Raw genomic sequence first — 245,466 nt, forward strand, 5'->3', positions numbered from 1 at the left:
AACCTTTGATAAGAAATTCTTCACAGTGTTACATTTAAAATAAAAACTCGTCCCTGATTTCTACCATCTCGCATTCCTCGCTTGACTTTCAAATGGCCTCATTACCTCCTTCATGGATGTTATGTTTTTTTTGTTATTATTGTGCCAAAGTGCAAGCAAAGATAATACATTTTGCCTAATTGTTTTTTTGTGTGTGTGCCTGTCTGCATCTCTGTTCACATCAATTCTGTTATTTTTTTAGCTTTCCAAAAGATCTAATTTTTTTTCTGGAATTTTTGTTCAGTGTCACATATGACAGACCAACGTACATCTGAACACAAACATAGAACGTCATGCAATTTCTGTTTGTTTGCTTTCCAGGACAATTATGCAAAATTGATGAAAGATGCTTTGTGAAGGCGTGGGAAAGCCTCTTACGTCTGTTGTGAATCGAGGCATTATGCGTGAGCTATAAAGACGTGCTTTTTGGTTTTCAGCCAAATTCACAATGTTTGGCCTTGGTGGAGGTCTGTGCTCTCCCGAGTGGCTTTTTCACTTTGACCTTGAGATTGTGCAATGCCGTTTAGTGTCGGGCAGAAATAAAACTGACAAAGGTGAGAAAGGCAACATCTCCAAAAATGCTCCAAAACATAAGTGCATTCCAATTTGAGTGATGGACCGCTCGTCTTGTCTCCCCCCCCCCCCATACATGACAAGACAATAGGGGTGAAAGTTAGCAACCTTACCTGTGAACTTTATGTCAGCGAGCACTCATGTGGTATGTGAGGATAGGATTACTAATTTGGCCTCGCAGCACCTCCGGGCTACCAAACGAGATGAACGACTCGTCCGTCCTGCAGCCTGCGGACAGATGCTGTCATTCGCAAATCCATATTGGATGCTTTCACCATCACCCGGAGCAAGACAAATCCTTGGATATCACCTTTTTTCTTTTTGGGAGGAGTGTGTGTGGGGGGCGTAATCCCTCTATGACATGATATGTGTGTGTACGTGAAGAAATGCATGCAAAGGGTACGGTTGAGGGAAAACAGAACTTCACTTCTTCGATGAGTTACTGCTGCCCTTACAGATGACAGACATCGTCAATGGAGTGAGCCACAGATGGTCATGGTCATCGGCGTAGCAGGAAGGCACTGACAGATTCATTGAGGTCACAGAAAAAGAAAAGGAAAGAAGCGAGCGTCTGCATAAGTACAAGAGAAAAATAATTCACGTTTATGTCTAGAGTTGTCACTCCCACAGCCACTGACGATTAAGTACCAATTCAGAGTGGTAGACGACCACTTTGGGCATCTTCCTGTTCTTTATGATTGTCTCCAAGTGGAGTTGTTTAATAAACAATCAGGTGTAAAAATTGGAAAAAAAAAAGAGGATTGAAATTGAATTGCATTTTAGGGTTGCATTGTTTGTTTGGTAGTTTTTACTTTGGGAATCTTTAGTTTGATGCTTGCTGTTTAATTAGTAATTAAAAAAATAAATAAATTAAAAAAAAAAAAAATATATATATATATATGTATATAAAACTGTGAAAAAGTACATCACATTATTTCTTGATCTTTATGTCAAATTGTAATTTAATTTCATTCTTAATCAGAAAATTTAGTTTTAGTGATTGAAGATTATGCTTCATTAATTTCCAACCTGGCTTCCAGTGATCACATCTGGATATATATTTCTTCCGAGCACTCCATTATCAGAAAGGCTGGTATCGCAGTATTGATATTTTAGGATCAAGAAGTCTATATCAATGAGCAGATCTAAAAAAGAACATCGCTGCGGTGCTGTATGACAGGAATCCAATGTATCCCTCGGTGGGATCCAATTACCAACTCCTTGGTTCCTCTTTGCACTATTACATGTTATTGTTTGTTCCAGCTCATTAGCGAGGCATTGCCATGTTGACACTAATGGGTTTTCAGCACAGCAGCAGGAAGTTTTTTTACGATAAATCTCGGGAGCACTCAAAACTCCACCATGCAAAAAAACAAAAAAAAAAAAAAAACTTGGTAGTTTAGCAGCGTGTTCCTAAAGAGACATGACCCCTCACAATTTATGGCTTCTTTCTTGTTTGATGTTACCCTCCTCCTCCGTGACCATTCTGTAAAAAGCCCTCCCCCAACAGAATGGTAAAGAACTTTTCTTTATGGTAATATCGTCAACACACTTGATTATAGTTCTTGTCTTTCAGTGGTTTACTTTTTACATAACGCATGTTCTGAGAAATGTCCTAGAGATAATAGCTCAAGTTCTCTCATTTTTTTTTCTAGCATGTTTTGACAGCCAAGTGTTTCACACACACATTAGTGAGATGGAGAGATGCTCTGTCAATGTCAGGAAGGTCTTGACAGCTTCATTTCTCAAGCGGGACGCCGCCTCGCTGCTGAGCATGCACCTGCATGAACAAATCCTCAAGGAAGACAAAAGGTCGCCATGTTTATAGCATGCAGGGCGTCACGAGTGATGAATAGAACTTGCATGACAACGGCAACACAAAGTCCAGGCAGATGGATTTTCCTAAAGGTGTAAAATCAAAAGGTTAATTAGTAGAGCGAGGAATTTATGTCAAGCTATTTTGATCGTTAACTATTTAACTACTATTGTAATTAAAATTCACAATGGAAATTAAATGCTGTAAAAGCCAAATTTTCTGGAAAATGTGAATCAAATTTCATACAAAACATGAAGGGTAGAACAGTCATGACGTATGACGTCAAGGTGTTTGTGCGGCGGACGTCACACTATGAAAGTTAATTGTGGGGTGAGTGGTGGTCACATCGCCCCGGCTGGCCGTTCGGGAAAATCAACACATTTTCCAGAAATTCACGATGGCCAGGATGCTTCTGCTGACTGCTCAGCACAATAGTGAGAAAAATAATAAAAGATGGACAGAAAGTAACACGGAAAGTCATCTCTGTCCCGATGAGAAGAGACTCACTTCATGCACGCGCCCAGTTCATGGAGAGTTCACAATTTACACTCGTAAGACATTTGTGAATTTTAAAAAGCATGTTGATGAAGTGCCACCACAGAAGCGTACCAGGGCAATGATGATCATTACTAGGAAGGTTAACACATTGCGATGTCGGAAATGTACCCACACGTTTCTGTCCTGGTTGAAGTTTTGTGTATACCTACCCTGCGATTAACTGCCGACCGTCCAAAGTGTAAAGCAAAGTCAGCTGGAATAGTCTCCAGCGAACCCATGACCCTTCTGAGGACAACCCCTTTTGTAAATAAATCTAAGGATGGGTAAAAAAGAGAAGGAAGTCAAATGTAGAGGAGGTAGGTTGTTGATGTGTTTGAATAGAGATTTGCACAAAACTAGCTAGAGTCTGTCAGACACAATTCACCCCCCCCTCCCCCACCCTCGATTGTCGTGGGGGCTAGACTATAATAGAAAGAGAAGTCATTAGCAATAAGTCACTCAATCTTTTTTTTTCCCCCGACCCCCCATCAACTGGCACTCCCACACACTCCTCTTTTTATGACGTCGCCACAGACCCCTCCGCTCACTGTCGCCCACCCTTTTCCTACTCTTTATCTCAGAATCGTGTTTATGAAAGTGTGTAATGAACTTAAATACTGTTGACTGAAAGGAATTATGACTCCAGAAAAAAAAAGGCTTTGTAATAATGGGCCAAAAGGTCAGCATGTTTTATTTTGAGCAGCAACACATAAGAATAGCAAACCCAATTGTGTTTGAATTGAAGAACGTAGTCTCAAGGGTTTTGCGCGCTTAACACCGTGGACTAAATCTACAAGAAAAGGCGACGCAAACACTTGAAATCTTATCAGGAGTAAACGGAAGCGAGACTCCTCTGCCAAGACTGGCAGACAAGCAATGGGATTTCCTTCTGCTGTTTTCATAAATATACCCGTGGTAGTACTGCTGGCAAAGACATTTACAAGTACTTATTAGGAGTAACAGAGCTCAAAATAGTGGCCTCCACTCAAATTCATGCCTGGAGTATGACTCGTGGAAATTTATGTTAGCCTTTGAGTATTTTGATTGGATTTATTTAATTTGGTATTTGGTGTCAGGGACTTTTTATTAAAAAATAAGCAAAAAGAAATCTGTTTTTGAAATTTGAAAATGTGTTGTTAACAACCCTACTGTATATAAAATGGGGCTCAAAATTATGAAAAAAAAAAAAAAGCCTTTGCCTCTGCTCTCAAACACCGTGCGTGTGAATATGCTCAACTGTAAACTGTCAATCAAGTAGGAGGCGTATTCTGTAGGGGGGGAGTAGTGACTCATTCCAGACACCCACTAGATGTCGTTTTAACCACACCCCCAAAAATCTGCAAAACTGAAATGGTAAAAAAAAAAAAAAATCAACATTACAATTGTCATTGTCAGTTTAGCACATTTTCATCAATTATCTTTAGACCTTTATAATGAATTTAGAAAAAAATATGTGATTTAAATCTTGTTAAAATGAAGTTTGCGCTAATCCGCTTTGCGAGTACTGTTGAGGCAGGTACATCGAGTGTATGGAATGGCGAGGAAACAAGCTGAGAACAATCAGCTGTGCTCTGTGTGAACCGTCGGAAAGAAGAATGAAAGGACAAGCACATGCAGGTAGTGGCAAGTTGTCTCCCTCAACCCTAACACAAGCTCTCCATTAAACACCTAGTATGCTCTGCAGTTGAGTCGCCACTAATTGAGAAACGAGGCAAAATTGTTGGCGTGTCACTGCTTGTTTTGTTTTTAATAACTCCATCAATCAGATTGTAGCTCCGTTCAACCACAAAAAAAGAAAACTTCATCAAGATTGGACACTTGAGGCTGAACGTTGAAGGAATTGACAAGGAATGCCTAATGAGTTGTGCCTTCAAAATCACTTGGCTTCCTGGTTTGTTATCAGGCATATGAGATCATCCTTCATTGCTTGAAAGGCATTTGTTGAAAACTGCCACTTCCAGATCGCTGACAAGGTAACACGTACTGATGTGACGTTTGACCCAAGACGACCCCAACGACATGGGTCTCATTACATCTCAAGTCAAGAGGGAGATTCCTGTGACTTGGTTAAATGCTGCGTTTAAAAAACTGCTCATAATAAAAGTTTTTTTTAATGCATTTACATACATGCAAACATTTTATTGTACAAAAAACCTCTGGATGCTTAAAAAACAAAAAAGACTGACACACCCACCATGTGTAATATGAGAATTATTGTGCAACGACGAAAGAGCAAATTTACAGATCGGAGTTTTCGTGAGATGTGCATTCCATAGAGATCCATTTTATAAATAGGTCACACGTTAAAGGGGAAGTCAGGTAAAAAAAAATAAAAATTACAATATGTCCTGTGGGGGTCCCTTAGTCAAAACACGGTATTCTGATTAATACTGCATTTGCAGAATATGAATTAAACAGCTAAATCCACCTATTTGTATCAATCTAAGGGGGCGGTCATTTTGCCACTTGCTGCCGACTGATAATCACATCACAGTTGTCTGAATGAAACCTGAAACTAAATTATATAAAGGTACGTTTGTCGTGACTTTCAAGAAACACTCATACTATTTTATTCTTGTTAGAGCATGATTTTAATCTTGTAGTATTTTTTTTTTTTAATTCGAATGGTGCTAATATTCCATCGTAGTGGATTTATGTTTAGTCATCGCATCCTTTCATTTGAATTCATTTCACGTGCTGCTTCACGCGTCTTCCGCTGTGTTCTCTGCCTTGACAAAGACCCGGAATGCAAATTCTCAGGCTTCACACCGCACACTCACACCTGCTTTCCCAGTGCGCCTCGTTTGTGAATGGGGAGAGCAAGAACAGAGGTTGGCAGCGGCGTGCGGGGATGCGGATGTTTCTGCGAGAGGCCTATAAATCCCCCCGATGCTCCTGATACGGAGGACAATGGCTATGCGTGCAGAGCGGGAGCTCTCCTTAAAAGCCTCATTGAAACTGAATTCACTCCACTGCTCTTTAATGAGGTCACAGAGCAGGCAGGCAGGCTGCTGGCTGTATTTCATCGCTGCATTCAGCTGTGATGAACTCAAGCGGAGTGACCTGTACCATTCTGTGATAACTTCTTTCTTAGGGCAAACAAGTTGGAAGGCGCACACCTGGCAAAGATAACACTCCAAACATATGAAAATATACACCCGTGAGTCCCTCATTGCAACAAGACAAGGCAAATAGTATTCGTCATGCTTATCGAATATTGTATGGAACTTGGGGTCGATTGCAGCGCTTTAAGTGGCAAGCAAGACACCCAAAAATGATGACATCATCATATGTGCAAATACGAAGAAGTTTGAAGTTTAGTTTAGGCTCAAGCTACGTTGCAACTAACGTTTTGGGAAACGCCATTGAGTTAGCATTTTTAGGTGGAAAAAACAACTTTCTCTGTGCTTCTTCCAGCCACTCAATTGTAGGGTTTTCCTAAATTGAATCGCATGTGGGCTGGAGCCTATCCCAGCTGACTTTGGGCAAGAGGCGAGGTCCACCTTAGGCTGGTCATCCACAATTGCAGGACACACATAGTCAAACAATATCTGTCTCTGCGGTTCGAACCCAAGACTTTGGATCTGAAATTCAAATGTGCAAGCCATTCAGTCCATTTCAAGGCCACCGTGGAGGAACCAAGATGATCGTGAGGAAATGCGGGGTAACTTAATGGGTAAATGATTGCCGTGGATTCAAGATGATTAAATTGTCAAAGAATTTGCCACGACAGTCACAGAGCAGACAAGCTGGGATTGGCTCCAGCTCAACCGCCGCCGTAATGAAGACGAGCGCTATAGAAAATGGATGCATGTTTTTAGGACCAAGTATTCATTGGTAAACTAAGTCCATTCCATTTCAGACCAAATTTGGATACAACTGAAAAAAATGTGATTAGGAATTAAATTCAATTGCATGAGGATTTGCAATTCATTAAAAGTATTTTTTTGATACGACATCTCAGGGGGTGGCCATTTATTTATTTTTTCTTTTGGGTGGGGGTGGGGCAGCCATTTTGCCGCATGCCATTGACCAAAAATGACATAGCAGTTGTTCAGGTGATGACCCATCATGGCTCTGCTTCAGAAAACAGGTGATCTGTGATTGGCCGTTACCTGAGCCCTGAGCAGCTGTCATTTTCTGTTGACAAAATGGGGTGGCTATAAATTACATTATTTCTATTTTAATTATTATTTATAATTATAATTTCTCTATCCAGTGACAATATTAAAGTGATGAAGAGTTTTTGTAGTTTATTCACAAGGTTGAGAGTTGTATTGCTTTGAATCCACATTCAACATAACGCTGTCAAATATACATCTGTTAACATTTGAAGGTATAACGTTGGCTTGCAGGGTCTGCGTTAGAGTGCCACCTGTTGCATTGGCATGCACGTGACAGCCGTATGGAATAACGCCACTTGTGTAGCTGGAAATGCAATCCACTCCACCCACACACACCCGTGAAAGATCATAGGGTAACATTTAAACGCCCCCCTTTGGCCGTATTAATTTGCTTTACTCAAAATAACAAACCCTTGATTAAAACCAAAACTTGCACATGACTTTGACCTGAACTGGTTCGTTATTCAGAGGGCGCTTCAGTTGCTCGCTCTGTTGAGTTTAAGCCGTTGGTTGGTTTTGGGTGGAGGCCGATCAACCGTGGATTTGAGATGACTGAGTCTGGTTTCATTCTGAAGTAACGGCAGGGCGAGGCACTCGCGGGATGAGGCCCCTCAACCCAAAATGTCAGAGAGCGGATCGTGCTTAAATACTTTGGCAGCATGTTTTTGTTATAATTACATAGCATGTATGGATCAAGTAGGACAGAATTTCTGGTATGCGTGTGCAGCACTGTGTAAAATAAATAAATAAATAAATAGTTTAGGACTTGGAACGTTACATTTCACTTAAGGTCTTACACAGTAAAAGTCATTTTGATATTATTCTTAAAAATGCTGTTTCATTTCTAATCTCATATTCATTGCCGTGATGAACAAATTGGGCAATTTCAACGCACATTGTTTGAGAAATGTCTCATAAACCGTTGTCAAGTAAGAAAGTTAGAAAATAAGTTTGTATTTGTCACATATTTGATTTACTGCAGTACAATAACTGTGTAACACAATAGAAAAATTCATTTTTTTTTTTTACATGACGTATTTCAAGGGGCATATGAGCCGTAGTGGAAACAAAATGCGAATTATTCTGATACTGTACATACGTATTTTTTGGGTAAGTAGCATAACAACTCAGCAAGTATTTTTGAGGGGTGTAGGCAGATTATACGCTTTAGTTGTAGAAACGAGTCAAGGTTACTAGTCAAATATACTAGTATTAGTACTGCAATACTAGCAGTACTTACAATTTTGACTTATAACCTCTGTACCTAAAATAGTGGAAAAGGGCCGTGGCCCAAAAATCCAGCAAACGGAGGTGACAAAAATAAAACTGAGAAGGTGAAATGAAGCACATCTAAAGCATCTTTAACGTATTGAGAAACAAATCCAGAAAATTGTTTCAAAAGGTTGTTTACTGTTGAGGTGGCACGCTGACGAAATGGTTGGCATATCTGCCTCACTGGTTTCAGGTTATGGGTTCAAATCTGGGTTCCTTTTGCAATGTTTTCCATATGTATGCCTAGTCTGGGCACTCTGTTTTTCGCCTACACTTATGTTCGGTTCATTGAAGACTGAATTGTCCTTGGGTGTGAATGCATATCCATGTGATAGTTTGTCTACATGTGCAATAAGCTGGCGATCAGTCCAGGGTAAACCTCATCTTTTACCAGACTTTTACCGTTTTTACAGGAGCATCAATACTTCTACTCAAGTACAGAATGTGAGTTCTTTGGCCACCCCTACTCCCGAAACATTGTTTTTAAGTACAGATCTCCTGAAATTATTCACACCTGCCTATATCAATGAGAATGTGACTGCTTCTATTCGTAGTTTTCTTCTTACAAAGCAGGACAAGCACGTTCCTCGGCCCTCTCCTGGCCGAAACTAGGCCGTGACGACGTTTTTTGCTTCCTCTGCCTCCAATACGTCCAGCCTTGGAGGCGTTGCTCTCGCTGTCAGTATCAGCAAGTGCACGACGAGTCGTGGAGTCATTCTCGCGCGAGGCGGACTCGGAGGAGAGACCTACCTCGAAGTGCACTTTGGTAGACTTGATGCTAAGCTGAGAGAAAAAGCGGAGAAGCGAGCAAAGAATCAGCGAAAGACTTGCCAAAAATAAAAAGAGGTAAGCTGCAATGATGAGTTCACGTGCTGCGGGAGAAGTGAGAGTTGAGACCTTTTACGCCGTTCTAAATTTCTTTGTGATTATGTCCAATTTCTGCAAATCTTTTTACATTTTCCAACAACTAACGAATAATGAGATATAAAACTGGCCGTGTTTGCGTGGTTTCGACATTGAATTACCGCCATTTTCTTTCTTCCCCCCAGCATCTTTTGCATAGTAAATTGTCTGATAAGAGTACTTTGTCTCCAGCTCGCTGATACAAATCAACAATAGTCCCATTTGTATTGTGTTGTTTTTAGTCTGAGACAAGCCGGCTCGGATTTAACCATAACGACACCAGCGACTGTTTAAAGTAACTAGTGACAGCAGAAACTTGTGACAAAACAACACAAAAACATGTTGCACCTGCATCAATCTCGTTGTGGAATTACATTAGCACATGAAACCCCTTCGCTGACGTTTTACTGTCTGTGTATTGGGAGACAAAAGCGTTGTTTTGGGCTAATTTGTAACTGGATGCTCACAGCGACTGAGTCAGGGAGAGAGAAAGCGAGCTACACTCACATTGAAAGAGAGAGCGAGAGAGAGAGAGAGAGAGAGAGAGAGAGAGAGAGAGAGAGAGAGAGAGAGAGAGAGAGAGGCATTGAACAACACTATTGGGTCCATGTTTATTATGCAAAAGTAAGAATCAAACATTCTGGCAAGTACAAAATGTGCTTTTCTATCCTTTTTAACATTTAGAAATGAATTTTATTCTGTAAATCAGTTAAAATAGGAGTAATTGTAAAAAATAATTTATCATCAATTAACCTCTTGTCAATATAAAAACCACGCTGTTATGAAGCCTCCAAGCACAAATCTCCAGGCCTTTTAGATGTATTCCTTTTTCTTTTTGCGCTATAATGTAGATGAAATGGGCATTTTTATTAAGAACAAAAATAAACATGGGAAAGAAAACACAATTTAATAACCCTAAACATAATTTATTAGAAATTTAACAAAAATTAGTAAAACAAAAAGCTTTTAAAACGTCCCCAAGCCCTTAGACCCATTCCCACGTTTTGGTTAATTAAACAGATATGTGTTGTTATATTTGTTGATTAAAAAATGTTGCAGTGTGATTTCAAGCTTCCAAGCACACGTCTATGCCGTTTACACCTAATCTCTCTTATTTTTGTTAAATTTTATACACAAATGCCATTTTTCACGACGAAAGAACAAAACTAAAGAAAGAAGCCGTAAAGGTGCTGAACTAAAAATTCTGCAGGGTGTGTTTGTGTGTGTGTTTCATCTGATGGCTGTGGGTGTTAAGGGGCTAATTAGCTTGAAGCCTGCCGTGCTACCTGGCTCAGGTGTTTTCCATATAATATGAGAGTATTGGTGGCCATTGTGTGAGATTATCTCCGCGTCGAAAATCCCCCTGTTGCAAAGAATGGCCCTATCTGCCGTCCAGTCAAATTAAAAAGCCAAAGCTGCCTGGAACAGTAACAGTGTATCACAGTAAAAGCATTGAGTTAATAATGATGTTTTTGTTTCTTGGAAATGGGAATTCATATATGATTTACAAGCCTAATAAGTCCCAAATCCGCTATAATAACAGTAGTAAACACTTTACGCTGACAGCAGTTCTAGTTAGTGATTTGTAATATTATCCTTGATGTTATAGTACCCTGCCAGCCACTGCCAGTTTTATTTTCGTACTTAACTACTGATGGATTTAGGGCAAATGTGACTAGAGACATTTTAACATGGAGTAGCTAATCATTTAAAAGAACAAAAATGCAAAGTCTTTGCAGCTGTCTGATTTGCAAAGAGGTGCTTCGAATGACACACGCTTGCTGAAACTGAGTGGAGAATGCATGTTAAGTTGCAACAAAAGGGTGAAAAAGTCATTATGATTGTGTGTGATGTGATCCTAAAATGTCTCCAGGAGCTGTGGAATGTTTTTATTTAGTGAAGAAAAAGAAGTGTGGGTGCAGAGATGTCTTAAGGCAGTCACATTTCAACCTGTCACCCCGGTGGTCATCGACCCTCCGTTTACAACGTGGAGGGAAAGCATTTTGCGTGGTGTCAAGCCTCCCGCTGATCTCGGCACACAGTTCCCCTCCGCGGGTGTACAGGTCACTGCGGGGCATTAAGCGGGGTGAAGGCAGCCAAGGCTCTGGTTTTGATCCGTCTCCCCCTCGACACAACTCCCACCCGTTCCGCAGCTGACCTCTCACATCACGGCGGGCGGCTCGTTGGAGGAGCCGAGAAAGACGTCGCAGCACACTGTGAAGCCAGTGCAGCAATGTGGCCCAAATATGTCACTATAGGCTTGCCTCATTCTAAAGGATGGTGCCGAATGATTAGCATGCCACACTCTCTCATTAATGTCCATTCCAAAAAAAAATTCCTTAAATTTTGCTGCATTTAAGGTTTTGCATGTAGAAATCAATCAAATGAATCCACGGCTATTCTAATTATTGAGTAATCATTTAGAGCCATTGTTTAATTTAAATTGGCCAATTTCTGTGATTTCAACCTCTCAACAGTAACTGCTCTCAGATTTCAGTAGTCCGTTATGAAAGCAGACTGATTCTCTTGTGTTCAATCAAAATACAGTAAGACATGTTCAAAAAACTGCTTTTACATGGAGAACAATGAGCAAACCAGTTAATTAATCAATTTGAAAAAGGTTGGCAAATACAATATCAGTCCTTCTTGTGTGATATTGCTTAGTTGCCGTCTTTTTTTTTTTAAAACACTAAACCAAACCAATCCAAATCAACAACAATAATTAGTTAAGAAACTGTTAAATCGGGATTTGTAGTGAACTTAAATCCTAAATAAAATTTTATCCGATTAGTCAATTAATCTAGGGAATAATGGTGACAATAATAATAATAGTGGCAACCATAATCATTAGTATGAGGAAAAAAATGTAGTTTTCACTTCTGTTGTCATCTTATTCCATCTGTGTGCAGCATCACAGCTAAATGCTGCTTCACCATGTTTGCTTCGAAGCATCAACCTTGGAAGACTTCCAGGTGCTTTAGGTAGCTTAATGCGTTTTCAGAGGGATTCAGTTTACGACCACCAACCGCAAGCATGAACCCCACCTATCCATGCATTATCGAAGCTGCTTCTCCTCACGAGGTTCACGGACGTGCTGGAGCCTAACCCAGCTGTCTTCGGGCAGTAGGCGGGGTACACCCTGGACTGGTTGCCCGCCAATCGCGGGGCACACAATTTAAAATGTCCATTCAACTTGCCATGCATTTATTTTATTTTTTTGGGGGAATGTGGGAGGAAACTGGAGTAGCCTGAGGAAACCCACGCAGGCACGGGGAGAACATGCAAACTCCACTCAGGAAGGCCGGAGCCGGACTTGAACCCCGAACCTCTGCACTGTGAAGCTATCATACTAGCCAATCGTCCACCGTGACACCGTTAAGCATGAAACATTTTATTTCTTTTATGTAAATACTGAACAAGGTTAGAAAAAATCTACAGTGTACTAGAAGTTTTAAAGCCCAAAATGATTTAAAAAGTGTATGTGTGGCCTCCTCATCATGCTTGTCACTTCCATCTCCGCGTTTCTGCAACTATTTGAAATGTTGTGCTTTAACTTCTTGTTATTAGCTTCAGATGTTGTAAAAATGACGTGTTCAAGGTTATGAGCTGCCTTTACTTTGATCATCAGCTTGGCGACAGCTCCTCTGTGACCTTGCTAGAAGAATAAAAAGAAACAGGATTTCTCCTTTACTTCTTCAGGCACGTTATGGGAAAACATTCTTTAAAGTGGCATCAGGTTTCCCCCCCCCAAAGTGACCTGTACTTTATTTTGGAATGCCAGGAACGCTCCGGAAATACACTGTTTGGGTTTCTCCTTGCTGCTTCCTTATGGCTAATCTGCACTGCGCTGGAGGAGCTAATGTAAACACTTGTTTTTAACCGCACACCCTCGCTCACCTCGACCGCGCATCAATCATAATTGACGGCCGACACTATGACAGGCAGGCTCTATTAAAGCCCGAAGACCATGTTTGAACAAGTTAACAACATTAAGATTCTTCAGAGTCAGGTGGCAGACCACAAGTGACTATTTTATGAGCTCATGCTGCCTGATGAAACTAAAACCTCCATTCAGGAGCCCGAGAGTGAGATGAAAAAACAGAATTCTCTTTGCTCATTCATCTGTTGGTGGAAAAGCATTGTATCGCATTGCAAGGTCGCGTGCCTCCGCTCCAATAATTTTGTGGAAGCCAGCAACTGCATAAAAGTAACGATTTGTTTGATTTATCTCATCCCGTGTGCCCATCTTATTTAACATTGTGTTACAAACTTGAGACTGCAAACCTGGAAAACTGCCGTGGAAGAGGTCAGTATCAGTTGACCCAGAGACAAGGAAATGCAAAGTTAATAGATTTTTTTCATAGTTGAAATTGCATGACTCCTTCTTGTGACTGGCTCAAAGTCAGCCCAATATCATGCAGAAGCTCGCAGTCCCGGGTGCACACGGTTACTAGCTCACTTTTCACATGAATTGGTGTGAGCAATCGACTGTGCCTGTTTTTTTTTGTTTCCACATTCACTACTTGATAGTCTGTGCACCTATTTTGATGAAAAGCTGTTTTGATTTATTGCTGGTAGTCGAGTTTGAGTAGATGTGTTTATATATGTCATTAATCGTCATTAATTGTGTTTGCTCGCAGATCCAAACTACTTGACGAGTGAAAAAAATATTTGAGGGGTGAGATGACATGACAAAATGTTACAGAATACGTCCCTTGTAAACCAAGGGCCTTCCGTACTGTCTTTTAGAAGGCGTCCAAATTGTTTTATTTGGCCTTGATGGTATTGGATTGACTTCTAGAGTTAGAAAAGGACTGATGAGGTAATGTCTTCTTTTTGCAGGATCCCTCTGTGTGTCTGCAGTTTGCGTGAACTCCCTGCAGTTGTTGAGATGAGTCTGAGCACCAGCGAGATGGAGGACCTGTGGGAGTCCCTCGGCTACCTCAACTTCTCCGACAGCTTTTCCAACATATCCAGCGTGGACACCACAGTGTGCCGCACGGCGTTCAACCGCAACGCCCTTCTCCATTCCATGTGCGTCCTTTATACGTTCATCTTTGTCGTGGGCCTGGCAGCCAACGCTCTGGTCCTGTGGGTGAATGTTCGCGCCCAGCGGGACTCGACCCCTCGCCACGAGACCCACACGTACATTGCCCACCTGGCCGTGGCAGACCTGTGCGTGTGCGCCACCCTGCCTGTGTGGGTGAGCTCGTTGGCCCAGCATGGCCACTGGCCTTTTGGCGAGTTGGCGTGCAAACTCACGCACTTGCTCTTCTCCGTCAACCTCTTTGGGAGCATCTTCTTCCTGGCGTGCATGAGCGTGGACCGCTATCTGAGCGTGACAAGCCACCGGGAGAACCAGGGAGGCTCACGCAGGAAATTGATCCGCCGCATGGTCTGTATTGGAGTCTGGCTTCTGGCTCTGGTGGCCTCATTGCCAGACACTTATTTCTTACGTACAGTGAAGGCCTCGCACGGTGACAACATTCTATGTAAACCCGTTTACCCGGAGGAGAATCCAAGTGAGTGGATGGTGGGCGTCCAGCTGAGCTTCATTCTCTTGGGCTTTGTCCTCCCCTTCCCTGTGATCGCATTTTTTTATGCACTGCTCGCCAGAGCCTTCACTTGCACGTCCTCGCCATCATCCGCTACGGTGGAGCAGGAGCGTCGCGTGAGCCGCAGGGTGATCCTGGCCTACATCGTGGTGTTCCTGGGATGCTGGGGGCCGTACCACTCCGTGCTGCTGGCCGACTCGCTCGCCCAGCTGGGTGTGCTGCCTCTTACCTGCGGCCTGGAGAATTTCCTTTACGTGGCCATGCACCTCACCCAGTGCCTATCTTTGCTGCACTGCTGCTTCAACCCCATCCTCTACAATTTCATCAACCGGAATTACCGCTACGACCTCATGAAAGCCTTCATCTTCAAGTACTCCACGCGGACTGGCCTAGCGCGCCTTATCGAGACATCCAACGTGTCTGATGCGGAGTACTGCGCCGTCGCCGTTGACAACCCGCCGCAGATATAATGAGCTCTCCGTTAAAGCTTTTTGATTGAAATTTCTTCTACCACCAACTGATGTCATATTTGACATTAAATGACATTTTCAGACATTTTCAGCAGCTATATCGAGAATCCTGTGGACAGGAGCGTATCACTATCGATGGACTGATTGCAAATAAAGCACTTAGAAAGCAGTTTTATTAGTGATTATATATATATAAATATATATATATATATATATGCGTGTGTGTGTGTGTGTGTGTGTGTATGTAGTAGTAGTTGATGATTTGTGAAGCCAAACCAGTGTGTCTAAACCTTATATTTGTAAGGTTGATTAATGCAGTCTTACCAACGTTTATTGGGCATTTTTATATTTTACATTAGAAAGTTGTCTAACAGCAAAGACCCCCCCAAAAAATTGTCACGAAAAGTACATATTGATGATCTCATCTTAATTTCTTCATAAATCTTCTCAATCCAGTGTTAAACCTAGGCCTGATTAATGAACACAGCTGAAATAGTCGCATGACTTATTCTGTTGTATGAATTGCAAAAGGTAGCTACACAGCTTTCTTTCTACTTTTGCAATCTAATGGAAGAGATTTTAATTGTTCTAAATATTACTGTAAGTTTCCAACATGGACAGATGAACAAAACATACATTATTCATAGACAAGAAATATTTTTGGGTCACTACTCAGTGGCTGGGACTCACTGCATTAGTGTGTTTGTGTGCCTATGTGTCGAGAGAGAATTAGTTAGCGGGCATTGCTAGAACTGTAATGGCAAAATAGCATGTTTAATCAATCTATTTATACTCACTTGAATTGTTTGACGTTGTCACTCATTCTGCTCTACTGCACTCATATCTGCCTCATCCTTTCAGTGTGCCCACTGACATGCTCAAATCCTGCTGTCACACGTTAGGTATGAAAACCTCATGGCGTCACCTCAGTTGAATCCTTCAACCAAAGAAGAAACGTGTATGATCCCATTTAATTGTTCAGCTCTGTTGAGGCTTGCTGTCACAATTGATACTATCTCCAAATGGCACGTTAATGACTCAAGCTAAATTTCATGTTTTGCTCAACATTATCAGAAATAAATGCTAGTTAGCCTCCTTTGCTAGCCTTTTATTTTTATTTTTTATTTTTTATGAACCTGTTGCCAGCATTGCTACGCTTTGTTGTGTGGTAGCCTGCATTTTAAAATTTTTTTAAAATTTTTTATTGTCTGTTTGTTTCGTTTTTTTATAGTTAGGCTTTTGTGTGAGCCTGCATCTTTAGCATCACCGTTCTATAAGGCAAAATACCTGAACCATGAACCATGACTTATGTTCATAGTTACCTTATGACGCCTATTATCTCAGAAGAAAGACTGCTGATAGTCTTGCTTCACTTGTCTTTTTCGTGAGCGTGAGTCCTTCAGTTTGGTAATATGAGAAAAGGCAATGGTGAGGACTCCTTATCATCTCTGTGCTGAAATGCTAACTGCTAGTTAGCCTACATCTTGAGCATTGTCTACTATGATTTGTTTGCTAAATTTATACAATTCCACATGTTCATAGGAGCTTTAAGCCTCATATTAGAGGAAAAACTGCTTTTCGCCTGCATTGCTGGCCGTTTTCCACCAGCCATTAATCTTTAACATTGTTGTGCTCTGATATGCATGCTAAAATGAAACCATTAAGTTTTTATATTTGCCTTATGAATTCTCTTATCAGACAAAGCTGCTCATTGCTAGTTAGCCTGCTTCGCTAACTTAGGTCTTTAGCATTGCTGAGTTGTGATGTGTGCCGATGAAGCACATACCAGACATGAATCACGAGCGCTCACTAAAGTTTTCCCGCTAGGCTACATCTTTATAGAATAACCACTCTGTGATGTGTGTACTAAAGTGTTAGTCGATTAATTTGATTTTATTACCAAGACTCTCTTGATAATTCCCATTTATTATTTAATGTTCAATAATCTTTTCTGCTAGCCTTTAGCTTAGTTGCGTTGTGACATGCTTAACTGAAACCTTTACATGTGTTTATAGTTACGCTGCCAAGCCGCTTAGCAGACATCAAAGGAGACCAACTGCTAGTAAGTCTTGTTCTTAGCCTTTTTCTCTAGCCTACATCTTCAGCATTGCCGTGCTGGGTTATGTGTGGTAAAATGAAACCATTACACTTGTTCATTGTTACTTATGTAGCCCTTTATTAGAAAGAAAAGTTTGGTAACTGCGAGTTAGCTCTCTTCGTTATCCTTTTTCCATTCGCCTGCGACTTCAACATAGCCGTGCCATGATGTGTGACTATATAGCCTTTTAAAATATAAATGACCTCATTCTCACATTATCCACATATTATCTGGATATATGACTGTGCTAGTCAGGTGAGTCTATTCTTAGAGCCAGCTTTGGCAAAGCAAGCTTGTATTGTGTGGAGAAAAGGTCATAAACGGAGTCACGTTTCCAACACTTCCCATTCAAGACGTAGCCAATAAATACCCTCATTTGACCCTTTTCCCACAGAAGTCAAAAGCCACTTAGTACTAGCTTGGAAAAAGTGGACGTAATAAACCAATTATCTCTTTTGTTTCACATTGTCTGAAGAGTGACTGTAGGCCGACCGAGTGTGACGAATAGCTACCTGTGATGCTGTTTCTATATTACATTTGTGGAATTCATTCTGCTGCATCAGCACATCAGGGCCACACATGCACACATGTACTGACTTTTCCAACCAAATAAATATAAATGAATAGCTTTACTGCTCGCGTGCAGGCAGCAGTTGTGATGTGGAACTAACTACGAAGTGTTCATCAGCGGACCAAATGAATGCAGTTTGTCTTGTGAATGTGTGGGCTTGTGGTGGCTTTGTTTTTTTTTTTTTTAGCTGCCATGTGATGAGGCGATATTTCATTCGCAGAAATTTTTTAATGTTGTGTCAAATATATTAAACACAGTGAAAATATTTTGTTTCCATATTTTGCAGCGATTGTCATAGTAATCTCACATCTTCATATGTTCACTATGGCAGTGGTTCTCAAACAGGGGTCTCCCAGAGGCTTCCAAATTGTTTGCAGTATACTATGTTGTAGCTTTTTTTTTTTTTAAGTTCATGCCTACAAATGTGGACTAGTGTTCAAATAAAGCAAACTTACCAATCACGTTACTCCTGCCTACCATAACTTTGGGCCGCTTGAAACCTCAGATTTGATTGTGACATATCATCATATAATCTGACATCCTTGCATGATTTTTTTTTTTTTTTAATAACATGCGGTATTATTACAAGTGTTATTTTTTTTCCCCGAGAATAGAAGGTATATCCTATTTTTTATAATAAAGCTTTCTTTTCTGGAATAAAATGTGTAATACAAGAATGTATTTAAAAACATAAATAAAATGGTTTTCAATGACTTTGTGGCCTTGTTAAACTTTGACTTTAATATCATATTTCAATTTGATCTTGGAAAAATTCAATTTTCTGTTCCTCATATGATTGTCTGTTGTGGCACAATGGCCGACTGGTTACCACGTTGGCCTCACAGTGCGGAGATCATGGGATCAATTCTGGCTGCGGACTACCTGTGTGGCGTTTGCATGTTCTCCCCATGCCTGCGTGGGTTTTCTCCGGCTTCCTCCGGTTTCCTCCTACATTCCAAAAACATGCAAGTCAGGTTGATTGGACGTTCTGAATTACCCCCAGGTGTGAGTGTGAGCGCGAATGGTTGCTCATATGCGATAATCCTGCAAGAGGACCTCCTCGCAATCATCCCGCCTGTCCGGAGTGCCTCAGTCTTTCCGCTAATCAGCAGCTTGGACCTCAGCCCCAATTATAACGGAAAATCCAGCTCAGAAGATTGTTGAGAGGAATATGGAAAATGAATCTGATGAGACACACATGCATTGTCTGTTAAGCAGCTGGACCAAAACTTGGGACGTAACATCGCTTAAATCCACAGCTTGTGGGCAGCTTGTGTCAGCTGATTTTCGGTGAGAGAACGGGTTCTCTCTGGACTAGTCGTCCCCCATCACAGGGAAAAATCTTTTGCACTATCCATAAAACATCAGCCTATTGAAACTTTTAGAAGAAAGAGTTTTATGTATTTTTAGGTAAAACAGTTGTGTTACTTAATATTTATTTGTAGTCAAACCAAAAAGATAGTTGGGATAGGCTCCAGCGACCCTCGTGAAAGAGGCTGAACAGATAATGGATGGATGTTCTCCTCCTCCTGACCTAACTCAGATTTTACAGCGCACGTAAGAGTAAAGCGTGAGTGTGATTTTCTTACATTCCAGCCACACACATAGTCTGTAAACAAAGACAGTACAGCTCAGCATCTGGTTATCATGGACATTTTTAAAAAGAATTTGAACTCACCTTGCAGCCAAGCTATTCATGTTGCACTTTAAAAATAAACACACACATTTAAGAGGCTTTTATATTCAAACGATGAGCAGTTTGTTTTGCATTTTGTTCCCTGGCGTGAACCAAACCACCTTAAAACCAAGGTATGTAACAAATCGTGACTTTTGGCTATACAGCACCAGCGATTATAGATTTATGTACAGTATGTGGTTTCACTGTCATAACCAACTCCCCGAGGGCAACCATAACCACAATGTGGCCCATGATGAAGACAAGTTTGACACCTTTGATTTAGAGCCTTCAATGAACCGAACGTGCATCTTTTTTTGGAATGCGTTTGGAAGCTGGAGAAAATTCCCCACATCCGGAATCGAGATTTTAACCCAGAATCAGATGACTGTAAGGCAGAAGTACTAGTCTGGCTGACTTTCTAATGTAGGCTTACATTCTGTTCTTATGGAAGCCAATTTATTGTGTCCTATTGTACTACTTTTGTCCTATTGTACTACGTAGCCAGGATTGAGACTTCTGTGGCGATCCATTTCCTATTCTTCGGCTGTCGTCACATTGTTCCTCTTTTGGATTGACTTCAAGCAGAAATAATCTAGACAAACACCTTCCTCTTTGAAGCCTCTGAGGTGTTTTAAAAAATGTGGCCTCTTGGTGCGTTGCCGACCTCACCAGCAGCTGTTAGCACAAGCGGTGGTCTGCATGTCGAGGATGCAAGCGATGTGTCGACAATGTGCCTTTCTTACGCGGTCCAGCTTTTTTACCTCGCTGTGACGCCCTCCCGGCCTTCAGCGCTCCAACTGTGTTAGGGTCAGCCCTTCCTCACCCCCTCAGCCCATGTGATATTTTCCTCCTTTTTTCAAAAGCAGACCAGACACCGCCTGCTGCTTTGACCTCATGCCTCGGCTTCTTCAAGCCGTTCTTTTGTTTTATGCACGCTGATTCACTTTCACACTGAAAAACTTTGTTTAAGCTTCACTTAAGTGACCTTGTTTGTTGGTGTGCAAATTCCTGTCTTCAGTTTCCTATAAATAAAACTGCATGTGTATGAATTGTAATGATTGTATTGTAGTACATTTTCGGACTTGAAGCAAGAATTTACAAGTCAGTTACCTCAAATACAATTATGTTTAAAATAAAGTAAAAAAAAAAGTCAATTAAAGGTTTAAAGTCAGCTAATAGTTAATTTTGTCATACTTCAGTTGCCGTACTTATCGATCAAAGATGGCCGACCTGCGCATGCGCCACAGATTCCGCAAGAGCCGCAAATAGTGCATCGCAAATCCTGGCGTGGAGTCATGGACTGGGAGCCAGATCCTGAGTTTTGAATTTGTTATTGCTTTACTGTAGTTTTAATCTAATTTTAAGCAGGAGAACCCTGAGAACTTGAATTTTATTTTTCAACACTAGCTAGAAACGAGAAGAGAAAAAGCAGCACAACTAAGGTATGTTTTTGCTCAGAATGTTTTTTTTTTTATTTGGAAATGCGCAGTTTTAAACAAAATTGTAGGACAAGAGTAGCATGAGATGAAGGAAGAAATTTCATTTGGGGGCAAATTGGGTCAATCTAATGTTTTTTCCAGCGCTCTTTACACAGTTTACAAGATTCCCAATACATGGCAAGTTCAAGCCTTATATTATAAATGCATACAAATATATATATTCAGTTCCTTGTATTCAAATGTTGTTTTCCAACCCAACAAGACTTGTAAATGCGCTATCTTTACATCTTATGCAGGCAGATGGCGAGAGGCTTTAGTGTGAAAATAAGACGACACATTTAAGTGTGATATCACTGAAGAAAAATGTGCGCATGACTATTATTTCAATCCATAGTGTCTGATCAAAGCTGGCTTTTTGTGGTTTCTTGACTCGGCCAAACACTGGACACTGAAATCCAGCCTATTGATATTTTATGTAGCAGCTACTTCATATACTTTAATTACATTCTAAATGGGCCTGTCTCTTTGGGCGAGATTTAATGGTCAAGGTTAATTGGCCAGGAATGAAACCCATTAATGGACCGTGGCTTCATGGCTCACTGATAGCGTGTATGAACGATGAAACAGTGTGGCATAATTGAAAGCATCTGTGTTTTAAGTTAACACAGGAAAACGCATACATGTGACATTGTAATTTATTTATTGTTGCTGGCGCACATCCAGACTTTAAGGCTCGCTTGCTCCCATTTCAAACAAATTAAAAACTCTTGGATTAATAATGAAGACTTGGGAAAGGATCTCATAAGGAGGTTTTGGAAAATAAACAAACGGCTGGGTTTGGTATCAGAACAGGAGCAAAGTGATAACGGACAGATGTTCAGTATGAAAGAAAATGGAAAAAAAATAAAACAAAACTGAATGATTTAATGATACAATTCCACACTTCAGCCGCCCCAACAAATCGAAATTAAATTGATACCTGAAACAAGTTTTCTTCTTTTTTAACAAAAGTATTCAATTCATTTCACTTAAAAAACTTAAAATGCATTAAGATGAATGAAACTTTTTTTTTTTTTATCAGAATTTGTTAAGAGTCTGGAGCACAGGTGTCAAACTCAAGGCCAGGGGGCTTGATTTGGCACGCCACATCATTTTATGAGGTCCATGAAGGCAAATTCTGTTGTGCATGTTTCTTGCTAAAACATTAATATTGCAAATTCTCTTTGCTTTCAATAACAAGCATTTTTAACAATCTATCTTTTAAAATAGAGTAATAGTTGAACAAGTGATGTATTTTTTTTCAAGTTAAGTTTAAGTTTTGATTTTTTTTTTTATTGCTATGTTATGAATTTGATGAGTAGTTCATTACTTTTCCAAAAAATCACAGCTTTTTTTTTTTTTTTTATTGTCGCAGCATTTAAACAAAACAAATACAGGGAAAAATTAACCTCAATAATTATTTAACAACACTTTATGGGTCTTTGAGAACCCGGGGTGCATGCAGATATATCATCTGCTTGAGACAAGCAAAATGCTCTCCGGGGTACCAATCTAATTTGTTTTTGAAGAGTTGTTTCAAAACTGTTCCCTGTGGTGCCACCTCCACATGTTCTGCCTCTTTGATTTATACATGATTCACTTGACACTGTGGTTGCAATTCTTATTCCTTCCTCACAAATACACAGACACTGTGCAACCTCTAACGGCAAGCATAATTTTCAGGAAAAATCCTAAACCCGCACAAAACCCAAAATACTTAGTACAAAGTCTACAAGTGTGTTGCTTTTTGGGTTTTTCTTTTCTGAGAGGTGATTTGGGGTCAATTTTGGATGTCATCATAGATGATGGCAAAAGCATAAAGTAGGACATAGAAAAGCAGGACTCACAACTCTGCCCTGACGGCTCGATGTATAAATATTTTTAAATTCTTTTGTTCAATTCATTTCGAATATGCATAAAAAAAGAGTATAATATAATGAATAAATTAATAAACAGCTAGATTAAAACCATCAACAAATAAAAATGGGGAAAAAAACTGCAACACATAATTATTAATAATCAATACATTATAGCTAATAACGTACCCGCTTCCGCAAGTTTGTAAAGAACTGCGAGGGAATTTTAGCTTATCTATTCCTACCTCCATATATTTGTTGTCAGTGTATCAATAGTTCATTCATTCAATTTCTCCTTTCCCACGGCAGTGGGGCACAGCTTTTGGGCTTGTGGAGAACTACCTTTTGGCACACAGAGGCACCTTGCAGCAAAATGAAACACGTCAATCACATATGCGAAGTTATGTTAACGATGTGTTTCTAGACGAAACCACTGCAGATGGAAGACTTGAGCTTTTGAAAGTAAGAAAAAAAAAACCAGGATATGCATTTAAAAGACTGAATTTATTAAGAACTATTCAAGGCACAAAAAACAATATTGTAATATAAATGGTGGCCTAATGGTTAACATTTCTACCTCACAGTCGATACGTTCTTGGTTTATACAGTATCTCAATTCTGACCTTCACATGTGCAGTTTGCATGTTCTCCAGGTTTTTTTGTCCAGGTCTCCTGCTTTCTTCAACATTCCCCCAAAAAAAAACATGCATGTTAAGTTCATGAACGACTCAAAATTGCCAATATGTCTGAACGTAAGTATTATTTGTTGTTTGACTCTATGTGCCCTGAGAGTAACTGCAACAAGTCCAGGGAATATTGTTGTTTCAAATTTCTGATAAATTGCCCCAAATTATTTGTGAAAAATGTCAGCAACAAACTCCCACCCCTTTTTTTCTTTTTCACCAAGAGACATTAAAGCTCGCTAGCTAGCTTGTTGATAAGACCCACCTTAATTCCTGTATGTGCTCCTGCTTGTCCACTGTTGTCCCTTAATCAGGTTTGATTTAATTTAGGTTAGAATATTTGAAGCAGGTTCCTGTTTGAAAGAGTTAAACACAACAGAAGAAATTCCATCCTGCCTTTCAGTGTTTTTTTTTTTCATTTTCTTTACCTTTTTCAATTAATCTAGGTTTATAAGTGAATGCCTTTGCTCAACAACCCTGCAGTCTCATTGTTTACAGCCTGGGACTGGCTGACTGCTTGCTGGTGGCCATGGCAACCGCAACAACCCCCGCAGATGCCGATTGAGAAAATCCAAAGATCCTGACAATGGAGGGGAGATTTAATATTATTTACCTGCAACATAAATCTAACATTTGATGGTTATAACATCATTTATCTATTCATTTACTATATTTGTCTAAACATTATCTCAATATGCCACACAGGTGGATCTAGGCAAAATGGGCCTTTTGTGCATTGTGCAAAAGGAGCAAAAACAACATTTTGTGTTTAGATTTTTATTTGTATAACATGACTACCAGTCAGCTCCAAAATACTGTTGAGACTATATGCAAAGTAATAGTGCATTCCCCGTGGACAAAACTCCCATCTCCAGTCAAAACAGACACATTGTGTTCCAAAGACAACCCTCACTTGTTGAATGAGGATTCCTGCTGGTTTCTCTGATCCGCAGCCATCTGATAGTGGGGTTCAAGACCCCTGTAAAACCATCCCGTGACTCTTTGGAGAGTGTGAAAACACGTAATCTTTTCCAGATTTCCAGAATGTAACTGTATAGCACGGATGGACCCACCTGAGCGTTAAAGGTTTCGACACAGGGGTGCCGATTCATTTCACATTTCTTGCCAAAGCTGCCGGCTCAGTGTTTAGACTACATACCTCCCCATTCATCCAGCTTTTAGTCAGACACTGTGAACTCATCATCAGCTCGGCTGGATGATAAAACATCCGAAAAGTGTCTTCCAAAACGAGTCGGCAACTGCTTTATGATTAGCAAGGCATTCAACACTGGTGTTTTAAACACTGCATGCTTAAAACTGAATATAATGCACTGAATTGTAAATAAAATAATTTTTATAAATCTTAAATAACAAATTGATAATTTAGAAAGCATATAAAATGCAGAAATAACAATAATAAATAATATAATAATAATAATAATAACAACAATAACAATAATAATAATAATAATAATAATATTATTATTATTATTATTAATAATAATAATAATAATAACAATAATAATAATAATAATAATAATAACAATAATAATAATATATTCAAAGGCGATTGCATAATGTCGATATTTATCAAATAAATGTACCGGTAATAGAAATAATCCTTCCAATAATTGTGTCAAATTTTAAAAGATGTTGATGGCTATATTAATCACACATGAAAATAAAACACTCCGCAAACCGACCTGTTACGACAAAAGGTATAATAAAAGTCAGAGGCTATGGGATTCAGAGAATGCGAGTAGTCAGTTACTGCTAGTGGCTGGTTTTGGCCAGTACTTTCCGTCTCAACACTTCTTAATGAGGAAAGGCCATTTTTAGGCGGAAGTGTTACAAAAAGGCACAATTAGCCCAAGAAGAGAAAAAAACATTGTTGAGTATTTCCTTACTGAACTGGGATACAGTAAGCTTTGGGAGTTTAAAATAAAAAAACAAACAAAAAAAATCACTGCAAGTGCGGCTAACACTCAGTCATGGCTTGTGAGTGTTGGGTCCAGTCCCATTGAGCGTTATTCGATCAGCACTTCTTGGCGAACAAGGTAGGCCACTTTTTTTGATATCGCCTTGAGTGATGAGATTTCGTCTGACTTGTATTCAGGCCACCTCTGGGTGGGAATTGAACCCACATTGCATGCACGGAAATGAGCCGAGTAAACCGCTGTAACTTTTAAACTATATTTTTCTTAAAAAGGTTGGTTGAATTTAATATTTTTGGACATTTCTGAGGCATATTTGGCGATATCACTGTATTTAATTTTGACCACAAGATACTACGTTACTAGTTGCTAAATTGAATGTGAAGCACAGAAACCAGAAATTCAACTGTGTTAACGAGACTTACTGCTTGTTTATCCCATTTTTCTCTCGATGTGTATAGTTTATGTGTTTGGGATGTCGATAAAGTAGGGATGGCGCCAGGATTTTTTTTTTCTCTCCTGGGGCTTAAGGGTGCTTGACCGATATGTTTATGGGGGGCTCTGTGAACATAATTGAGTTTATCACTTCCATTTTTATGACGTTCTTCTTGTTTTTTTTTTTCCAGTAAAAGCATCATAGCACAAGCATGTTTGATAGAAAATTTGTTTTTACTGAATTTGGCCAAAGACCAATCGAAAAAAAAAAATAGAATAAAAGTAACCACAGGGCAATGGCAATATCTTAAATGAAAGACTCGTTTTTGCGTCACCAACATGGAAGTTGGGATTGGATTGGAACAGAATGGCGACTTGTTTTTAAACATTATTAAATGAATAAAAATATTTTAAAATGCAATATAAAATGCTGAAGTGGCTTGACCAGGCCCTCACAGATTTCTTACGTTGCGTATTTTGTCGACATTGACATGATGATAGAACGACAATGCTTTTTTATGATTTTTTATTCTCCAGTCAAAGATTTATATTTTCCTAAAGTGACGAAAACACCATCAACCTTTCGACTGCAAGGGCTGTTTTGTCTGTGATTAAGTCGAACACAGACAAATGTCCTCCTTGGTTCAAGTCTGGGGTCACACTCAGGAATTTCACTGAGGGGGGGAAGAAAAGTGCAAAAAATTCACGCTCGTTCATTCAGAGAAAAACAGAGTGCATGAACCCGCTTTTAATAAGCTCCATGAACATCTTGCCATGGAAGTATTTCGACTTTTTTAAGAGATGACACATTTATTGCATTTGCCAGGAAGCACTTCTCTTGTGAAATCCAACACTGAAGCAGGTTTTGATTAAGCAAAAGCCTCTCACAAGAATTCCGGCTAGACTAAGTTTGTGAATATATTTATTCACAAAAAGACGTTTTGCATTTTATTTCCTCAATTTGTAATAGTTCCCAGGCATCTTTGGCCAACCACACACTGAGCCGTGCAGCCAAAATCGACTGAAGTAAACCAGAACAAAACAATTACAGTCGGGCGAATCTTGGTCGCACACCAAGTGATAACGTACCGCACATCAACCGACATGCTGCGACCGAAAAATAGTTTTTCGGATTTTTCGCCTCGGAATACAATATACTCTACTATATTATTTATTATTGAACCACAGAAACCTGCCGTGATTGTACGTGTGGCCACAAAGAAGCGGAAACGGGTGAGAGAGTGAAAGCAAGAGTGCGGTTATTTTTTTTTAGATGCTCTTGGCAATGATCTATCATCGCATTGATTAACGTTCTCCTTGTTGGCTTTCACTTTTGGTTGTGAATAGCAAGACTGATATTTGGTCGAGTATCACTTTACTGGGTGTTTTCTCTCACCGGGGAAACGAACACAAGTCACTCCCTGAGGCGAAAATGATTGTATGTCATTCAGCGAACAATTGGTGCTCATCTTGCTCTTCGGAGCAGCCCTGAAACGGAAACTTCTTCCTTGAGCTTTTCCTCTTGTTCGAATGATGTGCTACACGGTGAATGTAACAATGAGCACGCTTTTGGAGAACCGACCCGAACGCTCAAACACACACGTGTACGTGTTGAACTGCGTTTGACCGTCTGCTTTACCTTGTGAGACCAAAAAGAGCAGCGCGTCGCCATTGCCGTGGTTGGCTCCCAGTCGTTACATGGCTCTGATGTTCCTCTGATCCGTTTCGGCCCACCAGAGAGAGTTTCCTCTTCGCTGTTTTGCTAGGCAGCGTTTCACAGGACTTGACAAATGAGTTTGTAAAACAGCTCCTGAGAAATAAAACAAATCAGTGTGAGATGAATGGGGGGAGGAAGCTGCCGTTTCCGGGTGGAGAGGGCGTTGAAGGGCTAATGTCGGAGGGAACCCGAGGGGCAACACGCCCAATGTGCGCATGAGTGACACCCGCACAATTGACCAAATGAAAACACGCCAAGGGTTCTATTCCCCTTCAGGCGCTTTTTGGTTTATGAATAGATTTCCAGAAGCTTGAACTGGTCCGTTTGTGCGTTGCTGTCCGCTCGTCACCCCCACCGTGGTGTTGAGTCTCGGCCGCATATCAATTACCAGCTTTATTTGCCTTCGGTTGTCAGTGTTGTCACAGCTGCAGCTATTTCATTGTTCGCAAATCGCAGAAAGATGTAGGATTAACCCGGCTGTATAGGTCACTTTGAACAGCTAATATAGTGATTAGCACCGAGCCGCATCGCCATGGGACAGAACATATTTGAATATGGTGGGGGGAGAGAGAAATATTTTGCTTAATTGAGGTGCAACTGATCCAATAGACTTGAAGTGACCAGATGTCTTCCGTTGTCTGGATGCATCAACTTTTCGGGATCTTCATGAGATTCAGTCGCTTCAGTATGAAGTACTTAGTGGCCCCCCAGTCGCCCTGATGTAAAATTGCGGCCCACTCCGGGATTTATTGATACACTCCAAGTTCTCTAAAAAAGTTTGTTCAGGTGCCCAAGTACCTGATCCACTTTCGTATCCTCAGCCATCAGAGTGCCAATCTCAGTGAGACTGTAATTTTGGGGTGAGACCATATAATTCTGGAGTTGATAGAGTTTTACATCTCCATTGTTGTCCTTTTGTTTATTGCCACATTCTTCTTCTTTGTTGAACCCACTTGCGGCTTATGTTGTGTTGCGCTGCTGTGACGCATGGACCCTAAAACGGAAACCCAAGGCGAATCCGGTTTTAAATCCTTGCGGTTCAAAATCAAGATTAAGATCAAATGTCATTGTTCAATATGAGTAACCCTTTCTCTCATGCGGCAGCAATAGCGAGACAAAATGAAACAATGCCTGAAATTAATTTCTATATTTTCTATACGGCATATCCCGTTTGCTTTTGTCTATCACAAATGACTTTGCGTGATAGGTGGACTACACCCTGAATTGGATCTTACTGCAAACCCCTTCTGGCACCAAAGGTCTGCAAAAAGTAACGTTAAAGAGATGACAGTTGACAAGCTTTATTCACTTTTCACATCACGCCTCCAAAATACTTTCAAACAGCAACTTGGCAGCCCGCCATCCGTTCACTTGTATGATGATGTCAGTGCCAGAATCCGGTGTGATGTATAAAGCAGATGTCGGACAGTGACCATTTCTTTCAACATAGAATTGAGTGTCAAACTTCACACCCCCTGTCACAGCTTTTCACAGTTCACATTTAAACAGACGCCATTACGCCTCTCATGCTCCCTCTGAAGCCCGAAAACTGAGAAGCCAGTTTTGACAGGCGGTGTGAAAGCGCATCGAGAAGAAGGCAAATGTGGGAGTCGAGCCCATGCCAGTGCGTTGAGCATCTGCTATGTGAACCACGTGACTATCAACTAGCCCACATATGAAAAACAAGGTAATAAAAACAGCATTACGCGCCAAAATATACGAAGATCTTTCAACCATCCGTTCATTTTCTATAGGATCTGTCCTCATTGTGGTTTTGGGATAGCTGGAGACAATTTCAGCTTCTTTTGGGTGAGAGGAGGGTGAAGTGCACTTCAATGTTAACCCTCACAAGGGCACTGAGAGAGTCGCTTGTAAATCCCTGACTTCAAATTGTGAAGTGGCTTTGCATCTGAAATGTGAACTCCAAATCCTTAATTTATTTTATTTTTTTGCCTCAGACATGAATGCAGTGTTTTCTTGCCACTTCGGGCTTCACGTGTTGTGGCTTTAGTGCTTGATTGTTTTTTTTTTTTGAAAAATACTGACATACTGCGGAAAGCCGCATTGCTTCAAAGAGATAAGTTGACTGGGAGGTACATACGACTCTCATCCATGTGAATAAACGTTCCATTTGGAATCTCATAATATTATTCAAATGTACCGTCTAGTGAGTCAGAGTTGAGTTAAGCGGATCGTAAAATGAAAATTAAATGAATACATTTAGTAACAACAATTTAAAAAAGTCAATCTCTACATGGCAGTTTTTCACTTTTTGCGTTAGCCACCAAAAATGAGTGATTATCGTAATCATGAAACAACATTCTGGTTTTGTCCTGAATCGTCTTTTGTTCAAGCTCTTTCACCGTGTTTCTCTTACCTGTAGTCTGATGGATGACTATTTTCATTGAGGTCGAAGCGGGACAGCAAAAGGCTTCAACCTAAACTAGGCTCTCCATCGTGACCTTCCACTTGGTGCATGCTCCTGTAATTCTAGACGAGCTGCGAGGGGGTCGAACAAACACATATTCAAGGTAGGGGGATGTGTGTGCGTGTGTGTGTCAGTGTGTGTTTCACCCCTTTTTGCTACAGTATTATATAGCCTCCCCTCACGAGCTTGAAATCAATAATGCCAGGTTATCATCTGGAAAGCGGCACGCACAGAAACACGCATGCGCACACGCACGCGTACACACAGGCAAGCCGTCAGTCATTCTCTCCAGACATTATCTGCACACACACACTCTTAAACATCCATCAACAGGAACAGTGTGGAAGCTGCTCCAACAGAGTAAACTACAGCTCCACGGCTTCCAGTCGTCATCCATCACCTGGGCCCACCAAAGGGGTGGGGGTGTGTGTTTTTTTTTTTATTTGGGACACACACATGCATGGAGTCTGATCCGCACCAGGCCACAAAATTGGACACATTGAGATTTGAGAGGGTGGAAACTAGAGGTGGAAAAACATAATCACAATCTGTACCTAAGTACAAAATTGTAGATGTCCGCGTGCAAAAAAAAAAAAAAAATATTCGCTGATGTCCCTGGTTTTTTTTTCCACCTTGCAAAGGCCCAAGATATTAATCAATAAATTCCAGCATCACTGCTGTGCTGATTAATAACACACTTTTATTTCATTTTAAAAGTGATTAAACGCAATACTTTTAAAATGCCAAACTTATTCCACGACTACATGAATGTATAACAACTAAAAAATTCCAAAACTTGCTAAAATGTGTGAATCATAACAAAACATAATGTGGCTCGAGTGTATTCGTTCAGTGACCAAACCACTCACCGTTGACCACTGGAAATCACCTTGAATCTTTTACGTTAAATGATCACACTGCACGGTTTATTTTCTTACATTTATCTAAAAGGAGTCAGTCGGTGTATTCAAATTAATTACACACTTATTTCGCTGGTGTAACCTTTTTGAGTCGCTCGGCCGTTGTGGCCGTTCTTTTTTCTACTTTGTAACCGGATCCAATGGCAGCTGTGTGTGGGGTGATGCACAACAGTGATTGGTTATCACCTTAAGGGGGAGGGCTTTTCATACGCACACTAACAGGCCAATAAATCGTCAATACAAAATGAATTGCAAATTTGAAAAAAAAAAAAATAATCCATGTCTGGTGCAAAGGATACCGAATGGTTCAAATTTATTTATTTATTTTTAACCAGTACTCAAATAAATACTCAAGTAAAGTACATAAAAAAATATACTTCAGTGCAGTTACAAAGAATTTATACGCCCTTACTTTCCACCACTGGTGGAAACTTGCACACATGAACGGCAGTGTCAAAGTCACTCACAAGAAAGAGCAGGTGTGCTTTTGCATAGTCGGCACGTTGTTTAATTATTTTCCGCTTTTAATCCACCTTCTCAATAAAAATCTCCTACTTTGCTCCAATCCACTTCCCACAACGCAGATTATATTGGTATAAATAGTGCCGAGTAGGTGGCCTCGTAAACGCAAGCGCAGATCTCACCCGATGATTTTCTAGCAAATTTTTCATTCATGAGTCAAGACTTGTGTCCCGCAGATGGTTTTCCGTGCAGTAAAATGTGCGGCCTGCACATCGTGTTCCTTGCATGTGACGCCAGCAGGTGACGCGGCAGTTTTAGATCTTCTCAAACCGCTCTGTAAAATCATCAGGTGGCCTCACTTATGTGAATAATTAATCAGCTTCAGGGTTTCCATGCAAGCCCTTCGGCTTATTTGTAAAAGAGCCAAAGAGTAAAGTGGCTCACGATAGCGTGACAGCGTGAGAAACAGTGTGAACATCACTGTAAATTCTTATTCTTTTCTTATTGTCATAAAGGCCAGTTCGCTCTACTTGCCGTTCTTTTATATAAAAAAAGATGGTGAAAAACAGAAGATGAAAATTACCTTAGTGTACATACATTGTGGAATTCCTTGTAAGAATATCCTGGCTGTTTCATAGCATAGCATAGCATAGCATGTTGGAAGATGGCACGTCATAAGAAGTCTAAATCCAAATGAATCTTTTCTCTCTCTCTCAGATTTCATTTCACTTGACCTTTAATTGTATTTGAGGAAAGACTGGCAGATTTTGCAAGTGACTGTGTTATTTTCTATAAAAATATTGGAGCATAGTGTTATGACAATGTCATAACGCATGTGAAGTGTTCTTTGTGCGTGTTATGATCTGAATACTTTTCGTGTTATCGCAGAGCTTTTACCCACATATTATTCGACATGACATTGTGACGACGTAGATGGAGCGCAACTTTGCACCCCGCCACTCATGCCGTGGTCCCACTGGTATTAATATTTGAAGACTCGTGTCTTTTTTGGAAGTAGACTACATTGCTAATGTGTTCTCAAATGACTATGCAAATGTTTCCGAAAGTCCAAACAAAGTTTAGCTTCTTTGTCAGAAAAGATTGTATACTATTATGAGCTTAACCACATTTTTTGTGGTCCCCATTCGGCACCGGCATTTTTGTTTTGGACCAAAAAATGAGATAAGACCTGCGATTGGCTGACGACAGCACAAAGTGTACTGTTTCTTGTCTCCAGTTTACCCGCAAGCCTAAAAAGGACACGCGCGACAGCAAATAGATGGAAGGATAAATGTTGAATTGAGATAAGGAGGACGGCAGTTTAGGTTTCAGGATTTAGTTGTTGTTGTCATAACAGCTAACTCCGATTTGACACTTGGGACTCGCCAAATAAAATAGTGGTTCAGCATTTTTGGGCAAACTTGTCTTTTACTCCCTCCGGCATCGGGGTCACACGGCTTGATATTGTTGTCCTGCTGGACGTTTACGTCGTATACCAACGTTACAATGTTGCTCTGCTGGGACGACTTGTAAAATAAAAGTCAGAAGTGCTCAAATAACTCAAGCCGACTCCGTAGTGGAGGTCAAGGCTGCCTAAGATGACGGCCTCGCCGAGGGCTTCATATGGGGAATGTATATTTATAAATCAGAATGGTGCGTTGACTTCTGACTAACTGACGTTGAACTCTGTACTCGGCATTCTCGAGGAGTCACATTTGCAGTGCAGCAGAAGAAAGGTGGTATGCACGCTTACTTGCAGGAACATCTGGACACGATGTGCACCTCAGGAATGACTGATGAAGGACACCCCTGTGACCCCCACACCTGCACTCCCCTGACATCACTAACTTTTTGGATTCCGCCCAAATCTATATCTGCATTGGTGTAGTGCCTCAACTGATCCAACAGATGATGCTGTGGTGAGAAAAGCTACATTTAATTGGACTTGACACGGATCTCATCGGCTGGATCGGGAATAGGCAGATATTTTGCGCTTTACATGTTTTAATTTAGAAAATGATTTGATGAATAAAGAGTGTCATGAAGAGCGGCATGGTGGCCAACTGGTTAGCCCGACAGTCTAACAATACGGAGGTTGCGGGTTCTATTCCGGCTCTGGCCTTCCTTTGTGGAGTTTGCATGTTCTCCCTGTGGGTTTTCTTCGAGTACTCCGGTTTCCTCCCACGTTCCAAATACAAGCATGGGAGGTTGATTGAAGACTCTAAATTGCCCGTAGGTATGAGTGTGAGCGCGGATGGTTGTTTGTCTTTGTGTGCCCTGCGATTGGCAGGCAAGCAGTTCAGGGTGTACCCTGCCTACTGCCTGATAACAGCTAGGATAGGCTCAGCACGCCCGCGACCCTCATGAGGAGAAGATAATTGATGGATCGATGTGTCATGAAGTGCATCCCACAGAAAAACGGTACAAAAGAATTCATGCCGATGACATGTTGGGGCAACCCCCCCGATGAGACATGCCTCAAGTTGCTATTATTTTCCACAAAATTGTATCACAGAAATGTGTCTTTTTTAAAAGTCTGCCCACCCATCAATTATGACATTAAACAACCAACCAAACTCTTTAAAAAAGAATGGCTGGATGAGGGCACACAAGATGGTGCAATGTGAATTCTGCATAGCAACAAGATATGTCCAGCACTGTCTGCTAACTATGTAGATGTATTTCACTCGTAATGTTGTAAAATTTGTTACATACTAATAAATACAAAAATATTTGTTGTGTGGACTATTTTACAGTTTCATAAGAAAAATTGGAAGTAAAACGTTGAAAGGCCAGACAGAAAAAGGCGGCAGTGTACATTCCCTGGTATGGTAGTATGCTCGACCGTTATTCATTCTTCTCATAAAAACGCCACGATATCTGTAAATCCATCTCGAAACAAAGACAAAACGATGATAACTTGGCTTGAATGGCAAATAAATTCCTTTTTTTCCCCATCTGGTTTTTTATTATATTAACACAGAGTGTAAAGTACTGGTACCGCCTTAAAAACCATTAAATTACAATTACATGTCTTTAAACAGTCTTTACACATTGCATAGTGGAAATCGTTAATCCTGGATAATCAAATAATTAACCTAATGAAATAGTGAACATAATTCTCAATGACGTGGTTGAACTGATCCTCACCTCCCAAAGAAAACAGACAGTGAGTGAAGGAGAATTCTTGCCAGGGATCTATGAGTGTGTCAAAAAGTGCTGGAATGCACACGTACATTTTAGTGACTGTCAAAAGACTTTAACCAAATAAATCCGCACGTGTCCTGCCAGACCGTGTTGTGCTCTTGATTATGCTCTTGTTATGGGTGAGGTGCAGACACAGCAGAGACAGAGGATAGCCATGTTTTGCCAATGACGCATGACACGCGTTACTAAACAGGCCAGAAGCAGATGCCTTTGGAAATATACGACTTCAAAAAAATATATATATCTTGATGGAGCACCACCCTTGTTTTGGCTAACTTATCTTCATTTACATGATTGATAGATACATACGAAGATATAGATGGTCTATATTAGGGCAGGGTTCCCTCAATAAAATTTCACATTGTTAAGATGTCTTTCTTTTTTATTGTGTATTTTTTTTTTTATTTGTGGCTGATTTTGTTCCTAATGTTTTATGTAATCACGTTTAATTCATCTTATACAACATTGTGTTCCGCAGCGTTTGTCTTGAAAGTGTTTCATAAATATATTCGACATATTGATTGATAGCGTAGCTAGCTAGGTAGCTGCCATGTCTTCCTAATCCCATAGCTAGGTTGTCTTCTTTTTAAATTTTTTAGATCGATGTGCTACATTAATCCTGTAACAAGCTAGGTCGATACTGCATATTCATTCATTTAAAACTTTATTAACCCCGCTGCAACCTAAGTAGCTCCCTGGGTACCTTACTTATCTTCATTCAAAACGACTTTATTAATCTCGCAGCAAGCTTTGTAGCTCCCTTTGTATCTTACTTATCTTAATTTAAAACTGTAATTTATTGAACCTGTCTTTACAAAAAGCATTGTTACTGTTTTGAAGTTAGTGATGAATAATGAACGGTGACAGTTGAGTTGCTTGGAAGGAAAGCAAATCTATGTGTGGAGAAACAGAAATGGTTCAGCAGAGCATGATGAAAAAAACCTCACGTCAACTGTGAAGTATAGTGGAGGGGGCATCGTGCTTTGGGACGACTTGATCGCCTCATGGCCACGGCGCGTCCCTATCATCGACGGAAAAATGTTTTTCGGTACATTTTGCAGGCGAATTTAAGGCCATCTGTCTGCCAAATGAAGCCAACAGAAAAAAACGGGGAATGGAAATGTTTGCTTGTGATTGCAGCAAAGGTGGCAAAAGAAATATTTTTAAATATTTTGAGTTTGGTAAAATATTGGTAGCATATACCTCTTTGTGCGGTGTGAATTTAATAAAACTATGTTTGTCCTTTGTTCTGACTTAGATGAATATTAGATTGCATTTTATGAAGAGATTACACAGAAAGACTCATAATTCAAAAGTGTTCACATACTTTCTTGTGCAAAGATTCTATTCTAGAAAGTAATGATCTCGCACAGTGCAGGGTTATTATTACAAGAAAAAAACTCGTGGAAAAAGTTCATTAAAAATGAAAAAAAAAAAAAAAGCCATATGTTTATTAATTCTTTCCTTGGTCTGTGAGACCCGTTGCTAGGCAACCAGCATTGACAACAGTCAAGTCATTGTTCCTGTCCAAGAAATGGTCTGGTATGTGAATTGTGGTGTTTTTGTACAGATTAAACAGGCCAGCTATAATCTGCTAATAAATGAGCTTTGGTTGCTCCAGTTGGCAAATGGTTTCACCTTTGGACACTACGGGGTCACTCACTCTCCCCTCTTTTGCAACATTTGTAGCCAAGCTTAGCTCACGTCAAGCTGACGGATGAGAATTTTATCAGTCATCGCTCCATCCGTTTTACACTTGGCAGGCGACGGAGAGCTATAAATCAAATGTTTCTGCGTCGTACGTCCATTGTATCTCTTTTGAGTAATGAATGACCACATTGATGAACCACCTCCAAAATCTAATGCTGACTTTACGTAAGCCAGTGAGGGAACACCCAGCCTGGGAAACAACGCTCGCGTGTTGCTCAAAAGAGATTAGTTGGGTGTTGGTGAGGATTTACAATTTTCATATTTTTCTCCTCTCAGAACCATCGCCCAATATTTTCCTTGTGTACTTTCCTCAAGCTGCTGGAAGAGGCCAAGTTAGAAGCCAAATTGATCCCTGAGATCTCTTTTATTTACCGTTCACAGATAGCATGATGGATGATATCATAACTTCACAGGATCGGGTTATCCGTGCACTTTGACCCCAAAATATACAGCATCTCCCTCGCTCCGTCTCGCTCAGTCGGATAACCTTTTCCACTCCCCTCCTTGTCCATGTGATGAGCTCGATGTCCATTGACGCCGACTGGGCTGGATGCCGGGATCCACTCGAAAGAGGCCAACGTCCACTAAAGCCTCAAGTGTTAAACAAAAAAGCATCTGCAAAGTCAATATTAGCCTTTTGCACTGCCAACCGACAGCAAAGAAGGACTAAATGAGTTGGAAAATGCCTCAAAGGGATACTAAAGGCTGAACGAAAACACTTAAAGCCCGGTGCCCCGCAATAAAACCTTGGAGTGCTGTCTGCTAGGTCCACTCGTCTCAAGAGGGCTGTAACCCATCACTCCACTGCTCGGACTTCCGCTCATTCTCCGTGGGAGGTTAATTGCTAGTCAGGCGACCTAAGGTCATAGTGTGAGTCTCCCAAAAATGTCGCTTAATCAATGGATGCGCAGTTACTTGACATTGTTGCCCTGATAACAGCAAGCCACTGTCGAGATTTCTAATTAATGATTTCAATACAACCATTTGTCTCTTCTTAACACCACGATAATTTGACAAAAGTGGAGTACCAATAACGAATAGGTGGTATGTGCGTGCAATGGGGAAAATGGCGCATCTGTCAATGGTATGAATTTACGCAGGTCTGATCGGCAGATATTTGGCATTTTATGCAAAATCAGCCATAGGTTGTAATGTCATAATTTGCTGATTGATCAATGACATCGTTGATTGGATTTGAAAAATAAGATAAAATAAGATCTTTTTGAATGTTTATCAGCATTTTGGGGAGAATTTTTAGGGTTTCATTATTATTCTTGTTTTTCCTAATGCATTTCCGTGGGCATCATTTCTATGCAAATTTTGGCTTCTCGTGGGCCGGCTAGGTCAGAATCTCCCGCGCATAGCAGGGGTCAACTGTTCAGTAAAACAACAAGTTGTTTCGATTGAATAAATTATTCCATTTTCATGCTGGTTAATTTTTGTTATTTTGATTAAAGTTCATGGTCTCTTGATTTAGAGACCATGCAAGAAGGCATGACCAAAAGAGTAACACAAGCATTGGAAAAATGCATGCCGACTGACAAAATGTAATCTAGGTTGATTTTTTTTTTTTTAAATATCACATATTTTAGGACATATTCATGGAAAGAAGGACATCTGGTCACCCTGTTTGTTTAGTACCTTCTAACTGTTATCATTTCATACTTTTATTTAAAAATTTAATTAAAGTAAATTAAACAATACAGCTGTTTAGTTCTGGCAGTTGCTCCTCAGCGTTTCTTAAATTACAAAATAGTTTTTGCCTTTTGTTGAAAAAAAAAAAGAAGAGTGAATTAGTAGTATAAAGTCATGGAGTTGTATCTTCATTTCCAGCTCATAACCTCCGTATTCTTACTTCGCTGCTCACAGTAAAATGTTTATTTGAATATCCGACCAAGTCTTTGTCGACATGCCGTTTTTCTAATGACTCGGAACACCAAGTGGAAGTCAAGACGTGATTGATTTTGATTTTTCAAACAGATTGATACACTTAAAAGCATAAATAATTTTCATTGCCGTTCATCAGCGCTCTGACAAGCATCTCTGTTGCCAGATCAAATCAGCCTTTGTATCATTCACGGCACGGCAGGACGGCTTCGCATACTCCCTTCCTTCCTGGAGAAGCGCTCTTGTCGACTCTCATCAGGAAGCCGTTAAACCCCACGGACGTAAAGACAAAATGTCAACAAGAGTTACTGTGTCGGTCTTTTCCAGCGCGGAGATGACATTAATGCTTTTCTGTATGAGCGTCGATTCATATTTTTGGATGTGCACAAATCCCAAAGTGCTCTTCACTCCGGACGAGGTGTTTTGGGAATTTGTTGATCCTCCTCCGCACTTTAGCGCTCTCCACAGTGGGTCCGACAGCTGTTGGAAACACCAGGCAGGGTCAAGAGGCAAACTTGGACCACATGCTTGGATGAAATATATGATTCCCTCTTTATTTCTTTTAGTGCCTAATAGTTTTTACATGAAAAATGCCTTAGCACGCATGATAAATTGTTCTCAAAATAATGAATAATTCTGCCTCCAGCTCAATTGCTTCAAAGTGCACACTGTAGTATTCGGCAAAACTTGATTTCCAACGAAAAAAAACCCCTCCTGCTTTATTCTGTGCTGTCTAACACAGTGATTTCCAACCTTTCCTGAGCCAAGTGACATATTTGACATTTGAAGAAAATCTCATGGCAGACAACCAAACAAAAATGACACAGGTTAATTATGTCCCTTCTGCCAACTGGTGAAAGAGCATTTCATTGTTTGTCACGATATGTCGCCCGCATGGAAAGTTGGAAAACGAGGCATTATGTATCGGAAATGCATTTTTGTGGGACTACTTAAGTGCAATTGGGTCATTTCCCGCAGTCCACCCGATGAACTGTCATGGCACACGAATGCATCTTGGAAAACACGGGGCTAACATATGTAAAATATTACAAACTCACCCAACATTATTATTTTTATTTTTTTTTATTTGAAGATGATTCACCTCCCGCCTGTATTTTGCTGTTTAATTTCAGTGAAAATGTGTTTCTTTAGGAGGGCCACTCTAAAAAAACAGAACTAAACAGTACACTCTACAAGATTCAAGTTGTAATTCTGATATCAAAATCAGGTTTTTGAGAAGAATGCCCTTGTTTTTCTTTTTTTTTTAGATTAAAGACATATTTGATATTATTACGTTTCTTACTTTGAAAGAAAAATCAGTAATAAATGTTACAATAAAGTGTTAATCCCACGAGTATTAAGTTGTGTAAATTAAAGAAAATATTTTTTTCTTGAATATTTGCAAGAATAAAGTTGTATATTTCCTAGATAAAGGTTTTTGACAAACCCGTTTATTTTCAAGATGTATTTTTCATTTTAGGTTAATGCTGCATATTTTTTAAAAGTTTTCCTAAATGTACACAATTCCAGGCTCGACTCAAAATATTATGAAAATGAAGTCACATTTTTACAAGGGAAGGTGAAGGAATGATATCAGAGGAGCCGTTTGCAGCCTGTATATGTATAAGGATGAGCAACGTTGAGGATGTCGTCAATTTTTACGAAAATATTTTCTCAGAAAACAGTGACAATGATGGTCATGATTTTGCGATCCTGAGGAAGAGTCATTCCGCCGGTGACTTGTGCAACAACGGGGGGTTTATGACATCTGGATTCAAATGATGAACTTAATCCATATGGTATTGCAATTCATGGATTCATTTTGCTTTTCTTTTTTTTTTTTTTTTTTGCTTTGCTCGTGTTTTTGCATTTTGCAATATGCAATGATTTATGAAACTACTACATCTGAGTATATTTTCCGAAATAAATGTCAAATGGCACAATATTATATACATATTTCTCATTGGGCGAAAGGTGCGGTACACCCTGAAGTGATTCCCAGCCAATCGCAAAGCGCAAATAGACAAACAACCCTCCACACTCACGTTAACACCTCAGGATAATTCAGAGTCTTCAATTCACCGACTAAGTATGTTTTTGGAATGCGAGAGGAAGCTGGAGTACCTGAAGAAAAACCCACATAGACATGTGGAGAACGTGCAAACGCCACGCAAGAAGGCCAAAGCCCGGATTTGAACCCACAACCTCTGTTCTAAGCAACAAATGCTTTCTTTCACATTTTCTTCACATCTTGCAACGCTTTGCCACTTTCTTTTTTTTTTTTTAAAACTTTATCAAATTTATTTATAGCTTGTGCCAAAGTTTCGCAGGTTATAAAATACAGGAAAACAAGCAGTGATACCGTGGCACACAGGTTTAAATACATAAATACAAGAGAGGATATAAATAAAGTAGATCAAAACATGTCTCCATCTGACCTGTAATAATAATTTCATAGAGCTGAGCTCGCTGTTTTCATAAAACAAGTCCCTGCAGTCTATGAGAATGTGCATGTTGTGAGAATATATTAAATCCGGCTTGGTTTTTCTTTTCATCCAGCAATCTCCTTTGCATCAACAAAATATTAGAAGTCTAAGCTCCTAGATTGAATTTTTTATGAAGTCAAGAAATAAAGCTTTGCTCAAGAATGAAATCACCTGAAATGGTGGGCTCCGTGCATCTCAAGACGGTCATCTCGTCACCGGTGCCGTGCTCTCACGGCTCGGCCCACTTGAGCGGATGAAGTGTCCTCCTCCAGCTAAATTACGACCGTGAAAGGCTGCAATGGTCCCCTCGAGGCCTTTTGGAGGAAATGGTTGTTGTGTGGTGGCCTCTGAAGTGAGCCGCGGTCATTGTCACGACATAAAAGTACAAGCGTAAGTAAGGAGCAAGAAAAAGTCCAATTTTGATGTTCCATAAAACTGTTTGCTTGTACTTTGTATATACCGTACACCAAATGGTCTCAAAATGAGGTAGACTTTCACAATCCAATGAGATCCAGTACAAGGGATGTATCAGTAACTCTGTCATTCCAAAGAAAATAATAATCCGTTTGGTGAGTGATGGTTAGTTTATAGGATTATACAATACAACTTTATTTATACAAAGCTGCACTGTGTTACACTCAGAGCCGTATAGAATAATAGAAGTTTCTGTTATTTTGCCCATTTCGTGTGGCTAAGGTGATTAAAATTGTGCAAGTCATAATATTGAGACTGGTAAAATTGAGTCACATGACAAGCATTTGTTGATTCAGTGCCTTGTTCGAGGGATATGTGTCCCAATTTACATTTTTGTGGTGTATAGCTAAATTTAGCTTTGTTTTTTTTTTCTTTTTCATTCTTACCGCATATCAGTGGGTCTCAAATAGTGCGACGGGCCCCCGCTGGGTAGGCATTGTGTGATGCTGAGGGGGGCGCGTGTGACCCTGGGGGACATGCTTTATTTCTTTTGTATTACAATAAAGTGTAATTGCACATCCACTCCAGTAGTTGGCAGTGGCGCTCTCATTGCCCATTGTGTGCAGCGAGTATGAACTCTACAGTGTAGGTTTGTGTAAGTTGTTTTTTTCTTGCTAGGGGGGGGGCGTAAGACAAAATAATTGCAAAGCACTGCTGCATACGGAAGCCACTTGCCATTTTTCCACCACAGTAAATGAAACTGTGGTTCTGCCTCACAGTCAAGAAGTCATCCTGAGTTTGAATCTTGACTCAGGTCCTCAACAACACTGCAGCTCAGCAGAGGAGTTTTTCATACGAGCCCTCATTTGGCCCATTTTTCTTTTTTTGCGGGAGTCTTGTGATTGTGAACTCTAGATACAATGCTATTTGGTGACAGTGAACTGAAGTCTCTTCACAACATGCAGCAGTTTGGCAGGTAACAAGTAAAAAATAACCTTCTACCTGTTTATTGCATTGCCCATTTCATTGGCTAAATGCTAATGCTAACACGTAATGCCATAGACAGGCGACTTAATATACTGTTCTCAGAGGCCCGCACACCAGAAGGAGCAGCAAAAAAGACCACTGAATTGAAGCAAAATGTGTGATTTTTTTTTCCAATTCTTTACATTCTATTAAATTTATGTGACTGCAACATAGAGTGCTATTATTCCTCATTGTAGTAAACATTACCACCACCACTGTGCTTGCTCTTAATTTCTTTTCTGCTCTCACATTAATGTAGTAAACCACTCAGTCATACATGATTTGTTATACTAGAAGAAAAAAATATTTAAGTGCATTAACAGAGTTTTCATTGCTTGGCAGAATTTGCAAAATCACTCTGAGCGTGCCGTTTCTATGGCAACTTGAGGCTGGAAAGTTTTGGTCCCAGTCAGAGGACAAACAATGGTGAGGGACACTGATCCGTAGTCAGTATTTTTATTTCTTATTCCCATCTGTCATATTTCAAATATAATTTTCTTGAACATTTGCCGTCCTCAAATACATCGCAATGGAGTCCACACATTCAAGGGATGTGCCATACACACACCTCTTCCTTCATTTTCCATTCAAGAATATGACATCGAAGGGCCAAGCAGAGCAAAGCTGCAAGGAGACACGTTCCAAAACACTCTCCTCGCGATCATCACAAGCCAAACCTGCTGTCTGGCCTGAAGCTTTTGCTCAGGAGGCAGCAATCAACTTCTGGCAGGAAGCAGGTGGAAGCGCTCAGTCAAGATAAAGCATCCCAAAGTTGGAGCTGCTCCAAGTTTTTAATAATCAGCTGCTGCAGGAAAAAGAAAACAACAGTGTCTCTTGTACCGGTTCCTGTCCTTTTTCTGCAAAGGTGATGGGTCAGATAAACCAATCCGGAGTCCACTTCTTGAGAAACACGCACATACATAGCGTACAAAGGAATTCCTTCTTCCTTGAGATCAACAGAGCCACAATTGATTGCTTGCCTTTTTGGAGCCGGAACTAAGCTTGCCATCGATTTACCGCACATTTATTTGTATGGTTTGTGGGAAAAGCTCCATATGGACAAAACATGGAGGGTCCATATAGCAGGGAAATTATAGTACTTGCTCTTACTGTGCTTTCTTCTGTGTGTAGTAAACCACATAATCACACATGGCTTGTTATGAAAAAAAAAAAAATAATATCACTCTCTAAGCATTTTAACAGAATCGCTCATTGTAGAATTGCTGATTTTTTTTTCAAGGGGGAAAAAAAGTGAATATGAAAATAGATGACTTGTGGCAATATTGAAATATCTGTTTTGCTCATAAAAATCTAATTAAATTGTAATATATTGCAATATTAGTGGTGCCTTGATGCACAAATTAAATTTATCGCCACCACGTTTTTAACTCAGAACGCTCCCTTTTTTTTTTTTATAACAGAAGAAAAATAGCAGTCTACAGTATTATACTTCACAAAAACATACAGAATTCGAATCAAAATAATTACAGTTTGTTGTGGTATGGCCACCAAGAGACAATATTCTACATAGAAAAATATTACACGTAGCTTTGATGATAAAAAATGGACAAAACCGTCTCAGATAAGCTGCAATGATAGGAGTTGTTTTTCCAGAGGATAAAAAATATATCTCTGTGAAAATTGTCGTACGCTCTGCATGCGTTGCTACCGCTTGTGATCAAATGCAAGTTGTTTAAAGGTTGGAAATTATTAATTTTGCACTTGTTTTTTTGTTTTTTTTTGTTTTTTTGAAGACTTGTTCACTTAGTTCTAAACTGGTTCTTTTTGTTAAGTTTGTTGCCACCAAAGCTAGCGCTTGAAAATCACATTTTTGCTCGTAACTCAAGACAAAAATAAAAATATTCAAGCGAGCATCTGTTAGTTATTCCACTTTGGCCTTATTTTTCATATGAAAGTGTTATATTGGGATGTCTTGCGTCATCAAATAATATTGAAGAAAAAAAGAAATGAAAATCTATGGTTGTAATTGATTGAAAATACAAAAAGAAATTACCTTTACAGATACACATTTAACGAGAAATCCTTTTTCCGTCAGTTCATTAGAATCATTCATATATTCCACAAAGCGTGAAAAGGTGAATTTACACCCAACATTCAAACCCCTGTGCAACTTTGATGAAACAAATAAATCCACATAGCACATTTGGGCCCGCCTAACTGCCTCCTGTGTTTTTTTTTTTTATTAAGAACTTAACATGTCATTTCACAACTCACCAATGGCAACTTGAATAATGTGTGTGTGCATTTTGTTCACTTTAAACTTTATCACATGTGTTTAAACTTTCAATCACATTTGTGCATGTGTGTGTTTTTCTTTTTAAGAGTTGAGCGTACATATCAGTCTCCTCAGGAAACAGCAGTTAACAATGAGCAATAAAGAACAAGCTGTCAGCATCCTGCAAGCTGCACTCTGTGTCCTGCTCTAACCTCCTTCCTTGTGATGATTATAATAATGATAATAATCATAATAAGAGAGAGGGGAAAAAATAATAGCAACTCCTGGAATGGAGATTAAAGGCACTGGAAAGAGTGTGAACAAGATTGTAGATGTTTACTGTAAAAGGTGAAGAATGTGTTAAGATAAGGAGGTTTGCAATGTATCACCTTTGCATGCAATCCAGTACATTTTTTGGACGACTCAGCTGAGGGGCTCTTTGTTTAGTGCGCCCCCTCCCCACCCTCCTTGCTGAGAAGCACAGAAAGTGTTCCGACTTTCAAATAAAAACATGGATTGGATAAGATACAACAGGTGTCTGCCATAAAACGACAGAATGCATGTTTGAGGTTGGCAAAAACGTCAGCACGTTGTGCATTCATATGGTGAAGTCAAAATATTAGGAACAGCTTGGAATTGTTTTTTCACTCAAAAAAGTCAGTTGTATTTTTCTGTGATAATCTATTGTAATATCATGAAGGGGGAAGAAGAAAAAAGAAAAAATCCTATTGTGTTTTTTCAAGAAACAAATTGTGTATTTTTTAATTCTTTGGAGAACATAATATATTGCAATACCATGAAAGAAAATTATTTTACTGAAAAAGTTGAACTGTAATGGTTATAATTTAAAATCATTAAATTGTGAAAATAAAGTTGTATTTTGGTATGTTTTTTTCCAGGGAAAATGTTTGATATATTTCATTAAGTTTTACTCTCGCAAAAAAAAAGGTTAAAAAGTTAAGCGTTTTAGGTAAAAATGTAACTATTCTCCTCAGATTACAACTTCTGTCTAAAGAAAATAAGATTTCTTTAGAAAATATAAGTTATCCTTGTAAAGTTCTGTCTATTTTGCCTCAACAAATTGTGTCACATTCATAACATTATGAATTCATTTATGTCGGGAATTTTGCTTCCTTTTCAGTGCAAGCATGAACAGGATACGCAATGTAGAAAATGGATCGATGGACAAAAGTATTGGCTTACGTGGTATGAGAAGTCTCCTGGTGAGCGCTTGCATCTTGAGAAAAAAGAGAAATGACAAATCAATTTCAGACAAAATGCGCTGAAGCAGTTCCGCATTGTTCACAATCACAAGTAAAAAAAACTCCATTTCATCCTTTCTAATGTGTATAACGCATGCTAGGATGCATTTGATGTGGAGAAACCGAACGAGCGACACCTTTGGGATGAACCGGAACAGAGATGTTGAGCCAAACTCAACATTAGCAACCTCTGAAGAGAACTGGAGATCTCCAACATCTGAATCTATTTTCATCCACTTTCTTTGTTTGTCCTGTGCTTAAAAGGCCCTAAACAGTTTCCCATGCAGGTTATTTATGACCAGCAAACTCTTGAGGCCTTTTCTATGTGGCCCCAACCGATTCCAATTCTGCCATCGCTTGAGTTTCAAAGCTCATCTCTCGCGTGTCACTTTATGTTTCCATCTCTGCGACGGTAATGCAAAAGGCGGGCAGAACTCATAAATGTCAGATTGTGTTTACCCAGCGTGGGAAGGCGCACGGAGGCTTCCTAAAAAAAACAAAACAAAACAAAAAAAAAGGCTCAGCAGCCTTCTGCCTGAATCAAAACAAACAACATGTGTTTTAGGAATGTGTTCTAATGCCTTCACAATAGAGTGACAATAAAAATAATGGAAGCTTTCTTTACTTGGAAAATAATTAAGTCAATACAACCCAATAATTAATTTTTATAACCTCTCTCTCTCTCTCTCTCTCTGCAAAATTAAAACACAAGCAAATATTTTATTGACCTATTCCCGAAAATGTGTCTTTAAGCAAACTGCTCTGCATTAACTGACATAATAACTGTCCCCTCACTGAGTTTCTGTACCCGTGAACTGCTCAGCAGGGCTGGAAGCAAACACATAGCCTCTTTCAAGTGACAGTGACATTATCATACAGAAACACCCACAAGCCCACCACAAGTTGGTGCAATGATCCTGCTAACATATCAAAACTAAAAAGTAAGCAGATCTGCATTGAGTATTGTTAGATACACAGTATACCGTTTGCTATTAGTTCGTTTCTGAAGAGCCGGAGGAGGAGGGGTGTTCAGTGTTTGATGTGTCCATGTGCAGTATAGTGGACCAACTTCTGCTTCCTGTCTTTACGGGTACTCAATTTTTATTCCACACTTTGGGATCCCATCCTGTAAAGAGAAATGAACAACCACAACATCAGCTCACACCTTTTTAGATCCAGCCCACTGTTATGCATATGCTTTTGCCAGTGAGTCGGCAGTGGCCAAGCAGTAACTTTGTTCTTCTTAGCTTCTTAGCTATAAACCCAAAAAAGGGTTAATTTCAGCAAGAAAATTAACAGGATGTGGAAAGTACACTATAATTCTTGGGGTATTTTGACAAAAGCACGTTCAACATATTCTGAAAAAAAATGCATCTGTCTCATTCTATACTGTATAATGTAAAAAATTCTGTCAGACTCTGGTTTGTTCTGACCTTAAATTATGAATAAATAGAAGAGTAGAAAGTTACTATATTGAGTGACAGCAACAGGAAACGCCTTCTATTTGTATTCTTTCCTCAGGAGTAATGCGCCACCAAGCGTCGAGGAACTGTTACTATCTTATTTTTAAAGCGGAAGTAAAGTAGTGGCCCGTTCCACTTGTTAAGTCACACGCTGACACTAGGCTGTATTTCCTGTTTGGGAAGCATGTCCCTTCAAAATAAAATTATCCTAGAAAAAAAAAGTGCTGCACGACGAAACTGGTTTATTCATAATAAAATATATGGTATATTTATATGAATCCATAGGAAAGGCATATTAAAAAAAAAAAAAACAACACAAAAAAAACTAAAACTGATGACCAACATATTTTGACGGTCCCCTGGCGGAAGTTTCTCTTGGCTGTCTGCTTGTAAAATTACAGGGCGAACTTATCGGCTGTGAGCAGTCAAGACCTCATCAAGATCATGCCTTACAGTGCTAAAATCGGCCCGTCCATCCTGAGCAGTGATCTGTCATGTCTTGGCAGCGAGTGCGTGCGGATGATGGAGTGTGGGGCAGACTATTTGCATCTCGACGTCATGGACGGGTCAGCTTTGTCACTTCTTTACACTAAGTTTAGCTAGCATGCTAACGGCTAGCATCGAGTCTCGTGCGTGAGGGCAACAGGGCACGCTAAAAAAATAAACGAGCCGCTTCTTTTGAACAAAGTTCACGAAATTAATATTAGGTTTTTAATAATGGTTTTCATTATTTCAAATTGTTTGCATGGCTAATGCATTTGATTTTACTTGCACGTCACTTATTTTGAATAAGTCTCTCCCTCTCTCGCTCTCATATGAAATATAATTGATCTCTTTTTTTGTTATAGCCATTTTGTCCCTAATATCACGTTTGGGCACCCAATGGTGGAATGCCTGCGAAAGTCAGTAGGCACAGACCCCTTCTTTGGTCAGTACATGTTAAAGGCACTTAAGTTGATTATCTCATTGCAAATTTGCCAGTGTGTTATATAATAATTGTGTGGCTGTTGCAGACATGCACATGATGGTGTCGAAGCCCGAGCAATGGGTGAAGCCCATGGCTGCAGCCGGAGCTAACCAGTACACGTTCCATCTGGAGGCCACCAGCAACCCTGGGAACCTCATCAAAGAAATCCGTGAGAGTGGCATGAAGGTGACACGCACCACCGCATCAGACTTGATGAAAAAGATGGAACACATGGGCTGAGGGCTAAAATGTCAGATTTTTATTTTTCACACAAAAATCTGATTTATAATTTAAATCCACCCTTTCTAATTTTGTAAAAGTAAATGACAATGACTGTGCAAAACAAGTTCTGCTATATTTTTCTCCTTACATAATTTTACTTTAAAACTTTGCAACATTACTTTAGTCTGCTATCTTAACGCTTATGCGAACAATAATAGGAAGCCATAGGCAATGATAACAAACGGTGCAGCAGCACATGCAGACAACAGAATACTCAGTAACATTCCTTCTCCTCTATGAAGAACTACTGTCTTCTCTATTGAATGAGAAAGTGTGACAAATACTTCCAAATGTTATGTCATTAATTGTTATTACTGTACATATTTTTTAAATAAGTGCTATTCTTTAAATAGAAATCCTATCACTGAGTAGGACCTCATCTGTGGTGGTGACTGTGTGCAGGTGGGGTTGGCCATAAAGCCTGGTACTACCGTTGAGATGCTGGCACCGTGGGCCAACCAGATTGACATGGCTTTGGTCATGACTGTTGAACCTGGCTTTGGAGGACAGAAGTTCATGGAGGACATGATGCCGAAGGTACTGTCAGCCACACAAGACGCTTCTCGAAACCTAATAAATGGGTCTCTGTTGCGGCGTTCAGTAAATGGAGTTTGCGTGCGATCCAAGAAAGGATGAGACAAGAATGGGAATTTTTGACTGAACCAGAATAAAGCTGTAAGCATTCTTTGGGGGAACAAATTCGGATATTTGCAAGGAAAGAGTTGACACTGATTTAATTTTTTTCTCAAAACTATGATTTACCTTGAACACTAAGATGCTTTACCCCTATTTTCCTGTAAAATCGACATGCAGTTACTTTATAGCAATTTCTTTCCCCGTGTGTGCACATTAATGTGTTTGTGAGCAGGTGAGCTCGCTGAGGCGTCAGTTCCCCTCGCTGGACATCGAGGTAGACGGTGGCGTGGGCCCTGACTCCATTTATAAGTGTGCTGAGGTGAGCAACGATACACACCACCTCGTGAATCCCGTCGGCTGTAGCCGAAATTTAAAAATTCTCCCGTCACTCGTAGGCCGGCGCCAACATGATCGTGTCGGGCAGCGCCGTGATTGGCAGCGACGACCCTCGCTCCGTCATCGCCCTTCTACGCACCGCCGTGGTAGAAGCCATCCAGAAACGCTCACTGGACCGCTGACGACCTTTTGATGACCTCTGGTGGATGTGGCAGGTGAGGCCGGCTCAGACCGACCGTCACAATAAAGCGAAAGAAGCCGGACCGTAAAACATTCCTGAAAATATTTTTTTACCTACTTGGGACTGAAATGATCCAAAAAGCTTTTTCTATATACTGTGTATATATATACACATTCCTGGCAAACATCTGTGGGAGTTGATTTTGTTAATTAAAACGCCTTCAATGTCATTTTCATGTGTGGAGTTGTTTTTTTCTGGTTGAGTTTGACAGCGATGTATTAAATCCACGCAAAAAAGACATGCAAACAAAAAAGCCAATATTTCCATTTGTCTACAAAAGATGTCAATATATGTTCAGTTTTTTTACCTGCCTCGAAAATGAAATAATTTGCAATAATCTAAATGCCTAATTGTTTCTAAAACAGTGATTGTCAAAGTACCACTAGAGGGATGTGGAAAAACTGCTGAATTAAAGATTGGCCAAAAATAAAAAAACTGCAAAATGTGACAGTGTCATACAATAAGAATTTTTTTTCAAAATGTTTTGAAGAACACTTGGGCCTACTGCACTACTGTACTTTCACTTTGGTCAATTTTCGTGCTATGGGGGAAAAAGTATGTAGTAAAAGAAAAGATTTGGAGAAAATATATATTTTTTTACTGTAAATTGCAATATTATGAAAAAATAACTGCAAAGTCTAATACAAGACAATTGTCAGTTTACCTGGGTCAAGTTAGAAAAATTGGAGAAAAAGAGAATTTTTTTTTTTTAATGGCGGAACTTTACAGGAATAACATTTTAATATGAGGGAAAAAGTATGTGATTTTTTTTAAAAATTAAGTTGGAATATAACCAATTTTTTTGTAATTTACCAGAATAACATCAAGTTTTAAGAGTACTAAGATTTATGTAAATTAAATCATTAAAAAAAATAATGACAAACATTAAAAAGAAAAATTGCCAGAATAAAAATATAATCTTCAGAGAAACGGACAGAATTTTCAATGAATAAAGCTGAAATATTACCACAATTAAATGGCAATACTAAAATAAACATGGCAATTTCACAAGAATAAATAAAAGTTATTTAAAAAAAAACAAAAAAAAAACAACAATAACACAGTTATAACACATCCTTCTCAAACCAATGTCGCACGAACATGAATTCCAATTAGCTGAAGGTCAAACAACTACATACTGTACGGCTGCCTCGAGCTCATCACTCACCATTTTGCTTGTTTGCAGAAGTTGATTGAAGGTCGCCCGCGATCGATACGTAATCTGGTACCTGACTGGAATATGGGCGAAGATGCTCGGCTGTGAGAGTCCCCGCGTGTCTTGCGCAGAGGACGCGTGCCCGCTGTCGATGAGAATCACTGGCGACACGCTTCAAACTCGCACTCAATAATGCAGCAACGCGTCTGTGAGGCAAGTCACACATGGTTCAATTATTGACACTTAAATCTGCTTTTTTTTTTTTGTAAATGTCACATACCATCGGCTGAAAGCATACTTCGTCGTTACATAATTGTATATTACATTTGTGAATATTTAAAGTGGAATCCCCATGCGAGCGATTGCGGGGCTAATGTATGGCGACGCAGGCTCTGAAAACGTGCACGCCTTGTGTCGCTCGCTGACAGGAAATCAGCTGTCAGCGCCTACACAAACTCGTTCTATCATTTACATTCAGACATGCAGTACCGTATGTCTACTGTTACCGCTTCATTTCTTTCTCTCTTGCAAATGATTGCCAGTGACGTACACGCAAATGTCAGCAGCCGAAGCGAGTTGCAGGAAGATGCAACTGACTTGTACCTTGGCGTCACTGGAGAGAGAGTGAGAGAGAGGGAAACTTCCTGCTCAGCTGCCATGGCAACCACATCCACAGGTGCTGTCATCTGCACACAACCAGCACTCTTGTTTTCCCCATAGCTCAATATTGCGCAATCAACACATCATTCTTCCAGAAAGACGTCGTATTATGAGAGTAAAGTCAGAATAAAACAAGAACGACGTGTGTTTACAAGACCATCATTTACAAGAAAAGTGGTGCAACTTCAAGTTCATAAAAAGTTGTAACATCAAGAGAAAAAAGGGATGGCATGTTCAGAGAAATTTGTTGCTAATCAGGAGAATATTTTTTTAATGGGAAAAGAGGAAAAATAAAGAATACATTTTGTGAAAATGAACTGGGACTTTTAACAAAATGAAATCCTATTATCATTGTTATCATTTATTTAGCAAATAGGTAAATTTTAGTAAAATAAATTTTAATATCTGAATAATTTTACCAGAATGAAGCCAAAATAGTGTTTTCCAAGAATAAAATCATAATTTCACGAGAAAGTCATTTCATGAGAACAAAATCCAAATTTTAAGGGAATCAAGCAGTAATTTCACAGTATACAATCAAGTATACAATCATAATTTACAGGAATAAAGTACATTTTTTAAGAAATCAAAATATAGCTGTATTATGGGGATAAAGTCTACAAAAAATAATAAAATTTTTTTTGAAACCTTCAAAGAAGATTAAAATCAAAATCTTTCGATAAATGTAAGAATAAATTAAAAAGAATTCTAAATCCTTATCCTTCATCATACATTTCACAAGAATGAAATAGAAATAAATAAATAGAATATTTTTTGAGAACAGATATATAACAATATAAACATACAATTAAGGGCGATCATAATTTTAGGAGACTGAAGACATGATTATATCAGAACTAATGAGGACTGTCATTTTTTGGGGGGGAATGAAGCCATCGCATATGAGGATAATCCAAATTTTACAAGAATGGCATCAGAATTTAATTTCACAAGAATTAGTCGTAATCTGACAAGAATAAAGTTGTAACTTTATTGAAAATAAAGCTACAAGACATAATTAGCCGGAGGAAAAGTGTAAATTGTTGCAAAGAGATGGTTGAAAATAACCGTGGGCTCTTATTGATGAAATTAATTTTTAACGTAACCTACTACAAATATGACACGCACGTTTGTTAAGCGTTTGCGCCTTGGTGGAGGTCTTCTCCAAAAAGCCTGTGCTCCTCTCCCACAAAGAACTCACTTTAAGTACGTGCCTTCTTCCGTCACATGCGGCGCTGCTAATGTCACCGAATGGACGGACGGACGGATGGATTTGGTGCCACGTCTCAGTGCGTGCCACTTAATGGAGTCCCTGAGTGATGGGTTTCACCTCAAAGTCTCTCTTCTAAATCCCGCACACACAAAGAGCTGTCGCACCAAATTTGAGAAGAGACACACACTAAAAGTTTGCTAATGACGCTCTCTGCTTAGTGCCATTATATTATGTATGATATTACTAGAATGACTCTTAGTCAGAGTGCCTTTACTGGAAAGAAATGTGCCTCAAGCCAGAGTATTGATTCTTGATGAGTCATACTAGCACACTCACTTTAATAACAACTTTTCAGTATTGTTTTTTAAAATGCTTATAATTCACATTTTTATTCCACTACATATATTGAAAAAAAAAATTTACAATTAATTAAATAAAAAAATATTGGCAACTTTAGTTAATGGAGGAAAAAAATCATGATGGTCATTTGAATCTGACAAAAGTAATAATAAAGGGAAAATTTGTCTCAGGAGATTAGAAATAAAATTATAGGCAATAACATCAAAGGTAAAGGCTAAAAGACTTTCTGTGACGACAGTTGCACATATAGGTCATAAATTTGACATCCACGGGACTGTGGCCAACTTTCACGGACATGAACGCAGGAGGATAATAGAAACGTGGATAAAACAGTATGGATGGTAAGAAAAGAGCCAAAAACAATCTCCAAAGAAATTAATGTCAGAGTTATATTACATCGTCTGCCCCGGTAATAGTTTAGCTCAGAGGTCCCCAACTGGCGGGTCTCGGCCTTCGTGTTGGCGTACAGTTACATTGAATTCAGCTTTAGGGCTTTTAGCTAGCATTATCGCAGTTTTAATTGACATTACATAGTTGTCACCAACAGCAACACAACACTTTCCCAAAAACATATTCAGTCGCTAATTTAGGACGCTAACAAACCGCTAGTTAATTACGCCATTCATTGTATGACACGACAAGTCTCCGGCATTAGTGGCTACTACTGGCTAGCAGCGAGCTGGTTAGCATTAGCAACAAGTGCCAGCTCCCCCTGCCCACCAAATATCGGTTGCCGGTTCGCAAACGTATCGACTTGTTTGAACCAGTCCTCGGAGGAAAAAAGTTGGTTTAGTTGACATGAACTAAACCTTCAAAATCCAACACGTTAACGCAGGAAGTCTAGAAATAGTGTTGCACGTTGACATTTTATTGCGAGCTACAATTAACACGATCAGTGTCTTCATGTAAATTCATAACACAAATTTGTATTAACTGCATAAAATATTATGTTAATGTAATATGATTTCAATATGAAAGGTCAAATTAGTTATTTCCTTCGCAAGAAGTAGCTCTCAGCATCAAAACGGTTGGTGAACCCTGTTTTAAAATGTCTCTTGGTGTCAAAACTCCCCATTTATTTCCAAATGTTTTTCTTTTATCGCCATTGATGTATCGGCTTTCATTATCTTGCGCCAAACAAAAATATGACGCCACTCGGGTTTCATTCCGTCCCTCAGGATGTGATGTTCTCTGAAATAACAGTGGATTGTGCCTTCTTACATCAAGTGTATGAATTATAAATCGGTCGCAGCCAAAATCTCCTCATGTGATTCCCCCCCAAAAACACAAACACTCGATTGAACATACAGTATATCTACATGTGACCTGCGCTATGAAACGAGTTTTACCATACTCACACGAGCGCCATGGCAAGTGTGAGAAGTAGTCAAAAATGCAACGAACTAACGAAAAGAGGCTGTTTGAAGTAGCGCTGCTTCCCAAGAGGAAAGACTTATAACTCCATCTTCTTTCCTCCCTTTGCTCTCTCAGCCACTTTTTGCATCTTGCATTCATTCCCTTTCACCCTTCGTCATTCCATTCTCGCATCATATTAAATATCTTTCCACGTGCCGCCTCCTCTGTTCTCCAGCACTAAAGGAACATTAGGCGAGTCTTTGCCTTCGCTTTCTCCGTCATAATCACTTGGGCTCCCAGAGGAGTTGATCAGCTCGCTGCCGCCGCCGCCGCTGTTGTTGTTGCCGCCCTCGCTTGTGATCGAGTGTGCCTGAGCGTATTAACAATCAAAATATGACATGCTCAAAGTGTTGTGTAAACGATGACGTTTATGTCCAGGGAAACATACGTAATCATACGGACTGTGAAACTTGCCATGGATTGGGTAAATAATTTATTAAAGTAAAATATATAATATAATAAAGCCATAAAGCATTCTCAAGATGGCACTGAACTACTTTTGGGAGCAGGAGTAAATATTAAATAATGAATTTATATTGTGCCCCACCGATATGAATGTTTTGGAGACCGATAGTTCTGATATTTGGTGGAAGAAAATTTTGTAAAGATGAAAAAATATATATTAAATACAATAAGTTCTCTTAAAATTTACAACAGAAAAGACATGAATTACAGGCACAAATTATTTTCTCCTTTAATATTTATTAACAATCGGGAGAATTTTTTGGGTGGGGTGATATTTCAATGTCATTGTTTATTTTATTTTTTTAATGTGTCAAAAAAAATGCAGATTTTTGCAGATTTTGAAAAAACAAATTTATATTAATTGCCGATTAATTGTCATTATTCTTGTCTTATGTTGTAATATGTTAATGTGTAAAATATAAATGAATAAAAAATAAGCAAAAAAAAAAGAGTTTGGATACGCGGCAGATAATGGATGGATGGATAAAAAAACGTGGTGCTATTGTCATCACAAATCGAAAAAAAAAATATTTGCTAGCCAAACCAGCAGCATCTTCCAAGATGTGTGATCCTCTCTTGTACCGTCATTGTTGCCCGATGGCCCACTTGGCCATGATGCAAGTGGAACGTAACAGCAAAACTTTTATGTCGCAATCAAATGAATATAAAGTGATTCCCCGCGCTCACATACAACATTCTTCTTCAGCCTCTTTTCTCCACTTATTTACCAAGTGACAACGCCAAGGGTAAAGACAAAAAAAAAAAAAAACCCAGCCTCATCTAAATAAATTACGTACCTCTCTCTAAGGCAATTCCACCTATTAGCTGCTATGGACCCGTGTGTGTTCTCCAACCAAAGAAAACAATGAAAGCCTGGAAGTTAATTAGCTCTACAGCTCAATCGTGAGACATTGGGGAACAAGAAGGGGAAGGTAGAGGGGAGGGGTGTGGAAGGGGGGTGGGGGAGTAAACGTCACAACCTTCGCAGGTTAATCCCTCTCTGACGCACACACAAACATATTTAGTCATATCAATTATGAATTGGGAGAGGGGGTATTTCAGTTTGTTAGTAAATGTTGCATGTTTGTGCATGTTTCGAATGCATAATACATGCTTGCGGGACCATCGACGTTTTTGTTGTTTTGAGTGTCAGACGCAAACGACACACGCGCTCAACGGGGGGGACAATGAATCTGGCTGAAAGTGAACATTTTGGACGTATGTGGATGTGAATGGGCAGATAGTGGTGCGGGAGATTTTGTTGATGCAATAAATGGAGACGTGGAGACGTGGAGAGTGGCTTGACCTTGGGAGAAGCCTTGTGAAAATTGAGAGCTACACTTTGGTAATCCTGATCGGGAAACACGTTGCAATACAACAGAGAGGTTGCGGTTATGTTAAATCACACTGAAAATAATGTGAAATAATATTGATTATTTAGTGCGTTTTTCCTCATTGGAGCTCACTTTTGATGTCAATAAATCCCAAATATTGCGCAGGTCACGTTTATATTTTCGCAGGTTGAAGTGGACAAGCACAGGAATGTGCATATTTTGGTGGCGATTGGTCGCCGTTTTCAGACGCTAAGTGTTAACAGACTGGCTGAGATGAGGTGTGGGGAAACAAGAAAAAAACTTCACTAATAAATTTTAGTGGGGTGGAGTCTTCATATAAAATTAGGACATTCAAGAATAAATAATTTTTTTAAAATTAATTCTTTTAAAAATAATTTTCATTTCATTGAAGAGCAACATTTCCACTCCACAAACAAAAAAAATTGTAGGAAAAATGGATTCCTTTTTTAAGAATAGATCATTCTAAAAAAATATTAAATTAATATTAATTATTAATAAAAGATAGAATAACAGGAGGAAAAAATGCCATACACTACATTGTCTGAGAATATATTGGTAATATTTGGAGTTAGGGTGAGGAGTACTGGAATGAAAATGTCATCATAGGGGACGAAAGTAGGAATATAACCGGAAAACGTAATTATTTTACAATTTCAAAATATTAAAACAAAAGAATTTTAAGAAAAAAATACTAAATTTCATAAGAAAAAGTGTATTTGGTTAATTTCTCTGTCCTGCGTTGCCTAAAACTACTTCGTCCTCATTTTCTAGCCAGTGTCTAAATGAATGCTACCTGATTTGAAAGTCATTTGGGATTCGACATCTGAGTTTTTGCTGTTGTTGTTGTTTTTTTTTTTTTTTAAAGAGCCACAAGCTGCACGGACAGAATGTTTGTTGACTACCTTGCAATTTTTGAAGGGCTTTCCCTTTTCCCAACCGTTTTTCAAGCAGATGGTTTTTGTGAACAACCGTCAGGCTCTCTTTGAAAAAAATGAGAATAGCAAGTAAAAAGTCAGGTGTGTTTTTGTTTTGGGCAAATCATTACATCTGCTTTTTCATTACAGCGTGAACGTGTGCAAACTTTTTCTCAGCAAAGTTCTCATTGTGATTCTATTGATCTTCTTCAGGCGCCGGCGAGCTTGCCGGACGCCGATGTTGCATCAATAGCACATTTCTCCTTCTGCCTCTTTTGAGCGCCTCGTTTGGGAAAGCTCGGCTCCGATGCTCTCGTGTATGCTGAACTTGGACTGAACAGAATTTCTCACTCGCATTGACTCAGGCTTGCATCACGATGTGACTCATCGCTCATAAAGCGCTGTGTTTTCTTACAAAAGTGTAACAGGGCGTCAAAGCCTGCAGCTTGCAGAACACGTCGATATGGCTTTCTCTCATGCTCTGCGTGATAGGAAATGATGGGAAACTCAACTGGTACTTAATTGAGGTGAGGCGCTTATTTGAACATTTACAAGGTGATTGAGACATATAGTGCATATTGATATTTATAATTCAATCTCTACATGCACTGATTTGAAGTAAGGCATTCATTTCAAGTACAATGTTATTAATCGAGGGACAGTATTTATGATAGTGGCACAGAACAGTGGCGGGGGGGCGAAGTCTATTTCTGGGGGTCCGCAAAACAAACAAACAATCCCCAAAAAAAAATAGATTATAAACCCTCAAAAAGTATTCACATTCATTTTATGTTCTCTATGGGGAAAGGGTGAAAAATAATTCCAGGAAAATCGGAAAATATCCCAAAATTAATTATCTGGCCTGGCACTCAAATCATACTTCGAAGGGGTCCACTGCCCCCGTGGTTTCCACTCTAGCGCCGCCGGTGGCACAGAAAGAAAAGTATCGGTCACTTCAATACAAAAGTAGGCATTTATTTGAGGACAGGAGTCTATTTGCGCAAGTAGACGGTAATCAAATGAGGCCCAACATTTATTATAATGGCACATAAGTGAGAGTGTTTGTAGCTTAAACACAAAGTAGAGCTCTACGGGAATTTATTTGAGATTAATTGAAGAACAGATCATTGATTGTAGTGGTATAGAAGTTGATGTTTGTCACTTCAGTGCAAAGTTAAGGCTTGCCTGCCGGCATTCATTGTAGATGAAGCATTATTTTTATGTGGCAATTAACTGGGGTACAGCATTTATTATAGGGGAGAGGAAGAGAGGGTGTTCTCTACTTCAGGACAAATTGGCAACATGCAGGCTTTGATTTGAGGTGAGGCATTTATTTAAGGTGATTGACACTTTCAGAGGAACAGAAGGGAGAGTATTGGCCACTTAAATGCAAAATTGAGCTCTGTGGGAATTTATTTGAGATAAGACATTATCTGATACTGTTCGAGGTGTTAAGTAAGGAAAGACAAATTATAGTGGAGCAGAAAGGTTCGATGTGGGTTTCTTAAAGGCAAAGTGGAACTGTGAGTACTTACGTGAGAAGAGTTTTTCTGTGAGGTCCAAGGCCATTAACTGAGGCACGACTAAAATGGTAGAGAAGGAGCACTGTTAGTTACTACAATGCAAAGTATTTTGTAAAATATTGTTTTAAAATGATCAGAATTACTATGTACTGTGCAGGCACTTGTTTGAGGCATTTATTTGTTCAGGAATAAGCGAATAATTGGCACATCTATCACAGTGGCACAGATGAGAGGGTGTGGCTCAATTAAATGCCAAGTGGAACTTATTTATTTGAGGTGAGGCATTCATTTGCTCAAGGCGATTAATTGAGCCACGGCATTTAAAAGTGGAGCAGAAGAGAATGTTGGTCACGAAAGCGAAGTGCTCTCCTCCTATGTCCGCTCAAGACAACAGAGAAAAAAAGTGGGACAAAAAGACAAAGAAAAAGCGCTCAAAGGGAATTCATTTTCTTTTTTCTTTTTTTGTATCCTGAAGTTACGAGCTGGCACTGGCTCACAGTAACACAAGCATTAAATGTGCCTGCTAGCTCTAAATGTGCGGCTTCCTCTCAGTCAAGAGAGATTTTTGTCAGGAGCTGCTCCAAATCTCCGGCAGAGGCTCAATTCTACACGGGAAGAACCACGCCATGATTTCTAGAAGTATATACGTATGATTGATGTTTCAGTGCGTGCTACTTTCCCCTTCTGCCACTGTGATGTATGAACAGGTGGCGCGCGTTTGCTCTGGGCACCAGTCTGAGTTATTAGGAAAGATACACACACACACACACACAAAATGCATATACAGAGAGAGCGAGAGCGAGAGAGAGAGAGACAGAGAGAAAGAGACAGAGAGAGAGACAGAGAGAAAGAGACAGAGAGAGAGATAGAGAGATATCCTATGCTGCATTATGTTGCTGATTTGTTACTTTTGGCAATGTGTGAATAGAATATGCATTTTTTTCTTTACCTTAATTTTATTGCATTGACCATATTAGTGAATATTTTAATTTTGCACATTTGATATTAAAGTATACATTTTTTAAAAATTATTTTAATATATTTTTTTTATATATATATGTAGATATTATGTATATATATTTAATATATAAATTTATATATATATATATAAAAAAAAAAAATATATATATATATATATATATAAATAAAACAATTGAAACTATACACAGCATACTACACGAGAAAAAAGTACATCTTTGTTCTGCACTCGAAAGAAATCAATCGTCTCTGTAAGTACTTTTATTGCAATAAACCGACAATAGCAAAGTGCCTTTTTAATGGTCACAATGGCAACTATTGGACAGAGGAACAGAAGAAAATTAAAGAAAAACAAATAACAAAAACAAACCATAGTGATATAAAAAAAAAAAATTTAATAAAAAAAATGCATCACCGAGCATCACTGGCTGAACTGAAAACATCACCACAAACTATTTTGGATCGCTAAATGTGGAGCCCGCAAACAGTCGACACATGCAGCCCTCACAAAGGCAGCTACGACACCGTCTCAAAGGGACCCTCGGAGGCAGCTGGGGGATGGTGCTCATCGTTATCATCGTTATTAATAGGATTATTACCACAAAAACACCACGTCTGTACAGCTCCGGCAACGGTAGCGGTCTTTCACTTCCTGGCCACGGGGACAACGTGGGGGAATGTGATGTGATTCAAAGCTGCGTGAAATGGAAGCGGTTGGGGAGAAAGGATACACAAAAAATGTCATTGAAATTTAATGAGGCAATGTTCCAAAGCACCTTGCAAACCTCCACGCGGCAGCTTACTTGCACAAGAGCGGGGAATATAAACTCATTAATAGGTGTGTGTTCTTGTCTTGTTTGATAATAAACATTGTAGTGTTGTGTGTGGGCGTGTCAAAAAAAAGGGATTTGCTTTTATGAATGAAAAGGGAATAGTTGTCATTTTCTAATTGAATGTGAAGCTGCCACATGGCTCGCGTGATGTTTGAAACTCACAATCACCACGGTGACAAAGTTGATTGGATGCTAGAGTCCAGTATGTACGACTTCTCAAGAATTGTCCATTTTGTATGAACGCAGCATTACAATTACGTCCGCCTCAATATTTTTGGTCCTGCTCAAAAATCACCAAATGTAAAAAGAAACAAGATGTGACAATTTAGTAGGATTTGGTACGAACGTAAAGCACTGTTATGATTTTCAGCTTGTCCGCTCTTCTCCCCAGTCAACTAAAAATTTTCAGGGCTTGAAAAAGGACTTTTGGCCACTAGCTTTGTTCTCATTCAAATTTTTAATGTCATAAGAGCCAATTAAAAATGCACAAGCTTTAAAAAAAACAAAACAAAACAACAAAAAAAACTAAAAACGTATCTACAATAAGTACTAAGTAAGCGAGATCCAGCTCCAACCGCACCGCCAGGCTGTACCAACACATTATGTACAGTATATATTATTTTACAATAATACTTAACTATACTTACAAATTCATATGTATGTGAGTCCACAAAGTAAAGCGTGAAGAGTCTCTGTCGCAGAAATGCATTGTGGTGGCGTCAGTGAATGTGGCGCGATCTCCTCTCCTTTTCCTCTTTGGGGAATTTCGCGACTTTCCTGACAAGTGCACCATTATTTTGTGGTTCAATATATTACAGTGTACTGCGTGTGAAGTTTTAAAACCCAATATTATGTCACACCGTTGGCACCTATGAAGCGCGCAATTGCTTTATGTGGCATGACTCAGCGCCAGTGAATTATTTTTGGTGGTCAGTCACGATGGGCCACGTTACCCGGTGTACGACTTCAAGGTTGTTCCACCGCTTGTGCCGTGTCATTGAGAGAATCACACAGTGCCAACTTTTCATAGCATTTCCTACTAAATTCTTGAGAGACAACATTGTCCGGTATGGTGAGCCATCATCATATCGCCAAATGGCACATTTGTTCATACAAATCACATTTGCACTTGCATGCTTTTCATAGGACAGCATCGATATACAGGGGATCCTCAGTTTGACATAGTTCTATCAAAAAACTATGCTATAACACAGTAGTAAAGTCTTTATTACAGTTAATATTTGTATGAAAAACACTTCTAGACCATCAATATAAAACCTTGACCACATTTTTACGAGTCGTTTGTATACCGAGGACCTCCTGTATTAGCAAACTTCACTTGGTCATTGTAATTGTGTGTGTGTGTGTGTGTGTGTGTGTGTTAGTAAATGACAGGCTCAAGAAGTCCGGCGGGGGTTTGGGGCGGCGTTCTGTCACACAAACACGACGCTCAAGAGAGTTCCAAGATTACAAAACATCTAAAATGTCTCCTGCGGTTTTCTCATGCAATATACATGTCGACACAACTGAGACGACAAAGTTGGGGTGCGGGGGGGGGAGCAAATAATTTCTAATTCTATTCCCCCTCCTCTTCATTTTAGGTCCAGTCTGGCAGTGAAAGGGTTCAAGTCTCAGTCTTTTCTGTCTCTTGCATTCTAAGGACGGCGATGCAGTCTCGTTGTCAGGAGGCATGTTGAGCCCCCCAAAAAATATACACGCAAAAAAAAAATCCTTCTGAGGCAAAGCGTCACAAAATAAACGTGAAGTGAGCAAAAAGCAATTTTTAGTTGATCATTTCTTAATGTTATACACGTAAAGCCACAAGTGATTTCCGTCCTCTCTGGATTGTGTTTTAATTCTGACTCACCCTCAATTCATTTGGTACGAAATGGAGCATCTCGAAGCACATGGTCACCATCAAATAGCCTACTGGCATCATCTGCTTGATGCAGTTGCCAGGCAACGGAAGCAGCAGAGAATTTCAAAGCAAAAAAAAAAAAAAATCTATGCAAACAAGTAGAAAACAATAAATAGAAAACTCTTTAAAACAAACAATTTCCACCACCCACGCGTGTGTGCGTGTGTGTGTGTGTGTGTGTTAAACTTTCTACACACGACTTCCACCCAGAGGGATGAGAGCTTTTTTTTCCCCCCTCCATGTAAAAAGTAATTTTTCACATATCTTTTGAAGACAAAAGTACGGAACCAATTGAAAGGAAATGTGCTAGATCTTAATTTCCATCCCACAATCCTGCTTTGTAATTTTCAATTGAAATGAGAGTAAAAACAGCAGGAGGTAAGCGCACGCATTTACGAGCCGCCTTAGGACCAATCAGCTTTTTTACGCCACAGAGTGGAAGTAAGGAGGTCTTGGCAAACGATGTAGAAGATCCTCAGTAGGAGATGCTTGTTTTTGCACACAGTCTGCGCATGTGCATGTGGTGGTGTGTGTGTGTGTGTGTGTGTGTGTGTGGAAAGTGTTGCTCCAGGACTTGTGGGCCAAATTCTTTGCGGGGCCAGGTGGACCTTTCCTTTGTCCCTCCGCAAGGCTGCCAAGTCGCCAGCATTGGAGTCATTTAGCTCGGAGCATCGCCATGGCAACCAACTTAGTAGGCCAGGCTGCTCTTGGATCGGGGGTGTCGATCGAGACTTTTTTTTTCCTCGGGTAGGGGGACATCCAATCAATGCTGAGAGTTCCGTCTTTTAAAAAGTGTGCTGATTTCTTTTGCTCCTTTTTGAAAAAAAGACCAATATTTAGGGGAAGTGAATCAAAGGCAGCACTGACACACAAATGAGGACGATGCTCACTCACATACACACAACAAAAAAACAAAAAAAAAAACAGGCAGCCGATCTACTGATGGATCAAGACAGCAGTGAACGACAGGGAATCCCGGAAGCGGCGTCCTGATCCGTCTCCCCTCGTGCGATGGCCGACGCGGCGCGTCGAGCTCTAGTCCACGGAGCCGGGGTGCAGGCTGAGCGCGGGCGGGTCCAGACAGGTGGGTGAGTAGCTGAGGTGCGGTTCCTTGATCCACAGGAGGGGGGCGCCGTTCTTGCCCTCTTGGCTCTTGCTGTTGTTGCGGCTCTTGAAGCGCACCAGCAGCAGGGCGATGAGGAGGATGACGAAGATGGGGAACGGGTAGAAGAAAACGAAGTAGAAGAGTGCGTCGTTGGAGCACACCACCGACTTGACGGTGGACTCTGTGGATGGACACACAGCAACATGAGGTCATTTGAAAAGGTGGGGGGTGGGGGGGGGGCGTAGTTAGACAGTTATGTTGAACAATATTTTACATTAGGCAAGGCTTTGCGCTCAAAGGCAAAACAAATATGGAAATGTTACATTTATGAAACATTGTTTCTTTTGTATTATTTACAATAGTTGCGACAAATGAATACAAACGCAATTCAATGTTTAATTAACCAATTTTGTGAGGGTGAATAATTCTCGAGGATGTCCGGTGGATATTAAAGTGAACAGATCCTTGGTTAAATGCAATTTTTTTTGAGAAACAAAATGAGACCTAGATGCATTTTTCCATTATTAATGTGACCTACAGTATAACATGCACAATTCAATCAAATTAAAAATGTACGTTGGCTGTGTTCAGAATGAACCAAACTCAATCAATTCAGCACACATCTGCCACAAAGTCAAAAACCTCTCATTAATGGAAAATAAAACTCAGTTGTTCCGGTAGGCTTTTCTTAGCAGTTGTTTTACTTTCTTGCAGAAGCTTGAAGGTTTTGCGTTTACGATGAATGCTATTTTGAACTGTTCATAATTCCCCTCCACCTTGACTAAGACCCCAGGTTCCACCCGAACAAAAAGAGCCCCACATCATTATGATGTCACCAACACGTGACAGGTGTGTGTTGACTCCAATTTAACACAAGTCGGAATGTGATCGTTTAATTCTGATGACACTGCATCACTGTATATTTTAGGAGGGTGTGAACACTTATGCAACCGTAATATTCCAGTTATTTGTATTACTTCCCTGCTCAGAAAGCTAAAATATAACAGCGGTGTGTAGACATTTTATCCACCATAATTGTTTGGCGGGCCAGATTAAAGAACGGAACACGTTTTAATGTGGCTCCCGGGCCATACTTTACCCACCCCTGCTTTACATGTACCATATATAAGTTGTTGAGAAAAATAATCATTACTCCAATAATGAGGCCCAAAAATCAAAACCACACCAGAAGATATGCTATTCCATGTCTCTCTGTTTATAGTCTGAAAAAGTTGAATTTTGTCAACTGGACCATGGAGTGTACATCCAGGCTTAGAAGTCAAGCTTTACATGTCGAGCATGAAAACAGCACATCAAAAGGAAAAGTGGACTAATGCGAGCTTGATATGTTTGCTGGAGGCAAACCAGGATGAGCATGCGGCGTCTTCTTTCACACAACATATGTGTATCATTAGAGGAGTAGAAGTACGACATATTACCAACTCATCAATTCACTCTCAATGAGTGTTTGAGCCGGTGTCCACTGTGATAGGGAGAATAGTGCTTTTTTTTTACAATTTTCTTAGACAGGGATTTTCAACCTGTGAATCTGTGACAAATAATATTTGCATTAGACCTCAGCTAAGATTGGAATGAGACACTAGTATTGGGAATGATTCGGTTTCTTCTATCTGATCTGACCAAAGCGTAATGATTTCTATTTCAATGACTTTGTTGGTTCCCCATCCCAAAACATTTTCCTTCCTCTATTTTGGTGCACCTGCAGAATGAGATGTGGTGGCTCCTTTTAAAATAGTTCAGTCAGTATGTTGAACCCTGCACCTCTCTTATGTTTTCCTTTCATCTGCAAAAATGGGGCGCTCTAAAAGGCGACCCTACGTACTCCCGTTCTGTATCCCTCACCCCGTTTGTCTTGGACAGGTTGTGCCTGTTTGATTTTGTTGCACACTGTGGTACAATAACGTTATTCTGATTTTGATTCTCATTATTCCACAGAGTTAAGTGAAGTCGGATGTTGATCTAGAAGGCCATTCCTCAACAAACAGTGTCAGAATTGAATGCCAATTTACGTTGGCATCACTTTTTTTTTTATATATATAATAGTGTAATTCTGGTCATTAAGTTGTTGGGATATGACTACTATAACTGAGCAATGCCGCCCCCTGTACCCAATCTATCAAACAAGTCAAAGAACCCGACTTACCATCGTTGATCTACAATACAGAATTAAAATGTACAGTACACACACAAAGACGGAAAGAACGCACCTTGTTGCAGCACATTGACCGTAATGAAGCCAGAATTGTTGGTGGCCAGGCGGTACCAAGCGTTGCGAGGGTTGAGCAGCCACTCCTCCACATGGCAGTAGTAGCGCCCCCTGTCGGTCGGCTGGGCTCCCTGAATGGTCAGGCTGTACTGGTCCGAGGCGCTCCTCTCGAACTGCAGGCGGGAGTTAGGCCCCGCCTCCTCCCTGGGGCTGCAATTGCCGTTCCCAAAGATGGCATCGTGCCCGATGGAGAACACGCACTCTCGCTCTTCTTCTGTCGGCAGCAGCTCGCCGTCCTCGTTCTCGGGGCGCTCCACGTACCAGGACACGGAGAAGCGTGAGTCTCTGGATGACTGCGAAGGGATGCTGCAGCCCAGGCGGATGGAGCCGGACTCTGGCACAGTCACATTTGACTCAGTCTCTTCTACCTGTAGTCGGGCCTCTGTAATGATACACATGATCAGTTCTCAACTTTTGGTCTTTTACAATATTGCTCAGTTGCTGCATTTGGCACATCAGTTTGCCTGCATTAGCTTGAAAGAAGGCATACATTATGGAAAATGTACTTTTTAATTGTTCTTATACAAATAGTTTGGATTTGATATTTAGGCAGCTAGATTTGTGATTGGCAAGCTACTACAGAGAAGGACTAATGTGTCAAAGCCAAAGGCTCAAACAGTTTTTGCACCAATTAGCTTTAGACAAGAGTGCAACCAGATTTAGCCTCCGATAACCAGCACAGAGTGCTCGGTTAAAGAGCCTTTAAAGAGAAGAAAATATATTCAAAATTCAACACACAACAGAGAACAGTGTTACCAACTCTGCCAAACGTGAATGATTTAAAAACAAAATGTCAAAGTACCTAAAATGAGGCTGCAAATTGGCAAAAACATTTCCGCTACGATGAGAGGCGCTAGCCACAGCTAGCTCGCAAGCTAACAGACGTCGGCGGTTCCTCTCGGACAGCGGCAGGCTCATCAAGTCCTCGCTTGGGAATTTAAATAACGACACCAAGCTGTTCTGTAAATTGTTGCATCCAGAGAAATAACATTTTCCAGGTGTAGGCATAGCGAGCTAGCTAACAGCACGCTAGTTTTTTAAATGAGCCTTGTAATAATAAATAAATAATTGCGCCAGATAATCACTGATGCAAATGAAGGTGTCCAAGCGTGTCGCTGGGCCTTTTCTATGTTATTTTATTTATTTTTTATAACCACACACACACAACCCAAAAAGTCAAGACTAGGAACACGCTACAAAAAGACATTAGTGAAATCAATAATTGCATAGTCGCAGAATTTGCAAACCGACTTATTTCCAAACAAAGTATATCATGCAAGACCACACAAGAGCGTCACCATAGAACAGGAAAAAGGAACTTTTTGCAAAGTAGCTGCAGCTCAGGCTATGCAAATTTATCACGTCCATTATGTCCTGCAGGGAAAATGTTGAAATCGATCAGAGACATTCTCCCTCCGATGATGAATCAAGTATATGCGATATATTTGATTAAATCTATTCATTAGTTGAAAAAAATAGTCATGATAATACCACAAGATCAAAGCTGCTTAGATGAATCAATATCATTTATGATACTTGATACTCAATGTGATGTTAATTTCTCATTAAACATCTCTGGTTTTGCATTCTGAACGTATATATGGCCGTCTACATGCGTTTACATGCGGAGCATTTATGATGAAATGTTTACTTATGAATGAACCCGTGCAAACACATATTGATTGACGGACAAATTTACATCCCCATAATGAAAGCAAACATATACACCAAATATTAGTTTGCATATACTGTAATGTATTCCAATAGGATTGAATCTGTGGAGCTGCTGGAGCCCAATTAGTTGTAGCAGTGTTGACTTCACATAAATCACTTTTTTTTTGTTTTTTTCCTCGCTGTCTACATTTTCTTGAACTAATGCTGTATTGATGTTTGCGCTACAAGTTATAAACAGGACACTGAGAAATAAAAGTTCTAAGAGGCCAAATAAATATCTTTGGAATATATTCAGACAAGAAAGTGGGTTATTTCAACAACGTATTTATTTGGAGGAAACAGAGGTTATTTAGAGGTTTTTGTTGGTAATAAGCAAAAAAATAAAGGTTGCAGTCGTGTTTTTTTTTGTTTTTTTTGTTTTTAAATCCGCCAGCCTTGTCCTGCGGCACGTCATCTTACTTTAAGGTTGGCAACACATGAATACATGATGCCTTTGAGTGCTTTTGGATGCTTCTTGGGAAGAAGTGACCTGATGAGAAAGCTTCCGTGTGGTGCCTGACAGCTGTCGTGGCTTCAAACCATTTGGTGCCAGCTGATCTCTTTCGCGGCTTTGACTGCTGTCAGGATATTGAGCTGCTTGTTATCAGAGCTAGTGGCTGGCGGCTATTAGCGCCCAAGCAAGGACAGGAAATGAGATGAGGGTTTTTTTATATTGTGCATGGCAAGGAGGTCCAAATTGGATTGAAAGGCACGAGGGCAACAAGGGTCGGCCGGGAGGGATTGCTATGGTGACACGGTCCTTTTACTCTCATTCTATAGCACTTCTTAAAGACAATTTTTATCTCACACAATGAAGCAACACATCATTAAAACTAAATATATAAGTACAATGTGTAGACGACATGAAGTTAAAGTCGATTTCATGTAGATTTTCCCAGCATGCGCTTACGGGACACTTCATTAGGCACACCTGAGTTACCACTATGCTCCATTTTCATTGAACGTTTCAAAGCAGTATTCATTTTTCACAATGTTTAGTATTGTTGCAGTTTGTAAGAGTGTTCTTCACTGCATATTGCTGTCATATTATTCACTGCAGCGATTCACCAACGCAGGCACAACAGTGTTATTACAATCGTTCAGTTTATTACTTTTCTTGAGACAAAATAATTGCCTTTTTGGGGGCCGAACATGCTTGGAAACTAATTCGTTTTCAGAAAAGTGATCAAATATATTGCATAGAATGCAAAATAATCTAACAAGGCTAAAAAAAGGCCAGCATTTGTGGTCCACATGACAGCTAGTTCCACCTTGCATTGAGAGTAAGAAGAGTAGAGTGTTAAAGACACTGACCTGGCTGTCTCACCAGAACCTCCGTGAACCCGGACGAGTCCCGCGAGAGGCGGTACCACGCTCCATCTGGGTCACTCAGCCATTCCTCCACGAGGCAGTAGTACGTCCCCGAGTCGCCGCTTTCTGCCCTGTTCAGGGTTAGCGCGTATTGGCGAGGGGAAAGCCTCTCGGCCTGCACGCGCCGCCGCAGCCTCTCCTCGTCGGCGTACGTGCCGTATTCCAGGGCCCCCGATCGCTCGATCCGCAGCAGGAGCTCGTCGGCCTCCAAGCCCGAGGCGGCGCGTCTCACGTACCACAGCACGGCGTGGTGAGAGTCTGGGCTGGTCTGTGAGGTGATGGAGCAATTGATCCGGACTCGACTGTCCTCCAGGTTGACCAGAGACTGGTTCTTCTTTTGCACTTGTAGCTTGCTATCTGTAGGGGGAAAAAATGAATTTGTTTAAGGCACAAAAATGTGAATTTTTACTTGGGATGGTCGAGCCGTGGGTTGGCATACGACGTGTCAGAAACATTTCAGCACATTGCGATTTTCTTCTTGGCCAAGGACTGCCGGACGCTCAGGGCGTGTTGAGCAGGTGCATTGTCATGGTGAGTTGGCCTGACAACTTTTGCCTATTCTCTTACACTGAATGAAGCAAACGCCGCAGAATTATGTTTTTTTTGTAGATGTACTGTTTCATTGTCTGATCTGCAATGAAGGGAGAACTAGATAGTTTGGGTTTGAGATAAAGCACATCTTTTGTGACACGAGTCACAGTCACCATGAACTGTACAAAGACAAATTGAGGAACGTCAAAATAACATCTTGCAACAGTACCAACATTTAACAGCTTCTTACGCCTCCACGGTCTGAAAAGTCATGTTAATCTTTTATCCTGGCCACAAACAAACAACGCTGAACTGCATAAACTCCTTTGCTGCAAGTTATTAGACATTCAGAACAGCCTGTCGCCGGGCTTTCTGCGCGGGGGAGAGGCGACTAACCGACGATATGAGGTGGAGGACACGCAAGACATCTCAAAGTTACCTGGGCTGCTGAAATTGAGGTGGAACAAAAAGGTGTGACAAAAGACACACGAGTGTAAAAGTGTTGTAGCAGGGTAGGGACGCAGGCATCCTGAGACAAGAAGGGAGGCCAGGCTGTCTGTCGAAATGTCCGACATTCACAGCGAGGGAGGAGACGATGTTAGTGTCGTGATTGGTCATGAGCTGCAGGTACAATACGATGGATATTGTTCACATTAAATACTTCTGGCAGAGTGTGTCCATCAGTACAGAGCATCGACTCTCGCAATGGATCCAATTAGAATACGCAGATGTCCCTAATACTGTGTCTACCTTGTGTAGAAAATTAATATAAAGCACCCGAAATAGTCAACATTGTGCTGTGCGTGGCCATCAATAGGGTATTAAAGTTAAATACTTGTTAAAGCACGCTCCAAATGATTGGCCAATATTATCGAGCTTCTGAGTAGACATATTGATCAATGGTGTGTGTGTGTGTCTGTGTGTGCTTAGCTTGTAGTGCAATTTCTTTCCACTAGGGGGCACAAAACAACTCCCCGACTTCTTCCTACCTGGGTAGCTTTCCTATAACTTAAAGTCAATGAATAAATCTCAATTCATGTCTCTTCCCGCTTAAAAAAAAAAAACGTAATGATCAAACAATGCATGTGAGGCTACTTTAACCTCAGACTTTTGTTACTTTTTCTTCTTTTTTAATTGTTTTTTCAGTTCGCCATGGGAGGTAATTCAATCATAGGAGGAGACTAATCAAACCGTACTGGAAGACACACGCACGCACGCACATGTAAGAAAAGGATATACTTCCATCAAGTACACGAACAATTTACAGATTACACAAACATTTCAGCGCTTTTTGGTCAAAACATTTGTTTGTCTGTATTGTTTTATTAGCCACTTTGGTTGTTTAAAAAAACCCAAAAACGACTAATATGAAATAATGAAGTACACCTACTCTCTATAACTCTTACAAATGTATACCTACTTGAGCACCCTCGTATACATTTATCTCACATTAATGCAAAGATAATAACGTCCTGTCGTCTGTGTAGGTCTTGTCGATGCAATTAGCCAATCATCACAGCTGAGATAATGAATTTAATAAGTCTAATTACTACTGTTGCAGCGCTTAATACCTGCACTAAGATTGTTGTTACCTGATTTAGCTTTGCACTGCTCAGTGTGATGCAATGCGGTTCTGCACCGCAATACAAATTACAACCGCAATAAGAAAACATTCGGGAATCAATACCTCACTGACAGTGTTACAATTGGATCTGAGACATCAGTTCAGCGAGCTTTTAAGAATAAAGAGTTTTTACTTGATGTCGTCGTTTGTGACACTTATTCTTAAAGGACCTGGCTAAACAAGTAAACAAGAATTGGAGAAAAGAAGAAAAAAAAAAAAAGAATCTTTGAAATGAGTCATATTCAAAGCAGTCCGATTTCATCATCACCATTCAGTGCGTCTTGTCACTTTTTGTGAGCGCTTTGTTGTTTTTACATGTTGCAGAGATGAAGTTCTTGTTTTCTAAACATCACACATCACAGAAGATGGTGTTTTATCTGAAGTTATTCACTGACAGACATTTTATTTCCCGCAGTTTCCTATATTGCCATCTGATTTTGTGCATTTGGACTGACCTTTCAAGTCCTACAGAATTATTGTATTTTGTGACAACACAAGCATCTTCTTTCATGAGGAAAAAACACACATTTGCTCTTTTTGTACTTTGGTTATAAGCAGCAGTTTCACCGAAAACAGATTTTTGAAAAAAAAAAAGCAGAGAAAATAACTTTGTGAAACGCAACGTCAAGCAAAACAGTAACTTTGACACTAATATATATCTTTTTACTTTTGTGACACCTCGGACTAGAAAACAGAGAAACAATATTGAGAATGGGCTTTTGATGGCTAAATGAAATATAAAACTTTAACCCCTTTTACACAAAAGTTAGGCTGATGAATTCAAACCGATGAAATGCCACCATCTACAGGGATCTGTTGGTCATCACAGTTGTATACTAATCTAAATTTCACAGGCAAGCTTTCCATGCCGACTTGATGAAAAGCGTGCTTGACATAAATATTTGTCATTTAGACTCCAGCTGACAAATATAAATATCCATGGCGATTAACATGGCACGTGAGTAGAAGTCCTAATTAAGGACAAGGAAGAGATCCTACATAAGTCATCATTGCCATAGGAAGCCTCATCTCCACAAAAAAATGCCTGCAAGAACGCTGAAGAATTCTGGCAATCATTTCTTTCGCAAGGAGAATTACCTCTGAACCTTCAAAAGGAGCCATGCAAGATTGGGTTGGCACACGAGGGGGGGAAAAAAAAAAAAAAATTCTCATTTCATGTTTGAATCGGTGGCCAAGAGGAAAAAGGAGAAAACCTATGAGCGATGCATTAGTGTTTACAGAAATGTCTTTTCAAAGACAAAATATGCTAATTATTCAAGCCCTATTAAGAAGCATGGCCGGCTATTACAAGTTGTTATAATTAAGCATCCGCTCAAGCAGAGTCGGGACAGAGGAGCCACAAACAAGTCGGCTGAGCGAGAGGCGCAATAAAGCAAAAATGCGGCCCTCTTCTATTGCAAAAACAACCTTCACGTCTCCCCGCAGAATAGTCTGGTAGTGAAATGCGACATTAAGTGAGCAGCGACTTCACACAGCAGCCACTAGTCACGTCCTCACACGTGTCCATTCCCACAGAGAGCGGCACGTTTCTGCCTTTCTTCTGCATTGCTCCTACTGTTGCACGAGAAAACACACCAAAGCGATCCATATGATCCAAGTACGGTAAGTAGTAGTGAATGTGCCATTGATAACCACCGCTACATAGTGTGTGTGTGTGTGTGTTTGGGGGGGTTGAGGCGTAGAGAGTAGGGAGCCAGTTCAATCACAAAGTAACAAGGCAGGCTCGTCGTCTACATGCCTTCCCACAACAGAGAGGGGAGTTCGCATCGGCGCCGTTCCCTTAATGAGCCTCCAGGGGATGTCATCAAAATGGGATTGTCAACATTTCCTCTGTTCTGCTTTAAGTCGGCATTCAAACTTCAAGTGCCAGTTCTTGCGCTCACCTGTTTTATTACCTACGCCAGGGGGCTTGTGTTCTCATCGAGGTTGGTTTGTTGTTTAGTTAGCGGGATTACACGCACACACACCGAAAACAAAATCTTTCCCACTTTTGCACTTCATTGTAATCGCCTGAGATTGGGCTCGTGGCAACGGCGGCGGAGAATGAGGCGCTCCTGCTTTGACTCATGGCCAATGCTGGAAGGAAATGTATTTTGAAGAGAGATTGACACGAGCCAGAAAAAACAGACCACTGCAGCTAAGTGGAAAATGTGGAATATTTATATGATGGCATCATGAGCTAAGGGACTGCAACGGAGTAAGCCAACATCCGACCATGTTCTTACTCCATGTGGTATACGTACACGTATTCTGTATTTATCATTTTGTGAATGCTTAAAAGACTGTAAATCAAATCTTTTAGTAAATTAACAATTGTAATTGAAGTAGAGAAAGTGTATTTCAAATTAACGCATTGTTCATTTGCCTTTATTTTGTTTTATTAAGCCTGAACAATGGGACCAAATCAATGCATATCAAATCTGATATTGTTTATTGTAATTCATAAAATGTTTTGCTTGTTTTTGTTTAAATCGTTTTTGCTTTATTGGGGTGGGAGGGTAAAAATGCAATCCGATTCGCAAAAACGCCCCCGTCGCACGTTAGTTGGAGCTTATCCCAGTTCAAAATGAACATGAGGAAAGGTACACCCAGGATTGGACGCCAGCCAATCACATTCACACCGACCACCTTCAAAACCTACTCAAGCATCGGGTGAACTTTTTTTGGCTGCACCGTTGCTTCTCGCCACCGCCTTATTTTCATATATGTCGTGTACTATTTCTAGAATGTGATCAGTTGGGGTTCCAAGCGTGCCAGGGAGAAAACATACCGGTGACGTAAACGATTGCTGGTCACCATTCGTCATAACCGAGTCACTGTAACATTCGAGGATATTGTGCCAAATGACAAAAATAAATACACGCTAATGTCAGATTTTTCTGTTGCTGAGGCTTTGCTCCAAATTCAGTATTATACTTGCTGCCCTCAGACTCCTCAAATTAAAAAAAAAAAAATATATATATTATATATATATATAATTTATTTACGTATTTATTTATTTGAGAACCAAAGTGAGGTAGGCCAAGCTGGTACTTTGATGACACCCTCGTCGTTCATTTTTCGCATCTCGTCTACATGGCAGATTTATTTGAGGAAGATATCTGTCTGCCGCAGAAGTGTTACTAACTACTCCGCTTTCCTCTCATCCGGTGCAAAGCAAAATTAAATGTTCACCTACTCCTCCTATTGCTTCCACAGCGCACTGGAACGTTGTGCAGCTCAGCGGTCATTAAGTACATATTAAGCAGGTATATCTAAATAAGAGCCGAGATGTTCACGGGAGACCTACCGGCACCTCTGGAAGAGTACTTTAGGTGCAATCCATATTCATGAGCACAGGTGAGGCTTCTGGAATATTCATGAAGCTGCTGTCAGGTGATTAGACAGAACTTGATCAGGAGACACATACATCATAGTAACAGCCAGGAAAGGGAAGGTGATGGCTGGTCAAAAGTGTTTTGACGAAGGGGAAAATAGGAGATAAGCCTATCACGAATTAAAAGACTCCACATGGTGCAGAGACAGGGATTGGCAACGAGTTCTCTTAACACGAGGATGGGCTACATCCTCATTTTAAGACTCAGGCTGCATCGTCAATTTACGAACACTTGCCCCCTACCAGTTTTGCTGCTTCTTTGAAGTTAGTCCGAATTTTTTTTTTTACGAGTGATAGTTATCCTCATCCGCTCCCAGACTGACTGTTACTGTTGTGCAGCCTCAAAAACAAGTGTTGTGTAGTGTTGCTTTTGGGGTTTGGGAGTTCAATTTGCTATCCTGCTTCCATATCAAAATCGAGCTGGAGCCTTTGTGAGAAAAACACAAAAAATACGTAGGAGGGGGAGGGGTTGTGGGGGGAAGGCAAGATTTTAGCTGCCATTACAGAAGACAAATTGGGCACACATGGGACAGGGTTGAAATGAGGGTTGAATGAGCCAATTAGATGCTGCAATGTGTGGATTTGTGCGTGTCTGTGTACACTGTAATGACAGTACGTTCCCAGGAAAAAGTTGCTGAGGCAGTGGAGCCGTTGTACCGCAGGAGGCACAAATGGAATGCGGACCATATCATTAGATCTCCATTTCGGCCCTATGACACATTTTAATACAATTCGCAGAGCAACAATCACACTTTTAATTAAATCTATCTTAATCGTTGCCGTGCTTTCTCAGTGGAAGATCAAATCCCTGTGGTCCTATTAAAGTTATCTTGGCCATGCCGTGATGTTCACCCAGGTTGCCCTGGAAACCGCAGAAACCTATGAAATCTATGGCAGCTTGTCCAAGTAAAGTTCAAAGCCAACTTTAAATCTGTTATGAGGTTCTTGCTCAGTTGATGTCAGCGATGCATTGAAGGAACACACCGCACAGTCACTTTTCATTTTTTCTTTGTGTTTCTGTGCAACAAAATGAATACATAAACCTTTGCGAGGACGAATGGCACTCGGTAGTGGAATGAGCAGTACTTGTACCTGGAGATGCTTGGGGAAAAAAAAATTGCACGGTATAAAGGGATGGAAGGGTTTACCGATAAACAGAGATAACATTTTTAACGTTCATCTTGCTTGCGCGAAGTCGCCGCTGGCTGATTTGATCGTATCGCAAGTGTAGCTGGTGTGTGGTGCGTGCGTCTTACACATAGATGGAAACGCGGAATCCACAGAGAAAACCACATTCCAAATCTGTCCTCAGTAATTTCTACAATGCAGAAAAAATGGCAAATTTGACCTGAAATGTAATCGAAACAAGTAGAAGCCAGATGGATTTTTTTTTTTTATTGCATTTTGCTGTCTGATTCATGCGTGTTCCGATTCATCAACTAAATCAATTGGAATTTTAAATTGTTATTGTTTCAAAAAGATGTATTGATTTACTAATTAATTTGAATATTTTGTAATATTTAGGATTAGGGCTGAAACAAATAAGTAACTAAATGAATTCTGTTTGGAGCAATTTGCCATCGCAAACTCTTGCTGACTTCCACAACACTACGATGTCCTGAAATAACCTTCAATCGCCATTTAAGGGTGCTAAAAAATGACTTAATTAAGCTGACAATGCATTTGTACGGTGCCAGTTGCCAACGTTTAGCGACGGCCAGCAAGCGCTCTAGCTAGCACTAGCCGCGCTAAGCGCTCCATCTGATTACGTTTCAAAGGCAGTAGACGTACTTTGATGTTGAACTTGACAGCCTGACAAAGACCACAAAACTGATTTCTTTTTAACAAACTAGGGAGGCATACTCAAATATGCTGTTTAGGCTGGCAAAATTGCTGCTCTGATTCGGATGTCACTTCATTTTATAGGCCAAAATTTATGGGGAGAGCTTTATCTAAATTCTCACTAATGCGGAAAAGTGCTGTAATTCACGTGCTAGGCCTGCGCAGCGCTCAAACGCGACCACAGGAAGTCACCAAAAACAAGAAAAAGTCAGAGTAGAGAAGAAAACTCACTCACAATGGCGGGGAAAATGAACAAGGCAACAAAGGAAGTGGACATTTTGGGCGGACCAGCAATATCAAATGCAGGAAGTTCTGAAGCATAATGAGAGAAATGGTCGTCTTTGGAAAAATGCGACAAGCCCAACACCGGCAATCCGGTAATAGCACAAAATATCGCTTATCAGTAGGCAATTCAGTGACTAGCATTTGGCCTCTGTCGATCATCTTCAAAAGAACTCTGACGCCTCAGGAGTCTTTTCTGCTTCAAATAAGTGTGTTTACTTCCAATAGATTCTCTTCTTTTGTCGTTGTAATTCCTTCAGGAAAAAGCGTCACAAAAAGCCAGTGCGACAAACAGTTAATTCTTTCAGTTTGATGTCCCACTGTGTATTCAAGGCATCCTTTTTCCTGTAAATTTTGGTCAATCTTATTGGCTTAAGTGCCTTTGAGTTTCCACTGAGGTAGTTTTGACCAGTTTGTCGATTTAAAATGGTAGAGTGCCGCGCAATGAAGTGGCTTTCGCATTAGGAAGATGGAGAAGATGAGAGAGATGTAAAAGAGAGAAGGCGATAACATGCCCTGGGGTGGGGGCGCGTGGCGAGGGGTGGGGAAGGATTTTGGAAAGCAGCAGGCCGTCTCTAGCTGCACTCCAGAAGACTTAGTGAGTCTTAAAGGCAGCCTGCTCAACCTTTAGCATTAGCATTAGCACAGGCTGGGGTTAATCCGTGGCCGAGACCGCCCCCCCCCACCCCCGAGCATGTCAAGACTGAAGCCTTAGACATGACTTGATCCCCGGCGCAACATCTTACTTTGGCTGGCTGCCCCTCGACAAAGCCACCTCATCCCGAACGCACTAAACTTGCCACGCCACACCACTGGGAAGCGAAAAAGAGGGATGATGAAGAACCCTCAAACCTCCTGATGAATTGGAGACTCATTTCTATTCTAATGACGACAATACATCGATGATCCCATTGTGTCAGAGGGATAGAACTTCTCAGCACTCAACATCTCTAAAACAGGCTAATTACGGGCATCAACACAAAGTTCCAACACTCCTCAAATAGTACAAACACTTTCCTTCCTAATGACATTAGACTTTCTGAACATCCTCTTACTTTGTAAACTTCAGCATGATCAGGTAAAATCTTTGGGCCAGTTGTATCATCACGTGCTTTTCACCCATCCCACTTGACATGTTTCACTATCATCAGTGGCTTTATTTCAAGACATTCTCTTGATTCACTGATCCTCAAGATGGCTGTCATTTAAGTTCCTGTATTGTGTAAATAAATGTCTTTGAAAATTGAGACCACGGTAGTGTTGTTAAAAACTAAATTTGATGATGATGGCAGGAGGCTTCAAAATGGTGAAAAAAAATCAAATAAAATAAGCCTTTTTTCTCCGCTCTGGAAGAATGCAGGCGTTTCTGCTGAATGTGCGGAAACCACACCCCACTCAAATGTCAATCGAACACCACTTCTATAACCTGCAAAAATGGATGCTACTAAAAATATGTCCACTCAAAGCCTCCGGTAGCTGGAAGATATCCCACCGGGTCGTTGCAGGGCTCTTCCACGCTGCAGCAATAATGCTTTTTCCCGCCTCCCTTCTCTGTGTGCCCTGCATGCACTCACAGTCAACAACGAGGCACTCCAAAGCCACACCGGTGACGTATTAGCCACACCCAAAATATCAGGAAAACTCAAACACTGAAAAACTGTTGAACTCGCCCTCCACAAATGTTTTTTTTTTATCTTAAAACAAGCATAACGTATTTTGAGAAACAAATCTCTTGACATGACGTTTCACAAGCAGCGGGAGGAACAAGGGCATGGATTATACAGTACAATACAGCCAGGTTATTCTGCTATGTTTACACATGCCTGAGCAAAGTTGATGTGCTCAAGCCCACCTCTCTCGTCAGTTCTGGGCCCAGGTAAGTGTCACGGAGCACTCACCCGAGCCAAATTTTCAGATCGTAATATGTCAGTCGTGCCCAAGTACAGTACACGTTTCCTTGCATGCATGAGCTGCTGCCGGCTGTGTTTTTTCTCTTTAGACCATGTCATGCATAGTCAATTGTAGGCAGTCAGATTTTGTCGGGCTCAATCAGAACTGCCAATGTTATTAGTTAAAAGAAAAAGAAAAAAAAATGACAATGCCAGGCATTCCCAAAAGACAGTTTGAATGTCAACCTAGAAAAATGACATCCAAACAGGAACACGCAGCAAGGAAATATTACTTTATGATCAGTCGTTCCGAGATGCTTGCACTGTATTGATTCTTTGGGGGAACACACAGAGGGTTTCATTCCAACGACAGCGACGTAACCCATACATAAATTGTAGCGCACGGTAGAAAACATGGTGCAGTAGTAAAGTCATGACATTTGAAGAACACTTCTATGCCATAGAATTATATTTAAAAAAAAAAAACCTTCTCGCGCTGTGCGACATCATATTCTTATATGTATATGAAAACATAAACTATGCTGCGTTTGGGTTCTGCACAACAACAGTATTTGTTGTAGGTATGTTACAGTTGAGAAGTTTACATCGATCAATAAACCATTAGCCATTAGTATCGTTTATGAAGGAGTTCCATTCTTACGGCCCCGAACCTGTGCTTTCGGATATGCATAGTAAATGTTGGTCGACAGTTGGAAACTTCTAGGCCATAAATATAAATCAATCGAATTAGAAGCAATAAGAAGGCCTTCCTGTGCTGCTTGGCCAGTTCATTGTTCGGAACTTCGAAATATTGCACCTCGGTACTCCAGAAGAGCGAGGACCCCCAAATGTAGTTTGTCCCTCTCATCGATCATTTTGCATCGGAGTGAAAAAGAGTAGGAAAGAAACTACAATTCCCTTTCGCGATAAATCATTCGCACCACATTCTCGTATCCTTTGTCTGTTTTTTTGTTCATGATCTCAGAAATTCGCCAACACCAGAGCGACTGTTGCAATGTGATTTGGCCTGATGGGAAGCCGATGCACAGGAGATGAATGGGCCTCAAGACGCAGAGAGCAAAAGCGGCTCATCAAACGGAACCGCGGGCGTGTTTGCATAGGAAAGGCTTCTTCCGATAAGCATAAAACCTGCGCTCATTAAGAGTCATCCGAGCCGGCCCAGGCTCGACCCGCTCTGCTGCTTTGCTACCGCCGTGCATCACTGTAGCTAGCGCTGACTTACGACTTCAATTACAGCAGCGGCAGCGGGGCACGCAAAGAGACATGCTTAAGCGAGATGGAAAGACAACATAGAACAGAAAACCTCGACCGGATGGGATTTGAGAGCAAAGCGCAGCCGTGTGCGTGTCTTAGCCAGAACGTAGGTTTGCTTTTGTGAGGACGTCAACAACAAGCTTGACCTCGAGCGTCTGGAAAATGAGCGTGACGAATTAAAAGGCTCTCATAAAATCATTTTCTGTTTCACTGCACGCCCGGAAGACTCGTCGCTCGCCACCCGTTATGACCCTGCGCGTCGGCGGCTTGCGTGTTCGTAAACAGGCGGAAGAAAACGCTGAAAGAGTGGCATGCAGGCAGCCTGCGCGCAGAGTGCCGCCTCAGGTGAGCTCGCGGGCAAAGCAAAGTATAGCAGCCGAAAAACAAAGGACGAGATTTACCACCATGTCGGTGGCAATAACCCGACTATAACGGCAAGCACAACACCGTACGCTTATTATTCATGAAACACCGGCGAGGAAGCTGCTTGAAGAAAAATGTAAACATAATGGAGAGAATTACGAGGAGGAGGAGGGAATCAGGGAATTATAAAATATTGAAAAATCACAAGCGTGTGAAAGAAGCTGGGGGGGGGCGCGCACCGAGGAAAAACATGCTGCTGAGTGAGAGCACAGGGACCGGGAAGACATTAAAAGAGACTTATGAGCAGAGCGAGAAGAAAAACGCAGGAAGACAGAGATGGAGCGGCAGAGGAGAGGGCGGGCCGTAATGAAGACGGACAGCTTCTATTCATGGCCCGATAAGCGAGAAGCTCCGATCGCTGCAGTCGCTATCAATAACCGATCGGAGCAAATACTTCACTGCGATGAAAAGAAGGGAGCATGTGTGGCATCTGCTAGTGCCGGCCCATATAAAAAAAAAAGGGGAGGATAACCCTGGAGAACTATTAGAGAGAGGAAGCAGGGCGTGATAAAGTTGCGGGGAGTCGACGATATAAATCCTCAAAACTGGTAGCGTGGCGACAAGATAACACAACACGAGAGGCAGATAAGAAATAATGAGGAGAACAACGAAAGGTAGCCGAGCGAGCGGAAAGGTGTGAGAGAGATTTTTTTTCATGTATTAATTGAGTGTTGACAATTCTGACAGTTTTGTTAAGGTTGATTGTTCTAGAAATTGGAGTCAACATGGAGTTGACATTCTCAAAACAGGTGGGTCAAAAATAACCTGATATGACAAAAGGGGATCAACCACTTGGGACAATTTGACTCAACTCTTTAAATAAGTAAAAAAAAGTCAGGGTGTTTTGTGGGTTATTTGTTTGACCCAACTATTTGGGTTTGGACTGAATCAATGACCGAAAAAGTTCCTTTTTGACCCAAAACACGTGGACAACTCCATTCGTATACTCCACACACCTCTGTTCAAATAACAGACTTTTGCGAATAAAATGGTCAGACAAATATCGAGTTTTGAACTTTTTCCACCTGATCTATAACCTGTACAACTCAATTAAAAAGAGAGGGAAGTAAAAATAAAAATCTGAGATATTGTGGTTGCACAAGTGTGCGCAGAGTCGTATAACTGGGCATGCGGCATTGTGTTCAGAATTAAAGGGGAAGTCAACCCCCAAATTTTCGTCACAATAATGTTGTATGTGCCCACGCTAGTCGAAGCACGACATTGTGATTGTGTTTGAGGAAGTTAACATTTGATTTTATCCATCTCAGTGGGCGGCCATTTTGTCACTCTCTGTCAACTGAAAATGACATCACAGTTCCTCAGGGCTCATCTCACGACTCACCTCTTTTATGATGCTTAGCCATGATTGGTCATTATCTGAGCCCTGCGCAACTGTGATGTCATTTTCAGTCAACAGAATTGACAAAATGGCCGCCCCTTGAGATGGCTAAAAAGGGGTGGAGTTTGCTGCCTAAGTCACATAAGTCATCTTATCCAGAATATCGAGTTTACTCAAGACTACTGGGGCTGCATCGAACATATTCTTGTCAAGATAATTTTGGGGTTGACTTCCCCTTTAACAAATCACATAAAAACACAGGCTCATCAGAACACGACTGCCATCATTAAAAGTGCCTCTGATTAACCTCAAATACAGTTCAGCTGTTTCGGAAATCACATCTTACCACCCAAGTTATGGTCGACAGAGAGTTTCCGTAGCATCAGAGGGATGGCATTGTTCAAAGATTTAAACAGTGAAGGAAGGGCTCTTGGTCTCATGTTTGTATATTCCAAAACGCTGGCATTTCAACAGAGGTGTGTAGACTTATTATATCCAATGCATATCAAAATCAGACAGAGGCAATCTAAATGAGCGTGAACCATTTAAGTGATTGTTAATTTTCCTCATGGTCGACCAAGGAAATGTAGTCAAAAGTTCATCTGTGGAGCGGGCTAAAGTGGGACAGCCCCTTTCTGCTCCCCCTCTATCCTCCCCCAGGCAACATCCCCATCATCCTTCTGGCCCGACCAATAACCTCTTAATGTCCTACTCCACATGCTAGACACACGCCGGCTAAAATGATGAGAAAAATTTATTGAACTCCCCAAACCATCATTAATCTAAACTCCAGTTCCATTAGGGAAAATTCAGCAAAATTATTTTGTGTGTGTTTGCCGCGCAAGCGTGTGCATATTAGTGTGTGTGCAATTTATGCTATGACGATATTAGATTGCGTCATGGAGACGAAGGCTTCCCCGGTGAGCCGGCATGCTGAACATGTGTATGCCATTATTGTGCTGCAGCAAGACACAATCGCGCAAACCCAATCAGGTGAAAAATAATAATACAGCCAGTGTATGCAAAAGTGGATCTAATGTTCTAATGTCTTTTAGGGGATTACATTGGGAGAGATCCTCTAAGAAAATTAAACATGGGCCTTGGGAGGTCAGACCCCCTCCCTGCCGTGTTTGCATGTTGCGTGCACACATTAGATTGATGGCGCTAAGCAATAGACCACCCACTGCTTGCAGCCTGTGCTGGATAATTCAAGCTAAATAGAAATGAAGTATACCAGTGCAGACGCTGCATGTAGGGTAAACTCGAATGGGCCACGCAATTATTGTTGTTTTGTTTTATTATTTCTTTTCATGCAATTTGGGACAGGAAGTAGACGCAAGGATACTGGCATCACATTATTAGGAGTAATCACATGCATGCAGACAAAAATATTGGGACACCTGCAGATGATGCTGGCGAGCCTGGACTGATTTACCCTGACAACTGGGTGAGTGTGATGATTAAAACGGGAAAAAAAAAAGAAATAAAATAAAAAAATAAACATTTTCACTCATGGAAGCACCACTTCTGACTTGTGGAACAAGGACACATCCGACACATATACTGCAACCCGAGTACAAGTACTTATATTTTAGTACGCGCCAATACCAAGTACCAAAAGCCCATTATGTCTTATTATGTCTTATATTTCAACCAAATATTGCTCATAAACACAAACTTTACTTAAACAGGCACAAATCACTAAAATAACACTTTTTAGTATTACTGACATTTTCTTACAGTCGTGCCACACATCACTTACTGCATTTCATTGTCTTAGCCTGAACACAAGGGAACACTGCAAAAGGATGCCAAAAATATGCGCCACATAAAGATGTCAATTAGATTTAAAGAAGTGGAATTACGGTCTATATGCCACTTTTGTGCGTTAGCTACAAAAAAAAAAAATAAATAAATAAAAATCAAAAGACGACAGCGTAATTTGCAGTCAGCTGTCAGGCTGGTGAAGAGGTGTCGGTGTGTAATATCATGCTTTTTTATGCATATTGTAAACACATTTTCAGACAAAATTACAAAATCAAAAATAGTAAAACGGCCCCATTAAATTAAATACATCGGCGCGATGAAGTGTCGAAAGGCTGGGAAAAAGGATTCCACCCCTGCGTCGCTGGGAATCAGGGGTGAGCCGTCTTTGCGGCAAATATGCAAAGCAAGGAGAGGAAACGCTCTCTCAGAGGGCACATGGCGAGGAAGACGCGTGAGCTTGGCCGTTCGTGCGAGAGCACAAATGTATACGAGCAAATGCAGACGCGCACACCATACGGGGCTCATGCATATTGAGCGGGTACCGGGGGGAGCGCGATTTAGAGCCGCTCAATTATGTATCTGGTCAGTCGCGATGTTTGCTCACACCTCATTTCACACACAGCCTTTGTGAGGGGACGGAAGACTCAGGCCTGATTGGCTAGCACTCAATGAAAATGGAGAGGAAGTGGAAACAAATCATCTGTGTGAATGAAGGTCCCCGGACGTGAAGGACACGGCGTGGCAAGGACTGTGCCTCATTTCTCGTACGACGAAGGAATTTGCAGCACCAAGTTCACAATGATTGCTTTGTCACAGTTCCTCTTGACAACTTATGGCATGATTATTGTCACGGATGGAATCGCAGGGTGGTTGACCACTTTAGCACCAAAAAAAAAAAAAAAAAAAGAAGTCAGACGAGGACCTTGAACGCATTCCCCTGCATGTGGGTTAAAACAAAAGTAAAGTGCCCACCGGGGGAAAGTAAATGAGCTTTCAGGATGATGAGGCGATTTCCAAATAACTTGTGAAGGGCCAGTCGACGCGGTGTCTTCGAAGTGGAAGGCTAAGGTCACAACGCAGACAAAATACTGTCGTGTCCTGGCATGTGTGCGTATGTGCCTCCTTATTTCTGCGCCTGTGTTTGTATACGGGGATCGATATTGCGCAATGAGAGACGGTCAAGTCTGCTCATGTGACTACATTCCTCCGTTTCGCTGTGAAAGACTTATTGATCAAGTCTGTCTTTGTGAGCACAAATGTCGCCCGCAGGCACACTAAAGGACACGAGCTTTCTACATCCACGTACGCTCAACTGTGGGTTTGTAACGGAATGACGGAATGTATCAGGGCTCCTCAGTCTACGATGGCGTTCCGTTTCTATGGCGGAGAGCTCATCCAAATTTGACGTCATAATTACAGTGACCTTGAACTAGATTTAAAAATGAAAAAGCTGTTTTCAATACTTTGAAAATCATTGCCATTAGGCTCCATATTCTCCGTATGATCAGCTACTGCCATACTTTTTAAGTACTATATCCTAAATTATAATTATCAAATGTGCAAGCCTACACTGAAGATAAAAACTGTAGAGTGGTGCAAATCTCAGTTATAAGTGGTATGCAAATATTTTGCGCTATACCCAACAATGTGGAAAGTATAGCAGAGGTAACCTGGCAACAGCGTTTACAGTACAGCTTAGCTTGTATCGTGGCATGTGTCAAAAGTGACACCCACGTTTACGTTTCATGAAACAATTTTAGAAAAGGCAAACACAACCCCGAAAGGCCGAAATGACAGAAAGTGAGCATTTTGAGTTGAATGTCTGTTTTTTTTTAATATATCCATACAATCCAGGACCAAATGGATGGATTGATATTGCTCTTACATTACCTCAATTGCTGCGACTTTGGCAAAACGTAGTGTTTGTCTGTTGACAGGACATGCTGGATAATGAGCAACATAATAGCCTGCCTTTTAGTGCAATTTCAGTCAACTTTCTCGCAAGAGCGCATTGCATTACGCGCCAACAATTTGCCTTTCAGATGATTGCTGATCATAATACATAACACCGAAGCACGTGACTCATTCATTCTGCCTCCAAATTGGTTCTTCGGGTACCGCAGGGGCTTTTTCCTTACCTGCATTATGAATTATGTATTGTGCTGTTGAGCCATACAAGACGCTGCTAAATTGGGCCAGTGTGTATCTGCGTGCCGATTTGTTGTTTGACTTTTGCCACTAATTGGAAGTGTGTGTACACATGTTTGTGTGCGGCACAAAGGTCCAGTGCAGGTAGCGTGGACAGTTTAATGCCTCCGCTGAGAAAAACACAAGTTCAAGGGGAAAAGGCTTGCTCTCTTTATCACACTTTCGCACTCTGACCCGACCATCTTGGGTCCTCGCTTCCCGTCTTCCTCCCTGCTTTCCACTTTGTTCTTTCTTCCTGTGGGATCTTTAGCGATCCATTCGCCAAGCTCCATTAAGAGACCCCACCCTGACGCGCGTAGAAAATGCCCACGTCTGCACACACGCGCTCCAATTAGTTGCTAAACTAGAGACAAAGAGCAATTAGAGAAAACGGACATCCTCTAAGATGTGCAGCTCACTCGTGTGTGTGGGGGTGTGTGTGTGTGTTTTGTGATATTTTGTCCAAGCAGGGGGACAAGATTGTGTGCAGCATTTTACCTGGCTGGAGAACGCTGATTCCGAGCAGGTTGGAGGTGCGGTTGGCAACTCGGCTCCAGCTGTTGTCGTAATTTTTCCTCCACAGAACAGCGGTGCACTGGTACTTGCCCGCCTCGCGACGCCCCGCCCGCGTCACAGACAGCCGGAAGTTGGTGTTGGAGTGCGAGCGGTCCACGGTGGTGCGGGTGCCCAGACCGAGCAGCTGCTCCCCCCATTGCAGTGTGCCCTCCCGGGTGAAAGTCACCAACTCCTTGAAATCGCCCTCGGCCTCGTCGGAGGCCTCCGTGCCAGCCGGCATGAAGCGCCAGGTGACCGAGGTGGGGACACGAGGGTTGTGGCGGGGCTTGACCAAGCACAGGAGGTCAAAGGAGTCTCCGTAGGTTACAGATGGGGTCCGTGATGAGGCCGAGACCATGAAGGAGGACTCTAGTGGCGAGAGAACAGAAGACACGATGATGATGATTACACACACACGTAACAGAGGCTGTTGGCATAATTCTCTAACAGAGATTCTCCACGCTTCACTTTTTAGCCAACCATTTTCTGCATTTTATATTTATATCTGTATATATAATGTTAATAATAAATTAATCTTTATCGATTAAAAACAGTTTAACTGCCATCCATTTATTTAAAAAAATTGTCACTTTTTTCCAATTAGATTGCAATAAAGTTGACTTTTTTTTCTCTATGAGTTAGTTACCGGTTTCTTCCATAAAATGTCAGAAAATATGTTGATTCCTGTTTTCCAAACTAAAACCAGGTGCTGTAAATGTCTTATTTGATTCAAGACAATAATAATTTGCTTTCATAGGACTAAAGGAATCTCAAGAATATTTACTGTCGAGAGGGAGACATTCTTAGGATTTAGACAATTTTAGGACTTTAAATTTAAAATGTCAATTTAAAAAAAACCCAGAATGATTAAATTGATAATTGTTTAGTTCTTTTTCTTAATAAGACAATCATTGTTAGGCAATTAATCATTGCACCTTTTGCGCAATGTATTTTTACTATGAAAGCATGTTGCAATGCTTTTCTGGCTTATCGTGTTTTTCAAAAGAAGCAAAACTAGTCGACGATGGTGTGCCACTCATGAAAACTAGTCGCAGAACCCTTAAGACACATTTCAAAGGGCACTGTTTCAGGACCTGTTTCAGGTCTTCAGCCTACGGTTGGAGAAGGTTTACTCATAGCTAAATCTAATCAAAGAAAAATCCGTACGGTAGAAAACAGGCACAAATACTGCATGATTAAGAAATCTGTGGACAGTGTTAAGGTTTGTAACCTGTATCAGATTTATTCCCCATCTATTTCTATAGCACTTGTCTTGAAGTAAGTCAATGGGTGAGCTGGAGCCAATCCCAGCTGATTTCGAGCGAGAGGAGGGGAATGCCCTTAAATGGGCTTCACCCAATCGCAGGGCACATTTTGACAGACAATCATTCACAAGCGGTCTATTTGGGGAATGTGGGACGAAGCTGGAGAAAATTGAGACAAAAGTGAAGAAACTCCTCAGCCAAGCGTTCTTGAGGGTCTTTCATAAGTGCACTGGATTCATACCAATCTAAGCGCTACTTGATCTAGCACCAGCATTTTCTCGAGCAGTGCGGTAAGTGCAGGAAGCACTGGAAGTGCGAGAAGACACCATTGAGTGTCCATTTCCTAATGTGTGTCAGCAACTGTGCGCGCGCTTCATTCACACTCAGAGCGTGCTTCAAAATTAAGAGTAATGCAAAGAAAACACGAGGGAGAGATTTCTTTGAAGCACCGGTGTTCGATCTCCGCCCATCGCGCCGCCAAGTGGAAACGGTCCTCATTAGGTAAAAACGTTCCATCATCATCATCATCATCATCATAAATTGTGATCAAAATACGCCTGAGGGAGGCATGGGGTACGGATCCTAAAACGATCTCATGATATGTAAAAGATAAAGCGCTAAGCAAACAACAAAACAAAAAAATTGGACTCTTTATTTTGTCTAAGATTTCTCCCTCTTGCTTTTCTCATGTCCCTCATCCCTCTTTCTCTGACAGCCATCCCCGCTGAATTGTCCTTCAGGGGAGTGTAATCAATGGCTTTCTTCAGTGCGCTCCACTTAACCACCGCGGCAGAGGCTGCCTGGGGGTCTTCATTTTCTCACTGGCAAAAACTTGGGCTGCTATGTCCACAGAAGGGGAAAGACATCACTGAACAAAAGGTGGCTAGTCGATGTGTTTTGTTTTGTTGAAAAATACTCCAGACCAACCCGAAGGTTGTTGGTACAATCCTCAACCCTCATGCCCAAGTGTCTAAGAGTCCTTGAGCAAGATAGTGAACCCCAGTAGGTGAATGAGGTAATAGTAAAAAAGCGCTTTGAGTACCTTTAAGGCAGAAAAGTGTTATCCAAGTGAAAGCCCATTTAGCATAATGATATGAATAAATTATCATTTTATTTTCTTGAAAAGTGAATTCAGAGATTTATTTTCTAAATATAGAAATACTGAAAATGTGCAGACTGACAATAATGGTTCTCACAAATTTTCTGTAGATTTTGAGCCTCATTTTGTATACATGGTAATTTAACCATTCAAATCCAGCAGCGTTCTTAACTCTTTTCTGTGGTTTATCAAATTTACAAGACATTTATTATGACTTTACAGAGACTTCAAATTATTTTATATATGGTTAAAAAGTAAAATTCCACCATTCCAAATTATGACATTTCGTTGATTATAAATTGCAAGTGCTGAATATGCCTTTATAAAAAAACATCAATACTATTGGATGTGGACATTGTTTGCAAATTGTATAAGAAAAAGTAATAGTTTTGGAGTTGCGAATATTCTACTTATTTGGTCACTTCCAACTAAAAGATATTCTTTTAACAAGTTTCTTCACGGTATGAGCTGTGACTCATTTGGTCTGAAAAATTGATGTTTTTTTTTCCTCATGTAGCATTAGCACAAACAGGTACTATACAAGCCATAGTCAACTTGTAGGTCACGGTAATGATCAGTTGTTAAGAATTTGCTGTATATCAATGGCAATGTTAAAGAAATATAATCCATTGGGAAGTGTATATGACGAACACGAGACTTGGAATAGCTTAAAGGAAAAACTCAATTAAATACGTAATCTGAGTCAGGTCATTTCCCATAAAAGAAATTATCTTACATTTGAAACCAATCAGCCAGAGAGCGATCTACCGTGCCATGCTGCCTTTTCTTGACTCCGGCAAACAAATGAAAAGAATAAGTTTCCCAGAGGATGTCTTTCTAGGATGTCCTCCAGGGTTTTGTTAGCAGGCAGCGGGAGTCCATTAGGAGGCTATGAATTCAATTAGGTTACAGTGACCATATATAATATCTGGAGCATTAGGTTGTCAATTGATTGAGAGGGCAGGTCACAGTCGAAGCCATCCCGTAGTGGGCCACCACAGGAAATTAGTACCCTCTCACCCACATCCTCCCGTTTTAGGTGGACAAACACAAGCACGCCTTGTAATAAAACTGAAGAAAATAACAGGTCTATATATCAGGGATCCGGATAGAATAATCCTTTTTTGGGGGGATGAAAAAGTGGGAAAATCACAGACCAAAATAAATAGATCAAATTCAACACCGCACAGCAAATGCAACTTTCATCTAGAAGCATGGATAAGAAAAGGCGGGACAGACGAAAAACTCTGGACTTGTTTGCTCCAATCTACATAACAAGCTGCTTGTTCCTCAAACTAATGTTTCTTCCTGAAGATAACAAATAGCCACTTAAAAACGGACATCTCCTCTTTGCAGCAAGTTAATCTGTGTGTGTGTGCGTGCTCGTATTGAGCCCTTCTGCTCTTGACCTGCCAGCTCCTCACTGCTACGCTCCAGTGGTTTTCTCAGCCTGTGCTCAGAATGTTCTGCTTAACTCTGCACTGGCTGAGGGCAGACCCATACACAGTGAAACACATTGGTGCTGCATTTACATTTGAATAAATCCAACTAATCTGTGTGCGTGTGCGTGCGTGCATAATGATTGTCACCACAGCATGCGACACTTGGCGTGTGGCAGGTGGTGAGAGAATGTGTCCTAATAGTTCTTTACCCCCAAGCAAAACATGAATAAACCATGGGGTATTCTTTGACTGGCTATGGACATAAGTAATGGGACACATGGCCATTACACCGACAGTAAATGAAAACCGAAAGGAAATGTACAGCTTGCACTCTGCTGGGAAAACTTTCTACAGGATTTAGGAGTGTGTCCGTTAAACCTTTAAAAGTCCTGGCTCACAATCTTTCTTCGAGTACACTCGGTGATGAGGATGAGGTTTTACTCATCCAAGCATGTCTTTAGGGACCTTGCTTTGTATGCTTGGAACTTACTCGGCCGGCCCGCTGATTGAGTTACTGATCAAGAAATCAAGTCGAGTCGACGTGAGTGGGTGGTTAACCATCACTGGGACACTGATTTGCGTAGAGCACTCCGTTTGTTGGATTTGGAGTGAAGCAGCATTTTTGTCACTTTGGTCGACGGTAAATGACCTGTTTTCTGAAGCTGAATCATGATTGGTCGTTACCTGAGGCCTGATCAACTGTGATGTCATTTTCAGCCAATGGACATGAAAAAATGGCCTACCGCTGAGATGACTTCCTGTCAGCTCGTGTGTCGAGTTCCACACTTTTAGTTACCAAAATGGTTGACAACCTGAATATACAATAAGTCCGCCAAAAAGTGGTACAGTTGCCGACCGCTGACTATTTACCATGGGGGTGGCGTGGCGCAGTGGCAGGGTGGCCGATACCCAACCGAAAGGTTGTAGGTTTCATCCAGGGCCGTTGTGTCCATGTCGACAAATCCTTGAGCAAGACACTGAACCCCGAGATGCTCCTGATTGTATGTCATCAGCAGATAGATGAGCTAATAGTTTGAAGCGCTTTGAGCACCGAAGGTAGAAAAGTGCCATACAAGTGACAGCCCATTTAACCGGCTTTAGTGGGCCGAGCTAGAGCTTTTATATACAATAACACTGCTATTGATAAAATGACAAAAGTCGACCTGAGAGTTGCATGCGCAATATCCTGTCGACCACATAATTGACTTAAGTGGCTCACCTTAACACTCTTATTGATACTGCTTGTTTGATGATTTTTCCCTCCCTAGCCGTTAGGTTTATTAGTTACAACAAGACTGCATTTAATACATAAAAGTTTATAACCGACAAGTCTGTGAGGATTAATCAACAGACTCCACTGTGTCTTGCTCCACCAAGTATATCTCACTAGCGGGTTGCCATGTAGTAAAATATGAATAGATCTGCTATTTTGCTACTTTTCAAAGCTTTTGATTCTTAAAAAGAACAAAAATACAAACTGAATGTCACGGTGGAAAGCTTGAGCTTTCACCAGTCCTACTGCAATGCACAACCACATCCCTCTTCCTTTATTATTATTATTTATTTTTCTTCATGTGAATGGTTTTGGAAGAAGTTCAGACTTCGAAAAGAAAAACAACTTACCGACAGTCTTGACGGTCAGCGTCTTTGTGTCCGACCTCTCTCCGATCTGCTCCCAGCTGAGTTCCGGATCAGTGCCGCTTTGAAACCACTCGGTTGCAGTGCAGCTGTACTGCCCTTCATCCCCAGGCAAGACGTTGTAGATGGAGAGTAAGAAGGTGTCAGCCCGCGACCTCTCAACTCGTATCTCGCCGTAGCTGGAGCGCTCCCTGTACACATCGCTGTGCCGAACGGTGCCGTCTCTGTCCAAAGAGGCCAACCTCTGGGCTGGTTCATTGCCCTGCTTGTCCGTCCACTGCCAGACAACAGACAGCGGGCCGCTGGTGGACTGCACCAAGCAGGTCAACAGCATTACGTTGCCCTCCAGGACCTCAGAGGAGTTGCTCGACAATGAGACGGTGATGTTGCTCTCTATAAGGAAAACGGACAACATTATAAAGGTCAGCAAGTGATGAGATGCAGTCCTTCATTTTTAAAAATCATTTCCCACATTGAATCCTCAAGACAACAGGAAATCACATGTTGGGTATTAAAAACATCCAAGAGAACATGAGCCCAAGGGCAATGAAACAAATTACAAAGCCTGTTCCCTGAAGTATAAGACCATCCTGTGCGAAGTGTAGCGCACGAGTGTTTGCCCGTGTACGTGAGAGGTTGCTACTGCGGGTTCGTTTCTGGCCCGAGGCGCATCAGAGTGACGGATAGCGAGCAGGCCCTGGCGGGTTTGGGTTTATGTAGGGGATGGGGTTGTTAGTCTTTCGGAACCCGCAGTACTTTATTCACTGAGCTAAGAAGGATTGGATCACAAGAGGCAGATGAAGAGGAGGGTAAGAAGTCCTTCCAGGCTCTCTTGCTTGCTTTTCCCGCTTTACGACAAACTCATCACTTCAAAAACATCACAAAGCTCCAGTTAACCCAAAAACTAAAGTGATGTCGTTGAAGGTTTTTTCTCCCCCCCTTTCATCCCCTCAGGCCAAACTCTTTCTCCCTAATAAACATGAGCTGTGTTTGAATATGGATTACTTTAGCCTCTTAGCTTCTATCACACTCAAACCGAGCAATCCTTTTTTTTCCCATCCTCTTTCACATTCATTGCAACACTTTCCTACCTGAGATGACGTTACATAAATGGCGTGTACTATGGCGGTGCAACACACGGATGAACATGGGCTTGTATAGCATGACTTTAAAAGTGTTGCTTCCCGTACAAGTAAACCACCCGCTATGGAAAAGTCAAATTGACCTTGAAGCTTCTCTTTAGCCTCGTTTCCGCTTTACAGTTTGGTTTAGTTTGTTGTGCATTTTACAGCACATCTAATGCAAAAGGTCACAAAATATCTGAGCCCAACAGTCTTACTTTTCTGTACCCCTGAGTTATGTTTTTAGGATTACATAGCAATTTAAATGCCCGTATGCTACGCCATATATTTACATCGCATTACTCACCATTTAGTTTTCCTCATATAAAACAGACACTGTAGCAAATGTAACCTTGTTGGAAACACGGCGTTTGCGTTGACTCAATGTGACCCCCATCACATCTAGGTAGTGACTTTCACCTAGTTCCCTATTTTAGAGTCGTGCAGCACAAACTTAAATGAGTGTGTCCAAAGGAAAAAAAATAAATAAATAAAATTGCTCCCTCAGTCGTAATTGCTTAGCTTGCTCCATTTCAGTTTTTTCTTAACTTGTGTAACCCCCATAAAAATCCTTTATAAGGCATTAAGGTCTTTGTCAGAAAAACAAATTCAACCATAAATGGAGTTTCCCTGGAGACCTCTGCTGGCTTGGGGCCATTTTTATTTTGTGCTAGTTTTGCAGGAGGCGCACTTAAAGGTCAGGTTAGCCTGCTTGGTGTTAGCCGCTTGAGAGGAGACGCTGCTTTGTGGTTGGGAAGGGATTTTGTTATTGTTGTTGTCTTTAGTCCCGGTAGCAGATGACCCTTCAGGTAAATTGGCAATGATCAGCTGTAAGCCTGACCTGACCCGGCCACGCATCCAAGAGGACAGCTTCACAAAAAGCTCATCATCCAGCCTGGGGAACCTCTTGGCGGACACTGAAGTGATGCGCCTTTCTTTGGGGCTTTTATTTCTTTGTAGTCTTATTTCATGGCTGTTAGTTCAACCTCTGTAAGTCTAGACTGCGCAGCTTTCCATTATCCTGGTGTACCAACGCCCCTCCCGCCCCTCTTTATGGGAAGGACCATAATTCTACATTACAATTCCTTAGCAATCCACTCAAAGGGAAAAATACATTAGAAATAAGAGGAGCATTATCTGATCTCGACTTACTCGCATCTAACAATAGAAGCTATCTGTCATGGCACAAGGAGAGAGGTGGGGACATTCAATACCACTAAAACTGCTCTTATGAATAGCTCATGATTCTTAGTGTAATTGACAAGTAAGGACAGAACAACTAAGCCAGTGGCCTCGTGACCGGATTATTACTCACTGAGCGGCTGCACTGTGATCTGAACGTTGCGGGACCGCTTGCTGCGGTCGATGAAGTCTCCCGTGGGTGTCTTTTCCCGCTCCGTCACCCGGCAGATGTATTTGCCGGTGTCGTTGGGGCGTAGGTGCTGCAGCTTGAGCAGGTAGACGTTGGGGCTCTCCTTGCGCACCGTCATGTGGCCGGCAGCTTCGCGGGCCACGTAGTCGGCGCCCAGGACGGGCACGGCACTGGGGCCCACCACGGCCACCGATGAGCTGCTGAAGACCCACGACACCGAGAAGAATCGCTCGGGGACGTTCTGCGCCTCAATGGTGCAGCGGAGCTCCAGCGGCTCACCGGCCGTGAAGGACCGTCGCTCCGTGCTCACCTGGATGCTGAAGTCACGATCTGAAGAGAAAATAAAATGTCGATGTTAGATATATGTGGGTAGCCAAAAAGACATTTTTAAAAAATAAATAAAAAGATAAATGACAATAATGAAAAAAAATTGTACATATAGGCGCTGTGAGAATGCAATCTAATTACAATTTTGTTTCCTCAATATTGCGATTATGATTTGATATGCAATTGTTTTTTTAAGGTTCTCTCCCCAAGTATTTTTCAACAAACACAATCACTGAATTAAGCTGGGTTACGATAAACAATATAATTTTTTTAATACATAAGTTTTTCTTTCATAGGTGAGGCAAATTAATCATGGAGTATTAAGAAAGACGATTTATATGTACTTCAATTAAATATTTCTACTCAGTCTTTTAAGCGTTCACTAGAACAACTTTATAAAATTCTAGCAGACAAGAGTGAGGATTAATCAACTTTTCATGTTTTATGAAAAGATATGCAAACGTGTGAATTCCAATTTTTAAAAACTAAACTTATCAAGAAACTACTAGACTTCTGTATAAATGAATAAAATATATTTAAAAAATAAAGCTTACTGACAGACCAAGACAAAACACAAATAGGATAATTTGGATATGCGTCGAGGCAGTGTAAACAAGGGAAAAAAAAAACAATGCAAGGAACTGAATATTTCTGATCATTATCATGTCTTTTCCAAATGCAACTGAAAATCTTCCAATACAAGTGCAACAAAAATACACTGCTCTGATGTACGTCAATGTGAGCTTGACATTTTTTAAATTCACCAACTGTTGACCTGTTCACACCCACGCCTGGCCATGCAACACAAACACATTCAGAACACCCGCGGTGAATGTAAACTATAGCGAAGGCACAGACCATTAAGTCTAAATACTGTATGCTACATTAGAGCTGAGCCCATCATTAAATGAGGAAAAAATGTCATAAGGCATTCAGTGGAGGAATGTATTTAAATGAATCGTTCAACGTGGGGAGAGTCCGCCCACACCAAGCAAACTGTATGTATTGTAATCATATTTGTATTATTCATGTTGTTTGCTTTTGTGTTGTCATTGCTCAGTGTTAGAGTTATTTATTTATTTATTTTTTCAAACCAGTCAGATTTTAGATTCAACACTCAGATGTTCGCGATGGCTCAAACTGACATCGCCCCCCCCTCTGATCATTGATGGCAGTCACTCAAAACTATGCGGTTCATAATTATGTGCACAGGACGGCGCAGGAAAGGCAAATGTCAGAAATGATTCAAAGTTAATTTTCAAGGTTACTTAATGTCGCAATGGACTGCACGCCACTGGTGTATAAACTTCCACATTGGAAATCTGTCACGTGAACAGTACCTGGTCCTGCATTGTACATCCACCCTCAGAGTAAAAAAAATAAATAAAAAATGTGGTATTCAACCAGACATGCACTCATATTCAATTTTATTTTGTCCATACATTTATGTTGCCTGATTATACCAGTGGCTCGCCATGGAAACCTTCAAGGCCTTCTCTGCTGGCCTAACATAATCAAGAAAAAATAGATAAATAAATAAATAAATAAATTTTCTTCACATTGATGTCATATTATATCCCTGCATTGTATTTTAAGGTGAGAGTTTTTATCCAATCAGAATTCAGGTAGCTCGTGTTGCTTGACAGATTTCATAATACCAGTAGCACGCACTATTCATCCGAGGCCTTCAGATACAATTGTGCCGGCCTCTCTTCTGTCAAAGCCCATGGACTTTCAGATTTGATAGACACTTGTGATAGCCAATCAGATCACGAGTTGGTTCCAGTGAGCCTTCTCCCTGGCCTGAAGGAAGGTGATGAACGCGTTTTGTGATTGGATACTCACTCGTGAGGGGGTAGCGCTATGCGGAATCAACACACCGTCAGTCGTAACTGGCGACCGTTTGACAATCGAAAATATATTCTTGCTTTTTCAAACCACAAAGGCCAAAGGAGGGAAAAGTGTGGATTTAATAGCAGACACACCTACGAGGCCATTTTCAAGACCGACCTTTCAAGACGAAGCGAGGTCGTGTAAGAATTCGTCTGTATATTATTTCTCCAGCCGTGGTGTCATAAATGACATTATTACGAGGGGGATTTATTGAAGTAGGACAAAGTAGGACTTCACTGATGGCCCAGGTGTGAAGTGCACGGCCTGCCACTGGATTATACTGTATTTATTGCACATTTATTTTGATCATTTTTTCAATGCACCTTCCTCTATTATCCATCCAGGCATTATCAGAACGATAAGCATTAAAACACTTTCCAAAGCGTTTCCAGCTCAGTGACTTTACAACATTGTACATCAAACTCATCCAAGCACGCCTTTCTGGACCTTGCTTTGTGCTCATCCCCACTCAAAATGTCTTGTCAGGGCAAACTCAGACAATTAGTCCTATGGTCCGACCCGTGATTGATTAATTGATAAGTGCCATCTCCCAATACTTTGATCCATACAGTACATTATGAGCAGTACATAATGACTGGCTCCATGTCGCTATTAACCCCACTGCCTCTTGTCTGTGTGCGCCGCTGCATCACAACAAAGAACCGACGGGGAGGCTTCGAACATTTTCACACCAGAATGTTTGTCAGGATGTGCGTTCGTCGGCGTAATTACAGCTCGAGGCTACCGCCAACATCGGGAGGCAAAAGCAGACGTTTCCGACACGAAGCCTACCGCGCTCATCATCTGCAAATTAATACAGCAAATAAACCCAGTGAGCACCCCCTTGCGCCTCCCACAGACACACTCCCACTCACACGCACACATACACACACACACACGTATACAGAAAGTGAGCGTAATTTGGATAAGTGGAAGCGGAGTGAGCACCACCAACTTTGCTGAATGTGAGCAGGAGGAAGAAGAGGAGGAGTAAAAGAGCGCTTGACTCCCTGTCACATTGCATGCGAGAATTCTAATTAGGTTTATTTTTTTATTGCCGAGGTGCAAGCGAAGAGGAGGAGAGGGTGAGCGGCGCACTCTGACAAATCAGCGTTTTTTTTTTTTTTTTTCCCTGCACCGCACGGCATGACCTCAACCTTTCCTCTTCTTTATTCTCTTGGCGTCTTCTCGATGGTTGCAACTGACACAATTTTAGTGTCATCTTGTGCCCAAAGAACCCCCTTAATATTCTATCCTCCTCACTTTAGTATTCAGCCGCTGCACCCAAAACTGTAGATAGCACAGTCTTCCATGTGTTTGCCCATATTAAGTCTCAATTTTCTGCTAGAGGCTATGAACAGTTGTTTGGAATATGGAAAACGCTCTCATGGGCGGATTTTGGAGTCCTTCTTAATTAATGGGCATCCACTGTATTTATATAGTCGGAATGACTGTTTCATTGAAAGACTATGTGGGAAAAAAAACAAATACGTATTTTTCGGACTATAAACTGGTGCTTTTTTCCTAGATTTTGAACCATGCGGCTAATACAACGGTGCGGCTTTTCACCAGTATGGGCGCTTTATAGTTCAGAAAATCCGCTAAATAAATCTAGATTTTTATTTCTCCTGGGTCTGTTCTGTTTTAATTAGCAAAGTTGCTGCCGTATTAAAAGGCATTGCTGTAACAATCTGTTTATGTACCTTTATGTGCATTCACAATACAATCGTTCTGTACATGCAGTAAACAACTCATTTTTTTCAACATAGAAAACGGCGGCTTATATCCTGGTGCGTCTTATATTCCAGAAAATACGCTAATGGGAAATACAGGTAATCGCTTAACTCATTACACTTGCGGGTGAGCTGAAGTCTATCCAAACTGACTTTGGGTACACCCTTGACTCAGTGGCCAAATACAGACAAACACAATTTACTCTCACATTCCCACCGGCGGACACATTTGAATCTTTTGAGGTTGTTGTTGAGAAAAATCATGCAACCCATTTCACAACCAATTCCATGCAAATGACGCGCATCCCGACTACAATAAATGCAGTGGGCAGCGCAACAAAAAACAAATCTAATCGCAACTCAAAATACAAATGTAACATAGAGAACATTAGACAAATTGTTCTCAGAATATGCAGCGAGCGAATGTTGCCCAAGCCGGTCAAATAACTGTCCATGTTGCACACTTCCTCAACACTATATGCGTTTTTTGTCACCTCGCACCACAGTGTGTGGTATAACAAATTTAACGTGTGATTTGCTTCAGCCTTAGCCGCCATGATATCACTTCCCTTGCGGATTGATTGCTGAACGTGAATAAATAACAGTAATCATCTGCATATATAACGATGTCTGAGCCCATCTCATCGGACCCAAATCTTTTGTGTAGACGCTAATCAAGAGGGGATGATGTATACTGATACGACAACTAAGGAATGATGACAGCTCACTATTCATCTTGGTACTTTGTGCTCTGCCTTCCTGATGAGGACAATCAAGTTTGGATTCATGTCGTTAATAAAAATCTAATAGCAGTGACATTTCAAATCCCGCATTGTTTGGACCAAGTCTTCAAACGTGAGAAATTATAATGCGTTGCTCTTTTGCTGTAAATAATGCATCCGAAACTATGGTGTACGAGAACAAATAAAGCAACATTTATAACCAGACGAAAGGACATTTTTTTTCTGCTTCAATACCAAGGAAAAAACAAATAAAATTGCATTATGGCAGGATTTTTGTTTTTTTCATTCCTCGTTATGTCTAATAAAATGTAGGCTTGTTACTTCTATCACCATGGATGTCAACTCTATGTTTCATGTTTCAAGTTGGACTAAATGTTGGTTCTAGCCCAGCCTGGTTCTGCCTTGTGTGGTCGCTCTTCCATTGCTCTTTTTCGAGGCTGGGCGGTGACAATGGCAACACTCCTCCAAACCACCTCCAACCCACTCCTAGAGAAAAGAACAAGGACCATGACATCACTGTCATCTGATTGGCTGACAGCGTTAAATTTCTTTAAGCGATGCGGCACAACTCCACTGCGTATGCCAATTTCCGCCGCCAAGTCCTCAAAAAAAATACAGCATACACACTGCACTGAATATTGTTTTACAGCAACACTTAACCATGTTTATCATTTCATACGTACCTGTGAAGGAAATAGCAAATCTAGCGATGCAATCCCAGCCTTTCAAAATATCCACACTTTCATCTTTATTTTCACCCACATCCTCTTTTTGTAGCAGCATGTGTCTTCCTTTACTGACACACTATCTTTTTATGGCTTAAAAAAAGTAATACCATACAACATATTGTATGGGGAGTCTCAGAACGTGATACAGACACGCACAGTTCACATCACAGGGAGTGCACGTATTAAATCGCTCTTCCTGTTGTAATGGAAAAGCAATAGAGGCCGGGCCCGACCAGCCGGGCAATGCCGGAGCAGAACTGGACTGGAACTTGTAATGGAAAAGTGTCAGTATTTGTTAAATGCGACACCACTGTGTTGCCCAAGACACAAAAAGTAAATTCATCTCTTTTCTGTGATACTTTTCATCATTAGGGTCGGGTGAGAAGCTTGGTGTACCCGGTACTGGTCACCAGTCATTCACAAGGCACCGAAAGAAAAACACAAAAACGTATGAATAATTTGGAGTTCTTGATTGATCAACCATGCGAGTTTACACATGAGCGCCTGAAGTGAGATTCAAACCTAGAACGTCTCGACTGTGAGGCAGACGAACACCCGTGAGCAACCCAAGACACAAACAAAAAATAAATAAATAAAAAAAAAAAAATTCTAAAGTGGACCAAAGAGGAAGTATGAGAAAGTAGATTTTAAAAAAATAATAGAGGAGGTAAAAAGAAAAGTTCTCAAAAACAGGAAAGTTAAAACAAGATTCTGTCCAACGCTCGTCTCTTTGATGCTGGGTCTGGGTCATTAGTTAGTGATGGGGCTGTCTTCCACTCCATCTTTTATGATGGGAGCTTAATGGAGGTGCTGTGCCCTGCGCCGAGAACATCTTCCCTCGGCCGCTGTCAGATATGCACACAAACCATCTAGACGGGTTCGCCTCAAAAAGTTATACAAGCTTCACCCTCCCTCGCCTGGCGGTAAGCAAACACAAAGCAAGCCAAAAATCACACATATCAAGTTGGAGCGCTAACATAAGCACACCTCTGCTGTTCGCCGTCATGCAACAACACCTCCATCTATAATAGATTACAGGCAAGACAGAGAGTGACAAAGGGTTCGGAGAGGGGAACTCTTTGTGCTTTTTGTCTCCTCCCTGAAGTAGCAGGGAGTCATCTGACAAGCGTGCTTTACATCTCTGTTCCCGCTCTCCCGTCTCCACCAGCCAACGCAATCTGGGACACCATCAACTTGTACAGCTCCAGAGCGGATGTGATACTTCATTGGAAAAGGCCAAAATTGAGTTTAATTTGAAGGGATTCACTTGTAGCGACACCCAAGACTGTGTTGTGCCTGGATAATGGCGCTAATGTCGTCGATGTTTACCAGCCAGTTGCGAGGGGCATTTCCAGAAGGCGCACAAAGAATGACTTCTTCCGAGTGGGTGACGGCACGGCTCGAGTGATGGGGTGAGGAGGTCGAGTCGGGTAGGAGGTGCGGTGACGAGCAATAAAGCCGTCTTTGTGTCTGATCCATCAAGCCCGGGGCTTGACTACTTATGAGATAATTATCATGAGGCATAGCCAGCCGACAGCCACGCCATCGTGTTACTTGACCCGATGTCCTACCTCCTTGCTGCCTCCTCCTCCACCTCCCGCACTTTGTCATCTCCATTAGACAATCGACCGAGTGGACAATCAGAGTTGCAGGGCGGCCGCCAAAGTTCCTCGCGCTAATGCACTCAAGAAGAACCACGATTGGAGTTCCTGCATCCAGTATCTTTCACTAATCATACAGAAAATGCACCTATTCACAGTTTTTGTGGCTTTTTTTGTAATGCATATGTTGACATAAGATGCCTCCAAAGGAAAAGTAGTAATTGGTGTCCAATTAGTAAATGAAAGTGATACGTATCGACTGTTCTAAGCTTTTTGTGGCAGAGGAGATACGTTTAATCAATGTTGTTAGCTTAGCATAGCAATCACTGCCAGACATTCTCAATTGCTATCTATATTATGGCATTTTAAATCACCTTTCAAGACCTACAAAATATTGTACTGGGTGACCATATAAGCACTGACCCAAACGAAGAGAAAGTGAGTAGACGGATCATTCACCAAAAGTTTGTTTCTATTTTTTTCGTAATCAGCAGTAGATCATCGTATTGTGGGAAGCGTGTGAGGTGTCCTGCCATAACTCTTGCCTCTTCTCTCGCACTTAATGAAGCAAACACAGCAGGATGCCTTTGCAGATATGATGCCCGATCGTCTGATGAAAACCCAGACTTTGGGTATACACTGTAGACACCTGTTGTGTGTCGTTTAAAGCTATTTATACATTGACTATGCTTTTAATGTTGCTCGCCAAAGCGACACAAATGCATCAGTGGGAGGTCTGTGGAGGTTGAATAAGCCCTTTTTAGTGAGTTAATGAGCTTAGTGTGAAAGGCTGATCAGCAATCAGAGGAAGCCGGCCCACATGTGCGATCTAAATCTGCTTCTTGACTCTTTGAAATCAAGTCTGCATCCCTTACTTCACTCACCGGTGGGCTGAATGCGGAGCGGGGTCTTGTCGCTTTGTTTACGGGTCATTGCAAACCAGCTGCCGTCGGCATCCTGGATCCACTCTGCAGCCTGGCAGTAGAGCAAGCCCTGGTCCACCGGCTGCAGTTTGTGGATGGTCAGTCGGTAGGATGTGGCGCTGGTTTTGTCCAGCCTGAGGTCCCCCGCGGCCATCCTCTGGCGGTACGGACCCCCGGAGCGTAAAACAAAGTCCTTCGACAGGGTGAGCAGCTCCTGGGGGGGGGCGGATGCGTCATCGGGCGCTTTGAGGTACCAGCCCACTGACAAGTGAGTGTGTTGCATTGTCGTCCGGGAAACTTCACAGGTCAGCTGTAGCGTATCGCCTTCCACTTTGGACAGGGTCTGGGCTGGAGCGGATACTGTCAGTGAGTCAGCAATAACTGCAAGGAAAAATGAAAATCTCAATCAGTTGGAGTAAATGCTATATGAACAAGATGTACACTATAAGAAATAACTCATTCAAGAAATGAGAATAGTCAGCTGATCATTTGAATCAGGTGTGTGGAAAAGGGAGGAACGGAGTTTCAGACTAATGATCTAGGGAGTATCACGTACTTTGGACAATGAGTCATCTATAACGCAAAACTGGATCAAAAACGGCATACCTATTGTAAACTTTTTAGCTAAATATATAAATACAGGCTAATTAATAATAGCACTTCCCACCGCTTGTTCTATGTTACTGCGCTCACAACAGGTCAAGAATAGACACAGGTGTCGGTTCACTTTCGCTTTGTTGAACGGACATGAACCAAAGTAACACGTAATAAGCGCACGTAATTAGTACGCCTCATCCCTGAAACACACGTCACTCACCAGGTCAGGCCCCGCCTTTTCAAGTCACACATATTGAGAAGTCACAGATAGTACAGTGGAGAATGTGAGGGTGGCCACCGCAAGTGGAAACAACAAAACAAATCTGTTCCGAATACAAACCCATGTTCCTGTTTTCTGTTCAGCTGAGGGAAATCATATTGTTCTACTTTTTTATTGTGAGGCATGTGGTTTCCAATTTGACTTCCAAATATGGTTCCTGGCGCAACAAGAGGCTACAGCATATACAATGTGCAATTCTATTTGGGGAATGCACAGGTAGGAAGTGCTTAGCATCAAAGTAAATGTGCTGTAGAGGCCGTTTCAGGTTAGAATGATCCATTATTGTAAGTGTTGTGTCCCACTCCATAAAGAAACAGCATGTTGCTGTTAAATGTGCAGGACTGGCTTGATTACAGCAGACAATTTGGGTTTATATCTACAAGTAGTGAAAATAAATAAATTAATAATAATTAATTAATAATAACTATATATATATATATATATATATATATATATATATATATATATATATATATATATATATATATATATATATATATATATATAGATGTGCCTCAAGATTTGATTTGCAACCAAGCAGAGGAAGAAAAATATTTATCTATTTATCTCCCTCAGACATGAGCACCACCTATATCGTCCTGTTCCATGTTCAACTTTAACATGCTTTAGTGTGCTGACATCTCACAGCAGCACAGGCCTCCAGAGAATTGCATGAATATATGAATTAGCATACAGTGGAAGGTCCTAAAAAAATAAATAAAAATTCAGTGTAAACTGAAGGGTGTAGAAAAGGACTGTCTAATTTAATCTATGGAGCAAACGCTCGGTAATAGTGAGGTGAAATGTATGATTGTGATATGCGCATATTGCATGCAAGCATGGTGCAGAGGAATGTGCTCAATACACATTAAGTTAAGACAGCGTGACATCAAGTTAATTGAGCAAATGATGCAAGTTGAGGCATAATTGCGTGTGGTGAATCTTAATAGAGCCAAAGCAACAGTATGTTGTATTGTGTGCTTTAAATAACAGTTTTCATGTCGCTGTGATGGTTTACTGGCTTAATTGCAATAAGGGGAACTTGTAATTTCTTTTTTTTTTTTGGTTTATTTTTGGCTTGACCACTTCAGCGGACCAGCCAGATACCAAAGATGTTGGCACTGACAGAGCCAAAAACCTCAAATCTAAAAACATCATAGATGAATACTGTATAATACCTGTAAACAGTAGATAAATAAAGTACATTACAAACGAAAAAAAAAGTGTTTTTGCCAGTGGAGGACAAAATATTCAGAATGATTACCTGTTTTCGAGTGTTCTTTTCAGGGATCTACTAGTGGTGCAGCGCTTATTTAGTCACGTGGACGACACACTTAGAGATTAATTGGGTGATAAATATTTGTGCGAAAACGTGACATTCCAAACCCTTACTTTAATGATGCCATCCATTCTATTTTTTAAAATATTTCAAGTCAGACACTTAAAAAAAGAGCAGCCATTAATACACATAACTGGGAAGCGTGATCATGTTGATCACGTGTAAAAAAACGGGAGTTTCAGCGAGAGCCAGCCGGAAAGAGAGGCGCAACCGAACTAGGCCAAAGTCAGCTACATCACAGAGAAGAAGATTGACAAGAGGGGGGCGAGAAGAAAATAACGTGGTGAGTGCGGCTCAAGTGAGAAATGGTGTTAAAATAGACATTGCAGGAAAAACAAAGTGGCCAATAAGGGAGGGTCAAAGTCAGCAGGCCTCTAATGAGGTGCTACATTCTGCTGCTACTGTATAGGCGCACATGAAGGAGCAATTTGCTGCACTACTTTGACTGAATACTATCTTCACATCCAGTTCTCGCTCACCTCAAGTGAGTTATTACGGCAATATTAGTCATGGGTGCAATAAACCTTTTCTGCTGATATATGCCTTTGTTGCATGTATGATACAATTACTAATATGGGATTCTAAGTAGGCCGGTGCCAGTGTTTATAGTGAGAGGCTCTGCTTATAATGGTTTCTGGCTGGGCAACCTCACTCTCTTAATGGGTCTTACCGCTGGGCAAGCGGATTTCAGTGGAGCCATATCACCATGATATAATCCTGTTGTTGTTCCACAAATTAGTGTCTTCCGAATTAGGGACCCTGAGCAATAAAGGGTACCACTAATCCGAAAATAAGTTAGTGAGATAGGATTAGTTTTTAATCATTTTTTTTTTGGGGGGGGGGGGGTTAGTTAGCCAGATTAGGGCATGATGATAAATTTAGACTGTCAGGACACTTTATTAGATCGACACAAAACAAGAAGAGAGACACCAGAAAAAAAAAAAATTATATACTTACTAACAAACCTTCAGATAACAATAAAAAAATACTACCCTGGAGAATATTCAATAAAATCAGCATCTTGGAAAAATTAAACTGGACAGGGCGATATATCGTTCCTGTATTGATATGTAGACATGAACATTCAAGATATTACTATCTAAACCCAAGACAATATTAGTCGTGTGGATTTTCCACACTTATGCGGCATGTAATGCTCAGGAGAACCAACCACATATCTTTGCGGTTGATTGACAGCTTTAAGTCCAACCAATAACAATCATCTTACGGCGCCGCACCAGAATTTTCAATAAATGGGCATAATGCCTTTAAAAATATCACTTTCCTCATTATTATTGCCAACGTCCTTTTTTCTGTAGCAGCCTGTGTTGAACGACTTAATGCAAATTATTGCACAATTCATATCGGTCCAAACATTACATCGAGTTTGAGTAGCCTATGGTTATTTTTTGCCACGGTCCGGTCCAAGTTGGGTTCGGAGGCATCGTGCTCTGTGTGGTGAACCTTAGCACTAAAGCTATGTAATGCGTTATGCTACACTTCCATGGACAAATTGGTTTGAAAAAACACACATTGATGTAATTAACACATGCATGCAAAAAAACACAACGAACACTTCTGCTTTAGCATAAAATTATTTACCGTTAAAGCACGAGTGCAGTGCTATGCAAATTTCATTATTCATTTCTGACTTAGTTAATATTAATGACTGTGAGTTCTCATTAAAATAAAAAATTGCACTTTCCACATCCCTTTGTACTGGTATTTCTAAAATATAAATGATATTTTCAAAAATGCATAGTTTTCACAAAACACGCAGTAATATCGTTAGAGACATCTGTCATAGAATGAGATGTAAAATTGTGTCCATATCATACAGTCCTCAAGAAAACTATTAAAATTGGACCTGCATAAGAAGTGAGATACAGTTTATTTCATTGCCCTATTATTTTATATTTGTATAAATCATGGCCTCAATGATTTCGCTGCCTTGGCAGCGGTCTGCACAAAACTGAAAGCCATTGTAGTTCCTAGGGTGTTGTAAAACATTTATTACTGCATTATTACAGTGGATAATACTTAAACTGTCAATTACTGTTAAACGCATCAAAAGACTTGATGCTCAACAATCAGAGCCTGAGCGGCAGCCGCACGAGACTGTTACCACAACAACACACCTACGCTACAACCTACCATCGCCATAGCAACCCTCCTACATGATGCTCCGGGCCTTTTAGAACAGTAAACGCGTCACTGGGACAACCTTGTGCCCCATTTATCCCTCCAATATCTACTGTATTATGAAGCCCTCTATAAGTCCCCCTGAACTGAAAGAATTCAGCAAGTTGATGCTTCACGGCCCATGGTCTCACATCTTATGAAGACATTTAACATCGGGACAAGTCGTCAGCGCACTAAACCAATCAGATTTCGAGACAGATCAGTCAGAGATGGGAGACCAATCAGAGAGCGTCACCCAATCTCAGCATTTCTGAGAGGTCAGAGTGAGGTTGTGTAGATCTTGCAATGGCCCCACTGACCTCAATCTGGAAACGGATTAGGAACAGAATGAGATGGCATTCCTTGTCCCAAGCTCACACTTTATCCAGTCACTTGAGACAACATAGCATGAACAAGCTACCTCAACTTTTGCAGCTCTCCGTCATACATACTGGATGTCAACCTGAAGTCTGAAAGTTGGGGCAAATGTGGGTCAAGATGGCCAATCCACAGTGAATAAAATACTCATTAAGGCGAGTAACGCTTCAAAGAGCACCCTTAAAAAATACTTTTTGAAATGTTTGTTTTCTCTCCTGAACTGTAAAACTTTTCTAACTTTTCCATTATAATTATTTCGCTAAAATAAATTACATTGTACTACTGCATTCAATAATGCACGGCGTCCCTTTTCACTTAAATTCAAGCCAAATGTGGTTTCCTTGTCCTATAAATGACTTCTTGAAATATCTCTTCCAAGAAGTTAGCTTTTTTTTTTTTTTATTGGTTTGGGTTATGCATCCATTTATTCTGGCAAATTTATTTTTTACAACGTATGTAGCAATCTGTATGTATTATTAGTTGTTTGTTCATTTTAGAAAGGTATTATTTCAAGAATGAATCCATTAAATGGCTTGAATCGACACATTGATGATGTCATAAAAACATAAAAACTCCTAAATTATTCTTCTTACTCATACCATGTCTGCAGTTAACACAATTTTTTTTCTCTTAACTATGGCTTGTCCTCCTTCGGGTGCCGAAGCCTATTCCAGCTGACTGGATGGAAGACGGCATTTAACCTGGATTGGAACGGTCAAAAGAAGGACGGACTAAGCACGAATAGATGTGAGGCATACGTCATATTTTTCTCCCAGGCTTGCATTTTCAATATTGGACTGAATTGGACTGATCATCCATCACATTTTGGGCTTTCTGTGCTTAAGCGTGAAGGAAAAAAAAAAATAAACATTCTGTTTATTATTTTGCCTTTTTGACAGGTACGGAGGCTGTCAGTCCACCATAAATCTCCCCCCTGGTCTACCTCATAAAAATGTTTTTCTTTTTCGCTTTAATCTTCCCTCCTAGCCGATCTTCTTCCATCAAACCTCTGAAGTGAGCGACACTTGTCATTGCTCAAGCTGCCCTTTTAAGTCCACGAATGAGGATGTGTGAGAAGAAGGGGGAAAGACACAAAAACAGTGGAAAAGAAGACTTGCAAAGATGAGACGAGGTGAAAATAGATGATTTATCCAATGTGACATGTATATTCCATGCATCGCAAATTCTTTCCTGACACTTTGTTCAATGCATTTCAGAGTTGCAGAAGGAAGAAACAGACAACAAAGGACTTCACTGCGTGGTCGTGTGTGTAGTATGTTAAGCTCGATGGCGAGTCAACATATGTAGCCTACTCATTTTTTTATTTTGTTTGACATGGAAAAATGTATTTCTTTTCCACTCCACTGGTCTATAAAACATTGTCAACAAGCAGCATAGTGGCCGTCTCCAAGTGGTGGGTGCCATGCACAACCAACAGGAAAAGCTGCACAGCACAGAAAAAAAAAAAAAAAAGGATTATGGCGAACAAGAGCACCAGTCAATTAATATGTAGCATTATTTGAATTTTTTTGCAAAAGCCATTACATTTTACAGTGGGACCTCAAAATTGGAATGCCATGCAGGAGTGAGTAAGCGCAATAACTCAGCCACTCTCGGCTGTTTTCAAAGCAAAGTTCCCCACGTTGGCAACCGTCTTAGAGCAACTTCAATTATCTTTCGGCTATTGTGACAACATTAGCATCAAACCTTTTTGTGAAAATAAACATGTCGAGCAGAACAGTGACACGTTAAATTACATAAACAAGATTGGTTGGGGACCACTGCTGGAGCATATTCGAGGAGACTTTGGTTGAGGATTATGTTCCAACCTGGATTGGTCTGTGACCTTAAATGTAATTTTTTTTCTCAAACCTGTTCTTTGAATGCTGGTCTCCTGCCTGTTTTCCATCATGCCCTGCTGTAAAACACTTGATTCAAATGTCCTGATAATCAGCAAGGTCCGCACAAGCTATATAACAATCCTGATCAATTGAATCAGGTGTTTTGTAGCGAGGAGAGATGGAAAACAGGCAGGACACCGGCCCTCGAGGAACAGGATTCAAGACCCCGTGCCTGAAAAAAAAGGTACAAATGCAACCTTTTTTGGCATACTACCCCTAGCGATTACACATTTGTGGTTTCAACTTTGAGAAAAAGCCCCCTTGAGGGCAAAGTTTTAGATACTTGGACTTAAAATATTACTTTGAACACTGCCTGTAAATCTTCACAAAGGTTCTGATGACAACGGTGGCATTCCTTAATTGATCAGTTCAATTTACCTTTTGGGTCCAGCAACCTGGAACCAATCGGATTCCAACAGTATGTGGCCTTTAATTTGAAGTATTAAGCAAGTTTAGATGTTTAAATGTTTTATCTCTCTCATCTAAAATATCAATGAAATTGACTAATGAGTACATTTTGGCAAGAGAAGCATTCACAGGGGGCGGGTGCAGCAGATGTTCAGACACAGCTGAAGTGGGTACCGATTTACGTAGCGCGGCAGCGTGTTAAGTGTCGACGTGTTGGTGCAACTCAAACGGGCATTTGGCAAAGCCAGCAGGGTAATTAATGTTAATTACTTGGTGAAACGGATAAAAGTGCTGAGAGGACGACGGAACGCGGGGGCGATCTTCAGCTCCAATTCGTAAGCCTCATCAGCGAGACAGGACGGCCGCAACTCAAGCAGGCGTACCGGTCAGGACGCAACACAATTAGGGATAAATACGCCACCAGCCTCGCCTACACCTGTCACCGACATCCTCGTTATCCATCATGCTTCAAACCCCGCACCTCTGAGATGGCTGTCGAATCACTCGATGGGCTGATGAGGAGGTACAATGGGGAGATGGTATAATTGGGGTTTAAATGGGAGGACAAGGACGAGGAACAAAGGAGAAGTGTTGCTTACCTCAATGCATTGAGCTACCAGAAGCACGAAATAACATGAAGCCCCCGGTTAAGAGGAGACAATATGTTCCAGAACCACTTACAATTGGTGAAAATCACAAGCACAAGAGAGCATATTTAAAAATGCCCATGTTTGCTCAATACATTTTATAATCAATTTGTCGATTATTTTGGTGCTTACTCAATGAATTGGATTTAAAAAAAACGGGTTTTTATTTATATTCATTCCTTTTTTTCTAAAATAGGCTATTGTGCAGCAACCAAAATTTTATTAGGATTCAGTTGGTGGCTTTATTCGTAACATTTTAGAAAAGAGCAAAAATGCGGCTCATTGTTTTCCAAGGCCAAAGTTGCGGTCTTGAAAATGTTTTATTTTGATTTAGCACAAACATAATCAGCCTGCTTTCATGGACGACTACAGAAATCTGAGACTATTCATTGTTGGGAAGCTGAAATTATGACGATTTGGAATATTTTAAATTGAACATTAAACTAATAGTCCAATACGATACGTTATTTGTAGAGCGCATTTCACAACAACTTGAGTTGTAACAACGCGCTTTCCATATGGTGCATAAAAAGCTAACTCATGCCACCCCCCTCCCCGAATTGCGCCCTAGTGTTATTCATGTTTATTGTGAGATGATAGTTTAGTTAATGTTAAAAAAATATTGGTCTACTGTTAAACATCCGTTGCTTTAGCGCTCTCAATATATTATGCGTTTGCATGACTAAAGACCTTAAAAAATTAAATTCGGTGAATGCTATAAAAACACGTCTATATAATATTTAAAGTTTATTTTAATATTGCAGATTTCACAGGTAGTGAGGCTGATCTGAAACGCAAATTCTGCAATGGTTTTACTGTACTGTATTGTGACATGTCACACTATCCTCAAGAGTTGTAAAGCTAATAAGGAGCCGTGCCAAACGAGACATCAGCAGCAGGAAAACGGGATTTGAGTTGAATGGGTCGGGTCAGGGGCTTTGGTGTCAAAAAGTTGAAGGCTGCAGTATGCGATGGAGGCCCTCAGCAGGGGTTACATCCATAATACAACACACGAGCATGATCAGAGGAGCCCGGGCAACTTAGTGGAACCTAGATGAAGCGCATCGCTTCAACGGTTTCGCTGCTTTTAGGGGGGCTTCTCAAGTCTTATGTCACGCAATTATCATACACGGCCTCAAAAGCACGGGCCGGATGTAATAATTTAATACAATCCAGCGCAGATATATTATATATCGCGTATGATTGGTGGGATCTGCTGCCAAAATGCTGCGTGAGATATTCTCTTGTGAATTTATGATGCTCTCTTTCCAGCGTCTTTTCGGCAAAATGCCAGCATCCATCAAAGCTACTGGTCCAGGAAGAAGAAGTTACACTATTCTACTGTAAATCAACGCTGCTTTTTTCACTCGGCAGGCATTTTAGGATTTGTTTACATTTTCGCACTCTAATTTTATTTTTCGTGACATACTTAGTATGCTACGCAAATGTAATTCCATTCGGTTCTTCCACCAAGTAGTTTAGGCTTTCCCAAACAAACAAGATAATTGCTTTCTAATGTTCATAATTCATATCAGTGATTTTAGTGAAAAAAAATCCTTGTAGGGAGGGGGAAAAAAAAATAATGAGCCCATTAATCACCCTTGTATATAATTGGGTCAACAGTGAATGTGTAGAGAACCATAACAACGGATTTATTTGTTTGCTCACAAATGTGCACAAACACTATGCAAGATATTAAATATTCAATGTTGACACTGCCGATTTCTTTTGAGGCAGTAAAAAGCTTCATATTGCTGAAATGATTTGAGCAGAGTAAATGTTACATTTGCATCAGGGCTGGGACAAAATGTGGATATTGCAACATGCTACAGTCACTAACTGCAGTCACCATGTGCATGTGGCGTTTTTCACTTTTTTTTTTATACGACTGCGATGAAATATTGAGATCGTGATCCAGTCAGTGGTGTATGTCACGGTGCAGCATCAATACAACTGCATCAGGTATTGATAAAGTCACGATCCAGTGTTTGCGCATATACAATAGTTAACACGTTTTCTTTTGAATATGAGGTTCACTAGTTTGGAAAGAAAATATCAGTATGGCGATACTTGGAGATCGCGTTGTTGCGTATCATGGGAGGGTTAATATGACTGCATCGTTTCAGACCAATTTTGGTTACGTAACAACTGTTCGGACACACCCGCTGACCCCCTGTGAAGCGCATAGTTAATCAAAACCATTTTTTCCCCAATAATAGTGTCCGTGTCAATATTCTAAGAGGGGGAAAAACTACGGTAAATATATTTAAATATAGTCCATTGTTTCCCAACACATTCAACTTTAATAAGTGAGCTTCATAAATCAGGTGAGAAATAGGCTCGACTACAAGTTGCTGTGACTTCTCAGCTCCGTATGGAAATTAAAGGCTTCTTTCTATTCTATAATATTGCAATAAGAATGCATTAACAGTTTGCCTTTAAGGATCACAGACTGAGGAAAAAGAAAAATTCCATAATGCAAACTTGGCCAATCTGGAAGTTTTAGAAGGCAAATGAAAACAAATGGATTCACAACTATGCTTAACAAATGAGGCGCTATGAGCGGAAAGTCTCGTATGCGTGATACAAAGTCTGATTAATGAGGTTTCAGAACATAGCCAATATTTAGAAAATGCGAAGCCAGATGAAATCCAAAAAAGTGGTCGGATATGAGCGATCTCACAGATGCAGTTATGAGATTTTCTAACGGGAGATGGGAGGTCCTTGGCTAATGGAACAACACTTTCTGAGAGGGTGTGTGTGTGTGGGGGTGTGTTGGGGTTGGTCGAGTCCCCATACAACCGCTCAGAGGTCGATGACGGAAAGGAAGAGGGTTTTTCATTTAATAAAAAGGGGTCTCGGTAGCTTTCTTTCTGGTGTCACCAAACAGTCATCCCTCTTTAGGCTCTGTCCCATTTTCTCCTCACTGGAGCTTTTTCCGTCTGCCTCCACACCCGATCCCCCGTCTCATCCCCGCTTCCTCGCCTACTAGCTCGATTGCGCCCAATTATCACATATTCTTTTGTCTACTTCCTCCATCAGCGTGTCCTCATAAAAGTCTTTCTTAGAACACAGCATGAACATTTTTATTGCATTCTGAGACACACACTAACTAATCGTTTAATGCCTCCTTGATTCTTTTTTATCTTGGGTGACTCATAAGATGAGGAATAACAGTAGCATCGGCGCCATGTGTGTGTAGGAAGGATACAAAAAAGCTCGACCTCCTCCGGTTATTACGGCTCATTATACCTGCAAGTATACCGCGGGAGAGGTGCGTCACGACCAGCCAATGTGTCCCCTCCTAGCAGGGTACCTTCGAAACACGCATTGCCAAGTCCAGAAATCCAGCAACCCACCGAGTTGTATAAATGACTGACGCAATGCTCTTTGACTCACCCAACAGATGCTTCAAAAACATGCGCGACTCGGCTGCTGCAGGTCAAGGGAATAATGCAGTGCTTTAAGTGACTTGCCTCCTTTTTCGAAAGAGCACATTGAAGGTTAAACCAATCACCGAGGCAAAACGTATGCATAAGAAGTATGCTTAGAAAATGCACGCTTTTAGATGGCAAGGACTGTAATACAATAACATTTATCCCAGAAGGATTTGAAAGAGTCTTTTGGATTCAAGGTCAAATGTATATTACAGAAAACCAGCAGATGGACACAAGAATTCAAGGAAAAGTCAAGGATTAACTCAGCATGGATGTCTTGCTTTTTTTTTAAAAGACATTTAAAAAAAATAAATACAAATAAATAGCCGAGCCTCAAAAAGGGGTGTTCAGAAAAGAATCTAGACAAGCCCACAAGTCAGTATTTGGTCTCCCAAAAAAATAAAATAAATAAAAGGTGTATTTGATCTCCTGGTTAGCATCTTCCGCTCAGCAATCAGCACGAGCTTGCGTCTTGGCTTTCGTTTGGTGTGGTTGACGCCTGCCTCCCGCAATCAAGTGCCTTTTATTGGAAGGTTCTGATCAGATCTTATCTGCTGTCCTTCCTGTTCTCGTCATTAATATTTTTTTTTTTACCTCTTGCTTCACGCTGGGTACCACCTCAAGCCCAGAATTATAGCTCAGTCATTTTCCAATGCTGTGCAAAAAATAAGTCATTCTTACAATATGATTGCAGTTGCTAAAACGTGCTCAGTCACTGTACCTAAAATGAGCTAAATAATCCGCAGCCCTCTGACTTGTTGACAGAATCTTCCCTTTCTGAGACAATCTGAATAATAATTTGAAGTGACAAAGTGACTCTTCTCAAAAATGGCTCATCTTCCTCTTAGACTAAACTGACATGCCAACAATTAGCAGACAAAATGCCAGCTGTCCTCCATTGTTACCAAATGTTTACAGTGTCAAGTTCCTTATTTGTCAAATTCACCGACGGGTTGCTTTGCATTGCGCTGTTACGATGTCATACTTTCCGTGTAGTTGATGCAGCTATCACCATACCGCCCACTCATTCAATTTAAATTGTGTTAAGATGCACAGAACAGGGGTAGAAATGTGACATGAAATATGTTTTGGAATGTCTGCTGTTCGATCCTTGATAATAGCGCCGGTATTTAAGGTTTCTGGCAGCCTTCATTTTACCTTCACTATTTTTAACTTCATTTATACGCTTCAAACCGCATCACGTGGGAGTAGATCAGCAGCAGTTTTCACTAAGCGGTAAAATAATTCCACAATTACGTAGCTTGTTGACATAGTATTTAACAAGGCCAGTGTAATGCCCTCAAGAACTATTCGACGTAAACGCAGTTTATCTAGAACAGACTGCATGATAGTTGTGTGTGTGTATACACGAGTGGTTTATGCTTTCCTCATTAACGTAATGCAGATTGATTCTATAGGTGGCCTGATGGTAAGCCCACTAAGCGCTTGATCAAGACTTCAAATGCCATATTGGCTCTGCATTGTGCCAGGTAATCCCGGAGAGATAAAATACCCGATGGTGATGGTAGTTTTAACTGTTGCAGCCATGTGAGGATGCCAGTTGAGGTGTGTAAGAGTACGTCGTCCATAGAGTGCAAAATGTATATTGGTGGGACTACACACAAAAAAATATATATTTGAATTAATTTTTAAAAGAGATTTTCAAAAAGTCAAGCAAGCAATTGGCAACATGCCGGGGCTTTAAGTGCTGCACTCTTCACTCACCCCAAAAAGTTTTAGCCAGTTTCATGTCTCCAACATTGCATATGTCCACTTTTCTAATTGAACAGCACGATCCGGCGGCGTAACAAAAGGAAAAAAAAGTGGGAGAGCAGTGAAGTGCGCGCTGGGCAAAGAATGAAGCGGTAGGCTTTTGTTATTGTAGAGGGAGAATGGTGACGTGGATTTATAAGGCTGAGTGCTGCGATAAGACAGGGATTTGCGGTGAGAAGACTCAAATATGAGACGCTCTTTATACAAAGGCACAAGAGGAGGATTTAACAAGATGCGTGCAAACACACACGCACACGCGCACGCACACAGGTATATAAACAATTATGACATTACCTCTCACTAACGCCCAGGCAGGAAATGAGGCTGAGTGAGTGTGTTGGGAAGATGGAGAGTAAGTGAGAGATTAAATGGCAAGGCGTGAGGAGGGGGTAGTCTGAAGAGAGGTGGGAGTATGAAAGACAAATCTTCCTGAGAGTTTTTGAGAGGAGCTGTGCGCAAAGCTATCGTTGACTAAAATCCTTCATAACATCAAAGATTTATTCCCTATGCCTAAAACATGCACGAAATACCCTCCATTCAGCATCTCCCTCCCTGCCATCTTTACCAGCTGCAACTTTCTCCACCAGACAGCCAGCACTGACTGTTTGTCTTCCACGTCCCTGCAGTCCCCGAGGTTGTAAGGACACGTGGGATTTGGCGGAGACTGCCAGCATCCACACAAAGCCTCACCCCAACATCCTTACACATCGAAAAAAAAAAAAAAGATAAATCCCACGACAGCAATTACCTAATCTACCCAAAGGCTTGCTCCGATGCACAGAGGTACTCCATGTGCAGTGGTATGCTGTGACACTATAAACAGCATTGATCAAGCATATCATGATTCCCACTGCAGACAGGGTGCCAGTATTAAAACCCTAATAGGTTTTATCCCTGAGCTGCACTGCCTTTCCTCGCCTCCATTTTTTAATTTTTTTTTTTGCCGGGATCCCGCATCTCTACAACCCTCTCTCTGTACGTCACACCAACCCCAGATGGTAAAGCACTGTGACCAATTAAAGACTTCCCGGAGGACAGAACTGGTTATAGTCGCGGCCATCTGACCGTTTTTTTGTGTGCACATGCATGTGTGCGCGTCTGTGGGAGTTAATAAACCTTATAAATCATACCGCTGTGTTTTAATCAGTTTACAGAGCCTTGTCATTCCGCCAGGTCCGCAAAGCTACTCTCTAAATAAAGGGAATGGAAGCATATGAGCTAAATTGTCATGCCTACCACCTCTATTGTATACAAACACAACAAGGGCGAAAAAATTAATAAAATGCTGATTCTGTAAGGTTATGGCGATATCTGGTTGGCTTTTCCGTCAAAATCTTGTAACTAACTTGTCCGTATCTCGCCTCCTGCCCAAAGTTATCTGACTCCAGCGGACCCGCAAGGCCCAGCCCTTTGTTAGGACAAACACTTTAGAAAATGGATGCATAGTGATAGAGAAGAGGCTTTTATTTGTTCAAGTCGTTCCCCCTTGCATATTGAGAAGAGGCATCTCTTTGAGGATACATGATTATAATCAGTTGAAAAGCAACAATGTAGATCCAAGTGCACCCAGCAACAGTGGACCTTTGGTATTGGAGATCAATAATCTGTGATCTTTGTAACCATGGTGATGTACCAAAGAGTAGGAGTTGCTGGTGGAATACTGGTAATGTTTGGCCATGAAATGTTTTGAATAAGAGGAAGTCCAACGACTAGTTTCCCCTCCACTGGTCCGAGGAGGAAGCTGGAAAAGAGACTTTGTACCAGAAATAAGGCCAAAAAGTGTCAACCTCTTGTGAAGTCAATATAAAAGAATAGCGTGTTTAACCGTTAATGAGCTTCAAAATTGTTGGGTTGGGATTTGGATCCTGCCCTCGACCAGACTGACCGATAATCGTTTCAACTAAAGCTCTCCAGTTACTTAATGTGCAAATTTTGCAAAAAGAGATGAAATTGTGATTGAAGGGAAAACGATAGAGAGGAGAAAAACAGAAAAACAACTTAGTTGAAGGGAAAGGTTCACTGCTCAGTCACCCGGCTGGCATCCAGCAAAGCAGCAGGTGAGGCAAATTGAGCCATTGCCATTCTGCGCTGCCAGTCTTTCTGGGAGGGAGAAACAGATCTTCACTCCGCCATCACATGCGTTAAAAAAAATAAATAAATAAATAAAAAAACTTTCCACCATCAACAAAATGGAACTAGTCATGTGTGCATAAGTTCGATATTTCTTTTAGCGTTTTATGTATAATATTTTCAGATTCTGGGAAATAAACATTTTTTTTGTCTTCTCGTTTGACTCTAAATTAAACGAACGCAAGTACTGCCGCAATAATTAATTTCCGCTTAACTTTGTGGAATGGTGGGACATGCAAAGGAAGAAACCGGTACGTTTTGGTAATCAATCAAGAAATAATTTTCACTCTTTGCCATTACCATCCACTTGCATCGGTTCCAGGAGGTGGGCTACAGTACTAAAGTGAAGGAAGGGAAGGATAACACGAGCTCGGACTCGGATCGGTTGCCATGCAGTTAGATCAGCATTAGCGTCTGCGCCCTGCTTCTTGCAAGCGTTTTCATTTTTACTTTGTGTGTTCAATAACCGGAAATCAGCTAGCCTCAAGCTTTCTTTTTCTGATTATCAACGGGATATCTGATGTTTGCTTGTAACTGAAAGTTTGACTGGCAACCGAAACCAGCCAAACGACAGCTCATAATGTGAAACACTTTACTCTTAAGTCAAAGAACCAAGAACAGGAGATTCGGATTGTTTTACAAAGATATCCTGAATTGTCTAAAACTGGTGGGAAACAGTGATATTTGTACACGTTACAGAGCTTCACCTTTTGGTGGTTAAACCCGACTAGCAGCACGGAGCAACAGCCTAAGCCGCACACAAAGCCCGTACACCATCTTCAATTTTACATCAGACTTTCTAACATGACCTTTTCCCCTCTGCAAACAATGAGATTGTGACTAGATTAGATTTTTAATGAGGTAGCTGCTTTGCTAAGCTATAACTGATAGAAGCAGTCCTGAAGGAACCAAACTGAAAAAAAAATGAGACAAGAGGACGGTGGAAGGGAAAATGTTTCGCCACTGAGTCTGTTAAGCCGAGTTAGCGGCGAGTACTGATGACCTTTTCCGTTGTACTCTATGCTTTTTATGTGCCGGGCTGATACCATATGTGACAACAACCACAGCTGGTTCCTTATTGGGCGAGATTTGTTGTCACATTTGAGGACGTGTGATTATAAAAGGACAAAAATTAACACACATGCTTCCACTACTCTATTTTGTCTGAGTGCAGGAGTAGCGTTCTATATTTTCTTGCTGCACTCAGTTTCTTAAACACAATACTTTTGCATATTGTGTGGCAAGCTAAACTTTCTCTAATATTGGAAAATTCAACTATGCAACACAATAATGCTGCTTTTTCAAAACAAGCCAATGAATCCATATTATGGCACCTGTTGACTTACTCGCACTAAATGCCACGGGGGCTTAACTAACCACGAGTCGACAATGCAGTGTTATTCCGGCAAAAGGTTACTCTTGAACAAATTCAGACCTCTCACTCCTCACACACGGCTGAACATCCCTGAAGATATTTGCCTCGCGGGATTCGCAATGTGTCAAGTGTTTCTATAACCCGACTTTGTGAATTCCGATATGCATGTGTGCGTGCGTTCTCTCGCGTGCGTGTGTTTTGCAGATACATTGTGGAACACAAACGGAGAAAACCTCGCTGACCCCACCATGCTCAGATAAAGCTTCAAAGCGTCAGAGAATACGCAAGCAGCCCATCTCGACGAGACTCCCAGCCGTATGTTTCCTGGAGGCAATTATGCAGCAAGTTCCACACTTTACTTGTGCACGTTTTAAAGGCTCGAACACAAATAGTCGTTAGCACATCCATATTCATGTTGTATTCATATTCAAACTGTGGCTGTGCTCTGGTAATCTCGCAGAGAAGAGGCAGTGGGCCCTGGAGGGTTGGTGCTTAGCTTAACTAATCTAATCAACCGGAGGAACAGAGCTGCATCTTTCGCCCATTATATAAACATTAATAAACATATAGAGTATGGAGAACACACACCAACATATACAGAAACATGAAATCCCCTCTCATCCTCTAAAAACTCTGACTCCGTAGGGTGGGCGTTGGATCAAGCCAAATGAGAACAGGCCATCATGGGAAAATAATTTGAGAGTCAGAATATGCTTGACACCAATATTACATTTTGATTGCTTCACTGCCGCAATATTTGGAGCAGGAAGTAGGGTAATGCAGTATGGGTACCTACTCGGAATTCATATTGGACCCACGAAGTACGGCTACCATTCTATTACAATTCAAATTACTCGATTTTAGAATGTCTTCTTGCCCAGTTTCTATTAATTAATTATGGCCATTTAGTCCTTAACTGCCAACCCATATATCGAAATACAGTGCTTAAAAGATGTATTACACCACTACCCAGTGTAAAGTTTGTCACGGCTGCCCTCAATAAAGATCATTTGTGCAGGTAATTACCAAAATCTTTTTTTTTTAATTATTATTTCTGTAATGATATGAACATCAAGGTGCGGAGGGACGATCACCTGAAACAAAAGTGAATTACCATTTTCTAATGAGATACATGCATACAGTAGAGTAACCAGTGTATTAGCATACCAATTTAAATTTCCTTACACGTGTACCCTTTAACGACAAGCGCAAAAAACACAATTCGTCGTGTTGGGACCAGAAAGTGTGGAGGTGTCTGATTTGTTATACAGCAGCGTTCAATGGTTGCTTTCACACTGTGTTCCAAACGTATTCAGTAGACCCGCTAGGTTGTCGTGGCCCTCTTCAGAAGAAAGCATAGCAGAGATCCAAAGAGAGGACTTCTGCAGAGTCTCAGACTCAATTGTGGGGGTGACAGCTGCCCGTTGACTGACAGCTCGCTGCAATGTGACAATGAGGGTTGTGTGTGTTTGTGCGTGCGTCCCATGTATGGCAGGACACAGTGACAGGAATGTCGCAACGCCTCGGCCGCTAAAGTAGATGGGATGAGAGAGGAAAAGTCGAGCCAGGCACCGCGATAAGAATCTCTTTCCATCTGGACTCCTGCCTGGTGCGCAGCTTAGAGTCGCTACAAGAGGCCGAGTTGGGAAATGAAACCGAGAGGTGAGGGTGAGGCCAGAGAGGGAAGCTGGCAGTGTCCCTCCAAGGGGAGACGAGAGATAAAATGGCTTTGCCGTCGCGCGGGCCTCGAGTCCCAATCAATAGCAACAGACTCAGAAATACAACTTCCCTTGTCTATTCATCGCTACTTTCCATCTTCCATCCACCCTTCTGCTTTCACCAACCCGACTATTTTGTCACTTGTCAACATAAGTTTTCCTACATGTCACCCCAAAGATGCTTATCGTCACTTTTCCTCCCCAAAAATAAATAAATCATTCTTCCATCGTCGTGTCTATTCAATCACTGGTTCGCTCCATCATCCTGCACTATAAGGTGCTTCAATCAGCTGTATCGACATACCGTGCGCGCCAACCTGGCCAGCACCGACTTAAGGCTGAGACATGGGCCGAGCTAAATTGACGCTGGAGATTTGGATTGATGTAGACACCAGGAGATAAATGCAGAAGACACATCAGGGAAATTGGGAGATAGGGTTGCAATCTTATGAGTCACACCACTACATGAAAATTATAATTATGTGTTTTGGGGATCAAATGCTGTACCCAGTGTTAATGTTTTTTTTAGAACGCAAACTCTCTGAAGCTGAATCAACAGTGCCTCTGCTGGTTGCAACCAAGTAGTACACTCTATTTTGTCACAACAGCATGATTCTATTATCTTGTCTACTTTGGACAAACTGATTATCTGCTTATTACACCCATCCTAGTTTTACACCCTGCGGTGTGTTGCGGGAATGGTGATAGCTTGTATAGCGAGGCAGCATGTAATCAAAAGAAAGATAAACATGACTCAGGGCTGAGATGCATCCAAGCAACCCTCCTGACATGAATTTTACTCTGTGCCGTAATTGATGATGCGTTTAATTCTGAAGCTTCTATGGGTAGTGTTTCGATTGTAATACAGAAATGACATCAATCAGCAGATAACAGGCAAATCAACTACTGTAATTGGTGCTGAAAAGTTGGCTGTTACAGGTGAGATAAATAAATCGGAATAGCTGGGAAAAAAAAAAACATACAGCAAGGAACTGAACCATTTTGAGGAGAAGGAGTCAAAAGCACACACTAATCTGAGGAATGCATTGCTTTGCTTAGAACAGGGTCACATTTCTGCATGTGAATGGATTCATTTGCTCCAGTGAGAATGTGGGGGGGTTAGTAGAGATGCAGGCCATAAATTTGAAGAAAATCAATTGTGCGACTCCAGAAATGTGGCATTTTGCAGGAAAGCCTGGCAGCCAGGTTTAAAAAAAAAAAAAAAAAAGGGGGAAAAAAACGATTTGCCCGCCAGCTTTGGTGTGCCTCCATAGAATTTCCCAACCTTTCCATCTACTCTAAGTCTTCGTCTCAATTTGTGCAGGCCAATGGCAATTGGAAACCATACGGGTGGGGAAGTTACCACCTTAGCAATCATATCAGGTAGAGACTATTTAAAATGCACCCGTATGGCGCCAGTTGTATGGCGGATAATGCCGGGGGGAGGTGTAACCAATCACACTGCTCTTGAGTTGAAGAGCTCATCATTTATTGGTCACACACGACTCAGCATTGGCCCACTAACCACTGCCGCTCCTTCTCGCTCCCCAATTCCCTTTTCTCCAATTCAGCATTTATTCTGCATGTCACTTTCTTTATTTCCCCAAATACTACCACGTTCAAAAGATCGACAGGCTCTCCGTCCAATTAAGCTTTAATGAGTATGGGAAACACTTTTTCTCCCCCCCCCCCAACAGTGGTATGCGAAGACTGCTTGCAGAAACGCGGAAGCTTCATTTTTAGGTGACTCCTATTTTACAACGGTGAGGAAGGAATGTGGCTTCTGAAAACAGGAGCCGTGTGCCGCTTGGCCATTCCGCCGCTTGCTGGGCTCTCCAGCACACAGGCTGGTGCGTAGGATAAGGATAGCCATGACGGCCATGTCAGCCTGTTGTCCTTTTCTCCGCCAATCTGACGTGTAGGAGGAAGTCCAACAGACTTAAGCGCAAATGGAATGGAACAGATGGCGCTTAGTCAATCTTGTGGGGGGGGGACACCAACGCTCACAAGATTCGAAAACCGGAGGTGTGTACATAGAAGTACAAGTGACCTGTCGTCTTGCAGACCCTATTTGGATTCTCACATTTCATCATCAACATAGAGAACAGACGAAAAAGAAAAACGCAGCTTGAGCTATAACACATTTCAACTGAGAAGCGCATATTGTAGGCTCCTGAGCTGGTGAAATTCAGAATAGGAAAAAAATAACTCAACTGTATTTTTCCCTGAAAATATTTTCTGACATTTATGATCAATACAGCTGACAAAAATCTCACAATTTTAGGTCAGTTGTAGTTAAGGTAGTGAGTTTTTTTGTTTTAATGGGGTAACAAGTTTAAGATGGACACTTTTGTTGGTACTCGACATTAAAGCTAAGGTAGCGTAGTATTTTGTTTAACCATGTGAAAATGGTTGGTCTCTTTTTTTACACTTGTGAATGTTTAAAAAAAATGTTATATTGAGCGGAGTAGAACTTAATTTATTTTAGTCACAACCCATGTGACAAAACACACACTACACAACATATATCTATTAAAAAATAGATATAAATTTCCACAATTTCACTGTATAAGGGCTATTGGGTTTAGAAATGGAAGTGGAATTTAAAAGGAAAAAAAAATATTAAACACCCCAAAGTCAGTTTTGAACAGGATTCCTTGCAATACATCTTGTAAGAAATTTCTACATATTTCAAAAGACGGATCTTGGCGAACCTTATGTCCAACAGTATTAAAGTCACGCATTGCAAAGTGTATACCACTCAAATAGGTCTGCCATCCATATTGCACTTTGCAGCAAAAGCGTGCTGCATCAAGGCATTTTGCATCTATGATGTCAGACCTGCAGTATGAGAGACAAACATAATGCTACATTGATTTTATTGCCTATTATGACAAACCACATCCATAAACAAACGTCAAGATAACTGCATGCAGATGATAAAGAAAGCGGAAAACCTACACAGCACTGCATGACACTGAGATGTTTGTAATATTTTGGTCACCCTACCGTAAATGTTTTTAACCAGAACACGAAGGCAATGTTGTCAGGGGCAAAACCCCAAATGAAAAGTGAAATGTAACCTTTTTCATCATCACGGAAAGGTGATGATCAAGAGTAAATGGAAATAATCGTGCATTTGTGCCGTGATAACCAATTGCAACATTCTCATGCATATTATTACTGCACCGCCCAAGGCCTCAGCAGAGTTCCATTTTTATTTGATTGATCTAAGTTTAGACACACGGATAGCTACCGACAGAGCGCTCACTTTAGAACACACAGTGCAGGTAATTAGCTTTGCAAACAAAACCATGGAAACTAAGGGTGCATAAACCTTGAACCACTGGATTGGGAAGATTTCCTACTCCTTCCTTGTGCACTGAAAGCTGGAACACATTTCAATTTTGGGATACGTGTCAACCTACAAATTGTCTACTGATTTGAAAACTGACTGGCAGGCAACCAGTCCAGCCCTGCTGCCCGAAATCAGCTGGGGTAGGCTGCAGCTCCACCATAAACCGAATGAGGACAAGTGCTGTAGAAAATGGATGAATGGTGAACTTTTAAATGCTTGTGCCATAAATACAAAAGAATTACAAAAATCTCTGGGGTTTGACTGTCCTATTCATGTAACATTTATTATTTACTCATATTTATGTTTATACAGGTATAAAAACGTGTCCTTAAAGGGGAGGTCAACCCCCCCAAAAAATATTTTCAATAAAATGTTCTGTGTGCTTTCACTAGTCTAAAAAAAACATTCTGATTAATATTGTGTCTGGGGAATATGACTTAAGCAGTAAAATCCATCTTTTGTCATCTCAGGCCGAGTGGCCATTTAGTTACTTACTTGCTCTGGTAATGACCAATCACGTCCACCTGTTTTCTGAAGCTGCGCCATGATTGGTCGTTATCTGAGCCCAGAGCAACTGTGATGACATTTTCAGCCGACAGAAGTGACAAAATGGCTTCTAACTGAGATGCACAAATACAGGTGGATTTTACTGCTTAATTCATATTCCACAAACGCAATAATCATTAAAAGGCCATGTTTTGACTAGTGGGTCTGCATTGAACTAATTCTTGGAAAGAAAATTTTTGGGTTCACTTCCCCTTTAATAGTAAATCAAGTAACGTATCCACATTTCTTACTTTTTCAATGGTCAGACAAGCACAAAGACAATAAACCATTATTGAGTGTAAAAACAAAGGCCTGTGTTACTATCTCCAACACCGCAAGACTGTTGAGTTGACTTCCCATTCTGTCAATGTTATGACAAAATTGCAACCCAGGAACAAACATGGAAATGGGAAAGGGGATTCTTGATAAGGGCAAGTCATATATGGTGACACAAACATCTTACTTCTTTTCTTAACACTTCGTGTTGAAGCTGCTCCTTATGCGAAAAGGTGCCACGTTGTGCGATGTTTGATGTCATGCATCACAGTGGTTCGTCCGTGCTTTTTTCCTGATAATTTTGGTTGCATTTCAAATGTTATGACTTCAAGGACGTACAGCTTTCGAGGTCCCACCGTCCTTGCTTCACAGTGCATGGAGGTCTTTGTAATACATTCCCCACCCCATAAAAGGGCTGCAATATCAAAAGAACCTTAGCACATTAGAGGAAGAGTCAAGGACTGATGAATGCAGCCCGACCAGTAGGGAGTAGAGCAAGAGCGGGCGGGGGTGTCAAGGTCTCATTTGTCCACAAAGCTTGAAGGAGGCGTGCAGCTGTTCTTGGATCACAAAGGAACATCAGAGCTCAGTGACAGAGAACCACGAGACCCCGTGGCCCTGACTTCCAAAAGCAGGTTAAGAGGTTACGGATACGTAAAAAAAAAAGACAGATAAACTCCCGTAACAGCTCCTCTAGTTCCCTCTCGCATAAGTCTATAAATACTGTGTGCTATCAGCACAGTCGGCCCACATTCACAAAATGCACTGCAAACTGCAAAACTGCCTCAGACGAACAGCTGCAATACACTGTGACTATCTGTGAACTATGTCAAGACCTACATTATGTTAATGATTTCTTACAGTAATTATTAACAATGACTTGACTAGGTCGGACAAATAATAGGCAATACTATTTCTATGAATTTCTGCAAGTGTTTACATTTCAAAATGATATCTAATCCCCGCATCCCGAAATCATATTCAGTCACCAGTTAAGGACGGTAACTACTAGTTAGTTACGCCATCATTGTTTGAAGTCTATTGTGTTAGTGGCTAGTAGCTAGTTGTTAGCATTAGCAAAAAAGTGCCTGACTGAAAGTTCAACAGCTCTTCCTTGGCTTACTTTGTTATTTTTCTATTTTTGACTTTTTCAATATTACGCCTTATTTGCTGCTCCCAACTCCACTTTGCTGCATCGAGTAAAATTCATTAAGATCCAACTAACATTTTGAGCCTTGGTCTTCTCCTTGGTTATTTTCTAGTGTGTCTAATTTTAACTGATGCGCTCAATGTGACTTGGTTTTCACAGTTTTTTGGTGGCTACTAAGGCGATTTTGATTGGTTAATTTGACCCCGAGACAAAAGGTCAGCCAAGGTCTGCATTCATTACGCCGCCATGAACGGGAGGGAGTTTCCAACTATGGCAGCTGTCCTCACTTGTGTGGGCCTGTTGGACAGACGCGCAGAATGCATGTGTGCGTCTGTTGTAGGCTAAGACTGGTGAACAGGTGAAAGCCCGCGGTGCAACATGTCCTGTCGCCACAGTCAAAAAAAGTTGAACTAAGTCATTACAGACGATAAGATTCCAATCCAGTTAACACACTTTGCATCCCGCATACGTTGCGAGTGTCAGCCAAATGCTTGACCAGACATGGACACACAGTATGTATGCTCGTGTGGCTGCACAATATCATAAAAGGGGCCAATCATCTAAATGCATCTCGATGATAGTGCTATTAGTGTAATCCCATAAAAAAAAGACCAAAAGGAATCAAGTCGTTTCCCAAAGTGGGAACCATTATAGGACAGCCTGCACCTTTGAGCAACTGTACTTGTAGAAACGCTTAGAGGGCTTTTTTGGGGTGAATTCAAGTGCCGCATCTGAGATACAATTTTCGTTCAGAGTTCCAGGGTTCCAATCAGGACTAAGTAGATCAAAAGGACCGCATGTGCTAGCTGAATCGGCATTTATTTTTTTTGTAATTAAAATTTTTTTGTAGGCTGAAATTGTTGAGTCGCAGTACCGTTCGGTTCATCACAGTATAGATTGGAATGGTAAAGGCTTACCTGATCTTGTATTTGACTAACTTAAGTCTGATGGGGGACAGTTATCTTATCATAGAATATAAGCATGTATTTTGCTACATATCTGTTAGGTTTTATTTACACGGGGTCTTGAGTTTTGGACGATGCCCCATTCCAAATTTGTATGCAAGTCAGAAGGCAGCGTAGTCCATCAGAAACCAATGCGAAGACAATGGGAAAAACATATCTAATCCACATGCCTCAAACAAAAGACTAGACTAGGTAAATTACTCGCAACAAGCCTGCCAACTGCTAGAGCAGGCGTGGGCAACCTAAGGCCACATGCGGCCCGTTAAACGTTTTAATACGGCCCGCCGAACTTGAAAAAAATTAAATGAATAAACCTTGTTAACGTTTTCTTTTCTAAATACTGTGTTTTTTTAATACATATATATTGTTGTAATGCTTTTATTCACTTTCATTTAAAATTAAAAGTTTTTTTTTTTCATCCGATGAGGTGAGGTTACCAAAACACTCCATCCATCTGCTCCTGGTCCGGCCCCTCTGTCAAATTTTAGAACCCATTGTGGCCCGACAATCAAAAAGTTTGCACACCCCTGTGCTAGAGTAAACTAGCTTTTGCGATCAGACCTTAAGTGTGGTGGTAACTGGGCGAGCGTTATTGTGAAACGTGATGACATATTCTGTTGGGCCAGTCGGGAATAAAGGGCCCCTTCGAAGAAATGTGCACGCATGTATGATAATATTCAGTATTTGTGTGTTTGAATGCGTGTGTGTGTGTGTGTTATGTCCGTGTGCGCTTGCATTTGCTTTCCGGTGAGACTCACCAGTGAGGTTGGTGCGTGCACTATAGGATCCAAGGTAGCGGCCATCAGTGTTGGGTGTGTAACACTCAAACAAGCCCTGGTCCTTGGCCTGCACTTTGGTGATGTGCAGCATGGCCGAGTCGCGGCTTAGCCTCTCCACGTAGATGTCCTTGCTGTTCACCCTCTGGGCGTAGACGGCGTAGGCGTAGTTGTTTTGGGCCGTACTCACGATGCGGATCTCCCGGTCCGGTGCAGACGGCAGGTACATGAACCACTCAAAGTCCTGCTCCACGCCTTCCTTGTAGCCCGTCACGTTGCACCAGATGGTCACGTGGGAGCCCTCAGTCCGTATCAGCGGCCCGCTTTGCACCGTCACCACTCGCTGGGCCACAGCGGCACCTGCTACGGGAGGAAAGGGAGAGATGGGGAGGAAAGCAAGAACACGGGTTACAAAACTGCACTTTGAAATATTTAGCTTTGGCCGTGTTTGCGCACCGCACCGCTCACAGGAAATAGAGGAACATCTGCAGGTACACATCCTCGGGAGTGAGCTTGAGGTGTGCACGTACACACTGTTTTTCAATGCTTGAATTATTCACTTAGTCTTTTTAACAGCTGCTATCCAATCCTACTCACTGCTATTTGGTTTGCAGCTAAACGGATGCATCATAGCGAATGGCCGTAAACAGTGAGTGGAGCGCAATAAATTTGCATTTTGGCGATAAACGTCTTTTTTTAAAGACACATTTACACATTTATGCTCTCGCATGAATAAATCATGTTTTCATTTAATCATGAATGATTACAACGCGCACAGATTATTACAGCAAACTGAATGCTGAACGCTGCATAAATGAAAGCCGTTTATGACTTTTCGGGACATTGTTGTATTATTTGCTGGCACACGGTTGTGTGAATGTCGCCTCGTCCACACATGCACCCACTTGCACCCCAACACACTCACAACATTCTCCATTCAGCCAACAGCTACAAACAACCCCTCCTCTTTTGGGTCCGGACACAACAGAGCAGTTACACATGCCCAAAATCCAGACAGAGCGACAAGTATGTCGTTTCCTGTCTACACAAACAACTGGGATTTGCAGCTGTGTGTGTGCGCACATATGTGTGCATCTTTAAAGCGGCAGTGGACACAATGCTTGGACATTAATAATTTACCAGACAGCTTTTTATCTTCTACGGCCTCCCATCCGCTCATAGTAACTTTCCCTTACACTTACGCAGCGCTGTCTTTTTATTCTGTCATTAGTGCGAGCGTGTGTGTGTGTGTGCGCGTGTAAGATGATGCATTGTGTCTGTTAGCAGTGTGTCTCTCGCTTCAATACCGGCATATCTCGCTGAAAAAGGACGACACCACTGCACATTTGCCGATTCAGTGAGCACAATCGTGGGAAATGGAAGTGTTTTTGCTGTGTGTGCATATGTACTCTTACATATATATGTGGGGGGGGGTGTAAATGCAAATTTGCCAGGCTCCCTCATTCATCATTTCCTTTCTGTGCTTAAAGCGTCAGGTCTTTTGTCAACTGTAAGTGAGGCCCATTCCACTTGTGTGGAGCTTAAATCCACTCAAATATTGTATTTCCTTTAAGAGTCCTTCAATAGGATTTAAATTGAGCTGCCATGGTAACTCAAAGCAAAAAAAAAAAAGAAGGGCGACAGTAATCATGACGTATGGTTATTTTGCCCCCCAAAAGACCCCCACTGGCCTTGGGTAGTACTCTCAATTTTATAATCTTTAAAAAGTGAATATTACAAATTCAGAAGTGAAAAATCTCAATTTGGCCAAAGGATACAATAATCTGCACATCAGCTCCATTGACGCAATATCTCAACACATTAATGCTGGATATTGCTTTCAAGAACGGAAGAAGGCTAAAACTCCCACACACCCAGGTACATCCACAGATAAAACTCCAGGGAATACAAGAGGGATATTATGAAAGGCTTTAGATAATAAGAAGCTAAGTGCTTTGTAATTATATATTGGTCATTATTAGCACTGCGCATTTGTACATTGCAGCCCAGCTGGAAAATGCGTCTCTCCAAGCATAACTAATGAGCATCAATTCATAATATGCAACAATATGTGATTCACTTTTCTCAATGGATTACAACGATGTAAGGAATTACACTTTTTTGGGGGGCGGGGGGGGCAAAGTTACATAAGTGAAGCGTGCGCCAATTTCTGTACAATATAAATTATATAGTTTATTTTTTTCAACTTTTCTTGAGCCAAAGCACCCATTTTACATTACAAAAATCTCTCAGCACATCGCTCAAAAAAATATCACAAAATCCATGCGCACTAAAATGATGACCTTGTCTCTATTTTGTCACCAATTGAAAATCTGGGTCTATTTAATTAAACACAAAACCGATACAGTCGCAGGAAGCAACAACTTATTGTATTGTATAAATGGTAACCGCTGGTTTTCAGGTATTTTTTTTCTAAAGGAAGAGCATTGAATTGTTCTGCCTGAAATTATATTTCACTATCAAAGATATGAACAAATTTATAAATAATTTGACTTTGGTGAAATTTACTCATTTTCCGCAACAGCTTGAAGGAACTCAGATCGCGGCAACAAAAAATAAAATATTCTGGCACGAAAATCAAGACTTTCTTGCACAATTTAAGAACCACTTGCTTTTATGAAGTTCATTCTTGTTTACCATCCACTAACAGGCGACAAGAGAACCAAGGAAGGTTCCATTTGCCTTTACGGTATCAATTCAAATTCCCTGAGGCCTGTGCCAGACTAGATGCCACAATGGAGAGGCACAAGAGCAGCAGACAAAGCCGCGAAAGGAGCTAGCTTGTTGTGATCATTATTTTACACAAGTGATAGACCGATTATCGGCCAGGCCGATTATCGGGGCCGATATTTGGCAATTTGACATCGGCCTTTTAAACTTTCAATTAAAAGCTGGTTTATTTTGGCTCGCTGCAGCACATATCGCTCTCTCGCTCTGTTATGCTGGTGACCCTGCCTGCAGAAGAAGATTGGCCCGCTTATCGGTCGATCACTATTGTACACCAACAGTAAGACGCAAAGACTACCTGTGGCCACACAAGGATCCCCACATTTTAGGATCTCATTTCAAGTTGGAATGGGGCCTACTGCATGCAGCACAAGATAAAAAAGGTAAAAACACCGCGATGGTAGCTACACACCAATGATGAGCCATTGTACCCCTCAAGGCACGATGGAGAGCTTTTTCTCTGAGCGTGTATGCTTAAGAGTTTCTGAGTGTGTCTCACGGTTTGCTATGCCTCTGAGACAATGTAAAAAGATAAATGCGGCAGAGCATGTTACGAGATGCACCGGGTAAAAGGATCCACCGCCTATTCTGACTCACACCTGATTCCCGTTTTACATCGCTGTGATGTCAGAACACTAATCTGGCGAGGCTGTCTTCGACCGACTGTTGCACCGCTGCTGCATCACCGCTGCTCATGTTACAGAGACTCATCTAAAAAAATGCGGAAAACGTACCGCATTACCAATGCATCCAAAATACCGAACGGCATCTGGGGAGGAAAAGTTGCTTTCTCACTTCTGATTATATTTGAACCCCCTTCCGTGTTTCTACCGCCTTCAATCCCTTCTCTCTACATCTCAGCCCTTCAAGCCTCCCTCCACTTACATCTCCTCTCTTTGCCTTGCGCTTCTGTGTCTTTTCAGGCAGGATTTAAACAGCTCTACCAGACTTCAAAGTGCCTGTCGCTCTGTGGGCTGTTTAGAGGCTGACAATGACATACCAAACCCTACAGACCTTCAACTGATCACTGTATTCCGCTACCTCTCAACCACAATAATCCAACTCGTCCCCCCCGTCACCACGCTCACGGTTCCTCTTCACCTCTGGCAATCCCACAGCGCCCATATTTGCTCGATAAGGCCTCAGATTTGTCTATTATTAACACGCATCTCCATGGCTCCTACCCCTCGCTCTCCTCCTGCCTTCACTGCCTCCAGTGTGTCATAGCGGCATCCCACACTGCGCATCAAGAATGCGTTTCGTGCAGGATGCTTCTCCATCTCCGCGGACGAACCCCGCATACGACCTCACTGCACACGAGCTGCCAGGAGTGAGAGAGGCAGATGACTCCAAAACACACACACACACATTGAGAATGCTACAAAAGAGGATTATTCTAAATGGAGGGGTGGGGGGGCTTGCACTAATCCAATCATTTGTGGCCACTGTCTTATTCTCAGTGGGTTTCAAGGCGACTAGCACTCAAGCCTACTCACATCACTCTTCCACGACACGTGATAATTACACACCTAGGAAGGTGTATAATAAAAGCGCCGCAGGGTGTAAGTGATATAAAGGGCACCAAAAGCACAAGAGCAGATACACTTTTTAGAGCTGCATTGTGAAAACCAAACTGCAAAATCGAGCATTGCATGCCGGGTTCGAGGTGACTGGCACCAAAAGCAAAATTCGGACTTGAGGAAATTTGAGTTATGATTACCGACAGTGACATTCTCCTCCACGTCACTTTTATTTTTGAGGAGAGGAATTATTTCCATTAAACAAGGCTGCACTGTCACAGGCTGACAGGGCTGCTGTTGCCTCGTTATTTCAGAGTCGACACGAGCGCAGTGTGATGCATATGATGCGTGCGTTTGAGTAATTGCAAAGACACTCTTGATTTTCGTCAAACTCAATTCACACACAGGCCTGCTGACGATGCGTTTACAAATATTTGTTTTTGTATCTACTTCCATCGTATTAGTGCACCTCTGCATAGTGTATCATTTTTGTAATTTTTTTCGCCCTAAAAATGGACTAAAAACATTTACAGCTAAAAATTGAAAGGCCACAATATCACCTTCAATTTAAGTTGCGCCATTATTTATAAACACGTCGGAAATCATGGTACAACCTGCTAAATTTAATTAAAGTTGAATGTAATATCATTTTAATTGTATTTATTATTAATTTGTAAATACCTTAAAGAATTCTGTAAAATAATTTGGTTATATAACAGCTGCTTGGTGGTGCAAAATGCTGCCAGTTACATAAAAACCAATTAGTTAACGAATCGCGACTACTGTTGGTGATGAGTCGACTAGCAAAATAATCTTTTGTTGCAGCCCTGGTGGTCAGTGCTTGCCCAGTCATTGTTCTTAGACGATGTTAACGAAATCTGTGTGTTTTCAAGGATAGGTTGGTTGGGTGGTGATACGTATTCAGATCTGAACTTACCAGTGAAAAGCTTCAAGTGTTATTTTGTCAGCCATTGATTATTAATAAAAATAAATAAATAATAAAAATAAAAAGTGACATAATCTCAAATCTGATTTGCTGAATGCTTTTGTTTCCAAAATAACTGTCGCAGAAAAAATGTCACAGAATGATGGGGTTGTCATGATGTTTCTGAAGCTAATCACAGCAGTTGAGCCTGCCTCCTATTGTGTGAATGAACAGATGCCCCCCCCACATTTTTCTCTCCCCCACACCCATTAACTTTTACAATAAAAAAAACTTTTCGGGGGAAATTGGCAGTGACATTGTGCAGAATCAATTAATTATTCACACGCTGAACGTGGACGCAGTCAATGTCCTATCCTCCCGAGAGAGGTTCAAACTCATCCCCAAGATCTAAGACCCTATGAAGCTACTCAGACAGCGAGGTAGCGATGGTGAGAGGAAAAGAAGTTATGGTGTCGGGAGAAGACGAAAGTAAGGGAAGGGTGAAAGCCAGCGAGAGAACGACAGACGCCTCCAGGGTCCTGAACACTACAGAATTCGCAGAACTAAGAGAATCTTGATGCGTACAACTGCCTTATGTGCAGTACATGTGTGAGACAGAAAGGGAAAGATCAGGAACATGGCATATTTCAGAAGCGCTTCTTCTCCTTGCAGAGCTCGAAAAGCATTAAGGCTGTTAGCATTATTGGCATGGTGCAAAAGAGAGCAAGACCCAATTCCTAAAAGTGTTGAGAGAAAAGTGTTTCATTGAGTCAACCTTAAGAAATAAATAATTCTTGTAAATAGAGCGTTTAATAAATGCAAGCATCCAAAATATCCTCATTCAGGTATAAAAGATAGCCCAGTCATCCCGGCCATGATAAAATTAGTCTGCCGGTGTCTATTTATAGCACGATCAATCCCGATGTGACTGTGAGATACTACTGGAACGGGAACATTTCATTTTAAAAGTTACCTATGGTTTGACATTTCAACACAGTTCTGGGTTTAAGGCGCATCTTGATCAAATCCATATCCATGACCTACAAGATAAAAGATTTGGCTTCCCCAAATAACGTTCAATCATCGTCGTGCTATGAAATCCAACAAATTTATCAGGACATGTTCAACATCATGCAGTTTTTCCACGACAATAGATTAGCGGGTGCACGCTAACCAACGGTTGGTATATTTAAATAGACCCTTGTTCAGGAGGTGTAATCCCCCCAAATAAATGAACAAATCAAACTTGAGTCTGAACAAAGTCAACTGGCCCGAGACCTCAAAGAGCCTTCCAAACAAATTTGACACGTGTCAATTAAATTTTCAGTATAATTGAGATGCAGGGAAACGGAGTTTGCATGAGAAGAGGGCGACCCACGTCACAGAACCATAAAGACATTTTTCCTTTCATATTTGCTCCCCCAGCAATCTCTGATTCTTCAACTTGTGATTGATGAGCTCCCTGCAGCATCTCATATTACAATTCAGCCTGTGTCCTCCCAGTTACGACGCCATGTCCTTCTCGCGGTGATAATCACACACAGCAATAAATTGTAGAAATCACAGTTGCAGAGGTGTCTTAACCAACTACTGACCAAGTCCTTCACTTAAAATAGTCAACAAATCCCCATATTTATTGAGTATTTTATTATCTGGACTGGCTTTAAGAGACAGGTGTGATATATATTTTTTTCTTTTTTGTGTAGAAAAGAAAACGAGTGTTGAATGAAAATATCGAAGCCTGTCGAAGCCTGCCAGCCGCGAGACAGTTGCTCCTGGCATGGAGAAACAAATTGAGGAAGAGAGGCCGAGCCTTCAGCTTCCATTAGAGGGGCCAGTCAACAGCTAACAAACACTTAGAGCAACTGGCCATTACGGCCTCAATCGGGGCAGAGAGGATGACATTGCGTACAATAGGAAGATGAAGTGGATTCCATTATGGGTCAGCATTTACGGCTTGCATTGAATTTCAAGTAAAAAGAGGCAGCCAGGTGGTGTGCATGGTGCGGGGATTAGAAGATTTACATTCTGTGGAAATCATTTCCGAAGCGAGGGTTTATGAACCAGCAGATTGATGAAGCAATCCGTGTTCAGTTTGGGCAAGATACACGTTTCCAAAATAACCCAACGATTGACAGAAGCTCCGTTTGTTTGTGTAGAGACCTAGTGCTGTCGACAAAAAGCATCGGTTATCGAGTTAAATAATGGAACTAGCACAATGGAACTAAATTCTGCGAGAAATGGATTAAAAAAAATTCAATACTGTTGATGTGGTACCTTCTTGACCAGTATTAACCAAACTGACCAGTCCTCCTCAAAATACTGCTGCTGGATTTCTAACTGGCGCTTGGAAGGGGGAGGACGAAACCCTATTCCCGCCTTTCTTCACTGGCTCCCGGTGCATTTTCAAGTTCAGTTTAAGATACTGCCATTTGTATTCAAATCTTTGAATGGCCTCGCCCCAGTCTGCCTCTCTGAGCTCCTCCTCACCTACGCACCTTCGCGCAGCCTCAGGTCTGCGAACCAGATGCTACTTGAGGACTAAGCGGAGCCTCGGAGGAAATCGAACGTTTTCTGTTGCCGGTCCTTCCCCCTGGAATAACCTTCGATTAGTTGGAAAAAACACAGGATATAAGGTGTAAATTCCTTTATGCTGCCAGATACTTGGCAAGCCCCCTCCGTGTCCATTTTTAAAACTCGTTCGAAGAAATTTTTATTCCCTGGCTTTAGATGTAACTTGAGATTGTTCACTGTTCTGCTGTTTTCTGGTTTTTATTGTGTTAGGATAATTTATTTGTGTTTTAACTTACTGTTTTCACTGCTTTTCTTATTGAATTATTGCTACTTTGTGTTTCACTCTGTGTAAAGCGCTTTGTTACAGCTGTTATGAATTGTGCTATCCAAATAAAGTTGTATTCCTTTCATATTCCAAAAACATTTATCTTTGGTTCATTGCAAACTTGAAAATGTCCATGAATGAAATCTATACATGTCCTGTCCTGTGATTGGTTGACAATCAGTCCAAGGAGGACAAGCGCTAAAGAAATCGGATGAATGGATAATCTGAATGTGTAATCTTCGGAGACATACATCACTTGAATTACTGTCAGCCAAAACAAAGAAAAAAGATCCAAACTCCGCAGGATCCAAATGAACGAACAGGTGGAGAGACCGCAACTTATTCTTTGGCATGATACGAATGGCCAGCAGCACATACTGATTCTTTTTTCAGAATGGTTGCTGCTTTGTTTGGGACATTAACGAATGTCACAGCGACCACCATAGATCGTTTAATTGTAATTTATTCACTGCTGTTATATTTAAGACTCATAGGACATCAGCATAGCGAGTACGAGCCACCATAATATGGCCCGAGTCGTGGTTCCGCTCAGTCAGAGGCGGACTATTAAATTAGGGAAGCTCGGAGTGCCAAAGTTAATGTAAAGACACTTTTTGCAATGTAGAAATAATTGAACGTGCTGCTTCATGAACCATCCTCCATCTATACAACGAGCTTTCTTGGCAGAGGCAGTAAAATGCCAGTTGTTACTTGGTGATGTACTAAATGTATTGGCCCCAATTACTTTGTCCGGAAAATACAACGCATTGCTTCTGAAAATGCCAGACCATTTTTGGGCTTCAATGCAGAATGAATCCTCACCTGCCGCATTAGATACACCTACACAATGTGCTTGAGGTTGCTAAAAGACTGTCTCCTCATTTTTACACGGAGAAAAACAAGTTTGGAGGTCATTACATAAGGCTTTTTGTATGGCTGCATTTTGTTACGCGCGCTTCAGGTCGTCCATCCGTCTACTGCACTCGGCTAACAATTCTTAAATGATAGCTCCCTTGGGCTACGGGCGCCATGACCCCACCTGTGTGGCTGCACATAACAGCTGGTGAGAGCAGGACGGAAGCAAAGGGGGATTTTCACGGCTGATTCCAACTTCGAAGTGTGTTGCTCCTGTGCACTGAGGGAGCGTGTACACGCAATGCACTGGCGGGTGTGTGCAAGCTGAGCGCACATGTGGCCGCTCCATATGATTCTCTTGTTTGTTTTGGAGCCCCATTGAAGACCTCGGGCAGTGAGTCACATTTTCCTAAAGTGACCACAAGGAAGACGAACCAATTGAAGATGAATGATTTGAGCAAAGGCCTGTTCACAAGACTACTTCTTCAAGTCTGCAAGTTAGCCGTGTACTCTGATTTATTCGCATGTTCAAAAAACATGTATGTTAGGTTAATACAGTGGAGGGCCCTGCATTTCACGCCGAGGCCTTCAGTGAAGTCCTACTTGAATAAATTCGCCATCGATTATGAGACAGACACACAGTCACTAATAAGTGTTGGACCACCTCGCCTCACGAGAGCAAGCTTCTCTTGAAAGGTCCGTCTTAAAAATGACCTTGCACATATATCTGCAATCAAAACTACAGTTTTCCATCCTTCAGCCATGGTGGGGTAAAAAAGCTAAATATATTTTAGATTTTTGAACGGTCGCTGGTTAAGACTGTCTTTTCCCCTCACTTCCCCCGAATCATGCATGTTAGAGTCATTGAAGACGTGAAAGTGGCCTGATGTGCAAATTATTGTCGGTCAATATGTGACTGGCAACCAGTCGAACGTTTACTCCGCCTTTCACCCAAACTCAGCTGGGATAGGTTCACTCGTGACACCAACCAGACCAAGCGCGATGGAGAACAAGGAACCTGACTCAGACAATAACACTTTTGTTTTCAAAACGCAAATTCCAGCCTACAAGCAATCATAGTGATTTATTAAGTGAATGCCGAAAGATGATCATTCCATCGCTCTCTGCTGAAGAGACTGCTTTCTTCCGCCCACTCCCACAGCTGATTTGCCTCTCAGTTGGACCGTGATGTGGAAGTGATGCTTTTTTTAGCGTTGTTTGAAATTGATAATCAGCATCTTTGGAAGTCTTTAAATGACATTTTCAAAGATTTCCAGTATTAATATCTCATCAGTGGCACCCAATTCAGTTTTGTGTCTGCTCATGCGGGAAGACCACTGTTACTCAAATCGTATTATGTCTGTCTGGATCCTCTCCTATGTAGATTGCAGTCATCCTAACTGGGTTGACTCAAGGTCAGCACAAGACTTGAAAACAAAGGCAGAGCATTAGACTGAATGAACTTGATAAACCAAACCTGTTAGTATTTTCAAGTCCAGTCCCGACGCAATTTCAAACAAGTCAAAAGTAAAGTCAGACAATCTTGCCAATCTTAGTGAGCACTATCGTTCTTCTTTTTTTTTTTTAATGGTCACAAAACTAATCTTGTATTGTCTATTACTTTTGCAATAAACATCACCAACATGCAGCTTATTTGAACAGATATCTAAAGCTAAACTGTGAAGTGCTTTATTGTGTATTTATATCTGAGTGGCAAAGTTTCCAAGTTGCCATTCTCGTTTTCCCCGAATTTTAGAAATGCGTCATCCTTGAATCCAAATGTAATCATCTTCAGAGCTCGCTCTGTGATACATGCTTCAAAAGTAGCCCTCTGCACTCCGCATCACAGGATACCGTTGGGTTGCCAGGTTTGGGCGCACAACACCAAAAATAACTTTTGCTTTTAAAAACAAAACCAATAGCGCTATCCTGAAAAAACAGATTTTCACATTAGAGGTCAAGTCTTTAAATTTTAACGAAGCAAATCTGACTCGAGTCCCCCACCTTTAGTGATTGAAGGTTGTGAACTCCTGCTTCCATGCCAGCGTTATCATGAGCAAAATGATGGCATAAATGTAGTATAACTTAAGATATCTTATATCGTGTCATTGTTGTGATTCCCCACAACCTGCAGAATTTGCATTAATCAGTTATTCTGCTCATAAAACAGAGCTCAAGGGCCATCGATTCAACCCTCCAGAGGCCAAATGTTATCTCGTATCGCCATGTCACGCATCATGAAACAAATACTTTAACTGCTACATTAAGTTCAAACTGTAGATATGCAGCTGCACATCGCAGTCACAGGCTGTGCCAAAACGGATAAAACAGCGTCAGAGTCACATATGGCACAGCGGTGTCAACATTCTGACGCGCAAGTAAAATTGGGTTTGTTTGAAGATTGTTCTCTACTAACCTTATTCAGAATAAATAATTCAAGCGGCAGCTGGGTGGCATGAGTACTTCTCCTGTCTCTGATCACAAAGGTACAACAACAAATCCGTGCTTGTGATCCTCTCAACGATCTACACACGCGGATCATGACATTGGCTCTGCTTGCAAAATCTAATAAGAGCAAAGAGAGGAATTGTATCGCACGGCATTTAAAAGGGCGCAGCGCATTCATTCATACAGTTCAGTTGAAAAATGTTAAGCTCGGAAGCAACGGAGCTGTGATGTCCCAATAGGAAAAGGGTTGGCAGAGTGATTTCAGAGTGGTTACAGCAATACAGTGAGAGGGAGAAGCATACTTCTGGGGTGGCCGCACCCAAATATGGGCAAGCTTGCACCGGAGTGCTCTGGTGACCATCGTAGAAAACAGGCACAAAGTTAAAAGATTTTTAGAAAGATGTTGACGTCACAAAATGTTTATTATTGTGTTTCCAGTGGGGGTGCATCGATAATGAAGTTGAATTCCCCAGAGGTTGCACGATTCAGAAAGAAGACTTTTGAGAAAATGATTACAAAATGCTCAGAAGACATGTATTTAGTTTTTTCTTTGGCGGCAAGGTTTTTTTTTTTGGGTTGTTTTTTTTTTCTTTTCAACAGAATATCAAGAGAACTGTAGAATTCAGTACTTCACAGTGATTTTTGGGAAATAAATGCCTCCAAAATCAGACAAATTTAGAAAGGATTAACAAAGAACAGATTTTCTTTTTGTTTGTCTTTGTCAGAAAGTTACATAAAGTAAGCAGACTCCCATTCAACGTATCATCCTGTGCTTAGATTTTACAGGTCATAACTTGTATCTACCCTCGTAATATGAATAAAAAAATTTAGAATGAGATGGTTCATTATGCCTTTGCCCTTAACATCCAAAGTGATTGTTTTATTGTATTAAAACTGACTGGGCTGTTCAGTTCATTTAAGGCGACAACACATTGTCAATTGAGTTCTTTCTCCATTATTTCCTATAGAAAAAAAATTCAAAAACCGAACCATGATGATACATAGAGGCAAGCACATAATACACGGCTGTCAGTGGGTCACATGACACCGCATCAGTTAGCGTTTAAACAAACCAGTCATCCTCTGATGTGGCCGTTAAGTCTTCAGGTTTTGTTTCTAACAGTGCGTGCAAAATGGTCACAAATATTGTAGTGTTAAAGGTAAAAGTTGTAAAACTGGTATACCCCCCCTCACACACACACACACACACACACACCCCTACGCCCCTCCTACAATAAAGAGACGCTATTGCCAAAGCCATTAACTCCATATGAACACCTGCTCCCGAGTCGTCCCATCATCCCAACCCCCACCCTTGCCACATTCATCCAACAAAGACTTCACTCTTAAAAAAGTGAAATACCAAATCACGCACACGCAGACGCACGCACACGCACAAAAAAAAAAAAAAACAACTGCTAATATCATGTCATGTTCCAGCGCAATCACTGAGTGTTGGTGTTAATAAGTAAAAACGTATACTCACCAAAAAAACCTGCACTGTCATCCCTAATTATCCATCTCGTGCTAATGCACGATTGCGACGTGACAGCTGTGTCTACTTCATGTACGCTGGCGAGATTTTGTGTGACTGGCAGCTCGCTATCAGTTCGCAGGTTTGCGGATTAAGCCGCAGATCAGGGGGAAAAAAACTAATTAACTATTAATTAGTGCGCTTCAAACAGACTTTTCCGCCATTGTCAGTCATTTTGCCTTTGAGGCAGCAAAAGACGTGCTTGTGAATTCATGCATTTATGCATAGGCAATTAGACACACAAACACACACACCCCCACACACAACTCTTTGGTTCTTGCTGTAAAAGTAGGGAGAAAGCACATTAACGGAGCATAATGCCAGTCTTAGCGGAATGCTCTTTGCAGGGACAAAAAAAGTGTACTTTATGAACAATAAATAATCAAAACAAACGCAGACAATTAGTCGCACATTTCTGAAGTGTGAGCTATTGAATATGGATCATCTCTTTGTAGGTGGGGAGTGGTCGCCATAGTTACAAGACCCGGTGAGAATCCCACCAGTGTGAGCTCCACAAAGGCGGGGAGCAAGGCCACAATGAATGACAGCAGCATCTTGGTGATGCGGGAGCCGTGTATGGGTGTGCGCGCGTGTGAGCAAAATCAAGCGGAAGCTTCTGGCTGGCCCTTCATTATCACTTTCAAAGCCTGACAGCAAGAGAGGCGGAGCAGACAAAAATCCCAGAGGGGGGGGATGGGTCTGAGTTGGACTGTTTGCCAAGGCAGTGAAGGTGCTTGTAAACAGTCCAAGGTGGCTTCAGCTGCTAAAGACGGGAAGATTCGCCCGCTAATAAACACAGACGTGACAGCGTTTCCCATTCATCAATCTCAACACCGCCATGATGCCAATACTTGCAAATTGTGACACACCAACACTGGAAATCGTAATATCTATTTTTTTTTTTTTAAAAAGCCTTAAGGCCCAATATATATTGCATGATTGCAAGTGGCACAATTCATTTTTTTTTTTATTCTTGAGAGAGTGGCACAAAGAAGGAAAAAGTATGTGTAAAGAGGAAAAAAAAATTATGTGATCTGCCAACTTGATATCAGAATCAAGTCTCTTTGAAATGTGGGCGTACTAAATGCACAGATCGGATATACAGTAGAGTTTGACGCCATTGAAATGCAACGAGTGGCGACATAAGATATATACGCCCGTCTGCCCAAACAAGACATTAAAAGAAGACCTGCTTTAAATCGTGACCACGGCGAAAGCATCCACAAATATGGTACATTAAATCAGCAAAGTTATGGCCACGGGAGTAATATGCGGGATAAATCAGTGGCGGTCAGAGGGGCCAATTCTTATTCTCTGCTATTCTTTGTGTTATTGTGTAGTTTCATGTTATAAGTGTAAAGTACATTTGACAATTTATGTGCAATTGGGGAGTCAGTGCACAAAGGAAAACACGGTGAGCTCAAATGTGGGTTATGGTACTTGAAATGAACAAAGAAACAGGAAAGTAAAATACATCAAGAAATATAAAACATTACAAATGAGCACCAAATTGGAAGTAGGCCCAGAATCTTTTGTGTAAATCGAGCCTGAATCAGGGGGAACTTACACGACAAAGTTGTAGCAAAAAAAAAAAAAAGAAAAAGGTTTCCAATTTGACAACATGGTTAAAGCAATTCTCGTTTTCATGGATCTGCAAAAATGCCTGCACAACTCTATTGTATATGGCCAGGCAATATTTGACTAACACTCTGACAACAAACACTTGTATGCATTTTAAATGGCCTTTATTTGTGCACATGTGGGTTTGGAATTTGTTGGAGGTGCTAAGACATTTTTTCTTTCTTTGGAAACACCAAACGCACTGTCCATTTTCAGGACATCGCGTTTGGTGTTTCCAAAGAAAAATGTCTTTCTTTCAAAAATACCCAATTAGACACCAGTTTCAATTTTTGCTGTTGTCTTGAAAATGTTGCCCCAAAAAAATTAGGTTTTCCAAAATGTTTCAAGGAAAATGGTGTCCGAAATACAGTAAGTGTCTTCATCTTCGGGGCAGCAATCATCATCACATCAGCACCGGTCAGAAACTCTTTTTGCCCAGTCAAGACTTCAATTCTGGATAATTTGTGAACAACTTCACTCGCTTGTTCGTTCTTGTTTCCGTATTGGTTATGATGCATATATTTTCAAAGGAGCACTTTTTTTTCCGTTGCAAAACTGGTTATTTTTTCAGCCTTTTTTTAATGATTAAACATTAAGAAATTACCAAGTAGTAGGCGCTACACACATAAGAGCGGTGATACATTAAAACATATCCAATATAGAATTGTTTGGCCTTGAAGGGCTGCACTCTTATGAGCAGCCAGCTCACACATTTCCAGATTCAGCACGTTTCCGATCACGCAACCTATTTCCAGAGGTAAACAAGCCAACGTGGACATGTCGCAACAGGGATAATGAATTAGCGGCGTCGCTAACCTTGTTGTCTATGATGACAGCTTTGGTGTAGTTACACTCTGCCTTTTATTATCCTGCTCCCGCCTACACGTGAAGGAGGAAGCAATTGTCCAGTGGTGTTATCAGCGCTGTGTGGAGTTACCACACATTGGTCATGTGATGTGGTTTCCAACTAACATACGGGGGATAGCAAATTTTTCTGGAAGTGTGAGGATAAAAACCCACCAAGGTGGAGATTTTTTGGTGAAAAACTATTATTTAAACAAAGAAAATATACGGCCTCGAGGGAGTTGGATATCTGTTTCGGATCCTCCTTCAGGTGGGGGCAGTTTGCTAATTGGGTTTGTTTGAAGAGGAGCTGGGCTGAGCAGGGCGCTGTTTGGAATTGGAGTGGGGGAGGAGGTCAGGGGTAACTCACTGGAGGAGTATGAGGAGGAGGCAGCTGGAGGGCCACTCATTCAGCGGAGAAGAACACAGTGAAGTGGGCTAACAGAATCACCAAAGGGGGTGTGTTTTTTTTTTAGGTCACTTTGCCAAATTATGAGATAGAATTGTGGCAGAAAGGCCATGTTAAAAAAAAATTTTTTAAAAAAAGGCAGGAAGTTGGGATGTGGAGGAGTCCTGTCCGTTATCTCGCGCTTGTGCTTCAGTCATTCTCTGCTGAATCACTGCAGTAGACAGGAAGCCTCCCTCAAGAACTTGATTCATTTCACACGCTCCCTTGTCTTTGTACATGAACTGGAACGTGCGAACGATTGTCACGCACAAGTTTAGCTTACAGCTTTTGGTTTTCCATTTCGAAACATAACTTAGGAGACCGTGAAACAGTCGAATGCAACAGTTGGAATGAACAAGAGGCAAAAACATTTTAAAAAATTAAATCCTTCAGATCCAGCAGCTATGACGATTATTAAACGCGGTCACACGTGCAGATCGCTACAGATGTGATCAGCGACACTTAAAATTACTCCATTTTATTTTGTCAAGTGGATACACAAAATAAAATCATTTGGATCCAGACACATTTTCTAAGTCTACTTAAAAAATGCATCAGAATCTAGGTGATTCATTTTATTAGTATTTTTTTTTTTGTTTGTCTCACTTAAAATTTAGGCACAGTGGCCGACTGGTTAGCACGATGGCCTCACATTCTCCGGCCTTCCTGTGTGGAGTTTGCATGTTCTCCCTGTGCCTGCGTAGGTTTCCTTTGGGTACTCCGGTTTCCTCCCACATTCCAAAAAACATGCATGGCAGGTTGATTGAACACTCTAAATTGCCCCTAGGTATGAGTGTGAGCGCGGATGGTTGTCTTTGTGTGCCCTGCGATTGGCTGGTAACCAGGGCAGGGTGTACCCCGCCTACTATCTGAAGACAGCTGGAATAAGTTTGTGAGGAAAAGTGGAACAGATAATTGATCGATGGATGGATTATAACATTTAGTAAATAAAAAAATAAAAATAAAAAAAATAAAAAAAATCATGTAGTCGAACATGGCTTGCTTTGACCTACACATCAGAAGATGGAAAAATGCATCATGCATCATCATGCAACATCACTGTGAACCATCTAGCTGTGAGGCAAATCTGAAATCTGATTGGTTAAAAAAAAAAAACAGTCCAATTGCAAATATAGTTGAGTTACATCAGCCTGCACGGATTCTGAAGGCCCTGGGCAAGATTGCATTGACATGGCAACACAGAAGCTGACATCTGTTTCGATGAGGGGGGAAAAAAAATAATCCACATTCACAGTACGGAAACGAAAAGAACAGACTTCTCTGAATAAATACAATATCTTAGAACAATTATTAGAATTGAGGGCGTAAAAGAAAGCAGAAGAATGCAGCGGAAGCGTAGCATATCAAAAGCAGAACGTTTAGCATGCGAGTTTATTATTGTGTCAGCTCAAATGTTACAATGAGCGACGAACAATGTGCGGCCACCCACATGATCTCTGCCCACTTGCAACCGTGCTTGACGTGATACTACGCACAGTAGCTTGTAGAAGCCGATTTTGCCAACAGAAATGTGTCAATAGTGAGTAGAGCCTTGTCGACAGGGGAAGCGTAGAAATTTCTGCCTGAGAGGCTAGCAAAAGAAAAACATGCAGGTTTGGTGTGAGCTTCCATAAGTGGCTGTGAAGTCTTGTACGACAGGCCTGTAGATCGCCATGTAGGTAGGAAAAAAAAAATATTAACCAAGTTGCTGTCCCTCTTGCGGGGGGCCCTTATCTGATCCAAGAGTCAACACAAACATGAGACAACGTACCTTTGGAAGCGCAACTGATTGTCGACAAAGAGACATGGCAGCCCGCAGCAAACGGACGCGTTTTCAGTACACACCTGAGCTTTCATCGTTATTTACAGGAAACCATCACAGACGTTCTGGGTGACTGACAAGCTGATTGTCTTCCACCTCGTCTGATGGTTGCTTTATTTTTATTTTTTTCCATGATGCTTGAGTCGAGGCTATGATGCAACGCAGGCAACCGAACAAAAGCTATGCTGTCATGGGTGCGCACAGAGATGAGTTTACGACGCAAACGAGGACAATATAGCAAGTGTGGAAGAATAACAAAGGGATCGGAGAGGGGAAAAGGGAGCTGAAACGCAGGTTGGCGCACGACTAGACATGTCCCCTCACGAATACAGGCAGGTTTCATGGTTTGTTGCAAAAGTTGTCTTTTTGTGGAGAGCTACACAAGACAGCGAGTTCTGGAATTTTTCCGATAATCCCCACTGCGTTCGCCCTGGTGTCAGCTGACAACGTGGACGGCATTCCAAGTGGAGTAACAGCTGACTCATGATACTCACGGTGTGACCACATACACACACATTAAAATCCCCGCCGTATTGCGATTTGGGCATCAGCTGTTGGGTTCCATTCGGAACGAGGATGGGCATCAGGGAGTGCCATTGCGAAGTTTAAATGCTCTGACAGTTTGAAATGCCTCGCAGTCGCACTCAAGATGGGGGAGACACATTGTTGAAATTGTTTCAGCTTTACATTGTCTCCCTTTTAGGGGTGTCAAAATGCACATCAAGCGCACCACAATGCGCATCGAAACACCAAAATTTGCATATGAATTATTGAATAGAGAGCGTTGAGTTTTGGCACCACACAGAAGCGATAATATACGCATAATGGCTGTAAACGCAAGTGCTTTCATGCTACGTGATTGACCCAAAATTGGAAGGATGGCTTTATCCTCACTGAAATTATTTGGCTCGAGAACAACTTGAAATTTTTGCTTTTAAAAAAAACAAAAAAACAAAATTCAATGTTAAATGTGAAGGGATTATTGTCACACGAACAATGATGGCTCAGATTCAGAAAACAAGTGATCTGTGATTGGCTGTTACCTGAGCCCTGAGAAAATGTGATTTTTTTTTTTTCTTTCAGTCGACAGAAAGTCAAAATGTTTTACTTTTTGGGGAGTACTGGATGCCGCAACTGGTGGATTCTTTTTCTGAATTCTGACACGTCACACCTATATATTACAACACACAGTAAAATCCGTATTGCGCAAACTTTTATAGCACAAACTTCTGTTAAAAACAAAAATCTCACTCTTTTAATTATTTTTTTTAAATCAGAGTTAAATAAAATACATTAAGGAACACAATGCCATTTCTGATAAAAAAAAAAATCCTGTAGACCAGTCTTGAAATGTAGCATTATCAAATCTTTAATCGCATCCTTCTGCGGTGGTGTAGAAAGGTATAAGATTTTTATCCACGTTTGGAAGAGGCCTGATTCTGCTCTGAGTATATTCAAGTGTTTTTTTTTCCTTTTTACGCTGCCATCACCCAACCAAATTTCCAATTGAGAGCTGAAAAAAATACGCGTCACTTTGAATCATACATTGAAAATCACGGCTATGAGCGCCTAATAATCCAGATCTCTCAAATTCACAGTTCAACAATAATCTTAAAAAAAATGTATAAGGCTTTTTTCAAACGGTCTAACACAGGCGGACACACACCTTTCAAATTAGAACACACATGCACACACACGCCGACACACACACACATACTGGAGCCTCTAACTCTATGTTTGAAAAGCTAACAAGCATGCGAGCCTTGGGGCGCCGGCTCTTTGTCGGGTTTACATCACACAAATAATCTCACACGTAAACACACATCTGGTTGCAAACTCAGCAAAAAAAAGAAGAAAAAAAAACCCTGATGCAAGATGTGAAGTGAAGTAACACGACTGCCTCCCGTGGCTAGATCGGCTTCTTCATTTTTTTTTTTTTTTTTGTTGTTTGTGTGAAGAACATATTGCGATTGCCTGGTTGGAGTTTGGACGGGAGCTCAACTTGGCAGAAGCTTGTTTTTGGCTCAGCGAGTTGGGAGAGAAGGGAGACGGACAGCTTCAAATTACAGTAAGGTCGGACACAATCCTGTCAGGATGTTGGTTGGCCTCCAATTTGAAGTCAGCTTTTGCCCACAGGAGGAAAGAAAGAAAAAAAACGCTCTAGGATAAACCTGTCCCCTTCATGTAATTAACTGTCCAAAAATTCTCAATTGTCTTGCTAGGGTAAAAGTTAACCCATGTTAATATTAAGTCTATAATGGTTGCGTAAAGTGTTAAAAAAAAAAGTCAAGCACTAGAAACATAACAAAACTGCTGTTTTTATGCTCAGGATAAAGCAATATAGCCATCTTCTGGCGTCTTGGACATAATTAAGCATTTGAAGCAATTTGAGAGGCTTTATTTAGACAAAGTAGAGCTTTGCCACCATTTTGTGGCACCTATATTATAAATTTATTTTTGGGAGGGGGGGTTCGCCATGGATTTTCATAATTTGCTACAAGGCCTTATGTGAATAGTGGTAGGAGACCAAAATCAATTCTCAAGTTTTGTGTGATTTCTTTTCTTCCAAAACTGTCCAATCCAGAATTGGACACAAATTGAGCCATTTGACTTTTACAGGTTCGGCTGTAAATAATTGTAAGACTACAACATAAAAGCGATGCATTAGCCATTACCTTGCTTCCCCGCTGACAAGTAAACAAGCCAATGACTTCAGCATCACGTCGCTTATTGCAGAATCAATATCCACCGTAATGCAAACATGTCACCTTGTGAGAATATCGCGAAGCCCTCGAACCATGATGCACACACGACACACACCTACACTCACCACCCGCACAAACGGCTTCCAATTTCACCGTGTGATTCATTTTATTATGTAATAGCAGAACCAGCTCTTTCCCAGCCTTCGCTGAAGATAAAATCTGTTGTGGTTATCAATTGGAAAAACCACTCGTGTCCTAGTGAAAGTGCCTGAAATGGGATGGCAAGACGCAGCCAGGCGCAAACGGTAATCCTCTTGGCCGGGTGGGGGCCCCCTAGCCACCCTCCTTCCCCCGCCGGCATTCAACCCCTTGGTTGATGACAGGCCTCCCATATTCAAGAAGGCGCAAAAGCCATCTGGTGTTTGTTTGGGGGCGTGCATTGGTGCCAGCCAGCTTGTGTCTATTAGTGTTTGCTTCGACCAGTCACATCGTTGTCATAGCTTGTGTGAAACACACAATACAGTGGAACTAGGGTGACAAATGGATGTTAACCACAAACGTGTAAAGGGATGTCTGAAGTGTATGACAGGGCTTAGGGATGTCATATCCTGAGGTGATGTATCATCCAGGTGTGCGTCTATGATTTGGGTATGTGTGTGTGTGGTAACTCTAAACAATGGCAGGCAATCCACACCAGACTGCGAGCATCTATAGGGTTAATCTGTGACTAAGGTCTAAATATGACATTAACCTAGTTCAATGCACACATGCACAGCTGCTCACATAATGATATTGCAGTGACACTACTTTAAGTCAAATGTGTATCACTGGATAATCACTGCACCTTTGACTTGTCATAGTGATTTCCCCTCCAAACAGTGATTTGGTACACTTCATCTATACAGTTTGGGGGCATGCGAGCAGTCCTTTGTAGGTACAAACAGTAGCCTGCAAGCTCCTTAATTAGCCCTGTAGGCTCCATCTGTGTCTTTTCTACTTTAATGAACAGACAATGGCACAATGGAACGGCATATTAAATTCATAAAAGAAAAAAAAAAGTCATTTGCTCTTTCGAAAGTGCGTTGTCAATGGAGGGACTGTCTTTTGTACCCTTGACACTTGCCTTTAACAGCTTGGTTACCAAACTGCAGCTCTTTTAAGAGCTGGAAAGGGTTTAGTTGCCTTGGTGACCAATAACTAGCCCCTCGTTTTAATATATTTGTAAAACGATTTTAAAGCATTTTAATGGTATTTGTCTGATATTAGTATTGTATTGTATATATTTGTGGTGTAGTTTTTTTTATTTTATTTTATTTTATTTTATGACATGATTTTGTAGTCCCTTGAGAGACATTTATTGACTTTCATAGGTATGTAGTACTAACTGTATTTGCTGCACCGTAAGCTCCACCTGACTCTAAACTGCCAATTCCTACAGAACAGCGTCTAAATTCGGTTAAGACTGGCCCACAGTGGATGCCAAGAAGAAATTGGCGGGGAAAGTGCAAGAAGACTTAAATGTGTCGTGGTTGACTTACCGAAGAGCGAGAAGGCAACGAGGAGCACACCGGTTGCCATCGTGCCTTGGCCGGCTCTGCCACCCCCACGATGTCGCCCCTACTGGATGAACAAACGAGCGGCTGCTCCTCCGGACCCGGAAAAAGAGCGGAAGGTGAATCCTGCTCTTTGACGAGGCAAATCCACGCAAGGTGCTCCAACGACCCCCCCCAGTGTCCAGCACTAAAAAAAGATTTGGAACTCCTTTCTTCCGCTCACCTTATCGCCGAGGACGTGCGCCAGGCACCCGGGCGACCCAACCCACTCCCCGGCGTACTACCGCCACACATCCACGGACTGCGGCGCAGCTCCGGCTCACAACACTTCCAAGTCCCGCACGACTCTTTGTGGGGAACAGCGCACTACACGGGACGTGGAACAACCCACAATAAAAAATAAAATAAAAAGAGAGGCTGAATTAAGTCCGTGTTGGTTGTTCTTTTTTCCCACGTTGTTTTTTTGTGCCGCTGATAAGAGAGCAAATCTCAGTCCGTGTTCTCCCTCCACGGCAAATCCCGGAGACGTAATCAATCTCCCACTATCAACCCACGTAAACGCCAAGTGGGCGGGCACTGTGGAGGAAGCAGGCACGGCTTTGTGTTGTGGCACAATGCATCTAATTAATCAATGAAATATATATATATATATATATATATATATATATATATATATATATATATATATATATTTATATATATAATGAAATATATATATATATATATATATATTTATATATATATATATATATATGTATATATATATTTATATATATAATGAAATATATATATATATATATATATATTTATATATATATATATGAATAAATTCTTTTGAAACACTTTACGACCGTTACCACCCCCTACTCTAAAGAAATACTAAAACTTGAATAATATTTTTTTATCCTTCATCTCAAAAGTCCTCTTAAATTCAACACTTTAACTTTAGCAACTTTAATCAGCATGTTGGACCCTCCCCCTCCTCAGCCGTGTGGGACACCACCAGACACCCACCCACTGTGGGAGCGGTCACGATTTGCATGTGTGAGGAGCAAATGTAGGCCAGGAACACACTGACGGGTCAAGTTTGATCACCCAAGACAAGCGACAATACAACAATGAGGGTGAATAATGGACTGTGCAGCATGGAGGATAGGCCACCTGTCATAAAAAAAAATGCCTTCAAAGAGACCAAATGCGTCATAAAGTGCTTTGATGTGAACTTTTTCATTTTTAGCATCATTGAACAGGGATGACAAATTATGCAAACTGAAATCAGCCTTTTTTACCCTATAGCCATGTTTGGACCAGCTCAATGGCCTTCTTTGATAAGTTGCAAATTCATTAAAAATGAAATTGAACAGGGCGGCACAATGAACGACTGGTTACCATGTCCACCTCATAGTTCAGAGGTGCAGGGTTCGATTCCGGCTTCAGCCTTCTAGTGGAGTTTGCATGTAAATGCAGGGCATTCTCTATTGAGTTGAGGTCCGGTGATTGACTTGGCTAAAAAGTTCCACTTCTTCCCTTTGCTGAGTTAGCAGTGTGTGGTTTTTGGTCATTATCTTGTTGCATGATGAAGTTACACCAAATTAGTTTGGATGCATTTTTCTGTAAATCACAAAGACAAAATGGTTTTGTAGACTTCAGATTTCATTTTGTTGCTACCGTCACCATAAAGACGAGTGAGCCAGTTCCAGAAGCAGCCATGCAAGTCTAAACCGTGACATTACCTGCGCCATGCTTCACAGATGATCTTGAGGCTTATGGATCATAAAAATATCTTTTCTTTCACCATTACTTTAATAGAGGTTAATCTTGCTCTCCTCAGTCCATAAAACTTTGTTCCAAAACATTTGTGGCTCATCTCTGGACTGCTTTGCAAAATTCACGCTTTTGCTGATGGGTGGTTTGCATCTTGTGGTATGTCATTTAAATTTGAAATCTTCTTTGAACAGTAGATTGTGATATTGTTCTTCATCAATTTTCGCTCCGCTTTTTCTGCTCTCATAGTGAGTTCTCTGTCCTGAATGTTTGCTTGACGTTAAATGCAGTTTTCACAGGCGAAACTCAAAGCCCAAAACAAGCATTATCTAATATTTTAAGCCAGGTGGTCTTCAAGTCTGTCCCCGAGGGCCGGTGTCCGGCCTGTTTTCCTTCTCTTCCTGTTGCAACGCACCTGATTCAAATGATCAGGATCGTTATCTTAGCTTCTGCAGACCTTTCTGATTATCTGAATTATTTGAATCAGGCGTGTTGCAGTCGGGAGCGATGGAAAAAGGCAGAACACCGGCCCTTGAGGAACAGAATTGAGGATTTCTGGTTTAAGCAATCAATCTAAATGGAAACACCTGAGGAACAGGAAACATCTCGCAGTCATGTTCCAATACTTTTGCTCACTTAAAAAGCAGGTAGCTTCAAATGACAAGTGATTTTTTGGGGGGGTGGAGTTGGAGAACACTTGTGACACATTTAATGAATTAATATGCATATTTATCCAGATTTTCACAACAGCTACATTGTTGTTGTTGTTTTTTTACATGGCCACTGTGTCTCAATGTTTCATCCGCCTGGTAGTTTTATTTTCAACCCTATTTGTTGGCTTACTATGCCAAGTTGATGGCTGTGAAGCACATTTTAAATTGGAAATTTGTTCTTAATTTCCTTTCATATCCATCTGTAAAAAAAAAAAAGTAATTAAAACAAGAAAGCTTGCTGCGGCCTTATGCGCAGCGCAGCACAATAAACAGGAACACAAAAAAGAACGCAGTCGACTTGACTCACGGCACTGTGAGTCGTTGGTCCTGCATCAGTGAGACTTAAAACCGTCTACTCCCATCTATATTATGTATCTCAAAATCCGTTTGAATCCAGGGCAGGACCATGGTTCTAATTTGGGTCTTGAGGTGAAAAGCTTTAGAAAAACCCTGGTCAAGATCCTCATCATGTGCTTATTGATTTGCACAAATCTGCAGCTTTATAAGGGATGATCCCAATTTGAAAACATAGTGAGTGAAAGTATGCTGGGAAAGAGAAAATGGATCCGTTGTGGGCGAGAGTGCCCCCCCCTTCCAAAAAAAAATCTAGAATCCAAGAAGTAGAACGTGAAGGGCAACACAACACTCCCCTGCCGTGTCGTATAAATAAATGAGCAGGCCTTTACATGTGCATAAACAAACAAGTGACGTGACATGGATCCATCTGCAAGTCAATCGTTCAACAGGGAATCGAAAGTTTCAAGCACTGCTTGAATATCTTTATTTATTTTATTGGAAGAAAAAAAAAAGCCTGTTTGCTTTGCTTTGTAGACTTCAATTCAAAGTTCTTTAACAACCAGCGAAATTGTTCTGAGAGGCCGATGCAGTGTTTTAATGAGCACTCCCTTGGACCCTTTCAGCTTGAACACAATCGATATTGGGTTGATTTAACAACACGTTTCTTTGATAGTAAATAGAGGGAAAATAAATGATTCACTCCAGAGTCAACTGTCCACATCATAAGGGGAAAAAAAATGTTTGGAGTAAGAATGGAGGTGATATGTAATGTGTCCTTATCACAATTCTAAACACTTCTCGGGGTTCTTAATAGCAAAAAATTAAATGTTTTTTGTCAAAATACGCAAATGATGAAGACTTATACGACACTTAATTGTTTCTTATAAGGCTGAACAATTAATCAAATTCAAATCGACATTACAATGTAGAAGAGTACAATTTTCCAATCGCAAAGGCAACAATTTTGAAAAAAAAAAAAAAAAAGTTAATTTTGGTCGGTCATTGGCTTCATTTGATAGATTTTTGTATATTGCATTTTTTTTTTCCATTTAGTGTCTTGGTACATTCCGTGTTTAAGAAGTACAGTCCTCACATCTACACATTGTTTTACGAAACATGAAAAGTTCAAGTGACAAATTTTTTTCATTATTGTTGTAATCTGATTTATCTCATTTTATGGTCACACCACTTTGAATACAATTAAGTCATTAAAAAGTTCATTTTCCTGAAAAGGACTCCTTTAAAAAAAAAAAAAAAAAGAAAAGTTGCCCTTCTGTGTTGGCATTGCTGAAACTTTTAAGGTACATTTTCCCCCAGAAAGGTTTGTGGGCATGGAAACGATTTCATGCTAATTGGAGTTATTTAAATGGTCCAACTAGGTAGTAAAAGATATTTTCCCCTCTCCTTTTGGCAAAAGAAACATAATTTTTTTTTTTTTTAAAAACAACGTATGCAAACATTTATTCGTGCTTCTTCAGAGGTCCGTCCAGATCCAATAGTGCTGAATCCAGCTGGCGAGGTTCATTACACCTGGTCTACATATTGCTGCACCTAAATTTAGCCATCCTCTCCACAGACTCCTCATTGCACGGGTGCATGACGCCACATTTTGCACATGCGGCCAACCAGCTCGGCGCGAACGTCGTTATCGCGATCAGATCACCTTTGACGACAAAGCCAAACCTCGGAAAGTAGCCTCAAATATGTTTTCTCACAGGGGAAACATATTGAGATTAGTGTTTGCGGAGGGGTGCAGTAAGGGAGGGGGGGGGCTGGTCATATGATATCTCCATGGAAACAGGAGGCTGCGCTTGATTCCAGGGTCCTGCTACTACTTCGTGAAACGTGTGCAGATCATTTAATTTCTTTGAAAATATGAATATTTCAGTGGCCTACATCGCCATTTGTTAAGTTGATGGGCTCAATGCAGCACAGGCAGGCAGAGGGAGGTCAGCATGGAATGAGAGAAAGCGAGAATTTGAATCATGTATGACATTGAATCCATGCAGAAGTGTCAGGTGGGATGCAAAGGTGATGTAACGAGTTCACAATTCTCAGTGAGATGTTTAAACAAGCAAGAGGAAAATAAAATTACTTTTGCTCACTTACAAGAAAATAGGACAGATGGTAAAAGTGCTGGAAAGACAAAGAGCAGAAATTTTAACTTTCGTTGCAGGCAAGTCACCTACTATCAGCCAGGCGGATTATTGGGGCGCATGTCGGTATCAAGGTTTTTTTTTTTCTTTTTTTTTCCAATCCAACTAACTGTTGGCCAGTAGTGAGAATGAAGTCTTTTTTGGGGGGTTTTTGAACTCAGAATAACGATAAGTGAAAGATCGCAATTTCAATTATATTGAAATTTCGTTTGATCCATTCTAAGATTAAAAAAATATTTGATGCTGATTTAAAAAAAAGTCTATACAGATTTTTGAGATAGTCATTTTCGCGCAACACGACTTTTACCATGCATTGAAATATATTACTGATGACGTTTCAGCTTGCTTCATTTTAGCTTTGTGGTGTGCAGTTTGATTTTTCCTCATCATTTTTTTACAAATCTGCTCAAATGTTAGAAATCGATATGTGTATCGAGCTTTGGATAGCAAAATTCCACAAAGCAGCAGCCCAAATCTTCAATGTGGGATTTAAAGTGATCTGAGTCACCGCGCATAGTGAAAACAGTCCAATTACCGGTGGCACACTTCACATCAGCACAGCAGATTACACCCAATCTACTCCGACCTGTGATTGTGCACAGCTGAGACCGCCAACGTCAGGGATGTAATTTAGCTGTCATGCAAGGAGATGCTCGCCGTGTGGTTATTTTAGAGAAGCCAGCGCAATCAAAGCTTCACACAACAAAGTTACTTTCAGGTGGACCGTGTCTCACAATACATTAGCAGGCATTTTCCAGCAAATGAATTATTCATCATAAAGGCTCCTAATGCAGATTATTAATATTGAAATGACCATCAAGCACTTCTTTTTTCACTTAGTGCGTCTCTTTTTTTTTTCCCATTTCTCACCTTTTGATAGACTTCTTCAATCCATTCCTTTGTCATGCTGTCTCTCATTTCAAATAGATTGAGTGCTTCTTTTTGCCCACTTCCTCATGAAGAGTGTGCTCGTCACGATGACTGGCGCTGCCTTCGACTTTTTGGTTTCATGTTTTGGAAAAGAAGAATAGCACAGCATTGTTAAATATAAATATAAAACTCGGATTAGACATGATAAAAGTGAATGTAAAGAATTAAAATGGTTTTATGAAGTGTAATGATGGGGTGTGGCCCGGTTTGATAATTTATCGCAAGTTGAGATCAGCATGAGCGTCCGGTCTATGCTTCTTGTGAGTGTTCACATTTTGTATTTGTTTATTTGCCCCCATTCAATGAATGGCAGGGTTAAATTTTTATGAATAAGGATGAACAGGGTTCACAGGTTGCGGAAGGAGGACATAGATAGCAATATAGCATAGGTTTTATAAAAATGTGCTAAATCAGATATTCACGTACAGTATATTTTTAATGTCATGTATATTTAAGAAAAACATCTAAATACGTTTCCTGAATTCACATATTTTTCATCCACCTCACTCTCTGTGACCGTCTTTCGTCTTCATATTGATCATGTGGGTGTCGCCCCGATATACGAATCAAGACTGTCATCCATTATGCATGTCCAGCGTACAGACTCACAGACATATTGCAATAATGGAGAAGGGCAGACAAAAATGTAGCTAAAGTCAGAAAAAGATGAAGCACATGCACACACATTCATGTTAGGTGATGACAATGTCAGTGGCAGGTACAGTCTTGTCTTTGGCTTTTGCCGAGGACCAACAAAGCAGATGCTATCCATCAAATCCAGCCTGAACTCACGCATGTTTATTTTGGAAAGGGAGTTGGGGCACGGTGAAAACAAAAATCTGACTTTGGGCCCCAGCTTTTCAATGCTAAAAACAGAAAACTTTAACTGTATGGATCTTTCTTCTTCTCATGAATGAAAACTTCTCACATAATTAGAAAAAAGCAACAACTCTAACTTTTCTTTGATTTTTTTTCTTTGCCAAACAAATTAATCTTTATGCATGACAATACACCATCTTATGCCGCGAAAAATTCTTCTGCATGATGGGTTGCTACCGGCAGTACAGGAGAGAAACCACTCGTCCCCTGACGATCAACCCTATTGAGAATCTTTGAAGCATCCTTAAGCAAAAAGGTCTATGAGGGTAAGAGGCAGTAACAAAAAATCTATCAGGTTGGGAGGCAGTTCACATCCAAAATTCAGCTCCGGGATGCCATTCTGACATTCTGGAAAGAAATTCAAGCAGAGGCTGTCCAAAAACGCACAAATTAAATCGATGCAAGAATTGCAAAGATGCTATCAGAGAAGCAGTCCTATGTTGAAACTTGTCCGGTTAAGGTGTTTCTGATTGAAATAGCTTTTCATTTCAGCAATTACAACCTCATCATGCTGCAAACTCAACAAATTACTTTGTTCTTTGCAACCTATATAATGTCTTGAAACACTGCTGTTTTAATAATAAGTGCATTTTTACAAATACGCTTTGATTAAAAAAAAATGCTATCTTTGGGAGGATTGCATAAAAACATTAAAATTATTCTTAAACGATTGATAACTTGGAAATAATGCTGAGTGCAATTCTCATAAAAATCAGAGATAAACAATTGAATATTAATTTTAAATGTGGTATTTCTGTTTTAAGGCGGAATTTTCAGAGTCCTATGAGATCTTCGTTTAATTATATTATTGTTCTGTACAGAGTTTGGTACAGAACTGACCACCAGGTCGGATACCGGTACCGGTTCGTTGGATACTGTGGACCAGGTCGCGACGGCCCGCACTGATGAAAGAATTTAAAAAAAAAAAACTTGCAGTTGACGCATGTCAAGGTGCTAATTTTCTCAGTCGCATTACGCTATTAAACGCGTAAGCTAGCAAAATGAGTAACGATAGCATGTACGAAGCCTTAACTAAAAGAAAACCTTGCAATAAAATATTTTTTTTAATTTTTATTTTTAAGAAGGAAAAAAAACTCAAGATTTAAATTTTAAAATACTTTAATTATTGAATTAACTCGTTTAAAATGACTTCTAAGGATTTGATTTTGTGGAATTCTTCAGACATTTTATCCGTGTCAATACAACATTTTAAGTGCTGCTTTTTGTATGAATTAAATTCTATAAATTGATTACGTGACGCATTTAACTTACAACAGTGCAAATAAACACGTGAGCATGTTCACGCTATTGACCGATATTGCATGCCTCGTAGCCTTACTCCGTTCACGTTTTGTGAGTGTAGTAAAGCAAACATATCCTTCCAGTTTTCCTTCATCACAACTTGCCCTGACTCTCGCCTCCGTTCTGCTTGCTCTTCAGATGCTTGTGAGAGGGAACCAGGCAGACCTCCCAGCGAAAAATAAATAAATAAAAAGAGAGGCTTTAATTGATGCCGTCGCTTTTGGGAATGCCGTTCGGCATTAAAACATGCTTTACATACACAAATCCAAATCAACCTATTAGCACATGAAAATTGGGGCAACCGTCTTCTTTGCCCTTCCGAGAAAACTCAACCGCCAATTTTGATGACTAAAAGCATTTCAGAGAAATGCTCATGGGCTGACCTGCTTTTATCTGTGCAATAATAACAATAATATTAATAATAATAATAATAATAATAATAATAATAATAATAATAATAATAATAATAATAATAATAATAATAATAATAATAATAATAATAATAATAATAATAATAATAATAATAATACTCTACAGTGTCCACCTTGATGCTTGGTCTGTTTTCTTGCTTCCCTCTATCTGCACAAATTAACGACTGCCTCAAATGAATCCTGCGATCTAACTTTAGCCCTCACACTGCAAATTACTTCAAACTTGCACTACACAGGGAATGTGTCCTCTGACCATTTGAACCTGGGTAAAAAACATAGATTGGATGAAAAGGCTACAGTGGCGGTTACATGCTGTGCTGTATGCAATTAGGCTGTGCTTGCAACTCATGATTAAAAGAAAATGGAGCGTATTTCTCATTTCCTCCACTTTGACTGTACAAGTCCGAGTGGACCTGACCATCTCACACGGGTGTAGCTCGATGGTGTGTGTCACGCCAGTCTACCTCACTGTCACATCAGCCAGCAGTTCACATAGCCAGAAGACGAAGAAGACTTAGTGGTGCACTGACGCATTTGTTTGCATGCATGCATGAAACGACTTAGTTTATTGTATTCTGATAAGTTTTAGCATACTATTGGCATGGCTCAAAATTAGCGGTTTTGCATTGCAGGTTGTGAGCAAAATGTGCATTTTGTGCCTCATCAAAATACATTGAATAGCAAAACTGAGAATCAGAGATTCTTAATTCAGTTTTTCCGATAATTGATCAATGGAGACAGTCCAAAAAGCTTACGCAACCTTGTAAACGTGGCGCAAGACACTTTCTAACCTGTATGCGTGTCGTAGGATGTCGAGTCAAGTTTCATGCTGTTCACACCAGAGCTAACTTGAAATGAGCTTCAGCTGGCTAGCAAGTGTGACAAAACACGTTGCTGAGTCGTTATTAAGTCAGCAATCATTGCCTTGGCATCGAATAAGACACAGAGTTTTGATTTTCACTTTTGAGGTCTGCAAAATAAATTAATAAAATAAAATAAAATAAAATAAAATAAAATAAAATAAAATAAAATAAAATAAAATAAAATAAAATAAAATAAAATAAAATAAAATCAAATTAAATAAAATAAAATTAAATAAAATAAAATTAAATTACAGATCTTTTTAATTTTTTCAAATCAATTTAGCTTTGCTAAAAGACCAAAAAAAAAACATTCAGAATTACTCAAAATGAAATTTCAATTTGTTTGAAATTTTTCTAGACAAGAAAATTTAGGTTGTTGCTTGACACAAAGATTGCTTGTATGAACAAAAGAAAATGTATTTTTTCATTTGTTATACTGTCATATTTTTATTATTTAATGAAAGCCTTGCTTCAGGTCTCTGGGATTAACCTGCAAAATGTGTTTTGTTGTTCCTCAAATATAGTAATCAAATATCAAAATTGCTTTACAAAGGAAAAAATAAACTCAAGCCTTGTATTCAGACTTATTATAAGGCCTTGTAACATTGTGCAACGTGAACATGCATAACCACTTCGCTTAAATTTAGGGGTGAAAAAAAATAAAACTGGTACTAATACCACATTTCGAGAATCAGTGGTCTATGTTTGTTGTTCAGTTTTGCCATCTGCAAATTGCTAACATGGTCAATGCTGATTTAAATCCATAGAAGATTAAATTGTCCATAGGTTTTGGCAATTTGATTGTAAATTGTAAATAGTTCTATGTGTCTTATCATTGGCCACCTCTCTCCCATTTACCGGAGTTGGTTATTAGTGTTTTTCACCTGTACTCCCCCACACAAATGATCTGAAATGATCAACATTAATAAAGATTTGGTTTGTATAATTCCTCACTTACAGAGTACAGGGAAAAAGCTTGTTTGTAAAACAAATGCTGTAAATTTACCGTCATGGGTTGAAGTGTGCGGTGTTTGTCAGCTAATTAGCGACATGCATCAGTGGTACAACATCTGTGACGCACACACATGCACACAAGCAAACGCTGGCGGCTCTTGATGGGCTCACAACACTCTATCACCTTCATGCGGCATCAAAGATGGCGCCCCGGTGGAAGCGAACAGCTCATCAAATGTGCAGATGTACACTGAAGAAGCCTGTAAACACTCTCAAACTGGCGATGTTTGCTGCGTGGATCTATTTGATTTGACTTGGTCCTTCCTTCTGTGTGCTCTTGCATATTTAGACGACGGAGGCAAATGTAAGCAATTCCCCAATGGCGGGAGCTGAGTGGCAGGTATTTCAAAGTTTGTATTTCTTTTCCGCCACAGATGTTGCCATGACAACATGAAGACAACAGGAAATGGGGAGGGGTGGCGCTGTAACACAAAAGAAGAAAAATCACCCGCGCAGTAGTGATTGCGGTTGGAAAGGTCCAAAAATACTCGACTAGGTAGAATGCAATACTTGAACTGAGCACATGTTAATACCAATACTGGGATTACACTTGAGAAAAAAGACCAATGCAGAAAATTCCAACATATAAGACATTAAGGGGGCTTCCCAAAACAAAGACATTGGGTAAACTAACAGCACGGTGGAGACATTTTGGTCAGAAAGACCCATACAGGAAAGACACCAAGAAAGAGATCAATGTAAGAAATACTTGAGAAAAGAGAGGCCAATACAAGGAACATATTGGAGAAAAGACTAATGAAAGCAAAACAACGCGGGGGGAATATTTACTGCTAAGTCTTTGATTCATCAATATGCTCTTACTTGATTTTGTTCTTAATCTGCGAAAAAAAATTCGAACCATGCATACACAAATAATGAAGGATTGGCTTTCAAAAAAGATGCTCAACATCTTGAAACTACATTTATCTATCATAAATATAACGATAATGAAAATAGGGAATTTGCCAAAGAGTTGACTAAATGTCTTCAATAATTTTGCAATAGACACTGCACGCCATTCATATACCGATGATCTTAACTCAAGAAAAGCGTCAGTTTTAGTCTTATCAAATCTCAGCGTGGCATTTGATATGGTAGAACATGATGATACTGTACGCTGTCGAGCAGTTTGGAAACATACGTAGGAATAGTCCTTAAATGGTCCAAGGTCTACTTGCAGGAAGTTATTTTGTGACCACTGGAAATGTTTAATCTGATCATATTGCTAAGGCATGAGGAGTCCCTCAAGGGTCAGTTCTTGAACCCCAACTGTACATATGGAATTGTAAATATGGTTAAGTATTTTTCTAAACCTCAAATACATAAGTGGAAGTGGGCATGGGTATTGTGATTCCATGACGCGTTGCTAAAAGAAACGAAAAATGACAGTGATGTCACAGCACGCTTCAGCCTGCGTTCTAGAACCAGCTCGGATGAGATTCTGAGCAACAGTTCCATTGTTACCCAAAAATGTAAAAACAGCGACAAACCGCGACAAGACTACATATACAGTTAAGTGGTACTAGTACTCTATGTATTTGTGATAGCAGTGCAGTGATCTACCGTCACAAGAAAGACGTCATCTGCTCTCGCTGCCACTATCAACATGGAGATAACATGCATTTTTCACGGGGGACAGGACAGGGAGAAAGCGGCTTACTCTTATCGGCCCATTCTCTCAGCCAGCACACTTCATATCCACCACGACAGGACAGCCAGAATGTCACACTGGTGTTCCGACATGCGTGAGGGATTCCACACTGAGTGGTGACAGGGACATGATAAGTGGACAAATGCTGCTCCGGAACACTTCTGAAGGTGGTCCCCAGGGGGCACTGTGGACCAATTGTTCTGGGTTCATATACGTGCACATGCGCTGTCAATATATGGATTTCTTTTTTCTTCTATTGAGTTGTTGTAAAATTATTGCATTCAAAAGTATTTTCATGCAAAATAAAAGAAATTGATTGTTGGTTTACCTAACACTTTTCTAGATACAAAATCATTTGAATGAATTACATATTTTGCCAGACTTACTGAAATAAGGGAACCAAAATAAACCCTTTGCATTTAACAATGGTTAATCTGACAACAAAATATTTTTACCTGTGTGATTGCTGTCCAAAAGAGAGCATATCCCATACCATATATTTCCAAGGGGTGGGTGGGATAAATAAATACACGTTTGTTGAGAGATCGCTAAACAAGTAGCAGTACAGGCTTTTACTTTATATGGCACTATTTAAGTTGTTTTCATTTTGTCCTCCCCAGTTTCATCCAGCAGATGCTCGGGTGTCTCAAGGGAGAATAACAATAATGCAGTCTGGACAAGAGAAGAGAGACTGCTCTAACCAGTTTAGAGAGTTGCATGCAGTCTGAGTGGCTATATGGGGCGAGGCAATCCCCTCAATGAGTTTTGACTGGAATTTTTCTCAAATGCTGCATGAGAATGTAAGCGCCGGTGCTTTTTGAAATGCATTCTGTATATGAGAGGGTCACCAACCGAGTTGGTGGCTAAAACAGCCGGAAGATAATAACATGTGCTCTTTTCAATTAGGATTTAAAGAGTAATGTTATTCGTGAAATCTGCGCATTTTATCTTAAAGTGCTTCACTTCACTCCAAACGTTGAATAAACTTCCAAAATTCACCTTGTAATTTTTTTTTTACCAATTAAATGCTGTATTTTACAACATAAATGCTTTTTGTATTTCGTGCTCCCAGCATATTGTATTTTACCACCCCCCAAAATATTTTACCTCATAATAATATAGTTTGCTATTAGTAAAATATTTCACACAAAAATGGCATTTTATGATGCAAAAAAAGTGATGTTTTCTCATTTAATTGCATTGTTAGGTAGTTACAGTTCAGCCATTTTATTCATTGATGTTACTTTTTTCCTTCACATGTTTTTATATTATTTATTTATTTTGTAATAATTATTCAAAAATAATATTAAATCATCATTTTATTCTAAGTGTTAAATCCATAATGAACAGAGGGTTAAAAAAACAATATCTTAAACAGTATATTATTATCACCACATATCCGGTATTCATTTAGTAACTCTCATGTGTGATCATTGGTGGAAAGCCCACCCATTCATTTTGCCTCTGAAAAGTGACATTTCTTAGTTTGCTCTGACAGGCATCGCCACGGCAACAATTCTTCAGGTCAACATAGAAATAAGGCTCACTGAGAGGGAACTACTCACAAAGATGAGATGATTCACACCAGAATCATCTCCACTGGACTCCCTACTCCTAGATATAGTTCCAAAATAAGATGAGATTTTTTTTTTTTTGGGACCTTGAGGTGAATAATACACAGTCATCAGAGCAGAGCTGTTCTCTGTATGAAAGTCATTTCAAGGCTCGGCCCATTTCCTCAAAAGAAATAAATAGCTTCTATTCTAGTCTCTCACACAGATGGGGCATTAAACTTTGATAAAGCTGATGCAAGGGGGAAAAAAACCAGATCACTATATTTTTCTTTAACTCATCCAATTCCATTAAACGCGAACATCTGCTAGGATGAAACTAAATGGGAATGGATGGCAATTTTGTGGAATATATATTCTGTTTTCAATTTGAGAAATTCTTGCAATTTTTTTTTAACTCACTTACTTTGTTGATGCCTATCCTATTAATCTATTTTTTTGTTTGCTAAAATTTGTCACATTTGTTTTAGTAGTCATGTGTATATTTTGTATATATTTTTATTATATTATTTATATTTTATCCTAAGTATAATCCTATAAGACAAAAATAAACTAATGATGTCATCTTATCCTATAGCTGTGCCTTACTGTAGCTCTGGGCACACCATAGTCTCCATTTTGCTGCAGCTGTCTGTTCTCTGGCTGCCCTCAGTCTTTTCTCCACATCAGACTGCAACCTAAAAATCATAATAATAATAATAATGAGCATGCAAACATGGTTATCCATCTGCTGTGCGCAGCAGACTCCACAGTCTCCATTTTGCTGCAGTGCTCCGTTTTCTTGTTGCCCTCAACCTCCACATGAATAAAATGTAAAATGTTGCTTTTTTTGTAGTGTGTTGAATGCAGTGAAGTTTTGGAAAATTTCTATACATGATACATGACAAGAGTAATTTCCTGTTACTTAACACAATGCCTGCAAAGCAATTAAATGTTCAAACGGAAGCAGGCAATGTCCAAAAACTTCCCCCTGCCCCTCAATTTTCCCGTGGCTCATTTGAAGAAAATAACCTGGCGAGTCATTCGCCAGTTTGAGGATGTCAAATAAAAGTGGGCTAAGACTGTTTACCCAAGTGGAAATCCTCCAGGCTGGCATTTAATCTCACACTTCTTCTTTCATTTCTGATGTAGAGTGCTGCAGACACCCATAGCGGAGAAATGCATTTTACGAGGGAAGCACTTGCGCACGCTCACACGCAAATTTCAAAGCTCAACTTTATTTTTCAGAGTTGAAACGCAAAGAAACGGCAACTCTCCTGTTCAAATGTGTGTGGTTGTAGTTCACCACTTTTGGGCGTCATGTAGCGTGCGTCGAAAAACGCCGTTCTGAAGAAATATGAGTCGCACTTGCGTCCATGCACGTCACCGAAGACTGCCAGACCACAAAGTCGTCAGCAAACGTGCTCGATTTGGCACGCCTCATGCAGAGGAGTATTTCATTTGGACCGCAGACGCTTCTTCACACCCAACAGATGAACAAAGTGTTTGCCTTATGGTTCATGCATATAAACGTGCATCTGAATTTTTGGCGCATTGGATAAGAGAAGATAATATTTTGTCATTTAGTACAGTTTTGTGTTTTGTATGAGTAAATACATATGAATTGTATTATTATTTTATTTACTTATTTGAGTAAATGTCTTATAATACATCATATATTAATGTCTATATTTTCGTCAGATTTGTATTTTAATTTTTAATTCCGCTCCATTGCATACACTGATGGAGAATATTTTGTTCTTTTTCATAAATTATCTTTTAAATTCGATTTGCAGGATCACACAATAATTACAAAAGCAATTTCAATGTAAAAATTATATATTTTTGAATGGCACGTTTTTTTTAGTGTGCACCACATTTTTTGTGCTGTCACTGACAAAATCACACTACAATTGCATTACCAATAAAAAATGTATTAATGAACGACATTTATAGTACATTTTTGTAAAATGCACATAAATAGTACAATACATAAATGTGCAAAGTTCACATCCGATATATTTGGAAAATGCATTTTTGTAATTTTTTAAATATTTTTGTTTTGCAATTTATATTTTCTGCATTTTTGCCATATTTTTGCATTTAAAAAAATAAACAATCTATTCCATTCCATGCACCTGTTTTAATTGATTAGTACAGGTTTGCATATTGGTAACATGAGTGAAGATTGCTATTTTCCCTTTTGTGACAATATAATCCACTTGTACTTGGCAAAATGACACAGTAATTGCCACCTGGTGGAACTGCAGTGGGGGAAAAAAAAAAGAACCTAACATTTAAAATAGACAAAGCCTTTTGATTGAAGGTCAAACGTCTTCAACATAGAAGAAAAGTCCTGCGGCCGCCAATGCAATCAGTCCCACTGTAATTTAGTCTTAAAATGTTCAATTCATCAAAGGTACTGTACAACAATGATTATTGAAATGATGATTTTTCCCCCCAGGAGACTTCTTGGTCATCTGCGCTGGATTTCATCTTCAGTTGATGCTGCTCTGTCCACAAAGACTGATCTGGCTTCTTTTCGGATGTCTTGGCCCGACGCAACTTTAGCACCAGCACAAATATGACCAACAGTGAGCAGAGCACAACAGCCACTGGAGGTCCGATCCATATGCTTGAATGACATCCTGAGCGAGCTTCACTCTCTCCTGCATAGACAGTAAAGAGTCACATGACTTCCTTAAAATGTACAGTACATATTCAAATTTAAAATGCAAAAAAATCAGTGCCGCCCGAAATGCAAATAATTAGCTAAAAAAATTTTATCGCTTGACAGCACTAAAAACAATTCAATAAAAATTGGCTGTCATTGAGCATGTCTTCTTGTGCCATGTGATGAGGGCAATTTGTAATAGTAAAAGGTCTCCCCTGTTTTTCCGTTGGAACCTGCTTCTATGTAGGAAATCTTGCATCTTTTATTTCCAGTCAAAGGAAAAACAAAAGAAAAAAAAAATGAATTTTTGTTTTTCATAAATCACTCACGATATACAGCAAAGTTGCACAATTTACCTTGTGAATAGACGCTGACAGTCGAATATCCGGAACTCTCAACTGCTGCTCTCCTCCATCCATGGGAGAGAGAAGGAAGCCACTCTTCCACTTCACAGCGATAAACACCGCGATCTGAAAGAGTGGGCTTCAACACGGTGAGGCTGAATTGGTTAGGCAAAGCGTGACTAAATCTCAGCCGCTCTCGTCTCTCAAACCAAAAATCTTGCAAAGTCGAGTTTCTATACGATGTGAATACAGCTTGCCGTTTGGTCTCTCTCTTCTCCTGCCAAAACCACGTGATCTGGAACTTGGATTCCATGCTGGATTGTTTGGTGATGTGACAATGGATGGTGAAATCCTGGGATGTGCTCACATTTAACGCCAAATCTTCTTTTTTGACTGACAACTTGTTGTCTGTCAAAAGGGACCAAAAATAATCAAAGACATTTTTTTAGGTTAACCAGCAAAACTAAATGCATCATCCGCTCATACCTGCCACTTTCACAGACAACGTGATTGGGCCACCATCAACTGTAGCCTTCTGCTCCCAGTTGCCTCGATGCCCAAGTTGGTACTGGTCCACCCGACACTGATACATCCCACTATCCCCATCGTGGATCCTCTGAACTTCAAGCCCAAAGCTGCTCCGGTTCGGTCTGGAGAGGCGGAGCCTCCCCTGCAAGCCGTGAAGAGCCTTGCTCTCGGGATACCTCAGTAGACCCGTATGATCAAGCTCCAATAGCGTAACAGTCGAAGATCCAAGCCTGGTGTAGAACCACGTGACTTTGTAGAAACAGGAATCGCCGGATGCACCCGAGATCAGATCACACTTGAGTTGCACTTTATCTCCTTCTTTGGCAAGGACTTTCTGCTCTTTGTTCTCCAACAGGAGATCGTTGGCTAAACGAAGGAGAAATCCTAGTTAATCCAGAACAAAATAGTGTGGGTGCGTGAAGCATACAAGATCTCACCAGGCTCAATAAGTGTCAGCTGAGTGGTTCCGGAGACTGCAGGGAGATGATACCATTCACCGCGAGGATCTTGCAGCCATTCCACAACTTCACACACGTAAAAACCTTGGTCTGAAGTCTGAGAATCGTGAATGGTCAATTCAAAATTTGGACCCTTCGTTTGCCGCATGCTGATCCGTTGGCGCTGGTCCACGGTCGATGTTACTATGGAGTCTCTATCCGAGCTTAAAATGGTCACATTTTGGTTCTGCTGCTGTAGAATCCAGTCGACGGCGTAGCGACCAGATCCAGAACGAGATGAAGTAACTAAGCATTGGATGGTGATGTCACTGTTGATATTTCTTGTGATGGAATAACTGGGCGTCACAATGAGGTCACTCTCTAAGAAAGGCACACAGGGGAGAGGTTTGATCCAAAATGGTTCATCAATCATTTTAAAGTTACCGCAGGGTCCATTTAGGCCCGTCGGACCACCACCAAAAGACAGAACTTGAAACGTGAACACAAACGGAACTAAGTTTGTATTGTGTTGAGTCACTCCTTGGTTCTTATTAAAGGAACTTCCATAACGAATTATTTCCAGCCAGAAAAAATAATCTTGTTGTGTGGTATCATTTGCGCGACTTGGCCAAATGAGGAAACCTGTCCTCATTCATAGTGCATAGTGGGAATTTGCACTCTTTGAAAATAAACTCTGACCTCTTTGTGTGCAATGGAATATTTTTTTTTCCATTTTGATAGTGTGGGTCAAAGAAAATTTGAGCCCGGTATTTTGCCCTTTCCTGGATTTACTTCACTTACCAAAGCTGCACATTCAGAAAGAGTTGACAATTTAAATCATTTCTAATTTCATTCAACCTCGTCCTTAAAGCCAAAATTTTGGTGATATCAAACTTGTACTTTTACCAACTGAAATAGCATTTTTTCTTCTGCCGTCCTGCCACTCAATAAAACCCCGGCAGTAGACAAACAGCCTAATTCAAGCTATTTATCTCTCAAACTTAGTCAGATGAGATCAAATTGTTTGTTTGCAAGTAGTGCAATTGAAAGTCAACCCCCAAAAATTCTTTGTGATAATGTTTTATGTGCTTTCACTCGTCGAAACATGGCCTTCTGATTAATATTGCGTTTGTGGGATATGAGTTAAGCAGCAAAATCCACCCGCTCTCGCACATCTCGGTGGGCGGCCATTTTGCCATTTGCTGTCAACTGAAAATGACATCACAGTTGCTCATGGCTCAAACAACCAATCAGCTTCAGAAAACAGGTGTTTTTATTTTCATTTGATATTTTATTTTTATTATATTTATCTACACTGGAGAGAGGGCATTCTAATTCTGAAAACACCGATTTAAATAATACATATATAACTGATAAATTCTGTAATAATTCCATATGTACATTTGAACAGACGTTTTTTCGGCACGGTCACGGCAAATCCAAAGATCAGATCAGTTTGCTCTCTCACCTGGGTTCTGCACCATGACCATCAGCATGTGGGATGGCGTCAGCTTCTTGTACACATTCTTCTGGAAAACGGATACCCGACATTGGTAGCTCCCGGCCTCCCTGTGGCTGGCACCATTGATTAGAAGATAGTAAATCCTCTCATTGGGTCTGTTGTCAACCCTAAGGTGGTAGCGTTGCTGCTCTCCGGACCAGCTGACGACGCCATCATAGTACATCGTCAGGATGTTGTCTAAAGTCGAGGCGCTTCGCTGCAGACTCCAGGAGAGCGTTATGGCGAGACGCGGCCCTCTGACACGACACATCAATTCCACATCGTCGCCTACGGTCACAAAGCTTTTACGACTTATCAGATTCACAGCCACAAGAGAATCTGAAACACAAAATTTTGGTGCTGGTGAGAATGGAAAGTCATGCTCATGATCTGGAGTCTACGTTTGTGCTTGATAACTAACCCGTAGGGGCCACCGTCAACGTGGTTGTTGCTGATTGGCTGTTGGTCTCGTGGCGACTGTTCCATTCGGACACCACACATTGGTACGCTCCCGAATCGGCCAGCGTGATCTCATCAAGTTCCAGGACAAAGATGTCCTCCGCAGGACGCGCAGCTCTGATTAGATTCGAGACCTCGACAGCGGTCGTCTCGGTGACACCTTCTTTGCTCAGGCCGATGACGTTAGTGAACGTGGATATCGGCGAAACTTTGCGCTGCCAGGTGACGGAGAGCTGGCCCTTGAAGCCGTGCACTTTGCAAGTTAGCTTCATCGTATCACCTTCGTTGACGTGCACGTCGTTTTGCATGTCGACCGAGAGTCCACTGGCTGCAACGAGAAGAGATCTAAGAGGTGAGTCCACTGTTTGCATTTTGGACTTTTGTTCTCAGACAAACTCCAGTTTAGTTAGACGACAACATTTTCAGAAACTTCAGCCATGTTGAAGACCGCTTTAATCTTTTTCCTCTGCCTTTTCCCCACTTCTTTTTATCTTCCAGGATATCCTGTTATTGGCAAAGGTTTGTTCATTGGTTGTCCTCCCTGACACCAACCACAGAAACGGCACAGGCATAGCTTTTATTCAAGAGAAGTCTCTCACAGGTTTGTTATCAGTGCCCTGATCCCCCATTAGGTCGCTCAGTTTTCTGGCCCTGACCACTCGCCCGTCACAGTGTAGGCAATATCCGTATTTGCTGGGCATTTTGTAACAAGTTAGACACTTCTCATTCTCTGGATGCAGTTTAACATCAAGAGAGTGCATGCTGTTGACCAATTGGGAGGGGGGGTGTTAGAGTGTTAAAAAATTTTACAAGTCCTCCAATATTGAATCAAAGGCAGGCGAGTTATGTCTGAAAGGCCCTACCGTTACGCCTGTGATGGGCCAGTTTGCCCACAAGTGAGTGTTCACAGTTGACATTGTCATTACAGCTCCTAAAAGATTGGGATAAAAAATAAAAACATACATTTAAAAAAAAATAAATAAATAAAAAAAAGCCCCCCCCCCCCTTTTTTTTTCATTTTTTTCATTTTTTTACAATATCAACACATGGTGTGACACTTGGGAGTAACGTGGTGAGCTTCATTTAAGTCTAAATTGTCCCTAGGTGAACGTGAGCATGAATTGTTCTTTTTATTTTATTTTCTCATTCACATATTTGCCCTGTGATTGACGAGCAATCGGTTTGGGAGGTACCTCGCTTCCAGCTCTAATGAAGCCAAGCCCTGTATCAACATACAATATATGAATACCCTTTTCAATGATTTACAATTGTTACAGCGTTTTCTGCAACTGTTACTAATTGACTAAAATTAAACTTCAGGTTTACAGATTTTTATATCTTATTGCTTTGGCATGTGATTGACAGCCAGCGACAACCATTGGAGGTGCAACCATGTACATGTGGATCAATCTGGATATAAATTAATAACGTTGACCTGTCGTTAGGATGCTAACTAGCAGGGGGCTGGAGTCTTGGGCTTCGCCTTGCACAAAGTTGCCATGCTGTCCTCTTTCTTGAGGCCACACTCTGCACATGTACCCTCCCTGGTCTTCAGTGCTGACAGGCTGCAAAACAAGACGGTAATCTCTGTCCCCGATCCTGCTGGCCCTGAGCTTTTCTTGCTTCCCTTGCCCACCGTATTCAGGGCTCATGGACACCACGCCAGTCGGGCCTATTCGGGCCAGTTCAACACTCGCCCGGAACCAGGCTACAGAAAAAAACTTTTCCTCTAGTTTCTGCGTGTCAACACTGCATGTTAGCTGCAGCGCCTGCCCCTCCTGCAGAGATGTCTGCTGCGCCGACAGTGTCACCACCACAGAGATCGCGTCTGGCACCAGCTCTGTACAGACACAAAAAGCGAAAATGTACTATTTAAAATAAAAATTTAAAAAAAAAAGAGTGCAGAACGACAAAAACAAAATACCACACATCCTGTCAGGAAGCGACTGTAGAAGAGGAAGAGTTAAATTACATGTCAGCTCAAACAGCATGTTGAACAGATGTTTGCTTAAGCACACGTTCTCACCTATGGGTTAAAGTGAGGACTTACAGAGACTAAAGGTGTGCCTCACAGATCAAATCCCAGCTCCATTCATATTCACCATTAAATCATCATGTAAACGCCAGTTTGATTTTTTTTATTCTTTTGATATTGTTTATACAAGTTTTTATGATTCAAAAAATTTTTTTTTCAATGCTGGCAAATGATATTTTTGCAACTAAAAATTTATAGGTTTATTTCCACCTATATTTGATCAACAAAATATAAACAATCGTCCATGCCCTGTGTGGATTGGACCTGAAAAAAATAAATCTTCCCACTTCTCCAAAAAATGCAGGCTAGGTTAACTCAAGACTCAAAATCACAGGTGTCAAATTCAAGGCTTGGGGGCCATATGCGGCCCATCACATTATTTATTTGGACTACGAAAGCAAACCATGCTCATCTTCTTCCACACTCCTGGCTAAATAGGTACCATATTCATTTTTACAGTAACAGTAGTTGAGCAAAGTATAATCTATACTTTTGATTGCAAACCTCGCAATCCATCACTGGCATCGGGCTGAAACCTCCAATGTCCCAATTTGTTTTGTTTTGCCCACAAATCTATACTATTGGTCAGTCCACACATGTAGTTGCTACTGTATTTATATCAATTACCGATCAATCTAAAGTGTTTAAATCATCTCACTCACTTGGTTAAGGCAATGTTAACATTTGAATTAACACCCCGTTTTTGTGTTCTCCCAAAATGTGGATGTTCCTGACCTCTGCCTTTGACAACCAGCGTGGTCTCCTCTGCAGCCTTCTGTGTAAGCGAGTACCAGGACAGGTCAGGATCCTCAATCCACTCTTGAGCCTGACAGTAGACCCGGCCCGCATCTGACGGCTCCAACCGATCCATCTTCAGCCTGTACGTGGACTCTCCGACCTTATCCAGTCTTATGAAGCCGGCTTGGTAGCGCCCTTGAAATTCCGGTCCGGACCTCAAGGTGAAGTCTCTGTCCAGGGAGATGATGAGCTGTGCATCGTTGTCGTCACCCTCCTTGCGGAGATACCAGGCTACGGACAGATGAGTGTGCTGGATGGTGTTGCTGGATGCTTGGCACGTTAAAGTGAGCGTTTCACCCTGGTTATAGCGCAGCGAGGTAGAGGCGGCTGATGAAACACTCAAGGAGTCGTCAATCACTGTGGAGATAAGAGTTTATTGAAGCAGCATCATACCGACACGTCAGCCATGGATGAATGGCAACTGACCTTTAACAATAGTCTGTGCGTTGTAGGTTCCGTCATAAATATATTCCGGGTTGATGACGGAACAGTCGTATTCGCCTTCATCATCTTTTTGAAGACTTTTCATCTCAAAGAGGACGGAGTTGGACGATACGTGCGTCAAGGAGATGTTGTTGGCTCTTTTGTGGTACATAGCGTAACTAAAAGTTGGGTCGTTGGTGCTTATGATGTTCATGACAACTGGCGTCGCAGGTTTGGTGATGCGGAATTCAAATTCCTTCCTGGAGTCGGCATTGGTGAATCCGCTTACGCTGCAGAAGATGGAGAGCTGAGAGCCCGCCACACGGTACAGAGGTCCGGCCTGGATCTCGGTCAGCACTCTGGCGTTTCCTGAGAGGAACACAAAAAAAAAAGAAATAAAATCTTGTAAAATGAAGCGTTGCCTATTCTCGGTTCACTAATCACGAATACACCCAATCCGCTTTTTCTTTTCACAATTTAAATTACCAATATAGGCAATTTGAAAAAAATTGGGGGGCAGGGCTCAGTGTGTAAAATTCCAGGTATGCCAGCATCATATTTGGTTCGGTTATGGGTTTGAAATTTAGAAAACAAAAAAAAGCTTTTTTTTTTTTTTCTAAACCTGTAGTTAATACAGATTTTAAGGTGATCAGTAAGAAAGTTCTTTTCTTTTTAGCCCTTTGATAAAATACTCAATTAAAAAAAACTGAAATATTCATTTTTTTTGTAAAATACAATAGGAATATATGTTAGACTTTATTTTCAAAAATACAATACATCATGTTTTTTTTCCATCCACTAGAGTCCGTTTATACAGCAGGAATTAAATGTAAAACATACCGAGGTGCAAAAGTGTTGCCATGCACAGGAGCAAACAATGAGTCCATAAGTATAAAAGGAAGCGCAGCATCCTGAATCAGCTTGTTGACTGTGTCAATACATAACCTATTGTGCGTGTGTTGTAATTGTTCTCACACGAATTAAAGTGGCTTGTGCTTCCTGTCAGCTGCCTAGAGGAAGTGTGAAATACATCCAGCACGTAACATGTAAACAATACACAAAGTGAGGTTATCATTTATGATTACATGCCCCTGTTTTCTTTAAGTGGCGTTTTTAGGGCTAGTAATACCAATAGTGTATTTTTTTTAAAGTGTCTAATGTCCCATTCTATTGTCATTTGTAATAGTTTAAAAAATATATAACACTCCTACAATGTTGATATGATAAAGTCAATGGAGGCGTCTAAAAAAAATTCTTTAAATGATTTTAGTTGTCTCAATAGCATTATTCAAATAATTTTTGTATGATGGCATACTCTTGAGCCAAAACTCATCTTAGGACTACAGTAGGTTAAAGTTTGACCTTTTCAGCAAATACTGTAGCTAGAAAACCTTAAAATAAATTCGTTGGCTGCTTGCAATGACAACAGTGACATCTCGTGGGGAAATAAGTCAATAGCACCTACATCGATTATGGCCCAAAAATACTGGCACACGTTTATAATAAATTATATAGATAATTAAAAATTAGAAATGCATACATTAATTGCTTTATAAAAAATATAAAAATGGAAGACGTGATAGTAACCCGTGGAACTGGAGCAGAAAAAGGGGGGGGGGTCAATGGGGTTTTTTTTCCGTCTCTTTTTCTTCTATTTCTAAGGAAAACATACTATGGTAAATTAATTTTAAATTAATAAGATATTTTTTATTATAAAACTATGTATCATATTAATCATCATTTAATCATTTACATACAAAAGCAAAATAATTAAATGCCGACAAATCAATAAAGACGTTACGCCAAATTAAAAATCTGAGCTATGCCAAAGATATACTGCCACCTAGAGGCACTGAATATTATTCTTAATACAAGAATCATCTGTACTTCGTCATTCTGGTATGATAGGAACTAGTGCAGCATCAGCTTTTATGCCCTACAGTCTGCATATTACTGCAGACACTCATAAATGTTTTGGCTTTGCTAACTATTCAAGATCTCATTTTTTAAATTTATTATATTAAAATCCAATTGCACTTATTACAAACACATTTCAAAAGTATCTTTGAAAACTCTGACACAGGACTTACACCACATTATTATAAGCGACATCTACATAGTTTTATAATACGTAAATCAAGTTTTAGTAGTAGCAACTTTTGAAAGTCCTCGACTGTCTCTAATGTTGTGGCCCCACGTGTGTTGAACAAAGTCGGGAGAATTTGCTCAGGCTCAGTAGAGGAAGTGTCTAAAAACAAATGTTGCTACATATGTAAGTTGGTGACAGAACAGAAACAGGAACTTTGCAAAGCAGCTGCAAGAAAAGCAGCACACTTGCTTGAAAAAAAACCACAGGGGTATTTTTTTTTTTTTAAAGCAGTGCAGGTGCACACACAGAGAGAAGTTTTGTGCAGGAGTTTCAGAAGAGCTTGTGAAGATGAGCGACTCACTTGAGAGGACAACAGAGTGCCCTTTGTCTCTCGCCGGGGAGGACCCGGGCCCAGAGAAGGAGAGTGACACAGAGTACCGCTGGGAAGATGGAGGTCTGCCCGCGGCATTGCAGAGAGGCATGGAGGACTTGCGAGTTAACCTCGAACTGACTGACGTGGTCGTGTGTGTTCAAGGACACGACTTCCCTTGCCACAGAACCATCCTTGCTGCGGTCAGTCAGTACTTCAGGTAAAAAAAATATGAAAAGAATTAAACCCGCAAGCAACAATAGGCAGGTCTGTGTATCATCTGTTTTCATGATGAAACATTGAAATGAAACTTAAGTTAACTTTGGCTCTGCCTCTGATTGGCCTGACTACCAAACTTCACATTTATTAGTGAAACTTGTCTTAGGGAGGCCATTTCTCTCAAATTTTATTTCTCACGGTTCATGGACAAAAATGACACCTGGTGATTTTTTTAGTATGAGAAATGCCTCAAAAATATGATTTATTTGCCCCCCCCCCCCAAAAAAAAAAAAAATAAATAAAATAAATTGTTTGCTCAGGCCTTAATGAAAATGACTTTGCGGGTTTTTCTGTGCTCAGGGCCATGTTTTGCAGTGGCTTGAGGGAGTCTCATGAAGAAAGGGTGGAAATGAAAGGACTGGACAGCGAGACAATGCGGACTCTCCTGCAATATACTTACACGAGCCAGGCCCTGCTCACTCAGTCAAATGTGCAGAATGTACTGGAAGCAGCCAGTCAGTTCCAGGTAGGAATTCCCTTAAAACAGGGGTGTCAAGATCCAGTCCTGGAGGGGCCGCTTTCATGCATGCTTTCAATCTCTCCCGGCTGCAACCCACCTGATTCAAATGATCAGCTCATCAGCAGAAGCCTGATCAGTATCCTGTTCATTTGAATCAGGTGTATTGCAGCCGGGATGGATGGAATACATGCAGGACACTGGACCTAGAGGACCGCCGTTTGATACCCCTGCCTTGAAAGAAGAAACAAATGTCCTCTCACTGGCCACTTTATTAGGCACATCCACATGATCTATTTTAAGCAACTACAGGGGCTGTTTACTCGTGATAGACCAATTATCGGGGCCGATATTTGATAATTTGTAGATATTTTTTTTTTAATTAATTAATTTTTTTCCCTTTTTTTTTCATTTTCAAAGCTGATAAATTAAAAGCAGGTTTATTTTGGCTCGCAGCAGCACAGTTCTCACTCTCTCTTTGCTGTGCTTGTGGCCCTGCCTGCAGAAACATCGCACAATTACTTTTTACTAATACTTAACTTTCCCAGTATCAGGGTAAATTAATGTTTAAATGTGTTTATATATAAATTCACACCAAAAGCTAAGGTACTACTATTTTAAATGCAAAATGGAGTACAACTTTTTTGGGGGGGGGGATTCCTTTATTTTATTTTTATTTTTTTGTACAAAATCCTTTATCCTTCCTAAAATTGCTATAATGTATACGTGTGTGTCATTTCTTATAGTTTCTGCGTGTGGTGGATGCCTGCGTTGACTACCTGAGCAGATCCCTGCAACCGGATACTTGCATTGGCGTTTTAAACCTTGCGGATCGCTACGCCCTTCCCAATCTGAAGACCAAGGCTCAGGACTACATTACCTCGCACTTCTCCCAGGTGGTCCAGCAGCAGGACTTTGTGGGCGTGGCGGCCGAGTCACTGGAGACCATCCTGCAGCGGGACGATCTGGACGTGAGGGACGAGGAGTGTGTTTTTGAGGGCCTCATGCGCTGGGTGAGAGCCGAGCAGGACGAACGGCGCCGCTTACTGGCCAGGTTGCTTTCGTACGTGCGGCTGCCCTTGTTGGAGCCGGCATACTTTGTGGACAAAGTGGAGGGTGATGAACTGATCCGCAGCTGCAGCGAGAGCTTTCCTCTGTTGCAGGAGGCCCGCACCTTTCACCTCTCTGGAATGGAGGTTAGTATGAGCACATGGACAACAGCAGGGGGTGTCTAAACTTTTTCTATCACCCTAGCCTCTCAAAAAACACCAACACAAATTGTTTAAACTGTAAAAATAACACTACACTATGACCACATGTACCCGGGCATCTACCTGAGGTGGGACACTCCCCTTCTGAGTTCAGAACCAAAACATAAGCAATATCTACTAACATGACCCGGGTGGGGCAAAAAAAAAATATATATATATTTGAGCTAGTGCATTCAGGTGACAGGTTTCATGTCATGATTATGACATTCTTATGACAGTCTTACCGTAAATGTATAATTAACATTGTATTAATTACTAAAATTCCAGGTGATGAAAATACAATCAAGTAAATATTAAAAACAACATTAGCCGTGTTTTAAATTTCACATTTGTGATCATAGCCTGAAATGTAGTTATGAAAAGTGAGTCATTTTTTGTGTTTTAACCAACATAAAAAACAAATACAATAATGACTAACAATTTTTATTACCAATTAAAAAAAACAAAAAAAAAACGGAGAGAATATACAGTTTTGTTTGTTATAGGTGGTTTCCGAACGCACCAAACCGCGCATGCGCCACTTCCTGTCGGAGGTGTTCCTTATCATCGGAGGCTGCACCAAAGACGACCGCTTCATTTCCACCGTCACTTGTTTGGACCCACTAAGACGCAGCAGGCTCGAGGTTGCAAGGCTACCAGGAACCAGCATGGAGGAGGCAGCCCAGAACAGGAAATGGGTGGAGTTTGCTTGCACCACCTTTCGCAATGAACTTTATATATCTGGTGAGATACTTTTTTCTTATTTTTTTAAGCACTTTCACCACCACATACTGGTAGCAGGGTCCATATATAGGAAACACCCCCCTCCGTAAATATTTAGAATTACACAAAAACATGGGGTGGCCGAATTTGCACAAAACCAGATGAAGTAGAAAGCAGGTCCACACTCAGACTCAAGATCAGCAACCAATCAAAAGTACTTCTCGCACTCCAACTTTTTCAATATGTGAGCAAAAGCAAACAGTTTCTTCAATGCTACACTAGGAGGCAAAGAGACCCAGACGGATGTTTGGAAATACAACGGAACCCTGGACAGGTGGATCCAGATCGAGCCTCTGACGACAGGCCGATGGCGGCACAAGATGGCCGTCCAAGGTGGACGAGTGTACGCACTGGGCGGATTTGATGGCGTGCGAAGGCTCGATTCCGTTGAGGCCTACGATCCTTTTCATAACCGCTGGACGCAGGTAACTATGTAGCCAATTTCACTCTCATTAGTTGCCCCCATGAAGCTTTTCACTGACTTATTGGTGCAGGTGGCGTCACTCGCAGTGGGTGTGAGCTCCTTTGCCGCCACGAGCTTCGACAGATGGATCTACGTGATCGGTGGCGGGCCCAACGGAAAGCTGGCGACCGATTTGGTTCAATGCTGGGAACCTGGAAGCGACTTTTGGGAGCTGCGGGCGCCGATTCCCATCGAAACCAAATGCATCAATGCTGTCAGCTTCAAGAAATGCATCTATGTAGTTGGCGAGTTGTTTTGATCCTAAATTTGAACGGTAGAACGGTTTGCGTGTGATTGGGAAACCCAACCAAACCCTGACAATGCATAATCGATACCCACTTATTTTCAAAATTTGCCGATATAAATAGTTTAAATACATTATACCCCAAATTTGTGCCCAAATTGAAATTCAATCAAATGTGCTGCTTCGTATAGTTGTGGGTTTAAACTCCAAGGTGTTCAATCTATGGAGGCTAATCATACTCTTTGTCCCCACAGGTGGAGCCATGCACACCATGTATCGCTACACACCTCAGTCAGACACGTGGTCCGTCGTGACCCGTCTGGGCGAAAGGGCGAGCTGCGCCATTGCTGCCTGCAACAACAAACTCTTCATCACAGGAGGCCGCGATAACAAGAATCATGTCATCTCCACAGTCATGTGCTGGGATGTTGACAAAGGCCTCTTGACAGAAGAATGTGCCTTGCCATTGGGCGTTTCGCACCATGGCAGTGTAACGCTCTTGAAGTCCTACACGCACATGCACAGAGTAGCACCTGTGGCTGATTGCGGAAGAATTTGAAAGGAACATCGTCATCGACAAATCCCCGCACATGAATCCCCATTGAGAATTGCTGTATGTGGCCAACGTTAAATTAACGTTATGTTGACATTAAGCAATGGCGCTAAGTAGCCTTTAAAGAGAGTTAGATTTGCATAAATGGGTTCTAATGCATTTCACTGGGTTTCCTCCACAAGAGCATATTATGACTGCATACTATGTGATCACAGGAGTTTTTAGACATATTAAGAGTCAACTTATGAGCCGTTTGTAATAGCAGAAAAGTACTCCATTTATGCTTAGACAAACAATAATCCATGCCAATCAGAATGGACAGCCACGCAGACGAAAGTGTTTGAAAGCAGTGACAAAGGCTTTATTCAAACCATTTGATTGAGCTACCAAAAAACAGCAACACAAAACCGCAGTGACAAAACGTCTTCGCAAGAGCAAAAACAAATGCACACTAACAAAGAATAGTGGACAGGACCACGGAAAAAAGTAGGCGAGAACCCAGGGATCCAAAAGGCTATTTACAAAAATTAAACAGAAAGTGTCCAAGAGCTCTTAAAAGAAACAAAAACATTAAGTACTCTTGGTATGCGGACTAGTAATAAAACAGAAACACAAAATGTCAGTAGAACTTAATTAAACCAACCATAGGTTCGACTGGAGGGAAGACAAATGGCAAGCAGCAGGACAACATGCAAAACAATACAGTTTCTCCTGTTTGGGGCTAAACCTAAATCGATGGATGTATTAAAATAATTAATTCACCGCAAATTGGTGTTCAAGAAAATACGATGCAAAAGGACCAAACTGTAATTATATTCTTTTGCCAGTAGGGAGCAGTGTTTACCAGCTTCTTGGCATGAACAGTATGAACCTGCAAACAACTGGTTTTAAATTGGAACATTTTTATCACTATGTAACAATAACAAAATAAATGTAAATAAAGCAAATTTAACAAGCCATCTTGTATTTTAGTTGCCATTTTCAGTGAGATTTACCAACACTACCAAACTTGAACCATGACGTCAGCTTCCCGACTAACTCTTCAAATTAATGTCAACTTTTATAAATGTTTAAACACAAACACAACTGCGTGGCGTGGATTAAACGCGCGTTAGCAAGTAGTTCAATTCCGATATATTTAGCTCACCAGTGTACTATAGGTGGCCGTTCTTGGGGGGTGGGGTCGTTAACGCTCCTTTTGATGCTCTTATTGTGAAAATCAACTGCGCCTCAAATCCAGGTGTCACGTTACCTGGGCTGGACAGTAAAAAAAAAAAAAAAAAAAGAAAGAAAAAAAAAATACACCTAGCACTTTTGAACTCAAGTTCAAGGATTATGTTCGCGCCCTTAAAGAAAAATAAAATGAAATAGTTTAATTCTACTGGGGAAGTTCATCGCGTGTTTACTCATGGCCCACCAACGCCTCCTGGTTTATTTCATGAGTGCCTACAGTTTAGGTATGTTTCGTCGTGATTTATAATAATCGAGTTGGAACATTATTACTGAATTAGTTATGTAGTGTGTCGAACTTTTGTTGAGTTATTTTACTGTAAGGTGTTTGCAAAATGCTGCCTCCCTTCATTAATATTTAATACGTAAAGGGTCCAAAGTAATAGAACACGCGTTCACCTCCACTGTTTATGACAGTCAATGCTTCACTGCTCAAGAGTGTGAACATAGTTTTAAATGAGTGGGCATCCACTTTGAAACTTACATTTTTTTACAGGTATTGTGAATAATGGCAACAAATTTGAATCAAGTGCAAAGAAAGTGCAATCTACAGCAGTGTGACTGTGAAATAGGTAGCCATGGAAGGAAGGCAGAAGAGTTGTTTTCATCAAAGGAAAGGTGCAAAGTAAAATGTTGATCAGAGGGTTAAGGAATTAAGTGGGAAACTAAGGAAGGGAGGCAGAATAGTAGGTCGAAAGGAAGAACACAAGAAATTGGCAGTCCTTTGTTCGTACAATGTCATGAAGGAAGGCAGAAAAGCTACAGTTTTTAGCAATGGCATGTAAGGATGCATTTAAAGGAAGGGAAGGAAGAAGCGCGGTTAGGAAGGGAAAAGTGCCAGGAAAAATCAGGTCTTTCAGGAAAGTCGGAAAGAGGTCAGAACGGAAGGAGGAAAGGTAGGAATGAAAGCTAGATGGTCAAAAAATTATTTTTTTTAGCAAATCAAGAACATGCATTCAAGAATAAAAACTGAGGGAAGGAAGGAAGTCAGGAAGGAAAATATGCCAGGAAAGACCATGCAAATGTAAAAATAAATAAATAAATAAAATTGACATTTTTCAAGTTTTTTATTCCACCCTGTCTTTTCCTAGTTTATGCACAGGTTGCAAATTATGCGCTGAAAGGTCAAGAGGTCAACTTGGTGCCATCCATTTTTGGACAACCTGATGAAATCCTGTGGACGCATGACAACAAGAAAGTGGTTTTGTTTGACAGCATGGAGGAGTTTGTGTTTCCTCCATACGAGAACAGGCTCACTCTGAACTGGGTCTCAGCAGAACTCACAATCAAAGACGCCACATATGAAGACAGTGGAGACTATGAACTGGAAGTGGACGTATACAAGCAGGTGCATCGTTCCAAATATAAATGGGAGGTTATAGGTCAGTTTACTACCCATGTATATTTTACGAAATAATGAGCATGAAATGTTGATTAATGTATAAATAGTATGTCTTTGGGCTGAAACAATCAAATGAATAACTGGATTAATTTGTATTCAACAGCACATCACATTTTATACTCCTAATCTTTGCATTTATTCACTTTACATTGTATGCATTTGTTTCCAGATAAAGTATCCAAACTAAGCATATCCTGTGAACTGACCGACGCGAACCAGGCGACGCTCGCATGCTCAACACATTCCAAACATCCTCATTTACTAAAGTTCAAGTGGAGCTCAGGTGGAAAAAGTCAGCCCGGTGCCAATTTAACAATAACGCTCAGGGATGAACATGATGATCGAGTTTACCGTTGTGACGTGAGCAACCCTCTGACCAATGAAACGGCTACATTTACCGCCAAGGACTGCTTCCTGGGTAATTGGAATTAATTATGCAACTGAATTATTCTCGTGTTGGCTGAACGTTATTTGAGCGTTGTTTTGATAATGTTCAACCAAGATGTTTTTACTTGTGTGCAGACAAAAAATCTGCTGCTCTCCTTGCCGTCATCCTTCCTGTGATTTTTGCTGCCGCCTTCATTTTACTCATCATATTGGGCTGTGTATTCCGCAGAAAACTTCGAGGTACAGGTAGAAGAAAAGAAACAGAACGTCACTTAAATAATGAAAGTGCTCAAAATAACTCACCGTTTTATGCTATGAGCAAATTAAGACGACGACTGATATCCTTGAACATTCAGTTTATTTGTGAACCGTTTTTCTCGTCTGTCTGACAAAAATTGGTCCATTTCTCTCTGTTCTCGCAGCATGTTTTGAAAACACCAAGAAAGGTGTTTTTAAAAGACGACGGAGTGCGACTGAAGGTATGATTCATCGACACCAAGATGCGCGCAATGACTTCATATTCGGTATAATGCTCCTTGTCAATTATTAGGAACTTTAGTTACTTTAGTAGGAAAACGACTCAATACGGATTTTTAACGTCTTAGCTGATTTTTGTGTTGTCAAAGAGGCACCGCATAGCACATCACACACCTAACAATGGTTATCGTAGTACCAGGACTGAACCGTGAGAAGCTAGTGGTGCCACAGTGCATCCAAGACTGCAGCATATTGAGAAGGAAATATCAATATAAATGTCTTCCTGATGGGTTCCATTCAAAATTTGTGGTGTTCTTAAAAGTTTCAGTGTCCAGTCAGGGTGACGAGACCACATACTTCTTGGGTGGAGTACCTACGCTTCCATCCCATCAGAAACTGCGCCCTTTGCTTCCAAGCGATTGGTTTGATCCTGCTTATGGCAACGAAGAAAAATATGATGCCTTAAATGGTAAAGTCGATCATGTTCTACTTTATTGTCGAGCAGGTGTTCTGATCTTAGACTGACTTTAATTTTGTTTTTTTTTGTGTGTGTTTTAGGATCTAACAAGGAGTTGACTGGGGATGATGGAGTAGAATCTGATACAGCCACTGGCGTGACTACCTCCGCCAATCCAACTAATTCACCTTTGACCTCTTCAGACCTGAACACTACAACTGAAAATGAGGATATCTCATCTCAGCAGGTGTCTGGAGATGCTTCAGGGGAAATCACGAGTGAAGTTGACGAGCCCTCCTCTTTATCTATGGAGGAGAAAAATCCACAAGAAGAAGAAGAAGAAGGAGGCGTTGCTGGGCAGGAGACTCTTTTAGACATTTCACCGGGAGAGTTGGCGTCTGGAGGTGAGGACCAGCGGGAATTGACTACTGAGGTCGAAACGCAGTCAGATTGTGAAGATGATAAGGCCATTGCAGATGAGGAACCGGGTGAGACTGTTGCTCACCAGTCTTTGACTGACACGCCACACAATACAACTCAAACTCAGGGTTTATAACCTTTGTTGTTGTTTTTTTTATTTTTTTTAACAAGTTTGCATTTGTAATATTCAAAGTAAACAAAGTATTTTTTTAAAAGAACCGAATGTCTTCTAATAACGTTACAAATGATCACAAAAAGAACCACTAAAGCTACTGTGATATAATTAAGAAATAGAAATAACATTTTCATATTCTCATTAACGCGGGCTGTCATATTGGACTGATGTTATAGAGCTGCTTAATATGTGCCTACAATAGAAAAAAATACACTGTATATGTTTTGATGACCAAAGTTTTTAAGGACTTAAATTGTACAAGTGAATAGACTTATTTTTATACCAAAAACCTGCCAAGTGAAATGAATGGACACAAATTCTGTCTTGTGTAATGTTTTGTTATTGACTAGCCTGGAGCTAACACCTGGCCTTCATCGGCTACTGCGCACTCTTTAATTTTAAAGAAGTCAAGTCAAGCATTTTCTTTAAAATATATTCTGTACACCACCGCTAGTTTAAGCATGGTATTCTGATATTTTGATTGTGGATTATGAACTGCCTTTTTGTCAAGTGCGGCATCTTTTCTGTCAACTTAAAATGACATCACAGTGCCTCGTTGCTCAGATATCAGTTTTTTGGGGGTTTGGTCACGTGACATTCACAAACTGCTTAAGCCATATTTTACAAATACAATATTAATCATAAAATTGTGTTTAGACAAGTGCGGCGCCTAAAACAAACTATTGTAAAGAACATTTTTGACTTGCACTTCTCTTTAAGTAATTATCTGTTGTTTGTACGCTATGCATTGCACTTGCACGTGACTCAAATCAACAAATAAAAGAGAATTCGTCACACTCAAACAAGTCGAGAATGTTGGCTGTGTCGTCCTCGGGCTGCATTTTCGGCCGCATTTTTCGATCGTATTACGTCACGTTCGGCGCAACTCGACAGTGTTTTAAAAATTTTAGAGAAACAATTCGAAGGCTAGGTCCTTCGACGCTTTCAAAGGCGCCTTCTCATGTAGCATCATTGGACAGCATAAAATGTGGCGAAATTGGGCAGGTTTAATGTAAATTTGGACACGACGTGGGGTTGCGTTTTGGCGGAAGTGACGTCATGCGGTCGAATACGTAGCCTTCCGAGGACCCTTGATGTGAATTTGAACATAGCGGTATAACTTTGCCGGTAGTAAGTTCAACTGTCAGTGTCTCAACATAGCACCAGTGAGGAGGCTCGTTGCCAGAAATGCCAGACAACCATCTCACATTCCTTGTTGTACTTGGAGCGGTTATTGTAAAACAACTCCACTCAAATGCGCTGCAAACTTTGCGAACCGAAGCGCCACCATTTAATAGCTTTCAAAACCTTGCCGTCAAGCTTGGAAAAAAAACAAACATATTGAGGTAAGTTGAAAATTCGAGAGTGCGAGACTCAATTTGACTTCAGATAAATGTTAAAATGAGTTTAATTTTGTGAATAAAATATATATATTATATAAATAAAATTGAGCTGTATTTTATTTTATTGTATTGCTATACAATATGTAAAACCTAGTAATCTACTAGAACTAGCTCATAGCACACGTTTGCTATGGCTTGGTAATTAGAGTGACATGCCATGGTTTATTGTCTAGGAACAGGCTGTCATTCAATCTTGCAAGCTCGTTTGTTGTGATATTTGAAACGTGACTTTAGCCAAATCTGAATTTACAGGACTGTTTTGTCATCTTGTAAATCCGTGGCCCTCACACCTCCCAAGTCCGGCTGCACACTTTTTCCTGCCAATAAAGGTTAGAGATGACACTCCATTGAAGTTGGACATTTGCACTCCATGAAACACATTAATGCTTAGTAATTCAGTTAATGTTCTAGCCTAGTAGACCTATGAATGTGATCATTTCTGAAGAGCATATATGTAGCTAGAACATGTTTCCTTCAATGTAACATTTTTTTGCATAACATTATAATCATTATGGCCTTAATAAAAATGGTTTTGGGGGGAGTGGGGTGGTGCTCAATATGACCTGTGATGCAGCCCAAGCTTTTGTCCTTCCAGTAAAGTCAAACATTTTGGGGTTGGGTGCATTCATCCGATTTATCATGAAAACAAGATTAATCAATAATCAAAATCATATTTAGACTTTTTTTTCTCCTTATTACATTTACTATTATACTTAAAGTGATTTTAAAAACCAATACTTTTATAGTTTTAATTAAGTAATAAGCTGGAGTTGATAATTAAAACTTCTATTAAAGTCTTTTCAAATCCCAATAGCAAATGATGTGAATATACTGAATGTGTACCCTGCTTTATGAAAGGCAAAAATGTGAGCAAACAACTGTTATGATATGCTTTGGTCATTTGGGGGCAGTCTTTATCAATATCTTGTGATTTAAAAAAGTGTTTAAAGAACATTATTGGCTTTATATTAATTCCTCTATCAAAGTGGCATATAAGAGTGTGCTATCTAGTCAGCAGTGAAACAGAGCACCCAGGTTCACCTTGGCTGGTGCCACAGACATGTTTCCTCATGTCCTTACTTATTCAAAGGGAGTTACCTGCACCTCTCAACTGTAAGTGCAAATCAGATCAACAGCGTAACGCCTATCTGTAAATAAAGAAGCAGTTGGATTGCTTTCACTGCTGTCTGACAGGCCACTGCAGATTCTGGAGGACAGGCCCGCCCAGTGTGGGAAAGTCACACTTGATTAGCTTAACCTTTCAGAGTCTGTGATCTGCTGCCACCTGACCTGAGGGTTCAGGGCACGAGCATGGAATGAACACTATCATGTTTCAGTGGTCACAACAAATACCAAGGGGATATTAGAGGATTGAATTATTTGTGGCTCTTCAGTTGAGGGTCAGAATGTGGTATCACTGAGACACAGCAGGGAGGCTGGTACCGATCCTGTGAACAGAACCCTGCTTTGTCCAACCTATTGTCACTGTCTGATGATGACAACTGTGTATTTTATGAGCACACACTTCAAACCACTGTTGAGTGTGAACAAGGACGTGTACATTTAATAATGACATTCTACAACAAACATACTTATGGGACATTTGTGGTCCTCTCGTGTGAACTTGTAAGGACAGCTGGAAAGTACACAACACCTTTCCAGGTCTTTAAATGTCATTCGACGATTGTATTGACATTTTACATTGGAAACAGCATATTTCATAGTTTAATGGCTAAACTTCTGTAGACTTTAATGAATGCATATGCAGAACAGCACAGGTGTCAAACTCAAGGCCCGGGGCCAGATCTGGCCCACAACCTCATTTTATATGACCCGCGAAGGGCAAATCTTGTGCGTCAACTTCCTGTTTCTAGCACATTTTTTCTATTTTTAACAACATTGAGATATGATATATTGCCATTTATTTTTTTACCAACCCCCCCCCCCCCCACCTTTTTTGAAATAAATTGAAAAATTGTTGTAACAAACAATTACCTACTGTCTGCTGATTTCAAAACTGGCCTTCCATCAATTTGTTGCATGTGACACCATAAGGGGATCATACATTTATATCAGTTCATAACTGCCATCTGAGCGAAACTATAACTACGATCTGACCCGTCCACAAAATGAGTTTGACACCCCTGGACTACAGGACATTGTCAGTTGTTCTGCATAAAGTAAAGAAATTGTGTCTACATGTGATATTTGAGTGGAGGTGAAAGTCACCTTGTAGAATTTCTTGTGTAAAAGCCTTTTTTTTAGTATCTGACATTTTCTGTACGTAACTATCAGAACTTAGTATTTGAACTTTTAATTAAAGTAGGTATTCCCAAAAAGTGAGTGTTTGGAATTGTGATTGTTTTTATTTAATTAAATTGCATTTATTAAAAAGGAGTCAAATGTGTAGCCACACAGGATACTCATTTTTAAACTAAAGGCAACTCCAATTTACATTATTCCAATATCAATTCTTGTCTTTGTACGGGGAATTTGCACCTCCTTGTGGAGTTACCCTCTGTACTGCTCTTAAAATTGCCCTTTCAAAGACCAAGTTAATAAAAAATCTCAACGTTAACCATGCCCTAGAAATGTTTGACTTGGCGTCTACTACACAGTTTGGGGTCAGATTTCATACGAGCTCAGGCTCGATGATTGTGCATCAAGAAAGACCCATAAGCAACTTATAAAGTTATACACAGACGCGCTCAAAATCCAAGTTACATTTTGGTTTATTAAAATAAAGTTCGGACGATGGGCTATTTTCCGTAAAACAAAACAAATAGGTGATGTATGTGGAGCAAGCACTGCTAAGGCAACACACCAGAGTAAGTTAAAATGGTTTGTTTATCCTTGTCATCTCAAGCCCCTGTTTTGTATATTTTACCTTCTAGCAATTCACTGGTTTACAAATAATAATGACTACTGTCCAAAAGGCAATTAAAACGGCAGAGCTAGAATGCAACTACTGTCATACGATTGATCAAAGACATAATTAAATAGGGTTATTAGCCTCTCGTCATCACACTGCTATATAGTAGCAGTCGTGTAATAAGTCTTTGTGTAGTGGGTCCAATTACAGGTTTCCCCCTCTGATAGTTGAAGTCCTTAATGGCCTTGTTGCACAAATATAGAGGAAGGAAATGAAGAAAAATGAGCCACCCTCCATACCTATTTTATACCATTTTGATTAGCATCCTGCCTTGTTTAAATTGCCTCCCCGGGGATGCTAACGTGAAATTGAACAATATGCTGGGCCTAACTTCTCATTTATTTTTATGCGCCGTTTGGGCAGAGCCTTGGCACCGCTCCACCGAGGAAGCCTCGGGAGGCCAGGCCTGCTCTAGTTGGGACAAATCAATGAATAACAACCAAATACTGTTCTTCCGCGAGGCCCCAGTAACGTGCGACACGGCACGCAAGGCGCCCGCTGTAATTATATGAACGAACTACTATGGTGGAGAAACTATATAATGGAATAATATCCCTTTCTGTGTCAATAAAGGTCCTCTGTAAAAACACATTATGTCTCAGGGCTGCAGGAGTAATTGCAGACCGATGTTTGTCATTTTCATCATTATAACACTGCATTAAGTCTTCTCTCCCGACTGTTAGCTTTTTATGACCCAGCTCATTGTGTACAGTATCATGAGATTAAGTGAATTCATGCACTGCCCGTGAACGCTGAAACGGAGACGACTGGGTGAACGTAATGGGAGGGTAGGACGTGGAGTGGTTAGAAGGAAATATGCCTAAATATATATATACATACACACACATATATATATATATATATAACACCTAATGAGTTAATGAGTTTACGTTGTCTCCTCGTACGTGCATTTGTCATCTCTAGATATTCCTGCATCCTCCACAATCCAACGAACATGCATAATAGATTAACTGAAGAGTCACTTGTTCATAGGTATGAGCGTAAATGCGATTGACTGGCGAATCTAGGAGTGAAAACCCCCCCACCCAAAAGTCAGCGGGTCAACTAATGATGACAGGTACAATAGAAAATAATCGGATGGATGCATTTATGTAGGCTGGGATGCAAAGTTTGCCCAACTTCAGCTGTAGTTTGAACACCTCACTGAACCGTAAAAAGTTTTTCAGAGCAAATATAGCTCATGCTTTGACAAAAAGTCAAAGATATTTTATTGTTAGATATTTTAGAGAAAGTTGAACAATTTGGTCTTTTCTGCATCAGTTCAGCACCATGGACAGACTGTTTCTGAGAAGCAGTGGGGTTCAGTTTGTTTTTGTTTACTGTTGTCATGTTCTTGTGTCTCTGCATGCCTCTCTTAGAAGTCTAGCTGCACACTTCAGAGGCTTGTCAGATCTTTATTCGAACAAGCTGCCTGTCACCATGCCGCCCTGACGTACGTTCGCCTATGCGTTTGCAGGGCCCGGCGCTATTCTCTTGTGGCGGAATTGAAGAGCACTTTTTGAGCGTACCACCTGCCTAGCATTGTCTGATGACAGGATTGAAGCCAATCCAAAGAGGAATGTAAGTTACCTAAAGTTCACAAGCTGAGCCGTGATTGGTTGTTATCTGAGCCCACAGCATGTTATGACATTTCAGTCAACAGCAAGTGGGTCTTTAAAGGTATTAATTGTACATGAAAAACAATGAAGTTATCAAATTCATTACAAGGTATTAACTTTTTACTGCTGAAGAGTGCAAACTTTGTAAAGTGCCTTTTAGTGGCTAATTGTGTCAAAGAGCACATGTACAACCAAACGGGTTCGTTAACCCAAAAAAAAAAAAAAAAGGTAATGGACATATTTCCCAAAAATGGATCCCTAACGTCAGGACTCAGATACGGCTTCTTAGGATTTTCATGGCAATCCAGTGTTGCCAAAATACAATGTAGAACACCATTTACATGAAAGTGAAAAGTTACCAAAAACAAGATGTGCTCTTTTGTGTGGGTGGTGCAGTTTGAACCACCAAATGCTCTCCATATGTCTGGCATCTTCCCTGACCCCTCTTATTTCAACAGACTGGGATAGATAGAGTGTTGTATTTAGAGTATCACAACAGGAAGGCCGCCTGTGAACCTGAAACGAAGAGAGATGAGCATCTCGGACGACTTCAGCGTGACTGCCAACGGAAGACTTGTTGATGTATTGTACTAAAAATGATGCTTATTATACATTAGGAAAGCACTCCGACTTTAAAGACTCCTTTCTCTCAGAGATTGATGAGAAAAACTTGGTTCCAAAGGGTTGCTTGCGAAGAATTGTCATATGGACGACTGTTTTTGTGAGGACCATCCCCCCCTTCACATGCACCTGCAGAAGAAATAGAAGCACTGTAATATACATGCTACTCCAGTAGGTGGCGATGCCACTTTGATAAGAGACACCGATTGCTTGTTGTCGCTTATGTATTGTCAGTCAGCTCAGACTACATTTGGGACAGGAGGTTTTCAAAATAGAAGTGATCCAACTATGCCTTATTAAACTCTGCTGGGGGGAAGACTAACAAAAAAGAAACATGGGGGAGAGATGTTAATCTTGAATTTAATTATTTATTATTCACATACTTGACTTGTGCCCGTTGCTGATAGTGAGGAATGACATTATGTCTTGAGACTGAAGGCGACAAGCAAACGGAGCACAGGACGAAGTGGAGAATGTGGACACTAACATTGTCTGGCGTTAAGTTCTGACGGCAAACTAATATTGGCCTGTGTTCCATCCACCCATCCTTTTGTCCAGCCATCCCATTTTCTATACTGTTTGTTTTCATTGGGGATGCTGGTGAACTGGAACCTATCTTAGCTCAGTGGTCCCCAACCACCGGGACCGCGGCTTCTTACTGGTCTGCAGGGCACTTTGGACTGGGCCGCGGGGGACGCTCGTTACATCCATATATGATGGCCTCTTGGCGCATGTCAAAATGCAAATTTTTCTTCTTGGTCTTGGTCTTGACCGCCAAAGGTCTTGGTCTTGTCTCAGTCTTGATACTCTCGTGTTGATAATGTCTAAGTCTCGGTTGGTGTGGTCTTGACTGTAACACTGATATCTGCTCCGTTGGCTAGTTTTGCCAAAGAAGAAGCATTAAAAACAGATCTGCGTCACACCAAGTGGGTTTAGAGTTAGTCTTCAAATTGTACGCATCTCGCTGCTCCAAAATCAACATTTTTTTAATTGTTTCTTAGTTGAAAAGGCTGTCCCGTGTAACCACCCCCATAAAGTTACAGTATAAGAGCGGCACAGGCAAATGTTTTGCGTCTACGCTGCTTGACAGCGTTGTCACTTCTGTTTCCACACTCCGGTGGCGAGGTAGTGATTCGTGTTGACAGCAATGCAGATTGGACCACCGATTAATGCAAAAAGCCTAGGTGAGATTTTATACACGCTTGAATGTTTACAGTCCGAGTCTGTGTCCAGGAGAACGTTTGTGTCTGCTTGTGTCTGTACTTTAGGATCTAGCGTTGCACCCTTGGTGGGCCTCTCTCAGCCAGATGGATGGTCTCAGCCATGTGTCAGAGAGGTGACAGCTGGCTGGCCTGGCCTCCCCGGGCCGAGGGTCTGGATCCTGTCTCTGACAGCACCTGACAACTCCTGATGGGTGACACAAATACTGCCCCCCCCCCAAAAAAAAAAAAAAACACCCATGAACTTGCGTCACAGAAACTCCTTGCTTGCTGGGAAGTCAATGTCTTACAGCGAGATTAACTAAAATGTAAATGATATGATGAGCCACACCCTGGTGGGATGATGTGTCAACTCAGAAGTGTGCTAAAAAGAAGTAGCTGCCTTACCGATGAGTGAATAATTACGGCATGTTTTGTCGTGGAAACAAAAAAACCCCACGTCAAAAACGAAAGCTTTTAACAGGCTGTCTTCTGAAAGTCGTAAATTAGACCAGTGCTTCTTGTTTCACTTAACACTCCACTGCCTTGTTGCTTGTTCTCTGTCTCTTCATCGTGAGTGGATTTGACTTTTTACAGAGATTCGGTTGGTGCATTAACCTGGGGAGTGAGTGCGCGGTGACTTCGTAATGTGTGAGTCATTAGTTTCAGCTCCCTTGCAGCAATCTGACTGCTTCGGCCCGGACGGAGATGTAGCTCTGTCTTTGCACGGCTGCTGGACTCCATGTTAATGAGACAGCTCTGCGGGGATGAGGGGGAACACACACAGAGCGACTCGGGAGATGTCTGCCGGCCTCCCCAAGGTAATTCCATTAAATGAAAAGCAGACCGGGTGCTAGTCATTGTTGCATCAACAGGTTGAGTATGAGTCGTGACAGGGTTGTATTTCAACACGCCTTTCCGTGTTCTTGTTATGGCGCCGAAATGAGTGGAGTCGCCCGTACCTTGTTGAGATGCTCGCCGCCGACGCTCCCTCTCCCCCAATTATCCTGGATGGGAATGACTTGTGTCACAACACCGGCTGCATCGCACAGGTTAGAGGAAATGTTTGGGCTTATCAAGGCCTTTTCATTTTCCTAATTAGTAGTTACTCTCGCTTCCAAATGGCAACATGGCCCAAGTAGCCGACATCTGGGAAACATTAAGACACCGGGAGGAGATTCCTTTTAAGGCCCTCGCTTACTCACCTGGCAGTTTAAGGGAGGATCATTTGTATTGATCTGTTTAAAATGCACAAAATCCAGGTTCGAACATCAGATTGTGAGCGTGCTGAACGAGTGTTTGCGTCAGCCGTCGCTATCAAGCTAGTCCATGCTGGGATTTTTAGCTAATAGGCTTTCCAGATGTTCTCCCATGTATTTGATTGAATCCAACACCTTTTTTAGGCCACTGTCCAGCCATAAATCATAGCCCACGTGCTGCACGAAGAGAATGGGGCTGGATGCATAGGTTGCATGCTTGATTCATGAGCTCACCGTGGTTTTATCGAGGACTCACACGGAACAATTAGCTGTTCCCCTAACCCGAAGGCCATGGATCTCTTAAAGGGGTTTTAAGTATTCCCTTTATAAGAGCTGAAGCCCCAACACAAGCCTTGGGGACAGCAACACTTTATTAGAATGATTTTGTTTTATGTGGTATTTTTGGATGACAGTCACTGTGCAGTGTTAGAAACAGTTCATGGCTTTATTTGGTCGTGCAAATGCTGCACCGTTCCAACTGTTCAACTGCGGGCTGAACAGATGTTCTGATAAAATGCTGTCATCCATCTAGTGTGAATGTACTGTGTGACCAAGGTTGTTAATCTCTTTACTACATCAGCCAATGGCCTCTGTCCAATTGCCAAGCAGAATGAGGTCTCACGGAGAACCTGCCGTATTTTCTCAAATATGCCCGGCATTGAGCATTTACTCAAATGGAGCGAACGGGAGATTCCTGATATTGGTCCATACCAATGACACAAATGGAAGCAGACACTGTAATGACAAGTCGTGAGACGGATATCTCCTAATGGGGCTCTGACGGGAATGACAACAAACTGATTCAAACGCATCACTCACGGCTCGCAAAAAGGAATCAAAAACAGGAGGTTGAAAAAAAAAAAAAAACTGAAGTGTCCCTAGTGCTGACGGTGTCGTCCAATTCACCACCGTGCACTACATGCACTTTACTAAACTGTAATTCTCAGTGGACACGTCTATAGTGTTTTTTTCCTTTTATCTGCATTGCCCAACAAGTTAATCTGCTTTAGCTGTGCCAGGAAGTGAGTATTTTAACCTTCAGCTATATAGATCTTTTCAGTGTAAAAAAGCCCTCATTAGCTAAAGTATCATGAAACCATTTGCAGAACAAAGTATAACCGAAAAGTCAAGCCCCCAGCTGCCCTCTAGCCACCTTTGGGAAATCAGGCATATTTTGAATCACTCTCCCTTTTTGAAAAGATGTTGCCGTGATCAGACTTGAATTCACCTCATGCGCAATCCATCTGCTCTTGCTTCACATGGAGGAAGTGAGCAGATTACTAATCTGTACTTGCACTGGCATGGTGACACGTTTGATCAATCTTTTTTTCTAATTTTTTTTCGAGCATGTAGCTGAGGGGAATTTTGGGGGTGAAAGGATATCAGTCGGTGCTTTTATTACGCAGACTCATACAATCATATGAATCATCGATGATCGTAAAAATAATGTGGCTTTCTTCTCGAGACGGGAAAGTTTACGACATGTTGCCTGCACACTTTTTTTCCCCCGCCCTTCACATGTGATGTGTGAATTTGAGGTCCTGTTTAGTGTGGCTGTTTTGACAACCAGCTTTGTGCTCCATTCTTAGAGACTTCTTCAAAATCGGAAATGTCTATGTACTATATTTGCTTCAAACTAAATCTCCACCCGTTACTTTATAGTAATTATATTATATTTATAACTTTTGTAGACATTAGCAAGTTGTCTGGCTTAATTTTCAGACACCCACATAAGTAGTCGCATTAATTGCCTTGTTTACTTTGCTTTTCCAACATTATGCAATCTATCTTGATGCATTCATCTTTGTTGGTGGAGTTCAATGAATTGCATCCACTTTGGGCTGAAAAAAAAAATGAAACAAATATTGACATGGTTTTTAGAATGCACAGTTGCGGGACATCCTCAAAAGCATTTGTGGAAAAGGCCGCATACAACCTGACAATTTACTCCTTCACACGTCACACTTGCACACGCGCACACTTGACACTCAAAGTCCACATTGTTTGATTAGTGTGAGTACGGAATACTTTCTAATTACACAATATAATCGCCACCTTGCAAGATAGAAAAAAAAAAAAAAAAACTAAAGTCAGCATGGTCAATGTAAACGTGCTGAAGCACAGATGAGAGGAGCACAGTTTGAAAGCGAGTGAGGCATTGTGCCAAAGCCTGGTGTGGCAAAGCTGGCCCAGTGTGAAGACTGTAAGGACTTTTTTTTTTTTTTTTCATAAAATAGCATAAACGGGGAAAAGAATTTGGAGGCAAACTAAAAACACATCATCCGTAATCCAAACTATGCACAAGAAAGTCTTCATTTTGTTTGGCGTTATCCAATAAGTCTATTCGGAGAACTAAAATTGAGTTAGTGTTTGGATAAAATGCCATAAAGAAAACAAACTGTGATCATGTTATGTTTCTGTGGGCGGCTCGTCTCGGAGAGTTCTTGTTGACAAACTAGAAATTTTCTTTTTTTTCGTTGTGTTTTGGTCTGTTTTCAAATCTTGACTGTTTATCTCTTTGGTTACAGTTATTGTATAAAAGATTCATTCTAGTGTCCAACAAGAATCGCACACCAACTGATATTTATCCTAACCAACTTTGTTTTTGTTTTTACAAATGGGATGAATATACTGGATCTCGAAGGAAAGGATTAAGTCTTCTTTTCATCCAAAGTTACCTCGGATTAGCCTGCAGTTCTCCTTGTCCTATACAACACTTTTCAAACTAAAGTTCAACATGAATAATTCCTTATGTTCAACACTTTTATCATCAAGGCACTTGCTAGCATCTTTGCCAATTTGTTAGCTGTCATATCCAAGAACAAAGTCTTCTCCAAAGAGCTGGATATACTTACTTCTTCCGTCATCAATTGATGCACAGAAATGCTACATTCATGACGCTTACGGTGTTGAAAGCTGTGCGTGGTCAGTGCTGGGAATCATTTTCCATACTCTGATGATTTGTGCATGAGTACGTCCATGCGTGCATGCATCAAAGTGTGACACTGGCGTGTCTTGGTTGAAGGGGTTGGATAGCGGGCATTTTGAGGTCATGGTATAGTTCAATAATTGCTGTAGGTCATCGAGTTACATGACGGCTGAACGAGTGATGATAGATTACATGTAGTACAAGCTAGGAGATAGAAATGAGGTCATGTGTTGCTCTTTCTTCATCAATCGATGGAAACTCGAAGACTTGCCGGAGGGTTTTGAGCTCACGGGAAGACCCAGTAACAATTTTTGAGGCAGCCGTTTCAGAGGCACATGGCAGCAATCAGGCTGTGCTCCTGATATTCAAATGATACGCGTTTGCGGCTCATATTAGCCGGGCGGTGAACCACCGAGGTTTTCAACACATGTAAATTGAAGGTGGGCCGCAGCAAATCCAAGAAGGTAACACAAAGAGAAGTGTTATATGCGCTTACCGCAACAAGAACGACTCACGGGAATGATGCACAGTTGCTTTCGTGTGAAACGGCAGATTTTTTTGAATGCTAGATTTCTGCGCCTCTTAACGGAAGTATGAACCACTTTGTTTTTTTTTTTTGCAAAGATGATAGTGAAGTAAGCACGGAGAATTTGGAACAAACACCAAAGAAAAACTTGACTAAAGTCTGCGGGTTTCAGCAAGTCAACTTCCAGTTTTTATGGGAAACGTTGCCTGAATAAAAGTATTCTTGGCCTTATTTTCTGGTCAAAAAGACTCCAAGGCAGTTTGTTGAAGCTTTTTTGTGAAACACCAAACCTTTCATTATTGTGACTGCAACAATCAAGGCATCAGCCATCACAGATAATCAATCACAGCATTTCATTATTTGTTAGCAGTTGTACTTAAATGTTGTAGACATCAATGAAATAATAGTAAATAGAATCAATTTTAACACCAATGGAGTGTTGATTTACCAACGGTATATGTCCATACAAGGCAAGGCAACTTTATTTAATGTATATACCAGATTTCAAACTCAATGTGATTCTCACACACAAATAAACAATATATAAAACAAAATACATTTAAAGGAAGCAATAGCAAAGTCAATAAATAAAACATGGTTTATGAAATTGCTAAAAGAGCATACAGCACAAGAGCATGATTAGACAAGACAAGAAGTTAGTTTTATATTTGTCATTGTCTTTTCTATTTTACTTGGACATTCGCAACTAAATGCTTTCATTCGCTGACTTTCCGATATTCAAGTACTATAAAAGGGCAACAAGGGCTTTATATTAGCGCAATAATTCTTGTTGCTTGCCAGGAGTTGACACTCTATTATTGACTAACTTCATCGGATTGAACTGTGTCATGAAATTTATTGCAACAGCGGCCGAGTCCATCCCGAGGAGCATTTTTGTCTGAAACATTACATTGTGAATGTCTGTTTTCAAACTTTAGACAATATATCTCAATGTGTTTGTAGTATTTGTCCTTGGTTTACCTCAAAGTCCCAGTGTGACCAGACGCATTCCTGTCTCCAACCAGATGTTTTCATCCATCATTCTGTGCTTGACAACGGCGCATTCTTTTTATACACAAATGACGCGGTACGTTGAGATGTTTTATTTGCCAGAACTCAGTTGCTTCCCTTGATTAACATTTCCTGCATTTCTTGATTGCGGTACTCCAGCGTTCAAAATCATGCAGGGTTGGTTCATTTGAGGCTCTTAATGAATGCTAAATGATTGTTTTTCTGTATTTGGCTTGTTATTGACTGGCAACTACATCAGGATGTTACACAGCTTCTCGCCCCAAAGTCTGACGGAAAACAATCTACTCACGCGTGGCCCTGAACAGAACAAGTGGCAACCATAGTCGAAAGATTAACGGGCGTCGAGTAGGGTTGAGGCGTTTACAAGGGGGTGGGTTCTTTATTTGTAAGAATGCATTGGTAAAATAACATTGTAATGTGTTTAACAAAAGGACAAGACAGTGAAATAATGCTTAGCATGTCTGCCTCAAAATCAAGAGTTCTAATTTGAGATTGGGCCGGCCTGTGTTTCGCTGGGTACTCCAACTTCCTCACACATCTAAGTTTATAGGTGTCAATCAGCTGCTGACCAGTCAGGGCATTCAAAAGGGTCCAACTTCATCTGGGATGAGATCCAATTTAGCTATGAGCACTACAGAAAGTGAATGGCTGTTTATTTTTTTTTTTACTTCAAATATTCTATACTTTGCAGCTTTACAGATGACACATCCACTCTGCAAGTAGTGTGTTAGTCAAAAGGTCCAAGGTGACACATCACAAGGTGTCTTTTTTTCCTGAGGGGAACAAACAACCATGTCTATTTGAGGTGTGCCTTTTATTTGTTCAATTGGACAGCAAAAGCCCTAATTAACTGTGGCAGTAGTGGACGTTGTGCTTTCCATCTTAAACAGTTTTTCAGTACTGTTCTCTGTGTTGTTGGAATCTTTTTCGACGTGTATAAACTGTGCTGTCGGTGACAGCTACGAAGACTTCGGTCCTTGTCTTTGTTCTATCCTGATTAGATTGTTAACGCGCTTTTTGCACCCTTGTCAACAGTTGACAAGTCTTGATTCGCTCTGCAGCCTTGTTAGCGTCCTAGCATTGGCTCTTTGTAAGGTGTCTGATAGATGCAAGGCCGTTTTTACTGTCATCTGCAGGCTCCGTGGGAACAAAGCAAACCTTTTTTTTTTCCCCCCTCAATAACAAATGTATCTTCCTAACTTTAACTCTGCTCATGGTCCCGCCAACATGTGCTTTCAAGATGTGAGCGCCTCTTTTTGTCTTCCTCTCGCTATTCATTCCTCCTTGTCCTTGTCGCTGTGGTTCAGGCTTGTCTGCAAAAGGACCGATTCTGTTTTTCCTCTAAGGTCTCCATGGTAGCATTACCAAGGTCTTATCTGTTTGGCTGCACCTTGAAGCAGCTTGACATCGTCCATGCCCTGTTCTATATGTGTTCTGGAATCAATTTAGCTTTGTGATTGTCATAATGCTTTTACATTAAGACAACTCAGTCTTTGCTGGACTCACAGTCTCTGTTGCTGTTTGTCCATGCAGCAACAACAGTAGACTGAATAATGTTATGTCATGAGCGCTAACCCCAAACAATTTCATTTACAAAATCTAAATTGCTGTACATTAATCTTTGGTGAACATAAATGACTGAAACCGTCTATACTATATGTGTAACTTCAAATAGTGTTTTCGGTGATGTTTTGCATCCTAGCTTCTGTTCATTGCTGTATGTATTCTTCAAGTTGTGCGATTAATTGATACATATCATCGACCGCATCGTATAAATGCTTTACGCCAATTTAAAATATTTTTGGAAAACAGGAAAAATGCCACTTTTTAAAACACATTGGTGTTTCTTGATTGCGTCTATTATTTTGTTCCCAAAAATACTTATCAATAAAAATATCAATGTGTGTCCGTAACGTTTTTCTCGTCTTCCAAAAATATTGAAAAATGACTTTTAAGGATTATGCTATGTGGGCAACAATATACTGTAGACACCGATTGGGTGGCACCCAGTCCGAGGCAGAGTTGACCTTTTGCCCCCAAGTAATTTGGGGTAGGCTCCAGCTTCCTGCAACCCTTAATGCGATATCCAATACAGAAAATGGATGGATGGATAAACCCGTACTTGCGTGTGTGTTTATTAAGCCGATTAGTCTACATGTCAAGTCAAATCTATTTATATGGCTGCTAATCACAGAAAAACTCAACTTGCATTTACATGCATATTTATGGAAGGAGAAAAGCCACACAATCATGGGGAGAACATGAAAAATCCACTCAGGCTGAGATTTGAATGCACAACCTCTTGACTGTGGGGCAGATGTCCTAACCACTCAGCTGTTGCGCTGAACTGAAATTAAACAATTACTTTTAAAATGTAAACGCATGAAAAATCTCAGGTTTCTAGTAATTACACTTGTACATTATGCCACTAAATTCCTACTTTACTCGAATCCCTTAGTGAGTCGTAACTGTGACACCTGATGGCTAGCAGGTGTCAGTGATCAGCGAGCAAATAATGATTAAGTAAAGATCTAACCCGGCTCGGTCTGAACTTCTAATGTGCCGCTCGTGGACCTCACATTTGACGCCTAAGAGCTTGGCAAGGTTACCTCGACTTGTCTTCCGAGCCAACAGCGAAGCCCGGAGCAGCTGACAATCATAAGATCGTACCGTTATTTATTCTACACAAATTACTTGCACATGTCGAGCGCTGCCTCGCCCTCGGGGTTAAGCTCTCATTGTAGCCTGTAGTCGGATGGAAGCAAGGCAGGTTGGTTGAGTAATAGATCTACTTTCAGTGAGCCGCCACTACGTTACTCACGACGTCGCCTGTGTGCCATCTGTTCTGTTATCTCCCGGCGAGGGCCCAATGATTTCCAGAGATAGGCCATGTGTAATGTTTCTGCGTATTGTTTTCTGTTTTTGAGCGTACCTTTAATGTTGGATTACAGTCAAAGCAGGAGTAACTGGACAGAACACGCTCACATGGCAAACAATTACATTCAATGTCATTTCGGCGGCTTTGGGCTGATGGATTGTGTTTTTTTCCATATCAAAAGAGGGGCCTTGGCTTCAGGATCAGTGCACATCAATGGTGTGTGTTGGAAGTGGGACTGATAAATGAGGAAAATGATAGGGGGAAATAGTCCTGTGGCGCTACAAGGCCACTCAAGCTCAAGGTCCAGATGTCTTTCTTGGGGCGGGGTGCAAGACGCCGGACGGGCTGACTCTGTAGCCTCCGCGGCACCCGGCGTGCTAGAAGGTAAAACCTGCAGCAGCCGTCCGCATTCATCACACGCCTTGTAAATGTCAACACAGGAACTCCTTGAGACGTTCGCCGAGGTGAATCTGAGCAAAAATAGGTTGTAACCCAGAATGTCGCCGCATGCATCAACAACTGGAATAGTGTGCTACGTGGATATCTGGTTTGAGCACATTTTATCTTTGTTTTTAATGCACAATCTTACGACCATTAGCAGGATATTAAACAGTTTCTCTTTGGTTTGGTGACCACTTCATCGCAAATAGTAACACTGTTTGCTCCAGTGCCCTCAAGGAAATGTCCTTTTTTTGTTGTTGTTTTTATGGCAAAAATGGAGTGGAACTTTTAAAGTTGTAATGCAATCCATGTTTGAATTTAGGAAAAAATAAGTCAAGAAAATATAAATGACAAGGCTGCCATTGTGAAACATTTGAAAGCTGCACAGCGATTGTTTTAATTAACATTTGAACATTCTCAAGTGTCATACTATTGTAAAAGAAGATAAATGATGATCACTCATGAGTGTTGGATACACTAACAAAAGTGCAGAGAGATTATTGGGATGTGACAGATTATGACTAACAGCAGATAACATTGTGGTATCCATTCATCGATTGACTAAGATGCTTCTCCTCATAAGGGTCGCGAGCGTGATGGAGTCTATCCCAGTTATCTTCAGGCAGTAGGCGGGGAACATCCTGAATTGGTTGCCAGCCAAAGACAAAAAACCATTCACACGCACGATCACGTCTAGGGAGAATTTAAAGTGTTCAATCAATGTGGGTGTAAATCAGAGTACCCGGAGAAGTCCCACGCAGGCACGGGGAGAGCATGCAAAATCCACACTGCAAGGACGGAGTCGATCGCACGACCTCTGCACTGTGAGGCCATCGTGCTAACCAGTAGTCTACCGTGCCGGCAACATTGTATATGATCTTTTATATATCTAATTGTGCTGAGCAAAAAGGATAAAAACCGGTGTACCACTTTCTCACGTCATGATAAGTTCTATTTCCTGTTCTACGTCGCAATTCGCCGGTGTGCTTGTGAAACTTGGAGAAGTAGCTTTACATGGAAAAATGTGGTCAAAAGATTCATATTTAGCTCCATATGATTGGACTTTGCAGTATGTTGGAAAATAATTAGTGGCAAAATCTTTCCCCTTTTCTCTTGAGAAAAAGGTACACGTTCAATAATACATTAAAAGGTTTGGATTGCGGCCCTTGCACTGGAGCCCATTCTTATTTCGAATGTTTGTCTTTTTAACAAGCATTTTGAGACGCAACAATATTTCATCCGAAGTATGTTTCAACTTTCCTCTCTCTCTGAATGCAATAAAACAAAATAAATAGGCTCGTGAGACTTGTTTTCCTGAGAACCAACTATGAATGCATGCTCATTCATATCCGTCTTATTGCTAAATCCCGTTGCCCTTTCATGTTGTTTAGCTCATTTCCTATGCGTAACGTGATTCCGGAATTTCAAGATGTAACGATCGGCGATCAGCACTTTGATGTTTTTGTCTTTGTTTGGAAATCCAGATCCATTATAAATGGACATCAGACAAACAAACACATGGCATGCTTCCCCACACGTCCTTGGAGGCTCGCATAGCTCCGACGGAGACAATGCTTCAGCCTTCATGAAAGGGAATAACAAATCCAAGAGCGTGTCATGTGCTCCACAAAATACACATTTCCCGGCATTTGGACATGGAATTATTTAACCCTCTGCACAGGACATAAATCCAACCTCATTCTAATCCTGTGATGACTTGTAAACAGTCTACCTCTCAGATGACCTGCCCTGCTAACTCCTTTAAAAATATATTCTTCCATATAATCCTAAAATGTCCGAAGATTATTTTTCTTTCCCCGCACGGTGATTTTCACGTGTTGAGCGCCGCTTTGAGAGATGATTTCATGCATGTGGGCTGTCCAGACAGCCTGGCTCGCACCTCCACTCCTTGCATTTGTATTATAAATGAGTTGCTTGCCGAAAACTCGCAGTAACTGACCTACTCGCCATGTGTGTAAAGGAAAAACAACCTTAAAGATTTAATAGCCTCATACACGTCCAAAATAAACATCAGTGGAAAGAAAAATATTCACCTCGGGGGTCAAACTTTGCTATTGTCAAACTTGTAACGTTACAGTCAATATTTGTAGTAACTTTCTGAACGATCATATAAACCACACAATCGCAAAAAAAAAAAAAAAAGAGTGCTACGACTTTTAATTATAAGTATCAACTAGAAGTTGGTCAATTACTGATTTGGCCGTTCACTGTGGTTTTACAATGTTTCAATAAACTCCAATACTGTCTGTCTCCGGTAATGGCCTGAAGAGACTTCAACCACTTTGAAATTAGCTGCGGCCAGTCGCTTTTTTATTCCTCCTTCTCGGCAAGCAGAGAGGGGAGGGATGAGCAGTTACACACGGAAGAGGGAAGGAGCAAGGCGAAAGAGACTATGGAAACGGATAGATTTTTGCTGTGGTGATTAATGTGCATTGTTCTAAAAAAATAAACAAATTAAATAAATGATGCCAGCGATGTGACACTGTGACTTCCGAAGAATTAAAACAGATGAAGTATCTTAACATGTAAAGATTTTATTTCAACTTAACATGGTACGCATTTCTTAATGTACCAAATATCATAGATTTTGTTGAACAAAAAAATAATTATGTTCGATGGGGAAACATTCAATTATTTTTTACCGAAATAAAATATTTAAGTCATATTAGAGCTGTAATTTAAATCATGTGATATTTTTGGTCATGCTATCACAATCTAATATCAATGCCTAGAAACAAAATCCAGTACAAGTCAAAATATTCTCAGTTGCCGATATTAAATGGGACATAACACCTAGCCAGTGCACAATGACTAACGCCCATCCATCCATTCATTATCCATGCCGCTTCTCCTCATGAGGGTCGCGGGGGGTGCTGGAGCCTAGCCCAGCTATCTTTGAGCAGCAGGCGGGGTACACCTTTAATTGGTTGCCAGCCCCAAAGACGAACAACCATCCGCTCTCACTACCGCACCTAGAGGCAATTTAGAATCTTGTTCATGTTTTTTTTTAAATGTGGGAGGAAACCGGAGTACGCGGAGGAAACCCACACAGGCATGGGGAGAACATGCAAATTCCACACAGGAAGGTCAGAGCCCGGAATCGAACCCTGCACCTCTAAACTGTGAGGCGGACGTGCTATCTATTTGACCACGGTGCCGCCCATGATTAACGTTAACAGTAATAGTTTAACCTCATGTACAGTCATAAAAGTAAACCAGTGTACAGGTAAAACACACACACATGTGCACGCACACACCTTGATAAAAACTGATGACGCATGAACTTAGCAGTCAAAGACACATGTTCTCAAATCACCTTTTTCCAAATGTTGAATGGTATGGCCAATGATCAGCAATGATAATGATCCTGTTCATTAGAATCAGGTGTGTTCGAGGAGGGAAAGATCTAAAATATGCAGGATAGTGGCCCTTGAGGACTTGATTTGGACACCCCTGGTCTATAAGTTCCCGGTGATGGCAGGGTGGAACCCACCTGGATATGTCCCCGTTTACCTGTGACCCCCAAAGAGGACAAGATCTGTAGAAAATAGCTGGGTGACTATTACTGTATTTTTTTTTCCCATTTCATACAAGAAGCTTGACTTTTCTGCATTTGCCTCAGGTACATCTAGAGATGATGATAAGTCGGCAGTATGAAAAAAGGTCACAGGCAGACGTTCCACTCGGTAGATTCTCCCGACATTCCACAACAAACAAAACAAAAATAAAAGCGTCTTCCATGCGATGACGAAGTCGCAATGTCACTTCGGTCACGCTGATATTTAAGAGTCCTCTTCCTCTTTATATTACACAGGCGTCACAGCCGCAACTCCTCCGCCCTCATAAATGCATCCAGAAGGGAAGGGAATGATTACTTCTCAAGATGTGGAGATGTTTTTTTTTTTTTTTTTAAAGCATGGCAGTCTGTTCTGTCTCACTGTTCTCTCGGTGTTGGGAGCCATCCTGTTTGGTGCAAACCCCCTCTCGATGCCCTTACCCTCCATTTAGATCAGGTGTCCCACCCCCATAATTAGTGTTCTCCATGGTGACATGGGCATGACCACATTTCCTCATGCAGCCACATCAGGAATGTATCATCAGGAATGCATTTTCATCCAACATGGAAGCATTTTCGCTGCCTTCATGCATTTTTCAGCAAGGAAATTTGTTCTCGGATTGTGAAACATCGAGGATCTAATAAATCAAGACATTTTTGTGCTGATATTATTAGCGGTATGAAGCGTGGGTTTTGGGGAAAGGATTTGAAAAAAAGATTTATGAGGTCAATCATAAGAAATAGTTTTATTTTCTATTTTGTGGTCATATCCTTTGGAAAAAAAGATACGGTCCAAGATGCGGGTTTTCATTAAACATCAGACTCATGACTCAAGAGATTTGTTCTACGGCTAAAATAAAAGCCTCAAAACCAGTAAGCCATGAATACTTAAGTCTTATCTTGGTGCTGCATCGATTTGTAATGGATCCAACCTGCTCGTAAAGATATAGACTCAACATCACAACAGTGGACATTTATGATGTGTACAGCTGCAGGGAATAACAGTAAATTAGCGTTTAATTTGAGAAAAGGGCATGCGAGGAACTTGACAGTTGTCCAATGACGCGGCTACTTTCCATTGAAGTTGTTCCAGTTATCACTGATCTTAAAAACGTTGGCTTTTGACTCAACTACCACAAACATCTCAGTGAAAATCAATTGGTTTCTGGCTTGGACGAAGGAGGGGGCATGATAATCCATTAATTGGTCATTAAGAATCCAGTCGCTTGCATGGAATGGAATGTTTTGGAGGACAAATGGAACGCGGTTCTTGGCTGTTATTCAGAGGCACTGTTGATTCCTAGTTTGCTGTCAAAAGAAGCGAAGTAACATCAGCAGTTGGGAAATTGAGTGAAATCTTTGCAGACCTTAGCAATGGGACAACTTCTACTTGGAGCTTTGTTCTCATCATTATGACATTGGCGTGAATTTCAGATGTTCATCATGCGGAGAAATTCTCAGATGAACATTAAAAATAAGTGACTTTAGTTGCGCAAGGAAAAGTTTCTAAAACTTGTAAGGGGATGGGAATCTGCAGAGATTTCCGGCCCGATTAAAGGATGTCATTGAAATTTGACAGAGTTCTTAGAAACTCATGGAGAAATCATTTATGATACGTTGGACAAAAAGTGGTATAAAAATAGCCGTAGCGAGTGTTGAGAAGCAGCATTTAAAGAATGGAACTTTATGCTCAACTGCAGTGACCGTCATTTAGCATCATTCAAAATCAACAGGCTTTGACTTCATTACAACCATTCAATCATTCCTGATCCAATGAAGACATCTCGGTTAAAAAAAAAATGATGCACTGTTTCTTTATACAAGGAAAGCATACTCAAATGTATACATTTTCACCTTTTTTTCAAAAATTATTTTAAGATCAAATTAATTCAACTTGATTAATATTTTTTTGTTTGTTTTAACCCCCCCAAATAATCATCATGTCATTATCCACACCGCTTATCCTGTACATGGTCGTGGGAGGGTGCTGGAGCCTATCCCAGCTGACTACGGGCGAAAGCCGCACTACACCCTGAACTGGTCGCCAGCCAGTCACAGGGTAGACATAGACACCGTCACTGAGTGGGAACTGAACCCACGCAGCCCGCACACAACTCAGGCCAGTGTACCACTACACCATCAGTGACCACTTGAATAATCGTGATTTCAATTATTACTCGATAACTGTGATTAAACATTTTTTTTCATAGTGGAGCAGCCCTAACGCTACCTCTACTACAACCTAGGAAAATGGATGCTACTTAATCCAGCATCTTTCTTCTGCCTACACATAACTACCTGCATGCGCTCCAGCAGCTGAAATACTGTACATCCTAACAGGTTGCGATCAAGATTTTCCACACTGAGCCAACAAGACTCTCGAAATCGGCCACAACCCGGAGCCCATTTCTCCCCTCCTGGCGCGTCTGCCTTTCCCACCGTGACGTTCGCGCACTCATGGCTGACAATGAGGTGCTCTCAAGCATCCACAACAGTCAACAACAATGAGGCACTCTAAACACCAGATGTATAGTATTTTTAACTGCATGTCACATCTGTACTGGATAAAAACTGTTGCGGCCAAAGGCAGTCAAATTCTGATATACTGGGGGAGCGGCGACTGATTCCTGGGCTCTCTTTTTAGGCACACCCAACAAATCAGGCAAATGATTTCCACAACGGAGTGTGACACAGTTCTCTTAATGTATTTTGAAACAAATCCCGGAATTCACTTTTCAGGGTCCTTCATGGCTGCGAGATAAAGAATCAACTAGAGAGCAGAGGAGCAGCCGTTTTAGCACGCACTTATACAGTCCATCACTGTATTGCATCAAAACGAATGTCTGTACATTTTACGTCGACGTTGCAACAAGCACAGCAAAACATTCTTCATTCTATTTTTGGGAGTCTTCCACAACGCTCTCCTGTCAGCTTTGCAGAGGAATGCTTTGGCTTCATGGCTGCAAACCTCATGAGTTAAAACATGACAAATCACTTGCAGCGGTGAAAAAAAAAAAAAAAAGTCCAAAGATGTGACTGCGAACATGCCAGAGGTTTTATTTGATTGTTGTGCCGTTTCCAAGACTCCTCGAGCAAACTCTCACACTTGCTCGGTGATATCCATCATTCAGTAAGTGTTTGTGGAAAGAAAGATGAGATATCTCGTGCAGGAAAACTCACTTTAGCAGACAATTCATGGAGCTTTTATTTTCCCAACATAGGCCGCAACCCACAATGCATTGGTGTTGTTTGGCTTAAAGGGAGGGTTGGTTTTGTTTCCAACAATGCAGTTTTTCTTTTCTGCAAAGAGGCTCCAATACGGGTTTTTTTTTTCTCACACTTACCAGCGCCAATTTAAGCATTGAACTGTTTTATACCAGCAACTTCATCCAGTATTTCATACCACAGTTCAAAGCCAGATTAGAGTACCTCAATTTCAACCCAGTTTAAAACTACTGGGCATCCTTTAAATCCAAATTGTTTCCTACTGAAAAAAATGTTGCATGGAGATACCAACTTTTGACCTCAGCCAAATTGGGTCTTAATTCTCTATAGTCTCTTACACACTGCATCTAAAACAGGCGTGGGCAAACTACGGCCCGGGGGCCACATGCGGCCCGTTAAACGTTTTAATCCGGCCCACCGAACATGAAAAAAATTAAATGAATAAACCTTGTTAATGTTTTATTTTCTAAATACTGTGGTTTTTCAAAGACATATATATTGTTGTAATGCTTTAGTTTTTTTTTTTCTTTTGAAATTTAATTTTTTTTTTCTCCGATGAGGTGAGGTTACCAAAACACTCCATCCATCTGCTCCTGGTCCGGCCCCTCTGTCAAATTTTAGAACCCATTTTGGCCCACCACACAAAAAGTTTGCCCACCCTTGATCTAAAAGCTTGTTTCTTGTAATTTTTCTGTATGTAATGGTGGAATGAAGTCAACCGGTGAATTTTCCAGCTTCCAAGGTATAGTACCAGCTGCATAACAGAGGTGGAACAGCAGCAGAGTGAAAGGAGGTAACTAAAAACTATTAAGTTGAACAGCTGATCACAAGTCTCCTCGCCCCCTTACTGAAAGCAAGTCTGCACAAGTATTTTATTACATCCCGCCAAACACTGGCACGAACGTTCTGGTGAGTTCTGTCTGAAAAGCCCTGTCGAATAACTGATGGCTCTATTTTTATGTCTTTGATCGGAATCCACGTTAAAATGTGTTGGGTTGTTCTTTGAGTTTTGTGGGATTCTGAGTTATTAAAGCTGGAACCGGATCGGATATCCTCAGTTCGAAATCAGGCCCGTACGCAAAAAAGTAGTGTTGAGTCGCTCATGTGACAATTTGGATGGTTGTCCGTCTCTCGCGTCTGTCCTGTGATTGAAAGGTGGAAAGTCCGAGCTCGAGCACAAAAGTGAGCTGGGATAGAATCCAACTTCCCGGTGACCCTGCAAGGATAATGGGTATAGAAAATGGATGGATGTTGCTTTATTATTCAAGGTTTGCTGTGCTGTGCAATTGATAGTCCTGCTATGATTGACACTTTTCAAGTGGCATTTAAACGAAGGCAAGTCGACTTGCTGCCAAAGGCAACACCACAACATGGGTTGCATTTTTCAAATGAAGCAGCATTACCGTGATTTTCTCTGAGGGGCGGTGATGTGAAATCCATAGGAAATAGAGTTATACTTCCACATGCTGTCAGTCAGCTCTTTATTTACCAAAAGAGTGATCTGATGGGAAATTTGTCTCTTCATTCCATGCGTGTAAGCTTGTCCTCACACGCCAAACACACTCTATGAGGTGGAGCTAGGAATGCAGGACGCATGGTAGCTGCAAGAGCATACTTACTCTAATGAGAAGCAGACAGGAGGAACGCTTAGCCGCTATTGTTTTCTACTGGTTTTCCGTCTCATTTTCTGCAGGCTATAGAATCATGAATATGTAAATACCGACAGTGCTTCCTCTCTCCATCATTGACACCCCCCCTATCTGTTCATTTAGTGGATATGTCGTACCTACCAGCAGAGAAGCTCACCCTGTCCGAATACTCCAACCACATGGACAATGATGTGAATAAAACATTTTAAGAAAGATCATAAATCCACCTCACAATTCCCAGTAAATAAATCATATCCTGCTGCCTTGTTGAAAAAGAATGAAAATTTAATTCCATGTTCATCTTGGATTTGGAGACCCTCTCGTTCAGTGTGTATCAAGGTCACTTTTTTTGGGTTTAAACTGAATCACTAACCCAAACACTGAATCTAACCCTTTCTTATTAAAGCCTCTACTACAGGCGTGGGCAAACTGCGGTCCGGGGGCCACATGCGGCCCGTTAAACGTATGAATCCGGCCCGCCGAACTTGAAAAAAATTAAATGAATAAACGTTGTTAGTGTTTTATTTTCTAAATACTGTGCTTTGGCAAAGATATATATATTTTGCTGTAATGCTTTTGTTCACTTTTATTTAAAATTAAATGCATTTTTTTTTCTCAGATGAGGTGAGGTTATCAAAACACTGCATTCATCCGCTCATGGTCCGGCCCCTCTGTCAAATTTTCATTGTGGCCCAGCAATCAAAAAGTTTCTCCTAGAACCCCATCCCGAACCATCGCACATAACTGTAATCTCTAAGAATTGTCCCAAACTCAAAACATTAAGCCTAAAACCTAACCTGTACCCTGTAAATCTAACCCTGAATCTGATCATAACATAAATTAAGATTTTACCCCTCAACCTAGCCCCTAACACGAAACCCAGACGGGAAACCTCAACTCTTTTTCGAGTTTGTGGAACTAAATGGGGAAAAGTCAAAGTAAAACTAGGCTGGCAGAGCTGTTTCGAAGTGTGTCATTTGGACAATCAGCGCGTGATGATGCTTTTTTTTTTCTTCTTTTTTTTCCAACCACGACAACATCAAGAGGCCGGGAATGAGCGAGTGCGTTTGACGCTGACCTATCTGCCGCGAACATAAACCAGACGCATCAGACATCGGAGTGCTATTCTTGGCGCTCCACCAGGTCAGTCCTGAAGAACAAATCAAGCAACAGTTCATAGTCACAGCAATGATTGCTTTTTGAATTATGGTTTACGGCTTCCTCTTCATGCTTTGACAGAAAATCTTTGTTTCATATGTGAAAGGTGTTTAACGCATAACAATGCTACATGTCTACAGTAGGCAATTCTTCTCAAAAATTAATTATCACAGATGCATAATCTGGATTTGCAGGACCGATACGTTAGCATTTGGTTGTTTCTTCATTTTATTTAGTGGCATTCAAAGTCATTAAAGTGGGATTTATACTCTCTGTTTTCTCCCAAGTGTCCATTGAGATATGGTGGACAGAAGTATAAGGAGGAAAAAAACCCCACTTAGAATCGGATATCCTCTTATTAGAATCAGGCCTGTTCCGAAATTGGATAAACAGATCGGCTAGACTCTGTCAACGAGAGCCTCACGTAATTGAAAAGGACAGATTATATTCAAGCACATTAATGTCAATGTGGAACTGGTTTCTTAGCTGTGGTAAAGCATAATTATTACACAAAGTTATAAAAATGCAGTTATGACGCTGCACATCTGTTATGTTTGAATGCATCAGAAGACTCATGATGACACTTAATTGACAGTGATCAAAAATTCATGGACAACTTGGCGCAATGATCAAAAAGTACTGAATTTACGACCACATGTCGCTCTATATAAATAAAGTTGTGTTGGATTTAATTTTTGTGCATTAATTATAAGACTGATTAGTGCTATGAAAGAGAGAGCAACAATTAAAATGACATTGAACATTATTCTAATCCAAATATTTATTTTTTCATACTGATTGCGGCTAAATTTTAAGTTCATTCCAATGTGATGAATTTTTATACACAGAAAATGTATTTCAAGAACATTTTAGCAACCATGTCATGTGAGTTTGAACGGACCTGTTTTTCTGCCACTTTTGACGCAGATTTTTTTTCTCCCAAAAGTGCTTGAGATCCCAATTGGTGGAGATGTGTGAGTGTGAATCGTTGTCGCGATACATCATATATAGCCTGACCAGTAGCACTCTTGGCTCCATTAAGAAGGCCAAGGGAAAAATCGTCCATTTATGTTTAAGATCTTTACTTGTGTTTTTGGAATTGAGGTTATGCCAACAATATTGAAAAATCCCACGCAATTCATTGTTCATTATTGCCTAAATTAATGGTTTAAAACTACGATCTCAAAATTTTTTAATAATTTCGAACTTATCCTACAATATTGCCCTAAGAATAATTAGCCTAGAGATGATTGGCTTTGGAAAAAATGCACTGGAATTGCGAATGCGAGAAAGCCTCATACGAGCATACAAACGTTGCTCCGTTTAAGCAAATGTTACCTATGAGGCATTTTTCACAGAGAAAACAAAAAAAGGGCTTTGTATTGTGAAAGAAAAATCGTGCAAATTTGAGGCATTTTACATTTTCTGTTAATACAAAAGGAAACCCAAATAAAAAAAAAAATTAAAATGAATACAATTAATCTAGTCTAAATGGAATGCCTGCCTAAACAGCTTTTTCAACTTCAGCTCAGAATGTGCATTCCACAATTTAGATTTTTATGTTTTTACACGGGACATTAAGTAAAAGGCCGTCACATATTGCAGTGACCAGAAACGGCAAAAAAATGACTCCAAACTCAGTCAAGCATTGCGAATCCTAACCATCGATGTGCCTGCACTGCACTCGTGATTAGTCACCTTGCCTGAAATGACGCTTTTTATTCTTTATCTTTCTTGACTTTTTCTTCTTCTCCTCCTCACAATAAATAACATTGTTTGGCACGCTGTTATCTGCGTCTTCATGCACCTGCAGCCTTGTGTAACATTAGCCGCATTAATGAGGCTTCGTTTTCCCATGCAACGGGGTCGCCCTCTTGCTCTCTTACAAGGCTTTTTTTGCAGTCCGTCTTCCAAAGGCATAAATCACCACGTAAAAGCATTTGAAAGCCAATCCGGCCAGCCACTAAAACGATGACGGTAAAATATCGTCGGCGCTGCAAAGGAATCTGCAAAGCATTAAGGCGCCCCGGCTCGCTCGGAGGCGCAGATGAAAGGCGCTGGCCTCATATTGAAAGAACTGCCAGGGAGGTGAAGGATTCTTCTCGGGAGAAATCAAAACCAGTCTTTGGCCTCTGGCACGCTGACAGTAACTCACCAGGCCGTCAATTCCTTTTAATCAAATTACTGTGATCTATTTTAAAAAACTGGATGACATAAATCTGAGGGATGGCTTGTTCCCGCGCGATGAGGGCTGGTTTCAATCTGCGCCGGATCTCATTGTCTTCGTACCGTCGCTTTATTTACTGTGAACGCAACGCTTGGATGCATTGTGGTGGGAGGGTGGTGTGGTGGTGTGTTTGGGGCGGAGGGGGGGGAGTTGGCACGTCAAGTAATTAGAGAGGAAACGCATGTAGCTCAGCGCTAATTAAATTAATTAAGCAGTCATTTCCCCCTGATGAGCTACGTCTATCAGAAAGGAATGGTGTGGTTTCGCAGAAATGATTGCACTTTCTCTCAAATTCTCTCGTGTGCAGTCAAACAGCGATCAATAACCGCAAAGAAAAACACCCGGTTGTGGAGTGCAGTCAGCTTCAATGCATTTACATACAGTGACTCCCAAAATACTGCATCCAAGCGATTCAAACCAGACTTTTTAAGTACAGTAAACACTTCATTCTGAGCGTGACACTCAGACGATTCGATTGGAAAATCGAATTACTCTTGCATGTATACAATATCGAAGTATTTGTCTCTGAGAAGAAGGGATTTTTGGATGGGTTTGGAGGCAAACACACTGCAGCAAGTTCTGATGTTTTGGGTTTGAATCTTGGCCATCTCTTTCCTGTGATGAGTTTCAGTATTCAACCCGTGCTTGCATGGTTTTCGAGTGAGACTGGCTTCTTTTGGATCAATTGTACTTGTCAGAGTAGTCTAATGCAGAAGAATATACTTTAAATCTGTTTCATGTAGCTATAGTCCACCTATTTTTTATATACGTGTGTTGTGAACAGTTGGCGCATTTATGATCAACGGTTTAAATTTTGAGAAAATGGTGACTGATACACCAAAGTATTTAAGAGACGGGGGCTTAAGAATATTTTTAGGTGGGAAAGATCTCCTCAAATTGGCCTAACAACTCCACTTGGATAGTCCCTGTTTGACCTTGAACTAGTTGAATTGTTTGTGTTATTTCTTTGTATTGTATGACTGGTTGGCACCATGGCCTCACAGTACAGAAGTACATGGTTTGATTCCGGCTAACGTTGGTTAAAGGTTACAGCTGTTCCGCTTTCATACGACTCTGTGAAAAGAAATAAAAATTGCTCGGCTGATATGGCTCAATTGAGTGAAACCCCGGAAAAGTGAAGTTTGGAAAATTGCATTTTAAGGTGGAGGATGATTGGGCGGCACAGAGGCCGACTGGTTAGCACGATGGCCTCACAGTGCAGAGGTCGTGGGTTCGATTCCGGCTCTGGCCTTCCTGTGTGGAGTTTGCATTCTCCTCAAGCCTGCGTGGGTTTTTTCCGGGTACTCCGATTTCCTCCCACATTCCCAAAACATGCATGGCAGGTTGATTGGACATTCTGAATTGCCCCTAGGTGTGTTTGTGAGCGTGGATGGTTGTTTGTCTTTGTGTGCCGTGTGATTGGCTCAGGCCTTTTAATTTGGACTCAGCCCGCTTTCAGGATTTTTTTTCCCCTTTTTTTTGGTTTGTTTGTTTGTTTTGTTTTGTTGTGTTGCGGCAAGAAAGTAATAATTAAAAAAAAAAAAAAAAGGTCATGTGGGCTTATTATAATTATAATAATGATTTCGTGTGTGTTACAGTAGCACATAGCCAAACAGTGCCGAGAGGACTGAACTGTGATCTATGTCTCTAACTGGATTCATGTGTGCATGTAAGGTACTAAGTGAAATAAGGAGCGTTCAAAGTATGAGCCACATTTGTGTCACACATGATGAAAAGCAGACTATCCTCAAAAAGTATCAGATAATTAGCCGATAATGTCATTCATCCCGATGACGGGGTGCTGCTTAACAGTCTCTGGCCCTCAAAATTGGCTTTAAGAAGAGAACCGTCCGAGTGTTTGCACGCATACCACATGTTTTTGCACCTCCTGAGTGTCATAAAGTGTCACGGGGCATGCTGGTTGCAGTGGCCTAAGAGATAATAGAATTACGCTTTTTTAAATTTTGATGACGTCATAGCCCCGCCCACAGAATTACGCTTTTGTCTCGTTGTCCCCGCCTACAGAATTACGCTTTTGTCCAAAATGGCCGCTATCCCCGCCCCTGTGTTAAAACTATCCAATCTCCAGCCACCTATTTCAAAATATTTACATATTCCCTGCCCGTTGAAGGTTTAATACCACTCCTACAGAATTACGCTTTTGTCGAAGTGGGCCCCGCCTACAGAATTACGCTTTTTGTCTCGTTGTGATGACGTTGTATGTGTGTGTGTGTGTGTGGGCCAAGGGCCCCCGCCTACAGAATTACGCTTTTTGTCTCGTTGTGATGACGTTGTGTGTGTGATTGGGAGGGGGGGGCTTGGCCCCCCTCCCAAACTGTATGCTTCTTATGTTAAAAACAATGTGTTCCCTGCGTGCGTGCGTCCCCAACCCAAACTGTACTTATGTTATTCATATTTTAATATCTGAAGTATATAAAGCATCCAATGCAATGTTCTATTTAAATAAATAAAATTAAATTAAACGAGTGAAATAATATGAGTTGAAAAGAGCAGGCGTTGTTTTGACCTTTGAATAAGATGTTTATTCGGTGGATATAGGTCATCCATATTTAAATATCTGAAGTATATAAAGCATCCAATGAAATGAGCTATATCTAATTAAATAATGTAGATGTATAAAATTAAATTAAACGAGTGAAATAATACGAGTTGAGAAGAGCAGGCGTTGTTATTACCTTTGAATAATATGTTTATTCGGTTGATATTTGCCCTTTTTGCAAACATGTCTGGACATATTCCCAGCGACATAAGTTTAAACATGGTATTGTGCAGGCTTGGGGGTTTGTCCGTGCAAGACGCCGCGTCTTGCATAGACACCCTCCAAGCCTGCAGCAGCCTCAAGGTGTTTCAAAAGATAGTGAGTGGCGACATCCTGTCGATCGATGGGCAGCCGTGGGCATCCGGGCGACCACCCTCCTCCTTCTTACCTTTTTGTAAAATCTGCCGAGTCATGTTTACTTGTCTGGACATGTATCTGTTGGCTACATTTGGCCAATCGAACCACGCCATTTAACCCTCCCCCGGTCTCAAACCAGTATAAGTAAAGCCCAAGTCACGCTCTGCACAGACAAGACAATTTTTCCAGCTCGTGAAAGAAATGAAGACGTGTAGACCAAGACGTCATCTGGGTGTGAACAGCAAGGCCCGAAGGGTGACAACCATCGCCGCACCTGATCATATTGACAACAACATTGCAGAAATCTCTTCAGGTAAACGATGCAATTAATCTTTAACTATATAGCTTTCTAATATTTAATCATGGTATCTTTGTATTACAGATAGCGGTGTGGATGAACCTACATGCGATCAAGATCTGAATATGGATGTTGTGGAAACCTTTACAACTACAAACATGGAACAGGTTGAGACCTCTACAAATGTAGACCAGGATGGACCCTCTACAAAAACAGGCGAGGACCAGACTGTGCCATCATACTCCTTGTGGATGGGGGGCCCAGGAATCTTAGCAAGACCTGTTGCACCCTCGTACAACAACGGCGAGCCATCGTATTCAGGGTGGAGTCGTCCCGTTTCGCCGACCCCGTCGTCGACACCTCCGATGACCCCCACCTCGTCGGCCGAATCTTCACAAAACGAGAAGGTACAACTGTCCAGTTGGTCCGACCAGGCTGATTCTCCACAAACCACGGAGATCAAGGTTCAGACCGTCAACGACCCTGACCACGGACCAGCACCTATTTCCGAAGATGAGGCAAAACATATGTCATGGGATAATCCTCCTAAGGGATGGATTGATATGGATGTCGTATTAGTTGTTAAGGCGGCTATTATTTACATGGTCAGACGTTTTTTGATAAAGTATCACAAAAAAAGGGGTTGTTTGCATAGCTATAGATACCTATGCAATTGTTATTATCTAAGACTGCACTATGACCGCATCATGCCCATCCTTTGCGGTAAAAAGTTTTTACCGTGTATTCACTACTTGTTGGATTTGTGTTCTGTAAAAGCGGATAAAGAAACAGTCAAGCGAATTGCAGAGATCTTAATGGTGGATTTAGCACTCGTAAAGGACTTACCGGACCGCCTTAAAGCGGATGAGCCCATATGTTTTATGATATATCGTGATCAACTTGATACTTTCGAAGAATATCTTATAGAAAATATTAACTTTGAATAAAAAATGGGTAATGTCTTCAGAAAATTATCGTTTTTTGGCTATAGAAGCCAAGGGTGGGCAGATATAATAAATAGAGCAATTACATATAACCCCGATGATAAAGACCCTTTCATTGAAAATTTTTTATTGTTTATGCAAAAAGTGCGTGCCATGTCTTTAACAATTTTTCAGGAGCCTTGGGAATTGTTTGTGCAACATGTCATATTTTTGAGTCGCTCGGGATTGATCGACACGTTTCAAAATATTTTGGAAAATTGGGAAAATGCGATAAGTGTAGGACATGTACTTACCATACTCACGCTGTTTAACGATGTGATAAGATACCGTCTCCGTCATCAACAACCTGTGGATCTCGCGCACGAATTGAAGCTGTTTGAAGACCTGTTAGAATCAAAAGTTAATCCATCTGTTTTAACCCTGACCTATAGACTTTTTACATCTTAGAGAATCCTTATCACGTGTAACCATACTTAACCTTCTTTCAATAAAAAATGGATGTTTTTAAAAAGATGCTTTTGTGTCTGTCTGTGTGTTTAGATAAATAGCGATGTGATGTTTGTCACTAAATCATAAACCGTCATGAGCGTTAAGCGGTGGTTGAAAAAACTGTACTACGACCCCGCTCATCCAGCCAGCTTTGGAGGTGTAGAACGCCTTCATTTAGCTGCGTCGGAGAAAATGGGTCAAAAAGTGACGCGTCATAAAGTCAAGGATTTTTTATCTTCGCAAGATGCATACACCTTGCACAAACCAGCACGAATTCATTTCCCTAGGAACAGAGTTTTTGTGTCCAGTCCTATGAATCAATTCCAAGCCGATCTATGTGATATGCAAGCTCTGACCGAGTACAACGATGGTTTTAAATACCTACTCACAATCATCGATGTGTTCTCAAAACGAGCGTATGCCCGTGTGCTGATGAACAAGACGGGGCCAGAAGTTGTTCGAGCCTTTGAGTCGGTCTTATCCTTTAGCGGCATCCCTAAAAAGTTACAAACAGACAAGGGGAAGGAGTTCTTCAACACGCAATTTCAGAGGTTGATGAAAAAACACAATATTAATCATTTTGCAACAGCCAGTGATTTGAAAGCCTCGGTGGTCGAAAGGTTTAATCGAACTTTAAAAACTCGAATGTGGCGATATTTCACCGCCAACAACACACGTCGTTATATCGACGTATTACAAGATTTAATCGATAGTTACAATGAAAGTTATCATACAAGTATAAAAATGAAACCTAACCAAGTCACACCAGATAACACATGGCTTGTCTTCCAAAACTTGTACGGCAACATACCCTCTGGGGGTAGTGATAGAATAAAAATGATATTTAAACAAGGAGATCTCGTTAGAATATCAAAAGTGCGAGGTGTGTTTGACAAGAAATATGAACAGAGTTTTACAGACGAGTTATTTACGATAGCGGAGTGTGTACCGCGTTTTCCACCTGTTTACAAGCTTAAAGACTACGACGGTGAAATAGTGCAAGGAACTTTTTATGCACACGAGCTCCAGAAAGTCACGATATCCAAGGATCAAATCTTTCAAGTGGAGAAGATTATCAAACGGCGTAAAGTCGGCGGACAGAAACAGTTTCTCATACGTTGGAAGGGCTGGCCTGTGAAATATGACAGTTGGGTCCCCGCTACACAAGTCGTCGACGTATAAATAAGAAGCTTTACAACGAATCTCGACATTTACCAACATGGATCCGAATCTTGAAGGGGGGTTTTACGTCACCTTACCCTCCAATGCAAGTTCTGATGTGTATGTAGACAATACGATAGCTGAATACAGAGTGAATCTGGCTCATCATATCGATCTCGAAGGTAATTGGGAAGTAGCTCTGAGTGAAATATCCTACCCCCATACATGGTTCAACGTGCCTGAAGATCAAGCATCTTTTGACTATGTAGATGCATGGGAAAACGGTGAACCAACACCAGGTGCTTTGGCACCTCTTTACTATGATGAAAACAAATTCACCATCAAATCCTTAAGCCTGTCGGCTGGGTACTACGATAATATTAAGAAAATAGGACAAGATGTGGAAGCGCTCCTCAAAAAGATCCATCCGGAAATCCATGTTGTATACCATTATTTAAAGGAGAGATTTTTCTGGGCAGGGAATGGTCATTACAAGATACGCTTTCGTCCCGCGTTAGCCTACATTTTTGGGGCGTTACCCGATGAATGGGTTACCTGCGGACCCCAGTGGACAGCGAGCCAACATCCTGCGGATATAAAAGCGGGGATGTACCATCTATATGTTTATACAGACGTGGTGTATCATCAGGCTGTGGGTGACGCTTTCGCTCCGCTCTTGAGAACGATACCCATCGATGATAATCACGGTGACATTGTATTTAAAGCCTTTAATCCTCTTTATTACATGCCTGTTAGTAGGAAGCATATTGAGGATATAAGAATCGAAGTTAAGACGGATCAGAATCAACCCGTGGGATTTACACGCGGTAAAGTTATCGCTACTCTGCACTTTAGACCCAGATAGAAAAATGGTTGTATTGGATACGCATCATGATCTTTACCGTTTTGTCGATTATTACGAAAACCAAGCGGGTGGGTCGTTATCAGGTTTTCATGGATTACCGGTCCAATATGGGCGTGGATTGGGTTCAATCTTTGCCAAATTATTTCGTTTTGTGAGTCCATTAATCAAAAGAGGGTTCAGCGTTGCCAGACCTCACCTGCAAACGGCTGCGAAAAACATTGCAACAGATGTAGCCGGTCGGGTGTTAGAACGAATAAACCGTAAGGCGGAGCCTCAAGAAGGTTCGGGTTTAATGGTTCTGGCACGAAGACCTGCAAAAAGACCCATCGGACAAAGGTTGAGAGAGCCTAAAAAACGCAAACGCGTGTCCAAGAAGAAATCAGTCAAGAAAAGGAGACGGCGAAGAAACACCGGGGATATTTTCTCTTAACCAAAATTGACCATTAGGGTTATTCATCATGGCTCTTTTGCATCACAAGTCAGCAGAGTGCACCCTAACTGAACTGGATTTATTTAGTCCACCCATGACACAACTATCAATCGAACAAAGTCAATATGTGGAAATGTTACCTATCTCGGCTCTCACCGATGATGGTCCTGTGGAGTTTTTCATACCTGGAGAAGGATCCAAATATCTCGACCTCTCAGACACCCTGCTTCAGCTGCACCTGAGGGTACTCAACAGAGATGGTAGCAATTTACCCACAGATCAACGAGTCGGTATTATTAATTATCCTTTGAATACAATCTTCTCACAAGTGGATGTAACATTAGGCGACAGGTTGATCTCGCAATCTAGCGCAACCCATCCATACAGAGCTATGATAGAGACGTTGTTAAACTTTTCAGAAGCCTCTCTAAGAAGCCAATTCACAGCGGCTATGTTTTACAAAGATACATCAGGGCATATGGATTCAACAGTCTTAACGGGGGATGCTGTTAACAAAGGATTACTGCGCAGAGCAGAATATGTGTTGGGTTCCCGAACATTCACCGTGATAGGACCTCTACACGCCGACATATTTTTTTGTGAGAGACATCTTCTCAATAACGTGGATCTACGAGTGAAACTCATCAAAGCCAACGACCAATTTTGTTTTATGAGCCCTCCCGATGTGAACTACCATCTGAAAATCGTGGGCGCTTCCCTCTTTGTGAAAAGAGTCGCCGTTTCACCAGCCATCTCTATCGGTCATGCTGCGGCTCTCAACAAAGAAAATGCTTTGTATCCGTTATCAAGAATTAATGTGAAAACTTATTCCATCCCGCAACATTCCAGAACCTGTCAACAAGATAATCTTTTCCTCGGTCATACACCTCGATATGTGGTGTTAGGTCTTGTAAATCACAACGCCTTTGTGGGCAGAAAAGATTTGAATCCCTTTAATTTCGCTCATCATCATTTGGAATATTTAGCGCTCTGCCAAGAGGGGAGACAGATACCAGCCAAAGCTTTCCAGCCCCAATTTAATGCAGGAAACGCCGTTCGAGAATTTCATAACCTGTTTACATCGACAGGAAGACATTTGAAAGATTTACCTCTTTGCATCAACAGGGAGGATTTTTCCGGTGGATATGCGCTGTATGTTTTTAACTTAAACCCCAACGATGATTCAGGAGCTCTCGCACCTGTCTCCAGCGGAAGTTTGAGGTTAGAAATGAGATTTAGACTCCCACTCCCTCACACAACCACACTTATTGTGTACGCCTGCTACGATTCCATCCTGGAAATAAATTCAAAACGACAGGTATTAGTGGATTATTACTGATGAACGGGAAAGAGCTGGAGCAACTCATGAAACGTCTACAAGGGCGTTTATTTGGAGGTGTTTACGCTTCGGATGAAATAAATTCGCTGCAGCCTAACCCCCCAATCTTCTACATCGTCAACACACATCCTCGACACTTACCCGGTGAACACTGGCTGGCTCTGACGTTGGAAAAAGATGGAACCAGTACTTTTTTTGACGCTTTTGGATTTCCTCCTGAATTTCAATATTATCCGCAAAACATTAACTCTTTTTTGAAAAAACATTCCGATCGTATTTTGTATCATAACAGACGTCTACAACACGAGCTATCAATCACCTGTGGTCAACATTGCGTCTATTATTTAACACATAGAGGCTGTGGTTTGAGTTATCAGGATGTGTTAACATGCTATAAGGATGATGTGTTAAAGAATGATGCCGTGGTAACTAGTTTTGTAAAGCATTATCAAACCTGTGCGGAAAAGACATGTACCGGTCAAGCGGCGTGTTCTTTTAAAAAATTTCAAACCTGTCATTGTCTGTAATCATTTAAAATGTATTTTATTGAATAAAAACACATGTATAAACATACAAAGGTTTTAGATTTTTCATTAAAACTTATGAAGAGGAATACCCCACCCACTTTACAGGGGCGGGTCTTTTTCTATTAGTTTTTTTCTTCTTCCTAATGGATGTCCTCTTGTTTGTGTCATCATCAGAGCTTAACGAACCTCGGAGTTTCAACCGTCTGAATTCGTCACGGGCGTGAGGGTTGACGATGGTGGTCTCCGGAATATTGAGTTCGTGTAGAGTGTGAAGAAACTCCTTCCAGCCTCTAGGGGTTCGAGTCGCGATGTTTTTACTCGTCAAAGTAATCTGCCTGAGTAAATCGGTCATGTGAGATCCTTTTATAGGCTTATCTTGAAACATGAATTCATGACGAGGGGTCCAGCTTCTATCAGCATCCTTAAGTTTTCTCAAAACATAGTCTGCGTTTTTCCGATAACGCGTTGGAATGTTATGCAGAATATCGAACCAGGGTTCGATTTCATTCCCCACCATTTTGTCTTGTACCTCAACATTCGAAATCTTTGAAGGGTTCAAAACCTCAGGGGTTAGAGACACGGTCAGAGGTCGTTCTTCCTTTTCACCTTGTTTGAGAAGGCTTAAATAACGATGAAGTAAAGACTGATACCTTGTTATTTTTTCATGAGGGGACAAGGATTGATCTTCCAAAACTGCCTTCATCTTCACATCCATGTCCTGTTCGGCAGTTTGTCTGATGGTAGGTTCGGGTTTTTTCAGACGTTCCAGTTGTTGTGGTGTGAGAAGAAACATTTTCTGGGCTGTTTTCAAACTCATGATGGCTAGTTTTTGTTGATTAACCCACCCAAAAGATTACCTAGGAAGGGTACAACTGTTCCCAACAGAGGAAGAATAAATCCACCCCTTTGAGTCAAAAAGGCGCGTTTTTTCTTAAGACTTGTTTTTTTACGTGCCAATAGTCTAATAATTTTCTTTTGTTTTTTTAATTTCTTAAACTGTGAAGGTGAAAGCGGTATATGACCCTTTAATAGATTGAAAGCAATTTCACAGAGGACCTTGATCAAAGAAGGTGGACCTCTGGTTAGTATGTCTTTACGTCTCTTAGCCGTGGCTTGAAACAGGTTCCTGAGTTGCGGAGCGTTTGTTTTTAAAAGCTTGGACATGTCAATTTTTGGAAATGTAGACGGTAGGCCACTGATCAGGAAGTACACCCGTTCTCAAACGGTATTGTTCTGGACATGTGGGTGTTAAATCCACCAATAAATACCCATGAGCGTCTTTGGTGGCATCTTCAAAACTTTCTAAAAAATAATTTTTCTTCGTAGGGAATATCTGATTAGCCAAAATACTGGTTTGTAATTTATCCCGAGGATTTTTGAACAAGACCATGTAATTACTATTTAGACTAATAGTACGACTGTATTTACCTTGGTGGAATACATTCTGAGTTAACAATATGACGCTCATATTTCTATGATGCCTATATTGGGTAAAGATTTTCACCACTTCAGGATGGTCCGATGCTTGGAAGATCAGATCATCAAGGATGATTAGATGAGTCTGGTGTAACGGGAACAAGGCTTCGTCATCAAAAGATTCTGGGAGACCTTTTAGGAATTTTATGTTTTTAATCAACTTTTGTAATTGGTTGTACAAGGGTTGATATGAGGTATAAATCCATACAATATTGTCAGGTACATTTCTCATAACATGTTGACAGTCTTCCAAAACACGTTTCACAAAATATGTTTTCCCACAACCGCTAGGCCCTGAGATCAAACATGAAAAAGGCACTTGGAGACGCGGATCGAATTCGACCTGTGATAATTCCATTTTCCCTTAATAACCAAAAGGCACACTACGTCCGTCCGGCAAAAGTCTTCGTTTGTCGTAGACCACCCTAAACTTTTTGACGAATGAAGTATTTCTGACGCGAAACCCTTTTTTATCACGGACGATGCTGTGTTGTGGTGTCTTAAGCGAGTGCGTGTCGGGTTCGTTGCCATGCGTCGTGCTGGATATGTATCCCTCCACTAAGTCTTTGACACTGTCAAAGTTGATGTTTAGACCGCTTTCGTGCGTCTGTGTGATACCTTTAACCTTCATCACCGTTTTTTTAGTATCTCGAGTTTGATAGGCATAGCTTTTAGGACCGGCCGAAACAAATTCCTGAATGCTGTCACCGTCCAATTCATCAGTCAGATCACCGAGATACTGGCCTAGTTTTAGAGCCGTTTCCCCATCCCTGACCACGTAGATGAGGCTGTCTGTGTCAGTGTATAGAACCCTGTCTTGTAACTGCTCCAAAAATCTGTACATGAACAATCTTGCATGGGCTGTTGTAAAGCAAGCCACAAAGATGTTTGAGGTGTCGGAGGGTCGTGAAAGAATGTTCTTTTTGTCGCTGTATTGAATCATCGCGGTGTCTGATTTGATGAAACCGAAGTAATCGATGTCATACAAACCCGAAAACATGATTTTAAAAAATTCTTCGGGTTTGTTGGTCAGTTTTGTTTGTTTTAAATTATCTCTCTGACCATATTTTCCCCAGAGAGAATTTAGACAAAGTTTAGAAACCTGTCTCTTACCAGGATTCACTTTGATGCGTTCAGGATCCAGCCGGATACCTTGATGTGTCATGTAATCATTGATGTATTTGTCCCTCCCCACCTGATCGGTGACATTGGATGGATAGCCAGAGGCTTCCTGCTTCCCCTTGAGGAAGGTGTTCATGTAAGCTTTAAAGATGTTATTGCTCACTGAGTCGAAATGCCACACCTCCACAATTTCAACCAATCTGTAACCAAGGTCAAGAGCCTTGTTAAACTCAATAGTGACCCAAACACCGAGCAGAGCCCTGCTCTCGTCATCGTGGTGACACGATGAGGTTTGGTTGTTGATTTCGGCACATGTTCTACAGAGAGGGAACGTCAGTTTACCTTTAGCTGTTTTGTAAGGTAACAAAGGCAACAAGAGACCGCGTGGTGGGTAGACTTTGGCTTTGATCAGCCCGAAATATTTACGTGGGTCGGCAAAGTCTTTGCGGATAACGATCGGATGACCGAGAGGATAGGCGCAGTTGCTGTTGACATAAGGATACAGAGAGGTGACATCGACATAGAACACTTGCTCATTCAGAGAGGCCGTGTATCGCAATGTGAATACGCTGGTTCTGCCCCCGAAAAGAGCCTGACGTGGTGCTAGGGGTTCAGGATGTTGATAAGTAAGCAGGAACTCTTTCACACCCTGATGAGTTTTCTTCATGTTCAACCACACGTGTTCTTTCATTACCGTGAGACGCACACACGGATCCGATTTCAAGGTCGAGAGTTTCTTCTGGCTAATATCAAACAATTCTTGAAAGGTTTGATTTGTCAGAGGGAAACGTTCAGTTGGTGTATAACAATCGGGACAACCGTGGTAGAAACAACCTAGATATTCAAAAACATGTTTTACACCATCAATTTCAACATAGCCATCCACGACGTAGCGACCGAGTTGTTTTTCACCCCCGTTCAAAGCGTGTTGTATAGGCAATTTTTGACTGTGTATGATCCACTCCAAATACTGGATGGAAGCATGTGAGAAGGCTTTATATTGTCTCGCGTAATTATCGGATGATGTTATAGCCAATGTCTGAGGTTGGAGAAAATTGGTACGGAAAACGCCCATGCATGCTGATGCTATGGTGACATAATTGAATGGATCGACGCCTGTCTCGTTTAGAAACTCGTTTCTAAATTTTGTACAACCCTCGGTTAGAATGTCAACATCGTTTTTGCAGTACATCAGCGCCTCCTTCCTGAAATCAAAGGTTCCCCGACATTCTCTTTCATACCATTCAAGGAATTTGGTACGGTTGGCTGTTGTCATGCGTTCTAACCCATATTCACATGGTTGAGGATAGGAACCCACGTAGTTGAGATTTTCCAATGAGCTGAATTTGTGAGGGAAATACCCTTTACATTGATCTTCAAAACCTAGAGTTTTAGGCATTGCGCTCAGAGGCATGGGTAAAAATGATAGCGAGTCGATGAATCTGAGACAGTTTGACTCAAGCTTGAGACATAAGATTTTACTACCAGTCAAGATAACCTTAGGAACGAGACCCATGTCAATCATCGCTGATACAATGAGCTGGGAATCAAATGAACGAGCATTGTGGGCTATAAGAGTGGTGCCTTTGTAACGAGGTTTTCTGAAATGCTCAATGAGCTTTACGGCGCAATCAGGTCCTACCCATTGATGTTCTTCCCCTTGGAGTGATTTTGTGCAGACCATAAAGGGTTTGTGCACCTTTTCCTGATCCTCATATGTTTCAAAGTCATAGAAGACGATTTTTTCACGGGGTTCTTGTTTTGGGAGAGGTTGGATATAACACTGATGTTGTTCCCTAGTTATATCAGTATCTTTCAGCGGCATTTTACATGAGACACATTTTTTAACTAAACAGTTATGTTTTGCCTCTTGTGTATTATTGGTCTTGTAATAGTTAAGGCCGCAATCTGGACATTTTTTGTATCTATCGCAAAAGCTGCCAACTTTTCCACCGGTTATTTGATGCTTGGCATAGCAGACAGCGTTTCGACATGATTTATTACAGCCCTTGCAAAGGATGGGTTTCAGAGGCCGAGTTTTACAGGTCGGGTCTATGCAAACATGACAATGTCCGGGGCATTGATGTAGATTCTTATTATTGTAACCCTTGTAACAATAACAACAGAAATAACTACATCCCATCAAACCAACTGGACTTTTCACGCCGTAAAAGTGTTGATTTTGTAAAAACATCACCAAGGGATCTGCGGTTTTGGGGTATTCTGTCTCGAAATGAATCAATGGTCCAAACTCTCCTTCTTTTCTATATAGAACCACAATCTTACGACCCAAAAGCGTCTCGAATTTATTGATATCATTAAATCCAACAGGGGTCGTCTCATCCATCCCAACAGCTCTTTGATACTCGAGTGCTTGTCGATAGATCTCTTGCTCCGTCAATGAGTTATCCATTAAAAGCGCTAACGATGTAGCAAAGCATAGTTGTGTATCACCCGGATTGTTCGGCACCAGTAAATGCTTTCTTTTTTTAACAAGTATTTCATGATCCAAAAGACTGCCTATTCGACGTTTTTGACCCATACCTCCGCGAATATCACTTACAATTTGGATGACAAACTCTAGTTGTCTATCAAACAGGACTTGTGCGTTAGACTGTACGAGTCGATCGAGCAGATTTTGAACAGCGTTTTCACATACGTCGGGGTCGTCTGACATGCGAACCGTCTCATGTATATTTACATTTTCCCCCACCACTTCCAATTGAACCATATCCCCAGGCAATACGTTCGATAATGCGTGATCCATCTGTTCATTTATCGAGCCCATGATAGCGGTGTAAAATGCTGGAAAATCAGTGTTATCAACGGGTTCTGGTATGTTTAACGGGATCCTGAGTTCTGTATTATTGAAACGATCTCGTATGATTACCCGATGTCCACCTCTCTGTTCAACTGAATCCTCTAACGATTGGTTGTTTAAATGGTCACCTGAAGTTTGAGTTTGACCGTTTGATGTGGCTGGTGCGTTTGTGAATTCAGCAATCTGCATGGGTTCATGTTCATTTGGATCGGCCTGTGCTTTTGTGATTTCATCTGATGTGGATAGGGCGTTTGTGATTTCATTTGGATCGGCCGGTGCTTTTGTGATTTCATCTGATGTGGATAGGGCGTTTGTGATTTCATCTGACGACGCAGGTGCATTTGTGACATCCTCAGGCTGCGAGTTGTCCTCATCTGGCGTGGCAGGTGCGTTTGTGAAATCAACATCATCAGTTGTCATTGGTTCGTGTTCATTTGATGTGTTCTGCGCGCTTGGTAAATCAAGAACTGAGTTTAATAATGTTAGTTCGATAGGTGGCGTTTGTGCGCGATCGTTTGGGCGTATATGACCATCTGATGTCTGTGTTCCCCCCTGCTGATTTAATGAGGGGACTGATAAATGAACATCCGCTGTTTGTCCATTATTGTTTGATGTGAGTAATGCTAGGTCTAGTGGTTGTGATTGCGTGTGTATCTGGTCCCTTTCTGATGTTTGTATTTGATCGTTTAACGCGAATATTGTTAGATCGAGCGGTTGTGATTGCGTGTGTATGCGATCATCTGTTGTTAAATCAAGCGGTTGTGATTGTGTGTGTATTTGACCGTTTAATGCTAGTATTGTTAGGTCTAGAGGTTGTGTTTGATCATTTGATGTGTGTCTTGTTAGATCGAGCAGTTGTGTATTATCGTTCGCCATATCGCTGTTTTGGGTCTGTTAGGTCTAAAGGATTATAAATCGCCGATTTGTCTTATCGCCGCGAATGGATCGTTAGGTATGCTTGTACTAGCGTCTGACACCATAAACAAAAGCAATGATTTCTGTAATCTAGTGGAAATGTATATGGTATACTACACAATAACAAACACACACGGATTATATATCAGAGAAATGTTACAAGAGATAAAAATGAAAATACTACATCACCATGGATTTGTGAGCTTCTCAGCCAGATCTACCAGTTTGTTGTAAGTACGTAGAACTTCTGTTAGAACCTCATGACGTTCTCTCTGAAGCCTGACTCGCTCATTACCTGGGATAGGACTTCTAGGTCTGATTGGTTGCTCATTTCGACGAGACGATGTGGTTGATCCTGGATTACCGATGGCACCTCCTTCCATGTGACGTGCCCTTGATGGGTTCCCGTTGGAGCCTCCTTCCATGCGACGGCCCTCTGATGGGTTCTCATTGACACCTCCTTCCATGCGACGGCCCTCTGATGGGTTCTCATTGACACCTCCCTCCCTATAACGTGCTAGATATGACACACGAGAAATATGTAAGATCTTCAATCATCTCAAAACAGGAAAAAATATAAATAGAAAGTTAATAATAAATTAAAAAAATAAAAATTTTTACATGATTAAAAATTATTACGGTGGAAAAATAAAAAAATTTAAAAAGTTGAAAAATAATCAAAACTTTTAATTAAAAGACATACTAAATAAAAAATTTAAAAAGTTGAAAAATAATCAAAACTTTTAATTAAAAGACATACTAAATTAGAAAATTTAAAAATATTTAAAAAATAAATAATTAAAAGTAAATAAAAATTGTATTAATAGTTAACCGATTAATCAAATCAATAATAGAATTATTATCTCAAAAAACCGTTTATATAGCTACACATTATATAGCTACACTTCAAATAGGACAAGTATAATAACACATTCAAGATCCTTCGAAGAAGGCCGATCGGTAAACACAAGATGCTTCCATAAGCCCTTACAAGATGACCATCCGCTAACCATAGTCCACATATCGTTACACAATATATAGCTACATCTCAAAGACGATAACGCCTCGGAACACATAGCATCTGGTTAGCAACACATTGGAAGCTTAGCATACGGTAATAACTCGGAACACATGTCACCAACAACAGCTATCAAACATATCGTTACACAATATATAGCTACATCTCAAAGACGATAACGCCTCGGAACACATAGCATCTGGTTAGCAACACATTGGAAGCTTAGCATACGGCAATAACTCGGAACACATGTCACCAACAACAGCTATCAAACATATCGTTACACAATATATAGCTACATCTCAAAGACGATAACGCCTCGGAACACATAGCAAATGCCGGCTACAGGTCATACACAGCAGCAACATGCAGCAGCAACATAGCATCTGGTTAGCAACACATTGGAAGCTTAGCATACGACAATAACTCGGAACACATGTCACCAACAACAGCTATCAAACATATCGTTACACAATATATAGCTACATCTCAAAGACGATAACGCCTCGGAACACATTCAAAACATCTCTGCCCTTGTTCACACACAACCGAACAGATATGTTATAAACATTAAGAATCTATTTATATATTATGAGACTTTAGAAACTTACAAAAAATGTTCGTGTCCCCCTCCGGCGTATTCGACGGGAAAGACGTATTCACCCGGAAGCGCACTGTTGTACTTCCGGATGTCGCTGGAACAGAGAGAGAGAGAGTGTGTGGGATAGCGGTCTAGGGATATTTTAAATCTGTTTGCAACTATATTCACCTTGTTCTGGTGGTGTTTCAAGTTTCACAGTTACTTGCGTGAAAGCGGATTGGTGTGTCTGTGTGTCTGTCATAAAATAGATAAGACATCGAGTCAGTTTATAAGAACTTTTGAATCATAAATATAATAACATTAGACTTACAGGCTGATCTACGTTGATCATTCAGATGATCCTCTGTAAAACAGCATTTCTGAGTATATATATAAAGGTATGGTTTAAACAATATTGTTTAGCAAACAAGCATTGTTAAAAATAGATGAAATTATAAGTATTTACTTACGCTCCATTGTTAGGCACTCCTTCGTTTGTTCACGACGTCCTCAAAGATCAAAGTGTTATCCTTACGATCCAATGTTAAGCTTTTCCAGCGCTCGCTCTAGACGTCCTCATCAGAGTTTGAGAAAATTTCTGTCTCTGGTCAAACACAACCATCTATTTAACCCTCCAACCCGAAAAGAAACTCGTGAGCGAGTCGCTATCTTTTTGAAACACCTGAGGGATTAGTCTTTTTCGGTTCAGCGGGAAGTTGAACAAATAATCTCGTGATCTGATAAAACCTACTGGTTTATGCACAACTCCATACATTTCAGGAACTCCTTGAAAAGGAAATTTTTTTTTTCAATTTAATATATAAACTTTTCACTAGGTACATAATTGTGATGTGCTGTGTTTCTTTGTGCCCTATTCAGTACTAAATTCCATTGCACTGTCTTATTTATTTATTTATCTAATTTATATATTTGTCTGTATTATTGTTGTATTGCACTGGAGAGGGGAGCCCCATAATCTCGTTGCACACTTGAGTACAATGACAATAAAGGGATTTCTATTTCTATTTCTATTTCTATAATTCCACACATTTCAGGACCTCCTTATTACAGATTATTTTTTGTCAATCCCTTGAAAAGGAAAACTTTTGTTCAATTTAATATATAAACGTTTCACTAGGTACATAATTCCATACAATTCAGGACCTCCTTATTACAGATTATTTTTTGTCAATCCCTTGAAAAGGAAAACTTTTGTTCAATTTAATATATAAACGTTTCACTAGGTAAGTACATGTTCCTGTTATATTACCTTTAAACATTAAACGTTTCATACTTTTATTATTCAGAGTGAAATTGTGGCTTCTGCTATATTACCCTTAAGGCACTAGATGGCAATATTGAGCTATGTTTTCAAACACCTTGAGAAGTAATGTCGTGAGCTACTCACTATCGTTTCAAACACCTTATGTTCGTAATCAGAACAAGTAAACATGACTCGGCAGATTTTACAAAAAGGTAAGAAGGAGGAGGGTGGTCGCCCGGATGCCCACGGCTGCCCATCGATCGACAGGATGTCGCCACTCACTATCTTTTGAAACACCTTGAGGCTGCTGCAGGCTTGGAGGGTGTCTATGCAAGACGCGGCGTCTTGCACGGACAAACCCCCAAGCCTGCACAATACCATGTTTAAACTTATGTCGCTGGGAATATGTCCAGACATGTTTGCAAAAAGGGCAAATATCAACCGAATAAACATATTATTCAAAGGTAATAACAACGCCTGCTCTTCTCAACTCGTATTATTTCACTCGTTTAATTTAATTTTATACATCTACATTATTTAATTAGATATAGCTCATTTCATTGGATGCTTTATATACTTCAGATATTTAAATATGGATGACCTATATCCACCGAATAAACATCTTATTCAAAGGTCAAAACAACGCCTGCTCTTTTCAACTCATATTATTTCACTCGTTTAATTTAATTTTATTTATTTAAATAGAACATTGCATTGGATGCTTTATATACTTCAGATATTAAAATATGAATAACATAAGTACAGTTTGGGTTGGGGACGCACGCACGCAGGGAACACATTGTTTTTAACATAAGAAGCATACAGTTTGGGAGGGGGGCCAAGCCCCCCCCCTCCCAATCACACACACAACGTCATCACAACGAGACAAAAAGCGTAATTCTGTAGGCGGGGGCCCTTGGCCCACACACACACACACACATACAACGTCATCACAACGAGACAAAAAGCGTAATTCTGTAGGCGGGGCCCACTTCGACAAAAGCGTAATTCTGTAGGAGTGGTATTAAACCTTCAACGGGCAGGGAATATGTAAATATTTTGAAATAGGTGGCTGGAGATTGGATAGTTTTAACACAGGGGCGGGGATAGCGGCCATTTTGGACAAAAGCGTAATTCTGTAGGCGGGGACAACGAGACAAAAGCGTAATTCTGTGGGCGGGGCTATGACGTCATCAAAATTTAAAAAAGCGTAATTCTATTATCTCTGGCCTACACAGAATCGCCAGGGCCGTCCCCCGTCTCACCTAAATCTCAGAAACACTCAACACCTCCACGCAAACGGAACCGTTTATGTTTATAAAACTGGATAAAAAAAAGCCACGTTTGCAATGGTGCAACGGAATTTATGATGGGACGTTTCCCCCACTCTGCTTTGTGTTTGTGTTCACGCTGTGTAGGTGGAACGCTAAATGCATTTACATGTGTTCAGACTCACTCACAGGAGCATAAAAGTATCCCCATTGTCCCAGCAAGCATCACCACTCACATCAAGTTACAAGATTTATCTCCCTCAACTCATGATGGCTTCATAAGTATGAACTTATCACATTATTGATGCATTAAATCAAACGTTGTAGAGTTGGAAATAAAAAAAAAACTGTTTTGCAATAGTGTGGTTTCAAGGCTTGGGGCTTTTGGATGCTACACCATGTTAATTTTAATGAGGTGCAGAAACCACACCTTAAAAACACCTTGGGGGACAGCGGGTTGAAGACTCAATAGGAACAAATGCAGTGAAACCTCAAAGTTTGGCTTCTGATTTGTTTGGCTTTTGAACAAGTTGAAAAACAGTTTCAGCATTCATATGTGTCGCAACCGTGCTGTAATGACAACAAAAGCAGAGCAGATAATTACACATTACACATTCATTGAAATAATACACAATCGCAAACATAATTATCCAAACAGATGGTTTCTCAAAACCGAATGAGGAAGTTATCGATACAATTTTAAAATCAATTCTAAAAGTGGAAGAAAGTGTAGCGATGCTAAAATATGGACGATATGATATGTTGGGTATGATTCATTTTGAAGCAGCCGTGTAGTTGAGATTTTTGATGACACTGATGAGGAGTGAGTTACACTTATCTAATCAGAAGTAATTTAGAGCATGGATCAATGTTTCGCAGTTAGTAATTCTGTGGAAGAAGCATGACTGAATGACTTGGGTTGTCTAGGCTGAATCTGAATCAAATGAATTCCAACATTTTTGGGCTGTGCGTGTGATATTGTCTGGATGGCAGGTATTGAAGAAATCTTTCAAACTTTGTGGTACAAAGTTGAAGAAAACTTTGTGCCAGCCAGTAAATTGTCAGAAATACATTCTTGAAGATGAGCTTGGCTTCTTGGCTTCTCTGGTTTCCGTGGATTGTATATGAATTATCTGTATGGAAGTAGAAGGAGACTTTGTGGCACTTCATTATTTGTCCATTTATAAATACAAGATAAGATCGGACCTAAAATTGAACCCTGTGGTACACCATAGGCAGGGGTAGAGAGAAGGACTTTTTTTTTTGTCAAGTAAACATTGAGAGGTGTGAACATCAGTCCGTCAGTCATCCTTGTCTCATTATTATCGGCCGACCCAGTCAGTCCATCGTCATCAGCGACAGCCAATCAGCTACTTACTAAATCACACGCAGACTCAGCATTAGCAGACTCAAGTTAAAGAAACAAAACATCCAATGTTGGATAGCTTTCGGTCTTACAGACTGCCTGACATTCAAATTGTATATAATTCTTGCCTTGGTATGAAACAATTGTCGCTTTACGTTTGAATAACACTGTTTTTAAATTGTGTGGGTGAAAACTCAATTTTACCTTTGCTTGGATAGGCTCCAGCTCACACGTGGCCCGAGTGAGCACAAGCAGTTTTAAAAAAAGGATGGATGTAGCTCCACCATATCCATCCATTCATCCACACCCATTCCTTCAACAAGAACCAAATTCTTGCTTTGATCTGGAACACCCAACTCGCAAATTTTGATGAACAAGGGTTTTGAAATTAGTGGTAAGAACGCATATAGGTTTACCTTTTGATCTCAACTCCTTTTGATCATTTTATGTCCGTCCATCCAGTAAGCCATAACTCTAAAATGAATACAATTTGTGCTTTGAAATACACAATCGGCGCTGGATGCTTTAGTTAGTATTAAAATTAAGACCTATACTGTAAATAGTACTTTGATCTCAGTTCATTTAAGCATATACACTGTCAGAACCATTCAAAAATGAATAGGGCCCTTGCTTTGACAAATTAGAATAATGTTTAAAGATTGGAAAGTGCAGCACTAACAAGAAACCAAATCCTATGCAGTCACTTTGCGGGGACTACAATCACTCGCTCACATCCATTTTTGGATGCGAGTAAGAAGTTTAAAGCGGCATGACTCACAAATGTGAAAATGAAACAAGGTGAACTCTCACTCCGCAAAGGTTACTATTTATGGTTTCGGGGGTTAAGTGTGTGAAATTTAACTGTTTGAATGACTCACGCAATTTTATTTTTGACTTTTTCTTTTTCTGAAATCTTCCCAAATGATGGAGTATAGCGAGCTGTCGCTGGCAAACACCAGAGACGTCCACGCTCTCACTGTGTTTGACATCATGTTTGTTCTTAATGAGAAACACATGCCCACTGCATCGGCATTCATCTTCATACCAGCATTAAAAAAAAAATAAAATCTTGAAAGTTAGTGCTTTAAATACGTCCAGACGCCTCGGAATGCCACGGGCAGAACGGGCCTACTCGTCACTGTTACAATCAATGGGGCCTGTGATCATCAGGCCTGGAAATGAGCTCTTAGCCTTCTTCGACGATGACTACACACACACACACGCACACCATTATATAGTATGTATTTACCAGACAAAACATTAGGAACACCTAGACAATCTAACGGGATTCAGGGCACAATCTAAGAGGTATTCATTTTCAGAATTTGCTGATTTGTATTTGGTCGTGATGTATGGCAATGTATCATATTAAGACATGGTTGTAAAATGTTGCTCCTCTCATATTCCTGAAAAGGGTCCCGTAAATATGACAATGTAATAACTCAGTGTATTGTATATCGTGAATTCCGTCTGTGTGTAGTTTTACATGTGTTCAACTAAACATGCCACAAGTCAGTTTGTCAGTAACTTGAGACTAGACCACATTTATTTCAGTATACAGTAGATAGAAAAAGTCTGCACACCCTTGTTTAAATGCCAGAATTTTGTCATATAAATGAATGGGACCAAGTCAATTCATTTTAAAATATCAAGGTAAACTATAATCTGCAAAACTCCTTCAGTTAAAAAAAATTTGAGCGTGGTAGAAAAAAAAAAAAAAAACTTCAATAAATGCGGTTGCATGCGTGTGCACACGTCCAGAATTAACACCTGCCACCATTTAAATTGCCTGTGATAAACCACAAATACATTTCAGATGTTCTGGTAGGTTTGTCTAGTTTTGCGCTAATGCTGACTGTTTTCAAACTGTTCATATTTTCGTACCAGCTAAAGAACAAATACGCATGATACTTACGCAACCACGCTTGGATCTATGATTATTATGTTTGCCCTCGGTTTTATTAGTCCACAACAAATTTTTAAGCTGTTTTGTTCAAACTTGGTTGGTTAGATAGGTATTTTGGTACATGCTTATTAGGTTAGTTGGTTAAATTGGGTAGGTTAGCTAGCAGAAGGTAAAAACAACCACGTATCCACCTGTTTCATGGCTTCATTTTTTGTGTTCAATTAGGCCGAGATTTTACACAGTAAGTGATTTGGTTAGTTGGTTGCTTGGTTAACTATTTAGATAGTGGGTGAGTTAAAGGCTATGCTTTGATTGGCGTTGATTGATTGGGAGTTTCGTAACTCAGTTGTCAATTTACTGGTTGTATAAGTTAGCTTATTGGATAGTCAGAGTCTACGCTAGTTAGTAAGTACATATTAAAGAATGCACTTTTGCTGTTACAATCCGCTTGCATTAGGCACAATGGGTGTGTTGTAACGGAGTGTTTTGGCCCATAGACATTGTTGGAATTTAGTCACCTATTACATGCAAATTACTAGGGAATAAACCCTTAATTAACTAAATGTACTCGTGGCATGTTCCTTTTCTTATTCAGGAGGGAAAATGTTCAAATAAGACTCAACACTGATCCAAATTTCTTCCCATAATTTCTTCAATTCTCTGGAGTTCAGGAAATAGTGCAAGTCAGATATCTGGGCTGCTTTTCTTATCCAACATGAATGTAGTCAAGAAAATGGCGCTCACTACACGGATTTCTTTTCCATCATATGTAATGTTGGTTGAAATTGGTCTTCCTCTCTCCCTCCGTCTCACGGGTCAGTCCAAGGCCCCCGTCTGGTCCCATGGCTTATCCCAAGGCCGAAGGTCCCCGTCTTCTGGCAACCTGCAATCTCATCAATCTGGTGTGGGTGTGTACGGGTGTCCAGATCTTGGTTATGTAGTATCTTAGGTAGAATATATATATATATATATATATATATATATATATATACACACACACACGTATTCATGCAAGACCTTTAACAATGAACTTCCAAACAGGCCTACAGAGGATTTTTTTTTTTTTCGCATTACCGAAAGGCGTGATGCTGAAACACAATCGGCATCAAATAGTCATAACTTGCTGTTTTTACAGTCCCTTTGGATGGCAGGTGTGTTCTTTTATGAACCTTCACACTTGCAGATGTCTTCACTGTCCCTTTAACTGGCAGGAAATGTCGATGATGAAAATGTCTACTGCGGTTTCCAAGTGAACCCCTTGACCTTTGCCTCGTCCCTAAGGCTTCGAGCAGGCCCTTTGCACCACCGGCCACCCCGTCCACCTTGTGCAGTGTGAACTATGAACTTTGTCTTGCCTCAAATCACATCTTTGCCTTATTCTCAAAGTGTGGTACGAGCACCTCTAATGGTAAAGTTCCCTTTAGTGGTACGCCAATCACTAGCCAAGTAAAATTCCATTGCATTTAACTTTTAAGTTCAATTAATTTGCATTTAGTGGTTTTTTTTGTACTGTTAAGTCGCTCTGGAGCAAAACTAGCACCGGTCCAAAAATGCATAATCAAGAATAATAAAACATAAAAAGTCGCTCCAGAGTATAAATCGCTTTTCTGAGGAAATATATTTTACAAAAAACGAGACTCACACCCAAATTCCCTGTTCCTTGATCATGGGTCTGTAAGGAAATAAATGTACTGCGTAACTCAGACCGTTCAGAATCTCAGAGCATTTGCCTCTCTGAACAGACATACACTCAGAGCGGTGTTAGGGCGCCAGAGTTAATTTCCAAACGCACCCCTGGTTGACGGTAGTCAAAACTTCCGCTTTTGACTAGAGAATTGTTTTCTTTTTTTTTTTTAAATGCCGGACATTAACTAGTATTTTAGTAAATTAGAAGCAATAGTTAGAGGCTATGTTTAGTTACTTAGCGAGAAGCTTTGCTGTGGTTGATTTGTCCCCACAGATGATGAATTATGGGATATCAAGTAAGTAACGCTTAATGCAGCACAAGGAGCAGGAATGGGAAGCACATGTCTGCAAAGGTCCAAACTTCATTAATTAGGGGCAGGTCACATGGGTCAAAGTGTGTTTTTTCTCAGGAAAGGCACATTAAGTGGATTAAGACTAATCCGAGGGGGATTATAAACAGTTATCAGGCAGATGGATGGTACTTTCCTGGAGGATCACCTCACTTTGTCCGCCTGCGGTGAGGATGTTTGCTTTGGAATCAAGGATTTGGATAACGGCTCCTCTTGTGTCGTTTTCTGTGTCAACACAAACACAGTGGACCTCTTGCATACCTTTGACCTGAGCTTTTAAACCTCAAGTGAGGAAACATTTTCCTACCGGGACCAGTTCATTTTGTGTAAAGTCCTCCGAGGGCATTTAGGGGAAAAAAACATGATCAAAAGAATGATTTTGTTACGATTTCATGAGCAGTTTTAGATGAAAGCTTTTGCATCTTTTTCATTGAATTCTTTTCTCTGACGTTTTATTGCTTTTGAAAATTGCATGGCATGCTGGTTCAAACGCTCTACGGCCCACGGGTCATCGGTTTCCAACCCACGTTCCATGTTGATGGATAGTGCGGTTGACTCTTTCACCACAGATTTGTGTAACTGCTTTCCTTCGACACTTATTCAAGGCTGTGGTTTTTTGAATTGTCGTTTTAATCCCTAAACGATTATTATAAATGATACAAATGGCATTCAACAATTCCATGTTGTCGTTTACCTTTATGCTTGCCAGTAAATAATTCAGTTGACTTTAGTAATTATGATGATGCAAATATAATAATTGTCATGGATGAAAAGAAATTTCTTCAAGGGGATATTTTAGCAACCTACAGTATAATAATAATAATAATAATAATAATAATACAACTTAACCCAATGATAAAATTATTAATGTATTTATTTATATTTATATTATTTTATTGTATTATTTAGCAATTGGGCCACCCTAAAAATGTACTCTACATTTATGCCATTTAATAAACACTTTATTAAGCGCTCGAGCACCCACCAGTATTATCCAACAGAAACGTTGTATTACTCATATTAAAATATGTTACTGATTGAAAGATTTATCATTCAGCTAAACGAGACGTGTACTACAGCAAACGCAGGCACTATTTACATTACATTAATACTTCTCTGATCGTGTCACTCTGAACACAAATTGAGCATTCTGAGCTGTGAAAAGTCTACATTTTTTATTCCTTAACCAGGTCTCCCGACTGCGCATCTCTTGGTGTAGAACAAAAATGATTAAAAGCGTTTCCATTTTAAAATGTGTTTTTATTACAATTGACCTTCACTTTTTCAGCAGTATAATTCACAAGAGAAGCGTTATGTTGTGATATTGTGCCTCCCACGTAACAGAAAAAGGCCTCTTTTCCTGCAACGCAGTCCAACATTTCCTTCCCTGCCAAGAATCAACACCTCCAACAAGCTGTCTCTGGAAAAGAACACTTGTGCTGGAAAAATACGGCATTTGGTTACATCACGGTCCAATGCAATAGAAAAGTGATTGTTTCAAGTGGGTGTTGTATATTTGTTGCCCGAGTTTTATACAGGACTTATAGTGTGCGTTTGAGGCTGATTTGTTTTTGTCAATTTAATATTAATATTCAAGAGTAACACCACTTTAGTGTTATCAGTCAACATTTATGATGCCCAATTTCTTCAAATTCCTGTTGTTATTGGGCTCACACCTATTGCTCTCCTTTGGCATGATCTTGTCAGTCTTCAAAATTCTCAGTCGAGTGTTTCTTCCCAGCCATGATAATGTGGAACATCTAAGAATGAACGCAATCCATTTTGGGGAAAAAAAAAATTGTTGTTGTTAAAATACAAGACACACACACACACACACAATATAGCAAATGGTCTTTCACATCCCGATTTTGCCTCTTCCCAACTAGGGATCTACAAACTCTATTGTAAGATTATCGTTTAAGATTTTCCTGTTGTCTGAAGTGTGTTAAGAGTGTATTTGCTCTGACGATAGGGTCCAAAACATGGCAGTCCGAGAGTCTTAAATTAAACATGTTCAATTTTTACAACCAAAAACTTTTACCTGAGTGGGGAAAGCTAATGACTCACAAATCATGAGTATTTGAATTGTGACGATAATCAAGAAGCAACCTGACTGAGGAACAAGGCATCAGCCGTAAATAAAAACAGGCATGTCCGACATGAAACACAAATAACAATAATAGCTTAGGTTTAGAAATAGAAATAGAAATAGAAATCCCTTTATTGTCATTGTACTCAAGTGTGCAACGAGATTAGAGAGTGTGCAACGAGATTAGAGAGTGTGCAACGAGATTAGAGGTAAAAAGTAAAAAGGAGCACTGTGAGGGGGAGCTGTTAGCCGCTGCGTCCATGCGCGCCGCCATCTTGTATATGCATTAGAACTCACCTCTGATTGTAAAGTCCGCTTTCACGCTGTTGCCAGGATTTTTTTCCACTGATTTTTTTAAAATGTATTTATTTATTTTAATTGGAAATTTTAATGCAAGAAATAGTCCCAAGACCACCATCGTTCCCTCTTCTCGTGTGTTCACTTCCATGTTGTGTCTTGTTTCCTATTTTTTTTCTTCTTTATTTTGTTAGATCGCATTTGATCATGCCAGATTTCTGTCTTCTGAGCACGCGATTCAAGATGGGTGGTAGAAAAAACTCTAACTCTTTATATGTCAATTTAGATTATCAAAGCATTCTACGCGCAGTACGGACAAAACTGTTAAATGCCGGATTTTTTTTTTTATTTAAATTTTATTTTTAAGTTTATTTTATTTTTTTTCATTATGAGATAACAATATATTGATTGCCACACCTCTTAATGATTGAGTGCATCTTTAACGAACAAAACGGAACACAATTACAAATCTTTTCGCCGATAATGCATCGCAGAATGACATGTCAAGCGCATTCTCAGGTCGGTCCACACTCTCTCTGGTCTTGATTAGACTTGCACCGAACATCTTTGCGGCCCGACACAGAGCGCCTTTCATGTTGTCCCCTCGCCTGCTCCCACTCAGCAGAGCCTAAGCAGAAACACGCCGCCGCCCTGGGCAAGGTCAGATTTCTCACCCAACCACAGCATTAAAGGTACATTGCTTTCCCTAATGGTGGCAGGAGAGGAAGAGAAGGAGGGGGGGGGGAAATTGCGGTTATTTTTCATCAATCTCACAGACAATATATTCCGTCTCATCACACCCAGAGTGGATGGCAAATGGATGTAGTCCATGTGGTTGTAATCTGCAGGGAACGTCTGGCTCTGCTTTATGACCTGAGAGTCACATCAGCGTTCCAAATCATTCAGGTTACGATCAGTGTCACAAAAAAAAAAAGAAAAAAACTCCACTCAGGCTAAACAATCCTAATTTGAATTGGCACCCTGTTTTGCTTGTATTGTTGTGCTTTGTAAGTAATATTCATCAAAATAATTTCATAAAATTATCATCGTCGTGCATTACGTTATAAACCTTTTCCATTGTTTTTTATCATAAAAAAGCTATACCATATATATATATATATATATATATATATATATATATATATATATATATATATATATATATATATATATATATATATATATGTCACAATGTCATGAATTGTTATTTTAGCCTTTTCCCCTTTTATATCTGTCAAACATGTCAAATGCCACGTATACATTCACGCAATATATCATACACCTAATTTTGCATGACATAAGGCTAAAAAATTTGAGCACAAGACACTGCTTCATTTGTTCAACTTCCTTTTGAGGAGTAGCGTTACAGTCACAGTGCGCTATAGGGTGGCCCGTGTTTGGCTAACGGCGATGCACGGCTCATTGCAATGCTAATCTGTAAAAATGGCTGCTGGAGTGTGTGTGTTGACTGTAGAGAAACAGCGTACCTTTGTTAAACGCCACTGAAAGAACTGGCTTGCCTCCGTTCTCTGTATAACTCAAGTAGAATGGATGGATGTGCGTGGCCAGCGACGAACCAAACAAATAATCTTGCTATATGATGTGTTTAATTTTGAAAGCCACATTCCCAGCCCGACTATTCCAGTAGGAATGCAATGTCAAGCAAAGTGAATAAAACGTGGTAACATCGCACACAAAGCGTTTGCATTCACTGACCTATTATGGAGTTGTTGCATTTCTCCCTTCCCACCACCACTACCACCTTCCTCCTCCTCTTTCTTTTTACAACTTCTGAGACTTGGACGTCTTGCAACAAGCCTCAAAGCAGGCTGGAGGCCCTTTTTGTTTTGAGCTTTTCACACTTGAGAGCAGTGCTATTTGTTGTGTGCCGAGTAGGGAACTGTGTGACAGAGCTGAAAAGAGAGCAAAACAGAGTTGTCCCACACAGTTGAGGGTGGGACAAGGAGTTTTGGGGGGGGGGTTGGCTAAATATTGGTCCCTCGCAGAGAAAAGAGAGCGGGATTAGCATACGACGACCGAGTAGAACTAATCTTCTCTGACAGAATAGAAGTGTACATAAACAAGATCCCAGACAACTGAGTGGTCACGCCCAAAAATATTCATTGGAACACCATCTGACCTCTGATCAACCTTGTTTAAAATTTACTAACAAGGAAGTAAAGAGAAATAAAGAGAATTTTTCAGTCCGAGGGTCAAAATTTGGTTATCCTGTACAATTTATGAAGTATTAAATGCCTCTGATTTCAAACCAAAATTTGGCTCACCACAAATCAATTTAGCAGGCATTTCAAGAGTTAACACTGAAAGCTAATTTTGCTATTGTGCCTTGGTACAAAAAGGCACACAGCAATTCTCATTTGAGTGACCCAGTGTTTTATGGAAAGTTAAAGTAGGCCTCATGTTATTATTATTCAATATTTCGGGTCGTTAAAGCATTCATGTTTTTCTTTCCTCTCTTGTGAATCGAACAGCCAGTTAAGTGGAATCAAATTTGTATAAACTAAAAGTACGACAGGGACATGGTGCCCGTACTCCGTTGGGACGCATTTAGGTAAATTCTGTAGTGGTCGTCAAAGTACACAGTACAAGCACTTGTATTTGTCCAAAATGGCCTCTCCAAACTGAAATGACTGACTTTTTGTTCAATTTTAGACATGGGTCTTGTAGTTATACATTTTAAAAAGTACTCTTGAAATAATAGATGCGCTATATATATAATGTATATCATATGTAAAAAAAAAAAAAAATTAGCATAACGTCCTCTACATTCTAAAAATTGTTTTTTTTATCTCGTCTTCAAATCGACCAATTTATAAAGGACACAAAAAGAAAGATCATTCTGATTAATATTGTGTTTGTGGAACATGAGCAAAGAGTTTATGCACATCTCAGGGGTCGGCCATTTTGCCACTTGCAGTCAATTGAAAATGACAACACAGTTGCTCAGGGCTCAATTAACGACCAATCAGAATGCAGGTAGGCTGTGATTGGTCATTACCTGAGTTCTGGGCGACTGTGATGTCAGACAGAAGTGACAAAATGGATGCATTCCATCACAATATTAATCCGAATGCTATTTTTAGACTCTTGAAGACACAGAGTTGACTTCCTCTTTCATTTTTGGGCGCCTCACTAAGATGTCGTTTTTTCGAACACACTAAATGGCTCATTGAAGAGAATTGCATTCATTTGGTCTCTTGTTTCTAGGCCGGTCCGGTTGGGGACTGCTGCACTGTATTTCAACTCAACTTTCATCACATTAAAGTCTACATCAAGTCTTTAGTTGGTCAACCCTTATTGCTAATCCAAACACTCATACGTTCTAGCTTTTCACGATTCTACTGCTCCTTGTATGAATATTCTGGCTTTAAAATGCTCCACTGAAATTCGTGGACCGATGATGAAAAGCGACGTCAGCATGTGGACCCTCGCACATACATGAATTTGAAAAAAAAAACACGCCTCGGGGCCTTCATACATGCGCAAACCTCTGCAAGCTGCATGACCGATGTGAGAATACAATCCTCTGCCAGTGGAATAATGGTCATTGGTTAGAAAACATAAAGACGATTGGAATTGAAAGCTCAACAAGAGGAACTCCAACTGCTCCTTTTGGATACTTTCAATGTGATTGCACAGGATTCTGTTTAACGTCATTGTAGCACTCCGTCGTTCTCTGAGGCTTCGTTTGGCCCCTGCTAGGTCCTCCTTGGTTCACTTTTTGGCTCTGCTGTTATGATCTTTGGACGGGTGTCTAATCGATGTCATTTGGATTGATTCCTGATGGCATTCTTGTGTTGATTAAGTGTATATTTGTTGAAATATCCGTACGGAGGAAGCGGGTGCACAACCCAGGAAAACAAGGTGTCCTCCCTGTGACCCGAATTCAGGTGCAGTGGATTAAACCTCATATTTGCCAATTAAAGCTCCTTTTAAGTAATTCCTGAATTATTAGTTCATGATGCCCAGTGACATCTCCATGGAGGTTGAATACAAAGCTTGTTGGGAATGTTGTGTAATGAAAGCAGATTATATTACATGTCATATAAACACGTTGATTACCGTAAGGTTGGGACACGACATGTTCAATTGAGTATGAATATAGTTCACGTTCTAACTGCTTTACCTCACCGTTATTTTGTAACTGCTCTCATTTTTAATGCATTCAATGAATGTTGATGTGTTTCACAGTGCAGTGGTGGGTCATCACCTTTAGTTAGCCTAACAACGCTTACCATTGAATATTGAATAGTTTTTTTCCCCCATTTCGGAACTCTCTGTTCTTATTAAATGTTTTAAATTGGATGTAGTATGGACATTTTTTTTTGTTTCTTCTATACAAATAATTGGGTCTCTGGGGTGCTTGCCCACCCATCAATGTGAAATTAAATAAGCACAAAGCGTATGTATTTTGTCTGTCTGTTGCTGAAAATGTCTCTACTGTTCTTGCACTTTTGTCCCCAGTTGCAGAACAGAGAGGTGTGGAATATGCTAAGAGGGCTGCGTGATTATAACATAAAAATATGTAAGTAGTTTTCAGTGCAAAAATGAAACATAAGAAACTAATGGATTATTGTTTTTGGATAAATGAAAATTTAAAAAATATATCTGAATTCCAAGGGCGGGCACGGTGGCCTCACAGAACAGAGGTGGAGGGTTCATTTCCGGCTGCAGATTTCCTGTGAGAAGTTTTCAAGTTCTCCCCGTGCCTGCGTAACTTTTCTCCGGTTTCTCTGGTTTCCTCACACATTCCAAAGACATGCATGGTAGGTTGATTGGACACTCTGAATTGCGTGTGTTTGCGAGCGCGGATGGTTGTTCGTCTTTGTGTGCCCTGCGATTGGCTAGCAACCAGTTCAGGGTGTCCCCCTCCTCCTACCTGAAGACAACGGACATAAGCTCCAGCACGCCCGCTACCCTTGTGAGAATATGCGGCATGTATAATGGATGGATGGATATTATTCAACCACAAATTTAAAATGTATTAATAGGCTGACTGCATAAATATACTCTTCTTTGCTTCATCTCTTCCCTTGAATGCAAAACAGGTCCAAAGAATAGCTGCTGATTCATTTTCGAGCCATAACCCACCATTCGCTTCTCATCCGCAATTTTTGCTCTACTTTCTTCACTTGACATTTCTCCGCAGGGTGCACTTTCTTGTTATTTAGGCATCTTATGTTTGCCCACTGGTGAGAATGTGTTTGATTAGATATGCGGTAGAGCCCGCATTTTAAATGGAAACATTGCTGACCAACAGGTTCATTTAATCGTGGCGGCCAAAATCGTAGTCATGATTAAAATTCTATTTAATTGTGCAGCCCTAGCTAAGAGTTATTTTTCATATGCAGTCTACTCACAGGAAAAAGTCAAGGCAAACAAAAATATTGAACCAGTTCAGTATTTACCATTTTAAATCATCAACTATGTAGTCAACAGTTCGTGCAAGTCCCAGACTCTGTTATTCTGACATGGAACTGAAGGATTGCGAAGTAGAAAGTGAGCCTAAACCTTGCACTTTTATCTTGTGACATCATACTCCCTGTCACAGGTCAGATTTGGTACGACAGTAATCTGGTTTGTGCTGTGTTGAAACTATGGAGTAAACCACACACTAGCGGTAAAAGCAAAATCGCATTAGCTTGTTTAGCAAGCTAGGCGGCTAGCAACTCTTTTGCCTCTTATATTATATCTCTGTAATAGTCAACACGCACAATTACTTTGAGAACCGTTATTTGTCTTGTTGCTTCTGTTGATGATGTGTTAGGAGACCTGTTGAGTTGTGCTAAATTATGAAATTCATTTAGCATGAATGATTTTGGCTACATGAGCATTGTGCAAATAAGGTTTTTGGCTAGATTGAATGCGTGTCTGTGAGGTAATGAGCCGTTTTACTGCCTTCCTGTATCTTGCCACAATGGTCTTACGAAAAGTTGGGTTTCACTTGAAGGCCTGTTTATGAAATGGGGCTATAGCAACAAGGTAAAAAAAAATATAACACAATGGTACATTTTTAACAGGTGAGAGTGAGAGTTGGGCATGAATCTGATGCTTTTTGTAGCAATGTGTTTATTGGGTTTTTATGTATTTAATAACCAGCGGTTTTAGAATATGACCTATCAAAAGGAGCAGGTAAGTGCTGAAAACCAACAATAGAACTCCTGCTATCCATCAAGCCGCACCATATTAAATCTAATCATGAGTATGTGTATTCAGGATATTACTGCTTGGGCTCAGGAGCACGTTGGAAAAATGATGTCAGTAAAAAATAGGTTGTTGCCGCATCTACAAACCTAAGTGAAGACGCCGCCATCCAAGGCGAAGGCCATAAATCATCAGCATCCACAAACACCGTCGACGTCTCTCCGAGGCTGAGCTCATCTGTGAGATCTTCTGACACAAAATGGAAAAGTGTGCCTTGGCCCGAAGAGCCCACGTTTCAAATTGTTTTAGTGAGTGCCGGTTAAATCAAGCTTGTCAAGTTCTCCAGGCGAATGGGAGGGAAAAGGCCCATCCAGGTTATCCAGGCAATATCTCTCTGCTTTGTCTATCTAATAGTTAAGGTCATGTTCTGACCCGTCATTTTGGCAACTAACTAATTTTAATACATTTAATACAGGCATGGGCAAACTACGGTCCGGGGGCCACATGCGGCCCCTTAAACGTTTTAATCCGGCCCGCTGAACTTGAAAAAGAATTAAACGAATAAACCTTGTTAATGTTTTATTTTCTAAATACTTTTGATTTTTCAAAGACATATATATTGTTGTAATGATTTTGTTCACTTTCATTTA

The 245,466-nt window shown here is 40.8% G+C and overlaps 7 protein-coding genes and 4 long non-coding RNA genes across 19 annotated transcripts; 6 read left to right on the top strand and 5 right to left on the bottom strand.

The window, feature by feature from the left end:
- Window positions 1-9,059: 9,059 nt before the first annotated feature.
- Window positions 9,060-18,671, top strand: LOC148323430 (atypical chemokine receptor 3-like). Its single transcript, XM_088315808.1, has 2 exons — window positions 9,060-9,207; window positions 14,107-18,671. Exon 2 carries the CDS (start codon window positions 14,156-14,158, stop codon window positions 15,287-15,289), a length of 1,134 nt encoding a protein of 377 aa, XP_088171934.1. The 5' UTR covers window positions 9,060-9,207; window positions 14,107-14,155; the 3' UTR covers window positions 15,290-18,671.
- A 24,088-nt stretch (window positions 18,672-42,759) lies between these two features.
- LOC148323431 (uncharacterized) lies at window positions 42,760-51,059 on the bottom strand. The gene is made up of 3 exons (XR_015846470.1): window positions 50,871-51,059; window positions 46,761-46,903; window positions 42,760-45,752 (listed from the first exon to the last, which is right to left on the bottom strand). It is a non-coding gene; the product is annotated as an uncharacterized LOC148323431 (long non-coding RNA).
- Window positions 47,620-62,355, top strand: rpe (ribulose-5-phosphate-3-epimerase). Of its 3 annotated transcripts, XR_015846469.1 has the most exons (9): window positions 47,620-47,806; window positions 48,089-48,168; window positions 48,254-48,393; window positions 48,892-49,026; window positions 49,358-49,444; window positions 49,521-49,676; window positions 50,889-51,071; window positions 51,401-51,534; window positions 62,177-62,355. XR_015846469.1 is itself a non-coding variant. In XM_088314880.1 (6 exons), the coding sequence occupies exons 1-6, from the start codon at window positions 47,685-47,687 to the stop codon at window positions 49,641-49,643; spliced, it is 687 nt and encodes a 228-aa protein (XP_088171006.1). In that variant the 5' UTR covers window positions 47,620-47,684; the 3' UTR covers window positions 49,644-49,871. The 3 variants fall into 3 exon arrangements, 1 of the variants encoding a protein (XP_088171006.1); XR_015846468.1 differs by having other exon boundaries at window positions 50,889-51,534; XM_088314880.1 differs by lacking the exons at window positions 50,889-51,071; window positions 51,401-51,534; window positions 62,177-62,355 and having other exon boundaries at window positions 49,521-49,871.
- Window positions 59,989-149,627, bottom strand: igsf3 (immunoglobulin superfamily, member 3). 2 transcript variants are annotated; one of them, XM_088314878.1, is made up of 9 exons: window positions 149,046-149,627; window positions 127,183-127,560; window positions 101,927-102,346; window positions 93,961-94,347; window positions 91,510-91,917; window positions 86,024-86,449; window positions 68,913-69,326; window positions 65,827-66,267; window positions 59,989-63,779 (listed from the first exon to the last, which is right to left on the bottom strand). In XM_088314878.1, the coding sequence occupies exons 1-9, from the start codon at window positions 149,083-149,085 to the stop codon at window positions 63,529-63,531; spliced, it is 3,165 nt and encodes a 1,054-aa protein (XP_088171004.1). In that variant the 5' UTR covers window positions 149,086-149,627; the 3' UTR covers window positions 59,989-63,528. The 2 variants fall into 2 exon arrangements, with proteins under 2 accessions (XP_088171004.1, XP_088171003.1); XM_088314877.1 differs by having other exon boundaries at window positions 127,183-127,563.
- An 868-nt stretch (window positions 149,628-150,495) lies between these two features.
- On the bottom strand, window positions 150,496-161,221 carry LOC148323434 (uncharacterized). 2 transcript variants are annotated; one of them, XR_015846538.1, is made up of 4 exons: window positions 161,070-161,221; window positions 159,534-159,831; window positions 154,861-154,987; window positions 150,496-150,671 (listed from the first exon to the last, which is right to left on the bottom strand). It is a non-coding gene; the product is annotated as an uncharacterized LOC148323434 (long non-coding RNA). The 2 variants fall into 2 exon arrangements; XR_015846539.1 differs by lacking the exon at window positions 159,534-159,831.
- Window positions 161,222-164,431: 3,210 nt separating this feature from the next.
- LOC148323435 (immunoglobulin superfamily member 2-like) lies at window positions 164,432-172,774 on the bottom strand. The gene is made up of 10 exons (XM_088314756.1): window positions 172,650-172,774; window positions 171,813-172,178; window positions 171,324-171,743; window positions 169,989-170,393; window positions 168,516-168,881; window positions 168,062-168,433; window positions 166,594-166,974; window positions 166,115-166,522; window positions 165,641-166,036; window positions 164,432-165,279 (listed from the first exon to the last, which is right to left on the bottom strand). Exons 1-10 carry the CDS (start codon window positions 172,717-172,719, stop codon window positions 165,047-165,049), a joined length of 3,417 nt encoding a protein of 1,138 aa, XP_088170882.1. The 5' UTR covers window positions 172,720-172,774; the 3' UTR covers window positions 164,432-165,046.
- A 1,343-nt stretch (window positions 172,775-174,117) lies between these two features.
- Window positions 174,118-180,763, top strand: klhl6 (kelch-like family member 6). 2 transcript variants are annotated; one of them, XR_015846465.1, is made up of 8 exons: window positions 174,118-174,488; window positions 174,848-175,013; window positions 175,751-176,200; window positions 176,761-176,998; window positions 177,260-177,462; window positions 177,532-177,745; window positions 177,999-178,357; window positions 180,619-180,763. XR_015846465.1 is itself a non-coding variant. In XM_088314757.1 (7 exons), exons 1-7 carry the CDS (start codon window positions 174,247-174,249, stop codon window positions 178,301-178,303), a joined length of 1,818 nt encoding a protein of 605 aa, XP_088170883.1. In that variant the 5' UTR covers window positions 174,118-174,246; the 3' UTR covers window positions 178,304-179,500. The 2 variants fall into 2 exon arrangements, 1 of the variants encoding a protein (XP_088170883.1); XM_088314757.1 differs by lacking the exon at window positions 180,619-180,763 and having other exon boundaries at window positions 177,999-179,500.
- Window positions 179,550-183,647, top strand: LOC148323437 (uncharacterized). 4 transcript variants are annotated; one of them, XM_088314759.1, is made up of 7 exons: window positions 179,550-179,754; window positions 180,619-180,909; window positions 181,099-181,347; window positions 181,452-181,562; window positions 181,739-181,840; window positions 182,116-182,262; window positions 182,352-183,647. In XM_088314759.1, exons 1-7 carry the CDS (start codon window positions 179,706-179,708, stop codon window positions 182,804-182,806), a joined length of 1,404 nt encoding a protein of 467 aa, XP_088170885.1. In that variant the 5' UTR covers window positions 179,550-179,705; the 3' UTR covers window positions 182,807-183,647. The 4 variants fall into 4 exon arrangements, with proteins under 4 accessions (XP_088170885.1, XP_088170887.1, XP_088170886.1 ...); XM_088314761.1 differs by having other exon boundaries at window positions 181,739-181,795; XM_088314760.1 differs by having other exon boundaries at window positions 181,452-181,556.
- Window positions 183,648-184,498: 851 nt separating this feature from the next.
- On the top strand, window positions 184,499-243,355 carry LOC148323438 (uncharacterized). Its single transcript, XR_015846516.1, has 5 exons — window positions 184,499-184,577; window positions 188,658-188,761; window positions 209,180-209,278; window positions 243,137-243,197; window positions 243,293-243,355. It is a non-coding gene; the product is annotated as an uncharacterized LOC148323438 (long non-coding RNA).
- LOC148323439 (uncharacterized) lies at window positions 214,363-216,192 on the top strand. Its single transcript, XM_088314790.1, has 2 exons — window positions 214,363-214,750; window positions 214,820-216,192. Exons 1-2 carry the CDS (start codon window positions 214,639-214,641, stop codon window positions 215,680-215,682), a joined length of 975 nt encoding a protein of 324 aa, XP_088170916.1. The 5' UTR covers window positions 214,363-214,638; the 3' UTR covers window positions 215,683-216,192.
- On the bottom strand, window positions 228,454-229,172 carry LOC148323440 (uncharacterized). Its single transcript, XR_015846529.1, has 4 exons — window positions 228,893-229,172; window positions 228,754-228,802; window positions 228,612-228,677; window positions 228,454-228,537 (listed from the first exon to the last, which is right to left on the bottom strand). It is a non-coding gene; the product is annotated as an uncharacterized LOC148323440 (long non-coding RNA).
- Window positions 243,356-245,466: the final 2,111 nt, after the last annotated feature.

This window comes from Idiotropiscis lumnitzeri, chromosome 14 (assembly GCF_059441095.1).
Source record: "Idiotropiscis lumnitzeri isolate Australia: NSW breed Sydney's pygmy pipehorse chromosome 14, RoL_Ilum_1.0, whole genome shotgun sequence".
NCBI lineage: Eukaryota > Metazoa > Chordata > Actinopteri > Syngnathiformes > Syngnathidae > Idiotropiscis > Idiotropiscis lumnitzeri.

What these genes read in the sequence shown, in the direction of transcription:
- LOC148323439 (XM_088314790.1), top strand. Translation starts at nt 214,639, where the DNA reads ATGAAGACGTGTAGACCAAGACGTCATCTGGGTGTGAACAGCAAGGCC. An exon ending in CATTGCAGAAATCTCTTCAG is followed by an intron (nt 214,751 to 214,819) that starts GTAAACGATGCA and finishes TTTGTATTACAG; the next exon opens with ATAGCGGTGTGGATGAACCT.
- LOC148323435 (XM_088314756.1), bottom strand. Translation starts at nt 172,719, where the DNA reads ATGCTGCGCTTCCTTTTATACTTATGGACTCATTGTTTGCTCCTGTGC. An exon ending in GGTCATGGTGCAGAACCCAG is followed by an intron (nt 166,975 to 168,061) that starts GTGAGAGAGCAA and finishes TGCCTTTCTTAG; the next exon opens with AGAGTGACCTCATTGTGACG. An exon ending in GTTGTCTGTGAAAGTGGCAG is followed by an intron (nt 166,037 to 166,114) that starts GTATGAGCGGAT and finishes CCCTTTTGACAG; the next exon opens with ACAACAAGTTGTCAGTCAAA.
- LOC148323437 (XM_088314759.1), top strand. Translation starts at nt 179,706, where the DNA reads ATGGCCCACCAACGCCTCCTGGTTTATTTCATGAGTGCCTACAGTTTA. An exon ending in ATATAAATGGGAGGTTATAG is followed by an intron (nt 180,910 to 181,098) that starts GTCAGTTTACTA and finishes ATTTGTTTCCAG; the next exon opens with ATAAAGTATCCAAACTAAGC. An exon ending in CGCCAAGGACTGCTTCCTGG is followed by an intron (nt 181,348 to 181,451) that starts GTAATTGGAATT and finishes ACTTGTGTGCAG; the next exon opens with ACAAAAAATCTGCTGCTCTC.
- klhl6 (XM_088314757.1), top strand. Translation starts at nt 174,247, where the DNA reads ATGAGCGACTCACTTGAGAGGACAACAGAGTGCCCTTTGTCTCTCGCC. An exon ending in AAGCAGCCAGTCAGTTCCAG is followed by an intron (nt 175,014 to 175,750) that starts GTAGGAATTCCC and finishes CATTTCTTATAG; the next exon opens with TTTCTGCGTGTGGTGGATGC. An exon ending in TTCATAACCGCTGGACGCAG is followed by an intron (nt 177,463 to 177,531) that starts GTAACTATGTAG and finishes TTATTGGTGCAG; the next exon opens with GTGGCGTCACTCGCAGTGGG.
- rpe (XM_088314880.1), top strand. Translation starts at nt 47,685, where the DNA reads ATGCCTTACAGTGCTAAAATCGGCCCGTCCATCCTGAGCAGTGATCTG. An exon ending in TCCGTGAGAGTGGCATGAAG is followed by an intron (nt 48,394 to 48,891) that starts GTGACACGCACC and finishes GACTGTGTGCAG; the next exon opens with GTGGGGTTGGCCATAAAGCC. An exon ending in TGGAGGACATGATGCCGAAG is followed by an intron (nt 49,027 to 49,357) that starts GTACTGTCAGCC and finishes GTTTGTGAGCAG; the next exon opens with GTGAGCTCGCTGAGGCGTCA.
- igsf3 (XM_088314877.1), bottom strand. Translation starts at nt 149,085, where the DNA reads ATGGCAACCGGTGTGCTCCTCGTTGCCTTCTCGCTCTTCG. An exon ending in GCTCCGCATTCAGCCCACCG is followed by an intron (nt 94,348 to 101,926) that starts GTGAGTGAAGTA and finishes TTTTCTCTTCAG; the next exon opens with ATCGTGACTTCAGCATCCAG. An exon ending in GGTCAATGTGCTGCAACAAG is followed by an intron (nt 63,780 to 65,826) that starts GTGCGTTCTTTC and finishes GTCCATCCACAG; the next exon opens with AGTCCACCGTCAAGTCGGTG.
- LOC148323430 (XM_088315808.1), top strand. Translation starts at nt 14,156, where the DNA reads ATGAGTCTGAGCACCAGCGAGATGGAGGACCTGTGGGAGTCCCTCGGC.